General features: G+C 39.4%; 9 protein-coding genes, 1 long non-coding RNA gene and 1 other non-coding gene across 14 annotated transcripts in view; 3 read left to right on the forward strand and 8 right to left on the reverse strand.

Moving 5' to 3' along the window:
- The window catches only part of LOC131989717 (alpha-protein kinase 3-like), a 13502-nt gene extending 9218 nt beyond the window's left edge, over positions 1 to 4284 (reverse strand). The window contains exons 1-4 of the mRNA XM_059355023.1: positions 4157 to 4284; positions 1604 to 1725; positions 1301 to 1418; positions 1 to 275 (exon numbers count right to left, since the gene is read on the reverse strand). The exon at positions 1 to 275 is cut by the window's left edge and continues 959 nt beyond it. Coding sequence (XP_059211006.1) covers positions 1 to 275; positions 1301 to 1418; positions 1604 to 1725; positions 4157 to 4284 — 643 coding nt within the window. The remainder of the gene's footprint in view (positions 276 to 1300; positions 1419 to 1603; positions 1726 to 4156) is intronic.
- A 7505-nt stretch (positions 4285 to 11789) lies between these two features.
- Positions 11790 to 21197, reverse strand: cry5 (cryptochrome circadian regulator 5). Of its 2 annotated transcripts, none has more exons than XM_059355035.1 (11): positions 21094 to 21197; positions 20241 to 20460; positions 19941 to 20135; positions 19703 to 19821; positions 19326 to 19480; positions 15588 to 15728; positions 15188 to 15355; positions 14889 to 15029; positions 13079 to 13230; positions 12766 to 12998; positions 11790 to 12413 (listed from the first exon to the last, which is right to left on the reverse strand). In XM_059355035.1, the coding sequence occupies exons 2-11, from the start codon at positions 20453 to 20455 to the stop codon at positions 12352 to 12354; spliced, it is 1581 nt and encodes a 526-aa protein (XP_059211018.1). In that variant the 5' UTR covers positions 20456 to 20460; positions 21094 to 21197; the 3' UTR covers positions 11790 to 12351. The 2 variants fall into 2 exon arrangements, with proteins under 2 accessions (XP_059211018.1, XP_059211025.1); XM_059355042.1 differs by having other exon boundaries at positions 20241 to 20457; positions 21094 to 21191.
- Positions 21198 to 21529: 332 nt separating this feature from the next.
- On the forward strand, positions 21530 to 21601 carry trnah-gug (transfer RNA histidin (anticodon GUG)). The gene has a single exon. It is a non-coding gene; the product is annotated as a tRNA-His (tRNA).
- A 3126-nt stretch (positions 21602 to 24727) lies between these two features.
- LOC131984536 (FERM domain-containing protein 5-like) lies at positions 24728 to 121798 on the forward strand. Its single transcript, XM_059349384.1, has 14 exons — positions 24728 to 25011; positions 97119 to 97223; positions 98974 to 99016; positions 99149 to 99227; positions 103515 to 103612; positions 107499 to 107622; positions 110548 to 110635; positions 110905 to 110993; positions 112708 to 112771; positions 113088 to 113179; positions 113264 to 113338; positions 113532 to 113600; positions 113692 to 113798; positions 117428 to 121798. The coding sequence occupies exons 1-14, from the start codon at positions 24910 to 24912 to the stop codon at positions 118009 to 118011; spliced, it is 1719 nt and encodes a 572-aa protein (XP_059205367.1). The 5' UTR covers positions 24728 to 24909; the 3' UTR covers positions 118012 to 121798.
- A 699-nt stretch (positions 121799 to 122497) lies between these two features.
- On the reverse strand, positions 122498 to 131467 carry wdr76 (WD repeat domain 76). The gene is made up of 15 exons (XM_059349397.1): positions 131310 to 131467; positions 130201 to 130323; positions 130028 to 130114; positions 129776 to 129865; positions 129246 to 129304; positions 128817 to 128934; positions 128580 to 128681; positions 128307 to 128347; positions 127349 to 127502; positions 126983 to 127141; positions 126212 to 126327; positions 126002 to 126100; positions 125739 to 125891; positions 125597 to 125650; positions 122498 to 123915 (listed from the first exon to the last, which is right to left on the reverse strand). Exons 1-15 carry the CDS (start codon positions 131358 to 131360, stop codon positions 123660 to 123662), a joined length of 1662 nt encoding a protein of 553 aa, XP_059205380.1. The 5' UTR covers positions 131361 to 131467; the 3' UTR covers positions 122498 to 123659.
- A 1322-nt stretch (positions 131468 to 132789) lies between these two features.
- On the reverse strand, positions 132790 to 139641 carry LOC131981301 (pro-cathepsin H-like). The gene is made up of 12 exons (XM_059345537.1): positions 139525 to 139641; positions 138872 to 138903; positions 138633 to 138738; positions 138413 to 138483; positions 138221 to 138325; positions 137829 to 137915; positions 137601 to 137656; positions 137413 to 137494; positions 137258 to 137326; positions 135617 to 135723; positions 133700 to 133828; positions 132790 to 133600 (listed from the first exon to the last, which is right to left on the reverse strand). The coding sequence occupies exons 1-12, from the start codon at positions 139595 to 139597 to the stop codon at positions 133525 to 133527; spliced, it is 993 nt and encodes a 330-aa protein (XP_059201520.1). The 5' UTR covers positions 139598 to 139641; the 3' UTR covers positions 132790 to 133524.
- A 1708-nt stretch (positions 139642 to 141349) lies between these two features.
- Positions 141350 to 172494, reverse strand: LOC131989522 (ras-specific guanine nucleotide-releasing factor 1-like). The gene is made up of 27 exons (XM_059354767.1): positions 171860 to 172494; positions 165062 to 165168; positions 160894 to 161041; positions 160006 to 160098; positions 158350 to 158603; positions 158151 to 158230; positions 157635 to 157828; positions 156850 to 156959; positions 156540 to 156658; positions 155675 to 155835; positions 154817 to 154880; positions 154151 to 154293; positions 153341 to 153423; positions 152298 to 152546; positions 149151 to 149524; positions 148543 to 148659; positions 146169 to 146339; positions 145700 to 145806; positions 145463 to 145575; positions 144278 to 144338; positions 144051 to 144157; positions 143826 to 143910; positions 143222 to 143419; positions 142752 to 142831; positions 142529 to 142646; positions 142355 to 142423; positions 141350 to 141985 (listed from the first exon to the last, which is right to left on the reverse strand). Exons 1-27 carry the CDS (start codon positions 172133 to 172135, stop codon positions 141893 to 141895), a joined length of 3774 nt encoding a protein of 1257 aa, XP_059210750.1. The 5' UTR covers positions 172136 to 172494; the 3' UTR covers positions 141350 to 141892.
- A 13643-nt stretch (positions 172495 to 186137) lies between these two features.
- Positions 186138 to 188138, reverse strand: LOC131992256 (uncharacterized). Its single transcript, XR_009396207.1, has 3 exons — positions 187955 to 188138; positions 186505 to 186587; positions 186138 to 186314 (listed from the first exon to the last, which is right to left on the reverse strand). It is a non-coding gene; the product is annotated as an uncharacterized LOC131992256 (long non-coding RNA).
- Positions 188139 to 203450: 15312 nt separating this feature from the next.
- si:ch211-107o10.3 (uncharacterized protein LOC407663 homolog) lies at positions 203451 to 209557 on the reverse strand. Of its 2 annotated transcripts, none has more exons than XM_059349834.1 (7): positions 209306 to 209557; positions 208696 to 208830; positions 208424 to 208615; positions 207720 to 207881; positions 207436 to 207552; positions 206068 to 206272; positions 203451 to 204030 (listed from the first exon to the last, which is right to left on the reverse strand). In XM_059349834.1, exons 1-7 carry the CDS (start codon positions 209379 to 209381, stop codon positions 203934 to 203936), a joined length of 984 nt encoding a protein of 327 aa, XP_059205817.1. In that variant the 5' UTR covers positions 209382 to 209557; the 3' UTR covers positions 203451 to 203933. The 2 variants fall into 2 exon arrangements, with proteins under 2 accessions (XP_059205817.1, XP_059205809.1); XM_059349826.1 differs by having other exon boundaries at positions 208696 to 208836; positions 209306 to 209556.
- Positions 209558 to 211559: 2002 nt separating this feature from the next.
- LOC131984855 (isocitrate dehydrogenase [NADP], mitochondrial-like) lies at positions 211560 to 223756 on the forward strand. Of its 2 annotated transcripts, XM_059349854.1 has the most exons (14): positions 211560 to 211934; positions 212266 to 212511; positions 213383 to 213403; positions 216925 to 217057; positions 217999 to 218090; positions 218363 to 218528; positions 219093 to 219253; positions 220352 to 220495; positions 220817 to 220953; positions 221095 to 221246; positions 221423 to 221535; positions 222870 to 222967; positions 223064 to 223156; positions 223271 to 223756. In XM_059349854.1, exons 1-14 carry the CDS (start codon positions 211788 to 211790, stop codon positions 223353 to 223355), a joined length of 1788 nt encoding a protein of 595 aa, XP_059205837.1. In that variant the 5' UTR covers positions 211560 to 211787; the 3' UTR covers positions 223356 to 223756. The 2 variants fall into 2 exon arrangements, with proteins under 2 accessions (XP_059205837.1, XP_059205829.1); XM_059349846.1 differs by lacking the exons at positions 213383 to 213403; positions 216925 to 217057; positions 217999 to 218090; ... (7 more) ...; positions 223064 to 223156; positions 223271 to 223756 and adding an exon at positions 213803 to 214847 and having other exon boundaries at positions 211568 to 211934.
- Positions 223757 to 228189: 4433 nt separating this feature from the next.
- Positions 228190 to 260605, reverse strand: znf710b (zinc finger protein 710b). The gene is made up of 5 exons (XM_059354663.1): positions 260512 to 260605; positions 237585 to 239156; positions 233032 to 233223; positions 232402 to 232573; positions 228190 to 229438 (listed from the first exon to the last, which is right to left on the reverse strand). The coding sequence occupies exons 2-5, from the start codon at positions 239112 to 239114 to the stop codon at positions 229257 to 229259; spliced, it is 2076 nt and encodes a 691-aa protein (XP_059210646.1). The 5' UTR covers positions 239115 to 239156; positions 260512 to 260605; the 3' UTR covers positions 228190 to 229256.
- Between the last annotated feature and the right edge of the window lie 27753 nt (positions 260606 to 288358).

Below are 288358 nucleotides of genomic sequence, written 5' to 3' on the forward strand. Positions count from 1 at the left end.
CCTCCATGGAGCTTGGCATGCTGAGAAAGGCCTCCATTGTGGAGCGGCGCTTCCTCTGTGTGCGGTCTGGACTGATGGTTCGTAGCGGCTCCTGGTTTTCTTTACCTTCCACTTCCCTGCGTCTGTTTTCTGCCTTTTGTTTGAGCTTGGCAAAGTAGCGCTGGTGGATCTTGAACTCGTTCATTTCACCCACTTCCAGAACGCCAGAGCAGGACACAATCCCCTTACTGTTGCTCGCTGAGGCCTGGTATATTGCTGCATCGTCCACAGTGCAACTACAAAGAAAAGACCAGTTCAGTCTCTTGATTAAAACAGCATTAAGCAAATTGATCCCTCACAAATAAAAAGTAGCCTAAACATTGCTGACAAGGAAAAACTCTTTATTGATACGTTTACTAAATGTGGGCAAGAATATCAAGGCACATTTTTATACAACCCCAAAAAGTTGCTATGCTGTGTAAAACTTAAATAAAAACACATGTAATGGTTTGCAAATCCTTTTTGACAAACTACAAAGTACAACACAAAATTAATGTTCTAACTGAAACATGTTTTTTTTAATTATTATTCTTTTTTTACCATTTGTATATAAGTTACCAAAGCTGAAGTCAAGACCAAATTAATCAAGTCCAAGTCAAGCCCAAGTCCAAAGGTAGTCAAGACCGAGTCAAGACCGAGTCCAGAGCAAATCGAGTCCCGTTCAAGATCATATTTTGTAAAAGTGTCTTGTGCTTTAGTGTCAACTGCTTATACAGTCATGAAGGAATTATAATTGACATAATCTATCTAGGCCTATTAAGAAAATTGATCTATCTTCGGAAATCAAACTAATCGAACGAGGCCCGAGTCCAAGTTAAGTGCAAGACTTAAAAAGAAAAGTCAAGACTATTGTACTTAAGCCCTGTCAATGACTCACATCATGTTACTCTGAAGTTGTGTAGAAACTATTTTAAAAAACTCTCACAGAACTGATGTAGTGCAATAACCATTTGCCATCAGTGCGAGTCTCATTTTTTATCCTGTTGTGTGCTCGCTACTTCCCAAACACATGCTTTTTCACTAAAATGTTGCCATTTAAAACACTTCTGTGATGTATTTCTTTTAAGAATTCAAGGTAACACAGGGTGACTGATATAAAAGTCATTTTTTCAGGTGTAGTATTCCTTTAAGATATTACACTGGGTTTGTTGCCTCAGTCAGACTGGCTTTTGCTGTGTAGTCATTTAATTGTCTTTATAGAAAGTATGTACAGGCTAATACAGTGTAGTCAGATGTCGTATAATTTTCCAAACATACGTACTCGTAAATGTGCAGGGAATGGCTTTGTCCATTGCGGAATATTTCATATTTAGGCAGTCCACAGTATCTGTCTAACTGTACATCATCCTTATACCAAATAATCTGAGGAGTAGGGTATCCTGAAAAACACAAAAAACAAAGTAGCAATCTTGTCATCTGGGGAAACAATTGCTTTTTGTTACATTCTTAAATAGATTTTTTTCATCAAGTACACTGTTTTTGGACGTTTCTGTGTTATATTTCTATTAGGTTACACACTTCTGGTGTAAAGTCATGCAGAATGTTACAGTGAGGCAGCGATTACCTGTAACCACACAAGAGAACTTCACATTGCAGTTCTCAGACACAGCTTTGGACTTGAGGGTTGTTTCGAAGGAGGGCTGTGTTTCCTCAGTTAGCTGTGCCATCACGCTGCAGAGTGTGCTCCTGTGCCAGAAAAAAGGAGCTGCTCAGTCACACATTGTATAATATTATACATAATAATACATAATATTCAATACATACTGGATTATTACACTGTTGCCCATAAAGTTCGGTTAATTTTGTTTTCAGACACAATCTGTGTCTGAAAACACAGATTGTGTCTGTTTATTCCTATTTAAATGCATTAGTAATCACAATAAGATATACACTTTATCTGTCAAGAATAAATCACACAGTCACAATAATTTAATGGAAAGAGGTAAAAAAAAAAAAAAAAAAAAGTATTTTAACAGTGTATTTTGTGTAGATGAGCAGTTTTTAGACTTTTGAGCAAAATTATTGGCTGGAATTATAAACAAGGTTACCTACAATAGCAGTCTTTAACAGCTGAAGTTTGTAAAAGGTCAGGGTCAAACAAATTGTTTATCAAATTGACCCATCACTGTCATTTTACTGTGGGGATTAAATAAAATTAAAACAAAAACAGATGTGTTATTTGTCTCAAGCCCTTGCCTCCATTACTCGAGATGACATTTGTCAAATTTAAGTGTTGATAATGGTCTGATAAAAAATGGTATGATAAAAAAAAAAGAATCTGTTATAACTCCTGAAAAAAGACATGGACATAGTGACCGTGACATCACCCACAGTTGCATAATAATTGAGCCAGCTCACCACCAGCTTCTCATTGAAACAACATGATGCAAAATTGCAGAAATTGTGGTTAGAGGCAGGTGGAGCTACAGCTAATTATGATTGAGTATTACTAGAAGTGGAAAAAATAACCGAGTCAGAATTTCGGCCAATCACATCAATAAACTTTTCAAAGAGAAAGTCAAAGTGCTTCTGGTGACTTCTGGAGTGTGAATAGCTGTTGTGCGTGTCCTTAGAGAGGTTGAATTAGTCCATATGACATTAATTATAAAAATGACTGAATTTAATTGAATTGAATTGAATGTAAAATGAATTACTGCCTGTGGAACTGTGGAAAAAACATCACATATATAGATATTTTTCGTGCTATGTATATGTGTTGGCTTGCATGCATGTTATAATGATTGTATAGATGATTTGCAGTTGATCTATGTCTGGTACTGACATCCAGTTCAGTGTTGGGTCAGTGCACAGCTTCTGTTACACTTCATTGCATGTTACTGTGATCAAGCAAACAAAACAAGACAGTAAGACTAATTACAGTCACACTTAATAACGTGCTGTGCATGCTGTGTGGCTAACAGCATGCACTGCATACTGCTGTTTATCAGGTTGGAGATTCAATGTAGACAATAAAAATACTTCAGTAATGTAACTATAACCATTATTTTTTTTTTATCAGTCGGACTTTATAGTTGTTTAGCCGCTTTTGTCGTTGTGTTGTGTCTCTATGTAGTTGTTAAGTTTCTCTCGGTGGTTTTGTGTCTCCTCATTGTCATTTTGTGTCACTTTGTTATTGTTTTAGATATAGTTCTTTTGTCTTTGGTTGTTTAGTCCCCTTTGTAGTGTTGTATTTCTTTGTATTCATTTAGAGTGTTGTAGTGTTGTCACTTGTTCTTTTCTTCCTTTTGCCGTCACTTTTAGTCTATTTGTTGTACTTTGTCACTTATTATTTATTTGGACTTTTATTTTTTATTTGATTTTTTGCACAATAAATCTCTCTCTGTAGTTGTTTTGTAGTCCTTCCCATCTCACTTTTCCGTTTTGTGTCTCTGTGGTAATTTTGTGTCTCTTTGTGGTTGTTTTTTGCCTTTTCATAGAGTCTCTCCCCAGGACCTTTGCCCAGCAGGTTTGCTCAGTAATATAGTAATACATGCTGATAGTATTTTATGTTCATCGTTTAAGAAAATATCCTTTTCCTCATAATTTTGCTTTTTGTCCCAATGCCTGCTGGATACCAATGTTGATTCCCATGATATTAGAGTCACATATCATTTTCTTTATATTCTAGAAGCCAATAATGCTGCACATCATGCTTAGATCAAATAACTTGAGGGATATGGCATTGGAGTAAAAAAAATAGGGCAGTAGTGAGCTGTATCACCTATAGTTATTTTGGTAATGTTACTGTGAAATCTGCCCTGTGCCACTGGCTAGAAATTATTATTATTTGAAATCTCAAAACACTCTTTATAGCCTGTTCCTGTGAATTCTGAAAGAAAATAGTTGAAGCTATGGTGAACATAGCTTGTTCCATGAGCAGATATTTCCGTGCTGAAGCTGTTGTTAGTTTACTGCTTGATGTGAAACGGGGCCCGTTGTGCATTACTGAGATGCTGTTCTTAATCAAGAGTTTATTTAAACTCTGGTGGCCATGGCAACAAACAAAATAATAATATGCCGCACACGTCCGTCCCTGCTTTGGAAAACCTAGAGGTACTGATGTGGTATACTGACTTGGTCCCTGTCATGATTTTTGGGGTTAGTGTTGAATCCATACCTGGTCTCTGGCCTGACGTTGGACAGGTAGCTGCAGCCACCAGGCCGGCTACTGCCACTCGTATCCTCCCCATTACTGGATCTTCCATTGCCAAAAGAGGGCCGTGGTGTTGTCCTCCGTGAACCCATCTTCCACCAGATATAAAAAAGTTCTCCAAGGGGAAAAAAAGTTTGTGTTGTTGCTTATTTTTTTTGGCTTCCCAGAAAAAATAATGAGAGCTGAAAGAGAACAAAGAGTAATAACATGAACTATGATAACATAAGCACACAACAGAAAGTTAAGTTGTTTCAAATTTCAGATTAATAAAGTTTTTTCCCCTATAGTTTAAAGGAAAACATACACAGACATTAACAAAGGATGCTCTATAGAAACTGACCTTTTTCTTTTTTTTTTTTTTTTACAAACTGTCATTACAAACACCATTATCAGTCTATTTCATCCAGATAACTCACCATTCACTAGTTTCTCTCCTTCCTTTGACAGATACCCCACAGCACTGACTTAAGGCTGCAATTTCCAATCAAACATGAGCATGCGTAGGCTGCTGGACTATTTATAGTCGTCCTGCAAATAGGCACAAGAGCACATCACACTTTCCAAAACTCTATGGACCATTTAAAAAAAATGCCAGCATTATAAAATGAAAAGCCATGTAGTAAAAGGTCTGTAGAGAAACAAGAAAATCCTTTTGAAAAAGAAAAATCCACAATAAAGTCCATGTCAGTCACAAGGTCATCCCATGTTTGGTAGTTCCCTGAATAGGAGGAGAGGATTAAAAAAAAACAGAGTGAAGGTTCTTCTTTTTTGTTTCCAATGGAACATGGAGCACAGAGAGACCACTTCTACTCTCTCCTCAAACTTTTAGCTCTCTCTACAGACTGTTGTAAATATGAGCCTGTCAATCAGGAGAATGACGTCTTCACTTTAAGTCCATTAATATGAGCGGCACATTCTCTCAGTCATCCAGTCACACGGGATTACTTTCCAAACATATAAGTGTGGAGTTACAATGACATCTGTCTGACAATTTTGGCATCTTTTTTAAAAACTATTTATTGTCTTAATTTGTATGATATGTTATAATCCAAGATGGCGAAGCATGCATTGTTCAGTGAGTGACAATTGGTCTGGATCCCCAGAGGAAAAGCAGTAGGAATAGAACAGCCTTATATAGGCAGATCCCACCGACTGCCAGAGAGCTGTGGGTTCTTATCTTTACACAAGCATGCGCACAAACACACACACACACACACACACACACACACACACACACACACACACACACAGTTTCTCACACAAATTATACTTTACAGAATCTGTTGCTTTGGTTAAATGTGATTCATAGAAATGATTGACTGAAAATACTCATTTTTACTTTCTTCTCAAACAAATCATATTTAAGTGAAAAGTTATATATACGTATATAATAAACGTTATCAAAATGAGCATTTAAGAATGATTTAGTTCCCCTTGAACTTATTTTTTGCGAGGTAAACAAACTGTAGTCCCTCCAAATCTTTAAACTGATCTGGACTGACAATGAGTACGATGAATTACGGCTTCCTGAGTGTGTAAATCAACTTCAAAGATATCAATCTGAATTTTCTCTCATGTTACCACACACACTCATCTTATTTCAAATGCCTGTGTAACTTCTGTTCGGCTGTTTAGATGTTTTTTTTCCATCCATCCATCACAGTCCTCCGTAACTCCTACATTTTCCACTTTTCTTGCCAGGGAGGTGACATACTGACTCAACTCAATGACCACGATGAACTGAAGAATTTCAAAATAAGAGAGAAATACAAACAACATGTAAATATTATAATAGCAATGACAGACTTAACAATGAAGGACCTTTAACCCTTCAAACATGGGCACACAGTATGGCTATTCCTGGTAGATTCCATAAGCGATTCCCATAAACACCCTACACACACACACACACACACACACACACACACACACACACACACACACACACACACATGATAGACATGTATGGGCGGTGGAGCCTTGTGTGTGACTGGTGGCCAGTCCTCTGTGAAGGGGCTGTCAGTTCTCAGCATGGTCTGGATATTCTGGACAGGGTGTGTACAGAGAGATCAAAGCGCAGCAGGGTGTGGAAACATGGCAGACTCTGTCATGTGACTTTATTTGACAGTGAATTCAACTTAAGCATGTTAGGCAACTACTGATGGCCTAATGCTGAACCATACATATGAAGATACAGAAAAAGTCTAGTTATGTAGTTATGTTGTACAGTAGTATTCAGATCCTTTACCTGAGTAAACATACTAATACCACTCTGCAGAATTACTTCACTGCAAATAAAAGTCCTGCATTCAAAAGTATCAGCAACAAAATCAGAATGGCCCCACTCAGATTGTTATATATATATATATATATATATATATATATATATATATATATATATATATATATATATATATATATATATAAACATATATATATATATATATATATATATATAAACATATATATATATATATATATATAAACAAACATATATATATATATATATATATAAACAAACATATATATATATATATATATATATATATATATATACCAAATTAATTATTGGATTATTATTATTATTGATGGATTAATGCAAGCAGCATTTAACTGTAGTCAGGGTAGGGCTCATTTAACAAAAAAATCCTAAATATTATTGATCATATTTTTCACCTTCACCTTCACTCTTGATCTACACAGATGACTATGATAAGTATCGAACTGATTGCTCGCGTGACCTAAAAGCACTTGCGTCCTCGTGGACTCAAACTTAACCCACACTGTAAAAAATGTCTGTAGATTTTAGGGTGAAAAACTGCTAAACCATGACAGTAAAATACCGTAAAATGATAAATGGGTTAATTCAGTTTCAGTAACAATGAAACACCGTAAATGTATATATCAGTCAAAACAGGATTTTAAACATAAAAAAAAACAAAAACATTACTCCACTGTAAAATACACTGGCACCGTGTTTGTAACAATATACTGTAATATATATACAAGCCATCACTGTAATTTTTGCATTTATTTTTTGAAAAAATACTTTTTCTCACTGTTAAATGTACTAAACATCATATCTCTAACAAAAATATACTGTAATATTTAATGGTAAAATCTTTAATTCATGCGGCATTTATAAAGTATTTTCTTGTCAATTGTATGGCAGAAGAGTGTTTCCTTGGATGAAAAAACTTTTTTTTTTACGGTAAAATATGGACTACAATGGCAATCTTAAACGTGAAAACATCAGCGCTAATAACATTTTACCGTAATATTACAAAAAGTTGCACCGTACAACAGTTGTTGTTGTTTTTTTACAGTGCACGCCACTTACTCTTGCTATGTTTCTTGACTTAATCCTTGCTTGTGTTGTATTAACTCTCAGTTGTACATCGCTTTGGATAAAAGCGTCTGCTAAATGACATTGTAGAATTGTAGAAAGTTACATAAATATAAATACTAGTTAAGTGAAGTAAAAGTACCTCAAAATTGTACTTAAGTACAATACTTGAGTACATGTACCTAGTGACAACCAGTGGTGGCACTGGTTGCACATAAGAAAAAAAGAAAAAAAAAGACTAATTTGAATATGATATTTATTTTGATCAACATCATTTTCCATTATGTTTTGTTTTCACATATTTTGGCCAATCACATCACATTGTGCCCCATTTCCTACAATCCTTTAGATCAGAATTCAGTTAGGGTCTGTGGGTGGGCATGATTTCCACATTGCATGCCCATTGCCTCATGCTTTGCTATGTATAGCGCTGTTGTGGATTAGTGTGGCAGATTTATAGAGGGGCTACAGATGATGCTCACTGAGATCACTACCTCTGGCTTTGTTGATGCCATTATCTGTCTTTTGCCAACATAATTGTGCACCGTCAGAAATAGAAGGAGTCACTGTGGGTAAATGGGTAAATGTTAATTGTTCTAATCAGTCATTAGAACCACAGTGGTAATGGACAAGCCCAGGAATGGAGGACTGTTGTCGTTCAGGGTGTGTGTGGAGGGGTGTGTGTGTGTGTGTGTGTTCTTGTACTTCATACAGAGTGAGGACATTTTTGTGAAGTGAGGACATTTTGGCCGGTCCTCACTTCTTTAAAGGCTTATTTTAGAGTTCAGACTTTGCTTTAGGGTTAAGGTTACAATTAGGTTTATGTTAGGGTTGGGCATTTAGTTGTGATGGTGAAGGTTAGGTTAAGGGTTAGGGTAAGGGGCTAGGGAATTCCCTATTCCAATGAGGGCCCTCACAAAGATAGAAGTACAAGGATATGTGTGTGTGTGTCTGTGTGTCTGTGTCTGTGTGTGTCTGTGTCTGTGTCTGTGTGCTTGCTAGGGGACATGGGGATAGACCAAAAGGTATGAAGCAGGTTGGACAACTGTCAGCTCTTCAGTTTCACTGTGGTATTTATTCACTAGCTCCATAGACATCCAATAAATAGTGACCTTTCAGCATAAGCTCATGAAGCTTTCACTCAAAACAAATCCTCGTCTACCTTCACTGGTTATGCTGTCGTTAATATGACTAAAGGAGAACATTGTGAAATCTTTGCAGAAATCAGCCCTTTTTGTTGTGTGTAAATATCCGAGAACACCTGCATTCAGCATCGACCAAACATCATACCCTTTACTCATGAACAATGTCAGACTAAATGAATGTCACAGTAGTTTAATGTTTCTGTGTAATTAAACAGCCACAACATTTTAATTATGAACAGGTGCTGTCTGCAACTTCTCACCAGGTAAAGTAGCCTCACTTCCTGTTTACATTCAGCTGCAGTACAGTCTACACACATTTATATTACTTAATTTATGTTCGTTAGTCTTCTATTTTAACTTAAACTATTTTACATTTTATATTCAGATTTTGTTTTTACTTGCATGATTTTCTTTGCTTTGTTGGAGGTTTCCTGAGGCATGAGTGTTCCATTGCTGATGTCTGCTTCTCTGTTATTATTGCACACATGATGAGAAGAAGTGAACCTTGCAGAACAGGTGCACATGTTTTGGGGACAGAGTCTCTATTATTTGTCTGCTGACATTGAAGAATGAAATCAGATTGGGTAACGGTACCATGCCCATGTGTTGTGGTATTCGTCAGAATAGGTTTTACATGATTACCCTACTTTAAATGAGTGAGTACACGCCTGAACTGAGTGTTTTTTTTTACACTATTATAATGGAGATGATAAATAAAATGAAGGCTGGATCAGGTTTCCACTACAATTGTTGATATACGACTTAAGTTGCTCAACAGTCCAGGGTCTCCCTTGGCATATAATGCGCTTCATAATAATCTCATTTGCAATGGGGGACACCGATGCCATGTGCACTAACACCCCCATACCATCACTGATGCTGATTGTTGAACTTTGTCCAGGTAACAATCTGGGTGGTCCTTTAGTGTCCATGATTTGCAAAAATATATTACAAATATGAAAAGTGAACTCATCAGACCTCAGCACACTTTTCCACTTTGCATCAGTCCACCTCTGATAAGCTCGGGCCCACAACTGAGTGAGTACCCACTCATGATACTATCACCTGTTTCCAATTAACCCTTTAATCCATAGAATGTTCCAAACAGGTGTGTTTTGAGTATTGTTCTTTTGTTGTCTCAACTTAATTAAAATGTGGTGTCAAATTCAAAATAAGCATTTATTTATGATTGCACTGGGTTTTATTTACCTTTTCCAACAGCGTCCCAACTTTTATGGAATCGTGCTTGTATGTGAATTATTAACAAGATTCTTTCTTTCTTTTAAACATCACGGTCATATCATCATCAAGGCTGAACCTTCTCCTGGCCCTCAAACTAGCAGACTTGATATTATAGAAAGTTGGAATTCACTGTTTGATGTTGCTGTCCTGTGGAGCAAATAAACTCCTGAGATAAATCTCTACTATTTGAGCTACATGAAACACCAGCTGCATGGGAACAGGCTGTTCTAATCCAACTGGGATATTGCAGCACCCAGATTCAAGATGGTGTGAGTTGTGAGGTGTTGACATGGACCTGCAGGGAGTGGGCCAGCACACCAGTGGACAAACAGGGGTGAAGGCTGTTATAAATGGGATTTCAATCAGAGATTAATGAATTCTCCTGGGGCGAAGGCAAAAATTGCAGAATACATACCGATAATATAAGATATATGATATACAAGACTGTCTTTATTAACATGCAATATTGGAGAAAAATATCAGATAAATGTAAGTGATTGTAGCCAGACCCGTCTGCTCTGGCATGAGTTTATTAGCAGGTTGGCCCAGTGCCAAGTGTACCCCAAAACACACACACACACACACACGCAATTGGACATTTGTTTTGATGTTTGACAGGTCTCTGTGGAAACTGAGCTTGGCTTTGTATCGCCGTCTGGCCCGCTGCTGAAGCTGTGACATCATCTTCTGGATATTCACACCAGTGTCAGCTCCAAGGAAGCAGAAACAGGAGAAGACTTGACCTCCAAGGACAGCTGTGTGCCCCACACACTCTCACAGAAACACACATCACGACTGCTCACACTGCTGTCAGCCAATCACATGCACAGATTGTAAACATACAGTATTTTGCTTGTAATGACTAATGAGCCGGAGTTATTGATTAGACAGGGGCTGATGGTCATTGTGATGCATGGGATAAATGTAGTTTTTTAGTTCAACATTTTAGGAATGAAGACGCTGGAAAATTCATTTCGGTTGGAATCACAGCACGCTGATGATGAAGTGGACCTTTACGCGTGGGAGAAGAAACACTGTATGTATGATGAGATAAGATAGATTATCCTAAATAATATCACTTTTGATCTTTTTATATTACAGGCTTGGAATATTTTGTCTTTCTCTGCACTATGTAGATCAGGGATGGGCAACTTAAATGCTGGAGGGGGCCACAATTTTTCATGGACACTACCACAGGGCCACATATAGGACCGTGCACTTAACCAGATATTAAACTGCAATTTTAAATATGTTTACAGGACAGTAACTTAACATATTTCATGCTCAAATGCATGTATAACAGTATAAATAGGATTACAAAAGGTTTGAAGCAAATAAAAAATAACCACTTACTGTGATTTCTTTTTTTTTCAGTGCAAGAACAGTAGACCAACATTAATTGCAAGCATTGTAATTTTGTGCATTTTTACGCTGAACTTTTAAGATTTCATGCTCAAATGCATGTAGTTGTACTGAGGGCCACTTCAAGTGAGGGTGCGACAGGGATTCATATAAGTATAAGATAAGTATAAATGTCTTCTGCTCAGTGATGTTGAGTATAGCTGCCCCGAAAATATTTCTTACTCATCACTATTTTTCATCCTCCTGACAAATGTGTTAATAAACATTCTAAAAATCAGATTAAAGCCCATTAAACATATCCAAATTACTAAATAAATGATATAGTGATGCATACAAAGTGATTTTACTGCTGGTTGGGTTACAGTGCACTCTACTGGTAACAGTGAGAGAATACCACCAGTGTCCTTGCTTAGGTTGAATTTGGCCATTTTCTACTCGGAAAACTTGGGAAAAGATTTGTTTTGTTGTGATATTTTGCTTTAAAAAAACAAGTGAACGCAAATTAGATAATGACAATATTTATCACTTTAGCTGATAAAATAGGCAGTGAAAATCATCACCTTGTATGCCAATATCTATCGATACATCTATCATTTTTTCGTGCAAATTTAATTTTTATTGAAAATTAGCACCTGAGTAGTCATACAATGTAAAGAGTATAAGATAAAAATTCAGTTCCTAGGGTGTAACAGTAAGGCATTTTATCATTTCAGTTAGAAGAAAAACAATAAAATGGCCAGCAGACACAGCCTGTCTTATACAAACTGAAGCCTTAAGAGGGTTTTACCTTGACATCCATGCAAGAAACATTCTTCAAGTATAACCAAACACCTTCATATTTAAATAGATACAACATAAAAAGTAAAAAGCAATACAAATAAAGGGTGTATGAAAAAGCAGTAAACAAGCAAAATGACACAAGTCTCTATAGCTTTCAGTAATATAGTTGTACAGTTATGTTCAACCCATATGTATATATATATATATATATATATATAGTGATTAGTAATGAACAGTCATAGATAACACAATAACTCTATTACTTTGCATGGATTTGTGTACCATCACTTTCTTCTATCTTTCTTCTGCAGCATGTCAACAACAGAGGGAGCCTTGCGCTTCACACCTAGGACAAAAACATCAAGAGAAGTATTAACCTCAACGCCCTGCCCACTTTTTTCTTTCAGAGGATGTAGTGGGCTTTGTTTTAAAGCTTAAGGTTCTGGTATCATATGAAACTTAAAGAACAAAGGAATGCAATGGTAAGATATCATACCATGTCATGATATCTTTTGTTGGGAAGGGGGTCAAAAATGCTCAAAAGTTAGGCTAAATTTTAGCAAGGGGAAAACTGAGATTGGTATCCACATGTCTCCCCTAAAGGGGCGGAATTTTGGGGGGTTATAGAAGCAGGATTTCCCTCAAACATGACTGAACATTAGGGATTATTAAGGAGATACATTTCTGATAAAATATACCTTTCTTTTCGGTGGGTGGTTTGTTGGGTGATTTAGTGTTGTCAGCGGATCTCTTGGCATAAGCTAACTTCATCCTCTGGATGTTCTTCTTGCTGATCACTTCATGCTGCACAATAGGAAGCGGGTAATCTTTACCCACAATGCATCCTGCTGCCTGCTGAACACTGCGTGGGGCTTTCCAAGGCTCATAAATATACTGGGCTGGGAACTTCTTGAGAAGAGGAAGGTACTTTCTATAAAGTAGAGTGGAAGCAAAATTATTTCAAATAGTACATGCATCATTTGTGATAACTTGTTAGGTTTATGATCTTACTTGATATAGTCTCCATTTTTATCTGTCTTCTTTCCAAATGCGACCGGGGAGTAGACCCTGAAGAACTGGTGAAAGAAGGCACTGGCTGAGAGCCACATCCAGTTTCCAGCATTCAGAGCCCAGTCGCCATCCAATAAAAGCTCCTCGAACACCTTCAGGGCAGTCAGCAAAGTGTTAAAAGACTTTCAGACTCATGACGTAATGGACGTAACAAAAAAAATTCTAAATGAATGCAGATATTATATAACAATACATGATACATGTTTTATTCCATGTATTCTCCTTCTTTATCAAAACCTGGTGCCTACATTAATCACAATGCAACTGTGACAGTAGATGTGATTCATTCTGACCATGACCAACTTTACTTTGTTGGTTTCAACTGTTCGTCATTTATACCAGTCAGCCTACTCTATAGTATGTTAGCCTGGCTAACACCAGACTATTCTCAAATGAGGGCTAGTCTGGCAACAAGCAATGTATTTTTCCGTAGAGGAGGTGTGGTTTACGATCCTCCAGAGCTGTTTATTGGACGCTTAGAATGTCTATCAAAAGCGTCTGTAGGTAGCTCTTAGCCAATCAGATCAGTTATACCAGATGACGTAGTAGAGCAACAGAAATGGATGTTTGTTGTGTGTGTGTCTGTGAGAGAGTGTTGTTTGCTGCTTTGCTCCTCCAGTTCTCGCTTTCTGCAAGATTATTTATTTTCCCCCTCATGTCATTCAGCCACACACATCCACTGATTTTATGGGCAATAAACAAGCTGCTGCGGGCCTCTCGGCGGCTCCGCTGTCCGCGGTAGCGGGGCTATTAGCCGCTAGCGACGCTAATAGCCGCTAGCGACGCTAATAGCCCCGCTACCATAACAAAACACCATCTACAGCTAAAGAGAGTTTCGCGTCTGCAGCAGCCATGTTGCATCCGGAAAACTACAAGCTTCCGAGTGCCGAGTAGTAAGCGTCATCGTCTTGCCGTCCCTCCCTGCTCTGTGATTGGATCCCTAAAACAGGGCTAAGAATCCTTCCTGGTTTCCAGACTCCGCCGCAGTTTGAAATTAAATTTGAGCGCGCAAGGCAGTCTGGGTATACCCAGGCTAATAGTATGTTGCAATCAGAGCGCAATTCTAGCTGCCAATCATAATGTTACATCCCACATTTATAGCATTAAATAACTACTTACCAAACTTATAAGAAATAACTAAATAAAACCCTAAAAGACCGAAACCAACTTTGGGAAAAATGCATTTGACACGTACTTTGAGTTTTTAGTTGGGTTAATTTCCCATCCACTAACATGTAGGGGGCAGAGTTTAGGACCAACAGTGCAGCAAGCCAGCAGGGGGCAATATAAAATTATAATGTTACCATATTAAGCTTGATGACTGGCATAAGCCACTCACAGTAGCAGATCATAGTAAGCTGGATCAATACTGAAATATCATTCCAATAAATTAGCTCTCTACTAGATTACTCTGCTGCAAAATGTCATGCAATGATGAAAAAATGATGCTGTGTTCCTGGAAAAATGCTTTAATACTGTTACTGAGTATAAAGCTGTGGTATTTTATGATTTACAATTAATCTCTGACACACCACCTGGTGTTTCACCAGAAGTTACAGCAACTTAGAAGGGTTAAAGGGGATTTGGCACCCAAATGAAACGCACCGTTACCATAAAAAAAATTATAGAATTTTTTGGTTTGAACATTCTTGGAACCATCTGGAAAGATGTACGTAGAGTTTTTTTTTTTTTTTTTAAAAAACCCTTAATTTAATCTACAGCAGCAATGAAGGAAAGTAAATTTACACACCTTCTGACCTTCCTCCCAGTTGATCCACAGGTCTCCCCTGGTGAGAAAACAAGCTACAGCGTGTCTGGCGAGGTGGTGGATCCAGCCCTCCTGCCTCAGCTGAGTCATGATGGCATCAATGAAGGGGAAACCAGTCCGAGCCTGCAGGGAGATAAACAACATCCAGGATGACCGGAAGTGTTAACAATGCAGTAAATTAGTGATGCTACTGAATGGTCATCAAATCTTTTCCTCAACAGCATAAACATGCACCCTCTTTATATAATTTTCTTTTACAAGAATTTTAAAGGACACAGTACCTCTCTCCATGCAGCCAGATATTCAGGGTTTGTGTCCCAGTCCACCTGGGTACATACAGGGTTGCCTTCCATCTTGTTAAAGTTAGGGACACCCACACTAGCGGTGTAATAGAACTCTCTCCACATTAGCTGGCCGTGCAGAGATACTGGAGGAGCTGAGTGCTTCTTCTGCAAATACAAAAAACAAGTACACATACACTAAAGTCAGATCAAGCCAAGCTTTAACAAATTTCAAAGTGACAATCACTAGTAAAACATTCACAGCTACAGTTTACGTCAACATTATAAAAGTTTAAATATATAAAACATTCAGGGAGACTGAGCTACAATATCATTATAGGCCAGAATTTGTTCAGCGTTATTCCTAGCATAGATTACTACCTACGGAACTGGCACTCACCCCCTGATAGACGTCTGTCAGCCTCCACCAGAAGGTGCGTGCAGACAGGCAGCCAAAAGTGACATAAGGACTGAGGACAGTGGTGCTGGGGCTCAGAGAGTTTGGAGAAGTCTGTGGTTTCTCAAAGCTACACACCCATTCCTGAAGGAAGAGGAAACAATGTCAACCAGAGGCAGGATACGGGTCAAAGAGGAGACGTGTAGATTTTTTGTCCCAGGAAATGTATTTTTGGATAAAAAATTTACATCATAACACTGAAATACGACGAATCTATTTGTGCTCTTATATTATATTATAAATCAAGGGAGTTTTGGAGCTCCAAAAAATAAACTCTAATAAATATGTTCGAAAATATATATGTATATTGTAAGTGTTTTCAACTACATTTGAATACTTTGTGATATTAAGATATAAAACAATGCATAATTTGACATAGTTTTGGCCCACAATATAAATGTCTTTAATTGTAAATCCTGTATGAGAAAAGCCATAGTAGACCACATCACACCCACTGATACACCAACAATGTTAACAGATCATGTATTAGATCGTTTCACCTTGTTGCTCTAGCATGTGTAAATAGAGTTACAGCCTCGTGGTTGTATGCTTCCACCAACCAGCCAAGCATTGCATTTCCATCTGTGTCTGTCCAAAACTCATACAGCCATGACAGTTCACACACACATACAATGATCAAATACAGTTTCATCTCAATAAATTAGAATATCGTGGAAAAGTCAATTTCCTGTAGTTCAAGTCAAATAGCCCCAACCAAGAATTGAGTGGATATAGATGGACAACTATTCCGAGGCCAACATTTCCATATTAAACATACTTTTTAAAATTGGTCTTTTGTAATAATAGTTTTTTGAGAGACTGAATTTTAGGTATTCATTAAATGTAAGCCATAATCATTATAATTAGAAGAAATTAAATAAATTAAGACATGAAATGTTTCATTCTGTGTGTAATGGATAATCTATCTTAAGTGTTATTTCCACTTTTTACATTTAATTACTGACGTAAATAATCTTTCTATGATATTCTAATTCATTGAGATGCACCTGTATGTGTGCTACAAATTATTTTTTAAATTATCAGATGCTTCACACACATGTTCAACCAGGCAACAAGGTTTGGCTCCCCTTCTGTTCCTGAGTTATGGTTTTGAATAATGGCCAAAAACTTAATCACAAAATCATCAATAATTAATTATGGCAACAAAAAAAATATTTTTACACCAAAATGTTTGTAGCTAAATGAAAAAGGGTATGTTATCATGTGTTTTTGATGATTAAATTAATATTCAGGCAAATAGCAGATTTTCACTTTTGACACACTGACAATAAAGCACGACTAGAGTATCATCTGCCAGTTTTACAGCCACCTAATTGGACAGATAGATTATGCATCTATTATGTAAACATGAATGATCTATTATCGTCATCATCTATTAACAAGGGCAAAGGGAGCAGAAACTCTACCAATAAGGATTCTCATGCATTAAATTCATTATTTTGATATACATCAAGCTTACAGTGACTGTCATTTTAATGGAGTAGAATTCCATATAAAACACAGAAAGATGTCATTATCCGCATTAACCTTGAGGATCACCTTTGAATATATTAAACACTCCAAAGAATCCAAATCTGCTTAAAATGATTATTTTTTTACATTTTTATTTTAATTTTGTTCTAAAATCGAAGAGGGCTGATGGTGTTAGTGGGGGGTTCTTCTCCTCCCTCTGCTGCTTGAAAGTCTCCTGTTGCAGCAGGAGCTTCTCATCCTTCTTCGCAGCTCAGTTCTCTTCTGAAGAGCTTCTATGATCTCTACTGCTTCCAGTTCGTTGTTCTCTGCCTGGACCCTCAAAGCCTTTTCTTGATGAAGCATCTGAGTGAGCTCCATGATGTCTTGAACCAGAGCTTCCTGCTTCTTTTGCTCCTTCTTCAGCTTGTCAGCGAGCATCTGGCTTTCAACTGAAAGCTTCGCTGTGATCGTCCGGGCCTCCTCCAGTCTTTGGAAAAGAGTCTCCTCAATTTTCTGCATGTCTTTCAGTTTCTGCAAGAGAGTCTCCGCGATCTCCACAGCCTCAGCCTGGATCCTCAAGTCTTTTTCAGCCCGGTTGAGTTCTTCCAGCTCCAGTTTGCCCTCAGTGAGCTTGGTGATAAGCATTAGCTTCTCAGCTCTATGCTTTCTCTTTTCCTCTTTAAGTTGTTGTCGAAGTTCCTCCACTGTTGAGGGGCAGGCCACCGTCTCTCTGCTCATCTTGTAGTTGTCGATGGTTTCAGCTTTCTGAAGCTCATTCTTTAGCTCCTCTATTTCCAGGAGCATGGCCTCCTGGTCCTTCTTCTCAGCTGAGATCAGAGCTCTGTAGTGTTGTTTCATCTCCTGGCTCTGCAGCTGAAGAACCTCTATGTCTCTGGACAGGACCCTGATCTCAGCCTTGTAGATGTTACAGAGGTCCATGTACAGATGTTGGGCTCCCAGTTTCTCCATTGTGTTGAATGTTGTATATGCTCTCACTTGAGTGGTGAATGTTTGTCTGTAAACACTTGTTATTCTCCTACTGTGTAACAATGGATTTGGGTGTTGGATTCTATCCCCTGTACAATTCTATGTCATTCTAGAACATGTTGACACACTGAATATCCAAACTAACTGTTATTTAGTATGCTAACACAGCACGCAATATTTTTTAGTATGTCTGAAACCATTGTGTTAAACAAATAGTATGTGAACTGCATACTATTTCTGGTGAACTATTACTATATGCAAACAAACAATCATAAATATCCCACAATGCAATGCGTTGGTGATGATACACTCATTACAAACGATGGCAGACAGTGACCAGAGCATAATTTCTGTATTTCACGTTAGATTTCTTTAGTTTTTGTTGTCTTTTTTCAGTTTGATGCTGCTTATCATTGTTTCTCAATGCTTCACCTGTGTGAGCATGATTCTGATGTTTTCTATTGATACAATTTACATACATGTGCAAAGGGATCACAGGCCGGATTTGAGCCCGAGTCCATCACAGCAAGGACTCAGCCTTAGTGGTATGTGTCACCAGGGAACACCAGAAATAAAGATCATTTTTTAAAAAGAGAGATACAACTATGCCTGTACTTTGCATTTTCTAACAGCCAAAGTACTCCTACAAGAAGAAAAAAACTCAGGAGGTTCATGGTGCCTCCTGTCAGGTGTTGCAGTTGCCAGTAGAACTGATGTCGCTGAGGATTACCATGTTTACGTCTCCAAGCAGCAAGGAGGCTCTCAGGAAGGGACGTGCGAATCACTGTTCAGTATGTCCAAAAAAACGACAACATACAACTGTTCAATTACTCAAAAGTATATTGAACGATAGTAAACATATTGAGCATTGAGTGCTTAGTATGTGGATACGGATGCAGCGTTTATTTTATTTTATTTTTTTTTTCCCCCAGAATTCTGGAATGTGGTGCACAGGTGCCTGCTGTATAAGAGGAGGAGTCAAATACATTTTTATTTGATTTTATAACTAATAATAATAATAATAACAATTGTATTTAATTTAATTACAAAAAATATTTATGTTGATTTGTATTCTGGTGAAAAAAACCTCTCCACTCAAGTTGGATTTCTTAGAAGGGGTCTAAATAATTTTATTTTCATGTGCCCCAGCAGTGACTTACAGTGTCAAAAACCCTTTAGTCCTGTGGACAGAATGAATAAATGTGTATGAAAGTGAAATACCGTTCTTTTCATATGTTCATCAAGTCTCCTCAGAGCCTCCTGTTCTCCTCCTGGGAACAGCTCCTCTTCAAGAGCTGCAGTGTCGTGGCCAAGCTCCTCCAGTGTTGGGATCCCATATTTCTTCTCCTGGTTTTCTGAACTAGGAGTCTTAACATCTGTTACAGAAGAGTTATATTTCATTTAACCATTGCTCAAGTTTGACACTTAATAGTTACATTTTCTTAAACGTTTAAAATGTAAAACATGGACTGCATATTAGGATGGACGGCCTGACAGCTCTACAGAAGTGAAGCCAAATTATTATTTTACACTGATTGATCTCACAAGGTTTCAAAAAGACATGATAGTTCACTGTCATCCAGTGTTGTTCGTAGTACCTTCCATATGTTCCATGGTAGGTGCAGGGATTGGCCTCTTTGGTGGACCAAGAGTCTTCACAATTGCCTGCATACGGTTAAAAGTAAGGGGAGCCTTCCCATTGTTTTCCTCAATTACCCTACAGACACATGAGAAACATTAAAAATATCTATGATGCAGCAGTCTTAAACGACCCTGAAATTACGTGTTTCAGTATAAACTGCAACAATATATGCATGTGTTTAGCATGATTTTTACCTGTCTACATCATAAATAGTGTGTGAGATTTTGTAGATGACTTCGACTCCATGTTCTTTGGCCAGTGCGGTCACCGCTTTGTCCCGGCTCAGACTGTAGGGCTCTGTGTCGTACTCATAGGTCAACTTTGTTACTTTCCACGTGTCAAACAGTGTGGGGAGCACTTCTTCTGGCTTCCCTCTCACAACAAACAGCCTGAAGGTGTCGAAAAACACAACAATATAATAAAGCAATTATGTTTAAGTTTTCCTTACTTACTTTAATAAGTGATATTTTTGAATATCCTCCTCGTGACACTACCTGGAGTTGAGCTTCCTGAGGCTGCAGTCCAGGTCTTTGAGGGCTCCGATGAGGAACCTCCAGCGGTTGATACCCACACACGTGTTGTTATGGAGATATGGGTCCAGGATGAACACTGGGTACAGCTCCTTACAGTCCCTCAGGGCAGCAATCAGTGCTGGGTTGTCATGCAGCCTGAGTCCCTTGCGGAACCAGTGAATACATATATGGGCCATGCCTGCTGTTAACACATCAGACATTTGTTTAGACTTATTTTTATTCGGCTATGAGCCCTGAAGGAGGGATACGGACAGAGTTACACAAACATTGTGTGTAAAATTAAAAATGGGTGCAAGGTTAAATGAAGTTCAACACAAAGTGCAATTTACAGGGCTTTACACATTTTCCAAAATCAAATTCAAAACACTTTTCAAATTATTTTCAGGGTGCATTTTCCTGAACTTTTCCAGCACCTTACACCTGTGCTAAATTGTTTTGCATTATATATATATATAACACTAGTTTCAAGCCGTTTTAAGCACTGAAAACACCACATTAAACATGTGTTTGCAAGGCTTTCCAGCACCCCTAGTAACCCATAGTATAAGCTGCAGGTTCAAATGGTGGCATGTAACAATATGAGTTTACATTAAAAAAAAAAAACTTAAATTCCAAATGCTAAAATTAAAATGATGCATAGTAGGTGCATGCACCCATTTCCCAGACCAACTACACGAAACAATTGCACAAACAATGAAGAGATTTGTTAACACGGAGCCGATAGAACAAACCAACAAGGTAACAAAATATCGCAGTGAGTTTACATGCACAAGTCAAACCCAAGTGATGCATAAGTCGTGTAATGTAAGCTTACCTTAATTCTGCCGTAACACACTTGGTCTTTTTCTAATAGATCTGTGTTTGGTAACCAGCACGTTGGCTTGTGTTACAAAACGGGAAACTCTTTTTACGTGTACAGCGAAGCCAGCCAATCAGAGAAGAGCTGGTGAAGCCACATGTCGCCCTGCCTGCAGTTTGTCGGTTTGTACACTAGATGTCACCATTGTGCAAACAATACTAGCTATGATGCAAGTTACCTCAGTGAAATTGTTTTTTTAAAGTGTGACTGTGTACAGATAAGTGAATGAAATGTGCAGATTATGTGTCCCCCGCGTTGACTGTAAGTATGATAAAGGAGCGGAAATCAGTACAAGGAGACTATTCTCTACGTACACCAACCCCGCTGTAACATGGTGTCATTCAACACCCCATGTTTTGACTCTCTCTTACCCGCCAGCTCATCGTAGCTCGCCGTGATCGTATAGTGGTTAGTACTCTGCGTTGTGGCCGCAGCAACCCCGGTTCGAATCCGGGTCACGGCATTGTGGGACAATGTCACGGCAGATGAGCTGTATTTTGCAACACTTTACTGTTGTTAGTCTTGCTATTGCTGGCCAAAGCCGTTTATGGAAATAAGTATTTTCCTGTATGAAAAGCTTTTTGACATTAGAAGCGTCTTATAACGATAGTCTCAATGGTGGAGCCGGGGGAATACAAGAAATACGACTTTAAAAGGCTACAAATTCGTTGTACTTTCACTTAAGTTATTTCAATTTTATGCAGGTTTATAGTTCTTCTTTGCTACATCACGGGCAGATATTGTACCCCTTACTCCAATAACTGTTTCTAACACATTTTGTTATTTGTCAGATTACAATGTTGCATACCCTTCGAGTCCAGTGAAAAATCATGTGTTAATTTCAGTGTGAATGTTTCTGAAAAACTGAACGAAAGTGAAAGAAACTGAAAGTGTTCCCTTTGAGAAAATCCACCTACTTCTTAAGGTAAATAAACTTTTTTTTTTTTATGGTTATGTTATAATGTTAAAACACTTAAGGGATCATTATATAGGGAAACAGGGGTTCAGTGTTTCACAGGTTGGTTGTCACAGTGATATACTACAGCCAAACTAGAGGGCGCTGTTTCATCATGTTGATATAAAACATTTGGTGTCTACTCATTTCTATCTGGCAATTTTGTGAAAAAAATCTTGCAATTTTTATGTTAGTGTTGTTTTTGTGATAAAGTTTGTAGGCCATTAGACTTTTTAAAATCAATCTGTTATTAAGCAGTGCAAGGTATGAACTTCAATTTTAGTCTTCTTTTTAGTGGCTAGCTAAAGACCTGGTAGCTAGCATAAAACCTTGGTTGAGAAGTTGGGTGGAGATGGTTGGTTGTCACACATGGCACACCTGTCTGTTACAACCAGTGGTTCATATTGAAATGTATTGATGGTGAGAAAGTAATTTGATGTCTCTAGCTTAAAAGACAAACAAACAAACAATTTATTTTTATCATAACCCCACTCATTAACAATTATTATTTATAGTATTTTCAATTTACACTGAATGTTATCACATAACTTACAAAATGTGTGTTCAAAGTCAAGCAAAAACATATACATAAACAAATGCCAGAATATTTAGCTAAAAGATAATAAACATCATCTTGATACATTGCCGGTTAAGTTAATTAATGCCATTTCAATTGCTAAAGTTATTGTTAATTAATTTATATGCATCAGATGATGATGTACTATGTGCAAATAATATATAGCTATGCCATTCAGAAAATTATACATTCGTTTATTGTGTTAACAGGGACCAACAGTCCACTATCATCCTTTATTGTTATTTATAATAAATACCTGTTTTTAAACTGCAGCGCTGAATTTAAGCAGGACGTCCAATTTCGCAATGATGCACACCTGAAAACTCTGAAGGCTGTTCCATTTGTGCGGTATTAGAGTGAAAGAAAGGACTCTGGCCTCGTCTCTGGAGGACCCGACTCTGAAGGAAGGATCCCACCACTTTGGGATACATCCCAAGTCTGTGATCGGGTTGATGTTCACAATGTTCAGAGTGTCAATGATGGGAGCCAGTTGAGGTGGTTTGGGCATCTGGTAAGGATGCCTCCTGGGCGCCTCCCGTTAGAGGTGTTCCGGGCACGTCCATCTGGTAGGAGGCGCCGGGGAAGACCCAGAACACGGTGGAGGGATTATATCTCTCGCCTGGCCTGGGAACACCTCGGGGTCCCCCAGGAGGAGCTGGACGTTGTGGCTGGGGAGAGGGGCGCCTGGAATGCCCTGCTTAGCCTGCTGCCCCCGTGACCCGGCCCCGGATAAGCGGACGAGAAAGGATGGATGGAGTTAAAAAAAGCTATTAGAATGAAAGGGAAAATTGTATTGTAATGGATCTAATGTAGGCCAAGGACTGCTTTAAACTGTTTTAGAAATGCAAGTAAGAGTAGCCTAAAAAGTGTGACAAACAACCCCGGTCTTCCATACTTTTACTTTTAATACTTTAAGAAGGTCTACATTTTGCTGCTAATGCTTAGATACTTTTACTAAAGTAAGCTTATGAAAGCACTTGTAGTGGAATAATTTCACAGCGTGCTATTGGCCTAATTTAATGGGGCTAAAGGGTTTCAATACTTTGACATGTAGCCTTTCTCCTGCATCATTGTCCTTACCGTAAAGCACCACCAGAAGGAAACAATAGTCCTATACTGCTAAGAGGATGGCTCAAACTCACCCAACAGATCCTGATTCTCTGCAGTAATCAATTGAGATGTTGAAGGTAGCCTTATCGAACCGTTATGAGGGGCTATGAGGGGCTTTTTAGAAAAAAAAGTTTTAAGGATACTTTAATAGGCCTACATCTAGGAAAGTATACATTTTCAAGCCCAAAGCTCTTCTATCAAACTAACTGTGGTCAAAGTCTACCATCTGTAGTCTAATGTAATCAGATGGAAACAATGTTTTTATAACATAGAAGTGCTGGACAGGTATTCAACCTGTGGAGGGGAAACAATGTTAAAATCTGTTGCTCCCTTCATGTTCTGTCGGAAATCTCGCAATTAAACAAAGAGCGTGAGCAACAAAGTAGTAAAAGGGATTATCTGGCTCGTGCTTGGTTACTTATGCGTTTAGGTAATTGAGGATATTAAGTAGATGTATTTAAGGGTTTGTAGTTCATATTACAGTAAATGTAGGCTAATATTGATGTTTATTTTGAGTGGTTCTACTTTTACATGTGTTTAAACGCCTCGTCTACTCGTGGTAAAATGTTGAATATCAGTCAGTTCGTTCATCAACTTGTTCAGCAGCATAAGGAGCCTGGACATTGTCTGACTTGTGAAACTGAGGCCCCCCACTGTGTTATCATCCCCAACCATGTGGCTGTAGTCACGACGAACGGCAGCCTATCGGAATTTCGGCTCCAGTCGATAACTCTGTGAAGGCAGCATCTCAGTCATTGCTTCCGTTGGCTGAGAGACTCGCCATTCACCGGCCTCGGCCCGCCCAGCAGCATTAGAGCGGCATGGCAACGGCGAGGAGACGGGGGGAGAAGGTGTGGTGAGGGGTGACAGTCTAACCGGACCAGAGAGAGTGCAGCAGCACTATTTCCACTCCTCACTGGCTGCACAAACGCACCGTGTGGCACCTCGGCCAGTCAGCGCTCACACACTGATAAAACGATGCAACACCGCCGCCGCTCCGCACAGTCGCTGCCGCTGACCAGGTGTTGGACTAAACAACAGGGACGTCGTTAACGTGACAGAAGATACAAACTTGTATGTATGTGCTGTGCGCCCTTCTCCCTGGTCCCGTACACAGACGATCGAGAAGATGCTGAGCCGACTGATGAGCAGCAGCATCAGGAGTCTGGACAGGGAATGCAACTGCACTGTGAGGCTGCTGGACGACTCGGAGTACACCTGCACGATTCAGGTCAGTGGGGACTCACATTTCCTGTTTCCTAAATCACCTTGTTGTGGAAGGACGTGCTATTGGCACGTAACGTGCTTGTGGTCAGGTAAAATGACTTTAACCCTGCTCATCTCCCCTTTCTCTCAGTCTTCTGCAAAGGATGTGTCATCTATCTTAACTTCATGCAATGTCACAAAAACAGATTTCAGTGTTGCTGTGTTATGTCCACACATCTGTCATCAATGGGCTGCAGATTATGCTTCCGTCATAGAGCATACCTGTGTGTGGACGTCATGATGTGCATTGCGTAGCAAAATCAAGGATTATTAATTAGCACTTTTGGATTTACAGCAGAAGACATACTAAAATATGGGTTTAAGCTGCTGCTTGCATTGGTTTAAATGCATTATGAGACAAATCCTGATGATCTGATCTTGAACGATTTCAGTGCAGGGCTCACAGAGGATTTCTGGATCGCCTGGCTGCATGAGACACCCAGAGGCATCAGATTTTTTCTTATTTGGTCTATAACCAGAGAAGGTTTAATGTTGTTTATATTCTATTCAGTCTAAATAGATGGTGACATATCTTATTTTTTCTTAAAGACGTTGTCATGTCCTCTGATGTAAATTTGCCCTTCAGACTGACCCTGGATTTGACCATGGATTATCTCTTTGCTGTGCACCACAGGAAGAATAGGCTCTGCTCTGCTGATAAAGCTAATGTGATTGTGAAAATAATCCACCCAAGTAAATTCACAAAAAGCAGCATTTTCCAATAATGCAACACACTTCCAGCAAGACCTAAGTGGTCCAAACTTTCTTGGGACCATATAGGTTTGAAGACACAGTGTGCATTAGTCTCTTCGATTGCTTAAGAAAGCTGAAGTAGTGGTGTAAGAGGAAGCACAATTACTAGTTTGGCTCCAGAAATTAAAGCTGAATGTTTGCAGAGTTAAGCTTTATAATCAAGTAGCTTTTTAAGTTAATATTTTCTTTTGGTTGTGGAGAGTTAGAGAAAGTTGTGAGATCCACTTAGATTTTACTTCCCTTTTATTTGTTGTTGATGCAGTGGCAGTGAAGAAAGGATTCTACTTTATGGTGACTTCTGGGCTGTCTTTGTAGTGCAGTTGTATAGTATGGGCCGAGGTAGAATTTATTGTAAAGGTGTTTCTATTTTTCTGTTTATTTGGTGTAGATTAGTGCCTTTTGTTCCTCCAGCAGGGTTATTGATAGGTCTCCCATGTACTCGGGTAAAAGCGATTAAGTGTGCATATTGGATTAGGCAGTCGGTCAGTCAGTCAGTCCCTCATTCAGTGCATCCTTTGCAGAGTGTTTGAAGCATTTCTCTTTATTTCTTGTACTCTTGAGTTGTCTCAAAAATCAATTGTATTGACATGAATGAAGGTGAGACATGACTAGAGTCAGTAAACAGACTGTGTGTTTATAGGACGAGAGAGCGAAGGACTAAGCGCAAGTGATTAATGTCTATTACCTCCTTTGTAAATTGTGTGTGTGTGTGTGTGTGTGTGTGTGTGTGTGTGTCTGTGTGTGTGTGTGTGTGTGTGTGTGTGTGTGTGTGTGTGTGTGTGTGTGTGTGTGCGCGCGCATCACTGCAATGTCTTGAATGTGGCTGCATCATTGAGAAGTCTGTGTGTATCACCTAACCTGGTTGTTTGAGTTGCTGGAGCTGCGTTTGAAGCTTGTTACTCAAAGGGATTCTATTGCTACTGAATCACAGATGACAGCACACAAAGACCATCACCACCTGTTCATTTCTGGGATCTGACGGCAAAGGCATAGCAAGCCTTTCAGTGTCTAACAGCTTAAAGTGCCAGTGCTCTGGGAACAGATGAAATGGTGATTCCACGTCAATCCTGGGTAACAAAATGATACATGCTCATGATTATTTTCTTATGATATTTCAAACATGTAGTTGTTTTTATTGAAAGGGGACATATTACGCTAATTTTAGGCTTCATACTTTTATTCTGGGTTTTTACTTGCTTTTACTTGCTTTTCACCCATTATTTTTGTCATGCTGTCTGAATATACCCATATTCTCCTTCTGTCGGTGCCTGTCTCAGGTCCTGAAGAAGCCCAGTCTGCTCTGATTGGTCAGCGTATCCACTTTGAGGCTAGATGGTTACCCTATTTGTGAAATTCTTGTGAAATAGTTAAGATCAGCCATTGACCTTGAGTTACCATCTAGACACAACTTTTCTGCATCTGCACTCTTGTTATTTCTGCACCATCATTGCAGCTTGGAATAACATGATTGTAACAGCACTGTTGTAGCACTTTATATCTAATACAGTTGTGGCATCGCTTCCTAACAAAGGTCCTTAAGGCTCGTTTAAAGTCTCAGTTTCTGAGAATCGACTGTATACATTTCTCCAGGGACTGAGCATTGATACTTAAACAGTATTTATATAGCACCAAGACCTGATACATAATGGAAAACGACATGGAAATCTTACATTTTACAACATGGAAGCTTTAATGTGTGTGGGAGTTCAGTCAAATGGTTGTAGGAATGACTTTCAGGCCCTGAGGTTAGCTCTCTATCAATTCAATTTTGCAAGAAAAGAAATGCTTTGTTGTTGATGCAGCTTTCCAACTTAACTTTCAGTTTTAATGTTTAACAAGCAAAACACTGTTTATTTTTTCCCTTTTGACTGCAGGGTAAGGCAGTGTGTTTGTAGTGTTTTTTGATGAGTTGTGTTTACCAAAGTACAGCCCGCACTTCCTCCCCCTTGACTTCTGAGCAGCTCCTCCATCCAGTCATGATTCAAAGTGTTTGGCTGTCAAGATATGCTGATCCCATCCTTTTAGCAACTAAAGGCACACAGCAGGGACTGAATGCTTAATTTCTAGTAGAGCTTCTATTGAGAGGGATTAGCTCTCTATTGGCATATTTCATTATTTCCACCATGGGAAATAATGAAATATGCCATTTATTTCACACTATGGGGCTCTTGATAAAGCAAAACTGGTCAAAATTGAAACATAAATAGGATCATCGGCTTAATCAATTGTCAATTGTTTACAGCTACAACGTCACTATTTATTTGCTGGCATTAGAGTGTGTGAACACGACATTTAGGGAGTTGTAGCAATTATGTTCTACACAAAGCGTCTGTAAAGCTAAATAATCACTCATGAATATGTACTTTTTCATCTAGGACATTGCCATGACCTAACTTGAACATGACAACATTGTTGGCTCACTGAAAATGGGAGCGGATGGCTGCTGTCCTTTCCTGCACACCTTGGAGATGTGGCCCAGAATGCCAGCCCCTTGTGGGGCTCAGCAACAGTCACGCTCTCCATTTAGCTCAATTAACCTACACCTTGAACTACTGCTGTTATAGTGAAATTCCATCATGGTGGAATGATGTTCTGTATGACCTTCATGAATGGGAAAAAAACAGTGAAGGCAGTGTTGGGTGGAATAGGAAGTCAGCCAGGCAATGATGAATAGAGCAAGTCCTGTTTTTTAATATGGACATAGCCCCCCAACCCACTCCCTTTGCCCATCAGCTTGTTCTGCTTACCTGCCAGCCTCATCAGAATCCAATACCATTACCACCCATTTACCTCACTCGTACTGTGTGCCTATCCCCCTTTCCTACCAATGACATTGTTGCTGATTACATCATGACCCTGGAAGCATGGGAAGACCTGTGTTTATTGATTTCTCCTGCTCTTCCAACACCGTTCATTCCTCCAGGATATTCACAGGCTTCTCACAGTCACAGTCCTAAAGCCCCAATCCAGAATTTATTGATGGTGGAAAAGGTGGAAGGTGCTGAGAAGGGCACTTAAAGGCACCAAAGAGGCTTTGGGAAGCAGTAGACAAGTAATTGAAGGCCCCAAGCAGCAAGAAAAAACAGGCTGAGGAGAGACAGAATCAGGAGCATTACTGTTGGTGATTAACATCAGAAAAATGGCCACCAGTACTAGATGCCACAATTTTAAGGATACCAGTAAGGTATATTTATTTTAACGTAAATATACAATTACAAAAAGAAACAAATAAAATAATGTCATGTACCATAAAAACTTAATTCACAGACCATAGATCTATCCCTCTCTCTCTCAGTACTGTGGTGCGAAAGTGTGGACTGAGCCCCCTAGCAAGCTAACTAGCTAACTACAGCTACTAAATTAGTTACATTTAACAACCTAATGCTTCATCCACACACTCTTTTAATAGCATAAGAAAGTACATTGCCAGATGAGAAATTTGGCTCATTTTCTGTAACCAATGTAGCATGAAAGCATGGCAGAATTAGAAAGCTAACTAACTAGCCAGCCATCCTGCTCCAGAGCTCTGGTCCACTTTAAAACTTTAAAAAACACTTGAATGAGTCACAGCATTGGGCAGGGTGACATGCAACTTCATTAGGATGAACAATAGCACTGTATAGAGCAAATCCTATACACAACTGAAACTATACTATATGTAGGGAGTTTCTAAATGTCAGATTAGTTGTAGGAGAGCAGGCTATAGGGGACTGACAGTTTGATTATTTGTGTCCTTCTAGCTCTTTAGCTAGCTCTTTAGCTCCTCTTATTTAGTTTCAGCCATAGCCTAACATTGTCTCACTGTAACCAAAAAACCCCACATACACAGAGGTTATTTAGATCTATGTTTCGTTTGGCAATTATACCCTGGATGGGATTGAATTATCCTAGAGTGTGGTTAAGCAGCTACGGTATACCAATGTTAATCAGCAGCATCTCATTAGAACACAGAAGAGCAAAAAAAAACACTCCACTGCCCCACATTCAATATTTAATGAGTTAACCATCAGAACACAGAAGTTATGTGTTACAAATCAGCATCTATAGCAAGAGCTATGAAATGCAGATCACATACTTAAGCTGTCTTTAACATAGGCTAATGTGGAACAAGGTTTACCATCATGGTACAAATTCAAGGCAGATAGTGTGGGCCATTTGCTCTAAATTAATATTCCGACCATGAAGCAAAATATATTTATATATATATATATATTAGAGATCGAAAGAAAGATGAATGATGGACTATCATTGATCCAGAGAGACGTACCTCATCACTGTGAGTGAGTGGTCCAGTCGCCTGGCACCAACTCAGACCCATAGTCCACTAATGAAATTAGGGCCTTTCTTTTGAAGCCAAATGCAGAAGTTGGAAGGAGCTCCTCTTGCTTTGCGTTGTAAATGCATTATTGAAATAGGTTGCTTTTGTCTACTAAGTGGTCTTCCTGCTCTCATATTGTTTTCTTCCCTGTGTGCAGTGCTAAAATTGGAATAGAGGTTGTAAGATATTTTGTTTTTATACATGCAAGGGTCTGCTCTTCTGCTTTTGCTGCTTTCACCTCCTCACTGAAATAATAATAATGACTCACATCTTTCTTCTAAACCAGGTCCAAACCAAACCTGATACTAATGTGGAATACCTTTTATTTTATTTAACTTTATGCCCAAAAGAAGAACTCTGAGAGCATCCATAGTGCAATGTGTGTATGTGTATGACTAAAGAAAAAAATGAATGCTGGTTTAAGAAAAGCTAAGAAAATGTGCTCAGTTATTTTTAGGTTAACTGCATATGAGATTAGGGATGTTAATAATTAACCTTTTGTCACCATTAACAGACAAACTATTTTTGACCGATTTATCAGTTAAAGTCTTTCAATTCCTTTTATTGGCGTAGTTTATTGGAGAGCTTTGCAAGTTACAATTTAACTTCAACAGAGAGTTACCGGAGGACTGGCATGTTAAATCTGCTGTCCTACTAAAACAGAGTATGCCAGGCAAACACACAGTTGACAGCTGAACTCAAGAGACTGGAGACTCGGAGCAATGTCTGCATGTGTCCATGACAATGCACGCAACATTGTGGCTGCAGGACTGAGACAAATTGACAGAAGTCGTTGAGTTTTTGGTAACTTCTGTCAGGCATTTTTCATGTATTTGATTATGTTGTACAGTATTATACAGTATTAATATTTTATTATTCAGTAAATGTGTAATCTGTCAAACAAAGAAATAATCAATAGGTTCATCCATGTGACAGCTTTTGGACAGTTTTGTAGACTTGATGTAGTCAGTGGACAACCAACCAACCTGTGATTTGGTCTGTGCATTGTGTGCACGTTTGAATCTTCGATTCACTGAGACATGCATGACTGCTCTCACTTTACTGAGAAACTGCTGTCAAAATGTCTTTGATCAGGGCTCTCAGTCTCAGCCTGTGTGGTTCTGCTCTGCAGCTGATAACAGAAATCTGCTTGGAATGGGAAGCTCCCAGATGTAGGCTAAAGGAGCTAAAATGGAAAATATGAGGAAGTCTGTATTTTTGACATGTAAATAATGAGTGAATTAATGAGTCTGCTAATTGCCTCTCTCTTACACCACAGTTAAAGGTGCCACACGCAACACCCTGAACTGTACAACAGTAGTGCTAAAAAATGTGTGCATGTTCAGTCATCCTTCATTCATAAAGGCTTATCATACATTATTCAGCATATAGTGATTGGACAGACTAATATGAATTCCACGTGACATCCAAACAGTCAGTCTGTTGCTCCCAGGGATGGGGTTGGAGAGCTTTCAGCCCATAATAATCCACAGACTGGGAATGCTGGTCCCCTATGTATATTTTTCAAACTTAATAGGCTTAATGTAGAATGCTTATCAGCCTTGCTTGCAGCTATTCACCATCCTGCTGAAATCTGCGAGAGACACGTCTTCTTGATGTGAAGGCACCCAGCTAAATTACATGTTAATGTATTATGTGGAGCAATGGTGAGATAAACCCTCAAGGCTTTGGTGTGCTCTCAGATTAGGGCATTTGACTGTTGGCCATGATATCTACGACTCCAGTGATGTCAGGGCTGCAACTCTACTCACCACACTGACTGATTGCTTTAGTCAGCACATGCACTGCTACTAGCCTGGCAGGCAAGTTGGGGCAGTGCTTGGTCCTTTTTCAAGCAGGACATATGGGTGGTTGACGTGAACTCAAATTCAAAGTGAAAAAAATAATAATTCAAAAATATATGTCAAATGATATATAATTATATTCCCTTATATGTGAATAATTCAAAACTGAATGTGTCCATTTCTAATTCTTTACATATTATTCACTTTTTGGTGTGGTAGTCCTAAAATGTGTCCACCGGTGCAACACAATAAAGAATGTCATTATTTAGTTCAGAGAATGTTGGACAGATAAGATTGATAAGCCAAAGGCATATTAGTTTGTCCCAATTATATTTCCACATCAAACATACCCCCAAAAAATTCAGAATTATGTTATTTATATACTATAAGATGTACACATAGAGACTTCACCCAAATGCCTGGGTTACGTTCATTATAATTGGTATAAAACCCAAGGAATCTTCATTTCATCCTTATAGCTGCATAGTGATGATAACATTATTGTACTATCCCACACTTTTTACATACATTTTTCATTAAAATACCTTTTCCACTCACAATTCAATTTGTTGCACCACAGGACATTCCGTTGCACCATTGGACAACAGAGTACTAGTATGCCCATGTCGTGTACAAAGTCAAATTAATTATCAAACATTGTCAAATTTACTTTCTGCGTCTCTCTCTCAGGAAGTTCTCTTTCCTCTCAGGACCTTCATTCAGCCTCTCCCTAAACTTCCAAGACCTTTCTTTGGTGGTCATTTCAGCCTCTCACTTTCAACATGGAAATCAAACTAGCTTTAACAAAACAGGGAAGGAGATGTTATGTTTGACTAGGATGTCCCCTAGGGGTAAAATATATAATAGGAAGAGGATGGGACCTAGTATAGAGCCCTGAGGGACCCCACAGGTGAGGGGGGCAACAGAGGAGAAGAAATCCCCAAGCAGGACAGAGAAGCTCCCGTCAGCCAGGTAGGACGGGCCATCCAAATGCGGCCGTCCATTAACCTCCATTCATTTTTTAGACTAGGATTATATCTCTTTTGCATATTAAAACTAATTTTTCAATAAAACTTGTAATACAAAAAATGTTTGTTTACATGTTTGCTTTCACTATGTTAATTTTCATTATGATAGGAGTAAAGGAAAAAAATAAGTGAAACTGACTTCATGTTGTACTATAGGACAGTGCGTTTCACCAGTGGACATTTTCGAAATCAATGCTAGTTTGCGGACTAGCTATATGAGAGACATTCTTCATCCTGAGTAACAGTGTTAAGGTTTACATTATTTTCAATTATCAATCAATGTAAATTGATAAAAATATTCAGATCAATACTTAAACTGCGTTGTACCAAAGGACTACCTTAAGACGACCAGTTCCAACACTGCACGGAAATAGTAATATTATGAAAATATTTGAGACAGAACTGATCTTGTGTGCAGTCCACCTGCTCCAGAGATGTCTTCTGTCCTTCCTGATTCTGGAAGGACCCCTCTCAGTAATGGGGTGGTCACATTAATGCCTGTTTTATATCTACATAATGCCGTTGCTCCAGGAGGACACCAGTTTTGCGGACAAAATGTAATGTGTCATAATAACTCTACATAGGGACCTTAACACTTATATCCTCTAGATTCATTATGTAAACACTCGTATGACATGCATTCAAGTATTTTAATGTATTTAGATTAATTTTTCATTAAATTACAGTTGTTTTAAGATAAGTAATGCTACCTAGTACAGTTGCACCGGTGGACAAATGTCATGTTCAAAACAGAATATTTGCATAGTTGAAGAACGATACTCATTGTTTGCAGATGGATTAGATGTAGAAGAATGAACTGCATATTAAAACATTAATTTTAATGAAATATTATCAAATTTGAGTAATATTTGTCACTGGGAACACAAAAATTGAGCGTCACGTCAACCACCCATATATGGCAGCCTGGTCACAAAATTTCTCAAATCTCAACTAAACAGCCACTAAAATGTGTTTCTGAAAACATTAAAGGTGAGAAAAAGGCAATGCAGCAACACTGCACTTGACGTCAGTCATCCTATCAAACTTTAACTTTAATCAAGCATTATATGAGATTAACCATTGGCCCACTCAGGACCTGGTAGGCTGGAACCCAGGTAGTTTACTGTAGGTTTCATACTTAAGAGATGGTTAACCACCAGATCCTCCTCTCTTCACTCGCAGAACTTGGTATCTCAGGTTCTGCCCTCCGATGGTTCGCCTCCTACCTATCAGGGAGATCTTTTAGAGTATCTTGGAAGGGAGAAGTGTCCAAACTACAAAACCTTTCCACTGGGGTTCCCCAAGGATCAGTGCTTGGCCCCTTCTCTTCTCCATTTACACCACCTCACTTGGCACAATCATCCACAATCATGGCTTCTCATGGGCGGCTGTGGCTCAGAGTGGGTTGCCCCCCAACCGAAGGGTTGGTGGTTCGATCCCTGACCGTCGCAGCCTACATGTCGAAGTATCCTTGAACAAGATACTGAACCCCAAATTGCTCCCGAAGCTGCGTTCATCGGTGTGTGAATTAATTCCCAATGGTGGCAGGTGTGGCACCGTTTAGGGCAGCCTCTGCCACCAGTATGAATGTGTGTGTGAAAGGGTGAATGAGCGCAGTCTGTAGTGTAAAGCGAAACTTGATTGATGATCAACTGACCTTCAAGGTTCATGTATCCTCAATTGCCAGATTTACCCTTGTCGATTCACCCTGTACAACATCAGTCGACACAACTCCTGGTTAAGGCCCTTGTGTTATCCCGTTTAGACTACTGCAACTCGCTACTGGCAGGTCTTCCTGCTGCACTACCAAGCCTCTGCAGATGATCCAGAACGTGGCAGCACGTCTGGTCTTCAACCAGCCCAGGAGAGCACTCCACTCCTCGTCTCTCTGCACTGGCTCCCGGTCATAGCCCGCATCAAATTCAAAGCCTACAAAATTGCAACGGGCACAGCCCCTTCTTATCTAAACTCCTCCAGTGAAAGACGTCTGGCTCCTCCACTGCTGAAGGCCTCTGCGTCTCAAACCAGACTCTTCTCCTCTGTAGTGCCCCGGTGGTGAAACGAACTTCCAAACTCCATCTGTTCCGTTGAGTCCTTCTCAATCAATCTCAAAGATCTCAATCTCAAAGAGACTGAAGACCCTGCTCTTTACTGAACACCTTTACTCTTGACCTACACTGACGACTACGACAAGTATCGCACCGGCCGCTCTTGCGACCTATAAAGCACTTGTGTCCTAATGGACTCGAACTTGGACCCACGGCACTTACTCTTGCTATGTTTCTTGACTTCATCCTTGCTTGTGTTGTATTACTCTCATTTGTACGTCGCTTTGGATAAAAGCGTCTGCTAAATGACATTGTAGAATTGTAGAATGTCCTGAACATGACATTAAATTTGCTACAGTAATGCTTACCAGATGCACTGATGTTGCACACCTTAAAATGGTTGTATATAAATGTAAATGTTTATGACTTTGCTAGGAAAATGCAAATCCTTTGTAGAATAAAATCATTTTTGGTATTGGTATGGCTTCATTTCCCTCTGCAGTGGGATTTACAGTCAGGTGTGAATGGGGGTTATTCAGCCTCAGAGGCACTCCATGTTCTGTCAGGGGCTTTCATTCAGAAATCATACCAGCAAGGACGAAGGTAATTGTGTATTTAAGGGTGAGGTTGGTGGGTTTCCAAATGTGTTTGTGACAAGAGTGAATATTTAATGTTGGTTATCTTTGATGCACATGTGTCTGGAGGTGTTTGATGAGGTCAGCCTATGTGATGCAGAAGCAGCAGTGATAGGAAAACCTGCCATAGAGCGTTTTGTTGCTCCATAGTGATGTCACTGCATTTACTGTACAGCAGCATCTGAAGGAGCTGCAGTTTCTAGTGAAGCAAAGTGTATTCTTCATACTTTTCTCTGTCATTCTCTCCACTTCGATGTCTTCATTATGCCTCTTCTCTTTTTTTGTGCTTTTTCTCCATGGCCAGCACCTCAATTCCACAAAATCCCCCCTTTGTTCCTTTTCACTTTCATTTCTCCTCTTCTTCTTTCTGTCTTTGTCTCTCTCCTCTCTCAGTCAGTAGCACTGCAGCTGAACAGATTAATGAGCTTGCCCTGACTGAACCTGACACCGGTAGACGACACAGCAAAGACATGCTATACATGACACAGCAATAGGGATGCAAGAGGCATTTCACTGAAGGCTATAGGCATTGCAGACCTTGTTAGCCACTTAAAAGGCGGCCGTTTATTGGTTTGAAGCTATGCTAGCGGCATGTCTTCAGGGATAATAGTGTTGGTCAGTGCACCACTTTGGCTCAGAATGTAATATTTCAACAACTACGGAATGGATTGCCCTGACATTTGGCAGCAACATTCATGGTTCCAAGAGGATGAATCCTACTGACTTTGGCAACCCCCAGCATCAGATCTAGATTTTATTTTTGAGTAAAATGTACCAACAACTGTTGTTATAATATTAGTTATCCCATATATTTCATCTAGAATTTAAACATGTTTAATGATCTCTGATCTCTGTTCAATGATAGTAGCGGCTAATGTGGTCTCCAGCTGCTAGCCTTGAGTAAAGAAGAGCAGAGATCCGGTACCCTCAATACCTACAGATTTTTTTTTGCTTTCAGACTTGTAGTTGTAAAGCCCAATCAGGAACTGACCCATCGATCAGAATTCTAGCCAAAAGAGACTTTAAACAACTTTTGTCACATGTGCAGAGTCAGAATTGCAATAGTATTTTGTATGTTGTGGCTAAAACTGTAGTCTTAAGCCAGGCTGTCCTTAAGAACGGTTCATATAATGTCTCATGAAAAGTAATGCATTGGAATCCGTAGCTATATACGCAAAATTTGGTTTGGTGACGAAGCCATGCAATGTAAAAGCCATGCCAGCTGCCTGTTGGTTGGCGGATTGGTCAAACCCCCAGTCTTTTACCCAGACTAGTTTTCTGTCCCATTGTTGGAAGGTCTGAATGTCACATTTCGTAGGATATGATGCGAATCATGCTGCAAACATATTATCTGCATCTTCAAGACATCTGTGCCGCCATGTTACGCTTCTTTTCTTCCATACTTTTGCACAAAGTAATGTTGCCTTTTTTTGGCAACACTGAGGATGAGTCATCTTGTTTGAATAATCTTTATTAGAATTGTCACTAGTCATAACCCACTGGGGTTTCCTTCAGTGTGGCCGGTCCATTGATCTGTATGGTGGAAGCATACCTCATACAGAAAAGCTGATGAAAATGTACAAGATCAATAAAACTGCACAGCTTTTTTCTCATTCTTATGTTAAGCATTTCTTTTCACAGTGATATAATAGACATCTGTTAGTTTTTCATGCACTCGTATATTACAGTGTGTGTCCCCAGATGACAGACCCTCATTTCTTGGTAGCATTGCTTGAACCAGACCTTATTTTTCTCTCAAACCAAGTTCATAGCAAGGAAATAAATGAAAACCAACAAGTGGTGTACTATATATTCATTATCCGCCTCTTTCCGCAGTGATGAATTACGTCTCTCAGGGAGGAAGGGAGAGTGTCTGTGAGGTTTCTCTGATGCTTTTAAAAATAAAAATGAGAGTGAAGAAAAGTATTTACTGTTGGGAGGCACTGAAGATGAGTCTGTCTGCAGCCCGCTCACACACCAGGGTGCTCAAGTCTAAACAAACTCATAAGGAAATGGAAAAGTGCAGAGGAGTGGTTCAAGTCGAGTATCAGTTTAATTAAAATAGTAAGAATCAGTGTTGCCGATTTCTGCACGATGTAGTATGAATATAAGTCCCCTGTATGGCTGTGTTTTAATTTTGAAGCTGAAACATAATTAAGTAATTCCCCTGTCATATTTGGATGCATCAAGGAGACTGTGGTTTTATGTGGGCAGCCAGACTGTAACCAGCCAAACTAAATTACCCCACTGCATGTATAGGAGCAGTTCCATCTCAGGCATTATTTTATACGATTGCCACAGGAACAGGAGAGCTCAAAAGACAAAATAAGATCTGGAAATGGATGTTCCTTATATCTCTTTCATACCAATGACCAGGGTTAGACCAGGGTTATCTGACCTGTATTGAAATCTTCTTTAGCTATTAAAACCAAGCCAGTCAAAACTGGTTGATCGCTGGTCATGACAATTCAGATATGACTAATGAATGCCAATAACCTCCCAAAATGTAACGGTTGTGATATTATCCAATAGTGTCCAAATCTAATGAAATTACTTTATATTTAATGTTTGCTTATTGCTTGATAATGTGACATCACTTTATAACAGATGGAACAGTTTGCTTGGTGGCTGGAGCACAGATCATGGTCCGTTTTTTCATACCATCATATATTTCAGAGATTTCAACAGGGTATAAGGTATTTGTGTTTGGGTGTAAACCCCTGATTGTCTGTTCGCTGAACAGCGACACAGTGGCTCTCTGTCATTCATCATTACATTTACATTTAGTCATTTAGCAGACGCTTCTATCCAAAGCGACTCACAGAAAAAAAGGGAAACAAACAAGGTATAGTACAATAAAAGCTGTTAGTGCAATAAGTGTTAGTGATTATTCTTTAAGGAGTAGAATTGTCGTTTTGGTGGAGGAGGAGATCATCATAGCAGTTGCCCATTCACTCACCTTCATCCTCAGGGTTATAACCAAACATGGACACAGTCATTTTAGTTTTAAAAGTTCTGTAATTCGTCGTTTCTCAGCCAAGCTGCCTATAGACTGACCTCTGCTGCATTTCACATTAACAGCATGACTACTAGTTAAACATACTGAAGGGCTGTGTCTTTATTTCTGTGCCCTCTAAATACCCTGATATACCATAATACTGCCCAAGCCTAACTGCCAGTCTACATTCTCGACACTTTGGTGTACTGCTTTTTTTAAGCGCCACTGTGTATGTTATGTTCACATAAGTTACTCTACCCTTAACATGCTACTTCATTTTTTCCTCACCACGGTTGGCCAGGAGCTCCCGCACCTCAAAGTCTTGCCACAATTCCATGTTTGTTAAAATCATTGGTAGTTTATAGGTGAGAACAGCTGTTTACAGTGTGGGCTGAGACTGTAGCCCCAGTTGTTAGCAACCCTGGTGGTGTGCTATTCACATTGAAAGAAGCAGAGTCGGTCAACACAGGTTAACCCCCTACACAAAATCAACGCTGGTTTAACCCTTGCTTATCCCTCGATATGAATGGGGTATATGTTGTGTAGTTCTGTTTTTTGTGTGTCTATTTTAACATATTGTCATATTTCATATTTCATATTACATCTATCTAAGTAGTGCACTCTATCCCTACTCCATCCACAACATTTGGTCCAGCTGCAGTGAAGTGTTCAAGGTACACTGCGTCATCAGAGAGCTGCAATGAGGCTATTAAGATTAGCAGAATGAATGTGTATGAGCCTCTCAACACTGGCTCATATCAAACCAGCAGAGAAATCCTTCTCACCCCAGCACAGGCTTTCCAACAGGGAAATATTTAAGGCTTTACAGAAATAAGAGAGCAGTTTCTTGTTCTGACTGGAGTCTTCTTCGCAGCTCCTCTTCCTCTTCTCTCTTCTTTTATATCAAACTTGAAAGGGGAGACGAGGCTTATTTGGGGAAGGCGGGAGGCTTGCTGTGGAGCTGAGGATGTCACTGGAGTGGAAGAGTTCACTCAGTGCTGATTCTGTGCACACTAATGTTGGCCGCACTGAACTTGGAAATCATTATGTTGTGTTTTTTTTTTTGCTCAGACAGACATGGGCCTCATGTGTTATTCATGATTCAGTTCTTTCTGGCTGCAACAGCTGATATTTAATCACCATACTAATGATGTTTTCAGCGAGGTGCTCTTAATTGTTAGTGTGTATGTCTTCTCTTGTGTGTTTGCTTGTGCATCAGTGTTAAAAGAAAGAGTTCACTTGCATATCTGATTTGTGTGAATTCATGCATAAATAAGAGATGGCACCACAAAAAAAGTTGCTGGTGTCATGTGTCCACCGGGGTGCGTGTTGGGTGCTTTGGAAAGAAAAGGCAAAAAGCTTTAATTACACATGGATGCTGACGTCCTGTAGGGCTGCCTGCTGGCTCGGCACATTACAGACAACACTATCCTCTGTGTGTGTGTGTGTGTGTGTGTGTGTGTGTGTGTGTGCAGGTGCAGGTGCTTTAAAAAGGAAGGTTTACATTGGACAAGAGGAAATAGAGATATTACACCATAAAGACGAGTGTAATGATTCCAGGACTCTCACGGGGGAAGCACACTGTGTCTGCTAATTACTCTGCAGCAAAATGAGAATATGCAAATGATCTAATGCTGAAAGATGAGATGATGCAATACAATGTAGATATTCTGTCATTTTTAAATAAGGATAATGTCCTGCCTCACCCTGTCGGGGCTCACTTTGCGATAATGACCCGCGTGCTGTACATTATGCCGCTTAATACATCGATGTTTACTAAATAAATCAACTATTTGACACAAATGATTGATTTAAATGGGTTTTGTTGATTTAAAATGACTTTATTGCTACCTCTAAATGAAAAATATATACATTCTATGGTTGGAACTGTGTCCATAGCAATGTTAACTCTGCAAAAGTACGAAGTAAACTCACTAACCATGCGTCCCAGGGACACAACTCATTTTTCCAATGAAGAAAGATATATTGTGATCAACAAACTTGTGTTAATAACCACAGTAATGTGGTTAAAGTAACTTGCTGTCAGCACAACATGCAGGCGCCGTTTCAAGCCTCTGCATCTCATCAGCGCAGATGAGATCCCATGTGCACGGTCTCACCACATGCTAGTTTAGCCACTTCCACAACAACTAGCCAGTCAACACGGATTACATTTCAACAATTAAGAATACGAACTTCATAGTAGTAAGAAACGTTTCCACTGTTCAATGCTGTGTTCACACATGTCGACCATGTTGTAACGTCTAGGAGTCGTTTTGTAATGAAATAAAGAAAATGTACAGTGGCTGTGATAAAAAAATATTTTTAACGATTTTTGTCTGCCTGTTTAATAGACTGCATATTTTTGAAACAGGGTGAGACCATAATTGGACTTAATTGAATTGAACAGCTGACTCCTTGGAGTGTCTTTTAGTACAACTGAACGCTGAACAAGACATTTTTAAATGAACTAAATGTTCAAATAAACTTTCATGAACTGAAAAAACACTGTAAAAGGGTCAAAGTTCTGAGACGAAAACACAACAAACAAGTAGACAGCTATTGAGATGTACACAGTGCTATGGATACGCCTTGTTTTGCTTTGCTGATGACGGGCAGGTAGCCACGCCCCAAAACATAAGCTTCTTTATCATCTATTTTTTTCTGAAATGGACCATTATTTACACAATGAACGTCATAATGTTGCCACAATAATTTTTTCTGAGGTAATAAATCAAGTGAGAAGTAGTTTCATTTTGTATTGAGATAGATAGGACTGGAGTTCTTTTGCAACCACCTTTTGACCCCTGTCAAAGATTGCAGGCTTCAGGCACTTCCGGGATTGCTTCACTGGTTGAACCGGGAGGTTGCCGCCCGGCTTTTTTTCACCTTTATGCTGCATCTGCATACATCCTGCTCCCAATGAGATCATGATTTTTTCTTGAGTAAGCAGAAAAAGGAAAATTGAAATCATCATAATTTATTTTGGTGCTATTTATGTTGCTACAATAATGCGATTTTATTTGAATTTTGTATGTCATGCTGATGTGATGGTTGTTTTCTAAAAAAAGTTTTCAGAGTTGGAATTTAATTTGTTTAATTTCAGATTCAGTTTTTGGACATACATGAATATATCCGTTAATTATAACCATATCATACCATTACAACATCAGAGGCGTTAAACACTACAATTTCAATATCTTTATTGGGTACCCATTGAATTTCTCAGGGACCCACTCAAATCACCACCTGTGGGTCCTGTGGACTCACTACATTGTAAACCAACATCACTGCTGTGTAGCCTTTTAATTTTAAAGTGATTCATAAAATGACCGCACCACCTCACTGAGAGTTTTTTTTGCAGTGTCTGTTCCTTATAAACAGCGTGTATGCATGTGTAGTTTATAGGCTCACCATATACTAATGCAGAGTGCCTCTGTCTGTGTGGTCAGTCGAGGCTGTGTGTTGTGGTCTGCGGTGTGTGTGTTTATGTTGTACTTGTCTTGTTTTCATCTCTTGGGAGTGTGCCGCTGTCCGCGCTGTAATGTGGGATGAAGCTGCACTCTTCCTGTTGGATCCACAGAGCCAAGGTCATGTGCAAAACTATTATTTGGTTAAGAAATCAACACAGCTGTTTTTAAAGATGTATTCACACTGCCCTGAGAGTCCCTTTGACAGTGCAATTAATGAGAGAGAGATTCAAGGTAAGAAACACAAAGAGTGTGAATGAGCAGATTAGTGCACACAGAATGTGCTCTGTTGCTCTACATTTAAAAACATTGGAATTTGATAATGGTTTTCTTCCAGATCATGTTCTATAGATATTCATATAAAAGTTGTTTATTTTCAGATGCCCCAAACCCCACAGCTTATTGAATAATTCCACAACAGTTACAGTAAAAAAAAACAACATTAAAAATGGTGATTACCTCTCCAACACCACCACCACCTCCTGCTGCCCTATGCTCACATAAATCACTGCTCTGTGTAGTCAGCAAGTCCAGGACTCTCTCTCTCTCTCTCTCTCTCTCTCACTCTCTCTCTCTCTCTCTCTCTCTCACTCTCTCTCTCTCTCTCTCACACACACACACACACACACACACACACACACACACACACACCATTTCTTAACTCGTATTCAGCAGTTATTCTTTTTCAGTTTTTATTCTGGCTAAAATGCTGATATTTATTTCGACTTGTATTCCCTTGTGTGAAGTGAGGCCAATTTAATTTCCTTCAGTTTATTAAAAAAACAAAAAAAAACATGATGAGAACTGGAGATGGTACGTTTTTTGATTTTCTATTCCCTATCAATAATAAGGCAACATGGCCTGTACTCCTATTTTTAACAGTTAGAGGCCAAACACTTACTTCACATATTTCCCCACTGTCTCTGCACATCACATTAAAGCTTTTTAACTAGCAAATCAGCTGAAGAGTTTTATTGTGAAACAGCTAAATCAAAGGCAGCCTGAGTCACAGATGCTAAATATGTCATTAATGTGTTAAAACTTTTTAGAGCTTTGTGTCAGCAGGTCAAAGGGTCAGCGCAAGCCAAATCTTGCTGTGGATGAGAGAGCGTAGTTGATGGGCAGACCGACACATGTTCTTCCGTAAAGTCCTTTGACTTGTGGGGTAAAACCATAGACTGTATATAAATAATGGAGGTAGTCACCGTGATGTCACCTATTCATGGTTTGTGGACTGCCTGTTTGAAGCTTCCGACCATGATGCAGTTCGGTGTTACATCTGTCGCCATCTTTGTTTTTTTGAAACAGTGAGAGACCATGGCTGTATCCCAATGTCAAGGAAGGATCCTCAAACGACTGAATTTGAAGGATACTACGTCATCAACATCCGTCGAAGGACTGTCCCAATGTCCAGGAACCTCCAGAGGACAGAGTCCTTCTTTTGCCCAAATTCCAAGGATTCAGGCTTAATCCACTTTGTGGCTTTTACTTGCTAAATAGTGGAGATTCAACCTTAAAGCATCTTCTTTCATTTCCACAAATATGTGTCAGAGTGCTGATGCCAAAGCCTCATCCATGTCATGAACATGTTTTGAAATTGCGGCGCTGGATTTAAGCGAAACGTCCAATTACACAATGACGCACAGCTGCACACTCGGAAGGCTGTTCCATTTGTGCGTTATACCAGTGATAGGAAGGATTCTGGCTTCGCCTCTGGAGGACCAGACTCCGAAGAAAGGATCCTACCAAGGAAGGATCCTTGACATTGGCATACAGCCCTCATATGGACTGGGGAGGCGCAAGGATGGGTGTACCTAAAAATAAACTGTTAACAAAATCTATGTTACTTACCAGAAAAACTGAACAGCTGACTCAGTGGAGTGTCTTTTAGTTCAACTGAACGCTTAACAAGACATTTTAAATGAACAAAGTGCTTCTGTCCTGATGACGTCTCACCATGATAGCGACCTGTCAATCAAAGGTAGCCACGCCCCAAATCTTAAGCTTCATCATCATCTATTTTCTTATAAATGGGACCATTATTTACACAATTAACAGCATATTGTCTTGAAGAAGATATGGCGATATAGCGATTGAAATAGCGATTGAGACCATAATGCACAATATTTTTTTCTGAGGTAATAAATCAAGTGAGAAGTCGCCTCATTTTGTATTGAGATTGATAGGACCGGAGTTCTTTTGCAACCACATCTGGCGACCCCTATTGGATTCATGACCGGGAGGTTGCCGCCTGGGTTAAACACATCTAACTTTGTAGCTTTCATTCCCACAAAATGAAAACTGGCATCTCTTTCTGTTGGTGAACAGCCTTTTAATTTTTACTCCATCTACCAGGACAGGAGCTTTTTTTCCAGATGAGCTGAAGTACTCTACATAAATGTCAATGGTGAAGTCTTCTCCTGGGAATATATCAGAAGTAAAACAAACCTCTCTACTTCTTCAGACAGCTGGGATCACGTTTTCATTCAAGAGTTCACCTGGGAAAAGAGCAAAATCTAAATTGAATCCAGGCTTATCAATTTTTCACAGGGCTTCGGAAGAGAGACACTGTTGATATGCAGCTTTTGTTAAATATCCGTGCCTGTTCCCATGTGTTGTTTTTAAAGGAGCAACTGGATTAAACAAGGGCACTAGATATTTCTGCTGTATGAAACACATAGATGTATTTTATTCTTGTCTGAATGTAGATTTACCAGGTCGCTCATGAGGAGAGTTGTGTGGATTTTGTGGAACCATTGCTCTATAATTCACTTTGTGTCAATGAGATGGTCTCTGTGATACAATATGCTGTATATGCTGTTATGCTGTTTAAGACATTTGGCTTTATATGCATTACTCCTCTGTTCATAAGAAACCTGATGAAAGTAATCAAACTTCTGACAGGCACAGAAGTGGCACAGTCCATACACCAGTGGGCTCTGCGGTTGATGTTAAATATGGATTCTGTTTACAGCAGGAATATAGTGTTATAGCTGAAGTTTGACAGTTTGGGTCTGTATGTGTAATATGGCACTAAAGCCTGAAGACATTAGCCTAGCTTAGCAAAAAGACTGGAAACAGCTAGCCTGGCTTTATCCTAAGGTAAATCCACCAGCACATAATAATTAACACATTATTATTGATATATCATTTGAACAACATTATTTACTGATATTGGCTTATCACATACATATCTGTATCTATTGATATCAATGTAGATTTTGTCCTTTATGGGCCAATATGAAAACGTTTTACATCTTAATATATTATAGCAGAAAACTATGTTTGGGGTGATTTAGAAATTATGTTAGCTATTTATTTTCTTTTTTTCTTTTTAATATCTCTGCTTTCAAGTTGTCAATGAAAAACATGTAATGTAAAAAAATATTTTATTATTATTATTAAGTTATTTGTTTATAAAAGCAACCTTCTGAGTACCTTTGCATTGTGTCAGTGAAAAATTGGTGTTCAAAAGGTTTCTTCTCATTCCAGCTCAAAAATTCACAATATCAGCCATCACATCGGTAATTAGGGCTGAACGATATGGACAAAATTTCATATCTCGATATTCATGCCAGATATCTCGATATCGATATGATACGATATGACTACGGCTTTCGGTGAAAACCAAGCATTTTTCAGAAAAATAAAAACATCATAATACAAAAGAGTGCAGTTTTATTGATTAGAACACACTGCCAGTCATCAACATTAACATAAAGTCACTCAATAATAAATAAATAAAAAAAAATTAACATTTTACCGCAGCTCCGCTTTGACAATAACAGCGTGTGGACCATGTTTTTAAAGCCTTCTTTTGACACGGTGTAGACGGGTACCATGTCTTTAGCTAAGTGATATGTTATTGCCTCTGTGATTACTTTATGTCTGCTGGACGTCGACTCGTATGGTGTAACACTACTAAACGCATCAGCAATCATAGATTGCTTGGGCCTCTTAAGGGATGACTGAGAAGTCCCCGGTGTTTCTTTCAATGTCATACACTCATCGTGCAGCACACGGTGGTGTTGTTTCAAGTGGTGAAACAAGTTGGTTGTGTTCCCTTGCTTCGTCGCAATTTTCGCCAAGCACGACCTGCACAACACCTCGCTCTGGTCGACATCATCCTTTCTAAATCCAAAATACCTCCAAATAATGGAGGATGATTTATGTTTCTGCACAAAATTAGATTCTGCACTGCCACCGGCCGCATTATCTTCCGCACTCATGTCACTTTTCTTTCGTTTCTTTCGTTTTGATTTCCCCGCTGTGAACGTCCTGTGTGTGTGGCTGTGTGCGTCTCAGTCTACGTCTCCCTCACTCCCACCCTCCTATGTTTGTCTTTGGTTGGCTTCAGCTGTCGATCCACAGCAAGCATGAAATAAGCTTTGTGGTTGGCTGGCCGTAGTGGTGCGTTCAAGGGCAATCTTAAAAGTAATGTTTATGGTGACTGCCAGAGCTTTACATGCAGGTCGAGCGCGGGGGAAATATATCGTTTATATCGTTGCTTTTCCGATATTAATATCTTGAATGTTCATATCTCGATAAAGATACAATAACGATATATCGTTCAGCCCTATCGGTAATCAGTGGACTTTTCCCCTCTAGAATTGGTATTTACACATTATGCCTTGTTTGTGTGATGGTCGCCCAGGCTTATTTTAAGGTTCAGACCATTGTCAGTTGTTGATCACTTTGGGCTTGTTGCCTGATTAATCACCTGAACGGTTAATGATCTGGCTCTCACACATCAAATGGATTTATTGGAGGGCATACATTTTGTTCAGCTGCCTTGCAGTTTGAGCAGATCCAGGGTCACATGGTCCTATTCCCCACATGGCTGCTGTCAGAAGATCTCTAACAAAACGGGATGAGCTTGTTTCAATATAATTGGAATAGTATTTTACATTTTGTGGCTAAAACTGCAGTGTTGAGATAGCAGTGATATCAAACGGTACAACAAATGGCCCACATCCTCTGCATCTTCCAGACATATTCATATCTTCCTCCTCCTTCCTTCCGGTCATAACATCGACTGTATAAAAGAAGTGGAAGTAGCCACTTTTCCGTCATCCATTGGTTTATGGACTATTATTTTGAAGCATTGAGTTTGAATGTTTGAAATTGAGTGACAGAAGTGACCATAATTGGACCAGAGGTCAGAGCTGGGCAGGAGGCTGCTAACTAACACTAGCACTAGCTGACTTGCTTGGTTAGTAAGTTTCAGTCGTAATTTTAAATGAAAGACAGACTCCTTAAAGCATTTTTTTCTTCTTCAATAGAACATTGAAAAACAATTTAGGTAATAAATCCAGTGACAACAAGGGTCATTTCTCATAGGGTTTCATACAGTCTGACTTCTGTTTGCAACCAGTGGAGTCGCCCCCTGCTGGCCATTAGAAAGGATGCAGGTAGGGTACTTCAGCTTTGACTTCACTTTACAGACACAGAGATTGCAACTTGGTTCATAATATAATTTTGCACAAAGTAATGTTTTCACACTGTTTTTGACTGCATCCGTGTTTCTCTGGTCAATTGATCAATACAGTGTTATTATAAAAGTCGCAGTTCTGGCAGAAAGGCTCATTGAAATGTTTACTGTGAATGTGTGAAGTGTATAAATGACAAATTGTGGTTTTATGAAGGTATATATGCAATATACCAAATGAACCAGGCCAACCAGCTGCTGGCTCTAGCATCATATTTAACACACAAATCTGACAATAATATCAATCTTCTCATCTTATTCCCGGCAAGAACACCAATAAGCGTATTCTTTAGACAAGAGGACCTCTCTCTGGCAGTCTAAAGGCTTTTTTAAATTTAAGATAATTCAGAGGGCTTGAATGAAATAATTCACATCTTGCAGTCATAGTTGGAGAGAAGCAAGGTTATTTCAGAGGCAAAGTTAAAGTAAACAACCCATTCATATCTCTCCTGCTTCATTTTCTTTCACATTTTTTTTCACCAACACAAAGAATGAATAGTAGACTAGACACTGACGATGAATGAACGCAGACGATGTTTTACCATATTCTTATATGTTAAACAGAAGAGATAGGGTCAATAATTATCATCACTAAGGGCAAAGCCATGCGTCTCCCTCCCCTTCACATCACTCAGACCAGTCTGGATCCCCCTCATCGTACGCGACTGCACACTCTTTTTAGCTCAGCTCCTCAGTCCACAAGTCTGCTGCTGTCTATTTTTAAACTCTTGCTATAACCGAGCGAGTGTATGTGCGTGGAATATTAAGCGCTCCCCCTCTAACCGGCTCTCGCTCATCCCCTCTCTAACTGTGGGTAACTGTAGTCATCATCGGCTCACTTCCATACGCAGAACAGTCACACACTTGAGTCAAGTGCCAGCCAAAGAGCCCTTGCTTTTTCTTCCTGGCTCTCTTGCATTCCCTCTCGCACACACAAACACCCAGTCAGTCAGCTGTCTATTCCCATATCTCCCTCTTTCTCTCATCCGCATTTCATCGCCTCTCGAATATTCTCTTTGTCTCTTTGCTGAGCTTAGTTTCTCCAACCTCTTCTGGCATGTTAAGCAGTGTGATGAGTGATCGGACTGGCTAACAGACTACTTTGTAATCTCATAACGTCACGGAGAAAGCTGCTGCTCTCATACACAGGGCTGATCAGCCGCACTGGCTTTTGCTGAGTGTGTGTGTTTCTTAAAACCAAAAGAAGGAAGAGCCAGCACAGGTCGACGTGCCCTGAGAGAGCTTTTTCTTCTTCTTCTTCTCGCCTCCTTTCTTCATGGATTTTAGCATGATTATGACCCAGTGAGAGGGACTGATCTCACAGGCCCGATCTACTCTTAGATATCAGCGTTTACTACATTTAGCTGCTGACATTTTGTTCAACATGCTATTCTAGCATATTCTATCTCGGATGGACCAGGCTCTTCTTGGGAAATGCAATGGTTCGTGTTTGTTCAGGGTTGTCATGCTTAAAGGATTGAATAGTAATTTCCGTTTAATTCAGGAGCTTTTGAATGAGATCACACAGAGGTGTGGTCATGCAGGCAGACAGTGAGTCTTCATGGGCAGGAAAATCTTTAATAACGTTTACATTATTCAACAATAAAGTGACTTTTTCTTTATCAAATTAAAAATAATTGTTTTACAAAAACTTCAGACTGAATTTAAAATAAATGAATTAGATTCATGAATAATACAGAAACAGAATCTCTGAAGATAAATACACTAAGGTTTGGCCTCTCCTCACTAACTTGGTAGGTACATACCTTTTAAGCAAATCAGCATTTTTACATTTTCATGCAGAATCTGAGATCTGTGGACATTCACCTATTTCAATTTCTGACTCCCCCTGGATCCCAGCAGACTCACCGCACTGCGTTTCAGAAGCTTCTCAAATGACTCTTGAGCACCACTCCCCTGCTGTAGCGTAGTGGTTGAAAGTTATAAACTCTGATTGGTGCAAAATTTCGCTTTTTTCCAAGTGAGGCAAGTGGACTGATGAGAAAAGCGAGGACCAAAACCAGACTGGTCTCCCTCAAAAACGTCAATATCAGGCGTACAGGCAGCAAAATACGACTCACATTTCCGTTTTAGCATGTCCTCCGCCACCATCTTGCCGATGTAGCCGTAGTGATAACGATGCATTTAAATGTTTAAATGACGAATATCACACTCGGGGTGGGAGTAAGGGGAAGGAGATGAGTCAAACAAACAGCAGACTTTCACCCAGGAGAACGGAGTTCGTGTCCCGTGTGAAAACAAAAGTAAATGAGTTTTTACTTAACTTACGTTTATTTACTTAACTTCCCTGGCTCACATCACCCAAGTAAATACTTCACTTCCGGCATTTACGTACATTGATTTACCTTTTAAACTGTCTTTTTTATAACGCCTTACCAGGAAGTTTTTTGCCCTAAACCTAGGTCATTGGTTTTGTAGCATAAAATCACAGAAACTGCAGCGTTTTTTACAACCGGAAACCATACTTGTATGTATAATGACGTGAGTGCTATTTTTAAAATGCTCTGCGGTACCATGAGCCGCAAAACGCTCATTTTGACAAACGCTCATGTGTCGTTATGGGTGGTGTTGACAAAAAACCTATTCTGTCGTTTAGGTTGGAGATCTTGTTGACAAAAACCAGAAAAACAGAAATTTCCAAATAACCATACCATACCTGTTCTAACTTTAACAAAATATAATATATTTAATGCTGGATCGTTCTTCACCTATAATGACAAGCTGATTGAGAAACATTTTATTTCAGCACCTTTAACTGGCTGCAGTTTACTGTATTGTGTAATCTTTTGCAGTGACGAATGCTTGCGGGACCACAAGATCACACACTACATATCTGGGCATGTCAGGTACTTGTCTGTTATTAACCCTTTGGAGTCTTGAGCTATTTTGCCCATTTTTGAATCCTTCTGCCTTTATATAGCACAAAAATGTTTCTTATGCCATGTTGGTGTCATTCTTTTCAGCACAACCTCACTTATATGACATGGTAATTATTTTTTTTTAGCATTTTTCAACATTTTGAACTCTCAAAAAACATGAAAAAATACAATCATGCACATTGAAGATTAAGAATCTAAATGTTGCAAATATGAACGCAGGTAAATATAACAAGGTAAAATGAAGATAACATATATTTTTATACTAAATAAAAATATTCGACCATATCTCTGGTTTTACTTGGACTATCATTATCACACTATCACTATCAAAAACTGGCATCGAGTTAGGCATTAGTGGGGAGGGGGTGGGTGAAGGGTTAAATCATCATTAAAGTCATCTCTGGAGGTGTTTTTCTCTGTTCCTTAATTCCATTTTAATTTATTTTTCTTTCAGTTATATCTTCAAGTAAGCAGAAATACATTTAGATTGTATTGCAGCTTAAATATCCTAAAATATCTGTACTTCTTTCTCCTCAGTGATAGCACTTCTATGCTTTTTTTGGCTGTTGAAATTGATTAGTGGAAACTTATTGTTGAGGGAGAAAAATACCCACACCTCTATGTCCCACATCCACAAAAGAAAATATTAACTCGAGAAAATTGAAAGCTGGAGAGGTTGGCTCTTCAGGTGAGGAATCAAGTGAAAGGGCAGCAGTTCACCTTCACCTGGTGCTGTATATCATACGCTCAGTCTGCTTTGCTGACCTGTTGCCTCGCTGCACCACAGTGATGCTCGTCTTGCTGGGACACTGATGGGATGTTTCAGGTTGTGTGAATGTGCATGGTTATATGATGGCATCACTAAGAAATATGCAATCTTTTTTTTGTTCTTTGGCTTCCCATGCTGCTTATTTCTAATATAAACAAGCATCTAATTAGATTCCCGGGCTTGGTATCTGGGCCTCAGACATCAAGGCAAGGGCACCAATTCATTTCCATGTTGTGAAACAATCCCTAGGCTTTAACTGATGATGAGATGCAGGCTACTGAGCGCTCTCTTTTCTCCCCTCTTTCTTTGTTTCCCATTGCTTTCTTTTTTTTCTCACTGTCTCTGCCAGTTTTTCAATCCTTTATTTTTTCCGTCTCTCTCCAGAGTCTCATCTGGATCTCAAATCATCTATATCAAAAGAATGAACAGGTTCTCTGCCTCAATTAGGGGTGAATACTGACTCACAGGAGCATGTAATAGACAGGTTGCTGTCTTGGTTATTGTGAAAACTTTTACATTTGCTCTACATGAATGGTGTGATGAAAGACGACAGACTCATTTGAAATGTAGGTTTTTTTTGTAGTTTCCCCTAACCGAATTCAAAACATGTGGTATATTCAGCTGTTATATTGGAAGATTTGCTTACTATATGCTCCGGATGAGGATTTGGGTAATCCCAACACAGATGTTTTGACAAGTTCAAGGTCATTTAGCTTAAAGAAGCTACATCTTTTATCAAAATCCTTCTTCTTGTGTCTTTTGCCTGACGCAAAAGGCCTCTTTTTAACACATTGGTCCTCCCAATATATAAGACTATGATGACGATGTGTATTCTATCAACGTTATAGTACACACATTGGCCTGAGTGAAACGTCCCTGGCTGTCATGTCTCGTCACGGCAGTACTACGTCCCAGCCAGCCCAGTGACTTTCCACCGCCCTTGGATTTTTGGAGATGCTGGGGAACCACAGGTCTCCATGGCAACAAGATTATTACATCACTACTCTCCAGCTGCTGTCGTCAAGCTGGTGTTTGGCCAAGCTCTGCGGCAGCCCGACAGTGACTCCACACACTCATCACACACACACACACACGCTACTGCGCATGCCTAAAGCCTCACTCTGAACTCCTCCAACTAGAAGAGTATGCATGACCATATGTTCAAACGTAACAAGATCTTTATAGGAGCTAGTTGTTTCCATTTAGGATTTCTTGTGCAGAATCAGAAGATAAAATGTATTTTGAAGTAAAGGCAGTGTGTGTTTAAAGGCAGAGTGCCGCACACTGCAGTAAAACTCCTTCATTCTTTTTTTTAATCAGTGATAATTAGAGTTAATTCCCTTGCGCACTAATAAATTAAATTTTGCACTACTTTCTTGATCTATTTAAGAAAAATGATGAAACTATGTAATAAAGAAGTCCAAAAAGGAAAGAAACGATATGATAAGACAGCAAGGAAAATAAAGAAAAACAGGATGCAATAAATAAAAAAAATAAGATTACTTCAAGGACAGAGCACCACCTTGTGATCTGCCAGATTTCCTTTCGATAAACTCTCATTTTACTGCAGCAGACGATCCTGGTTCTGGTTCTCCCATGCCCCCCTTCCCTCCAGCGAGCCCAGGTGAGCTCCAGGCCCTGACGGACCCTGCTGCTCTGCTGCAGCTTCTCTCAGGCTTCCAGCACAAACAGTGGTGGAGTTCATGTACAGGTCGGTCTGGATCACGTGGAAGATCCTTCGACCACAATTCGGACGGTCCCATCTCAGTCAGCATGGACAGGCTGAGCAGTGAGGGAGAGCCACTGCTGCTGGATGCAGAGGTCTCAGCCTCCAGTCTGAGCTCCGATTGCAGGTCAAAGGCAGCAGTGAAGCCATGTCTGGGTGTGTCTGTGGTGAGCTTTTTGCTGCGAGAGGCCCTGCTGGAGTCTGAGTTAATAATGTTATATCTTTTGGTCTGATTTCGGATTCAGACCGAGTTGGCATTTAAAACAGTTAATGGTCTTGTTTGCTCATGTAGGTAGAAGCATTAGCATTAAATTGAGAGTGTTTTTATAACCAGTAAGAAACTTCTTGAAGTCATTTTGCAGTAAATGGAGACGACTGTCGCTGTCTTCTCTACTGTAGCCTCCTTTACCCCAGTTTGGTTTCTGCCTAGGGGAAGGTTAGTTCTTAAAACGTTTGGCACTGTTTAAACGGGGTTAACTGTCTCTGTTAGCCCAATTTTCCAAAGGCTGGGTCCCTGTGGAAGACTGTGATAGAAGGCCACATGAAAGCAACTTACCTACGGCTGGCTGTGATGTGCACATGCAGAGGATATGATTGGTACAAAAAGGTCTTACAGCAGCAGCCTGTCATTTGTATTTCTTCAACACAGCTGGCTCCCTTTTTCTTAACCCCTCTCTCTGGCTGAGAGGTTGTTTCAAGAAGGCTGAAAAATCCCTCAGCTACACATTCATCATTGTGACATTACTGGCGTAGACAGGACGGTGTATCCCAGAAGACCTTGTGTACTTCCATCTTTGGAAGAGGTCAGAGTGACCTTGCCGCCTGACTGAACCCTCTGCACCCCAACTGGTCCCTCAGCCACTGAACATTTACATGTGCACAGCAAGGCGTGCTGTCGGCCCTGGGGTCTCACTAAGAGAAGAGAGATGTGAAGAAAGTGGTGTGAGACTCACCTGCAGTCTCACACGACTTGAATTTGACTGGGTATAAAGAAACAGCATCATATATAACAAGAATAGTAAAATATGTTCTAAAATACTTCTATCCTTTAATTTCTTTCACATATGTTACACATTATTTTCCTGCCATCGCTCGTCTAGTTTTCATGTTATTCAGGTACATTTCAGAGCAAATCTAAAAAAAGAATTATGATGTCAGCACACATATCTGCAGAACAGTCATGGGTGGTTGGGATTAAAAATTCATAAATTGTCAGAAGGTGGAGGATAATGCAGCAGAATAAGAGGTGAGGAGAGAAAGAGAGAGGAAAGGCAAGAAAGAATAAAATAATTACACCATTTTATGTAAAACTTCTGCTTGGCTTTGATCCAATACAGTTTGGGTCCCTAGAGAAGAGATAACACTCAGAAGTTTGGAGATTATTTCCTACTACCATTTTATTATAAAAAAATATAGAAAAATATATATAAAACCTTACAAATCAATAATTGGCATTGGTGTGAATGGTGCTGTATCATGTTGTGGCTCTACGGTGTCAGATAAAGAACTGGCAGTTATCTTGAAGAAGTTGGAGCCAGGAGACGGGTAACGTCAAGCAAGGGCTTCAACATGAACAAACATTAATTATGAAAATTTAATTACAAGAGGATGGTGGAGAACCTGTCCTTCCATTAAAGCACATCAGTTAATTCTTCAAGAAGGATACTTGTTAATTTGGGCATTGCCCAGCTGAGAATCCAAATGGGGCTTGGGGATCAACATGCGAAGCAGAATCTCATGCAGGACTAAACCATTCAGCCTCATATGATAGGGGTTCCTCTTTCTGGTGCATTTTTTGATATAATTTCTTGAATTTAGGAGTGCACTTCTGCATTTCTCCAGTGTTGGTGTTTTTGCTCCTGCATGCGTTTTGTCCTAAGGGGCCACTGGTGTGATGAATCATTATCCAACCATGATAATCCTGAGCATTACTGCTTGCCTGCTGCAGATCTCTGAGCAACTAATTTATGTCACAAGTGCCATCTGATGTCACTAAAAATTGAAGCAACTATCACAAGAAATACTATTCAACCACTATAATGCAGAATAACTAAAAGGATTTTTACAATCTAAAAACATTAAATATGGGGAGAATTTTGGCCGTTGATCAAATGCTATTAAATTAAATGCATCGTGTTCTAAAGGAAAACATCAGCTTTACTGTAATGGGGCTTTTTCCCTATCTTAATGCAAAGCGTGGTCTTTTAATTCGAAAGCATGACTCATTGATTTCACATTCAGATTTTGTAATGCTTTCCCTCAAAATCCAGCCCTCACACTCAAAATGTATCCTTGCTCTCAGATATATTGCTGCTTGCTCACATCCTCCCTGCCAAATTAGCAAACTTGCTGCTGGCCACAAGCCCGCAATGGCCCCCTGGTGCTGGGGTTTGCACCGGCTCAATTTAAGTTCCTACAACTGCTAAGTCTTTAAGAGGAATCATCAATGAGTCATACTATCAAATATAAAGACCCTGCTTTTGAATAAAGATAGGAAAAAAGCCTCATATACTGTAATGTCTGAAACATTACTTCAGAGTAATGAAGCCATGATTGTAAATGGTTGACATAATTAATAATTACCTCTTATATCGCAGCAGCAGGTTAAGAAATAATGTGTATGTATAGCTTTGACATCCAGCGATCACAGATCCTGTTTTTCATAGAAGTGACCTTAGTTTCATCTTGAAAAATAAACAAACTGTTCACACTTCACCATAACTGGAAGGGACATAATAGGGGTGTTAACTAAGGTGGCTACTATTCAAGTAATGACATGTCGCCCATTTGACATTAATCTACAAAGAACGTTCATCTTTAAACTGACAAATGAGCATTAATGTCAGCATGCGGAATGACTCCATAAATTATTCCCAAAGTTAATATGTATTTTATTGATGAATATTTACACTGGAGTGCCTCAATTTAAGCAGGCACAGAAAGATCAGAGAACCACTGGAAATCATACGAAATAATGGCCAAATGATTTGAAGAAAGTATTCAAAGCTTGATCAATCTTCTGTACATTTAAAAAAAACATTTGATGTGTAATTTTAACCTCCATGCATCACATTTGACTTAGAAACAATATTTGAGTGGATAATATCTTCAATAGAAAGTATTTGAAGAGTTTCAGAAAGATAGAGGCTTACTGAAGGCAGGGACTTTTCTTTTTCTTTTTCACTTAAAAAAATATTTCCCGTTCACTTGAGTAGCGAGACTGTTCTCCAGTCTGAATCGGTGACATTGCAGTGAATAAAAAGCACTTGAAATTGCAAAAATTCTCCCAGACTTTGTATGTTTTCAGTGTATTTAGCATTTCCCATCCTGCTCCCTGGATCTGATGTCTGCAGGTGATGGCTAAATGTGTTTGTTATGTAAAAAGATGCATTTCAATCTGACAACATGACAAAAATCTGTCTTACCAAAGCCCTTGACTTCATTCACATTATTTACATTTTTCCTGAACTCTCCTCTGTACCGTATAGGTATGGCTCAGCTGTTGTTACTCATTAATTAGTCAGTGATTTCTGACTTTGCAGAATTGCTTGACCCCACTTTCCTGCAGTGCTACCTGAATACTTGGATGGACCGTTAATTTGCTCTTGTGGGGATTAACCACCACGAAAGTGCTTATCATGAGTTCTAGATCATGTTGGAGAGGGCTGGTTGTTCTCTGTGATTAATCAGCGACAATATTCTCATCCAAAGGGGCATTATTTATCCTTTTCCCCCTTTACAATTTATCTGTTGACTTCCTGTCCCACAACCAAAATCCAGATGATAGAAGCTCTCAGTTGATCAAATGAATACTTTAAGCATTATGAGAACTTTTGGGACCTTTTCCCCCTGGGCTTTTTTCATTGTTGGACAAATTAAAAATTTTACCTAATGACGTGTGATGAAAAGTACGAAAGACTATAGAGATGGACGACATGATGGCTTCCCAGATGTGGTGCCAAAACTTTTGCTCGTCCCCTTGTGGCTGGCTTCAATATAGGTAATATTTTTTGGTAATTTTAGTTAGTCTCTTATTGACCCCTAGTTGGTCAGGTGGGTGTGTGGGTGGAACCTTTATACCACGGCTCTATCAGTCAATACAAAGATTTTGGGGTTATTTTGCACTTTTAGAGGAAATGGAGCCACGTCAACTATATTCATATACATTCTATGGTCTGTACCAAATTTCATGACAAACCATCCAATGGTTGTCAAGTTATTTCACTAAAAACTAAACAGCCCCTTGGTAGGGATATGAGAAACTTCAGGGAATCACAATAGTCACAAGGATTCATCCTGTTTAATTGTGTCCCAGTCTATCCTGTAGATGTTGATATAATATACTGGATAAATTGAGGCTTTGACTAGCTGGTGTTGAATTAAAAGGCAGAGAATATTTCAGACTGGACCAAAGTGGTGAACCAAAAGACAAACCAATTTAAAAAAAACTATTTCACAAAGGTGATACAGTTTCTTAAACTCTTTAATAGTCTGTTGTTTATTTTGTAGACATGCATTCATCCACTTCCCTACCAAGCAGCAATAGCTTTCAATGGCTTCACAAAGCATCACAAAGGCAAGAGTTGTGTTTCCTTTGTATTAGGACAATCTGTATGTCAGTCATGCTACATCTCCCCTCCATGGCCAGCCAGTCTAAAGACATTTAGAATGCATCTAAAAGTCAATTACCAACTCAGACAATCAATAATTGCTCTGTTCTTACGGAAAACAGAGTATAATAATGATACCAGGACCTCAAAACCTAATTTTCTCTCAATTAATCTATGCTTTTTTGAACAGACTTGCTCCCAGTCTGGTGGGCTATTTCACTCCAAACATTTGTTCATTTGACATCTTTTCAATATTGCAGCAGTGGAGCAATGATGACTGTTTAGCGAGCCTGGCTGTTAATAAACACTGCAGCTCTGCCATAAAGATCTCACAGTATTTTTGAGTGCACTCATTTTACAGGAAGTGTGTGCTGGACAGCTCTATTCTGCATACATTAACTGCTCTCCTTTAGATGAAACATTAATCTTCATGCAGGCACTGATGCTAAGAACATCTGGCTTAAACAGGTCTTCTTTATGTGTCAATCATCCTCTCTAATGCAATGCATGCAGAGAAATGAGTCTTGTTGTGCTAGAGGCTTGGCAACACGTGATAGTGTAGAGCTCACCAATCAGCTGCCATATAAGGCTCCCTTGCTCCTCCTTAGTGCACAGTGAGACTCTAAGTGTCAGAGTTACTGGAGCTTTTAATTGAAAGATTTGTTCTGGAAGTATCTCTGTCCCAAATGTCATCACAAGGGGATTTCCACAGTTCCTCCTTAGTAAGGTACATGAGCTCAATTGCAACTCTTCCCTTCATGCTCCGAGCTCCGAGAAAGGCTCTCAGGGTCAGGGAAAGGAATCAGGATTGTTTTATACTATATAGAAAAGTTGACACTGTTTGCAGTAGGAGATGGAAATAAAGGTATACAGAGCCCATTCTGGCATTAGTAACCCAGCCCTGGAGATCTGTGATGCACTTCTGTTGGAACAATAAATTAGATACTTAGCAGGCTTACGTAGTGCTATGCTATGTAAACAGCTATTGCCACTAGGGGACAGCGGGAATAATGGTAAAATGGTGAATGGACTGCTTATATAGCGCTTTTCTAGTCTTTGCGACCATTCATAGTTCTTTACACTACAGACGGTGCTCATTCACCCAAATAACACACACAATTATACACTGGTGGCTGAGGCTTCCCTAAATGGCGCCATCTGCTACCACCATGTGAACGCAGCGTCAGGAGCAATTTGGGGTATCAGTGTCTTGCCGAAGGATGCTAGGACATTTCGGCTGCCATGGCCAGGGATCGAACCACAACCTTCCAATCAGAGGGCGGTTGCTCTACCAACTGGTCCACAGCAGCCCTTAATGATGTGGAAATGTAAATAAAGTTGATATTGCAAACTGCTTATTTATACATCCAACAGATACAAAGCATTATGTGTCTTTGCACCTGGTAAATTTAAGTCAAATATTGTGTTTGAACTGTTTTTGGTCTCCATCATCTCCTGAGCTAAACTTCTGGCCATTTAGCTACAATCTGCATGTTCAAAAGCTGTCTACCTGCCATTTGGTCTGACTTCTCCTCTCAAAAACGACCACATAGGTTGTTTGTACACGCAGCAAAATAGCACATTTACATTTTAGACTGTCCTCCCCCGCCCTCTAGCTGCCATAGTAATTATGAAGGACATGAGTACAAAGCACGGAAGTTGCACTCATGGCATGTTGGGGGTGGTGGTGGATAGTTCGAACAGAACCCGGACTTTCTCCCAGGAGAAGTAACCCAGAATGTCACCTCTGGTAGTCACATCGTCCTTGTAACTACTTCACTTCCAGCATTTACGTCCATTTATTTACTTTTACAACGTTCAGACAACACCTAGCCAGAGAAGTGGTTTTGTAGCCTTAATTCAATGAACCTGCAGCCTTTTTATTTTATTTTAAAACCTTACATGTAATACCGTGTACTCTATTTTTTAGAAGTGCTCAGCTCTGTACCAGCAAAACACTCTTGTGTCGTTTTGAGTGGTATTGACAGATGACCTATTCTGACATTTAGGTTGGAGATCTTGTGGGTTTGGTGCTGGGCAGGTAGTGTACAGTGCACTTTTAGAGCTTCTGCAACAGCAGGTAGAAAATTACTTACAGAACAACTTAAGATAACGGCAAGAACAAACCAAACTGAAGTTGTGGAAAAAACAGTATAAGATGCTACAAAGGCACTGACTTGAGTTGAATTTGTAATTCGTTGACATAAAATATGGTGAGTACCGTCTTGGAAGGTATCCACATATGGCTGTGAGTTAACGTTAGGATCTCATGACCAATGAGTGCCATTTTATACTTAACTAAACACTAAAAACAATCCTAGAAGAAAAACAATCCCTCCTTGCTTCATTTTAGAGGTCCACAGGACACAACAACCAGGAACCATAAAGCCATAAAGCACAGATGGTAAAAGCTGCACTGCCTCTTAAAACACATTCAAGTCCATTTCCTTTGTCATACAGTTGCAAATCCTATCAAACCATCACACTATCTCTTAATCCCATTCAAACTGCATGTTTCTTTTGCTTTTTCATCCTTCTCATTTTTACTCCCACCTCAGTAAAGACAAATACTCAGGGGAATGAACTGCTCACTCCTTGGTTGTGCTGGACAAGATGTTGGCTGAGGCTGCCTCTGCTGTGCTGTTTGCCCATGTTAGCGCTGCTTACAATGCCCTACAAGAGGAAGCTGGCAATGCTGTTGGGCTTAGCCGGGCATGTGCCCTCAGAGGAGGCTTAACTCACACTGGGGCAGCGGGCAGTGCCCTGTGAAATGAGCCAGCTTGGCCCTGAGTTAGACTGTGTCTTTAAATGCTGCCTCAAATGAAACGTCCAGCTCTGTCTGACCTGCAGCTCTCCTCAGACCTCCTACATCAAGCTGCACTCTAACAGCCTTCGAAATTATCAGTCGATCAATGTCAGTTGAATGACATATACAAACTTTACAAGGTGAGGTGTCAAGCAACAAAAGCCAGAACACAAGAAACAAAATAAATCGTCATGCAGACTCTTAGAAGTATGCTGCTGCTTTGTGAAAGCATTGCCTCCTTGACCTGTCTGTCTTGTCGGACATTATGTCGGGCTGAACAAAAACAATCTGAATCACGGCTCCTCTTCGTCAGTGTGGTTTGTGTGTGAGGAGTGTGTTGTTGAGCTGCAGGCTGTGTGACAGGAATAAGAACGACTGCTGGTTGTCCTCTCAGGGGCTCACTGAATCTCTGCAGCTCTGCAGCTAATTGTCTCCGCTGCTGTGTGCCGGCACTCTGAATGCTGCAGCAGCGTTGCTCCTGTGACAGGCTGCTGTTTGCTTCTGAAAGCAGTTGAGAAGGTGCTGCTTCACCTGTAAAGATTTAAACAGGAAAATATTTAAACATTAACTTTCTCCCAAATGTCTGTTTTTAATTTCTGTGAATGAAATCAGTGAGATCCCAATAACACCCAAAACCCCAACTGTCAGGAATTAGAGAGATTACTTATTATCTTCCTTTAATCCCAGGATTTTCTTGTGCCAGTGCGTGTGCTCGTTTGCATGCCTGTCTTTGTGTCAGTGCCTTAGACTGTAGAAAGGAAGTGGACGTAGTCACCATGACATCATCTATTTGTCCGTGGGGTACGGTTTTGAAGCCTCGAGGTTGGCATTTCGGGTGTTGCCATCTTAGTTTTTTGGAACCAGTGCATGTGCAGAACGAATGGGAGCCAGAAGGACGCTATGTTATCAGCTAACGCTAATGCTAGCTACCTAGCTAAAGATGCATCCATAATTCCAAATAAACAGCTAACCAAACAAGAAATTAGACATTTTTGAGCAACCAAAATGTTACAGCTAACTTTGATGAACTGAAAACACACCAAAACAATCTAAGTTTTGCAGTGGTGGAAAATGAATGTTGCGCTGTATTAAAGGCAGCTTTAAACTAGCGGTTAGGAAAATGTTGACTGAGGTAATAAATTAAGTAGGAAGTTAGAAGCTAGTTATTTTCTCATAGACTTCTATACAATGTGACTTATTTTTTGCAACTAGTGGAGTCCCCTCTTGCTGGCCATTAGAAAGAATGCAGGTTCCGCATTGTCTTCACTTTTCAGCCCCGGAGGTTACTGCTTGGCCATCACATGCTCTCTCTCTCTCTCTCTCTCTCTCTCTCTCTCTCTCTCTCTGTGTGCTGTGTGTCCCAGTCCCTGTCATTAAATGAGAGCAGTTTTGTCCTTATTATCCTTGCACCCTGGAAATGACCAGCCTCAGAGAGTAGCATTGTAATTGGGGTAAAATAAATGTGTACTGTGAGACCTCTTACCAGCCTAATTTGGGTCTTTTTTGCCCATAGTGTTAAACTTTTACTTTAAGTGATGATGTAAGATAAGAAAAGGCCACAATTTTCAGCAAGTTTTCAAGCTAACTTTCACCATACCAAGTGATTATTGCAAACTGGATCTAAGTAATGTTAAATATATATGGCTGGGCAGGTGTTTGGTTACTTAATTTCAGCAAACGATCCGCCCGGCTCGTTAGCTGGATAGACTGCATGCACCTTCTTCTTTATATATTTCTGCAAGAATGTGGTGGGAAAACATCAATACATCTTTTACTCAGGCGGCACATCTAACCTGCAAACTAATGTTAGCAATGCACTTTTCACTGGTAATTGTTTGTTTGGTGGCTTGAAACTGTAAACTATAGTGGGTCTGATTGCAGCTCTTTAGTTTTGAAGCAGTAGGCTGTTGTCAGGGAGATTGACCTGGACCCTGTTGTTAGCAAGCTAGTCATGTAAGCTCCCGCGGTTTGTCTTTACAACCCAAACCATGCTATTTCCTGTACCCCCTTCATTTAGCCACACCACCAGAATAAATTTGCACCATTTGTCAGATTGACCACTTGCCTATTGGTCTGTGGACTCCAGTTCCGAAGCCTCTAGTTCGGCATTCTGGCCATCAAGAGCTGGGTTCATGGTTGTCGCCCTATAATTGTTTGGGGCCAGTGCACGTGCAGAACAGATTGAGAGCCGGAATGACACTACATCATCCGCTAATACTAGGCCTAGCTAGCTAGCTAGGTTAACATGGGACACTTATCATTTAACATAAACAGCTGACTCCTTCAAGTGTCTTTTATTCCAACAGCCACAAGTGAAAAACTCACTGTGAAAGGGTCAAAGTTCAAAGACAAAATTGCACAGTACACTCTTTTGCGACCTGTCAATCACACAATCACAAGGTAGCCCCGCCCTAAAGCATACCCTGCTTTAATATCTATTCTACTCTCAAAATGATCAGTCATAATCTGTGCTGACATTCATTCCTCCCATGCAGTTATTAGACACAGTCACCTAAAGGGAGAACTAACATTATTTACTATATACACCCTTATACAGATGATTTAACAGGTAGACTTTTATACTGACCCAAGTAGCAGGAGAGCTCCAGCTCTAAGTCATTGTCTGTGGAAAAAGCAAATGGACTCACAGTCACCATTTATTAGCAGAAGATGTTTTCAGTTGTTCAGCTTAACACTGTAATGCAGTACTTGGTGTGACTGACAGCAGTAATATGCTGGCTTTTCTTAATTTGTCAGTGCATTGCTGTGCGTCAGCTGAATGCTACAGAATATATCTGTGTTTATTTCTGGCACACTTGCTGTGTTGCAACTGAGTTGCATTTTAATGACTCAGCAAAACCCATTTTCTGGCTTCCTTTGCATGCCTCTTGGTATTTGCAGGCCACTGTGATTGTGTACGCTGCCAGAAAATGCTATCTTTGAAGTTGTCATTTACATGGCCTCCAGCGATGTCTTTCCCAGGCCGCTGTCAATGGCAGAATATAGGAGGCTGCTGTGATTTAAGGAAATAAGAAATAGGGGAGAGGGATTTCTTCTGCTGTCCCAAGACAAGAGTACAACCATTTTTACAAAATTTAACTTCTCCATACTGTATATTGTTATTTATCAGCATTCCTTAGTGTAACTGTAGATCTAGTGTAGATCAGTATGTGTTGTACATTATCCAAAGACTGTAAGTATGAGACAGATTATTTATATACACACCAAATGTGAACACATAGAAGTCAGACAGGTTTGAGCGCTGGACCATAACGGGATCATTTGTGTTCATTCATGTAAGACACGCCAGTGAAAACAACACAACCATTTCTTTCTGTTATCAACCATGGCTAAAATACTATTTCTGCATTGTACCTGGTGTGAAAGTCCCAGATATATCTGAAAATCAAACACCGTCATGTCTGGATTCATCATCTTGAGGTGCACACAGCTGAGTGGCGCTACAGCGGTATGAAACCAAAACTGCAAGACAGACAACTAAAAGTAAAGTAAAATATAAATCCTATATTTAACCAGGTAAAAGTCTCATTGAGATTAAAAAAATCTCTTTTCCAAGAGAGACCTTGCAAAGAAAGCAGCATAAAAAGAGACAAGTTACAATATTTAAACACAGTTATCATAAACAATTAAATACAAATACAGAAAAAGCTTGTTTTCTGAATGGAGTTTGGAACGTTCAGGGCTATGCTATGCAGGAAAATCACACAGCATCTTTGCATTGACTTGTGTTTGTTGTGAACACACCATTTATTTGAACATCAGTGTTACTGTTCTGCTGCATGTCTTTTGATCTTCTCAATTATTATGGGATTTGGCCTTAGTTATTGTCTCTGGAGCTGTGCATTACCATGATATCTCAAATTAGTAGCTTATAAGCCCATGTATTGTAGCCATTTAGTAACACAGCCTGAAGCAGTGATGTTGTTCTTCATGCATTTTTTAAGCAGTCTGGTACTGTGCATGCACATTTCTCTGCCATTTCTCTTCTCACATTAATAGATAACATTCTTTTTTTAATTTCAGCATATCATTTTATCTTTTATCATCTAGCTGGACACATTGAGAAAAGCATAGCATGTGTCTTTCTGATTATTGTGGGCTGGCTGATCTGCAAAGGAGATTCTTTCAAAAAGTTTAGTGAAATTCTAAACTTGTGCTAATTTTCTGCTTTTGCAAGGCAGACTTGGTGAGTGCTCCTCAGAAGCTCTTCCACTAATGGAATCCAGCAGGCTGATTATATTGACATGATGTGACTGGACTTTCTTCTACAGTAGTTATATGAGGTGGTTTGCAGTAACTCTTGTCATCAGAGATGTATGACTCTGATGCCGGAGATGTAATGTGACAGAGCCGGAGGACGACTGCAGCAGCAAAGAAAGGCAATAAAAGACTACTGAAGTCATCTCAGGCCTCTGGTGCAAATCTGGGAAATGAATGTGCATGGTTGATTCAAGTCGGTGAATGTTGATGTTCTACTACAAAAAATTAGCGCCTGCTAACACTTCAGGCTTTGATGTGATAGGTTCCATATAACTGCAGTGGAAGATGTAATTGTACTGTGAGGTGTTGGATAAGAGACAGCTGGCTGGATCCCTGTAAGGGGGATTTGTTTCAGTAGGAAAAGCATGAAACAAAAGGCATCCATCCATCTCAATAAAATGCCATTTTCTCCAATCTTCAGTTTGAACAGGTTAGGCAGAAGCAATAGATTTAATTCTCCGGTGCTCTTTATGCACTGACCTGCCATTATTTTGAATCAGAGACGTCTCCCCTCACTGTCTTCCCTTCATGCATTCTCACTGTTAGATGTTTAAAACATACAACATACAAAACACCTGCTTATGTGTGTGTGTTGTTCAAAAAGACAATGATGGGAATAGATCTAGTACTAGTACTTTCCAAGAAGAAAGTAAATGTGTCATCTTAAAAATAGATCGTATGACAATCTCTAACGGCCTTATTAAAGAGGTCATACATCAAAATGCTGCCCTCCGGAGATGGAGCAGACTTTAGAGACTTGAGGTGAGAGATGTGGATAACAGGTCCACCTCTCCACAGGAAGAAGAGCCTTTGATAGTGCTTTTTCATCCTGCATGAACCTGTTCTGACACTGGAGCTTTCTTGTTCAAGAGGTTTTGTCTATGAAAGTTTCCAACTTTGAAAAAGTCTCCTAAAATCTCCTGTTTCTCAGCTTATATGGGAATTGTTAAGACTATATTTCCAAATTTAAACCAGGAAGACTTCTATTACACACTCACACTGTTAGTTTTAAAGAAAGGAGGTATTCCATTACTGTGATTTTATCATTTCCCAGCTGACTCAGTAGTTATCACATGATTGAATGGGTGATTATCAGTGCTCATTACTCCATAAGTATGGGTAGGGATCTTCTCCACCTTCTCTACTGGATTACCCTCACCCTTCCTCGCACAGGGTCTCCTTTCGCAAAAACCTTTCTGGCCCTTACACAAACCCAGCTCTCCAATGAGGTTTCGACCAACCTGTCCCCTCTCAAGGATTTTTCATCACTTGCTATTAACGAGGCCACTGACACTCTCTGCTCCTCCCTATCCTCCTCTCTTAACAGCCTCTGTCCTCTAACATCCAAACCTGCTTGCGACACCCCTCCCAGTTCGTGGCTCACTGAAGTCATCAGAGAACATAGGACAGGGCTCAGAGCAGCAGAGAGGAAATGCCGCAAATCCAGGGATGCCCCTGACCTCAACAACTATCAAAATCTCATCACGTCTTTCACTTCCATCAGGAAAGACCACCTACTATCAGGACAAGATCTGCAAAGCCACCGATGCTCGAAAAATGTTCTCGGCTTTCAACTCACGCCTACATCCACCACCCCCTCCGTCCTCCACTCTGCTAAGTCCTGACAGGTTCGCCTCCTTTTTTACTGATAAAGTTTCTGCCCTCAGTAACCAGTTCTCTGAGCCTGACCAACGACAGCTGCTGCCACCACCTAACCGGGCTCCCCTCACCTCTCTCCTCCCACTGGCTGAGAAGGAAGTCTCCTTATGGATTCTGAACCAACTATCTGCCCACTAGATCTGATACCATCCAATCTCCTACAAACCATTTCCGCAGCAGTAAATCCTTCAGCAACACATATCATCAACTCCTCACTGACAACCGGCGTGTGTTTCCCACCGCCTTCAAGAAACCAACCCTGGACCCAGACCAGGTGGAAAACTACAGACCTGTCTCGCTCTTACCATTCCTATCAAAGATACTGGATCTGGTCTCCAGATTCCTTGCTGAAAGCAACCTGTACAATCCAATCAGTCTGGCTTCAAGCAGGGTCACTACTGAGACTGCACTCCTGTCTGTAACAGAATCACTGCGCCTAGCTAAAGCAGCTGGTCAATCATCAGCTCTATTGCTGTTGGACCTCTCTGCAGCCTTCGAAACTGTTGACCACCAAATCCTCCTCTCTACACTTGCTGAGCTGGTTATCTCAGGTTCTGCCCTCCGATGGTTCGCGTCCTACCTATCAGGGAGATCTTTTAGAGTATCTTGGAAGGGAGAAGTGTCCAAACTACTAAACCTATCCACTGGGGTGCCTCAAGGGTCAGTGCTAGGCCTCCTTCTCGTCTCAATTTACACCAATTCACTTGGCGCAATCATTCGCAATCATGGCTTCTCATACCACTAACAACCCCACAGTCTCAACACCACCTTCAGCTCAACCTCTATAAGACTGAGCTTCTAGTCATCCCAGCCCTATATCAGCCTATCAATGTTCAGCTTTGATCCATGCAACTTATGCCCACAAGCTCTGCACGGAACTTGGGTGTCATGACTGATGATCAACTGACCTTCAAGGTTTATGTGACCACAATTGCCCGATCTTGTTGATTCGCCCTATACGACATCAGGAAGATCAGACCCTACCTGACCAGCAATCCACACAACACCCTCGTGATTTCACGCTTAGACTACTGTAACTCTCTACTGGCAGGACTCCCTGCATGCACCGCCAAACCTCTGCAGATCATCCAGAATGCGGCGGTGCTCATCTGCACTCACTACTGAAAAGCACTTACATCCCAAATACACTTCCGTTCTAACAGGACTCAACTTAGTCCGTGCCACTTGTTCTTGCTTATTCTTATGTTGTTTCTTGACTTCATCCTTGCTTTTGTCGTATTATCTCTCAAATGTACGTCACTTTGGATACAAGTGTCTGCTAAATGACAGTGAAGATTGTAGATTGAAATAAACAAAACTGCGGTCTTTTTCAGTGCCTAAGGAGGGGAGGAGAAAAACACACTAGGAGAGAGACAACACTCAGTCTGGCTGACTGGAACCGTGACAGCAACAGGCCATTGAATGGGCTGATAACAACCTACTAGACCTACTAGAAGATAGAGTTGGCCTCTACTAACGACTGATAAACAAGTTCAAGTTTAAGTTCAAGTTACTTTATTTGTACCCAGAGGTAGATTTTGTTTGCAGTATAGAGTCCTCATACACACACAAAAGAGAGAGCACATATCGCACATCATTCAATAGTCAGATTACACCCAGATCTGGAGCATTTCAGCTTTTTACATAGAAACGACCATATCAAAGCTTAAAAACGGGTTGTTTTTCACAATTTAGAACTCATCTGCCTTCTACTGTATATGCCTCATAAAGTTAATTTCTTCAACTGATTGCATAAAAGCCTGCTGTCAATTTTAGTCATGCAGTTAAAAATGATTGTCATCTTTGACTCGCAATTTTATTGCCACTGACATTACTGCAACACATTGGCATTTTCATGACCATGAAATGCACTTTTAGTATTTTGGTTCCATGTGATGTGAGCCTGACAGAAAGGTGAAAGGGGAAGTACAGGGAGATGAGAAAAGATGGTACAAGGTGAAATGATGGTAGTTTCGTGAAAATTAGTTCTCTGACATCCTGTTGAAAAAATGTCAAGGCAGCAAGCCTAATTTCTGCACAGTGTAATTCAGTTGATGACTTTCCCCAGTGTTATGTTGATGTTCTTCCAGATTACATTACAGATTCCCATCTGACCATTTAGTTATAATTGACAAATCTAAATCTAATCCTACAACTCTGTGTGGATACTGTATGTAATCATAGAGAATTATTACTTTATGTAGTCATAAAAACAATCTTGTATTGATCCAGTGACGGCAAGATCTTGCATGTAATCTTAAAAAAGTACATCAAATGAAATGATCAAAAACTGCTTGTCGTGTTTTGCTGCAGGAGCAGATGATTTACTACTACTGTTTTCTTTACTGTGGACCACTGGCTTTCTTATTTCAGCACCTCCGTGAGGTTCAGAGTTTCATATTGAACGATCCACTTCCAAGCTGTGCTTTCACATTTGTGCGTATTCAATGTTAAAGGTCCCGTGTGGGTGGTTAATCACTGCTCATGTGCTGAGGTTATATGGCTGAGATGAATACAGCAGAGGGCTGTGCATGCCTGCAGGGGTTAAAACAATGGAAAATACGATAGTGTAGTATTTTGTTTAGAGCAGTGTTATAAAAGAAGACATTTTCAAACAGAGCATTACGGTCTGAAAAAGAGATCGAATATGGATAATTTAAAAAAAAATACAAAGTCCTGTGCACGTATGTAATTAATGATAATAGTCACCTTATTATTTAAACATTATATAAACTACTGCTCCATATCCACCATCTGTTCCTTTAAAGGTGTTCAAATAGAGATGAATTGACTGTAATATCGCTATTTCCTAACTAACTAAGAAAATAACTCTCACTAGGTATTCAGATCGTTTAACAATCATCTTTTGAACAGTATAGATAATCCATATAACACTGTGGAAATGAGTCTCCAAGGAAATTGAAGTTCAGCAGAGAAAATATCTATTTATTTTCCTCAACAATGGACAATGTATGCAAATTTGTAAATGGAAATAGTTTCCCCAAAGGTTTAATTTTAACAAGAGATCAGCATCAATATATTTAAGCAAACAAGATGGAAACTAAATGGCTCAGAATCCAGTGTGTAAAAAAAAGGCTTCTTTGAAACAATTTATTATTTGGCATTTGGCAGTTTTCCAGCGAATCACATGATCCCTGAGCGATTGTGTGTGTGGGTCACAGCGTCTGCCAGATCTCAGATTTTTTTAGGCGTACATACACACACACACACACACACACACACACACACACACACACACACACACACACACACACACACACTTTAATTTTAGCAGCCAACGCTATTCACACAGTTTGTCTTGTCGTAGTAAGAGAATGGGTTCATGACACCATCCTCAGCCCTTTCTCTCATCACATCCACCCACAACAATGACCTGAACTATATGTGAGATCACTCAGTGTGAGTTCAGCTGCTGTGAAGCTTTAGCCAAAGCAGCTGACAGACAAAGTGATATCCTCTTTCCCTGTTATGTGACTGTGCTCTGTTAGGTTTAGGATCCTAACTAACTTTGCTATTTTTTCAAACTTGACCCTATTTTCTCATCTTTTAGTGTCTAAGTGACTAGTAGGGACAACATTTTTTCAGAACTGCTTCAGTATTGAGCCACAGTGCTGCAGCCAGCAGCTGCAAAACTGGCTGCAATGTAATGCGTGTGTAATGCTGCAATTGCACACCTTCAGCGTACACGTCCACTAAAAGTGTTTGTTTTTTCAGCTGACAGGCTCAGGTATGTGTCAGAAAACATTATGGAAAGGACCCGTCAGAAATTTTTTAACCTTTTGCAAGGGCTGAACAATTTATCTGAATTTTATCGCAATCGACATATGATACTGCAACGTACAAATTTAGGAGGCACACATTTTGTTTAAGGCAAAATATGTATTATAGTAGCATACTGCTCTGAATTGATTGTAAGTACTGTGGTGCTGCAGACATGGCCTGGCCTACAAATCATATTCTACAGATTAGTGCTGTCACAATATCAGATTTTTGCTACACAGAGCCAAAAAAATTGGTCAAATTCATCTTACACCTTGTCTCTTTTTTTTTAACAAATGAATTACATTTGTGAGGATCCTATTGCATTTGCAATATCAGTCTGAATAAATGCAATAAAATATATTTTAAAATCATTCAGCCCTTTCCTTTGTCTGCTCCAGTCTCGTTCTGAAATCCTGCAAGATTTCAGAATACGACTTTAGCCCTTGCACTGAAGGATTACATTGCGGCACATTTCTTGGCTGCTGGATGCTGGGCGCTCCCCAAATACTGGACCATTCTTCTTTACGTGTTTACAATCAGTGATATACTGAGGTGCTCCTTTCTTCCCTTGCTGTAAAAGAAGTACTCTCATTTTCCTCAGGTGTCCCTGCTCACCTCAGAGGTTTGTCCAGCTTCCTTTTATCAACAGATGGGTACAAGAGGGAAGCTGTTTTACTGCTGCTCTGGCTCACTCTTCTATTCACAAAACCATTCTGGCAGCATCCTGACTGTTGTGACAACACACTGACGCTCACATTGCACCCAAAGGAAATAAACCAATTCATCCAATGCACAAATGTGCTCATGGTGCATTCTGGGGAGTAAGAGGAAAGATAATAAAAAAGCTGTAGTGGGGAGGATACATTGCCTCTGCACTGTCTGTGTGCACACTATTTGGTGGAGTAAGATCGTGATAAACCTTGTGCATGTGTTTATGTACAGTATGTGTGCATGATATCGAGGAAGCTGAGCCAAAGATCCTGGTGTGTGTGTGTGTGTGTGTGTGTGTGTGTGTGAGTGCTGAAACACACCAGCGTCCTTCTGAATCCTTGTCTGGATGCAAGCGCAGCAGATGCAGGGCGCCTCCTTCTATCATGGATCGTGATCAGTAACACGTTTGACCTGCCGTCTGCTCGGTCAGGGCAACAGTATCGGCTGTTAGCACTTTTTACAGAACAAACCGCTGTCTGCGGTGTCAGAGCGCTAAGCCTTTTGTTACAGTCCTGCCCTACGGCACTGCTTATAGCGGCCTGCCAAGGTCTTTCCACAGAGAAATATATATGTGTGTTTTATAAAAAGCTGATTCTTTTTGGAGCATATTCTCTTCCTTTTTTCCCCAAAATGGTGTATTACTGGCGTATTCTCTCACTGATTCAACCATAATCTCATGCAGTAAATCTTATCGCTAAGCTTTTCACGGTGAGCCAAATGGTTGCTCAGGCAAGTAATAACATCTGTGTGTTCGCGGTGCTCCTTCAGTTAATCTCTTAAATGGACTGCCATTATTGAGCCAATAGGAAGCTGAGTAGTTGAAGGGTAAAGTGACCTCTGGCCGTTTACCTTTTTGCCTCTAAATACTTTAAACACTTATTTCTGCCTCTTTGCATGAATGAAAAAAACACAGTAATAGTGTAGTTTATACTACTTATATAAAAAAAAGAAAGGAGAGTTCTCTACATGATTGATTTTCCTTTATGAAGTCATACTACGATGAAAAAGTAATCAGGTACATTTTATTCCTGCTGTAGCCAAACATCACTGCAGAAAAGCTTTTGATGCATGGAGATTTATGTTACATAACAAGTGTCAGAGAAGGTACGCACTACAAGATGCAGAGAGAGACACTTGAACGCAGCCTGAACTTCAACTCTCCAAACATCTGAGAAAAAACTTTTGTCACGTACAATTTATTATTTAGACAATTGACGTCTTTCATCATGTAAAGTGTCATCTGTCTTCATTATACCACACCTTTATAGTCTTGCTTACCAAGCTGTGGTCGATTAAAGTGTTACATAGTAACAGTTCATGGCTGCTTTATTAAACATTGTGAGCAGCACTGCCTCAGAAGGGTTTTTAGTAATCTCATTTCTACATTTCTGAAGGTTCACACTGTCCAACACAGCAGCTGTAGTTTCGCTTCACTAATTGTGATTGTTTTTTAATTGGACCTTTTTAGTTCTTCTGTGATTTCCATGAGAACTGCTTGTCATTTGCTGAGCTCAAAGATTTTATACTTGACAGTAAAACATGTCTCACTAGTTCTTCTGGCCTGGGTCAAGTTTGTGTAGATTTGATAAGTATAAAGGATAAACTGAGATTTGACATTGTTTAAAGAACAGCCTATTAAAGATCCGAAGTTTTCTGCATTGTAATGCTTTCTGTTGTATATTTTTTCCACCTGCGTCGCTCTCCTCTGATGTGCTTCTCTCTGATCTCGGGCCAGTCAAGCGCATAAGTTGTTTTTGTCCTTAATAATAAATACTGTAGAAAGAACAGCAGCATCTAGCAGCCAGACTGTCACTCCTCAGTGCCTTTGGTTGTGGAATCAGGTCAAAATGAAAATGAACGTGCCCTGTTTAATCACGGTAGCATGAAATAGTATGATTGCATGAAAATTTTTGTGAAATGTATGCCGTATAGGCAGAACATGGCAGGCTTACAACTCTAGTATGGTACCTATCATCATTTGTTTGTTTTTGTGAACTGGGAAATGGTGTGTGGCTTTAAATGTTGCTGGTTCAAAGAACTGTGGGATAGTTCAGGACCGTAAGGATGGTGCAGTGTTCCTACTCTAAAGGAGATAAGAAAGGAAGCACTGTAACTCTCCTCCTCATCATTTAGAGATTTTGACGAGCTCTTATCATTTCTGAGATACTTACAGGTCATTTCACTCAGTAAAGAAACCATCCTAAGCACAAGAGACTATTCTATCGCAGCCTTAGGCTTTTTATAATCTAGAACAGGGCTTCATTGAACTAGCACTTGTTATCCAAAATTAAAAACACTTGATTGCTTATGCACCCAATCTGGATGTTTTCATTAAGACTATTGAATGGGCGTTATCAGCGCTTATCATCACAGTGTTGGGCCTTACAACGGAGCGTCAATATGTCGGAGTATCTGGTTACTGATACCAATTGCCTCCATCACGGGTCACCAAAAATGTTGGGAATTAAGGATGGCTCTTTTCTGAATCAATGATGACCTTGCACAGGGCATCAGATATGTTAATAAAAGGACGTTATCATGAATGCTATCCCTCCCATAAGGATACCAAATATGTAGGGATGAACCTGAGCAACACTTTTGTGACTCTCACAGTTCAAAAGTGTGGCTAGATGGCTATAAGAATTATTAATAATTATCATAAATAATTATTAATTTTAAGAAATTATATGACTTGATTTGCTCTAAGTCATAGCTCCTTGGGTCACCATCTGTAAAACAGAAAAATATAGCCAATTCACCTAAATCAGTCTCATAAAGTTACTAAACTATCAATTTGGAACACTGATTATTAATTATGAATATAATTATAATTTAATTACCATATTAATATTTAGTAGTGGTTGAAGGAATCGTGAATTCTTGTCACAGCAGAGGCGAGCATATCGTTCATAATATACAACATTAAATAGACAGCATTTGTAAACAAAAGGTATTTATTCTAAAAACAAGTAAAGCAAATGAAGCATACATCTATAAAGTATAGAGAAACGGGGGGGGGGGGGGGGGGGGGTTGAAGCTCCAGCTGTGAAGGGATGACTAGGCCTTTTGGGCTAGTGAGAGCTGTTACAAACTGTATCTTGGTACAGTTCATTTGAATATATTATGTGTAAATCAGGGTATGAGCAAATCAAATGGTCAGTATAGTTAGTTGCATAGAAGACTGACTGTCTGTATAAAGCAAGATTAACATACAACTTTGATTGTTACATAAATATCACATAATATACTTAAAACACACATATAAACCAAATCATTAATTATAGGTCAAATCCTTTCTGCAAAGTCCTTGTCGATTGCTTATCTAAGCCCAGTAACATTACTCACGAATCCAATTGAAAAAGGGGGGGCGTTGCAGGCGTGGAAAGAAGGAAGTTGAGTTCAATAATTTGCCGCCTTGCAAATTAAGTTGCTGGTTGTCCTTGTTGTTGAGGTAAAGCTTTCTCTGGCAGTTGCAATGAACTTTGTGTTCATTAATGCAAAGGTGGCTTGACCAATGAGGTGACCTGGAAGGTGTCGTAAATGCTGAGCATTCTGGGAGGGAAGTTCTCGAGAGGACACAAAATGGCGGTGACCTGCCATTTTGTGAGTTGACTCAGAAAGCTGTTTCATTTAGTCCACAAGTGTTAAAGTCCACAAATGAACCCAAGATTCACCTGTGGTACGATCCCAATAACAGTATAGGCAAGTAGGGGCTTGCTCCACCTTGTAGTAGATCCAGTAGGTTGTCATCAGCTCATTCAATAGTCAGCTGTTTCTTTACATTTCACTTTCATTTTTGCGTGGTTAATGCACCGAAAAAGGCTTTTGTTTAGTTAATTTAGGCTACAAAACTGCCTATCTAAGATTGGGGCAAAAAACTTCCTGGTTAGTTAGATTTAGATTTAGTTTAAAAAGTAAAATGAATGCATCTAAATGCCAAAAGTGAAATAGTTAGGAGGACGACTACTACTGATACCGGAAGTGACGTAGTTGCGTTAATCACGTAAAAACGTGACACACTGAAGCTAAGTGATGTTGCTTCAAATAACATTGTTGACTCTTGGTTTCACACGGGATATGAATGCCAGTCTCAGGTTGAAAGTCCTGGGTTTGTTTAACACATCCACCTCGTCCTGCCCGCTCCTTACTGCAACCTTTCGTGGTTTACTGGCTTCCCCCTTCATTATTACTATGGCCACTAGAGGGAACTACCAACAATACACATAAATAAAGCAGCCTATTGAATAGGCTGATAACAACCTACTGGACCTACTAGAAGGTAGAGTAGGACCCTACTTTCTCTTGTTTCTTATAATACACAATCCATCTAGGTGTAAAGGTTTCAATATGCATGCATCACCACTGGTGACAGTACTTACTGACAAACACAACAGATACAACACAAATTATACAACTTTGTGCCAGAATCGTGGCTGCAAAGTTCACATCTGTTAGTTTCTCCCCTCATATTTGTCACAATCACAGATGCTCCTACTGAACCATTATTATGCGTGCAACACAAGACAATATTATACTGTCAACATAATTAACCTAGGGGTGAGTAATGGGTTATTTATTTCAGTGTGAGCCCTTTAGCGTGCTCTGCTCTAACGAGCTTTCTATTGGAGCCCGTCTAAGAGACATTTACATGATTCTTAAACTGAATCAGTGTTGTGTCTTGTCAAGTTTGTTAATTTTATCCATGTTTACGTTTAGTGTTTCATGTTTTTCTCATGCTTTAGTTTACTTTCATGTTTAGTCCTTATTGTCTTGAGCCCTTTATGTTAAGTTAAAGTCAATCATGTCTAGTCTTGTCGTGCACTTCCTGTTTTATTTTGTACTTACCTTCTACCTCTCGTTTCAGACCCTGGCTTCCTCCCTTTGTGTGAATTTCCCACCATTGTGATTGTCTACCCCGCCCCTGATTGGTTTCACTTGTTTTCCCCTACCTCATTTATAAATAGTCCTTATCTCCCTTTGTCTTGTTGCCAGTTTGTCTTGTTCATGTATGCTTTGTCTTGTCAACGTCCCAGCCAGGTCATGTTATCAGGTCTGGTTTAAGTTTTGTGTTAGTTTATTGTATTTTGATCCTCCAAGTGAGTGTGTTTTTGTTTGAATGAATTCAAAGAAGTAAAGACTCTGTTATACCTTCTACTGCCTGTGAGTCCACCAGTTTTGTGTCAAGATCGTTACAATCAGAAGGAACACAGCTGATACAACAAAATCTGATATGGTATGATATTATCCTTCTATTGTGAATAGGGTTGGATAAAAAAAATCGATTTAATCAATTTTGGATCAATTTCATTTTAAATTTGCAATATCGATTAATAGGGCCTGAGATCAATTTTTTCCCCATGAAGTTGACCCCAGTAGTCATGTGCGTGATGCAGCAGTTGTGCGTTTCATGGCGCATTCATTCAAGCGCACAAGCATGCTAGATGGCCGACGCAGGTAAAACAACGATAAACAAACCGTCCCAACTTAAGTCTGATGTCTGGAACCATTTTGGATTCAAAACAACAAAGGACAAAGAGGATAAAAGCAAAGTGGTTTGCAATATCTGCCAAGCGGAGCTCAGTTACTGTAGAAATACTACAAACCTCAGAAACCACTTGACAAGGTATCACTCTACGCTAACGTTAGCTTCCGACAACAAGCCGTCCATGGAAAGACAAAAGAAACTGAGGGAAACACTAACATTGCCGCCGATTCTCCGCGGGCCATAAAAATAACAGAGGCCATCAAAACTTTTGTTTGCAAAGATTTGGGCCCGTACTCAGTAGTGGAAAACGAAGGCTTCAAGCGGCTCATTCAGGTGCTTGATTCACAATGTCATGGAGCAACGTAGACATCTGACTGACAGTTATCCCCATGATGTATGCATGTGTGGAAAAACGACATCCTAACGAAAATGCAGTGAGCAGAAAAAGTCGGCATCACTTGTGACACCTGGACATCACTGTCAACACAGTCATAAATGACAGTGACCTGTCACTACATCGACAACGAGTGGTGCCTCATGTCTCATGTGCTACAGACCACAGAGGTTCTCACGAGCCACACCGCTAATAATGTAGCTGATATGTTGACGCGGGCCATACTGGAGTGGGGGCTGACCAGCAAAGACTCAGCAGTCGTGACGGATAATGCTGCAAATTGTGTGGTTTGTGCTGTGGAGATAATGCAGCTAATGCACATCAGCTGCTTCGCACACACACTGAATTTAGCCTCACAAGCAGGTCTAAAAATCCCAGCTGTGTCACATCTGCTTGCTCGAGTGAGGCGTATAGCAACGTTCTTTCACCAGAGTATAATGGAAAACCACATACTTAAAGAAAAACAGAAGCTGCTTCAACTGCCAGCGCAAAAGCTAACGTCAGACGTTGTGACTAGGTGGAACAGCGCACTGGACATGCTAGAGCACTTTTTAGAACAACAGCTATCGATCTCTGCCACCCTCCTTTCACAAGACGTGCGCAGGAATGAGGACCTTAACAGAGGAGGATGTAACTTGCTGAAGATTTGGTGCGGGTCTTGAAATCAATGAAAGAAGCTACACTGGCAATGTCGGAGGACAAGCAACCAACTCTGTCTGTCATCGCCCCACTTCTCGTCCTGCTGCAGGAGGCCTTAACTCCCAGCCTCGAAGACTCCACCGTGGTGACTTGAAGACTGCTGTAAAGAATAACTTGAGGACAAGGTATGCTAAGGTCAGTAGTCTGTGGTAGGATAAATCAAACATTACAACATTACACATGCTTTTCTTCTCATTTTACTGATTAGTTGTAGCAGTTAATAATGTATAATCCATGCACTTGTTTGTATGTCTGAGATTGTATATTTCTATACATGCCATGTTTATCCTCATACTGTGATGATAACAAAAATAATTTTTGAAATGTCTTTAAGATATGATGCGAAGAAGGACACATTGTATGCAGCATCAGCGCTGGATCCTCGCTTTAAGGCCCTGCCATCCCTGTCTGCTGAAGATCAAGATGACACCTTCTCCAGACGGCAGACTGAGGCTGCCACTGCTGCATGTGATGTAAGTATTTTTTTTAAACTGTTCAATTTATTTATGTATTGTCTATTGGATTATAAAAAATATTTTAAAATTCAAAAGACTTCATAAATGATTTTCAATCTATTAATTTATTTATGGGTTTTTTCTGTCTTATTCAACAGCAAAATACTGATGGTGATGATGCTGATGAAGGAGCTGAGGAGATGGGGGGAGCGACTTCGCCCAAGAATTCCAGCATCTTGGAGTTTGTCCGTGGAGCAGTCTACTCACCAACAGGAAAGGAAAATGAAGAGAAAACTCAGGTCAAATGAAAAGGAGTATCCACTGTTGGCTCGCCTGGCGAAGCAATACCTTTGTGTCCCAGGGACCAGTATTGTATTGGAGAGGGTGTTTTCAACTGCGGGTGATATTGTCACTTCAAAAATGAGCTGCCTAACCCCAGATCATGTCAATGAGCTCCTTTCTTGCCCAAGAATCTTACAATTACCAAGTGAGAACAAAGTCACAATAACAGAACTTGACTTAAGACAGGTTAAGTTTACTTTTAGTTTTGTTACCATTATTGTTGTTATTTTTGCACATTAAGAAACAATGCCTTAATGCAATTTGCAATGATGGAATGTTGTAGTTCAAGTACACTTTTAGTGGAGCGGCTAAGTGCAAATTTTTGCCAGAATCTTTCAGTTTATGATACAAGCGTGAAAATTGGCATGAACACTCTCCATGGGTCACTTAACAAGAAAATTGTCCGAGACATTTGAAATTTTATGATGGCGGCCATTTTCAAGATGGCCGACACCTAAGTGGAACAGTTAAGTGATATAATGGTTTATTTGGTGATACAAGCATACAAATTGGCATGAGCTGTCTCTGCTGGTCACTTGAAAATAAGCCACCCATAGTTACTTGGGTTGACAAAAAAACACTCCCAGCCACTTGAAATTTCTATTTTCAAGATGGCCGCCCCCTGGATCCTCAAAAGATCAATTTTCTCATAGAAATGTATTGGGTTTTAGATTATTCTGGGAAACAAGTTTTAACACATCATAATACAGTTGTGATGATTTGTTGATCATAGACAGATTAGACAAGAGTGAGTATCTGCACTACCAAGGCACACTGGTGATATATGACTGCTGTTAAACTCAGAGTGGGGTTCAGTGTCAGCCAATTGTAAAGTTGGTCAAAGAAGAGACGACAACTCTCTGAGTAGTTTGAGTTAACCGGGTGGTGTACAGATCGTACAGGGTAAAAATGGCATTGGATGAACGATTGGACTAAGTGTAGGGTTAAGGCATGAATTTAGTTGTATCCCATACATCAAAGTGCTTATTAAAAGGTAGTAAAAGGATAAACCCTCGGCCTCTGCCTTTGAATTTGCTGCAGACATTGCAGAAGCCATCATAACAGTTGAGAAAACAAACAGCAGGACACCAAGATCATACTGGTTATGATACCATTGCAAGAAATGTTCCATTATTTCATAAAATAAATGCTCTGCCTATCGTACGTAGTCCAACCCGACTAGATGAAGGTGATGGCATAGAAAGCACATTGACAAGAAACAGAGTAAAATATCATTCAAGCTGTAAACTTATGTTCAACAACACACAGCTGGAAAGGGCCCAAAAGAGAGCATCTACTGCTGCTAAAGACACTAAAGATACCAAAGATATCCATGTCAAGAGGTCAAGAAGATCTCAGACTTCTTATGAGGCTGGACATGTGTGGGGACAGGCATTGAAGAGAGACATCCACATATGCCGAGCCCGTCTGACTGGGGATGGGTTAAACAGGACAAGGAGTGGAAAGTCTTCTGGACTCCACTTCCACCTATTGGGGAGAGTTGTTGGGAGTTGACAAAATGTGGGTGCACCAAGGCTTGTACTGGAAAGTGTAAGTGCTACAGATATAGACTCAGTTGCACATGCTTATGTAGTTGCCCCTGCTAGAACTTACTTGCTTGTTTCTTTTGCCAGTGTTATTCCTTGTTGTCCTTTGTGTTTTCAAGTGTAGGCCTATGGCTCGGCTTCCCCTCGCCACAACGGCGCATTATGTTTGTTTTTTTTCACCAGCCTGTTACTGTGACATGTTCAGTTTTTACTTTGTAACATTGCTTTCACATTTTCAGTTTAGTTCCCTAGTATAGTTTCAGATACTGTTTGTCATGGTTACGTGTCAGCCAGAGCTGCTGTTGCCTCTGGATCTGTCATTATTGCCATTCAGTATTAACCATTGCTCAATTATTATTTTGGAGCACTGTCCGTTCAGCACCACAACTGTGTTTCCCCACCCCTGAGTATTTATTTGGCATGTTTAATGGCAGTAGTAATGGTTAGTTATAAAAAAAGTAATTTAAAAAAGCATTTAAAAAAGCCCTCATGGTAAGGGAGCCTGTGTACCTCGGTGAACCCGGAGAGCTACGCCAGTGGGAGGGAACTCCTGTCAGATTTTACCAAACTGGACAGGTCGTGGGCAAGGAGTCAGACAAAGCACAGTCAAACAACCTCTCTTGAGGAACCCAATACATTTCTATGAGAAAATTCATAATTTAAAGGTCCACGTGGCAGGCGACAGTCATCCTGAAAAAAAGAATTGCCGCCTTGAAATTTCCAGTAGCTGTGGCTGGCTTATTGTCAAGTGACCCACAGATACTGCTCATGCCAGTTTTTATGCGTATATCACCCAATAAACCATTGTATCACTTTACTGCTCCACTAAGGTGTCGGCCATCTTGAAAAATGACCGCTATCTTGGAATTTCAAGTAACTGTGCGTTGCTTATTGTCAAGTGACCTACAGATACTGCTCATGCCAATTTTTATGCTTGTATCACCAAATAAACCATTATATTATTCAATTGCTCCACTAAGGTGTCGGCCATCTTGAAAAATGGCCGCCATCTTACAATTTCAAATGTCTGTGACAATTTTCTTGTTAAGTGACCCATGGAGACTGCTCATGCCAATTTTTATGCTTGTATCACCAAATAAACCATTATATTATTCAATTGCTCCACTAAGGTGTTGGCCATCTTGAAAAATGGCCGCCATCTTGGAATTTCAAGTAACTGTGGGTGGATTATTGTCAAGTGACCAACAGAGACTGCTCATGCCAATTTGTATGCTTGTATCACCAAATAAACCATTATATCACTTAACTGCTCCACTAAGGTGTTGGCCACCTTGAAAAATGGCCGCCATCTTAAAATTTTAAATGTCTCGGACAATTTTCTTGTCAAGTGACCCATGGAGAGTGTTCATGCCATTTTTCACGCTTGTATCATAAACTGAAAGATTATATCACTTAGCCGCTCCACTATTTCACTTGCAATTCCTTTCTAATTTAAAAATTTGCACTTTTGAGACTTCAGACAGTTGTGTTTACAGCTCAAGTTTAAATTGTACAATTTAAACTGTCTTTTTGTTTACGGTGAAGAGAAAAAATAAAGTACATGTGTATTAATGTGTAAAACAGACATTTTCATTTTTTAAGAGTGGATTGAATCGAATCAAAGCCTATTGAATCGAATTGTGATTAATCGATTCAGGACCTTATGAATCGAAATCGAATCGATTTAGGAAATTGGCCATGATACCCAGCCCTAATAGTGAATCAAGTTTGGTCAGATGTATATGATTGTCTTGGCTCTACAGCCAATGGGAATTGCTGAATTAGGTTTGTAATTGCACTTTTATGTCTAACTAAGCTCCAAGACTAAAGGAAGGTCTCATGCAGAAAACCTCAGACTCATAAATGAAAGCGTGGAGAACATTACATTACTATTTGCAGAATGTCTCCTGTGATCAGAGCAATGTTCCAGATTTTTGGCACAGTTTAGTAGATCCAATTTAGAGCGTCCCCTCATTTATTAAAAGGCTCAGTTCAGAATGACAGTTAATAGTTTAATGTGAGAAAAATCACACTTCAGTAATATGTTACGGCCGGATATCATCAAACAAAACTTAATAAAAACACTCAGTTGTTTTCATTTGTCAAGTACCTAATTCAACAGTATACAACAGGCTTTCCCATTTGCTTATTTCATATAGACTTTATTTATTGAATGACCAGAAAACATAACATGATCGTTATGAAATTACCTTTCCTGGAATACAACATTTTGGCCATATCACCCAGCCTTACTGTATTATACTTATCCTTTATGAAATTTGTATCTTACATTTTCTCCAACCCATGTATTAAAGATGATCCACTTTGTTTGCTTTAAGCTAAAATAACATGAAACAATACATTTCACAACTGTAATTTAATGAGAGAGAAGAAACTAACTTCTTCACTAGACTGTAAACAGATTATCTCTGCTGGAGGAGATTACATGATATACTGTATACCTGGAAGTGCCATTTGAATGGATTCTGTATGTATCTGTCCAGGTACAAGTCATGTTGTACTGATTAACAATAGCAGGAAGTTTTGGCAAATACAGCACTCTCAAATACAGCTGACAATGCATCTGTTACAGAAAGCACTACATGGAATGTGCTATGTCTATGATTTATATTTCCCCACCATGATCATAGTCACTTCAAATATCTAAAACCATCAAAGAACACTTCACTTCTGAACTTCTTTTTCTTTTTTTTTTTGTTCAGGTGGCGTACATCTACCTATAAAAGCAAGAACCGTGTATGTGTGGATGTGTGTCTAGAGCATATCTTGCTGACCGTTAGTCAGACTGACCTAAGATTTCATATGTGGCTTGCGCATGGCACGAAGGTGTGCATCCTCGATTTTATCCTCGCACTGGTTAAAAAAATATTAATAGTGAGTCACACAGTCTTTACATTTTCCTTATATTCTACGGTACAAGGAATACCAGCTGAAAAAAATGTAAGCTTATAAATAATTTTTACTTGCTGTGTGTGCTTTTTTGATAACTAAGGTTAGAGAGAATGTGCATTGCTGCAGAGTTTGTTTCTATGCCAGACACAGCCAGCTCTTACCTTCCTCCACAGAGAGCAGGCATTCAGCATCACTCCCACTTGACTTTGAAACATTTTCCAGGTCTGAATTTTGTTTTCTTTTTTTATTACTTGCCAGTTTGTTTTCATATTTCAAGGCCACTGTCCATTGGTGTAGAAGTGAAAGATGCTTGCTCAAGATTTGTTCACATCATACATTTTTGCTTTCAAACCTTGATAGTGGGTCTTTATTGGCATGTTGATGGATGATTTTGATGTGCTGTCAACAGTTACATGAGCAATGCCAGTGCAATCATTATTGCAGCTGCATTACACCGTTCGATGCAATGCGTCCGCTGCCCTCTTGCTGACGTAGTAGTAGGCGAAGCAAAGTTAAAATGGCAGATTCCCTTGTTCGGCTGGAGGCTGGTGCGGTCGATTAGTTTAACAAACAGCGGACTTTCACCCTTGTGAAGACAAAAGTAAATGATTTTTTACTTAAGTTACGCTGTTTACATAAGTTACGTGAATCACGTTTTTTTCGTAATTTGCAGTAGTCACATGACCCTTTTAACTACTTCACTTCAGGCATTTACATACATTTATTTACTGATAAATCTGTCTTTTCTAACGGCTTATCAGGATGTTTTTTTGCCCTAAACCGTAATCAGTGGTTTTATAACATAACTCCACAGAAACTGCTGTCTTTTTTTACAACCACAAACCTTACATGTATGTATAATGATGTGTGTGCTAGCTTTTAGAACTCTCCAATGTACCGCGAGCCATGAAATGCGAGCCACGATACGAACATACATGTCGTAATGGGTGGTACCTGGAAGTTGCGTGTGTTTATGTTCCGGCCGCAACTACACGTGCAGCTCGTGTGTGTCATGGCTACCGCTAGCAGTAAGCCGGAGGTTGAGGACCCTCCACTGTTGCTAAAGTCTCCTGCGTGGGAGCACTTTGGCTTCCTGGTGAAGTATTGTGACGGACAAAGACACGTGGATAAAACGAGGGCAGTGTGCCGACATTGTTCAAGAGAGATCGGGTACGTTTCTGGAAACAGAACGAACATGCTAACGCACCTGAAACAGCACAACCCGAGTGTAAACATCACCACAACAAGAAAAAAACCCACCTTAGTTCAAACGCCGCCGACTTCAGCATTCAGGCAGCCTCTCCCTGGCCATTCAGATTGGGCCAAAGCAATTTCAACTGCCACCGGCGTTTTTATTGCAGCGGATCTCAAACCATATTCAGTGGTTGAAAACGCTAGCTTTAACCACATGCTAAAGGTGATTGAGCCCCGCTATGAAGTCCCCTCGCGCCTGCACTTGAGCAAAACTAATCATTCCAGACCTTGAGCAAGGGTCTATGAGCAAGCTAAAGCTATTGTTATCCAAGACTTGTCAAAGGCATAAGCAGTAGCACTCATGACAGATGGATGGACATCCAGAGCTAACGAGAGCTGCATAACTGTGACTGCCCATCACATCACCCGAGTGCTGCTACACTTTACTTGTTCAAGTGTTTTGTTAAAAGCTGTTAAGCTGTGAGGAATTATTTAAAAATAATAATATTTCAGATATTTTCTGTTTATTTGAGAATATTGTATTTATTGGAAATCTTATTTTATATATATTTTGTTTACTTGAGAACATTTTATTTAAATTATTACCAGGCAGAACTTTGCAATTGTATTCTATTTTTTATTTTATTTCCATATTTGTGTAATGTCACAATAACTTGTTGGTTTGCAAGCAAAATATATTTGTTGTTTATTATTTATAAGCACGCAAATAAATAACAAGCAATTTAGGTTTTGTATTTTGTTTCCATACTGTACCGAAAATTAACCGAACCGTGACCTCAAAACCGAGGTACGTATCAAACCGTGATTTTTTTATATCGTTACACGCCTACAAAACACCCAAAAAAGTAAGATCTGGTGAGATGAAAAAAAAAAATCAGGTTAAAACATATGTAGAAAATCCTTATTTAAAGTTGTTATACCTAAAGAGTTAAGACTCTGCAAGGACTTATTATAGGTGCACTGTTCCGTCCCTTTGAGCTGGAGGGTTAAAGGAAGGACAGGGAGGATAGAGAGGACAGGTTCTCACTGGTTTGTTTTCTTTTTATGTCATTCACATCAGTGCCCTTTACCTGGAGAAAAGCCTGAGAGACTTTTCAACTGGGGCAACAAGAAACTTTGTGACTGTTGTCTTTCTTTGCTGCTTTCTTTTCTACCTTATGATTTGTTCATGTTCATTTCATCCTCTTCTACTGACCTTTCATTTTCATTTTATTGCTTTCCATTCTGTCCAACCCATTTTATTCTTCTTTTTTCCTCTCTAAAAAACCTTCCTTACCAGTTATAGCGTTCTAACAGTGGTGAGCACTCAGAGGATACTTGCTCCTATAACTCTTCAGGGTTTCCTTCTCTCAGGGCCACTTCTCCACCGTGGCATCTCTTTAATGGAGTCCCCAGGGAGCCCGAGCTGCTCTCTAAACAGCCAAGGATTTACACAACTGAGCAGTGATTGTGAGCACAGTCCCAGCATCACTGAGACCAAGGACAATAAGATGGCAGCCCGCTGACAGTGAACATCCTTTTAAGAGGATCGTTGGCTTTCTATCTTGCAGCGAAGGCATGTGAGTGAGCATAAAATGTAGAAGTGTATTACACTGAAAATGTTGTCAGGTAATGTCAAACCTGAAAGCATGTTGTGCGGCTCTATTCTTTCAAAATGTATTTTTCTGAAGGAGACTCTGGCTTTACGTGGGTGTATTGTGTTCTACAACTATTTGTAGTGTTTGTAGAGATTCTAGAACAACTGTGAGGGGAAAGAAAACTACAGTATCATACCTTAACTTATCTGATGTTGGGTAACAATAAGATTTCAAGTAATCGTCCAACCTGTTGGGAAATAATTCGATTAAAGGATAGATATCACTCTCATACCACCACCATAAGTATGGACAGATCGTTTTCATTCCCAAGACGTCACATGCCTTGTCACAGCTCTCAGTGTCTGATACTGACACACAAGGCAGTTCAACTAACTAAAGAGTAAGAAAGTCTGTATAGGGAGGTGGTTGGGGTGAACGAATGGATCAAACAAACACATGACATGACCCAGGAGACTGCTGTACGTGTATCATGTGAAACAAAGAGTCAACATTACCTTATTTACATTGACATTTAAACCTATGTCGGCTATGTAACTTATGTCACAAACATACTTATTTTACAGACTGGTCTCCCGTCAAAAACAACAATATAGGGTGTTTGTACAGGCAAAATCATTTTTCATCATCCTCTGCCGCCATCTTGTTGGCGTAGTAGTAGTGATTGACGAGGATGCGGCATTTACAAAGAAGAAGCGGACTTTCACCCAGAAGGGGGTTCGTGTCCCGCGTAAAAACAAAAGTTAACGCCTTTTTTACGTAACTTCAATATTTTACATAACTTCCATGGCTTACGTTACCCTCGTAACTATTTCACCTCCATTATTTACTTCCATTTAATCACTTTTATAACGCCTAACCAGGATGTTTTTTGCACTAAACCTAGGTCAGTGGTTTTATAGCATAAATTCACAGAAACTGCAGCCTTTTTTACAACAGCAAATCGTAGGTGTATGTATAATGACGTGTGTGCTATTTTTAGAACGCTCCGTACCGTGAGCAGCGAAACGCTAATTTTGACAAACGCTCATATGTGTCGTTATGGGTGCTGTTGACAAACAGTCTATTCTGTCGTTTAGGTTGGAGATCTTGTTATTTTAACCAAAACCATTATCTTTTCCTCAACTTAAATGAGAAATTTTGTTTGAAATCATGACATTAAAATATTTAAAACTGCGACCTTAGTGGGGGCGTCACTGTTTGATGTACGAGGCGACCCAATGTGTTAAAAGTTTCACCAAGGGATGCGGACCAATCCCCGTATGTGACGAGATGGTATGGATCTAGAGCCAGAGGAGATAAGCCTAGCTTAGCATAAAGGCAAACATCACCTGGATCTGTCCGAGTTAAAAAATATGTCAACCAACACTTCTCAAAGTCACTGATTAACACACTGTAATTGAGCAGAGATGTGAGAAGTGGTATTGATCTTCTTATCAGACACTCAGCAAGAAAGGCGAGTGAAAGCTATTTCCCTAAATGTCAAACTATTTCTCAAAGAAACTGTTTCTTAAGCTTTGTGCATAACTTTGATAATCACAAATTTTAAAAGGAAATGTTTTATTAAAATCTTTCTGCTTTTAACTTGAAAGTCAAATATAATGTTAAAGCAATTATAGTGTGAAAGCCCAAACACATAAAAAAGATCGGCACAGTGTTATTTCACACACAGAGTTGTTTCTTGAATTATATTGAGGTTGAATCTGAGTACTAGAGTGTGGGCAAATTTAAATGAGTGCCAGCATGCTGCGCAGTAAAAATGACTCGACAGCATACAGCCTAATGTAAGGTAATGGCTGTGCAGCCAAATAAAGATCCAATCTCATACAGTTTTTGGAAATAACATATAATCTATATGCAGTGGTTATAAGTCATCCAAACAGAATAACCAGTGAGTAGGGTTTTAGTCACAGAAGAAACACCATCACCTTAATGAAGAGAGATTGTACCTGAATAAGTACTGGACCTATCTGCAGATGGCATAATATAACTGATTTATTGCTCATGAGATTGTCAGAGAAGGCATGTTTAGTCAAACTTTCTAATAGCATTCAGCTGCTGACTGACTGACAGGAGCATCCACTACGGTCTTTCACTCGTGTGGCTGCTCTCCAGAGTATGGAAAGTACACATTACCATATCATAAGATTATAGTAAGCCATTTACAGGCTTTGCTGCTCGCAGCCTTGGAGGCAGCAACTTTAAGAACAGTGAAAATCAGCATAAAGATCATGCAGTGAGAAGCTGAGACATGCTAACTATCAACACTGCAGCTGAGCCCCAAAGAAGCGAGGGTTGTTCAAGACCGACATAAACCATTTGTCGACTTCTACCAAAGAGCTGAGAGCTATATGTAAATACAAACTTGAAGAAAAACACTGTTGAGTAACCTTTCAGTACCATTCGCTCAGTTGTTGCAATTTCCATCCTGTAGTTTAAAATGACACCATCATTTATTGATGTGGTGTTTCCCAAGTTGATATGGAACCCCTCTCAATAATTAATCTGACGCAAGGCTTGTCCAGGGCTAGAGAGCGGCGTGCTGCTGCTCCACTAAGGATCACACTGATCATTTGGCCCCAGTCTGGGTTATTTCCATCTCTCCGTTTATCACTTTTATTATAGCTGTGATGAAACACTGCGCGTGCCACCATAAAGCACTTACAGGCCTCTGCTTGTTTAATACATCCCTCTCCCACTGACAGGCCTGCACTAATCTCATTTGCCCATGAGTCACTGTGGCTAATATCACGGCTGCCCGCTGCACACATACGATGACTACTCTTATTATTAACATATCACATTTCTCATAAGGAACATATTATGGACATGGGCACATGCAGGTGCACACATACTGGTTACTGATCCCGCTACGACTATAACTATCTCCACGTCTAAGTCTAACAAGTGCTGCTACTACTGGCAATTACCTTTACTGCTACTGCCACAACAACTATTTCAGTGTTGCTTTACAGCTTTCTTCGATCGGCCAGGTTTAAAAAGAAGGATTGTTTAAAAATCCGTTTTCTACTGCTTAACTGTCTGAGTTGCAGCCACATACTGATTCCAAGGCATTTGTGATCCAACCAGCCTTTACAGGGATGCAGCCAGGAGGTACCCTGATGGACAGACCATCTCAACTGAGTCCTTCCAGTGTGAAGGAGCAGCAATGCTCCTTTTCTGGGACTTCAGCTCAAGACACCTTATAAAGACCTATTTTGGCTGCTTGCATCAAAATTGTATTATTACTACTTAAAGCCAATAAGAGAAGGTGAGAATTGGAATGTCTGCTCATTTCTTTTTAATTTGTGTCACACTTCATCTTACACCTACTTATGAACACCCTGAGATACAATTGACCATTATCTGGGGGACTGTCATGGTGCCTTGACTTTTAATGTGTAGGTTTATTAGTTGTACTTCTTTTGGATTGACATTGGATGATGATGACATACATCTACAAGTAGATATTTTCTAAGGCATTCTATCAGTCTGTGAAAGCCAGCACCCTCTTCTTTGCTGTGGTGTGCTGTGGCGGTGGCATCAGGACGGGAGACGCCAACAAAAGCTGGTTAGGAAAGCCAGCTCTGTGGTGGGTCTAGAGCTGGACAGTCTGGAGTCAGTGGGGGAGAGGAGGATGAAGGACAAAATCAGAGCCATCCTGGAGAATCACTCTCACCCTCTCCATGAGGAACTGTGGCAGCTGGGCAGCTCATTTAGTCATCGGCTCATTCCACCAAAGAGCCATCAGCCTGTATAACAGCAGCGGAGAGTCTGTCATCATGCTGACCAGCCCCCCTCCTCCCACAATAACATTTAAAAGGTCACCGTCACCACTTTCTCCTGCACTGGACTCATGTCAAACATTGCATACATTGCACATATTTATATTTACTGTATATAATGTATATTATTACATCTCACTGCCACTTTCATTTGCTTGCACTACTAGCTTTGGCATACGGTTACCACTAGTGGATTTAGTGTCTACTAGTGTTTGTCTATGTCTTATAGTTCTAATTTTTACTTTTATTTTATACTATTTATTTTAATTGTATGTTTTTATTTTTATTTTTATATTCTATTTATATTATCTTAATTTGTTTTACTCTTTACATGTGCTGCTACAACACCTGAATTTCCCCCATGGGGATCAATAAATTATCTTATCATATCTTAGCTCATCAGAATAGGGAAATCTGCTCAGCACTATGTGGGCTCTCTGCTCTCTGGCCAGTTAAGGTTTTCAAATTTCAAATTCATCGAAGTAAACAACCAGGTGGAGAAGATGGGCACCAGAGATGATCCTGACCACAGGGACCAGCAAACCCACCTCTTGATCGGAGGGGGCAGCAAGGAATAAAACACCGGCAGTCATTGATCTTCTCTGCTAGGAATCCTGCTGGCCATTGTGTAGGTGCTGGATGGTCCGTGTAAGTTTCCAGATAGACGTTCGGAGCTGTGATCGGATCCTGGAGTGTTGGATATCGGCAATCAACTTCACTGTTTTCTGTGTGCCAATCTGGTGGCCACATTCAGCTTCATGGTGAACAATGCACACGTTAAAGGAGCTGAGAGGACTGCATTTCACTGGAATTGTATGATTTCATGTGACAAATAAAATTGTTTGGTTGATTTCTGACAACAACTCCGCTGCAGCAATCCTGAGGTTACCAACATGGACACTCAGATGCAACATGAAATTCTGTCCCTCATAATCATAAACTTAGCTTACAGCTTACTTGTCAGCTTACAACCCCCACTGAGAATGCATTTGACCTGGGATCATGTCATTAGCCTTTACCAAGTCCAGCATGTATTGACTGGATGAACAAACTCTTATGACCCCTGCAGCGTGCTTCCAAGGGTAAAGAGCCAATTCATAAAGTATAAAATATGCATTGTTCCTCCTGAATTCCAGGTTTGACCATTTGTGTCTCCTCTCTAACACATTAAGGTCAAAGCTCTGCCTCCTCTTCCAGAGTCGTCAAAGTGTTTTTGAGGTCAATTGAAAGTTCGTCGTCACGATCTCCTCAAAATTCTCCCACATGCAGTTCTCCAAAGCTACAGTACCCCTGGCCTGGTGATACCTGCCTGCTGATTCTTCAATCCCACTTAGCTTCTTTGTACCAATATTTGTGATGTCAAGGTACAAGTACATGCAAATAATTATCAATGAGGTGTGTTGATTATTTTTATCTAGCTCCTTAATTGTGATCAGAAGTGCACAATGGTTTTTAAACACTTCTCAACTAAGCAGCCTACTTACTGTAGCTGGTAACTTAGCCTTTCATCTGCTCTGTCTGTAAGCATGTGCAACTGAGCCAGGTCTCATACACACCTGTACAGGCACACAAAAATAACACATAGAAAACAGGTCCTCCAGGCCAGTCATTCATCCTGACCATTGAAATCAAATACCAGACCGTAATTATATCCCCATGAACTGGATGGAAGCTGACAAGACAATCATGGTTCCAGCTCCTTTATTTTTGTTAAAGGTTCCAGCACACACTGGGCCATAACATCATAATATCACATTTACTGATGTGTGACAAACTGTACTGTGTGAGTGTGGTTTGTTCACTATAATGCTAATGTGGTGGGGCTGGGTCATATGGCAGAAATATTTTCTATTTTTTATTTTATAATATATGACAATACAAATAATGTTATGGCTCAAAGAAGACCTTTGGCTCTGGTTGATTATGACGAATCAACCTCAGTAGTATTTTTAGAATATATTTTGCATTAGAAATTTGACCACATCACAAAACTCTTTCCACACTGTGCAGCTGAGGAAGCTGTGCCGGTTGAGTTTGGAAAGCAGGTGATGAATGGGTTTTAATTACTTTGGGAAGTTGGTTTGTGTGACTGAGTGGAAACACCATTTATCAAAACTAGTGTAAATATGTTTCGAGGCAAGTTTCACAGATCTAGCCTTTATTAATCTTACATGAGAGGCATCAACTGGCCTCTAATGGATCCTTTTTAATTTCAGAAATGTGGTCACATAAGAAGACCCTACAGTCATTTGAACAGTCACTTGAACAGATTAAAAGAAATCGACATCTTTGACTTAGAGAAGCATGAAACCAGTCTAGTTGTTACATTGTATGCAGGAAATAAATATATAGGATTTTCATGTCTTTTGAGGTTTTAAGAATCTGTCAGCAACTGTCAGTAAAGACATATTTCAAATGAACCCAAAGGAAAACATGCTGACAATAAGCTCATTAATAGATGTAATTCTCTGCAGCATGGTGTGATGAGACGACAGTAGGCAATGTTTAAGCCACGCTTTGTTTACTCTGAAATGTGATGTAGCATTACTGATTAAAACTCAACTCAAGAAATATGTTTTTAAAATGCAATTACTACAGCATCATTGTACTCAGCTGTCACATGACTGTGCCCCAGTAATAATAAGTCTTGACCCCCTCTGCCCCCCCCCCCCCCCCCCCCCGACCACTAGATTTTTGCCACCTTTGCTGTCTTTAAGAATCTCAGATTTTAAGCTCCAGTGTGATAACATATGATTAGTGTTCTCTGAAACTAAATTACCTAAGGCATCCATTAGTATGTCCCATGTTAGGATATTTTGTCTGGAAGAGGGCTAAAGTAAGGCTTAATTTTGGTGTTGGTAAAAATTAAAATGGTCATTTTCAAAGGGGTCCCTTGACCTCTGACCTGGATTGTCTGAATGAAAATGGATGCTGTGGGTACCCATGACTCTATCCTTTTCAGACACTTTATACTAATCCCACGGAGTTTTTCGCACTGTAATTGTGTTATACTTGCCTATTTTAAAAATGGTGTAATTAAATATTTCTGCATGCTAGAGTCCCTAAACAGTCTTACATAAATTAGGTGTGATTAGAAAACTGATACTCTTATTGATTCATTGAGCTTAATTGTATTCATGTGTGAAGATGTTTGTCCCCATAGTAGCCTTTCCTTGTAGTGAGACCTTTTTTTAAACTTCACCTCACTTGTCATATAAAGTGACCTGTTGTGACCTCTACGATAATCACAGTTTCATGAAACCACAAACAAGAATATATGGCTTTCTTGGGCATAAATTAGGGGGAGGTGACATTAAGGGGCTTTCTCAGCAGTTTTCAGAACAGAAGTGCTCACGATCCAATAACCAAAACCCCCAATTGTGCATTATATGGCCAGTGTAAAGTCATTGTTGTGGGTATAAAACAAAAGTCACTGAAATCACCACTGCAAAGCCTACTGTATAAGTTCACACTGTAAAGCCATTTATCTCAATAGCAGGTTATTTTATGTCCTGATTCCCAATTGTTTGCCAATAAAAGGGTTTTAATCGGAGGATAGCATAGATCTAATTATTTCCCCCCTCAGGGAAAGAAAACTGCGAGAAGCAATTCCCATTCTGGAATCGCATGACCACAAACCACATCAAAGATCTGCAGTTTATCTAGTCAAAAACAATAATACAGTGCTTTAACTGGCAACATATAGTATTTCCTCTGTGCAGTCACCAGTGTATTGCAGCTTGGCTCTGGGTTTAACTCTCATAAGGATGTTGAAGAACACTTAACTTCAGATCAATAATGTTTCTGCCTCAGAGCCTGCCTCTTTGTCCCAGCGGAGCCCCGGTCAGCTCGCTGAAGTTCAATGTGTCTCATCAGTATGCAACACAACACCACATATACATTAGAAGTGTTTGGTCAGCTGCCTATGGGCAAGAGAGGCTCTTCTGCTTTGTTCCATCGCTGTTTAGTCGAGCCAGACAACGAGCGCGGAGCAAAGTTAGAGTGCGCTTCGATCTCATCGTTACAAACCGCATCAGAGTGCACAGTCAGGTAAATTACCAGGAGCAATAGGATTACCTGCACTCATTGTAATGCACAATAGAAGACTCCAGATAAGACACTCTTTATTAAGTCGCACTATTTCAAATCTGTTGTAACAGCTGATAAATCCATTGTGAAAACAAAGTGTGTGTGCTCCTACATTGTTTTTGTGAGCATTTTTGCCAAGGAGCTCAGAATTCTTCATTCATTTTCTTCTGTGTTGGACTGAGATGAATCGCCCTGCCTCTGTTGTTGTTTCATAACTACTAACTTGGACGTGGATCATCAGTAATCTCTCACACACACGCATGGAAATAGAGGCAGACAACACAAACACTCACTGGTGCACACATAGAAGGAAACAGGCAGGAACAACATGATTAATTGGGAAGGCTTTTTTGGGCATGGCTGTAGTTTACACTACAGTGCGCAGCAGATGGAGGGAGTGGGAGGTACAAGCTCTGAAAATGTTATGGAGCTAGAGGTTTCACAGGTGTACCAAAGACATTTATAATAGAGCAGGAAGGGTTGAGGATCCGTGTGTGTGCATGTGTGAGACGTTGATGTGTGTGTTTCTATTTTTGCTGCCGGGCCAGTCAGCAGGCCTGTCCTGGTGAGTCAGGGTGTATGTGGTGACAGTGACATACAGACACACTGACAGAGGAGATGGAGGGTCAGCCCGGTGCATCCTGGGAAAGGTCTCGCATAGATTGACACAAGTGGAGCTGAAAGGTTTAGGTTGGGTTGTGCTTTGGTGTTGGTTAAACATCATGTACTCTCATGTATACCAAATTGATGCTGTGATGCTGTGAAACTCTACGATTTCTCTTCAGATCCTTTGGCAGGTTTATAATTACATGTTTTAATCTACAAAGATTTATTCAATGTGTGATATTCAATAAGGTGATGACACAGACAGTTACAGAATATTTGATGTTGTCAACAGGATTGAAATATAATGTGTTCCGACAAAACATTAAACACATTTTAGAGGCAGCTTGCATACAAAGTCAAGGGAAAAGCACAAAATGAATTTGCCTCATAGTTAAAAATATTTAAACTGGAGTGAAAACTTTGCTTCATGAGTCTAAGATTAGAGCAAAAAGTAAGAGGGAAAAAACAAACAAAAACAAACAAACTAGAGTTTCTGGTAGCTTTTGAGTTCAATCTGTGTCTGAGTTAAACACAAACTTGTTTTGGGTTGAATAAAGACAAATATTTTCCTTAAGTTTAAATGCTTTCAACCCGATCAGACGCATCTTCACAGCAATCCTTGCAGACAACAAACCAAGCGACTACCTGACATTGCCATCTAGAGCTTTGTATCGTGAATCTTTGAAGCATCTTTAAGGGGGCTATAATATTAAATCCACCTTGTCACAAGGTGAAATTCATCAGTCGGTCCAAGGAGGGACAGCAAGTGAAATAAGCAGAACATGACTTCTTGTTCATGAATCACAGTAGGTTGAGTTTCAGCACAGGTTTAGCCCAATCCAAAGAGGAATCTCAGGGTGTCCTGACAGTGTTCAGCCACATGCAACCTCAGGGCTGTTTTCTTCTGCTATTTGATCTGATATTGAGTGAAGTGTGAACAGGACTCTGTGTAGATTCTCACATTGTCTCAAATGATACGTCTCAACAGGAATTGTATCTGGTAATGGTTCATACATTGTTCCTTCAGTGCATTTATTCTTCTATCCTCTCAGCTTGATTGCTGTGCTGTGGCATGCTATATTGAGACAGATTAATCAGTGTCAGCTGGCCTGAATTGTTCTCTCTCTCTCTCTCTCTCTCTCTCTCTCTCTCTCTCTCTCTCTCTCACTTTGTCCCTCATCTGTTTTCTCCCTCTCTTTATTTGGTTTTGTCTTTCTCTTCTCTTTTCCCCTTCCGTTCTCATATATCTGCCTTTGACTTTCTCTGACTATGCAGTTTTGTGTCGCTTATGTGAACACAGTGTCTCCTCTAAAGGGCACTGTACGATATTTTATAGTTGCCGCTGAACGAATGAAAGCTAGAGCCTTTATGTACAGTGCACATAGTAGAGTTGGAGAAATCTCTGAAAACAGCTTGTGAAGTTCAACACATTAGCAGAGGTTTTGGATTTTTAGGGATTTTGTTACCTTTGGACACAACCGGGCTAGTAGTCCCCCCCGCCCAAACTCCAGTCATTGTGCTAAACTAGCTGGAGGTGTCATTATAATCTAACCTTTGCATTCAAATGTGAGGTGACCTGTTACTTTAAAGGGATAGTTTGGATTTATTGATGTGTGGTTGTTTAAGGTACTTATCCAAAGTCAATATATTTAGAATATTTCACTGCTGTACCATCCCATCAGACAGCCTTTTTACATTCACATGAGGGGAAGTGAAGGTGTTATCTATACTCCTGTCAAAGCTACCAGACTCCAAAGACGAAAATAATAATTTATCACAACACACAGTAGTCGTTGGTCTACCGGTGCCTCAGTTGTTAAGTTTGATAGTGTGACTGTGGTGTTTTAAAGGGCTAGTTCTGATTCATCAACTCACAAAAACACGGAACCGCCAACCAGTTGAGGCAGCGTTAGACCAGCAGTTAGAGCTCTGTGAGGGAAAATGACTCAAAGGAATCTGGTGGATTTGAAGAGAGCAAAGATGAATGTTACAGCTTCAGTTTAAAGCTAAAGCGTGTAGTGGAGGGTATATGCTGGTAGTTTACAGTATACCTAGCTATCATAGAGACAAGCTATGGAATATACAGGACAAACATAAACCCACTTGCTCTTCAGTTACCTACCCAGCACACCCACCTTAGCAATCACCACTAACCCACTGGCTAAAAATATCACTTCCACTTTAGATTATATTGATATTTTCTTTAGGTGAGCCTTTTTTAGGTGGCTGCAACATGTTTTTCTGCATCCTCTGTAGGCAATACACACATGGATAAGTTTCCAAATTTTAAAAAACACATCTCTTTAACATGTTTAAGCATGATCCCCTTTAATTTTGCTGGCTATGTAGAACACATTGATACATGTTTTGTTTTGCATCCAGTGACAGCCTTGTTTTCATGTACCTTATTGTTGCAGTTAACTCTAAATAAAGGCCATTAAAATATGTATTTAATTAAGTTGTTAAGTAACAGTTTTATGCAAGGGCCCTGCTCGTTCTATACTGTACATTAACATACATTACCATTACATTTAAATTTGGTAAGGAGAATGTTTTATTTTCTTCATTATTTTTAAGTAATTAAAAATTCCAGTTTATATTTATGGATATAAAAATTATCTATATATTAGGAAAGGTTGGGTTTTTGCACTGCATTGCATGACAAGAGCTTCTTCTCCTTTTCAGCCTGCTTTTTCTTTGCTCACACCTTGTCTCAGGCTTTTTCTGCAGCAGAAATCTCTCAAAGCTTTCACAGGTGGCTGCTGCCTAAATATGAATATTTGATAGTCCTCATATATCTCCCTTGAGTGCATTGAAATATTAAAACACTTTCTGGTGGCCGTTTTGACTCCAAAGAATGGACTTCCTGATGAGAAGGAAAAATAAACGACATTGATGTCACACTATCAGCATTTTTCTAATATCTTCTTCATTTTATAACGTGTGATGTTATTTGCTGGATATGAGAGTGTTCACATATATGCACCTGCGCCATTGATCTGCTGTGGGTTCATTAACTGTGTGAATATGGAAATATTGAGATGTGGAGGCTGGGGGCTGTGAAATGAAGTCGCTTTTTTTTTTCTTTTACTTTCTCTCTTCGATGTTCCTCAATTGGAAGTGTGTTATATGATTTTTCTCATATAATTTTTCTTGCAGCGGGATGCCAAGGGACAGTACCTGTTTGACCTCATCTGCCACCATCTCAACCTGCTGGAGAAAGACTACTTTGGCATTCGATATGTTGACCCAGACAAGCAGAGGGTAAGTATTCATTTTTAATAACAAACCCAACTACATTTCAGATGGATTTAATTCAGTTGAATGTGCAACATTGTGACTCTTTCTTTCTTTCTTTCTTTCTTTCTTTCATTCCCTGTCTCTGTATCTTCTTTCCTTCTCATTTGTTTCTGTCATTATTTCCTCTGTAAATATATTAATTACACATTGATTACTTCACACTGATGACATAATTTTTCTTTGAATTAGCTATTAATGTGTGTACCCAACTGTATGCTGTCAAAGGTAAATCAACTTTGTGTTCAGCAGTCTGGACTTGATGTTGAGGATAACAAGGATAAGAAGACATATTTGTCCCAGTCCATGTTTACCATCTCTGCACTGTGTCTTAGAGTCAGTAGATCGCTAGCTAGAGCTCAGAATCAATGAAGTCTCAAAGACTGTAACAGATGCTTTATTACATGTTGTTAAGTATGTGTGCCAAGCCTCACTGATCTAATGACAGTTTTTTCCCCTCCTCTACATAAATATTCAGGACAGGTATGTAGGCCTGCAGGTCAATTATGCATGTTGGCAAAAGGCCAACCCCTTCAATTAAGATGAATATCAATCACAGAAATGAACACAGTCCTTGGTGAATTAGCAGGGCTTCGAGCGAGTATTTGTTAATTGTCGCACTTTTGAACTGTTGATGAGATAACAAATGATATCAAGACTTAAAAATACATTTTAGAGTCTCCTTCCATTGAAGTATGTGTTTTTCTTCTGTTCATGTCTGACGTTGACTGTACTGACTTTTATCTGTGCAAAGTGTGTCACTAGAGAGGTGTTTTCACATTCCTCTACCTCTCTGCACCAAAAATCTGAGATTCAAGCACGCCAGGCAAGCTAGATTTGGTATGTCCCAACCTCGAACCCAGTCAAAAGTTGGAAAAAACCATGAAACCTCCAGTGAAGAGCGGACCTGATAGTACGTAGAGTAAAAACACACTGTAACATCATAGAAGATAATATTGTATTTTTCAAAAAGATAAGCCGATCCAATTCCAATACATCTGTCAGTGGCTGATTTTGGTGCACAACAGGCTCATCTGAGTCTGTTGAGACTCAAACGTATGATTGGATGTCTCCAGTGTTTTCTCAAACCGAGAAATTGACCAGACACCAAAACTACCACTGCAGCTCTTGACCTGGTTGCCCTAGTGCTAGTAGTACTGCTGGGCAAGGCAGAGGACAGATCCAGACTTTTTTTCAGTGAGGGGGGAACAGTAGCAGTCCTTCTGGTATTATTTTTTGCTTTGTGGGAAAACAATGTTAAACAAAATATGAATCATGTCCATATATTTACATACTTTGTCTGGAGGGTGACTTTAAGAAAATGTGAATAAAGATGTTAGTAATTAAAAGCCAACAGCATCATTGTGTTTTACAGGTACTGTATAGAGAGTGCAGTGCACCATTATTGTCAGCGTGTCTTCATCTCACTGATTAGAGCCAGGTTAGTCTCGTGATGTTTAGCACTGACAGAGAACAGCAGTCTCCTGATTATCTTGCAAACAGCTTTCCTTCATCTCTTCTCTGCACAGAGACTGTTGGAGGGGGTCTAAATAAACAGAAGGCAAGGAGATGGGAGTAATTCTACTGTGCCTTCCAGCTATAGATTACAAGTCATCATGCTCAGCTGCTGAGCAATCAGGCTTCAGACTGACAGTTTGGCAGCCAAAGATTCATTGTCCAAAGTGCAGGTCTTTACCTCTCTCTTTCTCCCTTCTAGCACTGGTTGGAGTTTACAAAGTCAATTGCCAAACAAATTAAATGTAAGTATTTCATTAAACATGCCTGATTAGTTGGTTAAAAAATAAATACAAATATATTGTGCAAAAAGAACACACCAATCATGCCAACCACAATAGAAACATGACAACAAAATGTTTGTCTTTCTTCCCCAGCCCAGCCTCCATTCACCATGTGTCTGCGTGTCAAGTTTTACCCTCCTGACCCCGCTGCCCTGAAAGAGGAAATCACCAGGTAAGATTTCAAGATACCACGATGGGCTGCAGGTGGGTAAGGGTGGAGCTGAGGGACGCATGGAAGTGACACTGATTTTTTTTTTTTTGCCAAACCAATCATGTGATACAAGCAAAAAAACAAACAGAAACTGTACAAATGGAAGCAGAGTGAGCAATTTTCCTGCATTGGAGTACTTACTTGCGTTTTACACTTTACTTTAGCATTGCACTCCTGTAACATCGACAGACTAACAATAAACAGTTTCTTTTTTCCCACTGCTCCTAAGCATGGTATGTTCACTGGTGTGTAAAGGATAGGTTAAATGCAGAGGACAAATTCACTGCTCAGTGTTTTAGTCAGTACGTTTACATTACATTACACATTTGCCAGTCGCACATTAGCCGGTCTCATTAGTCAGTAGCAGTCATAGATAAGAAAGGCTAGATGGCTCGAGGCGGAATCACCAGCGTCCGTACACGGCGGCCATCTTACCACATGCAGCTCGTCCACTCATAACATCAGTTATGAGTGGGCGAAACTGAATCCTAATCTTAATCTTAAAAAGGTTTTGTTCAGCATTCAGTTGTTCTGAAAGACACTGTAAAGTTAGCTTCGCACCTTGCTAATCAAGCTAGCTAGCTAGTGCTAGTGTTGGCTGATAAGTTAACTCCAACCTCTTGTCCAAATATGGTAGGGTGACCAAACGTCGTCTTTTGCCCGGACATGTCCACTTTTTATGTCCTGTCCGGGGCGTCCGGCTGGGTTTTATAAATTCACGAAAATGTCCGGTGTTCACTGTTTTTCATAGGACCAGTACACGTGCACGTAAATTGACCGGCGCTTTGCACACAATTTTGCGAGACGTATTTACCAAGAGGCTGCCTTGTGGGCGGGTCAGCGCCGCGCACACACAGAGAGAGAGAGAGACAGAGAGCAGAGCAGACAGAGGGCAGATCGAACAGCGGAGCAACATTGCACGGGAAATGCCGAAGCGTAAGTGCAGCTTCACAGATGAACTGCAAAAAACATTTCCGACGTACCGTCCCGGTCAAAACAGGTGGGAGGCGGAGTGCACCGTGTGCATAGCTGGCACATATGTCTCAGTGTCTAATAAAGGTGCTGGAGATCTCAAAGCTCACATGGACACCCAAAAACATTAAAAAAAGCTGTGCGAGGTGAGAGTTCTTCTGCAAAGTTGACTGAGTTCTTTGTTAGACCTGGGAAAACAGAGGATGCTGTAAATGCAGCGGAAGGTGCAATGGCATTTCATACTGTGAAACACCACAACAGCTATTATTTATCTTATTGCAGTTATTAAGAGATATATTGTTGAACAGATTCTCTAACAGAAGAGTTCATATTTAGAACATTATTTCATATTATTTATTAATTTATTTGAAAAGAGTCTACGAGAGCTTTTATTTTGTTACAAGTTTTTACAGATTTCATTTTATTTTATTACAGAAGTTAATTTTGCGCCATTGAAGCATAATAAAGCATGTTCATCAACCTCCGAGAAGCCTGTCTGAATTTGTGTGTCGAGGCCGTGCCGATTGTCCTCTTTTTTGGAAATCAAAATATGGTCACCCTAAAATATGGTAACTGCTGGCTCCAAAAAACCAAGATGGCGATGGCCAAAATGCCAAACTCAAATGGTCCACAAACAAATGGGCAACGCTACGGAGGCTACGTTCATTTCTTTTATACAGTCTATTCTAAAGCTGCAAGCCCCAAGCAGAGACAGGATCTGGCTGCAAAGGTCTGGTAAGCTCTAACTCCACACCCACACATTTCTTTTTCATTTTCAAACTTGTAGTACTGAACCTACGCCAACGTGACTCAAGTGACATCACTTGATGTTAATTATCAGACTAAATGTGCAAGTCCTAAGAGTCTCTCGTATTCATGCATTACACTAGTATATGCCTTTATGTTGAAACAGGCTTTTTCTGTGGGGCTGAGTAAAGCACAAACATTTCTGAATCAAACATGTAGTAACATCAAAATATAAAATAAACTGCTCCACAGACAAGCAGAACAATCATGGAAATACTTTTGATCATGTTTTTCTGTGGTATTGCAGCTTGGTGACCTGTTGAGTTTGTTTGATCAGTTACACCACACATCAAAAAAAGTGATGTCTATTTTAAAAACTCAACACAGGTGGGCTATTTATCTTCTTATAGTCAACTAGGGACAGTTACATCATGATCAAGTCTATTTTTTTGGGAGCCATAACCATGATGTAAACATGCTGACAAAGCTAAATAAAACAACAGACTCCACAGTACTTCCCCAAAGGGGATGTCTCTATCTTCTGTCTTTCTATTAATTACCTTTTCTCATAAAAAAGTATTACTATACAGTATTTCACGTTATCATTTTATGCCTCTGCAGACAGCTTTTTAGATAATTGAAAAATGGATAAGAGCACTGCAGCTCAGTAGAGGCTTTAAAGCCATCACCATCCTTAATTTACTGACTAAAAACTGAAATAATTATGATAGATTTTCATCCGAAAGATTATGATTAAGAATATATATAATTTACAGGTTGCCTTCTTTGTTACTGCATACCATATTAGGTCAGCTATATACATTTTAATTTTTTCATTTAATTTAAGTAAGTATTGGAAAAGCAGTAAATGATGCAGGTACACTGTAAAAATCTCAAAGTTTTTTCACAGCAGTTTATTATATTATTTTACAGGGGCTTCTTCTACAAGGTTGTGACCTGTAATTGAATATATTATAATAAATTATAGCTTTTCTTACAGGATTGATTAATTGCTTAATGTTCTATGTTCTAATTCTATGTTTAAAAAAAAACACAAAAACACATAATACTGCAGAATGTAAAATTAAGGCAATTTTTTTCACAGTACAATTCATTTTGAAAATATTTTGCAGATACATTTTTAAAAAATACAGATTATTTAGTGCACAATATCCAGAGCTCAACAGTGAGTCTGTGTGCAGGGGGATTTGAGTTTTCCCTTCTTTTTTTTCTACAGTAAGCTGCAGTGTCATGAAACTCCTCATCACTACTGTACTGTGTGTGGCATCCTTGACAGCTGAACAAACTGCTGTAAGGAGTGAGGAGTGAGCCAGAGAGCTACAGAGCGCACAGATCCTTGTAAATCACATCCCTCGACTGGCTGCCATGCAGCGAAATCCGTCCTTCACAATCCAGCTCCTCTTGATTGAGCTGGAGCACCAGCAAGGGACAGCTCCTCCACCCTCCACCATCTGTTCTGACTTCAAGCTCTCACAGACACACAAATACATAGTAGATCGGCTCAAACATGAAAGGTAGAAATATTTTGCATACATTTTCATGTTGCTTATAGCTTTTCATTTATTTCACAAGAAGGTAGTGGCAGGGTATGAAAAGGGCTCAATATAGAGGCTCAGCTGTACCCTGACACTCCTCATAGCAATGCTTAGCACCGCTATACTATTTATTGCTCTGCTGCTTGGAGAGAAGCCAAATCACAGGCGTTTGAAATGAATGCTGAGCGGGAAAATTGACATATGAGTAATCTCTGGATATGGTGGACGAGACCAGAAGATTGAGTTGCTCCCAGAAGACTTCAGTACAAACCGGCAATCATTTTTTGGATCATAGTCAATTCTCAAAATGATTATGCTTTAGTTGGAGTCCTGCCTCGAGGTAGGCTACATGTCCCGTGGCTGATGTTCCATTAGAGAGCTTTGGATTGCCAATCACACATTCATTTATTTTTTTGAAATGGTAATTATGGATTAATTATAAATGGGTTGTGAAAGGACCTTAGAGTAATGGAGTTGTCGCTAGTATCATTTATTTTCCCCATTCCGCTGTGTAGAGCTACCAGGTCCATCTGTAATAACCACAAACATAGCATCTAAAGCACACTAGTAAACAGAAGGTGTGAAAGGCCTTACATCCTGGTTAGTTAATGGAACTAAATGTCTTTATTAATCTGTCAATACAGACAAAGAACTACTAGTAGAAACCACTAGCAACATGGCCAAATGCTGACATCACACAAACGGGCCATTTAAGTGACACTCCCACACAGCCGCACAACCCTGTGCTAATCGCTGCAACATATGATATGTTGAGAATGCATCACGTTTTACTGTATTTAGTATTCACAGGAATTCTTCTTCTAATAATCTCTTTAAGACACCTGCAGCCTCAAGGGACACCTTATTTTTAAGTTGTAAGCATTCACCATGAGTGTTTGCAAGAAAAGGAATCTCAATATTGATTGTATCTAAATAATGACCCAAATCAGTTTCTCTGTGCTCCACTCCACAGATATCTCGTCTTCCTGCAGGTAAAGAGGGATCTCTACCATGGTCGCCTCCTGTGTAAGACATCAGATGCTGCTCTGTTGGCTGCCTACATATTACAAGGTACAACAAAGTAAAACTCTCCACAACCAAATTTACTCACTGTACTCATTGCATTAATGGGACGTAACTATGGGAAATTACCCGATTTCATTTTAGTGTTGAGTACACTCAGCTTCCAAAGTTGTGGTCCTCATGTTGGATTTGCACCCCAAACCACAACTGTCACTAATTTACCGTATTTCCTCAGACCGAGGTGTGTCTACTACAGATAACAAACAAGTCCTTTAATCCATACAACACTTTAGGTGGTTTGTTTCTTCTCTCTACTATGATTCAAAGGAGCTTTTCGAATCCCAGGATAGACAGGTCAAGGACTGAAGTGCCCTTGAGCAAGACACCTAACCCCCAACTGCTCCCCGGGCGCTCAGAAATTGATTGCCCACTGCTCCTAAGCATGATGTGTTCACTGGTGTGTTAAAAGGATGGGTTAAATACAGAGGTTGAATTTCCCCATTGTTGAACAAATAAGGGGAATCTACATCTTAATCTTAATCTTAAACTAGCTCCCCTACATGTAGCAAGAGATCAATCAGTTTTCATACCTAAATTATTAAGTATTGTTAAGATTGTTTAACAGTTTGGCTAGGTTTAGGAAACAACACTACTTGGTTAAGCTTCGGAAAACCTAGTTTGGCGTAAAAAAACAACTGCCGGATGTGAAGTAGTTACGGTAGTTACATAGAGCATGATGTAGCTATACATGGAAGTTTAATGACAATTGTGACTCAAAATAACAGTGCTGCTTTTGGTTTCAGTGGGGACACTGACACCAGTCTCCTGGCCACTAGAGGCTGGTTCCTCCTTATTGACTCCCATATTAATGCTAAACTTAACAGCAAAAATAAACATGTTTACAACATGGTACAAAATTTGGTTTTAGTCTCTATAGTTTAATTCCCCATCCATGACATATGTGAGGGGAGAACATTTTTGTATTACTCCCTCATAGGCACCCATAGAACCCATTTACATTCGGATATCTTGAGGTCAGAGGTCAAGGAACCAATTTGAAAATTGCCATGTCAGTTTTTCCCTTAAATTCAGCCTCTACTTATTTCACCCACTAGATATCATAGCATTGTGGTACCAATGGATTCCTTCGGTCTTCTAGTTTTATGTTATATCTTTGCTTTAAAACAGAGCCTGCTACAGCCTCTGACAGAAAAATGTAGGCTAAAAAGCTGGCCGTCAAAAGAGCTTCATTTATATTAAAGCTTAAAGATATGTATACAGTGGCTTGCAAAAGTATTCATACCCCTTGGATGTTTCACCCTTTTGTTGCTTTTACACATGAAATCATGGTCAATATAATTTGGCCTTTTTAAAAAGAATTTCCAAACCAAACCCTCTTTAATATCAAAGTTTTACTTTGACAGTTACAATTTTTACTAAATAGTATCAATTCATTAGAAATATATAAGGTAAAATAAATGATTGCATAAGTATTCATACCCTTTAAAGTTGTAGCAGGAATAGTGATGAACCAGAGACTGGACCTCTAAGACACATGTTTTTTATTACTATAATCAATTGACACACATCATCTGCACTCAAGTGATCTCTATTTCACTAACTGAGACACTGCTGCATCAACTAACTGGAACTCTGTTGAATTAGGTAATTTACTTTAAAGGGTATGAATACTTATGCAATCATTTATTTTACCTCATATATTTCTAATTAATTGATACTATTTTGTAAAAATCTGTTTTCACTTTGATATTAAAGAGGGTTTTTTTGAAAATTATATTGACCATGATTTCATGTGTAAAAGCAACAAAAGGGTGAAACATCCAAGGGCTACTTTTGCAAGCCACTGTAATTAAGGGCATCACTGCTTTGAGTGACAGGCGGGAACCCTCACAGGTGACTCAGCTTGCATCATCTCAACCTGCTCCACCTCTTTGCCTCATTTTTGGATTAGCTGGGAGTTAGGAGGATTAAAGCACTGCCAAGATGGCGACAGCCTGAGTCACCCACATTGAGCTTCATTTCAGCTCTTCAGAAACCTATGGGTGGCGTCATGGAGACTAGGTCCATACTGGAACAGTATATTGTCATAATATGCTGATGTACACACAACATATGGGGTTGTGTTTGGGAGGGGACATTCTCCATAAGAAATATAGTTTTCATAATGTTTGTGACCTACTGTACACTTAACAATTTCCACATGACCCTAGCTTGTTAATAAACACTTGCCACCTGTGTTTTCCATATGTATGTGTGTGGGCTTAACTGCGTGGGTGTGTGCAAATGTGCCTGCAGATCGCGTTAAGAGGTTAAACGCTTTTTCTGCTTTCTTTTTTATTTGATGGGGACCTTGTGGATCTAAATTTGTTGTTTTTACCTTTTAATAGCCAAAAAAAGCAACTTGGTCTCAATTGTTACTTCCTTTTTTTTAAGACATTCAATGAAAAAGTCAGTATGTTTCTCTTTGAGAAAACCTGACAGTTTTGTCAAAAAGAAAAAAAAGTTGGTCATTTGGAAAATGCCAGGTTTCCATTTGACAGGCTCCTTTGGGTGCCAGGCTCATCAGCATGCAGGGAGGTGAGATGCATTAAGGAACACTTTCCCTGTCACACACCCTGCCAAGCAGCTATCCATCCAGACTTTTCTCAGCCAATCCCTGAATCTAAATTTTCCTGTCAATACATTGGAAGACATTGGCTGATATTGGCTTGCTTTTTATGCCTATCTACACATGATTATATCCATCTATTCATCTAATTACACCATCGACCATAAAGTTGGGATTAAATATTTTTTTTACCTCTTTCCATAAAACGATTGTGACAATGTGATTTATTCTTGATAGATAAAGCATATATCTTCTCAACACTTTGTGTCTGAAAACAAAATTATTCCAATTATTTATGGGTGACCGTGTACATCATAATACAATTTGATGGAAAACACAGCACAGTAGGCATATATACAGTACTTTTAGAGTTAAAATAGTATTATCTGCTTTAGCTCATGTTGGCTTCCAATGGGTCAGTCTTTATCAATTGCCAAGTAAGTGACTGTCTGACTCTTCACCTCCTGTAAAGCATTTCTTCACCAGGTGTCTGTAGCTTATATAAGCACTCTTTCAACATGTTCCCTGTCAACATGTCAGGGAATGTGATCCATAATGTCTGCTACACATCTACTGGAATGTTTTTTGGCTGTCTAAAATGCAGTTTGCAACAGTCACGGCTGCCAGGAACAGTAGAGAGCTCCCTAGAGAGCAGACATGTAGCCAGACTCTCCATGTAGTTCCTCCACCATCTGTAAATGGATGTCAGGGGTTTGTAAGCTAGGCTGCTGAAGCTAGCTACAGGTATTTTGGATGGTACAGAATAATATAAGTACTGCATTGAATTGTGTGTTCCCTTTCCTTGCACAGGTTTATTCAAAACCTTGACTTCTCAATCTTTGCTTTGTGTACAAATGTGTATTGTGGGCTTCATGCTGAGGCATTGCCTTTGAACTCCACACCTCAGTATCAACTGTATTTTTATCAGAACAACCTTTTATTAAATTGGTAAAATGTCCTTGGTGCAGTAAATGAATACAAAGATAAGATTGTCAGAAAGTACTCTTTCATATCCAAAAAGATTTGATATGAAAAGATGAGCTTTATCATTGCAGCTAATTTTTCCCACTCTATGAATCATCTTCCACCATTATCATTTGCTCAGAAAATATTTCAACATTTGTTATGCATGTCATATGTTCATGAATGGCATTTTTATACTACTTTGAGTACTCAAAGCCAGTGTCAGCTACGATGTTTGGAAAGGCAATTGTATTTTAAATGACATATAAAAAAGGCCCTTATCAAACACTGCAAATTAATCTTTCCTGTGCTGTGTCTTTTTTTTTTCTTTCCATTTTTCAGCTGAAATTGGCGACCATGACCCCGGAAAACACCCAGAGGGCTACAGCTCCAAGTTCCAGTTCTTCCCCAAGCACTCTGAGAAGTTGGAGCGGCGGATTGCTGACATCCACAAGACTGAGCTGATGTAAGGCGACACTTGTCCATGTCTCTGAGTGCCTGTTTACTCTTCATTTCCATAGCCGCCAGTACATTGCAGAAGCAAAACAAACTTTTGGTGCAACACATTAAACTGTTGCGGTGCATCTTAACCTCTGTCCACCCCTGCCTGTCCCCGTCCCTCTAGTTTGTGGTTGTAACGTTTCATGAGGCTGTGATTATCTTAGAGGTCGCAGCAGCTCATTTTATACATTGAGGTCAAGTTTCTAAAATGGTTTCACTAAAATGAATGCTACTATAGGGACTAACATCATCACACATTAATAAAATTGGTATTGTTTAATCCATAAGGGTTTCACCTTTCCAGTCATTCCCAATATATGCAACAACACTGTTTAGGGAGCCCAGTATGCAGAAATATCCATAAGACAATGGTGGCCTTAAGGTTAAAAAAGCAAACTTATGACCAGAGGGTCGCCCAGACTGACTACCGCTGAGGCCCTGAGCCCCAACTGCTGCTCCAGCCATCAGCTCAGTAATAAGAGGTTGTACTTGGCAGCTTCCAGGTGTGAATGTGTAACTGTGTGAATTTGATTAGGCCTTTCCTAAAAAAGGCAGCGTTGCTCTCAGTGAATTTCCCCTGAATAAAAAAATACAATGTAAATAAAACATTTGTACTGCTTAAGAAAACTGGTGAAAAGAATGTGGATGGTTTCTGCTGGGGATGGTGATGAAGTGGGCTTGTCTCATGGGTACCCACAGAACCACTTTCCAGACAAGATATGATGACATGGGTTGGTACAAAGTCATCCAGAGCCCAACAGTGGGCCATCAGATCGTTGTGAGGTCAAATGAATTGTCAGTCATGGAAAGTTGAAATTAACAACTGCTGTGATTGTTTTCGGTCTCCATGTGGCAACTGCGCTTTAAGACATTGTAGACAGATTATAAGTAACTCCTTTTTTGACTCAGTCCAACCAAAAGAGCTATACAGAACACACCTGCAAGTAAATAATCTGATAAGATATTCAAAGCGGCTTAAATGTCATGGCCACTTGCTTCACTGAGTATTCCAATCTGTTCATTTGGTTCATGTGTGTGGTTTCTTCTTACTTCTCTGCTGTTGTACATGCTTTATCTTCACATAGGCTGTATACTTGCGTACCCACCTCTGCTAAACAAAGCACTGAAATTTTCATGTACAGGTTCAGCACCAGTCTGCAGCATCTTTTACAGTATTTGGCCGTCAGGCTGCACCCTACAACTCACCAGTTTCCGGGGGCCTTGCCTCAGGCACGCAGTGGCCAGATTCACAAGGCCATTAATGATCTTTTGATTTAGATTTGCTCCCCTTGCCGCTGCTGATGTTCAAAGTCTCCACAATTTAGCTCCCAGGGATCAGATTACAGAAGAAGTACGTAAAAACTCAGCTTGACCTATTCCGTTTTATAATTTAAGACTTTTTCTTGCTGGATGTTTCTTGATCCTTTTCCAACACTGTGGTCTCTCTGAGACAGCTTGGGCTGCTGGGATGCTGCATGTTCCAGTAAAACACGGCCCGTTTTAATGGCTCGGTTGTTGGATGTTATTCTCGATCCCACACACAGCCAGTGATGATCAGTGTGTTAGATAGGTCTGAGGTGGGGTTGCCTGAATCCCTGCTCATTTTTTACACAGTGTGAGGCACTGAACCCCCATTCCATGTTTTTGCACTTTCAAAAAAAAAAATTTGCTGTGCAATTGGCACTGTATCATCAGCAAAAGCAGCTCTACCTGGTTGCTTTTCCCTAAGAATGGTGTTGTTGGCAGAGGCTGGCAATTATGGTTTGATTTTGTCTCTTTAAGATGGAAGTTATGTTATGCTCCCATAGGTGCAGTGTTTGTGTTGTGCCTGGGGACTGAAATGAATTTGTAGTGGTGAGTCAGGTTCAGTTAACATTGGGTGCCAGACGGTGCGTGCCAAGGTCACAGCCATGTGTCCCAGCAGGTACACACAGTAACCCGAGCACAGTCATCCTGCTACTCCTCCAGTTGTTGACTTCATGCTTGATGGGCCAGGATACAATAGCCAATGTACTGCAAGGGGTTGGCAGGACTTTTTACATGCACATTCCAGTGCACAGGCACTACCTTTACTCATAGAAAATAATAATAATAATAATAATAATAATAATAATAATAATAATAAGTTTGAAATATGTAACCTTTGTTTGATTTATTGGCCAAAAGTGCTATAAAATCAAGCCTGTTTGTTGGTAGAACCTTTGTATTTTTAGTGCACACACACGCACACACAAAACAATCCATGTGTACAGAAGCACTGGTTTGATCCTACACTGCCCTCTATTGCTCATTTGTTTGACCACAGTTTTGAACAATCAGACACATGAACAGACTTATGACATGCCCCCTTCCCCTGTGGCATGTCATAAGTCTGTTCATGTTGTGAAAGTGTATTATGCTCATGTCGCTGAGGTTTTTTTCACTGTTTTTTCCTCCTTTCCTCTCCTCTCGTGTGCTGTATTTCTCTCTCTTCTCTCCCTGTCGTCCTGTCCTGTTCACCTCTGTCATATTGTTTGTGTGTGTTGTATATGTTTGGATGGGATGATGGCTAATTTCGTTGTAATGGTACGTGTTACTCTGATCAATGACAATAAAGGGACTTCTGAATCTCCCCATACTTTATTGTCAGCAGAGGAAAAAGCAGTGCCTGAAACCTTTTTCAGGGAAAAAAAAAATCACAATGCGGGAAGAATTAAAAACTATAGTAGATAAGCTGATTTGCTCCTTTGTCTGACAGACAGTAAACGCTTTGGTCTCAGCTCATTTATCTAAAAACATATCACAAATATTCAACCAAATGATGATGAAATAGACTAAAGGTTACACACAGAAAAGTGACAGTTAGTTCTGACAGAAGTCCGTTAACCTTCTGACTGTTCTTTTCTCCCAGAGGTCAGAGTCCTGAAACGTCAGAGCTCAACTTCCTCCAGAAGGCTCAGATGCTGGAGACATATGGAGTGGACCCTCATCCATGCAAGGTGGTCCTAATAAAACCATTATAATTTGGAATGATGAGCTCTTGCTCTTTATGAGTCTTAATGTGCAGTTTGATGTAATGAGCAATTTTAAATGTTTATTTAGAAAAAAAATAGAGGAACTATAAAGTTAAAAAATACTACGATACTACTGTCGATACTACTGTCTTGAAGCGTCCTCTGTTAGTGTAGGACATATAAAATAAATGACGTCACCGTGGTTAAAATTCTGATTCTACAATAACAACAGCGTGGGTTTGTGTGCCTGTCAGGATGTGTCTGGCAACCCAGCTTTTCTGGCTTTCACTCCTTTTGGATTCACTGTGCTACAAGGAAACAGAAGGGTCCATTTCCTCAAATGGTGAGTTTATATTAACAGTTAAAACTGTTCACGATGCTAAATAATAACCATATTTTTACACAATCAAAGGCCACAGAATGTGTGTATGTACAGTACATGACTTTGTAGCTCTTTGTGTAAAGAACAGCTGCATTCCAAAAGCACCATATTATATGGAAAAGTGTAGTACATGGTTGCTCATAAAGTTAGAATAAAATATTTTTGACCTTTCCATGAAATGATTGTGACAATGTGATTTATTATTGACAGATAATCATGAAGACAGAAAGTGTATATCTTCTCAAGACTATATTAATCAATCTCTATTAAACATATCAAAATGAAAATTAAACCACAATTACCAGAGGATTGTGTCTGAAAACAAAATGATTCCAACTTTATGGGCGACCGTGTAGTAGCAGGCAGAAATAAAACCAAATAATCAGCAATTAGATTATAGATTAGAAAAACTTATTTGAATATACATCATCTTTCAATTAACAGCATATACTAAATGAAGTACCAGCAAACTCCAAACAGACTGTTTAATGTTCAAGTCTAAATTTTCAAGTTTTCTAATAACACTGCTACAATCTTCCTGTAGGTAGCAGAAGTACCTGCTGTTGTTTAAAGCCACTACAGGGAACTTTCATTATGTGTTGATTTTTGGCATCTCCTGTGGACAAAGGTGGAAGTGTTTCCATGAAGATCTTAATCTGGCTAGCATGTACATTTCTTTTTGTAGCAACTTGAAAGAAAGAGCAACTTATTTTAAATAAACCTTTAAACCCAGCTGTTTGCAGGGTTAGGGTAGTAAATGTTGTTTTAGTCATTATTGATGTAACTTCGTCTCACAATGTATTTCATAGCACAAAGAGAACCTTTAAAATCCTAATTCCCAAGACTTGTGTTCTATCATGCTCATTGTCCCGTTCAGCTTTTTTGTTGTTCTTCTTCTTTGGTCAGTTCTTTTCTTTTTCTCTTTGCTGATAATGCCTAGTAATAGCCATAACCAAAAATATTGCAAAAAAATTAAAATCTCCTCCTGCTTCCTTTGACTGCTCATGTATCAGCATCAAGGACACTTAAGAAACAGCAAATCTTCTCACTGATAGTCTCTAAATGGAAAAACTCCTTCTGGTTGTTTTAAGGTGCAAGCAGGAAAAAAAAGAAGAAATTCCTCAGTCTTCAGAATTCAAACTAGTACACTATTGTTCCAAACATTTGTTTCATTGTTTTCTTAATTTTGGTTCTAAATCTTGCTGGGATTGAATGCAATTTTACACCTCATCAGGTATTAAAATCTTCCAGATATCTTATTTGCATGCAATGAGTGGACAAGGAGAGCAAAAGAAACAAAACTTAGTGATCCAAACAAGAGGATATTACAGCTGAGTCAAGCAGTGGTGGAGCTGCATGCTCACAAGTTGTGTTGTTGTAAAAATCTGTTTTTTAAATATCTCTTGCAGATTATTCTTGTTACTGGAATCAATGTGTGGAGACTTCAATGAAACACTGTTTGCCTTATTCATTTGCTTCCAGCCACAATTAATATTTAACCACCTTTATCCATTTCTGCCTCTCCCTCTTTTCTCTGCTGCTCTTCCATCTCTCTCTTTGTTCTGTTATTTGTTACACTTTCTTTCTCATGTTGTCTTCTTCTGTTTCTATTTGTCATCATTCTCTCTTTGTTTGTCTGTCCTTTGTTCTGTCTGTCTTCCTGTTTTAAACACAGGGAGGAGGTGACTAAACTCAAGTTTGAAGCAAAGACATTCCATATATATGCAAATCAGAGGGAGGTATGTGTATGCATTATTAAAAACCTCTTTTTTCCAGCCTGTGGAGCTCAGGAAGTTAAATGACTGTAGCCCTGTTTTAAGCACGAGGACACTGCCACTGGGAAGTAATATAATTTATCCTTAAAAGTGAAGTAAATGGGAAATGATTGGACAAAAATGTGTGTTAGCCATGGTTATTTAGCAGACAAAAAAGGCAGAGTACAGCCACAGAGTTAGTTAGTATACTGTGTGCTTTGACTGATCCATCATAATGCCAAGTGTGTCTGCTGTAATATATCTAATGTGTGTGTGAGTTACTGTACTGGACATGTTACAGGATAAGAAGATCATACTGACATACTTTGCACCTACACCTGAAGCCTGTAAGCATCTGTGGAAGTGTGGAGTTGAGAATCAGGCCTTTTACAAGTGAGTCACAAGACCTGAAAAAACTAAAGTACATAATGTTTATCATGATGTTGTTTTAATGTTTTAATTTTCATTTCATCGCAGGTTGGAAAAGTCGAGTCAAGTCCGCACTGTGTCTAGTAGTAATCTTTTCTTCAAGGGTAGTCGCTTTAGATACAGGTAATACCTTGCAAAGTATGTGTAATACTATATAGACAAACAAGTTATGAATATTTAATAGATATTTACATATTAAATAACAATGTTATACATAGTGTACGTCCTTCTGTGTTTGAATCAGTGCTCATGTTTTGTCTCAATCACATTATAATTTTCTTTTTCTTTTTTCTTTTTCTTTTTTATGTGTCCTCAGTGGAAAGGTTGCAAAAGAAGTGATGGAACAAAGTGCCAAAATTAAAAGAGACCCCCCTGAGATACACAGGTCAGAATCCTTACCAAAATCTAATACATAACATATTTATGCATTTTGTGCTTGTCTTGTGTGCATATGGATATCGTTTTTGTGCATCCAGGGCTGGCATGGTGCCAAGTAGGAGCTGTCCATCCATCACCCACGGCCCTCGTCTGACCAGTGTGCCCAGGACCCGACGGAGAGCTGTGCACATCTCCATAATGGAGGGTAAAACACACTCAAAGGAACAATAAACAAGACATGGTTAAGTGAACACTTAGTGTTAGTGTTTAGTACACTAAATGTTAAAATTAACGTTCAAGAATTGAAAACATACTTTGAAATGGTCAAAGTTCTTAGACAAAATCACGGACAATACCAAAAAAACAAGTACAAGGCTATTCAAATGTACATAGTACCCTCAATACACATTATTAAGCCTCTATTTTGACTGTCAGGTCGTCATGGTAGTAACTTGTTGGTCACAAGGTAGGGTCTTTTACTTTAAATTAACCATAATTTACAAAATGAACATTAGATTGTATTGAATAATACTCAAAGCTATCAATTGAGACCATAAACTCATTAGGAAAATATTTGCTTTTTAAACCTTCTCAAAACGAATCGATCGCTTCCAAACATATCACATTGAAAATGAAACCACAATTAACAGAGGATTGTATCTGATAACAAAATTATTCCAACTTTATGGATGACCGTGTATATAAATGTGAATATTGCACAACAATGATGATAGGATAATATGATAGAATTTTCCATGATTGGCACTAGTGGCAGAATTTTCATTTCAATCGTTCATCCATTACTTTGAGCTATTTCAGTCCTTTACTTTTCTCTAACTATTGCCTATTCATGACTTTTTGCAAACCTTTTCTTATTACTTTATAATTAGTCTTCATGCATTCCTAATTAGTCTTCATGCATTATTTGAGTCGAGCTGCTCAACAACTTTCCATGTACCATTTGGCAACTGCACAAGTGTACCCCTGGGGTCACTTTCTTAGTTCATATGACTTGATCTGCCATGGATTACGCACTCATGGCATAGTATTTATGGGATCCTTTAAAACACACACATACACATATCCTGTTTAGACAGTGTAGCCTTTCCAAATTAACAATCCCACAGTTGAGTGTCATTCTCTTCCCTCTGTGTGATATCTCACTCTTTCTCTCTTGATGTGTGCTTTCTGAGACACACACACACACACACTGAAGATCCTTGAGTCAGTGGCCTCAGGGATTATTGTGACATGAGAAAGTCATACTGTCAGTTTATAAAGGGCATTTATTGTCCCATCTTTCCTCCAACAGGCTATTAACCTTTTGCCAGTGCTGCCACTGTGAGTGTCGCTAAAACTAAATAAACTTATAGTATAGTCTGTTTTCAACAAAAAAGATCCTTTGTCAAGCTGACCCCCCTCGTGTCACTGACAGCGAGAGCAGGCTCTGACATTGCACCCCACTGTTGCAACACTGAAACAAACCCCCTGTGTGTTGTCCTGTTGCTCTGTCTGCGCTGGCATTTCCACTGGTAATAATATCTCAGCCTGAAAATAGCTCCTGCTGTCAGGGGCCATGCCTTGTGTGTCACGGCAGGGAGGGACGAGGTGAACTGTGGCACAAGTGAGCCACATTCCTGGGCCTTGTCTTTCACTCTCTGTCTGTCTTTCGATTTATCTGCCGCTGTCAGCCCGCCTGCCAGCATGTGGGAGCTCACTGTGGAGAGCCAGCTGCGTCAGAGACAAAGACAGACAGCAGGACGATAGAGAGAGGAGAGGCAGTTTCAAGAACAGTGATAAAGAAAAAAATAGTGTGTTGATACACAGTTAGTGTCACAGGTGCTTTTTGCTCTCCTTGAAACATGGTGAAGTGTCTGATCCGCATCAAGACCAAGGTGAACGTTCACTTGCGCATGATTAACCATTGTTATCGAGATGTGAACGTGCGCGTGCTGTCTCTGGGACCCCGGCTCTTGGGCAGGGCTCTGGGGGTCCTCCCGCTCTTCCCTGCCCTCCCTGGGGGTTCTTCTTCCTCAGGCTCTGGTCCTGGGTCGGGTCAGAGCTCAAGAGGCACTTCCAGATTAGCTGTCCCACCCCAACTCTATGGCTGCAAGCCGCCGGCCAACTGTGGAGGTAAAAACCAGCAACTGTTTTTTCGTGTGGGATTATTGAGTGCTGCAGTTTTGTGGTCCATTTTTGGGGGTACAACTTGGATGATTTCCTCTTGTGAAAGCCGGAGAACAATGAGCTAAATATTTAAGGAGATGCTGTATGTTTCCCTGATGCCAAAACACAAATGAATATCATGTAAAGTTGCGGCATTTTCTAATGATATATTGTTGAGTCTAATGCGGTGCATATTATAGTTAAAAAGTTCATATTGTCATTATTTAGGTTCCCGAGACGACAAGGATAGAAGGAGAACTTGGTAACAGTTGTTTTTCAAGGTTAGGGTTGGGATATCATTTAGACAGATTACATGACAGGAGGACAGGATCAGTCTCTTGAGCAGCAGTCACGACAAGCTGACCATTAAAAACAAATCATACTTGCCTTCTGGCCATGTCAGAAAAACGAGTGTTGGCACAGTGTTCAACAGAGCACAGTGTACTGAATAATCAGAGCAAGCCAGGCTTGAACTCAAAGAGGCTGAGAGAATCTCTGCTTTGGGACTAATTAAACCAGAGATGCTTAAAGTTTTGAGAACTAATTGCCAATTTAGGAAACCAGTATATCATGGAGGACCGCACAGGTTCAGGACATACCATATCCGCCACTTTTACTTAACAAACTCCATCAGTAAAAGGCTTACTATGCTTCGTAATTTTGTGAGATATTACAATGGCTTACCTGTGTAACACCTTCCCTACTTTTCACATGATTTGTGAAGACTGACTTTGGGACAGATTTGTATCATTGAAACTGTTGAATTTAATTTAATTTAATTTAATTTAATTTATTCGAACTACAAGAAGTTCATGCGGTCCTTGTGCAGGCAGAGTTTAGCTGTCCCCCTAACCTCTGATGAACAAAGAGTTGATCCATTTTCTCCAAAACCTCCATTTTCAGAAAACAAACATTGTTTTTCCTATAAACTAGCTAGTTTGTTTAGTAAGGGACAATCATTCTTCTAAAGGAACAATCAACTCCTTAGTGTCTTTCACTCCAACCGAACACTGATCAAGACGAAAGAACAAAATATCAGTTAACTAAATCAATTGAGAAGTAGAGTCAAATTGTTATTGACTTCCATATAAATGGAATTATTTTTGCAGCCAGTCGAGTTGCCCCCTGCTGGCTATTAGAAAAAATCCTAACTTTAGCTAACAGCCCAAGCAGTTCCAGTGATATGTGTAAGGTACCATTAGATGACATGCAACTAATAGCTTTCTACAAGTTGTCATTCCTAAACTGACGTAAGCTTGCAGTAGCCGAGTAGTGTATTACATGTGAACTATGAAAAGTGTAAGTACTCAAATTGACTGCAGATTCATTCATTCATGAATGCATTAAATGTTATGAATCCTTAACCCTGGACCATTAAATGGCTGCACAATATGTTTCTGAGGGCCGCCCTTGGCCACACTTGAGTAACTGTGAATTAAACTCAAACTGAACAGAATTTCCCCTTAAACCTCTTTAAGTTGCTGAAAACTTGTCGAGTCACATTTGCATCAATGATTTGTAAACATAATACATTTCTCATCTAAGCTCTGAGGTATAAGAAAGTCATGTCAGAACTTCTCTTAAATCGTTAATGTGTCTTGCAGCAATACCTCCCAGTTATTAAACATGTCTGGTTTATTAACTGCCTTCCTCTGCTGTGTGTTTAAGGTCTGGAGTCCCTTCGAGACAGTGCTCACTCCACGCCTGTGCGCTCCGTCTCCCATGGCGATTCCTTCATGTCTTCTCGGGGCCATATGGTGGACGGCAGTGAGGCAAGCACGTCAGCGGTCATCTCTGACGAGGCCTACAGCCCCTCAGACAGCGTGCTGCCCACACCCGTGGCCGAACACGGGATGGAGATGCCTGCTCGTCACCTCAACGGTGCTCCGTGCAGCATCGATGACGAGTCATCAGAGGCGGGCACGTCAAAGGAGGGGCGCGTGGCGGAGTTTTCTTCAGGCAGGAGAGGACTGCGAATGGTCAGGAGCAAGTCGTCACCACCGAGCGACGTAGAGGAGCTGAACAAGTTCATCCTAAGTGTGCTGCGTCTGTTCCTGGTTACCATCGGACTGCTGTTCGCCCTGCTGCTGCTACTCATCATGCTGACAGAGTCAGACCTGGACATTGCCTTCCTGAGAGACATCCGCAAGACACCTGAATTCCAGCAGTTCCACTTTGAATACTTCTGCCCTCTGCGGCGCTGGTTCGCCTGTAAGTTACGATGGATGGGAGGATTCCTCATCAGCAAGTGAATTGAGACTGAATGAGACAACACAGGCCTCCACTGATGGACAAGGGACACATACAACAGACCTATTCCCAAAATCAGCTCAGCTTCTCCCAGGAAGGAGTTCCTGTCACAAGCCACGGACTGTCCCCTGAACAGCCTTGTTTATTATGTTCGACCATCACTGCGAGGAAAGGAAATCACACTTTACTTTGGAAATTCAGGTCATTTCAAGGTATTTTATTTTTACACAAAGCCACAGTAACAGCGTTTAATTTAACACTGAAAGAGACAAGCAAGACTTTTTCAACCACAGATAATAGTTGCCTTTATTTTTGTATTAATTTATATGTTGCAACATTATTGTAAGACAGAATGACCTGATGTGTTGGGGATGTGTGTCATGTGACCTGAAAGTTTGAGTAAAGTTTTGAGAGAAAATGAGATGGGAGCCAGTCTAGCTCTTGCTCAATTTGTTTTTTATTTCAAATCTAACATCAACATTCATGAGGCTAAAATGTTACTATGATCACTGCTGTGAGGTTTAAGACTGCTTTTTTGAGTTGTACTAGTATCAGGGGGTTAGAGAAAGTGTGGAATGGAAAAACTAAGCAGCACTTATTGAATGAATTCAGTCCTGAGTCAAATAATATTTGCAATTATTAGACTTTGTTTCATTACATTTTAGCCATATGGGGAATTTGCCATGTAGGGTTGGGCAATATAGCTAAAATCTTCTATCACGATATAGGTAATTCCATATCTCAATAAGAGTATTTATCTCGGTATAGCATGTTTTCTGGTAAACCAACAAATAAATGGTCAATATATAGAAATCACATGGTAAAACCAATTTTTGTATACCTTATAATCCAAGTCCAACAGCGCCTCTATTGTTCACCCCAGCTCTATTATCACCATAGACTATATAAAAATAATTAACGTAGTCATGGTGACATCATGCATTGGTTTGTGGACTGGTGTATAAGCAGAACAGATCGAGAGCTAATATGATGCTACTTCATTAGCTAACACCAATGCTAGCTACCTAGCTTAATGAGCAAAAGACAATCGTTCTTCTAAATGAACAACTATCTCCTTTGAGTGTCTTATAGTCGAACTGAAGACCAAACAAGACATTTTTAAGTGACCAAAATTGTTTGGGACCAGTGCATGTGCAGAACAGATTGAGAGTCGGAATGACACTACATCATCAGCTAATACTAGCCCTAGCTAGCTAACTTGGTTAGCAAGGGACTCCCATCATTTAAAATGAACAGCTGACTCCTTCAAATGTCTTTTAGTCCAGCAGACACAAGACATTTTTAATCAACCAAAATGTTTCAGTTAACTTTGAGGAGGTGAAAACACTGTGAAAGGGTCAAATTCGAACATGAAAACACACAGTGCACTGTGGTAGCAACCTGTCAATCATAAGGTAGCCCCGCCCTAAAGCATACCCTGCTTTATTGTTTATTTTACTCTACATGGGACCATAATTTACAAAATTAATATCATCCTGTATTAAAGAAGACTTAATTCACTAGTGATTGAGACAATTAACTTATTATGAGAATGTTCCCTGACGTAATAAATCAAGTAAAAAGTAGGCTCATTTACCTATTGACTTCCATACAAATGGACTTCTTTTTGCAACTAGTGGAGTTGCCCCCCTGCTGGCAATTACATAGAATGCAGGTTAAAGGCACTTCTGCAGTGGTTTCACTCATCAGGCCAAGAGGTCATTGCTCAGTTCTCACATGTAAGAGCAAAGCGTCTTCCTAATGACATAAATATTGCTGTACTACAGTTCAGTAAGTTATAGAAACTATATAGAAAACCATAAACATTTTTTAAACAGACATTTTTCAATCATATTTATTGTCATATCGCCCAGACCTATTGCCATTAAGAGTGATTAGTGAGTGTTAAAACAGTGACTTTAAAGTATAGTAACATTAATTTATATACAACCTAACATGTGCTATCGTGAATTGAAACAAATACTAATAATTGGTTGCAATAGCTAATTGGCCTAGGTGTGATGTTGGTCCTGCCCTTTCCGATGGCTTGAATGATCATCTTTGTAACGAGTGTGACTTAGTTTGTGGTAAGACGTCCATTAACAGTGTGCTCATGTTACCATTGTTGTCCAGCTGCTAGAGCACCACTAAAGTATTATCGTCCAGTGACTATAAATTATGGATAAATTGTAAGGACAAGTAAGTAATGGAGGTGGTAGGTTTACTGATTTTATGAAATAGCAGACAAATAATTCTAATAGCTACAATCAACTTCTGTGTGTAAGGAGCAGTTGTCACTTTGCCGTAGTTACTTTTACAGTAGTTGTAAAGGTGATGGGACTGTGAGCTAGCCCTGTAGTGATAGTAAAGTGTTTGGTTAGTTCTTTGACTCCCACACTCTGTAGAAGGAGTTTATGTTGATGTGCAATACTGTTAATATTTTAAAACAAAACAAGATATATTTTCCATTAAGGGAAATCTGACCTTGTTTTACCTTTGTAAAGTGCAAAGATTAGTGGTATTTTCCCACAGTAGACAGTTAAGATAGCTTGTTTTTAGTTCATGTTGAGTGAAGGTCATATAACTTTGTTTGGCCCTGCTGTGTTCAAATTTATGCATCTACCTGTAAAGGCTGAATATATTTTAATCATGTTTCCATTTTTGTACAAACTGATGTCTTGTTAACGCACAGAGATTTCCTCACAGTGACTTTTAAAAGGACTTGAAGCGTTATTTTTTACAGTATGGTTTTCAACCCTGCTTACAAGAGAGCCTAAGATAAGTCATGTTTACGTTTTCATCATCGCACCTACCAAAGAAACCTCTGTTGTCAGTTTGCATCATCAGATGAAAACTCTGATAGTCTGCTCTCCTTCTCCAGCCTTATTATATAGATGTTATTTCACAGATTAGCCTGCAGTGCATCTTTTAAAACCATGTAGTCAGTTTGTGACAGTTAAAAAATGGTCTCTTCAACAAGCCTACAACTGGTTGATTTAGATATATACCATATGTAGGTGTAAATATAGGCTGATCAGCAAGTTTAAACCATTATACCTAAAATAAATGGATGTATTATTTATGCAACAAGAGGAATGGTTTAGAGCACTGATTGGCTGAGGGGTTCAGGATGGGAAGTTGGTAAAGTTACTTTATTGAAATTCAAATATAACCCAAAAAATCCACAGGTTGAAAGTTAAAACGATACTTTGAAAATCCCTCCAGTATTAAATACCTGGCTTTTAATTTTGACTTTATTTTTAAACAATATTGACATTTAAAACTTCATAATAACCAGAAGTATTAAAATGTTTCCTTTAAGAGTTGGATGAGAAATATTGAGTGATATATTTATATTTAATATAACTGATATTTTGTGGTTGGTTTTCAGACTAAATGACTTATGTTTTTTGCTTTAACTAATGGTGTTTGCTGGATTTTGATTGTGTTTGTTCAAAGGCCAGTCAAGGCAGAAAATGTGCTTTTTACTTTCTATAATTTGTACTTTAAAGTCTCATTTTATGTTCATTGGTATGAAAAACTTAACATAATTTGAGCAATAAATATAACAGATAATGTAATGAATATTAATAACTGTAAACTGAAAACAACTGTTTGTCCGTCTGTCAGACATTCAGAATGTCTTTTGAATCCCGTCAGAAGGTCAAACTGCCTGCAGTGCATGTGTGAACGGACGGCACCCACGTTTTCTGATCACCCAGTGGTAGGTGACATTATCATGTAAATCCTGTTTGATTGTTGCCTAATGCTAGACTGCTCTTCATTGACTCCTTTTTAAGAAAGAGCAGATACAAGTTTTCTCTTTTAAATACATGTAAACAAACTGAACCCCTGGACGTGACTCTGAGCAGGTTTTACATAAATGGAAGTGGAGCAGTTTTCAGCCACTTGAAACAGCAGAAGTAGCATATTCAACTACCTGAATATTTCTTTTTGCAATGCAGTTCAATGTATTGATTTTTTTGTATTGCTAAAATTCATTTCAATCCACTTGGACTGATGAAGAGGGGTGACAGCTCCATTGACAGGCAACTCTTGTATTCATTTTACTGAATCATGTAAACAGGAACAAGGCCTCTGATGTGGTCTTGCTGTAAGCTTCCTTCCTGTACCATGGCCCTGCACATGGAAATGTCTCTGTAAGCATGTGTTCTGCATTTATTACCTCCAAACAAGACTGCTTATTTCCAATCACTGACTAAAGACTGGTGTAATTTATTTATGGATAATAAATATAATCTATTCTTGACATCTGGCTGCTAGTGAAGAGCCAAGTTCAATCCTTACAGAAAAAACAAACGGTCCACACTGTAACCCAGATCAGCACCTTCCTAAGTTTTTCAGCATGTCACCGCTGTAAAACAGTGTAGTGACAGCTGGCAAATTATTCCTTTGTCACAATGCTGACATCTCCTGGTGATAATGATACCAACAATGCTGAAAATAATAGCATTCACATTCAAAGAATTTGGTATTAAAACTGCATATTTATTCTATTTGCTTTAACAGCCACAAATAAAAAAAAAGTGGAGAACCATAGGTAGTTTTACAAGTATTACAAGGTACTTTCACAGCCCATTAAAGAGGAAAACATTCTGTAACACATAAATTGTAAATATGAAAAGAGAAAGTTCATGTTCAATGTTTCGGTCACACTGGATGTAATTAGGCCTTTGCTAACCGATTAAGAAAAAACCCAATCTCATAATAATCTCAATGTGGACAGGAATCCACACATTGAACTTTATTACATTTAAGTATAATAGGTCATTTGATAAATAGCATTTTAGAGATCATATCATGACTTTAAATGCAACCTTAACTGAAAATATCTGAAAACTGGTTTGTTAACATTGTGGCATACAAAAAACACTAAAACAAGAGTGACGAATTTGAGAAACTTAATGAAATGTTCCAACCAGGGGAAGAGAAGATATTTCCAAGGCTCTGAATCTCCATTAGACAGTAAGGCCATTCATCAAAGAAAGGAAACAATATGAAACTGTAAATCTGCAGCAGAAACAAGCAACTTTTCGACAATTATCCCAAAGCTACATAGAGCTGAGACTAAGCCAAGCACTGCATATAGGAGAAATACACCATCTCCACCATGAAGGCTGGCAGCACCACGCTGTGGGATGCTTCTCTGCAGTAAGGCCTGACAGTTTAAAGGGGGAACAGGGTAAAACGAATGCAGCAAAGCGCAGACAAATCCCTGAGCAGAACCTGCTGCTGTTCAACAGAACTGTGACTGAAGATTCAGCAAAAAAGTAAGCCAAAATGCTGTGAAGCTTCAGTCCAGAATTTGTGGCAGGACACTGCTGCTCTCTCACAGTCCCCATGCACCTAGACAGAGTTATAGCAGTGTTGAGAAAGTTGTGTGAAGCTCATACAGCCACAGCCACACACAGTAGGCTCAAGGCTGAGAGGTGTGAATATAGTCGTTTCACATCATTATCTACTGTATTGTATCCAGTGTCAGAATTATGACAATATTATAAAGCTATATGGAGATCCAGGGGGGACAACAAACAAGAGTCTAGTTTCCACCACTGAGATGTCCATCCAAACGGCATGAGTTGTACACTTGTCCTTACAACCAGGACTGTCACATATTTTGGTTTTCATCTCAGTCGGAGAAGACATGAAGGCGCCCTGATGCATTACCGCCCAGTAATGCATTCCTCGTCGGGTGGAAAGCAGTGACTGACAGCACCGTGCTCAGGTTCTCGCTATCTGTGAAGGAGTGCTGGAGCTGGCCGCTTTCATGGAACACCTGCACCCTCCGAGGCCTCGACATGCTCCCCACCACAAAGCAGTCTTCCTGTTTGGGGTCCCACACCGCTGATAATTTAGACAGCCATCGGCCTGTGTGCATGTCGTGTCTGAAAATGAAATGTTTTGTTGTTTGTTCACAGTAAAAGAAGAAAACTAAAATGATATATATATATATATATATACACTATTAGTAGTGTTCAAAATAATAGCAGTCCAATGTGACTAACCAGATTAATCCAGGTTTTTAGTAGATTTTTTTGCTACATGGCAAACAATTTACCAGTAGCTGCAGTAGATTCTCAGAAAACCAACAAGACCCAGCATTCATGATATGCACGCTCTTAAAGCTGTGCAATTGGGCAATTAGTTGAAAGGGGTGTGTTTAAAAAAAAAGCAGTGTCCGCCATTGACTTAACAAACTCAAAACTATTTTGTACAAACTTTTGTTTCTAAGATTTAGCAATCCTGTGAATCACTAAACTAATATTTAGTTGTATGACCACAGTTTTTTTTTATAACTGCTTCACATCTGTGTGGAATGGAGTCAACCAACTTGTGGCACCTTTCAGCTGTTATTCCACACCAAGATTATTTAACAACATTCCACAATTCATTTACATTTCTTGGTTTTGCTTCAGAAACAGCATTTTTGATGTCACACCACAAATTCTCAATTGGATTAAGGTCCGGGGATTGGGCTGGCCGCTCCATAACATCAATGTTGTTGGTTTGGAACCAAGATTTTGCTGGTTTACTAGTGTGTTTGGGGTCATTGTCTTGTTGAAACACCCATTTCAAGGGCATGTCCTCTTCAGCATAAGGCAACATGACCTCTTCAAGTATTTTGACATATGTAAACTGATCCATGATCCCTGGTATGTGATAAATAGGCCCAACACCATAGTAGGAGAAACATGCCCATATCATGATGCTTCACCACCATGCTTCACTGTCTTCACTGTATACTGTGGCTTGAATTCAGAGTTTGGGGGTCGTCTCACAAACTGTCTGTGGCCCTTGGACCCAAAAAGAACAATTTTACTCTCATCAGTCCACAGAATGTTCCTCCATTTCTCTTTAGGCCAGTTGATGTGTTCTTTGGCAAACTGTAACCTCTTCTGCACATGCCTTTTTTTTTTTTTTTTTTTTTTTTTAAACAGAGGGACTTTGCGGGGGATTCTTGTAAAAAGATTAGCTTCACACAGACGTCTTCTAACTGTCACAGCACTTACAGGTAACTCCAGACTGTCTTTGATCATCCTGGAGCTGATCATTGGCTGAGCCTTTGCCATTCTGCTTATTCTTCCATCCATTTGGATGATTGTCTTCTGTTTTCTGCCACGTGTCTCTGGTTTTGCTCTCCATTTTAAAGCATTGGAGATTATTTTAGCTGAACAGCTTATAATTGTTTGCACCTCTTTATAAGTTTTCCCCTCTCCAATCAACTTTTTAATCAAAGTACGCTGTTCTTCTGAACAATGTCTTGAACGACCCATTTTCCTCAGGCTTTCAAAGAGAAATGCATGTTCAACAAGTGCTGGCTTCATCCTTAAATAGGGGATTCACACCTGTTTTTTCACAAAATTGATGACCTCACAGATTGAATGCCACACTGCTATATTTTTGAACACACCCCTTTCAACTAATTGCCCAATTGCACAGCCTTAAGTGCGTGCAATGTAGCGATAAAATATATACTAAAAACCTGGATTAATCTGGTTAGTCACATTGGACTGCTATTATTTTGAACACTACTGTATATATAAATATAAAAGGGGGAAGGCATACCTGATGGATGTCAGCAGGGGTGATTTGGCAGTCATTGCTGATGTGTCATATACCCTGTCAAGAGTCCAGCATAGATATTGAGACTTGAAGCAAATTACAACAAGTACAAACTAAATTGTTCAAAGTGCTGAGCCGGCTTCACCTTATGTGGTCATCCATACATGAGGTGAGAAGTCTGTTTCCTGTATGAGGGGAGAAATAAGCGCTGGTTATGCTTAAAGAGTGGCCATGCAGCTGGGAGACCGCCTGGCCTTTGGTCTTCTTCAGGCATCTGCTGTCGTAAATATTCACCTCCCTGCAGACAAGATCAAAACACTCATATAGTACAAAAGCAACTGACACAAGACACAAATGTGGATCATGTCATCTTACATGGAATTACACTGAATTATTAAACAGACCTACCTGCTTTCTGCAACAGCAAAGTACTGCTTTTTTAAAGGGTGGACGCTAACACAACGCAGAGTCTTGGGGTCCAACGAGTGGAGCGACTCGTGGGAGTTTCTGCAGAGAAATCAAATACAAGAGGAGAATGTTTTGAAAAGATTCATGCCGAATTGATCCATGTTTACTCTTAAACACTATGGAAACTATGATTCATCAAAAGTTTGTTACCCTGGGGTGCGCCTATCCACGATGGCAACTTCTCCATACCAGTTACCAACCATGAGTGTTGCACAGTCATGTGACAAGAAGTCAAATGTTTTCAGGCCATCGTCAATGTCATACACCTACAACAATGTAGAAACAGATTGACGTCCACTGGTGAAGAAGTATTGATATTTAAAGTAGAGGCCTACAGATATATCAGTTGACAGATAATCAGCTGATATTGGCCTATAGGTATCGGTGCTGTCTGATATATGCCGTTATAAAAACTTTTTCACACAATATATAATGCAGAAAATAGTGCTGAGCTTGATTTAAAAATGGTGTTTCAGTAGCTATTCATTTCTTTTCTTCTTTTTCTTTAAATACACTAAACGGTAATGATGTATATTAGCCATTTATTTTATTCCTTGTCTTTTATTTTCTCAGTTATCATTTACAGAATTGGCTGACAATGTAATTAATTGTTTATAAAATGTAGAATAATGTATAAAAATGTTAACTATTATTAAAAAAAGTTTTATGTTAGGAAGTAGCTCTCGGAGTATATTTTCAGAGTGGGGAAAAATCTTTGCACAATCCACATAAAAAAGCTAAATTTTCATTCCAGTTCAAAACATTACTATATCAGCCACCATATCACCTCTAAAATCAGTATCGTCATCAGTCTAAGAAGTCCGATATCGGTCTAATTTAAAAGACCTTAAAAAGACTACCTCATAACCTTTACAATATAAATTGTAAAAAGTACATTTCATGGAACAAATGTAATCTCACATCGTCAAAGACGGCCTTCTCTACGTCCATGCAGCGCAGAGATCCGTCATAGCTGAGGCTCAGCAGATGGGTGGGTTGAGCATTGGAGAACGCCATGCATCCCACTGGACGGGTGTGGGGCTCAAAGAGTAGCACACCATCATCACCCCAATCACCACCCTGAGGGAATATACACATGCAAGAAAAAGAATCTTCTTAATGTAGATTTCATGATGTTGTTCATGGATGCCGAGAGCAACATGAAAGGATAGATACTGAAGAATGTTAACATGTAATACACAAAAAAACCCTCAAGACCACATCCTGCCCTCCACTGGTCGCATACCAATTTAAATCATCACTAGGAACAGAGCAAAGAAAACACACCATCTTCCAGAGTCCAACTTTCCCCCACTTGTCTCCTGTGGCCATCAACAGACTGCTGGAGCAGGGGTGGAAGGCAGCAGAGAAGATGCGGTCCTTCACCACTTTGGCCACTCTGTCCTCAGTTATCCTCATGTCCTTAAGGTCTGACTTGTACCTGTGCAAAGACAACAGGGTAGATATTTGTCCACCTGTATGAACATTTTCAACTTTTTCTGAAAATGTGACTATGACTGCAATGGCCAAAGGAAAATGCCATCAGAGGTGGAGCGATCACCTCTTTAGAAGCAAAAATTCTAAAAGTTGTGAGTCAAAATAGGGTTGCAAAGGGGTGGAAAGTTTTCGGTAAATTTCTCAGTAGACCCCATGGAGATCCTACTTCCAGGTTGGCCTACAAAAACATGTTGTTTTGTTTGCTCTGAATATGCTCTGGGCTCAAAAGTGTGGTCCAGGGTTCTAGAAATCATCTGTGGATGTAGGGGGTGTGGCCTCAACAGCCCTGCAGTAAGCACTGTGCTATGTGCTTGAGGAATAGCAGAGATATTCAAGTTAAATCTGGTTGTTTGAGTCAAGATTATGCTAAAATATATTTTCCCCACCTATATACAAGTTACCTGTTAAGAGCCAACCTTCAATTTCGTAAATTCCTGGTTTATTCCTTTTAATTCCCATGCAAAGTTTCCAACTTTGAAAATACCCGGAATTTTGCAACCCTACCTCTAAAACATAAAATAAAGAGAATATAATCATGTGCTATTCCTTTGTGACATATAATTGAAAATTGTACAAAGACCCTATATTTTATGTTCACATTGATACATTTTTGTTTTTGTAAATATACCGAGTTGTGAATTTGATGCACTCAGTTCTTATTTATGTTTTACATAGTGCCCCTAATTCTTTGGTATCCAGGTTTTGCGTAATTGGGTTGAAGAATCCGGATCAAAACTTAAAATCTTACTTTTTCAGATCAAGCTCCATCTTTCTTTCTTCTGCTGAATCCTATAAAAAAGAAGCAATTTTTAACATTAAGTAACTGGTTCAAAAGCAAACCCCGATTATCACCCTGCAAAGATGCAAGACTACATATCTCACCATTAGACTTAATATTTAAGCTTTAAATGTTATTCTGCGTTCAGTGAACAGCTAAACAGCAGTTTTGGGAGAAAATCAAATAAAGAAAAAACAAAAACAAACATGAAGCAACCTGACAGCTAAGAAATGCGAATCCTACCTCAGAGCAGAGCTCCAGAAGTTGTGAGGGCAGCTTGCTTCCTTCTTCCATGTTGATTGGATCCATGGGCAGAGGACCAGGAGCCTTCTTGGGTCGCGGAGACTTTAAAGAAAGTCAAATAACTCAAGTAGGTAACATAAGCGAGCAGCAGCGTAAAGAAATGCTCAGGGCACAGAGAGCAGTGGAGTAGCATGAAGTGAGGCATAATATATTATGAGGTTATGTAATGTAACTAACCTGTTCGTAGATCAGCGTCCCCCTGGGTTCAGGAGGAAGTGTCAAGGCCTCTGCCTCTTTATTTTGGAGACGAAGGGACTTGCGAGCTGGCAGCACTTCTTTTACAGCAGTCTTTGACCTGCCAACACAGAAAGTCAACATCTAGAGTGACATCAAACACTGCTCTGTCAGAGTTTCAGCTCTAAATATGAGCTTGCAAAAGTCAAGTCAAACGCTCTAAACTGACATCTACGGGTAAATAGTTTTTATAAAACAATACTCTTAAAAATCAAAGCAATACATTTTCAGAAGTATGGTACAGACAAAAAATGCAAATGCATATTTAAATGATAACTGATAACTGATAACTGTACGAAAAACAATCTATTGTATTTTTTAACTGATAAATATGCGCTGAATTAAGAGCTCAGTAGTAAACCCTTGTCGTACCTCATTAGACCTCTCTGCGAGGGCTTTGGCCGTGTCAGCTGCTTCAACTCGTCCGTTGCCTTTTGACAAGAGAAACAATGATTAATACACATCCTATCTTTGAAATGATTTAATCCATTTTTGTGCCAAATACACACACAAAAATTACATTACGCATATGATGTTATGCATGCCTTCATTTGGACAGTTGAGGGAGCGTCAGGTAGTACAGACTCCACTGATGACAAAAAAATAAAACCAACACTAAAAGCTAAACTAAAAAGCAACTTAAACAACAAAATAAAGTGCAGCTTTATGCTCTTAAAATGTATATTGCATATTTATCTAGTAATGTAAGATTAAATAAATATATATATTTACAGTATGAGCAGTTAAATATTTAGTTTAATTGTCTTGATATATGTCAATGGTTGGTGTAGCTACTGTAACTTGTATTGAATTAGATTGAAAAGGTTGATGAGAAAAATTCTGGTTGTGAGAGCTTCATACCATCAGTAAAATTGTTTGGCTGTAAAGCCACATGTGTCTACCTGGAATAAGTTGATAGAAGACAGAAATGCCTGGTTCTGTCTGATGTTCTCTAGACGCTCCAGTTCATATGCTGAACGTCGATGTTCACCCTGTATTACACAAAGATGCAATAACTTTACATTAGAAGCAATGCAGGAGTTGAGAATATCAGTGTCCATTTGGACATGTTGCAACAAAAGTCAGTCATGTAGTGAAGAAATTACAATGCCCATAATTAATACATAAAATTGTACATGGTTGTTCATACTAACAGGTTTATAATCCGCATCAGAGTCATCCTCCGCCTTAATGTTCTTCGGGTTTTTCTGGCTGGTTTTGACACTGTTCATAGTTGTTTTCTATCAACAAAATATGAACAGAACATTTTTTAAGTAACATTACATAACTTTTAACACCGTGTAGGTAACATTAAATTGTCTCTTACCCTTTTTTTGGGCGTTTCAGCTGTAATGTCTGATTCCGGAGAGTACTGAAGGCGCTTAGGTGCCAATAAGGTGTTTCGTGAAGACCGCCGGACTGGTCCCTCAACATCCTCAGGAGTCATTTCCTAAAAGATGTGCATTATTAACCCTCTGGAGTCTCAAAAAGCGCCAAGGCATGACTGCTTCATCACATCCAGACTAGAAAACAAAGCAGCATGGAGCCCTACTGTAAATTTACCTCTAAAGTTCTGGCTGTAAACTCCATGAGGCCAGTTTCAGTTTGATGGTGATATACCAAGTAAAACTGGAGACAAGGTCAAATATATTTTGTATAAAATGATAGAACTGGATGTGACCCTCTTATACGTTATATTTGCAACCTGTGTTCACATTTGCAACAAATTCCTTATTGAGCATGATAGTGTTTTGAAAGTTAAAAAAAAGATTCAAAATCACATTTTATGTTGTACTAAAGGACTAAAAAAGACACAAAATGAGAGGACAAAATGACCAAAAAAAAACCCAGAAGAAAACACAAAATGACTTATAAAGACAGAAAATGACAAATTGTTATGATAAACACACAAGACACAAATAATATAGTCACACTACAATAAAAACCCGAGTTGGACGACAGAATCACACACAATCACAAGATCACATTCATGTTCTTTGTTTCTTTTTGGTTCAAAATCTTGATCCACTAAGTCAGAATAAAAAATAAATTATTATTAGGTCATATAGGTGAATTGTGCTGAAAAATATATATACCAACATGGCATTTAAACATTTTTTAAGTGGTGTATACAGGCAGGGTGAAAAGGATTCAGAAATGTACAAAATAGCCCCAGACTCCATAGAGTTAACAAGTAAGTACCTGGAAAATAATGTGCCATTCAACTTTTCCACAAGAGTATACGTTACAATGAAACTCATACGTACGCCTAACAAAGCTTGCTGGTGTGTACCCTACTAACTAAATGATGTTACGTTAGTTTAACTCCCAAACATAGCTAATAATAATATTATTCAGCGCCCAAGTTAACGTTATCTAACACAGATATGTCAAAATACTGTTAACTAAACCAGATAAAAGAATGTAAAAACTCACCATTTTCTGTATCTTCACAACAGCTTCGCGTTTTGCTCGTCTTATCGACATATTGCAATTATAAACACGTATGAATTATTGCTTGGAGAAAAAGGCAAAGCTGCGATATGTGCACACTTCACGGCTCGTTTCTTTGGTATAGGCACGTCTTTCGCGCCACATGAAAGAAATGTTTTGTAACTAGCCCCGCCCCTCTGTTGTGAAACAGAATCCTAGCATCTCATTGGTTAGTCTTTACACGTCATCAGAATAAGGGGATGTTCTCTTCTACCAACAGCCAATGAACAGTCTTACAATTTCATTGACGTCTCTTTCTTCAGGCTTCAGCCATAGAGCAAGAGATAATGTCGCCACCTTTTGGCAGATGAGCGCAATTGGGAATAACAAATTGATCATTCTTGATTAAGCACGGTTTTCAACGGGAGAGTGTAATTTGATTCAAATTTTTAAAACTCTATATACTGGCATGAATGAGAAAAATAGTTTGAACCCTTTAATTGTAAACCGAGTGATACTGTAACTTCTAGAATATTCTTGCCATATAAAAAACTTTTACATTTTATTTTCTTAAAATTATTTAATTTTCTAAAATGTTCTGTAAGTCACTGATTTCTCTGCAGAAACTCCCACGAGTCGCTCCACTCGTTGGACCCCAAGACTCTGCGTTGTGTTAGCGTCCACCCTTTAAAAAAGCAGTACTTTGCTGTTGCAGAAAGCAGGTAGGTCTGTTTACTAATTCAGTGTAATTCCATGGAAGATGACATGATCCACATTTCTGTCTTGTGTCAGTTGCTTTTGTACTATATGAGTGTTTTGATCTTGTCTGCAGGGAGGTGAATATTTACGACAGCAGATGCCTGAAGAAGACCAAAGGCCAGGCGGTCTCCCAGCTGCACGGCCACTCTTTAAGCATAACCAGCGCTTATTTCTCCCCTCATACAGGAAACAGACTTCTCACCTCATGTATGGATGACCATATAAGGTGAAGCCGGCTCAGCACTTTGAACAATTTAGTTTGTACTTGTTGTAATATGCCTTCCCCATATATATATATATATATATATAAATATATATATATATATATATCTGGCTGATTGACAGGCTTTAGGTTACAGTGTATACAGTTTTAATGTACAGCAATTTGAGTGTCTATGTGATTCCATTCTGGTTGAAGTGATTGGTGATTGCATTAACTTCCTGTACCGCCACATCTGTACAAACTGTTTTAAGTTGGACAGCTGATAAAATGTTTCCATTGCCAGATGGATGATCAAGTAAACTTATAGAATTACATTTTCAGAATGTCACCCTTTTTCCTTTATATGGATGCAACAGGCCCACTAGTAGGTTTAAACATTTAACAATTGTTGCCATCATTTTCCTGTGACGAGTTAAAATGGAAAACAAGCAAACCCACCGGTACACACAGAGAATGATGTCATCACTACTCAAGGAAGTATAAAAAAAGAAAACATAAGTGTAAGGGGAGAAATGTTTATTAACAGCATATGTAAAAAATGAATACAAATAACTGCTTGATCTTTCAGTTGACACCTTAATGTCCTTTTAGTGCTTGACCGTCTCTAATGTTTGTTCATGTAAGTGAGCGTGTTAGAGAAGATACTGTGGAGGTTCGAGAAACAGCCTGTTCTTGTCTTTGAAGACAAGATTCTTACACTCTTGATTTAGTCATTCTGGAGACATAAAGAGGCCACTCACTGAAAAATTAAGTCAATGAGCCATAGATGATCTGCCATAACAAGATCTCATTGGTCTTTGGCTCAGTGGAACACCATGCATGTTACAGTGTTGGTAAATTGGCTGTGTCTACTATTTTACTTTAAAAAAAGTTCTGCATGGTACAAGCGCCTGCACAAGTACACTTTATCCAATGAAATACACTTTTTGTATAGTCATGAATAAAATGGATTGTTTTTAAGAACCTGGCAACAACATTATGAAAAAAAAACAATAAATGAAGACTTCCCAACTGCAAACAAGGAAAAGCACTCATAGTTACAATATTAAAACAAATGTAATGTTGAGAGTGTGACACACAAAGATGAAAACTTTCACTGGTAATGCACATATTGTTAAGAAATTAAACTTCCACATAAACACTTAAAAGCCCCAACTACCCATCGGGTTCACGCCATGTATGTTGTCTTTGGGTTTTCCTGAGTTACATCACTCCCTCCCTCTGTTGTCATGTTTCCTAAACTAAAGGTAGCGGGTAGGAAGAGCATGCAGCCAGGCCGCACATGTTTTTTCCTCGCTCGATCAAAAAATATCTGGGGAAAAAAAAAAAAAAAAAAAAAATGTAAGAAGCTATCACACTGACAAAAAGACAGAGACTATAACACTGACACACAGACACAGACTATACTTACCCGTCAGTTCCCCAGGTGGGGCCCCAGGAGTTCTTCACAATCCAATATGGCGTGCCGTTCTCTTCAGCACCGTAACCCACAGCCAGGACTGCATGATTCACCATGTCTGCTGTGTTCTTACACTGGGTGCTAAACACACAACACTGATGCTTTTAGATCAATAAAGTACATGTCTTTTGAAAAGTGAGTGGGCTGCTTCAATAATACAGCCTGCAGAGGCAAAGACGTGTTTTGTAGCCGCTTGTGCAGATATTTTTATGCCTGTTCAAGACAGAGCCATGAAACAGAGAAACAGGCTAACTGAAGTTGCATAAAGTGTATTGCAAGCACTCGTAGCTCTACACATCATAACAGAGGAGTCATCAGACCATAACAGCAGTCAACGTATGGATAGCTCCTTATAAGGGACTGACAAGCTTGGTGCCACTCCCAGGTCGTCACATCCCTTGTGCAAAAGTTGTGCGAAAGCCCAACTCTGTTCTTTTACCCTAACCTTACTGATCTGTGTCCTATGAGTTGGGATGAGAATGTATTGGAGGGAATCTTCAAAGCCGACAGGCCGCAAGCTGTGATGAAAGGCTTGGTTGTTGGGCTGGGCAATATGGCCTAAAAATGTAATCTCAGAATTTTTTCACATCACACCTGATTTACAATTTTTAAAAGACGCTTAAAGGGCATTTTATGGTTTATTTTGATAGTGACAGAGAGGCAGCAAATAGTATGAATATTAACAATAAAATGATTGATTACAGCAAACAAACAAAGATGAATGACTAACGATTAATAAAGTGCAACCCCAACTTACTCATAGAGAAACAGATCCAGCTTCCCATTATTATGCAGAAAAGGGGTTGTGGAAGCAACTTTTCTGTCAGTTCTGGACTACGGGGGTCTGATCTACAGAGGTGCTGCTCCCTCAGCCCTAGGACCTCTAGACTCCATTAGTCATTCTGCTCTTAGATGTATAACCGGTGATGGTTACAACACTGAGTGGGCTGGTCTTCTCTGGCAAACAGGCGGAAAAAAACATTGGTATCCTTTTATCTTTAAGGCCATTACCGGAAAAGTACCTCCCTATTTAACAAAACTTCTTGATTGGAATTATGGACAGTACTTGACACGATCGAACAATTTTCTCGGTTTACTCTCACAGTTCTCCATGTGCAGTCTGAACTTGGAAAGTCTGCCTTTTGTTTTAATGTCCCCGGGATCTAGAATAATCTTCAACTTTCACTGAGGAGAAATATGCCCCCATAACGTTTTGTCAGTTATGTAGCTTGATTGCAGACCTGCCTGCAACCGTTTGCAACTGTTCTTAGCTCAGCATAAAGTGTGCAAACTTTACCCAAATTCCCTTTTGTTAAAATAATTTAGAGTATTAAGCTACAGGAGTTCAGGGAAGCAGTGGTGGTTCTGTATCGTAATTACCCAAGTTAAAGTGAACATTAATTTTAATTTTTAATCACTGACCTAAACCACAAATTGTAGTTAACTGGTAAAACAGATTTGTCGCCAAGCTCTACTTTGTAGTAAAGTACTTTTATTCACAAATGTTTATGCAAACAGGTAGGGAAAGTGGTACCATGGCACCAAATCCAACTAAAGTCTGAAATATGTGTTATTCTCTAATGAAGGGGCAAGCTGATTTCTGTCACATCCTACAGTACCAACAGCCATCAACTAAGATTTAGCAGTTTTCATTGGTAGCTTTGTTAGTTCTATAATCCTCTTTCATGATTAAATAACTTCAGTGCTCAGGGATTACCAGACAAAAATCCCATTATTGTATTATAAATATTTCCATAGTGGAAAAAAGGACAGAAACAACATGGTCACACAGTTTTTTGAATATATTAATGTTATTCCTGGATAATAATTACATCAGTGCACGTTGACTTATTGAGGGCTAATGCTCACCTGGTGTAAACACCTTCTTTGTAGTGCATAAAATCAGATGTGACCTCAAAGCCAAAGGACACAGGGTTGAGTCGGGCCACAGCATCGACCATGGCCTTCTCATCATACTGTAGTGGGACAAAAGCACAGATACTTTACTGTTATAATGGGCAGCAAATTTCATTTAAAGTCATTCAAGTGTGAGTAAAATGTCTGCAATCAGCTGTAACACACTGTAACTGGAAGTGTGCACAACAGTGGCACACAAATATTTAAAAAAAAAGTTTTCCTATGCCAAAATAGCTTTTCTCGGTTCCTCTAGTTACCAGCATGACATGCTTAACTGTACCTGGTTTGTGGTTTTGTGACCGAGAAGTAATTTACTTAAGGACTCATGCTATTTCTTGCACAATGTAACAAAAAAATAACCACCTCATGTTTTGATGACAGCTTTCACTTCTTTTATTTTCTCAGTCACATTCATGAGGTGTCACCTGGATGGTTTTCAGTAGGGCTGGGTGATATATCGATAAAAAAGATATATCGATATATTATAATAAGTATTATATTATATAAGTGAATATATGGAATTAGACCATATCGCATTTATATCGATATAGTTAAAATATATATGCTCTCTATATAAATGCTGCCCGTACTAGGGTTTGTCATATTTAGCTATTTTGTAATGTTCGTTATTCTTTTCTCATATAAATATATTTCGAAAAAAAGATTGGCCTATTTCATTTCATTGGCTTTTTTTATTTAAGATATTTTTTTATTTAAATGTGCACTTCATGGAGGTTTGATTTGAAAAAAAAGTACTCCTGTTGGTATACAGTATTTATGTTCACCTAAATAAAAGAAATCGATAAAAATACTTGTGGCATGTCATATTTGGCTTTGACTTTGACTGAACATTTGCTCTTTTTTCCTCCGCTTATCCGGGGCCGGGTCGTGGGGGCAGCAGGCTAGGCAGGGCATTCCAGACGTCCCTCTCCCCAGCCACAACGTCCAGCTCCTCCTGGGGGACCCCGAGGCGTTCCGAGACCAGGCGAGAGATATAATCCCTCCACCGTGTTCTGGGTCTTCCCCGGGGCCTCCTACCAGTTGGACGTGCCCGGAACACCTCTAACGGGAGGCGCCCGGGAGGCATCCTTACCAGATGCCCAAACCACTTCAGCTGACTCCTTTTGACCCAAAGGAGCAGCGGCTCTACTCTGAGCTCCCTCCAGATGTCTGAGCTCCTCACCCTATCTCTAAGGCTGAGCCCAGCCACCCTGCTCTCACTTTGCGATAAAAATATCGGGATATATATTGTATATCGATATTCAGCCAAAATATATCTGGATATGACTTTTGGTCCATATCGCCCAGCCCTAGTTTTCAGTTAATGAATTTGTGGAATGTCTTGCCCTTTTAATGTGTTTGAGACCATCAAAGCAAAAGGTGGCTGCTCTGAAGAATCTAAAAATATAGAACGTATTCTGGTTTGTTGAACACTTTTTTGTTTACTACATAATTCCAGATGTATTCCATCATAGTTTGTATGTTTAATACGAATCTACATTGTAGAAAATATAATAAAAATTAAAAAAAACCATTGAATGAGGAGTTATTTCTAAACTTTTGACTGGTACTGTATATACACTGTTCACTCACACTTGTTATGTTGACGACATCCAGGACAAAAGCAGCAGCAAGAGCCGGCTCAAAATGGCAAGTATCATCCTAAGAGAGGAAGTACAGAAACTCACAAATTAAGAATGGAAAAAAAGGAAAAATGAAAATGACTAATTTCTTCAGAAAAGTCATACATAGCCTTTGTAGGGGTAGTCCTCCTCTGTCATGAGACCATTGTTGTATTTGATGTACTCAAACGCCTGGCTGGGGAGGCCTCTGAAACAAACCAGGTAGAGTTTAAAGGGTTCAAGCCCAAGTATTCTTGTTATTACTGTAACTTAAAACATCCTATTTGTCATAGAAACAGAATCACGTTACTTACCCCATGCATCCAAAATTTTTGAAGTCTTTGGCACAGTCTATCAGCTGCTGCTCAGACTGATACAGAATGAAAACTGTGTTAAGCTTTTATACAGAGCAATAATACTGTAGTGCAGTTAAGGCTAGTACATGTAAAACAGAACACAATACAAGTTATCCTTGTAAGAAAGTACTACAAATGGAGTCTACTATATTCATACTGGATATGAGAACTGAATAAAAATCTCACCAGAGGAACGAGCTTCCCGGTAGCGATAGCATTTACCGACTCCAAACAGCCAGTAGTAGAGAAGGTCCAGCAGCTTCCACAGTGACCCTACAGACACAAACACAATATAAATCAAACAAATGGTAATTCACTTCTGCTGAAGGGGCACTCCACTCATTTTGGTAAATGAAGGTCAATTGCCTGTGAAGACTGAATGAATAAGGTCTTCTGTGTCTCTGGTAGGAGCTTTGTTAGGTTGTAGAAAACCCATTTTTTCTGCTGTCGGTGTAATTTTATCATGCTTACTTACTCTCAGATTAGTCAAGCCACAAATGTAACTACAGGTTTGGTTAATGTTCTCCCTCTAGATTGTGATGATATTTTATTTGCTCTTGAGCAAAGTATGAGGATACCTGATTCTTCACTGGAGTCACAACGTTGCCCTTCATCCTCCAGTCAACAAACTCGGGATAGGGTCCAGCCCTGCTGACATGACCCCCTGAAGTAGCTGAACAGTTCTACAAGAGATCACAATCAAAAGACTGCAGTAAATGTATAAAAGACTATGCTGCATAAAGTGTAATGTATCACAAAAAGTATCAAACCTGAGGCTCTGTTATCAGGAATAATTTCCTGAATTCTTCAAATGTCCTGTCTGAGAACTGATTCAGGCCCACTAGATTTGAAAATGACAGTGAAAATGATTGTGAGAACTTGGTGGCCTGTATAACCTTATAGAATAGTTTGACATTGCTCAATCTGTGATATGATATATATACAGTATATATATATATATATAAGACAGGAGACAGTGCACAACTGTACTTGTGAATGAGTGATTCCCAGCATTATGATGATCAATTTCCCTCTTATTCTCAGTGAATATGTGGAGCCGGTGGTAATACTCCTCGCTGTCATAGCCTTTGCTGTGCTGCGTGTCAAAAAGAGAAATGTAATAGCATACACACAGGAAATAACTGAGGTTTTAAAAGCTTGTGATTAGAGCATTCAAAATAAAACAATCGTAAGTGACTTAAAGTATAGATTTATTATTATGTACATACCTGTAAAATCCACTGTTTGAATTGATATTCCTCTGATAAGACAGAATGAAGCAATTTCAGTTAGAAGCAGCCTTCCAATCAACATTATCTATCAAATTCAGTCCTGAAGCCATTTATGATGAGGGAATGCAACTATTCACTCACAAATTATTTAAATTTACCTTACAGCTGCAGTTACTTGTTACTTAACAAATCAATGTTAACATACAAAACATTTGTTGTTCTTACAGTTATAATAGAATTGTCCTTAAAAACATGTTTTATCTCATTAATTCAGAAAAAGAAGGAAACATATTTTGTGTTATCTTCCGAATTCTTTTTCCCCAGTATGAGTACTTTAATCTTGACACTTTAAATACATGGTAAGTATTAAATAAAAGTGAGACATTTTAATACGGTAACGTATAATGGAGTGTTTTTAATTACAGTTTCTACTTTAATTGAAGTAAAGGAGCTGAATACTTGGTGGCAACAGAAAAGAAAGATCTTATCGCAGCTATTAATATTCCAGCGACTGGTGTGTTGGAGCTGCTTTGCCTTTAGATTTGTTTCAACAAGATAGCCTACCAGGCGAGTGCAAGCGACTGCGTGTAACATTTCACAGTGGAAAAAGCAAACGAATAAAAACTTCATGGGTGTTTAGGCCCACTTACCTTCGGGTAAAATTAACGCTGTTAAATGAACGAAACTAAAAAGGGTGGCGATGCACCAAACACCAAGCGCCATACTTCCCCCGCGGACTCCCAACAGGCTGTGAGAGATCACATGAGTCGGCTTCTTTTTAATGTAACACCCCTTCCTTTGTCCCCCCTTTGATCTTCCCCTCAGTAACACTACAACCATAAAACAAGTTTCTGGGTCAGTTAAAAGATCGCAGCCTTGAAGACACACCTTCCCCCTGAGAAAGAATAGATTTATTAACAAGAGGTAATCAGGAAAGAATACACTTTTATACAAAACTGGAAATACTACTCAAGCTGTTGAAATAGACTGAAATATAATTCTCATACCACTGGGTATTGCTCACTGCAAACATTTGATGTGCCTGTTAGAGAGAGTAAAGATTCATGTGCAAGGGTGGGGTTTAAATACAGTACACATACCATTCTAGATATACATTTGATTTGAACACGTGGAAGTGGTACATGCCTGCCACTTAAGCTTTAGGTGTTTTTCTATACAAAGCCTGTAAAAAATACCTATAAATATTCCAAGAATAAGCACAATATTACTACTGTATAGTTCCTGCTAACACATCGGAATAGACAGGATACAGAATGTGTTACACTTATAAGTTGTTTTCAACATTTGCTTTAAAGTATCATACACAGAAAAGTTATTACAGAGTTGAACAATCATAAGGATAACACATTTCGAGGGATATGTTTTTAACACATTGCACATTAGGAAATGCATCAGACTGCCTGTACACAATATTGTACACAGCAAATATTTCTGCTTCATTGGCAAATCGTAGAACAAAATAGTTTACATACTTTGTGGTATATAATCCATTTCATGATTAAGGCAAAACCATAATGCACTGGCCAAAGAGGATTAACCATAAAAACTATGCTCGCACTGTCTGAGTGTAGAAGCTGGGAATTTAACTTCCTGAAGTGGCTCAATATTGGTTACATCTGCTACATACACTGCCCGGTGCTTAAACTCTATATACATCATGTTGCCCACCAGGGGAATAAGGTGATAACAAGCAAAGCATAAAAACCTAACTCTTCAAACTGAAAATGTCAAATCAGCAGGTAATCAGTTTGACTCCCAACACATTGAAATCTCTAATCTTTGTCATTCAGTGGCTACACACAACATCAGAGCACATGATTCAACTTTAGCCACAACAGCAGTCCCACTTTTCAACCACTTGATTTCTCTGAGATGATTTTTCTTTCCTGTTTTTCATTTCAAAACATTAAAGTTTGAATCCTTCATTTTTTTATTTTCTGATACTATTTATTTACATTCAATAATTAGTAGTATTCAGTGTTCATGTTGGAGTCCTCCATTCCCATGTCGGGTTCTAATCAACCAGAACTGAAATCTTAAGTATTACACAACTGTGAATTAAGGATCATGCAGCTTAGCAGAAATTTGTGTTACTTTAAACTTTTAAGATCTACACTTGAGGACAAATAGGATGAAGAAATGGCTGCTGTACTAATCAGGCAGAATGTTTATATGGGGACTTGATTAAAGTGACTGCACTTCTGTACAGTTCTTCTTTGACTTTGACATCAGAGCAGAAAAGTGGGAGTTGATCATCATGTGTCAAGTGTGACCACCATCTCTCATGAATGAGAGCCTTTTTATACTCCACATTCCTGATGGGATATGACTCATCATCTTGTCTGTATACCTTATCACCTGTTTGTTTTGTGGTTGAAAATAACTTTGTCATAAAATGGTATTTAAGACGAGAAATAACATATAAATACTCTGGAACTATATAAATAAAACCTCTCTGGGCTTCTACTCAATCTCTAATGACGATTATACACAACGAGTCCATTGGGGGGCACATACTAGAGGGCACAGCCTACTGTGTCTAATACAAATAATAGAATATGTACATTATGATATAATGTTCCTGTACACTCCATTACACTGGCTGACCCGGTATGGCAGTTACACCGCCCTGAACTGTAAAGCATTACAGAGGGCGGTAAAACTGCTCAGCACATCACCAGGACAGAGCTGCCATCCATGGACGACCTCTACACCCAGCGGTGCAGGAAGAAGGCCAACAGGATTATAAGAAACCCCAAACACCCCAGCAACAAACTGGTTTTGTTTTATATAATATATTATTATATATTATTCCTATATTTAACTTCTGCAATATTTTATGTCTGAGATACCCATTTTTATACATAATTAATAAGTATTGTTGGAGGGAGCCTGAGATCTAAGATTTTCATTGCAGACGACTGCTTCTGTGTCATTGCTGTGGAATAAATATGTTGAAAGTTGATCGATATGAGGGTTGAGAGAGAGAGATCCTCTTCATGATGAAGTTTTGGGCTCGATTCTCAGAGACGCGTCATACAGGCTCTCCTCGTCCAGTGCTGAACTGCAGTCCAGCAAGTACTTTGCAACCTAATGCAATAACAAAAACAGAAAAAAGTTCAAGTAAGTGTCCTAACATGCCATACCTATCTGGAACAAATAGACATGTAAGCTATATACTGTGAATAAATTATGAATACTGACCAAACATATGGTTCATCAAAGGCAATCACTAACTTATAAACTTGCAGATTTTTTACAATTTAAACTTTCTGAATTGGCCAATACTGAGTAATGATAAGGCAAATACCTTTGACTCAACCTTTAACAGACTTCAACCATTATGAAAAACGTAAAATGTCCTTCCAATTCTAGACAGGTAATATCTCCAAACAAGAAAGCAAAGAGCTGAAAAAGTACAAAATACACAATAAAGCAATGTAGACAAAATAACCTCACCTTTGGTTGGTAATCAATCTTGTAAGCGGTTTGCTGAAATTGCCGTATTTCTCTGATAATGTGAGATATCTGGAGACAAATGAAATGAAAACAGCATAAAACAGAAACAATTTAAAGAGTAAGTTATTGTGTGTACTTAAGCACGCTGGTGTTTTTTTTTTTGTTTTTTTTTACCATTCTCATCTTAGAGAAGTTCACCAGGTTGTCCTCGGTGTAGTTGGGTGTTCCCTCCTCGATGAAGGCCAGGTCCGTCAGGTACATTCCCAGGTATGGAACACAGGGAGGGTCACAGCTGAGGACAAGAGGACGGTCAGATGCTTGAAGACAGAGAAGAATGTATAAAACGGCTTCACCACAATGCGTGAGCACAGGAGATTGAAAAGCTTTAGATACTTACTTCTTCAGAGCTTCTCTCAGGTTTTTGAATCGTCCCTCTGATGACACCAGCTTCTGCAACTTGTCAATCACGGTCTTTGTCTAGAAAATGGATCAAAGCAAAACTGTGATACCAGCAACCAAAATGATACGGAAATGTTCTCAGTCTTTATCAAATTATCAAAATATTAATAAATGTTACAATGTTAATAAAAAAAACGATGTTAATAAAAATCACCACTATCAGCCTCTTTAAGGTATGTTGTTATATCTGGTTTAAATATTTTGTCGTACAAATAACAACATGAAAGACACAAAAAAACATGATGGCAGAGGCCAAAATGCCAAACTTGAGCTTTAAAACCATGGTCTGCAAAACAATGGGTGATGTCGCAGTGACGAGTGATTACTAAAAAAAGAAAAAGCTAAAAGCTGAAAATCTTGCACCAAGTTGACGTCACTGCTGGAAGACATGTCAGGAATGTCTGATACCTGCTTGGAGACTTTGAGCCAGGTCTTCTTGAGGCGAAAGACAGAGCTGCGGTTGAGAGAGGATGTGATCTCTAGCATGGCGTTGTAGTTGTGTAGGCAACGACAGATGTCAGCCACTGCCACCCATTTCTCAATAACTGCCACTCGCATGTTGACATCGTCCCACTGCAGGATCTCTGTGGCAATTCTATTGCTGATCTGAGAATAAAAACAAAAAACATAGTGATAATATCTGTCTGTCTGTCTGTCTGTCTGTCTGTCTGTCTCTCTCTCTCTCTCAATTCAATTTAATTCAATTCAATTGGCTTTATTGGCATGACGTAACAATGTATATATTGCCAAAGCAAGCATCAGAAAAAAAGATAACAAGATAAGGAAAGCAATATTTACAATAAATTATTATAATTCTGTTATTCGTTTTAAAAGAAAGAAAAACTAATAACAATAAAAGAAAGCAATATTTACAATCATTGAACAATATTTACAATCAATATATAATTCATACAATCTAACTGTCAATCTCTCTCTCTCTACCTACCTACCTACCTATCTATGTATAATCCTCATTTATCTTTTAATTCAAAATACCACAGTAAGTACATACATCGTTGAAATGCTTGGTTGTTTTCATAATGTAGGGAGTTCTCTCGTTCTTGTCGTTCTTCATCCAGCCTTGACCAAAGAACTCCCTGTAGAAAAAAAAAAAAAAAAAAAAAATCAACAAAGAAAACACACGTTTCCTGTGTATTCTTCCCTCCCCCCTCCCACTCAGCCTTTATATATTTTTTTGTGTGTGCATGCACGTACACATGTATGCGCATGTACTCACTCATACGGGATGACCTTGAAGACCAGGTGGTCCAGCAGAGTGAGTTGCTCAGCTATCTCCAGGGCAGAGTGGTTCTCAAACGGCTCAGTCTTACAGTCGTCCATGGCCTGGCGCACAGACACAAACACGTACAGTGAACAACTAAAGCACAAATCATTTCTCCAGGACACACAGTGATTTCAAGAAGGTTTTTTGAACTGAAAAGGCTTTTGCAGTCCTTCTCTCACCATCTGTGTGATCTCTTCCAGTGTAACCTGGTTGTCTCCAGGATCCTCCTGAGTGAGAGTTCTACATGCAGAAACAGAGAAGTACCATTATTAGACAGTTATGTCCACAATTACCATGACCTGACTGGACATAAATTGATTTGACCTGCCTTAAAGTGTCCAACCTGACCCAGCACACTGGGTATTCAATTTTCTTTTTGTTCAGTTTTTGTTACAGGCACTATTGGCTTCAGGTTGCTGTTTAATAGCAATTGGCATGCCGACAGGGTGGTTAGACGGCACAGCATACTGGGACTGTCACTCCAGTTACTCAGAAGAAAATATGAAAAGCTTGTACTTTCTGTTGCTTCACTGCAAGTTTCCAGGTAGATTTTTGTGTCGGTCCAACAGGGTTTAGATTTAGGATAGGACCTGTAATGCACTGTATCTCAAGGTTTTTCTGCTTTTGAATACTTTGGCTCAGTTCTTCAATGAGAATATATTTTTTGAAAACAAAAAATGTAAATTTATTTTTCATTCAAGCTAATTGTGTGCAAAATAGTAGGTACAAACACCCCCAATTTGCACAATAACCACTTGCATATTGCTTGCTGATTAAAACTGATAATCAGCAATAGTCATTATAACTTCTACACATTCTTTCATCATTTGAGACATCACATGCAAAAGGACATTGGAAAATTGACCATGTGACAGTAATTAACTCCACTGAGAAGATGAGAACTTGTAATATTATGGTCTGTGAGGGTGTACAATTTGTTTGTTTTACCGGCATGGATGACATTTTGTGATGATTTTCTGTTCAATTTACAGTATTTGACTTAACATAAATCATTTAAGGTGAATTTTCTCTTTTCTCAAACAGATGTTTGTATATACGAAAAACTTCCAGGGACTGCCATGGTGAAAACACAACTAAACATCTGTCCAGTGCAGCTAACACAATGACAAAACAACTTTTATATTTTGGTGGAAGTTAAGTGACGCAATAGAGATTGCACTTACAGTTTAGAGTATGTTAAGAAAGTTTTCAAAAATGAGCCAAATGCTTGAGAAAAATTGTATTAGCACGACTGATGGTATCAAAAATACACTTGCAGAAACTTTTTTTCTACAGGAAGATGACAAACAGATGTGTCATATATGACTGTATGTGCGATTACGCAATGACAACAGCAAACCAACCTGATAATGTTGGCAGCCGCCTTTCTTTCCTGTGTCAGGAGCTCTGGGTCATGCATCACCTCCTCCAGGAAGCCAATTACCCGCATCTTCAGCTCTGTGTTCAGTTCAAAGTCCTGAGGACCAACACAGGAACAACAACAGAGTCATTACACAAGTGTTGCTTTTCTTCTGCAGGTGCAGAATGACGGATTAAAACAAAGAAAAACTGAAAGGATTAAAAAGAAAGGTGAACTGTACCTGTGAGTGTTTGGAGACCCAGTGACGCAGCACATTCAGGACTCTGTTGGTGGCAGCTCTCCTGATAACAAACTCTTTGTCCCCATTTCTCTGGTCTGTAGGGAAACCTGGAAGGTTTAACAAAATCAAAGCCCAAAAATTAAAGTTAACAATACTGAAACAAATGATGGCTGATAATGAACAAAGGACCTCACATTTCTGATTTGTTTTCAGGCCCCCTGGTGGTCATGAGGCATAACACACTTTATGCTTTTGCTCATCTACTGTATGTCATGTCTATGACTAAATAATCCAACCAGAAATGATCTATGTTACAAAGTTATACGTCTGTTGAGATGTCTGATATGACACATGTTTTTGTGGTGAGCATACTAGAATTGAGATGCTGTAGATAACTTTTAATTCCATAATAGTTCTCAGCAGGCCTCTCTATTGGTCAGCAGAAGTGGAATGTCCTTGTATGACTGACCTGTGCTGGCGAGCGACATACGACGGTACTTCTCCTTGGTTGGTGTGCCTTCATTGGCACCAGCGGTGGCGATAGCGAAGGCAGAGGCGGCAGAAAGGGCACTGCGGTTATTGTCCAGTTCCCGGCAAGATGACACCACCATGCCATTGTTGAAGGAAAAAAGGGAAAACTCTACAGAGGGAGAACAAAACAGAGATTCTTTTGTAAGATTAAAACCCAATATTGTTATTAATTGTAATAGTAATTGTTATTGTTATTTCTGAGGTCTGGGCTAAAAAAGTGGTTGAGGCGGTTTCAATGGTTTTGTGTTTTGAGGTGATTTGATTCCCTCTGTTACAGTAAGTGCTGTAGATATACTATTTGTGTGAAGTCAAACTTAGTTGTTGACCAGTGGAGGGCAACAGAGAGCTAAAACAGATCCAGCACAGTGTGTCCTGCAGCTCGTGGCAGTGACGGTGTACACTCCACCGTGTCTGCCTCTCTGCCTCCCTCCCTGCCTTCCTCTGTTCACCCGGGGGCGGTATAGAAGAACATGCACATCGTTGCTAAGGTACAAGGTTTCCTTCCACCTACTCACACAAGGCACTGGCTTCCCTTGTATCCAGCGTCGTGGGAAGAGAACACACTGGGGATGAATTGTGCCTGACTACCTACGGGGTGGATGCTCCCTCTCTGTGCGGAACGGGAGGGCCAGGAGGCTGTGGGTGGTTTTTATCAAGACCTTATTTGGCTATAGTTACGCTTGTCATTTTCTGAAAAAAAGTTTGCTATACAGTCCACTGCAGCAGGCTTTATTTAAGTCTATGAATTACTCTTAATCTTTACACATCTCAGCCTCTTTGCACTTATTATGCACAATCCAACTGTGCTGGATGGTAAAAATGTATCACATGGACACCTTATGTTGTCTTTTATAATATTCATTTCTAAAATAAATCAATAAAGATAAAGATTTAGAAAATGTACCTTTTCATACTATTGTGAGACAGCTGCCAGTTTAAGATCAAACTATTAAAGGTGCTTTGTAAATGTCAAGTAATAATGACAGCTGATAGGAATGGTTGTATAACATAAGTTCTTCAGAGACAAAGGATATCAAGTTTAATGATTTAAATGTATTTCCCTAAGAATACATTTTATAAATTAATTATGAACTGCCACCAGCCCCTTATAAGTTAAGCTTGGCTCTGTTCAACTGTAACAAAATCTGTTCACTCATAAACAACATGTATTGGTTTTACTTGAGGTGTGGTTAATTCGTGAGCTTTAGTTTTAGAAGTGTTGGGAGGATATTCAACACCTTGGACAGAGCCAGGCTAGCTAGCTGTTTCCTCTTGTTTCCAGTCTTTCAGCTAAGCCAAGCTAACCAGCAGGTGGTAAACTCTTCTGGGAGCATATCTATGTTCCCCAATATCCTCTTTATATGACTCCTTAAGGAGACGTCTCAAATGGTTTCCTGTTCTCAGCAATGTTTTTCGCTCTGTCTAATATCAATGTATTTGTTCCTTGGCTTGATATGTTGAAGTCACCCACATATTTGTACTTCCTATAACTCCCCCAAATTTGTGGGCAGGACAGTATCTAGACATTGATATCTCCACAGTGGCTAAATTTAATTTTTATTATTCAACCTGCTTTTCGTACCTCTTCATTCTTTGCAAACTGAACTGCAAACTCTTGATACAAACTAACATTTTAGGACACAAAGGACACTAGGAACATAGGGATGACCCCCTTATCTCTAAGCCTGGATACATTCACTGACAGAAGAATGGTTATCATCTAACTCTGCAGGAAAATGAATAAGTCAGACTATTGCTTTAAGCTTGATACTTCTGTGTAGTCACACTGTCATCATCACAGGTGGCTCTTAAACAATGAGAATATATCCTGCCTGACTCGTATATGAAACTGGTGTTACTTCTGTGTCCTCTCAGTGCAGTTCCACTGGACAATTGCTCTTTTAAAATTGAATTTCAGTTGAACTGCTCATTTCACATTATCTGTTTTTTGACAAGTTAAATCATGTTATCTGCCAGTTGGAGTTATTCATTCAAAAGCAGGCCTGTTAAATGTGCTTCATGTTACTAATGGTTCTTGTTATTGACACGATCTATTATTATTTATTTGATTTTGTCATATTCTAATATGCCAAGACACTCCACTGGCAAGTACTCTATGTCACTAGCACTAAGCGCTAAGCTACTGTAGTTTGCCAGCTCCTACATTCTTGCCAATACATTTGTTATTTAACTGGTGGGTTGGGATTCAAAACTAGATCACAAGATGTTCTAAAAGGGTCTCGGACAAAAGAACTGCTTAAACAGAACACTGAGTCACAACACAATAGCGGAGAAACAAAGTCATACTGCACCAGAGTTTTTGGACTTGACGTTCTTGGGTGTTGATGGAGATTTGGGAGGAGACATTTCTGCTTCTGCTTCATCACTCTGACTCGGGTCCTCATCACATTCCTCTCTCACAGACAGATCTGGACAGAAAAAGTTTCACAATCAAGAAAAAAAAGGCAGCAAAGAAGGAGAAATGAATGGGCATAACTTCTGTGCTTGGCTTGAGCGTAGTTGGGAATGTTGAGATTATTGGGGTGAAGAAGACAGCAAAAGGTTTAAACAAATATAAGGCCTATACAATTCTGAAGGAAGAACACATTTTTACATCTTTATGGGCAATAATCATGGTCAGTTTAATTTTATTGCATTGATATTAAAACATATAAAATTGGACTACTACTGCTGTTCTTTTTCTGTCCAATCTCAAAGGATTCTAGTAAAAGAAGATGATTATTTTTTACTTTAGACCTCATATGCAAAATAAATATCAGTATCACTTTAACCTTAATGGAAAAACAGTCAAATTTGCTTAAGTATGACTGGAGGATACAGTGGGCTTGTAAAAAATACTAGCACACTCCACATGAACCTCATTAAAACAGAGTCAAATCCCTTGGACAGTGATTCTGACCTTGCTTGTTGAGGACAGACTCCTCGGCCTTGCCTTCGGCTTTGGTCTCTCCCTCATCTGGGATTTTGCTGGCCATGGTGCTAGACACATAAAGCTTGTTGATGTCGAGGGTGGTCTTACTGAAGGGTGACATGGTGGAGTGCATGCTTGCATAGCCATTTGGAGAACAGCTGAGCGCAGCCAGGTCCAGGGCTTTGCCCCCTGTGATGATGGGGATGTTGAGCGAAAGCTTGCGGCGGCGGTTGGGTGAGGATGTCTTGGTGATTGAGAGAGGAGGAGGGGAGGAGAACTTGCGGCTGGCACGCGGCGACGTGGGTGGCTCACCATAGAGGAGTTTGCTGTTCTGGCTGCTGGCAAAGAAAAGCTCTAAAGAACTGCAGGAGAGAATGAAAGAGAGGAGAAAAGACAGAACATTAAGAAGAGCATCTTTCAGTGCTAAAAACAACACTTTGGGGATTTCGTGTAATTATTCCCAGTGACCTGGATAGGAGAGAGCGGAAAGGGGGGAAATGGTGATAATGGGGCTGCATGGTGTTCTTGGTGTTGGTACACAGAAGCAGAGAGGGAACACATTAACCACAGGGCTCTTCAGGAGCTCCTGCCTCTTTTATTTAAGCTACATTGTTTAAGACAGCATCCTCCTTGCACTGAGAGCCACCCCCTCTGAAGGCCTATAAATAGCATGTCAAGTGACAGTGTGGGAGGCACGGGTGCTGCCAACAGCAACCAGCCCAGGGGAGGCCCACAGAGACATGGGGAGAGAGAGAAACGGAGAGAAAGGGGGAGCCAGAGAGAGAGAGAGAGAGAGAGAGAGAGAGAGAGTGAAGTGGGAGAAAAAGACAGAGGTGCAGTGCAAAAAAAAAAGCAGGGGCAAAAACAGTGAGACTGAGAGGGAGGGGGCGAGAGGAGCAAGATAGTGGATATGGATTCCACCACAGCGAAGGCTCCTGGCTGGGAGTGGGCGAATGGGAAGCCTCCAGCCCTGTATGGCGTTAGCTGCAGCCATGTTGTGTCTCCTTGCCTAAATTTGCAAAACAGTAAAAGAAAAGAGATGAGAATGGCAAAGAGGAAAGAGGGAGAGAAAATGTAAAAAAGAAGCACAAAAAGCAGAGTGGAGAGTCAAGAGAGGACACAAGTAAAGCAGGAAAGAGGAAAAAATGAGAGGAGATAATTAAGCAGGAGAAAAGAGAGGAGTAAGAGAAAAAGAAGGAAGGAGGAGAGTAGAACAGGGTCTGGGTGCAAAACACCACCATCAATATTTAATACCATAGAGCCGCTGCAGATGATGGGAGAAAGGGAGAGAGAAAGGGAGGGGGGGAGAAGACGAGGAGAGAGGGAGAGGGTGGGGTCCTGCAGCAGAGTGAAGGGTTGCCATGGTGACAGCGCAGCGGCGAGAGGAATGGTCAGACTCGTGGAAAGAAAAATAAAAGTGAGAGAATGGAAAAGGGTAAAAGAGAAGAATGAGGAAGAAGAGGAGGGGCCATGGAGAGGTGGGCGGACGCAGGACCCAATTAACTGTGATGGTGGACAGAAGACAGAGGAGTGGACATGTTGGTGTGACCTCTTGCTGCCTCTCACCTCGTCCCTTCTCACCTGGACAGGGTATGATAGCATGACGGGCTGCTAACAGACAGCCTACGTGAGAGCAAAGACAAAACCAGACTCCTGGGAAGTCCCACGTTTTCGCTGCACCATTACAGCACTGTTGCTACATCTTCAGGAAAAATGTGTGAAAATTTCAAACTTTGTTTCTTTTTCTTCAGTTACAAGCTACATGGATTGGCCTCACATTGCCATGCCTAGAAGAGTATAACTTAACAAACCATTTTAGCTCTCCTGTTTAAAGGAACACTTCATGAAGTGGAGCTACAGGAAGTAACCTAATCACAAATTAAATCAAAGCTGGAGGTGGGCCACTTCAGATTTGCTGTTTTTGCCTATTGAGACTTTTTTCCTGTGATTTGCAGGTTGTTATGCATTACAAGTCTTCAGATGAACACCCAAAGATTGTATAAAATAAGTGGACATAGTCAGGATGATGTCACCCGTGGGCTTGTTGACATTTTGGCCGTCACCATCTTGTTTTTTTTGTTTTTTGGAGACGAGAGGGTGGAGGTACTGAAGAGGACGCTAAGCTAACTGATGTGTTACAATTAACTTTTTTTGAATACAAAACACACACAGAAGTTCTAAGACAAAACGCCTCAGAGCATTGTAGTCATCACTATCAATCACAAGATAGTCAAGCCGAAAAGCATACCCTGCTTTATAATCTATTTTACTCTAAGTGGGACAATATTGTGCTGTATTGAGGAAGATTTGAAATAATCCATTGAAACCATAAAGTCATCATGAAAATGTTTACTGGTGTAATAAATTATGTGAGAAGTAGGGTAGTTTTCTTATAGACTTATACAATCTGATTTATTTTTGCAATCAGTGGTGTCGCCCCCTGCTGTCCATTAAAAATAATGCAGGCTGGTTGAAAGTTGCTATACAAATAAATCTGCCTTCCAAGCTTTCAAATAGTCTTGCATAGCCAGACCTATCTACACAGAGTGCTGGAGAATGGTTTGGCTGCACCCATTATCATTCTGCTATAGGGGGAAAATTCTCCGCCTACATCCAATGAATCAAATCAGACTACACATGAAATAATTATGCAGTTTTTAGACGGATGCAAGTTAAGTTTGATGGCATTTCATTTGACCTTGGAGCTCAGCTAGTCGTCCTGTGTCACAGCCATGCTGACTGCCCTGTGATGCTATACTTAGGCACAAGCAGTGGTGCTTTGAACTAACATTCATATGCAAACATGGTTACAGTGACAATGTGTTATGTTTAGCAGATATCATTTTACCATGTTCACCATCTTAGTTCAGCTTAGGTTAGTTGGCAGTTTTGCAGAACTCTTTGTTGAAACTCTGACCTGATGATGGTGCTAAATGAAAAGCCAGGGGATCTCAGATAAATCCTTTGGGGACTATCTGTACAAAATTGCAGTAGTAGAGCAAGACAAAAATAAGATGCCATCTTTAAACTTTCTCTATTGGCCTGCAACTAATGGGTTAGTTTAGATGACTTCACTGAGCTCATAAAATCTCTAATTAAACCTCCTGGAATCACCTCACTCAGGGGATCACTCACCGTGCAGGGATGGCACTGATGGGCTTCTTGTAGATGGTGATGAGCTTGTCCAGCACTACGTCAGCGCTGGTGAAGACGCGGTAGGAGTGGAGGAATGTGTTCAGGAAGTCGATGGAAAGGAAGCGCAAGTCGGTCAGCCTCTCCAACAAACGCTCCACACTGGCATAGCGAATCTGCAGCACCTTGCAGGAGTTCATCATCTTGCTGAAGCGGATGTCGACATCGTCACAATACAAGCTGGTGTCCGACCTGTAACGAGATTTAACTGATGTTAGGAATGTGACTCAGGGATTTAGCTCCAAGTACTTACACAGACCACCTCCAGTTAGTACACTTTTCTGATCACGTGCAGGTCAGTGGGTAGAGCATTAACATTGCAATGGGTCGGGTAGTTTCCCCACTGGAAAAAAACGTGTAAAACTCTTTGACTGAATAGAATAATTTTGACTAGTTGTAACTCCAGTCTTACTAAAAACTGACACAGACTCTGGTGAGTCCACCAATATGGCCTCTGCAGGATGTAAATGATCCAGGGAACTCCAGGCCTGAAAGAGCCCACTGAATCCTTCAGCTATGTATACATACAAACCATACATGGGCAGATTTTGTGTGTCTGGTTCTATCCAAGTTTTTCTCTTTGTAATTGTGTTTTTGAAAAAGTCTTTGTAAAAGTCTTTGTGGTTGCTTGATTGACATTCCAACAAGAAATGCACACATTGCAATCAAAAGCTAAAGGTACATCACTAATGTAAGTGTGTGTTTGTTCTTGTAAATTAAAAACATGTTGTCTGGTTTTCACTTACTTAGATATCTCTTTAAGGGTTAAAGGTCAGATTAGTTTTTTGGTTGGGTGAGGCATATAGTTGTGATTGCTAAGTCTACTGCATGATGAATATTTTGTGTCATTAAGGGTCCTCACAAGCATAGAAATAAAAATGTTTGTGAATTTGTGCACATATATTCATGCACTTGTCATGTATTTATGTAATACTGTTTGTGCATGTATAATGTATGTGTATTTCTGCCAGGTGTCAGACTCTCACTTAATCATCTGTGGCACAGAGACTTTACTGTTTTCCTCGAAGGCATTCATCATCAGACCATTGCAGCGAATGTTGTCAATGCACTGTAAGGCAAGCAGACAAAGGAAAGGGTAATGAGTTCACAAACCTGTGGATGATACAAGTTCCTACCCCTAACAGCTGTTTTGTTCTAATCTCTATAATGATTGAGTTCTGTCCTGTCTATTTCTATGGAGGAAGTTGAGATGTTTTCTGCATACAGTTTTAGCTAAAAAAAATTATTTTTCTTATTAAAATGTTAACTCTTCCTTATCTAATGATGCTTCTTGAGTTCAGATTTTTTACAATAGAGTTGTATGTTTAAGTTAATGCAGCAGGAACAGAATCCACCAGACTCCATTCGCAAAAGCAGTCATTTTACAGAACACAGGAGTTGCTGGTCTACTGCTCCCTCAATCAGTTAATTTGTCCGTGTTACAGCATGAGTTTTTCTTTTTTTTTTTAAAGGTCAGATCCGATTAACCAAATCACACAATAACACAAACAAACTAGTCAATCAAGGCAGCAGTAGACCAGCAACGCCTGTGTTCTGTGAGGTATTCCTTCAAAGTAGTCTGGTGGCTTTGAAGGGAACATCGACAGAGATTACAGCTTCAGTTAATATACTTAAACTTATACTGATTTTTTTTAAGGCAGGCGTTTTTTTTTTGGTGGCTAAAATAAATTTAGCTGCTGGCCCCGTCCACAGCAGGACAAAGCTTCTCTTCCATCTACTGTAGATAAGTAGATGGAACACATCAAGTCTTAAATCACATAGGTGAAGAAGCGTACTTGGCTGATGTCACTCGTCCATGCTGACTTCTCCTGCCGGGATGAAGCCACCAGGATGACGGTGTAGGGCTGAACATCTTTGGGCTCTACCATCACTTTAAAGTCCAGGTGCTCTGTGTCCTGGCCACTCCGCTCCCCTTTGGCTGCAAGGCACAGATTCAACAATAAAATATACTGAGAGTAAGCACTGGCAAGGAAACAGGAACTAACAAGAACACATAAATGACAAAATTAGATAAAAATGCACACTTGGTCAAAGTTCACAACACTATCATTCATAATGATCCATTGTTGGTTCCTTGATGAAATCAAATACAACCAAAAGTATTTCAACCAGTAAACATTTATGAATGTTATGATGTTTTTCATTAAATTTGTTGGTGGTAAGTCGAAAAATATTATCTTTATAGAAAAAAAAGGCTTTCTGGATAGGCATGTAAACAGGATAATTATAGAGAACAGTCAGTCTTTGCATCCAAAGGGATAATAGAAACTACTTAATACATCAGAATCATATACAGTTTTATTGTACTGACTTATTGTAACTGTTCATTTTTTGTCTTTTGTTTGCAGTTATTCAGAGAAGGTGATGCTAAGTCCAAAACTGCCTACCTACACATTGTAAATATACATTTTAATACATTAAATATACACATAGCAACTTACACTCATCGTCTGTGCCCTCTGTTTCTTCCATCAGCGTGCAGTCTATGAGCGAGACTACTCCATTCTGTGATGGGGTTGAAAGGCCACAAGGACAAATACAGTTTGTTACCAGATAATAAGACAGTGGAATCTTCTGTATAGTTTCAAGAAATCTTTACAAATGCAACTGAACAGACTTTGTAAATGTATCCACCGGGGCTATTAAACCTCTGGGTCAATGTTTTGATTTGATTAGATGTGACTAGGGGAGTCATTATTCTCCAAATCCACGGTTCAATTTGACGTTCGATTTTAAGGTCACAATCTGATTCAATTTTCAATTCAAGCAAAGAGGCAATGCCTTTATTAATATATGAAGTCTGGATTCATAAAGAACAACAGATCACTGGGCCCTACGCAAGAACATTTTCACATTCCTATTTTAACTTCATCTAATTGATAATTTATATGGGGTTTTCAAACTCAAAATAAAATATTAAATCCATCCGTAAAAAAAACACAAAATATTTTCATTAAAAAAATGTTTTATCAAAAAGGTGAACCAGAAGTGGGACCCTATGACTATTATCCACCTGAGAGTTTAATTATTGTTAGCAGATTTTTTTTTTTTATGAGTGGGCATATTTCTCACCAAACAATCAATAACAAACTTTGCCCGACCTATTCTACACTTACTCTTCTGTTGCGGCTACACTGAAGACGTAACGAATGCCCAATGTTCACAGAGCGACTGAGTTGTGGAATGTATTGTAATTAGATGTTTAACATTTAACACAAAGATGAAATGCAAATGCAAAGGGTTGATACTTTATAACACAATTTTTTAGTATCAAGCTCTTGCTCACAATCTTTGTGTACCTTAGTGATGTGAAGTTTGCCCCCGGAGCCACGGGTGCAGATGATGAGATGTTTGGAGAAGAGGAAACACTGTCTCTCGCCTTCTTTCTTCAGAGACAAAGAGCCCAGTCGGCCTCTCGTGATCTTCCCTTTCTCACTCATCGGCACCTGGATAAGGGAACCTGTGGAGTGTCAGCATCATACACACACACACACACACACACACACACACACACACACACACACACACACACAGAAAACACATTGATTTAAATTTGACCTTGGTCTTGTAATTGGTGCTTAACCTTAACCAGTTTTTCCTCCAACAATATAATACGATGTTGAAAGTTTAAAGACAAATGCACAAAATGTTTTCTTCTACTGTATATGTGAATTTCAAGAGTAAAGTTTGTGTGTGTAAACATTGAGACTTCTGTTGTTTGTATTTTCCAGTTACAGTGAAATATATAATACAAATATATTATAATATATTAAAGGTTTGTGTTTCTGCGTCAGTAATCAATGATTTTGTTCACATGTCTGCAGAGATGGAGGAAGGTGTTAAACATCTGGGTGAGAGTACATGTGATGCATCCCAACAAAAAAAGGCTGAAACAGAGATGTGTAAGGATGCTGTTTTATGTATGTTGAAAAATTCACATTTACCAGAAATGCATTTCTACTTTTATCAGCATGACAACTGACAATAGGGTATATTGCAGTTGTTGCAGTGTAGAATGGAGTCCATGACTGGTGGACATGTTTATCGTTCTTCAGTTTCATATAACAGTATAAGTTTGTGTTTTGACTTTAATTCATTCTATACACTCGCTGATGCAACAGTTACCACAAAGACTGTCAGAATGACTCCCAGTGCCTTACTTACCTTGCCTAACAAATGTCTGACTGGTGTCCAGTAACACTTCACAACCCTCCACAATCATCCGCTCAATCGCGAGGTTCTTCCTGATGTTCTCTGTCTCACTCACCTCGTCATGCATGATTCTGAAGGACAGAATTAATTTAGTTACTTGGCAGTTTGTTGAGGTATCCTTCACAAAATCACTGTATGAATCTGATAGACATCTCTGTATTCATTCATTCACACTGAGTTTCTTTGAATTGTAACATATACTGTAGTACAATGTACAATATATGTTTTCAAATGTTGATTGATTGACTGATAGTAGAGCTACCTGGAAAGTTCTTCCAGTTTTGACTTGGCGTAGTCCAAACTGTTTCTCTCCACATGCTCATGGGGTGTGTGAGCCAGCAACTCGTGCAGCGTCAGGATGTAACGAGGGATCTGAGATAGAAAGAACTACTTATTGAATCTTTTAGTGTTAAAATGTACATATCCCCCACATATTATTGTCAATATACCAAGGGAAGCTATACTTCCTCTGGTGCCCTAGGTCTCTACTTTATGGTTGTAAAGTTTCATGAGGCTGTGATTATCCTTGAGGTCACGAAGGTAATTTTATATCGTGATGTCAAGTTTTTTAAACAAGACTCATCGGTACACATAAGTCAGTACAAATCAACTGGTTACTCAGGTTACACTGTTTGCACTGTTTGCATGAATTCAGTGTACACCAAGCGCTACAAAAAAGGTTTAACTAATAAGTGATATGCAAGACAACACTATGTGATTTTGATATTTGAAAACACTACACATGGTTTAGCTGTGACAGAAACCAAAGTCAAGACAGAAACCACAGCCCTTGGCTGTGAAAAGCCAAGGGTCTTGCATTGGCACTGAATAGTTTACATTATTAACATGACACTTGCTGTTTACCAAATGGCAAACCAAGGTTAGTTAATTCAATTAGATTTTTTTTTTTTCAAATGGAAGTAAGGTTTATATGTATACACTGAAATGTATTTTCCAGGCTTAACAAGTGCCACAGAATACATGATGAATCTGCATGTGAGTTGTGTAAAAATTCTGATGTTCTCCACACTGATTATGGACTCTTACCTGAAACATGGGGTAAGTTAGGAAGGTTTCCAGTGTCCTCTCCTCGCAGTCGGGCTTGGCTTCGTACTGCTTCAGCAGCTTATCGAAGTCTCGGTTCTGTTTGCAGTGGGCCAGGATCTGCAGGCTGTACTGGTGGTTCCTCACAAACTCCTGGTAGATGTTCAGCATGGGCAGCAAGATGTCAAACAGGTCAGCTGTAAATACAAGTAGAAAAACAGCCAATGAGCTAGAGCTTCTTCAAAAACCTAAATCCACAAAGTGGAAATGTTTTTGTACCGATATGAATTCAGCCTGATCCTTGCCATCTTTAAATCGCAGTTCGAACAATCCCATAAGTGCAAATTCTGATTTATGTTGTTAACAGCGTGACTCGTGAAAGAGATATATCAAAAAATCTGCAATATCTTTTTTTTTCATTTTTGATTTTGGTGAACTGATTCTTTAAGAAATTACAACAAAAACATGCTTCATGTTGAAATGTGGGGGTGACTGAAGGGCCATCTCTGTGTCTCTTACCTAGCACCAGTGTTGGCCAGCTGGCTATCCGTGCCTTCAGGCCCTGGTAGAAGATCTGATGGAGGAACATGATGGTCTCACTGACAAAACAGATAAGCAAAATGGTGGTCATGAGCTATTGTTTCTCCCTCTCTTGTTCACAACAGCTCCCACTGTGCCGAGTCACACCACTAACACAACCAGTCTCACCACCAGCCACCTGTTAAGGAAGATGCTGCTGACATCATCGTGAGTGATGGGCGGCTTCTTGGAGCTGGCGGCCATGCGGAGGGGCCGCAGGAAGTTGTTGACCAGGATGTGAAGTTGCTGGACGTATTCGGCCTCAGCCTCGAGCATACTAAACACCACCTGGTTCCTCTTCCTCATGCTTTCAGCATGCGGTGAACGAATGTAGTCCTGGATGATGGTTTTCCACTTCCTGCGGCAAATCCAACCTCGCAGGAAACTTTGGACCTGAGATGAAAGGTTAGCACACAAAAGTTAAGCTACCTTTATTTTTACAGATATGTGTGTGCAAAAATTTGGAAGCAAAAGAACGACTTTTGCTTGTTCATAACTTGCTTGCTGATAGGAAGATCAGCAGTTGCTGGATACAACATATCGGGTATGATAACATTACATTTGTGTGTGGAACATCACCGAGTTGCCAAGTTAGCAATCAATGAACGATATTGTGCGGGGCAAGAGATCGCTGATCGGTTTCACACTAAACTAAAATTAAACACACCTATCACAAACTACAACTTTCTTGACAACAATATTATCATTTAAATTGAAAAACATCATCAATCAAAAAATGATTTGTTTCTCGCCATTGACTACAATACATATTTTTTTCGGAAATAATGTTCCATGTAGTCCACAGGAAGAGGAGGGACTTTGCCTCTCTGTTAAAGATGGATGACATGAAAGTTCCCCAAAGCAAATCTTTCAAATCTTGATTGCCTCCCTAAATCCTGCCCTGTCCATGTTAGCGGATGGGACATGGATCAAACAAAAAAATAAAAGTACACATCAAATACATTTATCCACAGATTTTTTTTCTGTAATTTTAAGTAGTTGTTATCATTTTAATGTATTTAATTTCAAATATTTTTATTTGGATTTTCAGACGCATGTTCATGATGATTACAAAGTAGACAGTAGATCCTTATTTTTAACAAACAAAAAGTGCAGGGATTAATAAATACAATTAACAATCCCGCACATAACACATTTTAATGTATGTTCAAGTGTTATTTTTTGGGTAAGTTTGATTTTAATGCAAACAAGGGCTTAACATCATGAATGACAGCTGCGACTGACTAGCAATTGGCCGGACTGATGTATAGACGGGACCTCGACTATTCTGGCTTAATTTTTGTACATAGGGAGGACGTGGAGACAGGTCCCTGCTTTTTATATTCAGCCAATAACCCCCAAACAGAGAAGTTGTGGGGAACTGCAGGAACGGGTGATAGTTGTCTGTAGCTTCAGCTTTCACAGCTTTAAAGTAGTTTTCCAAAACTTTCCAAACTCTCCAGCTTTATTAAGGAGCAAGCAGGTGCTTCATTTAAGCTGAAGACAGAACGAGCCGGTGGTAGTGGATGAGGAGCTCCCCGCTGTGAATGCGAGTGTGAGCTTCCCTGAATAAATGAAGGTTAAAAATAAAACCTGCAGGTGCCCAGAGATGATGTAGTGTTTAAAAACCTGTTTCAGAAACCATACATATCGCTGCAGGGACAAATCAAACTTCCCCTCCCTTCTTACCACTTGGTCTTCTTCTTTGCATGACTTTTTCCTCTTGATAAATATAGAAGAATGAGTCGGGCGTTCGCCTTTAAAACTCTGCAGCAACAAAGCAGTCAGATCTCACCTTTTTGATCTTCTTGATCTCTGTGTCATCATCACTGGGAGGTATCTCTGGATTTGACTGGATCTTTTCATTGTCTTTGAGCAGTCCAGCGATCTACAATCCAACACAAATCAAACATTGCATTGACTGAGTGGGCAAGGACTCTATGCAGCTTTAATCCAACTCGTGATCTTGGTCACGTAATTTTTTTCTCACTGTACTCTGTGTTTTTATTATGATGTGAATGTTTTATTCACTGTTGTTTTTTCTTGTTTTTGTTCAACTTTGTTACTGTCCATTAGCTAGTTTCAAAGAATCCATGTATGAAGAAAGTGTACCAGCTACATCATAAAATCTATCCTATTTTATTCCACCCTGTTTAATTTACTTCCATTAGACTGATACAGTGCATGAATAGGGATAGATCAGAGAAAAACAGCTTTTAATAAAACCCTAAAATCCATTACTACTACACGTTTTAACCATGAAAAGTGAGACAGTTGATTATCATTTTGTAGTGCAGACTGCAGTATCAGGTACAATAGAAGCTGATTCATGCATATTGAAAAAATTCAATTCAATTGGAGCTAGCCATTAGCACTTTAAAGAGAGATGCATTTGATCTAGTTTAGACTGAATAATTAGGAGACAAAACACTCAACAGTATTGCAGAATCTCTAACAAGGACATCCCGGGGGCGATGTAAGCAGCGACACTCGCCATGAACTCATAACACTGTGGTTTGGAATCTGGGTCGTGACCTTTGTCCATTGCCCTTTCTGTCTTTATACTCTGTGCCTGACTGCTTTCACTCCCATCTTTTCTCTCTCTGTCTCCACTGTGTGCCATACAGTAACACAAAACACACAATCACAAGTATTACAAGCATGAAATTACAAGACAAGTTACCTCAGATTTTAGCCGCTCTATCTCGATTTCCCCATCCTCTATCTGTTGTCGAAGTTGCTTGGCAACCGTTTTCTCCGTCTCCACTATCTGGAGTAGATGTAGATACTTCTGCATGAGGGTCTCATGCTCTGTAGCCAGGTTCCTGTAACTATACAGACGCACACACAGACGTCGTAAGGACCTCATTAACGCATGTTTCATGGGCTCTCCATAGACTTATCAAAGCAAAAGCAGACCTCTCATCAGCATATGTTTGAACCACAGACCTTACGTCCGCGCCGAGCAAACGCTGCCACTTATGCAACAGTTCTTCAAATACTTACGGGCTTAGCCAACCATGTGTAAAGCCTGCTTCTGCATGAGCAATAATTCAGAGTATTACCCAGTTCAACAAAGGGTTTTAGTTTAATTTGATTCCGCATTGCAAAACAGCTTGTTAACCTCTTCAACTCCTTGAGGACGTTGGTGTTCTCTGCTGACTTTCTGTCTTTTATAGGCTGCAGCAGGCTCATTTTTATAGCCACAGTGAAGATACTGATATCATATGAAACTAAAAGGCCATTGGAAGGCCATTTTGGCCATTGGCCAGGAATCCATTGGTGGTTTGGCCAAAAAACGCTTAAAGTTAGACTACATTTTACCAAGGGAAAACTGACATGGTCATTTTCAAAGCGGTCCCTTGACCTCTGAACTCAAGATATCTAAATGAAAAATGGTTCTATGTGTACCCACACATCTCACCCTTTACAGACATGTACTTTAGACATATCCCATGCAGTTTTGGGCAAGAACCATTCAGTTTTTCTCATGCTGTACACATGTTATTTTGGCCTATTTCTTTTGAATATTTCTGCATACTGGAGACCCTAAACAGTCTTGGAATTGCATAAACTGGGTATCACTGGAAAGGCAAGACTCCTGTGGATGATGTCAGTCCCCATAGCAGCCATTTCATTGCAGTGAGAGCATTTTCTGAAACATGGCCTCACTGTATAAAATGAGCTGTTGTGACCTCTAGGACAATCACAGCCTCATGACACTTTACGCCCCCAAACTAGAGACCTTGAGCATTCAGAGGATGTATGGCTTTCCTAGCTATATTGCCAATAAAAAGAACAAAATTGCTCACCACCAAGTTGGTGTTTTAATGTGGTATTTTGGAGGGATTTTTGACCATTTTTGTAAACAACAAATGGTATTAGACATAATTGAGAATTGGAATGAACCTTTATATACTCCCATCATAGTGCTGTAAGCCTTAATACACTTTCACAATTTTTATTAATTGAATCATAGATTCATTAAGTATTTTTTATTACAGATTTATTACTGGGAAAACTGAACACTGAGTCTTAATTAATCTTCAAGTTCCTAGCTTTCAGATAATGTACACCACTTCCATGTGGAATCTTCTGTTGACCTGCTATCTCCCACTAAATATTGCCCGTCCACCAACTAAAAAGACAGGAAAAGGAAGGGTGGAGTGGATGTGATTAAAGTGGAAATGTGCTGAAATAAACAAGTAATAATAATAATAATAATAATAATAATAATAAAGACATCAGAAATAGAATATAATGATATGTAAATACAGATCTTTGTTGCCCTGCTGTGTATTACATGCTTACAGGCCAACTTACTCCTGTACATTAAGTGCTGTTGCCTGGACTGAGCACGAATCAATGTAATCTTCAATAAGTCCGATCAATTGACCTTTAGCCATACAAATGCACACTGCTGACATTTAGAGTGATTGTATTGCTTGGCTTTCATGACCCTCTTTTGTCTCTGAATCTTAAAGGGGCATTTTGCTCATAATTCTACAGTAGAGAAGAATAATGGGAAAGTCAATGTTGTGTATCTATGATTTCACAAACATCTGTAACTATTCTCCGATCCTACCAGGACTTGAATAACAATGAGAAGGCAGAATATATCAGAGATACAGTATTATCAAATTAATATTGCTGTTGTTTACATTCTGTTACAGTCATTTAAGCATCCTAGTGAGCTTAATGAGACTTTTGAAGCAACCACAAATGTTTTTTTGAGCCACACTAGCAGCAGGGTTCCAGGGATTGCAATGTCCCACACAGAGTGAAATACTGTGCTGCAGGAATGAGTCCTAATACACAGAAATGAGTCAGCATTTTTGAACTTCTGGTTCCCTTGTCTCGAAGTCAACAGGTGCTTTGAATGTGATTTTGGTTAGATCCCAGAATGAAGGTCTTTCATTAATCAAATCAAATCAAATCAAACTTTATTTATAAAGCACTTTTCATACAATAAATGCAACTGAATTTCCCCTCGGGGATGAATAAAGTAATTTCGATTTGATTGATTTTTTTTTTACAAAGTGCTGTACAGAATATAAAAACATAGATGCAACACTTAACCCCCCGAAACACACATACACACACGCAGACCCACGCATCCACCGCACACCCACACTCACTCACATGCACACATATATACACACACGCACACGCACACGCACAAACTATCACTGAATTAACATGGCAGGGCACTGAGGATCCATGAGAGGAAAACCACCTATGGGTGGCTCATCCACACGGAGAGAGATCTCAGCCCACGGCCGCAGAGAGCGCCGCCACCACAGAGACCCCCAACCCAGATAGACCGGGGTAGACTCCTCACATGGTGCAGAGCCCCCGACCTGGGCCGACCAGGGGGGACTCCGCACACAGGGCAGAGCCTCCCCAGTCCACCCAGCCCGAGGGGCCTCCAGGACGACCCCCCAGCCGGCAGACCAGACACACCTCCCAGTGTGGAGGCCCCCATGAGGAAGCACTGGAGCTAAAACGCTAAAAGGTAGATAAATAAATAAATAAATAAAGACTCAGCTAAGAATAAATGAATAAATAACTAAATAAAAAAGTAGAAAATAAAATTTTAAATAAAATTTAGACTCAGCTAAGACAAAATAAAATAAAGATAGATAAATAAATAAATAAATGAATGAATGAATGAATGAATGAATGAATGAATGAATGAATGAATGAATGAAAAGACTGGGTAAACAAAGTCAGTTAAAAGCCAATCTAAAAAGGTGAGTCTTGAGCCTCCTTTTAAAAACATCAACAGTCTCTGCGGTCCTGATGCCCTCTGGCAGGCTGTTCCAAAGCTTCGCACCATAATGGCTGAATGCAGCCTCCCCGTGGGTTTTGGTCCGAACCCTTGGAACAATCAAAAGGCCGGTGCCAGAGGACCTCAGAATCCGTGAGGGTTGATATGGTAAAAGCAGGTCAGATAAATAAGATGGCCCAAGACCGTTAAGACACTTAAAAACTAATAAAAGCACCTTAAAATCGATCCTAAAACACACGGGGAGCCAATGCAGCGATTCTAAAACCTGTGTAATGTGCTCCCGCCCGCTGGTCCTCTTCAGCACACGTACAGCTGAGTTTTGGAGTAATTGTAAGTTATAGATGGTCTTTTTGGGAAGACCAGAGAGCAGGGCATTACAATAGTCTAGAGGAGATAAAAGCATGCATCAGCACCTCCGTGTTAGCCTGAGAGAGTTTTAGGTTTTGTTCTATGACATAAAATATGTCATTAAATTCCCTATTGTGCATTTTTAAGCTTCTATGTGTAAAATATAGTGGTTGTTAACAAGTGGCTAAATGGGATTACAGAGGTTGTTGGGGACAATAAACTTTATTGTCAGTGTTATTGTAAGCGCCTGATCTTCTATTAAACTAATAAAAAAACTAGGTGGAACAATCATAAAATCAAAAAAATATATACAGAGTAAAATACACATTTCACAATTGATTTTTTTTCTCAAAGGAGAAGACCGGACAAGTGATTTACAAAGCAGATATGCGTGCTGTAGCAGAAAAAAAAATCCAATTCAATTTCAGTTAGTGGACTCTAAAATATCCAGCTGTAAGATCGACCATTTTGATCCTGTCAAAGAGGAAACACTGTATCAACAGTTTGGGTGATTTTAATGCCTTTCAATAAATTGAAGAATTGCATGCTAACCTACTAGTTGATACAGTTTGTATGTTCCAGCATCACAGGGTACACACACACAGACTTGTTAGGGTCCTCACTAGAACGCACACACTCAAACATTCTCAACAAAGTCTTCATCCTTAGCTGAATGTGTGTATGGCGGTGAGAGGTCATGTGTGAGAGGTACCTGGCCTGTGTGATGGCAGCCACCCACTCATCACAATCCTTGACGTCCTCGGTGCGCAGCTCCAAAGCCTTCTGGTTGTCATGATTGAACGTGATGGTAAAGTAGTACTGGAAATGGACATGATAGAAACAGTTAAATATTTGCTATATATTATATATTATGCTTTATTATAGCATTTAATGACATAATCAGAATATATTAAAGGGATTTAGTGATTTAGGAAGATGCACAGTGTTGCCTTGATGATTTGCAGAAAAAAACCTATCAAGCGGGAAAACCTTACATGGTCGTCATCACTGATCGGCTCTTGGTTAAACCTACGTTTTGTTGAAATTGGAGTCCAATGTATGCACACATGCATGCCCTTGTGTGTGAATGAGAAGCAGAGAGATCCTGAGTCTTGAGAGATTCATTATAAAGCCTCTGTGCATTCTGCCTGTAACCTGGCAACTCACCTCTGAATTGGTGGAAGCCTCTCGAATGACGCAACATTTTGTTTTGCTTTGTCTCAGTGATTTGGCTGCATTTTAGTGACACAAACACCTCTGCGTCCTCAACCGCTTTTACTCCCTCGCCAATTATCTCCTGTGACCCTACGGCCTTAAAGGTTCCGTTACGGCAATTATGGCAAATGTGGAATTGTTTTCTAATAGGCTTATCAGATCAAGTCCTCAAATCAACAAAGTGGTGGTCATTGCAATAATAGTACAGACAGCCTATTTGTGGTAGAAAGGCATCAAATTATATAACACTGATGCATTGTAAATAGACCCCCACAAATCCAATATATTGGATTTTTTTATCCCTCCCAAATGCCAAGAGCAAATCATTTGTGAAGGGGAGTAATGTTCCATATTTCCTGATGAGCAGCAGAATGGGCCTTTGTCAATAATGTGCTTCCCATCTCCTGCTTCCTGTGAGCTGGTGTGTCAAGCCTTTTAGGTAGCTATATTTAGCTCCACGTCACATTTTTTTGCCACAGAGACATTATCTCGAGGTAAGTGAGACAATGTAGCCTGTAGCAAATCATAATTTAATATCTATGAACAAAAGGTATTAAATTTCACCTGGAAGCAAGAAAAGATTAAACACATTTACTTATGTAATGATTATGATAATGGATGCATCTGATTACTAAAATTCAGATCAATTTATCTCTAAAAAAAATACAGATCCTGTTTTGTTTTTGTTTTTTAACTTTTGCAATTATACATATACAGCGACCCTAATGCTGTATTTGGGGTCATGGACCTTGGCCGAGTTTAACAAACTAAAAAAGCTATTTGACACATTATATCAGAATTTCTAATAAACATGATTTTGAACAGATGACATGTTTGCTACAGAGCACACCTTACTTCTGTTTAGTGTTCAGCTGTATAACACATTTAATATAATACAATATATACGTTCTATATCTGTGTTTAATGTTGACAGTGCCTCTTTCACAGCACAACCCCTCTAAAAAATGTATTTACAGTAACAGTCCATCAGAGACGTAGGCTAAAGACCTAAAAATGAAGTGTGAATGAAGTGTCTGTTTGGATAACCTACTGCACATTTCTTTCCTTTGTGAATGATTTTAGAGATTATTTTTCTTTATTGGGTTTAATAACATCCTTATGGTCATTTCTATATTTGTTCACCATTGGAGCACAGGACTTCTGTCTAACTTCTTTGGTAGCGAGACTAATTATCGAGTTAGTTATACAAACACTATTGACATGCTTGTGACGTCTTAGCCACTGCTCCTTTGTTATGTTCTCTCCTCTCCCTCCTTCCTGTCAAGGTATTGGGTAATACAGATGGATTGAAATACCATGTCACCAACCAGAATAAGCAGCTATGCTAAGAACTGTGAGTGAGAGAGCAAGTGAGTGAGTTGGTTGACAGCACTTTGTGTACTGTTCAACAAACTAAATTGTTGTGGGGTTAATAAACTACATGTTCTGAGTTCAATTAAGCTGTATCTTTGCACCACTGTAGGAATGACGCCACAGACACCACAACTTTGGTATACCTAAGGTATACTGCATACTGGTGAGCACCAGGCCACTTTGAGCACTGTTGATATGTAAAAGTCCTGCACTCCAGCTTTGAATGTGCAAATCCAGCTGCACCACTTCAGTACTTTTCTACATGTAAGGTCAGAAGAATAGAAAAAATATACATACACATTAAAAAAGAGAAAAATAAATGGTTTGGTCAACCTAACTAAATGGGGAAGCAAAGTCAATATCGACAAAACCTAACTTATGGGTCAAGTACATCATTGTAATCTTTCTCTATTGTATAATGTAAAACACCTGCATTGTACTGAAAGTGTCCTGGAAAATTTAAAAGATTCAATAGAAATATGCATTAACAGATAATCAACACATTTTAAAACAATTGGAAATAGATTTGGAAGATTGATCATCTATGGTGCCAGAGACAAAATAGACCAGTATTGATTCATGGACACATTCATTCAGTCTATAGAAGTCATTGAGCCACTTTCTCTTTCATTGTCCTTTGTTCACTGTGATTACTTTACACTGGTCACAGTCATGCTGTTAACATATAAACTGTTTATTGTATAACACTTCAAGATTATACAATAAACTCATGGACTGTAGATTTAAAAGAAATATTCATTGAATACCTAAAAACAGTAGCCAAGTTGTAAAATATGGAGACTGGTGGTAGACTATTGTTGAATCAGGGTCTTTTTTTTTTTTTTTTTTTGTTAAATTGTTTACATAAGTGCAACAAATAACATGGCAAAAATAACAACTTATCAAGCATATCCACTTGGCCCCCCTCCGCTCCCCCTCACCACCTCACATTTCTCATATGCCCATATTTGCTGCACTTGCTGAGTGAAGCACATTGCCGAGGCATGTTGTTGCACATTTCGTTGGCCCCTTCAAATGCACTTTTTCAGATGCAAATAGGGGTTGCCATAGTAACTGTGGGCTTAAACGTAGCTCGCCTTCTAAATGGGGAATAAGAACATTTAAAAAGTAGAACACTCCAAAGAATACAATGAGAACGGAGAGACAGACGGAGAGGAGGGAGAGAAAGATCTTTTGCCTTCTTGAGAAGTGAGGGCTATAAAAAGCGCTGTAGCCCTGCAAGGTGGCAGTTGGCTTGGCATCTATTCGCTGCATTGTCCCTCTCCCTGTCACACACAGATAAGATCCAGCACTCGCCCGGCCATTCCTCCTGCAGCTCTGACACACATACACACACACACACACACACCACTGACACACTCAACAGAAATCTGATGTAATCTGCATATGTAACAGGTTTAATGTCACAAATCTACAGTGGCATTATTGCCTCACATGACCTCTGCAGTCTGCTCATTGACTCAAGTGTCAGTCTTTGTTTTTGAAGAGTGGGGAAAGTGAAAAGGAAATCTGTATGCCCTCAGACACCTGGAGCATTGATTACTCTTTCTGTCCTCATTTTACCTTTTATAGATCCACATCGGCATATGCAGAAGGACACAGTGAGACAAATATAGACCTCAAGACACACACAGAGTCCAGCAACATGTACAGATGTGGACACATACACACATGTATACTACACACTATCTTGCACATGAAAAGCATCTTTTGTGCAAAGACACACCCAAATTTTATATATGTGTGCATAGAAATTTCACACCCCCACACAAATAATACAAAACTGAGAGAATTTATGCCTGACACATATTATGTAAAGGGACACGTGCTGAACTGAAGACTGTGTTATGCTAATTGAAGGCTTTCAAATTCATTTAATTCACTGTTGAAATAAATTCACTGGAGCAGCCTGCATGAACAGCTGTCATCATAGATGTCACTCAGTCCATGTTTCATCCCAGGAATAGAGCTCTTGTCCTGACACGTTTTTAAGGAAATGGGCTGGACGGCAAGCAGAGGTTAATAGGTTTAATATTTTTGATAAGAGTGAGCAACAAGTTCTCAAACGTAAACGATAAAGTACGTAGTAGATCTGCTACCTTTGGTCAAGGTTTGGCTAGTTTTACACAACTAGAACTGCGTAGCAAAAAATTCACTTTTGACAGTCAAAGTTCACATGACCACTAGCTTGTTTTTTTCTATCTATTGGGTACTGTAACCCCCAAAACCTAAATCTGACTCAGTTACAGGAAAGTATTGTCTAGGGTGAAGTAAACATGAATTGACTTGTTCTGATTCATCTAAATGTTGCTGGCACATCTGCATGGTGTCCTCTTGGTGACACTGATACTAACCCTGACATCTCTGCCAACAAAGAGCAGAGGGCAAGTGTTTGAAGTACATGATGTGAAAGCAAAGTTCAGTTCCATGAACAGCGACACCAGGTAGAGCAAATGAAACAGACGTACACTGTACGCTAATAAATTTACCCTATCTCCATCCTATATTTTTTTTTACAGTCATTTATAGTTACTTTTACTATAAAATAAATATTACAACTCAGGATTGGGATCCTAACCAATCAACCTATCGTAGGATTTAAGCTGTTTAAGCTGAGTTATTTTGTTTTAAAAGCAATGTATTCTCATGCAATAGTGTGTATAATACCTTTACAAATGTATTTATGATTTCCATGATATCTAATGAAATGTCTGTTCTATGTTATATTGTAAAACGGTCGCACGTTAAAAACATATGGTTAACATTGTGAAATGGAACTACTTTGTTAGGTTAACGCAAAAAAACTACTAGGTAAAAGTTTTCACTCAGGTCCAAAGGTTGCTGCTTGTTCCAAATCTAACTAAGCGACATAGTTCCATAATGAACTTCACTTACATTCATAACTTAACTAACAACATTGGCTTTCGGTTTCACAGGGGCAGGAACAACAGTCTCCTGGGTGAAAGTCCTCAATTTTTGACCCACCTCAACAACTTGTTAACAACAGCACTCATGACATGTCAGAATTTGTGGGATATCATATCAATCGCAGTGCAAACGTTTTTGCAGAAAATCACATGTACCTCTTCATGAGAATATGTTGCTCATGATTAAGTGGGTTTTAGTGCATTACTTTCGTAGGTATGCTTACAAAGACTGAATGAGAACAGCCTGTTAAACAAGAGTTACGACAGACAGTATAGCATCAAAATACACGCATATATCATTTTTTAGGAAAGATATTTTAGCTAATAATACTATATAAGAACTAGGCTTATATTATATTATCCAAAACTAAAGCAAAATATGCATATTAATTGTAGTATACATAATATTTCTAGAACTATGTTCTAGTTATCTAATACTGTACCTAATCTTGCACTGGAGTTATCACAAAAATGTGCTCTAAACACCTGTAAATCTATAATAATGTGGGTACCCATATTAGCTTGTCTTTTCAAATCTATAATTTAAGCCTAGGGTTTAAGTGTCTATGATCATAAAGCCCAACATCCACAGATCCAGTTTAGCCAGGGTCCTTTGTTGCATCTGAAAAACATGGTAAAAAACTAACATGTTGTGTGCTAGTTTGCAAAATATAAGTTGCCCAGCATTTGTTGTATCAGTTTTCTTACAATCGTGGTTAAACAAGCCAAAAGTTCTTACATTCTAGTTAAAACTTTCATGCACATACACTTGAAAGGACAAATGTAACGTGTTAATAACATTGGTGGAAAACAGCGACAACCTTTGCCTCAAAGACTAGGATTGAAGAGATTAAATGACCCATCACTCTGACTTTTGACTTGAATTGTTTATGGGCTCTGCTGCAGGGAAAGCAGAAGGGACTGCAGCTGGCAGAGCGGATTTCAGAAGGTGACTGCAGTCATAGCTCACAGCAGCTTGACCACTTCTCTGCCTCTTTAATGCTTTTATGCCTTTTTCCTTCGAGCAGCAGCAGCCTTCCTAACCCTTCTCAAACTGTTTTGCTGGAGGCAACCATGCTTTCCCTCAGATTATTTCTGACCCTGTCTCACTGGCATAAAAAAAACTGTGAAAATTGTATAGCCCTCACACATGTTAATCCATGGCACCAAATGCCAGAGGAATTAAAACAAATGGGGGATGTACTGAGAAACAAAAGCATGCCTAGGACATCGTTTGGGCTTCATTCATGGCTGTCGTTAACAACCCCACGATAATGAGAAAGCTATCAAATGAACCAAGCCGCTATGAACCGGGGAGACGCAGTTGCCAAGGTAGGATGCTATTAATATCAAGACAAGGAATTAAATCAATACGTCAAAACGACAGAGAAGGGGCAGCTCTCCTCCGCAAGATGGCAACCTGCAAACTTTGGATGCTGTTTTAAGTTTACTCCCCTACATCCTGTATGAGCAGAACATGTGAGATGTCTAAAAATACAGTCTCTTATATAAAAATAAATGTGCTGCAACACATATTGGGATGAAAAGAAAGGAAGGGGCTGTCTCCTGTTTGTAAACTTTCGCAGAGAATTGCATTTTTTCTTGTCAACTTTAAACCACTGTTTTTTTGTATGTTTGGTGAGTTACCTGTGAGGCAAGCTGTGAGCCTATTTTAGTGCAGAATCGAAACAATCAATCAGTTAGAATGACGCCATTACGTAACACCGAGCGTCAAGTGAACATCTCTGGGACATTGTTTGCGTGATAAATAGATTTTGGGATGAAAAAAAGCAACTGTGTCGTTTGAGATTTTGCTGCGTAGGCTTTACAGAATACCTGTACCGAGAGGCACGTCGATAAAAGCAAGTTAGAGGAAACACAACTAGCAGCATTAATGAGTGTGAGACAGATTACACGGACACTGTCAGTCAGTCAGACTTATGGGAGCTTCCCCCGTGCGGTCGATATCTTACCTGCTTCTCTAAGCATTCCTTCGCTGACAGAGACGGTTTCGGTGACGGTGCCCTGTCACAAACACATCCCTCCAACAGGTACAGTCCGGAGGGGCGTGAGCTCGAGTCGTTCTCGAAATAAAACAGCATATTCTGCAACAAAGCGAACCACTTTGAATGCCATTTTGTGTTGTCTGAGCTTTTCTTACTCAGGCAACCTCGCCTCGTCCCGTCCTTCTTCGCCAAAAGCGCCAGATAGGTGATGTGGCCATCATTGAGTCTCATCCCTTTCTGCATTTTTTGGGCTGTGAAATCCGAGAGGGGATGCCTGCGGGCTCTTACATGTTCTTCTCCTCAGCAGCACCTCCGAAACACAGTCAGACTTGGTGGGCAGCAGCCCACTCCCGTGTGCCCGTCCACAGTTGCAACGGTGAAAGAAAGAAAGAAAAAAAGAAAGAAAAAACTGAAGAGAAAGGGTTGAACGTAGAGTCAAAGTTACGCATTCAACTGCACCAAGTCCACGCTGCGAGCACACGAGTACAGCACAACCCTCCGACGGACGCCGTGTTTTTAGAAAAGCCTTCCTCGTGAGCCCGACCCGCTCATGATGAGGACTGAGGTGTCCCCGTGCGTTAGCCTACACACGCTCACACAAGCGAGCTAGCGCGCGCGCACACAGCATCCTTTTCTCACAGAGGGAGGAAGCGCAGTCACGTGACCCCGTCCCCCGGAGCAGCACATTTCAGCACCTTGGACAGAAACTCAGAGAGCAGCTTCTTCAAGTGGAGAATCCCGAAGCAGATAAAGGCTTATCAGGCCTGTACACACACACAGTATGTGTGTGTGTGTGTGTGTGTGTGTGTGTGTGTGTGTGTGTGTTTGAATGTGTGGATGAAGTGGCATGTGTTTATGTTTATGTTCTATGCATATGTTTTGTTGTGTGACTGTGTGTTGTCATTCATCTGTGTGCATTTGTATGTATGTATGTATGTGTGTGTGTGTGTGTGTGTGTGTGTGTGTGTGTGTGTGTGTGAGTGTGTGTGTGTGTGTGTGTGTGTGTGTGTGTTTCCCCTAACTTGCTTTTATCGACGTGCCTCTCGAGTTTTCTTTCTTTGAATTCTAACCACATGTGGAAAGAGAGAGGAATCAGGATAAACCCGTGCAACAATAATGTCAATCATATATATGGCCTAGCCCTAGGCCATTAAAATGTAAATGATGTATACAGCTTTTGAATGCCTTGCTTAAGTAAATATTTGGTGTTATTTTATTTTTTTTATTAAAGTCATATCTGATCTTATGGAAACAAGGATTTGCTTTGATTAAAGGGACAGTTCCCCCTAAAATAGTTCCCCTCTTACCTGTAGTGCTATTGTTTTGGTTTTTTTTTGGTTGAGTTTGGTGAGTTGCCAAACTTTTGGAGCTATAAATCCGCTCTAGAGATGTCTGCCATCTTTTAAATATCATGGAACCAGATTGCACTTTGCGCCAAAAGAATACATTTGAAAAACTCAACAGAAAGGTCTGTTTTCAAAAATCAGGACCAGGTTATTAAAGATAATCCACAGACTTTGCTGTGAGCAGTTCTTCATAGAGGAAAATGAAACGTGATTCCTTTAAAAAGACATTGATGTTGAGTTTTTCAAGTGAATTTTTGGGGGGTGCTTTGAGCAGTTCAAGCAAAGCTTTGTCTAGTTCCATTATATTTGATGGGTAATATCTCCCACACTAAGGAACTTGCACTAAAACGACAAAAACATGTTTGATTTTGATTTTGGGGTTAATGGTTCCTTTAATTTTTATTTCTTTTTCACACAGTTTGGTCAATATCAGAGAATGTATCCACCTTATTTGGGGGGCTTTTACTGTAAAAAAAGATTATGGGTGTAACTTACAGTGAGTTAGCAGAAGTACCAGTAAGCTATAGTCACAGTGGCAAACCATGCTGGCTAACTGCAAACGACATAAGTAATTTGCCTTCAGTTTATCAAATACTGTTCTGTTTTTAAAGCAAATATATTGAGGGACAGTTCAGGTTGTATGAAGTATGTATTCTCCACAGTCAATTTACGACTGGAAACTGAAGCTGTTATATGTTTATATGCTAGCTTCAAACCTTTCAATTGAAGACATTAAAGACTTGAAAATTGAAAAGCAATTCTTAAAATCTAATTTCAGAAAAATATTTATAGTATAAAGAACAATCCACTCCACCTTTGCATGTTAACTACTATTAAAATATTAGTTAAATTAACATAATATAATTTATAAGTGTTTTGGAGAATCAGTTTAGTATCACAAAACCATAGACTTTGTATAAATAGTGAACACTGTGACATCATCCATTGGTTTGTGGACTCCAGTTTTGAGTTTAACATTTATGCAGTTGCCGTTTTGGTTTATGGCCGTCGCAATATTGGTTTTTTTTGCAACCAGTGCAGACGCAGAACATATCAAGGTGATTACATTATGCTACATCATTCAAAATGACAGCTGACTTCTTTGAGTGTCATTTTTAAGTCGCCAAAGTGTTACAGTTAACTTTGATGAATTGAAAACACTGAAAAGTTCAAAGACGAAAACACACAGTGCATTGTGATAAAGACCTGTCAATCATAAAGTAGCCCAGCCCTAAAGCATACCCAGCTTTATCGTCTACTTTACTCTAAATGTGGGTCCTTTATTTATTATATTTACAATATGAGCAACATTCTGTATTGTATTCTGTAATAGATTAAGTAAAAAGTAGTGGTTTCCTTTTTCCATTTTCCTATTGACTTGCATGGAAACGGACTTCTCTCTGCAACCACTGCTGTCACCCCCTGTTGGCCATTATACAGAATGCAGCTTAAAGGCACTTCTGCATTGGTTTCACTTATCGGGCAGGGAGGTTGCTGCTTGCACAAAACACATACTAAAATGTATTGATTGATATAGAGGATGAAAGTGTTACAAGAGCACACTTCCTCTGGCTCTGCCCATATTCTCACTTCCTGTCTAATTAAGCATAGGTGGGAAAGCAACAGGCAACAGCCACAATAAATGGAGCCTATTATAACTTGTACAATGTGTCTAAATATTCTTAATAAAATTTCTGCTCTTGCAGGTTTCTGTCTTTACTCCCACAGGTGAAATTCCCTCAGGTCACATATACACTGGTTCCTCAGCATCACGGCAGATTTACTCCCTTGACACAGTCAGAATAGACCTTGTTTTATCTCATCAATGATATAATTTGAAATAATCTATGTCCACTAAACCTTTGTCCTTGTCTCTGTCCTGTCCTGTCTTTTTTTTAATAGAACACAGTGAGTTAACAAAAGCCTCTCAACGCCGTCCACCGCTGGTACATTTACATATCTAAGAGGGCAACAGAGATACTCATTAGGGTTGGCCCATAATTAATCCTGGATTAGCATATTGGGGCGAGGACACACACAATGGTTTATTTCATCACAGGGTGTTTCACAGTGGGATCACAGTGCTTTGTCTGTGTAGGATCATTAAAAGGATCCAGGGAGGTAAGGGGGCATAATTGAGATTCGACTGCTCTCGTTGCGAGATTCAACCAGCATTTTGGTCTTTTTATTATAAAGAAGAGATAACAATCCACGTATCTTAAGTATTTCATTTCTTTTTCCCCTTTTTGGTGTCAGGTACAGTGAAGAGTGGCAGGGAAGTGAAGGGAGAGAGATGCAACAGTGTGGAATGAGCTGCAATTCAACACCCATGCAGCCATTAGCAGACTGAGCCACCAGGACGCCCCAGGCTCAGCTCTGTTGCCGGGCTCCTTCCATCCCATAATCAGCCCCTCAGACAGGGGTGGTAATGAGGTGGTGATTCTCCTCTCTGACTGGCACTGATAGTAAAGATTATTTTTATGGCTTCCTTTTATATATGGTAATAAATGGAAAGTGACACAGAAGATTGTAGAGACAGAGCAGCGATGACATTTGACAAAGGTCATGAAGGGGATTCAAACCCATGAAACTGCGACCAATCAGAAAGCAGCTTTCAAAGGGTGGGGCCCATTTTAAACACATTGCACAACAGGATTTCCAGGTGTTATTTCTGGGTTTCTAGGTTGCTGTGTATCAATAAAAGCTGGGACTAAAGAGGGGTTAATTCAAAGGCATTCACTTAGATTCAGAAGAAAAACATCATAAGCAGACACTCTCACAGTTCTGTCGTTTTAATGCCTTATAAACTTATGTTATGGAATGTTGGGAAAACAGTTGCAATGCAAATTAAGCAAACACAGAAAAATTATTCGGAATCCTGTTTAAAAAAAAAAAAAAAAAAAAGAATATGCCCATCCTTCCTCAGCAAAGACCAGTGACGTAGGTCACCACAGAAAGCTGTATAGGTTGGCACTAGCTTAATCAAGTTTGGAAATCACAACAAAGAATATACTGCTGTGGACACTACGTTAGTTCAGTTCCGTAAGTCACACATTTACACAATCTAATGATGTGGCAAAGTAAGACCAGGAACTCTTGTGTTCTGCAAGGTAAAATTTATGCTTTTGTCAATGTAGTCTGGTGGCTTTGAAGAGCCATAGATAACAGCCTCAGTTCCCCGTTGTAAGGGCCAGTGGTGGAAGAAGTATTCAGATCCCTTACTCAAGTAAAAGTACTTATACCACACTGTGAATTTACTCCACTACAAGTAAAAGCCCTGCATTCAAAACTTACTTAAGTAAAAGTACAAAAGTATCAGCATCAAAATGTACTTAAAGTATCAAAAGTAAAAGTATTCGCAATGCATAATGGATTCACTCAGATTGTCCAAATATATTATTGTATTATTATTTTTGATGCATTTATGTTAGCTTTGAATTTACTGTTGTCAACATAGGGCTCATTTTAACTACTTAATATACTTTTGTGTGGTTTAATTAGTACAAATTTTAAATCTATTATGTTTTATGTTAAATCTCGACCTGAAAAGTAACTAAAGTAACTAAAGCTGGCAGCTAAATGTAGTGGAGTAAAAAGTACAATGGTTGCCTAAAAATGAAATGAAGTAGAAGTAAAAAGTAACATAAAATGGAAATACTTAAGTAAAGTACAAGTTCCTCAAAACTGTACTTAAGTACAGTACTTGAGTAAATGTACTTCGTTACTTTCCACCACTGGTAAGGGCTGCCTGACAGCAAGGTAAAGCAGTGAAAGTATTCTCAATATATTGTATTAGCTTTTTTAAGGTGTCCAAAACACATTTTGCTTCTGTCACCAGCATTACATATTACCCTCTTCAAAGCCACCAGATTTCTTTAACAAAAACGGTATTTTTACCTTGCAGAATATAGGAGTTGTTGGTCTACTGCTGTCTTAATCTGTTATTTGGTTTGTGACTTTCAGTCACAGATCTAAACTAATGTGGCATCCACAGCAGTGCCGTGCTTGGTTTCCATGCTGATATCAGCTCCTTCAAGCTGGGAATGTATTGATCTGTAAGACACACAGGCTATGAATAAGGATTTCTTAGGTTTGAAAACTATTGGAAATATTTAGGATATTGCAACTACACAACTCAGCATAAAATACACAAAATAGATCTAGTCTTTTTTAGACATTTTAATGTGGTCAAGGTATACATATTGGACCATAACTGATTCTGTATATGTGGTCATTGTTTGATTTTATGTTTATATTAAAGCTCCAAAGTTTGAAGTAGAAGTATAATGAATGCTGACATACTGCAGCTGTAGTTGCCTGAAACCATCCGTGCTGGCTGGTTGGTATTATCTTTTAAATGTACGTCGCTTTGGATAAAAGCATCTGATCAATGACATCGTAGATTGTTGATGAATAATACTGATTACAATGTCTTGCTAAAAATTTGCCTATATATGGATCTTTAAATGTTTATTAAGGTCAGGTAATGTGAACTGACCTATGAATAGTGAAGTACCTGAATATCTGAAGCAGGAAGTATGCACTTGCTCTTTGTGATCGTCTCCTAATTTGTCTCGCGAGTCAGTTTGGAGACCGTGAAGATGATAAATCCTCTTGTGCCTGCATTCATTCAACACAGTGATTGTCTGAAGTCATGTCCCATTAGGGAAGCTGTCACTCTTCACAGGACATTGAAGTAATGCAAAGACTTGCTGGATGAATGAAGCAGCCTTGACAATCAAATAACATTTGCCAATGAAATGCCAATTTACAGTTTGTGCATGTGTAAACCAATACACACATTTCTACTGCAGACTAACGTGCAGTCAGTACTGTTTTCATGTTCAATTACTGAAAGTAGAACAAGTTGGTATTCATCAAGTGGATAAATTGTGTTGTGCTGACATGATGTTACTTGCTGAGACTACATAATACACCACGTTCTGTGCCTGCGTTCCTTAAATTGCATGGAATCGGTGAGTGTATGTGTTTTTTAAGGAAACATCACAATTCAGATACTTTCACATGATACTGAAAAATGAAAATGATCATTCTAGCACACTATTGAAGTTTTTATTGGATTAATGCTTAACAAAAACAATTTGTTAAATGTGAGGAGATAATTTGTCTTTAAGCATCCTCAAAGTAATGGTACAACTGGGAAATTCCAATAGAAATGTTCCTCATAAACAAGTTATTGTTATAACGTACACTGAAAACAAGCTTTAAATATTCCTGTCAGAGTGTTTATGACTGTCCATTGCTCTCTCTCTCTGATGGCAGATTGGTCAGTGTGGGCAGCTCTCAGACTCAGGGATTTGGCTGCAGTTCCACGCACTCTGCTGTGTGCCAGGTACTGCATGCAGGGTCACCACCTGGCTGCAGCATCCTCAGGCCAAGCCGCATCAGAATAGACCAAAAGCCTGAGCTTTTAGACATCCCACCCACATATAACCTGTACTGTCCCGACAAATATAAAACCAAACAGGAAGAGTAATGGTTAAAATACAACTCAAACCCTGAAAGTGCAGCATTACAGGAAAATAGGAAAAAAGTAATTCTGGGTGGAATTTATCCCAAGCTTGTTCTTATGTAAAATGTTTTTAATGTGTCTAATGTTGGTAAATAACAAATCATCTGTAAAACTAATGACATACCCCTCAGCTTCAGCTGAATTTTGCATTCAGGGATAATTAACTTACATGTAAGGAAAACTTTACACCAATTAAAAATCAACATGTTATGCCATTACATTCATGCTATTACTGTATATATATGAACTGTATTGAAAAAGATGACATTTTTGATTATAAAGCAGGTCTAGGTGCTATGTAACTACTGTAAGACCAAAATGCTCAATCCACAGAGAAATACACACAGCTCTTATTCAAAAGTGCCTTTAAACAAGCTGTCAGGACTGCCAACGGGTTGTGATGTCACAACTATTCTATTCACTCACTTGCCACTTTATTAGAAAGCAAGGTGTACCGGTGTGGTCTTAATAATAATAATAATAACACATTCAATTTATGTAGCGCTTGTAGAACCTGATAATGTAATAAATTCCCGATAATGTAATAACCCCGATAATGTAATAAAAATCTGCACTTGAGTCCATTGAAAATGGAATAAAACCCGATAATGTAATAACTTCCCGATAATGTAATAAAGTGCATTTCCCAATAATGTAATACACTTTTTACCAATAATCTAATAAAGTATAACACCAAGCACCTTTAGATTTCAAGAAGCTGTTGAATGCATTTGTGTGTCATGGATACCTCATTTGTGAAAAACAGATGAACGGGTCAAAAGTTAATAAATATTCAACTTTGACCTGTTGGTGGCGCTAGAGCTCTTGAGCTAGAGTTGCCTACACAGTATCACCGCTTGAACTCAAGTAATGGGTGGTCTGCTGTTAAATTGTTACAACATTGGGGAATTATTACATTATTACAACTTGCGAAATGAAGGCTAACCTGATAATGTAATAACCTCCCATTAATGTTATACTTTATTACATTATTGGTTTTATTACATTTTCAATGGACTCAAGTGCAGATTTTTATTACATTATCGGGGTTATTACATTATCTGGAATTCATTACATTATCAGGTTCTACAGCGCTTTTTCTAGATACTCAAAGATGCTTAACAGCAATACCAAAACAAAAAAGAGCAGTATAAACATTTATTTAACATTAATTTATTTATACAAATAAATTAGTGCATAAGAAGTGAGAAGAAGAACAGAGTTTGGCAATGGTTGTAAGTGAATTGAAGAGGGGTTTTGAGGTATTTCTTGGCGTGGAGAGTAAGGTGGCGTCTCGGATGATTTCTGCTGCTGTAGCACATCTGCTTCAAGGTTTGACGTGCTGTGCGCTCAGAGATGGTCTCCTGCAAACCTTGGTTGTAACGAGTGGTTATTTGAGTTACTTGCCTTTCTATCATCATTCTCCTCTGACCTCTGGCATCAACAAGGCATCAAGGCTCACTAGATATGTTCTCTGTTTCGAACCATTCTCTGTAAACCCTAGAGATGGTTGTTAGATCAGTAGTTTGTGAAATACTCAGACCAGCCCGTCTGGCGTCAACAACCATGCCACATTCAAAGTCACTTCAATCTGTGGTTTGAACCCTGACCATGGCAGTCTACATGTCGAAGTATCCTTGGGCAAGATACTGAACCCCAAATTGCTCATGATGCTGCGTTCATCAAACAAACAGCATGAGAAAAACGTTGTGTTTTTTTAAACCTTAAGGGATGTAAACTTGTTCTGGTAGATAACCAAAATACAAGTTCTATGAACTTGAAAATGAGCATATGTCCCTTGCATGACTCTGATATCTGAGAAACTAGAGCAACATTAGAAAGAAAACAACTGAAAATAACAGTGAAGGCAAATATTTTTTTAATTTGAATGTAAACTCCATGGTAACAAATAGATCTTTAACTGCAACCAGCCCTAAATACAGCTGAACATATAGTTCCTATATGCCTAAAGAACTCACTCCCCCCGTGTTCTACCAAACGTCCACTGTGTGTCCTGACAGAGTGGCAGCTGCCTCTAACAGGTGTCATTCCTACACTGCAGCGTCAAAAGTCAGACCCAAAGACATATATGCTAATATCATGCAAATGCCATATAGCAGATCTGGAGGTGATGCATATTAATGAAAGGCAAAGCATCATAATCAGCCAGGGAAGTGCGGTGTCCTTGACAAGCGGGCCGTTGCATCTTCAAATGTTACTGAAGGTCAGTGGACATCACATCACTGGAGAAACTGCTGAGGCTTTAGGCAACATCTGCTGTGACACGTGGCTGCATGGACACACTCATGGGGTCGCGTGTGCTCGTGAACATGCACACATTTGCACTTACAGACACCGTCCACCCTCACACACGCACACACAGTCCTGGCTGTAGGACGAGGAGGCTGACTCATGAAGGCATGTGTTCATTATTATAATATAATCAGCGTGGAAGCATCTTAAACTTGTCATAATTTTGGATCAGATGAAATATGTATCTGTGTCTGTGGTCCTGCATGTGGTTAATATTTACAGACGGCTTCTTTCATGTGAATCCAGATTTGCACTGTTGTTGATTCACCAATGGACAAAAGAGTCTCCAAGTACATGCTTAGTGTGTGTGAAACATAAAGTCAGAGTGCAGGGTCAACTGCAGGATATTATGGCGCATTGCAGTACTACAGCATTTGAGGAACCAACAGGAAGAGGCTCCTCACCCAGTTCAGCAGTGGAAATGTCACAGTCGCTAAACCTCCTTCTTCTTCTCCGGTCACACATGGTGAAACTCTTTCCCAGTCACAACTGCTTGAAATTTATAACAAATGCTTAAAGCTTCAAAGTAAACGCATGTATATCGGTCTGATACAGCGAAATGTTGAGCTTTAACCAATACTCTTATGTCAATGATGCAACAATGCTCATGGTGAGTGACAGTCAATTATCGCCTGACTCTGCAGTTCTCCTCAGTTCTACACAAGCAGCAACCTCCCGGCCTGAAAAAGTAAAGCCAATGTGGCAGTGCCTTACACATGCATTATTTCTAATTACCAGCAGGGGGCAACTGCAAAAAGTCAATCGGAAAATGTTCCTACTCCCGACTTGATTGATTACTCCAGGAAACATTTAGCTAATGAGTTAACGGTCCAAATCGACAGTTTAAAGCCTTTTTCAATACAGTATGATGCCCATTTTGTAAATTATTGTCCCATTTAGTGTAAGAAGCCGCTGGTGGACTTAATAGAGCATTTGGAAGCTTAAGGAAACAGATATTTCCATCATGTGTTGGTGAAGACCAAAAACAGAGCTAAAAGAAAGAAAACTTTGGCTAATGTCATTGCGAATGTGAATGCTAATGTCACTCTGTAACTGCTGAATGTGTGAATGTACAAATGTTTCATAAAAAGTTTTTCCTGATTGACTTAAAAAGTGAATATACATCAGTGATATGTTTCACAGCTTATGGCCAAAATTCTTGCAAATTACTTATTGTGATTACATTTTCAGTTTTCCATTTCACAGTTTTATTCCCACAACCTTAGAAATCTTAGTGTGCAGCACTGATGCAGTAAAGCAACTTACTGAGCTTGGAGCTACATTAATCTGACACAAGCTCCTCATAGGTCCTATTACGGATGTAACGATTCTCCAGGTGTACGGTTCGGTTGGACCTTGAACCACGGTTCTGTTCATACCTCGAGTAAGAAACAACTGGGAAAACATTTTCTAGATCAACCACAAGAACACTAATGTACACTCAGGTATATTTATTTCTTACATTTTCTTAATATAAATTAACTTAATAATGAGGACAATCCAACACATAGAGAAACAATCCACAAAATCAAAAATAATTACATTATAATGTGACAGACTGTCTGTGACCAAGGCAATACTTGCACATTCAGTCTCTGTAGAATAAACAGACAGATATTATCAATCTATATTTCACCTAAAAGTGATGATGGAGAGGGCAGCGTCACACGCTACACCCAGTGGCAGTGGATGGTGGGTTGTGCATGTCAATTCTGTTGGCAGATAATATGGACAAAGACCCATGGCTAACTTTTCAATATACAGGTTACAGATCTTTCTTTAACAGTAATATGCTTACCCTCCCTTCTTACTGCTCCCCCTGAGCTCTCTGTATGTCTGCAGTGTCTGAAAGATGGCTATGGCCACATTTACATTGGAAATATTTTCGTGCATTCAGGAGAATGCAGAACCGTAACACGAGATCCATGTACGCTGCGTCACAGTTTTACAGTCTGGTTTCAAAGCCGTTACACCCCTAGATCCTTTACATACATTGTGCTAAATGAAAAGTGGGTGATATTTCTGTTGCTCGTTTGTAACCAGATAAAGTGGTAACAGGTCTTTCCATTTCCTTTGAACACTGAATCGCTTACGGGGCCCTTGAGTGACACCCAGGACACACTGATGGTAGATACTGACATGGTTTTAGGACATTTCACAGCCTGTAAAATCCGCATCCATCTGTGAGCAATTGTGATTATTATTACACAACATTTATCTGGGATCTGCAGGCAAAGCTGTAACCTCACAAGCACAGATGATTGCACATTTACTGTGGATACACACACAGGTGCAAGTGGGCACACAGCCACACTAACCCGCAGCTACAAACACTCGAAAACACACATATTCCAGCAGAAAGTGTCATCAACCGTTCAGCCTCTCTTCTGTCTCGTTCCCTTTATAGAAGCTGTTTGGTGGAGAGGCCCAAAATTCGATCATGCATTTTCTCTTGACTGAAGCCCTCCATATTTAGAGAGTCTATTTGTGGCAGTGTGTCTCCACAGTTGCCTTTGCCATGCCCCGAGGAGAGAGAGAGGCGGACTAATAAACCTCCCGGAGTATGCCTCGCTTAGTTTCCAAACTGCAGCAGAACTGGCACTCACCGCCTGCAGTGCACAACAGTGCATGACCACACTGATAAAGTGGAATAGGCACAGTGCTGATGGTCGACATGACTGGAGGAATAGATAGTCTGACCGTTGCAGTTTGTCATAGTCTCTCATTCTTTCTGTGTCATAGCCTTGGGTTGAACGCCATCAGCTCTGTTTTAGCCTTTAAGAGATATTCAGCACTTGTGTTAAACTTTTCTTTCATAGAATTTATTTTCCAATTTGTGCCCAGTAGAAAGAGAAATGATGAAAATGATATATATATATATATATATATATATATATATATATATATATATATATATATTTTTTTTTTTTTTTTTTTTTTTTTTTATTTATTTATTTATTTTTTTAAATTATTATTTTTATTTTATTTTGTTAAAAAACCATTCCTGACAGACATTGGCATTGATTTGTATAATCTATCAACAAAAATATTACCATGAACAAACATGATCATCTCCTGTCCCCCTAAATAATTAATAATATGCTGATGAGTAAGAGTTAACAATAGTTTTTTAAACAGTGCATGGTGTAACTAATATGGGTCTATAATTAGATTATTTCTTGGGGCATGCTAGATTAATCTTTCATTTCACTCTCTTCCTTCAGGGTCATTTCTTTCTATTGTGAGACTGAATTTTAAATACTATATAGAGCACTGCATGTATTATAATCCATGTTCTAAATTATGCTGAGGAAGAACATCATTCACTGGCGGAGATTAACCTTTTAACTTGAACCCATTTCAACAGCCATGTCAAACTATACCACAAATTAAGAGTCGCTGACAGTTCACATTGTCACTTTTCTTCTTTTTTTTCAGAAATGAAGGATAACCTCGACATATCACAGATCAACATCTATTCTCAGCTGATCAACAATTACTTATATATGCATATATAGCAGTATAGATGATCAAGTGAGGGCATGAAACACTTTATACCAGCGAGCTGTGCTAAGACTGAGGTGTAAGTCTCGCAGTTTCTTAAACCTACTGCTGTGTTGTCAGGCTGTTGATAAATCTGAGGTTTGTCCTGAAGTCAGCAGGATTTTTTTACTGACACTAGAGGTCGCTGTTTATCAGGTTGAGGTTGCTAAAGGCAGCCAAACTGAGGTTTAACCCTCTGGTGTTCATCTATTTATTGAAAATATGCATGTTTTATGAACAGTAATAACTTTATTTATATATGATATGTAGACAAGCTGAGAAAGCCAGTTAAAGTGCAATCATAGGAGCTTTCACAGTGTGCCATTTGTGTTTCTGGACCATTTTTAAATTGTGAATTTTCTTTCTACAATGAAAACTATTACTATTTTTAATTTACATGAAAATAGACTGTAGTTTTATTTTATTTTTTTCTGCTGTTTTTGTGTGTATAAATGGTAAAAATAAATAGGTGCATTTCCATAGACACCTGTGTCTTCTGTTTGTATTTTCCATTCCTGGCAGCTTTCTTAATTAAAATAAAATGCAAAATCTGACTGATAGCCAAGTTTGTGTCGAGAAAAAGAAGCCATGCATGTGATGTAAGGACAGACAGAAAGACGCTAAACAGAGACAAAAATGAATGCATAGGAAGTTGACAAATTTGAACCAAAATCAGTGTGTGGCAGAAGTGGAGTCAACGGCACTGATATATTATTAATATTATAATTGTTAAGAAATGTCCTACCATATGCAGTGTCATGTAGGTGACACATTTGCCAAATATATACAGTAAATACAGGCAAAGAAGACAAGACGCTGTTGTTGTTGATGTTTAAGAGGGAGTATGGGTAATGAGACAGGAACAATAAGGAAAGTGGTAATGTTACAATATAAATATTTACAAGTAAATACTTTGGGAAATCACAATGTAATGTAATTACTGTAAATATAATGTACATTATTGGTGTTGTAGGGGAACAGAACATGAAGTTAAATATGCATTTTTTAGCTGTATATTATTTTAAAATACTGGAACAATAATTATTGTAAAAACTCTAGTCATCTCCAGTTCAACTTGGATCAACATAACAGTAACACAGCATTATATCACAAGTAAATGGCTTACCAAGGTAACATTTTGCTCCTGGTAATTGCTCTGCCCCTTTATAATAATACATAATAATATAATGGATAATAACATAATAATCTTTATTTATAGTGCACTATTCAAAACACATGTTACAAAGTGCTTTTGGATACTCCAAATTGTTAATACGTTTGATATAATTTAATTTATAATTTATAACATAGTTCTCAACTCAGTACGTACAGCGCTAAGTTAACACTTATACCTCACTGCACTAAATCAGTAGACTCTAACTCAGTTAAAGAGGCACTGGTAAAAAAGTGAGTTATTCACTTACTGATTTAAATGAAATCACAACTTAAAACCTGATCTCAGTTATAGTAGTAGACTGCATGCATATATATATATATATATATATATATATCCTTCAAAGCCCTCAAAGCTATTAGCAGACACAGATTCATTCAACTCACACAAATCAACAAGTGACAGAACAACCAGGAAGTTGGTTAAGTCCTCCAGACTGTCCCTGCTCACTGTGACATCAACAGTAACACAACTGCTTTAGTGTAGAGGCAAACCGAGCGATAACACCAACCACTGCACTCCAAGAAGTGAAATGCTCAATCTTAGGTTAGCGTCACTGTGAGCCTATTTAGCATAAGAAGCAGCAGTCGGGACCGATATAACGTTGAGTAATGATTTTATACAGTCTATGGTATTGATGCTGCGTAAGGCCGCGTAACACCATGAATATAACGTGATAATCAATCACATAAATAAAACTCACCGTCTAAACGTTGCCACTGTGTTTCTGCAGCGTCCTGGGTCACAGCTGCACGTTAGCAAAATGGAGGGCACGTCCTCCATGACCTGCGGCAGGTGAAAGGTCATCATGTGACGTTTACTAACTGACATCAGCCAGGTCGTTTTAATCATAAAATATATCTTGATGAATGCCACAGGCAGGCCTTCACAACAAATACAATTATTAAAATAAAATAAAATAATCCTTGCTAAAAGGGCACTTTGGACATAAAGGGGCATGTGCCTGTTCGATTTTGGAGATGTATGTAAGCTAAGAAGCCTACATACATCTCCAAAATCATATGAGGCAACGAGGCCAGCTCTACGCTGGGGCAAGAGGGGGCCGAGCCCCCTTAAATAAATATCTTGCCCCCTCAAATCAAAATTTTAGAATTTGAGAAAGCACATTTTAATATACTCACAAAATTAATATACGTTACAATTTGACAAAATTATCTGCAGTAGCGGAAAAATCCCCCGAAAAAGGGACACACGATCCACGATTATTAGTTGAAATCAGGATGAAGCAGGGCTGGACTGGGACAAAAATCAGCCCTGGCATTTTTGCCCCAACCGGCCCACCACAACTGATAACTCACCAAGTATCTCCTAACCATGTAGATATCTGAACTATAAAACTCCACACTACACTACATTTAGGCTACATAAGATGGCCCTCATCCTAAAGTGTCAAAACACAGGAAGTCAGAATAGATAAGTTTCACTTTTTAATATAAATGCAATAACATGCAGCACAACAAAGCAAGATAATAGGCCTGCAGGAAAAAAGATAAAGAACACACAGTACTGTAAAAGTACAGTTGAAACTCCATGCTCACTTTAAAATGGTGTTCTGCTAATGCCCAAGAAACAAATGTTTACATATCTAAAAAGATCCCTTTGGCTGAGCAAATTAGACTGCAGAGACAGAAATGTCCTACTAGCAAATGTAACACTTTCACACTAAAATCATAATTTTCACGTCCAACTGCTCGTCTGTTTATCAACTCCAAATCTATCAACAACTGTTTAAGCTAGCACCGACAACAGAAAGCAAATCAGCTTCAAACAATAACAGAACTGACCAACATGAAATTATGAGGCACTAGAATGTTAAACTGGTAACAACAGCTAGCCTAGCCTAGCATGTTGCTGTGCCAGTCAATGAACTTCAACCAATTAAGTCATTAAAGTCCATAACTGTTAAACTTCATTAAAAGTTCAGACGTGCTAAACATGGTGGAGGCAGGAGAAACTTCCCTCTCTTCCTGCTCTTGCCCCCTGGCTGCGCGCGCACCTGTTACTGTTCGTAAACAAGACACCATCTTTACACGATACACTGTGTTCAAAAAGTTATCAAGCTGACAAAATAAAGTTATTAACCTGACTTCATGATATTTGAGCCAGGTTGAGAACTCTTTATAGCTTCTTACCGCATGTTGCCGGGTGCTGCCATCTTTCCACCTCTCTCTCCTAACTCCCTATATACTAAAGGTTAATTCCTCCATCATCACCTGGCGGCGCCGTGCTGAGTCAGCTCCAGCTGCTGCAGCACCAAACATTTCAGATAGTTTGGCGCCTTTTGCAGCATCTGCCTGAAGGGCTTGTCGTTTGTTTTTCTCGTAATTTCTCCGCTACTTCTATGCGTTTCTCTTACATTTTTATTTTCTGGCTGTGATTGATTGATTGACAGCCGATGGGCCCAAGGAGGAGGGCTCTCGGCCCTCCCTCTACCTGATTATTATTGACCATTGGCCAATGAGACTGTCGGCCGTGACATGACTCGCTGATTGACAGCAGAAGGGGCCAAGGAGGAGGGGGCCTTAGCCATCGGCCCTCCCTCTACCTGTTTTATTGGCCATTGGGCAATCAGTCAACCAAAAAATATATTAAATTAAAAAAATATATTTTTTTGTTTTGTTTTTTCAAGTCGTTCCTCATATGCCAGATGGCCAGTCCAGCCCTGGGATGAAGGATGTCTTATTTTATTTTATTCATTTATTTTATTTTATTTTTATTTTTTAGTTTCCCCGCCCTGAGGGATTGCCACCTTATTGTGGTCAGTGGGTTTGCATGCCTCAGTGACCTTAAGAGCTAAACCAGCAGGAGCCTAGTCTTCAGGTGGGGCACCCAAGTTGGACAGGTCTGAAGGTAGTGGCCTGACAAAGTACAACCCACTTCTCCAGGTTGGGGTTGGACACATAGACCAATGAAGAAAGCACCGTTACTATAAGCACAGAAAAAAAGTTCTGGAGCATGATGTCTACACATGATGACCCCTTCACATTTCTGACTGCCCCCTCATATAGGCCTGCCTAGAACCGGCCCTGTGAGGCAATATTAGACACAGTAAAATTATTGTTTAAATGCTGTGACCATTTCAATTGCAGCCTCTTGAGCAGGTGTGATGTTAGGAAGAGTGAATGTTAACTTTTTTGCCACATGAATTTGTCAGAATATAACACCAAATTAAGTTGAGTTAAATGGGAATGAACAAAAGTTCCTGGAGTCAGGCTAAGCTCTTTGACATTTATAAACAGCATGTCCTTAGAGGGGCTACAGCTAAATGGGACTGAGGACTAACAGATTCTGTTTCCTCATAAGTGCTATTGCTAAATAGCGTACATGTACATTGCAGATTTACACTCTTGTACATGTGTACTTGGTTTGAATTCCCATTTCCCTGCTCTTCTCTGTGATTTATTGTTTGAATGTGTTGTGAAGTACTTAGGTATTATTATTATTGATTAAAACATACAAAACCATACAATAAAAAAAAACACACAATCAAAAATCTTGTTTCCAAGCTGAATATTAAATTAAGTTTCTTGTTTAGGAATAAATTATGTTTCTCCCCAGGCAAAGAAACATTGGATTTTAGAAACATTTAACCATTACTGGAATACAATGATCTGCTTTTTATAAATGCACCTGAACTGTTCCCTAAGAGGTTGGATACTGTATCCCCTTTGCAATGTGTTTCACGTACCTGAGGTGATATGACTAGACGATGGTGCTAGAGGGGCTTCATCGGGGTCATCAGGTAGGCACCCTGGTGTTTCGATCATAGGCCCACAACACCGCCAAAGGTGGCGTCCCAGGTGCCCCCCCTCTGCTTTACCCCTGGTGTCATTGATGTTATCTTGGGGCCCAGGAGGTGTCTCACTTCTTAATCTAGAGCCACCAACTGACCTGCTAAACTGCACTGGAGAGGTCTTTGATGGCTTGACGTTGGCTTTAACCTCTGATTTCCATGTCCTTAAGCAGCCTAGTTGACTTGCCCACGAAGCCTCTGCAGCTTCAACTGGGCAGACCTTGGGTTTCCAGCCACGATGTTCAGCATCAGTTGCCAGCTCGGCATACTTAAGGCTCTTGCGTTGGTAAGCCTCCTCCACTGCATCCTCCCACGGCACAGTAAGCTCTGTGTAGACTGTTCGAATTGAGGAGGAGCAGAGCACGAGGTCTGGTCTGAGGTAAGTAGTGGTGTTCTCAGGTGGGAAACAGATTAAACCAAACCTTATGAAGCCGTATAGGTACCAAAAGTAGGACTGCTTAGAGGGCAAAATGTGGGGGGGATTTTTTGTGTAATTTGGCACTGCCCTCTCAGTATGGCCATAGAAAAGCTTTTTTATGATATCATATGAAATATGTGAAACCTAATTATTCACAGGTAATTAGTCTTGTTTACCAGTACTGTAGCCCATTTTATCAGTGTTACCTGTTGATTTAAACCCTGTATAAAGACATATTGGGGGTCATAAATGGACATTTAAAGGTGCAAATGGCAGGGTTAAAACAATTAATGTGAACAAAATAAAAATAAAAATCCTGTCACTAAAAGAATTGAACTGAAAATTTCTCAGTGAAATATGAATCAACTGTTTTCACTGTATCGTAGTGCAGACTGTGCCCTTTCTGTCCTGAAGACATGGATTACCAAAGTTAATGCAGTGCTTGCCCTCTAGTGTTCAGAGGCTGACAGTGACAGCAGAGACGTGTTAGATTTCAGTTCGCTGGCCTTGCCATTTCAACTGCCAGGTCCTGATGCGTGCTGGCAGCCCTCCATGATCACATTTCACCCTTCAGTGAACAGCAGGGGTGTAGCACAGCACAACAACAGCAGCAGCTCTGGAAGCTCCACAGTGTTGCGCTACATCTGCCCAGGCCCCAGTGTGAGTTACAGGTGGACTTTCTCCATGCTTAAATATATATAGTCTTGTTACTCCCACACAGCAACTTAAAGCTAATTAATGCAATTATCTGGGAATTAACCTGCCAAGGTTCATTATTCCATATTATTATTAAATAATCTTATAAGACTTTTTTTTCAAGTGCATTCTGTATTTCTGCTCAAAGTGTTGCACTGGCTCACACTCACCTGTGGGTAAATCATGTAATCGAGTTATGAGTCAGTAAGCAGACACACACACACACACACACACACACACACACAAACACACACACAAACACACACACACACACACACACACACACACACACACACACACACAAAGCTGTAGTTTGTTGTCAAGAGCACATTATTTACTCCACATGATTTGTGTCCATGGCAACTGAGTGCTGTTTGGCCCATCAAATGGAATGAGGCTGGTCTAACAGAGGAAATGAAGAAGAAACTCAAGGATCATACGTGGTGAAAATGTGTGGAATCAGCTACAGAATCACAACATTTCAGCAGAGAGTGAAGTACATTCAAGTCCTTTAAAACCAAGTAAAATCCAACAAGGCTCTACAATATGAGGGCAAAGCACATCTACAGATAAATAAAAAAAAAAACAAGGAAATCAATGAATAAAAAATCAATGCAGACATGGTAAAAACCTCCGTGAAAGACAATACATTGTCCAAACCCTATAGATTTGTGGCAGCAGTCCGATTAGTTACCATTCAATTTTATAGCAATAACTGCTTTTAGTTCTAACGAATTACAATCAGTGAGATCAGTGAGACAACAAGCAAATGCATGCCGTTATTTTACCTCACAAATAAATATAATCAGTTCCATCAGGTCAGGACATAGTATTTCACATATTGTTTTTGACAGAGTCAGGGTTATTAAAGAAAAATACATTTCAAACAGGAATATCTTCTTCAGAATGCTGTTAAAGCAAGTGACAAACTCTCACTTTACAATCAAATTCAGCAGGTTTGAAGTCTTTTGACCTCGAGATCAACAAATGAAGGCTTCTTGGAAATTATTCTTTACGAATGAGATGCATGTTTATTGTAGGGGATTCATTTTCTGTTTTTCAAAACAACATCTAAAGTTCTTTATAGCCAGGTAAAATTTAGCAAGACAGAATAAATGAATTAATGCAAAGCATAATAATCCTATAGTAATTCAAAAGGATCTGTGTTGACAGTGACTCACTTGTATTTGTCTTTTACACTCACAACCTTTTGTGCCGCTCTCAGTTTGTCAGAACAGAATAATCCATCATCTATATGACTTGCAGTGCAGCTCTCAGTAACAGACATATAGGGGGACTTGAAAATATTTCCGAGGCTTAAACACTTATGAGGCATTAGATGGTGCAGAAACAAAAACTTCTGTGCTGCTTTACACACATGACACATCTTTGGTTGCGAGGTGAAGCATTTTTGCCAACAATAATAATCAAGAGTGCCTTGTTAAATAAAAAAATACATTATAATAATTTCAGTCTCCTGTGTCAGTTTGCCTTTTGGCCACTAGGAGGCACTCTTGGAGATGATTCAAAATGATCACCCCTGCAGCATGAACCTACATTTCTCACAGGCAGTGGTACATCAATGACGAGATTTAAGGATAGTAAAAATCTAAATTAATACATTTAAAAAGACAAGGAAAATTTTATGATGATACACTGGCCTCTGAGAATGTTGTTATTTGAGAAACCAAACCATGAAGATTTGTGACAGCAGTCACATTAGTTATCATTCAATGTTATAGCAATGACTGTTTTTAGCTCTAACAGATGTTAAAATGTGGTGTGACCGTCATAACATTGGATTTAAGATCATGGCAGAAAATAAGCTCTGTGGCAAACACACATTCCTGATGCTTACGTGTTTTGTTCAGCAGGATAATCTTTACAAAATGCCACTTTTATTATGTTTGATGCATTAATGCAGCCGACAGAAGTAAAAAGCTAACCTTATGCTATAGCAGACTACTCCATGGTCACAGGACTTGAGCGTCAGAACGTAAGGCGGACTAGTGAGAGAGTTCCCGTCCGTGTCCGGTGTGATGACCTTTAATGTCCCTGACAACAACTGTAGTCTCATTTAGCCACTTGTTAGTAACCGCCTTTTTAAGGACACATAAAATCGCAAGTGAGGTATTTACTTTAACGTTTACTTTAACATATTTCATGTTGTAAAACAAAACAGAAACATCTCTTAAGCTTGTGTTAACCACAGACCCTACTTCAGGCATTTAACCACAAACACATTCAAAATCCTCATTGAGTTTGAGAGGTTAGAGCCCAGGGCGCTAAAATGCTAACTGACTTGCTTGTTTAAGAACTCGTTCCTGTGGCTCCCTATACATTCCCTGTTATTTTACCTCACAGATTAATATAGTCAGTTCAGTCAGGTCAGGACATAATATTGTACACATTATTAATTATTTGAATTTCTCTTTGCTGTTAAAACAAGTGACCTTTCAACCTCCAGATCAACAAATGATGGCTTCCTGGCATTTATTCTTCATGGATGAGTTGCAAATTTATTGTAGGGGATTCATTTTCTATTGTACTCACTTGATTTGATCTTTTAAACTCTGTATAGAATGACCAATACTCTCAATGACTTGATTAATTGTTAGATTATTAACGGTTCTGTTCTGCTATACAGACTATAATACATCTTTGGTGGTGACATGGGGCATATTAACCAAGAGTACCTTTTTAAATAAATCCCCCCAAAACATTTCAGTGTTTGTGTCAATTTGTGCTTTTGGTCACTGAAGGCACTGCACTTTTGGAGATGAATCAAGTCATGCGATGTCTTTTCTCACTCTCTGTTCATAATGAGTTAACTAAAATGTTAACACAATTCTCATTAAACACTGTTACAATACTTTCAGGTCACTTAATCTCTTTCACTCATGTTGTATTTAACTTTACTGGATTTTATTAAAAAACAACAACAACAAAAACATCCTGTCATAAGCATTAGCAAAAATGATCACCCCTGAAGCATGAACCTACATTCCTCACAGGTAATGGTACATAAATGATGAGATTAAAAACCAGTAAAAATCTAAATTAAAACCTTTAACCATGCGCAAAATGGATTGAGAGCCAGAATTACGCTACGTTATCAAGCGCTAGCTACCTAGCTTGGCTAATAAGGGACAAATGTCCTTCTAAATAAACAGCTGACTCCTTTGTCTTTTTAGTCCAACACCAAACACTGACTCTCCTCCTGCTGGCCATTAGAGACAGTGCAGTTTAAGGCACTTCTGCATGTTTTTTGCTTCGTTGTGTGAGATATTCAACCCACAGCAGCTTCAGTAAAGCTTGTGATGACTGTCAACAGAAAACCTTCGTTTGCACTTATTGCCTTATTTGATATGGAAAATTGTCTATTGAAATACACTATGACTAAAAATGTAAAATAAAGTAAAAATACAGTATCAAAATTTGCCCTCCATCTTCTTACAATAAACCTGCTTGTACTAAAAAAAAATATGATATTGATGGAAATACAAAACTGGGAATCGAAACACATATGTAGCAGTTTTCAAAAATACAGACTGCAGTCATGGAAAACATTATTAGGCCACCCTTGTTTTATTGGTTTTCTTGATAAAGATTTTGGTTATTATCAAGAAAACCATGGAAAATGGCTAGATATCAGCTCTTAAATTAAACTCTTATGAGCTATTTCTGTTGTTTTCATTATATTTGTCCAAACAAATGTACCTTTAGTTGTACCAGGCATTTAAATGAACAAGAAATTAAAGAAAACAATGGTCTAATATTTTTTTTCCATGACTGTATACAATATAGAGCAACTGACATTATATTTCCAAATAATGGCACCATTAAATGAGACTCCCCCTAACTCTCCACCTTCAACAAATTCCTGAAAACACACCTCTTCAACACAGCCTACAACAACTAACATTTCTGTCCTCATCCTTCTTCTCTGCTTAGTTCTCCTCATAGAATATTTCGTCTTTATACTGTTTTCTTTGTTTTATTTTTGTTCTTTGCTAAGCGTCTTTGAGTCTACAGAAAAGCGCTATATAAGTCCAATGTTAGCACACTATTGTTATCTAAGCAGTGTTAACTTAGGTAATGTTAATTGTTTTTTCACATAAAATAACGGTAAAAGAAAGACATTTTAAAATAAAATGAAATACTTATTATAATTGAAGCTATTACCAAAAAGTTTGATTCTCCTGATCCACAACCAGCTTTATTAAGTCTTTTGTGCAGAACTCTGAGCATCAGATCTTTATTCACAGCAGTGGTTGTGTCAGCCATGGTCACAGGCTAAGTCATGGTAGAGTGAGCCAGCATGCACAATATGTGCTAAATGGAACTTTATTAACACCACTAATGTCATTTTAAACCTGAACCTGAACAAACTGCCTCTAGTTTCATAGAAGCAATTTGCACAATGTATTCATTCAGCTGTATCAATTAAGTTCTGCCATTTAGGACATGCAAGCCGATGACGATTCTGTCATGACGATTCAGAGCTCAATAACCACTAATAGCAAATATTATACAACAATTACGATAGGATTAGGATTTCAGAATCAATAAATTGTTGGGTTTTTTTCTGGCCTGTCGGTAGAAGGTTTCAACAAGAGTCTTTACAAGTGGGAAGACCTTCTGCAATGCTGGAGGAAACATGTGGGGACATTCCACTGGAGTCCATCCAAGGGAGGATTCAACGCGCTAGGGGGTACTTCCCGCACCGCCTGGCCAGGGCTAACATCGCGTGTGATGTGTGGATGACATTTTATGGCCTCATGTAGCTAGAACCTTGAAGCTGAGGAAGACAACAGTTTGTTGTACTGTAACCATTAAATAAAACTTTTAGGGGTGTCCCGGTGGCTCACACTGGTAGAGTGCTTACCATGAAGGCCGTGTGCTTGCTGCAGTGGACCCGGGTTCGACTCCGGCCTGAGGTCCCTTTGCTGCATGTCTTCCCCTCTGTCTCCCCCTTTCTATCTGTCTCTATCTAATAAAGCAGTAAAATGCCAAAAAAATAATCTTTAAAAAAAAAAAAATGTTGGAAATAAAACTTTTAAAGACTCTTCGCATTTATAAGCACAGTCATCTGACTTATGATGGTAACATGCTTTTAGTTGTGTTTCATATATAGAATGTGATCTGATGTCATCCACTGGTTTTGTAAACTACGGCTTTTAAGCCTTGAGTTTGGCATCTTGATTTTTTGGAGCCAGAAGCAACCATACTTAGACAAGAGGGTGGATCTGACTGAGAACCCGAGGACACCATCCATCTATGTCAGCAACCTGATAGCACCTGGTTCCTGGCTATGCTCTGGAGTTGCAGCTAACAAAGTTAGTTCCCATATTTCTTATATAAGTTCGTGGCCATTTAATTGGTAATGGCCATGAAAAGGCATTGCTTTGCCTCTGTCCTGATAAACAGGTCGCTGTCATAGCCACCTGTCAATCACAAGGTTGCCCTACTTTATTGTCTTTACCCCAAATGGATGATTTAGAGTAATGACAATAATAGTATTAAAGAATACTTGAAACTAATTACTGAGCCCATAAACTTATCAGGAAATATATGAGGTAATATATGAAGTAGGGGTGAGGAGTGGGGTGGGTTTTTCCACATACTTCTATATAATCTGACTTCTTTTTGCATCCAATATAGTCGCCCCCTGCTGATCATTAGAAAGAATGCGAATTTGAGAATTTTAAGGCACTTGCGTGTACGCTTGGAAGATCTGGAAGCTAAGTCCACTTCTTTAAGAGTCTATGTTCTCTAACAGAACTTATTACTGTGCAAAAAAGGTGAAATCTGTTTTTTTGATGGACTGACACTATAATTTAGAGTGCATAAGGTTTGGAAAGTCATCTTAGCAGAATTAGTTGATTATATATCATTATAACCTTTTAACTGGTAGTGACCTACTGTGGCCATTCAGAATGTATCAGACTGAACTTTGAAACACAAGTCATCATTGTGTCTTTGTCTAAATACATACATGCTGTTCATGTGTGAACACACTGACAGTCATACACACACATGAACAGTGAGGAGCAGAGTGGTGGGAGCCGCAGAGCAGAGGGGCCAGGAATGTGTCCGCTCTAATCCCAGTGAGGGACAGAAGATGTTTTAGCAGATCTCCTCTGGTCCACATGACTGGCCCCGGCGTCTGATGTTCCCACAAACTCCGGAACAGGATAAAGAGAGCCCAACGCCTGTTTGTTTAGCACCAGACTTTCACACTGACGAGAGGAACTCAACTAAATAATCGAGAACAATGCCAACAGAGATGGCTACAGCCCTTCCTCTCCGGATGGTATGCTAAGACATCACAAAATATCAAGAGCAGAATGTCAAACCATGCGGAAGAGGGCTATGCGTTAAAGCTGCATGGCACCAAATGGAAGAATATTATAGGTAAATAATTATGAGCCTTACATGGTGGTAAGCCAAACTAAAAGCTGTTAATCAAAGCTCATTTTTTTCCTTCTTTAAATTCACTCCAAAACTAACCAGAATTTATATTTTCCTTTGAGTCATCTTGAAATATGACATGTTTAGGCTCCACACACAAATGTTCCAGAATAAAGCAGTTCTCATTTCTAATTATAGTATCCCTTCATGCCATTTTACATTTTTTTTAAATCCTAATCATATTATTGTTCATTATTCTGCATTATTCAAAGTAAACCTACAGAATTAAAATGGAAAAAAGGTATTTTGGGATTTAAAATAAAAATAATGTAATCAAACTAGGAGGCGAAAATGTCTTCCATCTTATTTATGTATTTTTTCAGATTAAAATAATAATCTAAATAGGAACGTGGGAGTCATGACTCCTGACTTGAGGAGCTGATGGGAACCGTGCAGCAGAGAGACTGGAGCAGCACAGCGTGTGCTAAGCCAGGAGGACAGCTGACTCAGCACCTCCCCTGTTGTCTGTGTGCTCACTCGACAATGTCTTTATCCCCGGCGACAGAATACTGCTTCAGGGCCCGAACACCCCTCACAACCATCTGAAAACCCTCCTCTCAGCACGGGCCCTGGAATTCTCACAGACACCCCTGATCCTGATCCTGATCCTGATCCTGATCCTGATCCTGATCCTGATCCTGGGATGCCCTCTCTTTCTCTTCACACAAACACAAGTAGAATCATGAGAGTGGAGGTCAGGGTGCATATTGTGCCATGTCATAGGGTTGTTTTATTTCTTTGATTCAGGTCTTTATGCACATAAACAAATGTATCATAAACAGATCAAGTTAAACAATTATTATCAAGATTTTTTTTTATAACCAACAGTGCTACCCACATCTGTTGTGTCCCACTGGTAACTCCCGCTGAAGTCACAAACATCCAAATTAACTCATTATGTTTTGTCTACATTGGTTTTACTTCATCATGGTTTGCCACATTCCCCACTGTATATGTGAAAATAATAATAATAGAAAAATCTTCAACTTTTTTCATTGAGAAAAAATCTCTCTTCTCAACTATTCTCACTGCCACAAACTGGCCTTTCACATTTGACAGTGGTGGAAAAACAAAGTTGTATCGGTGATGCAAGGAAAAATATATTTTTCTTTTGCTTGCCAAACAGAAATTATGTGTTCCCCTAAATCGTGACATCACTCTTTTGGGTCAATTAGACCCGAGCAGTTCAAAGGTATTCATACCAAACACTAAATACATTTTTGCCTACATTATTTGTGCGAGTTTAACAGCAGGATCACATGTGTGTTTATTCATGTTTCTTACACAAGAAGCACCGGTATAAGCAATGCAACTATTGCAGTTTTGTACCTGGAAGTCCCAGTAAACTAAATGCCGTCAAGTCAAAAACATCATCCAGAGGCACACACAGCTCAGTGAATTTCACCGCCTTCTACAGAAATTGTGTCTCGATGACTGCAACAGCGCTTTTACAGCGGAATCAATAAATAACCAGAATAAACAGATTTAACTGCGACTTAATTACAACAAACAGATCAAAAGAAGGGACGCATAACTATGGATGTGTCATAAGACTTAATTCATACTTAGTCAGGTCTGTCCAACAGACAGATAAGCAAACAACTTTAAAACTGTTCCTTTTCTGAATGGAATTCGTATTGCCTTGCTATGCAGAAGAGTCTTGATGATAGGCAACACAGCACCACACACATTTCTAACTTGACTTGAACTCACACAAATATGCAAATGGTGCAAATATTAATTCTGTGTACTTACACACTCCTGTTTACACAGCTACTTTCCTAATTTAAATAATTCCATATTTGTACATTTTGTTTCTTTTGTTTATATTTTTTAAATATTTTAGTATGTGAAGTACTTGCCTTAATGTATATCTATATTTCAGTACTGTTTGTTTGTTCCTATGAATCAATACACCACAGCAATTTCTTTGTATGAAAAAAACATACTCGGCAATAAAAAAGATTCAGATTCAGATTCAGAAATCAAATATTCAATAATTTGCACCTCAGGATTTCTCTGTCTACTCACGTCTATGCATTTATTTTGTGTGTAACCGCACAGCATAAAAAAAACTACCTGTTAGATTTCTTGTTATAAAACTACAATAATAATAATCTGATGGACTAATTTGGTATTTTGGAAGACTAGCGCTTTGAAAGAAGTACTATCAACACACAGAGCAACCTGCCATAGAAACAGAGCATAATGGAAATCCATCGCAGTTCCTGAAAGCTCATCAACTTTCATGAATTGAAAAATCATATTTTGTGAGATTTTTGAGGACGTAGAAAAATAATGAAAACAATGTTGAGTATGTCTCTGAGCTGTTAACGGGGCCTCAAGGACCCTATGAGGAAGATATGGGTTGAAAACAAGTATAGAGTGTGGTCAAAATGATCAAAGCACTTTATTACAGTATGTAGAGGTGATTCTTATTGTGAGGACACAAACTGGGTCTGTTTCTAAGTTCAGCTAGGTCAGCTACAGCACTACAGGTAAGTGACTGGCGACACAGAGGAGCTTAGTCACTGTGGCTACACTGATTCAGCTCAACACAAGCACAGACTCGTCTAAAGGCAATCACGGCATGGGCTGCTGTGCTCTGCTCTGCTTTAGGCCCATGAATCCTGCAAACCTGCATTCCCGCACCTGCCTGAGGCGCACACAGTTCGCTTCTGTACTCTGAGAGAGAGAAATTGAAAGAGGGGAGAGATGGAAGGATCCGCTGCAAGATGAAGACATACAGAAAATGGCTAAAAAGAGAGAGAAGTCTGCATTCCAGAGTGGGCACAGACAGCACAACTCTCCTCTTCACACACATTCTCGTTATGGCTTTATGATCTCCAGAGGGAGAGAACAGATGATCTGATGTTCTCTGCTGGGGGGGAAACGGTGCATGCCACTGCCTGCACCTGTAACGCCAACAGACTCCACGTATCAGGGTGTATAATGAAGATAAAATACTATGCAATATTTAGAAACATGCTCACTATATTGCGCTTATGAGTTGTAATGTGTTTACACTCCAAAGAGCCTTTGAGGCACAAAGGAAGCCTTTACTGTCCTGCACTCTGAAATTGGTGACATCCATGTATTTTGTAAGCACAGTATGACCTAAAACCTTAGTATTGCTTTCAAGTTTCATTATAACTTGAAAGGAAGTGGCATACTTTGAGAAAGAATTGCAGTTTCACAGAGCATGGGTATAAAATCACTTATTTGTGCGATTGAAACAGGAGCTATTTCCTTCTCCCTCTGCGTGGGCCCCATGAGGAGGAAAGGGGAGAGCGAGTGGTCAACAGAGGTCTTTCTAGGAGCAGCTGAATACCAGAGGAGCTGACAGGTATGTACATATTGGAATGTGCTTCTCAGCCACACCTGTGGGGGAACACACCCGCCAAGCCTGGCCTCTCTCATCCCACTGGCTGATCTCCCTGTGATTGACAACTGGAAGAACTATTTGGCTCCAGTCCACAAGAGCCAGGGGGCAGGTATGGTGAGTTCTGAATGTGAACCAATGGCAGCAGAGAAATCCCTCAGAGCCAGGCGGGGCTGCAGTGAAATAAAACTCATCAATGGGGTGTGTCTCAAAAGTTTGTCAGCAGTCAAACAGTGAGGGGCCACTTCTGCAGGATCCCACTCTGAGTCTTAACTAGTTCCTTGCTGCGTGAGGATCTGAGCGCTTTGCAGCTGGCAGAGAAGGTAGAAAAAGACAGAGAGCGCCTTTTTTTTTTTTTTTTTCAAGTTTGCCTCCTCTGCGGCTGTATGATGGAAGTGAAACATCTGCTCCGAACTTCAGAACAGCTCTCTTAGGATCAGGACTTCGAGGGAAGGGATGGCAGCATCCCGCTGTCCATGGATGGGGACTTTTTTAAAACCTCTCAGGACTAACTTTATGTCCTTTAACAATAGGTCCTTCTTCACAGTGTGATAGAGATTTACCAGCTGTTGTGGTACTGTGGTCGCTCACATCTCCTTATCACTTTTCCAGCCCAGCTATAGATTCTGTATCCGTTGGACGGAGAACTGATAAGGGCATGTGCATGACATTACCTACAGATACTGCAGAGACCACATCTGAGTCAGAGAGCCAGAGGGGTAAATCAGTCACTCAGTTCATAATTGGTGAGCATGTTGAAGGCTTTTATTAGGCTTTGTGCTTCCGTTGTTTGCTTCTGCTACAAATTAATTTCAAGAGGGATGACTAAAACTGTAATTTATTGCTTTTTAATAAGGGCTGTTAATAAAATAAGAGCTTCATGTCATGCACTTTAAAATGTGAACTTTGTAAGTGGTGAATAGGAATTTAAAGTAAGGGGTTTGTGCAGGTTCATATGTATCAATACTAACATTTAGATTGCATTGTAATCTATTTTATGATTTGTAATTAATTACCTGATCTCAAGGTTTTTAAAACTTTTTTTTTTAGAAGATTTAGTGCTGGATGCTTTTCAGTCCTTGAATGTACTCTACGACAGTTCACCCCTCAAACAAACAAAGTACATATTTTTCTACTTAGCTGTAATGCTTTTTGATTCATTAAGACTGTTTTGGTGTGAATTGCTGATTGCTAATAGAAAGAAAATAGTTCGTCCATACAAATTCTCATACTGTCTGTGGTAAACTATATCTTTGCAGCCGATATCTCCAACACTGCAACTCACACCAAAACAGTCTGGATTGGAAAAAAGCACTTCAGGTGAGAGGATAAAATACATATTTTCAAATTTTGGCGTGAACTGTCCCTTTAAATGAGACATAGCTTCTCTTTGGCACACCTGGTTTTTGTGTCACATTGCCCAGAAATATGACAGAAAGCAACAACCGTTGTCAGGTGCGGCTTCAGTCAGGATTATGTGCTAGTTGGTAAAACCAGTGTTAATTATAAGCAGTAAAACTAAACAATGACATCCAGCTATGTTCAGTTTATAATTTACTTTAATACTCCCAAAAATGACATACATTTAGAAAGCAGCAGACTTAAAGTGAACTTTGACACCCTGACATGATTCAGCATGACTGATATAACATATCCATTTAAACTTTACCAAACTCAGGATGATGCACCTGGTGAACTGGAGTATAAAAATTAGGTGAGTAATTTATGAAGCAGGCCAACATACTGTTGTTCTTTTTCACACCCACAAACAAGCAGCTTTGACATTTCTGTTGTTAATTACAGCTCACTGAATGGAGAGTTTTTACACAGAATTTATCTCATACTTGACATTCTGTGCAAGAATAAGCATGTTGATGCAAAAAGATGGATCATTAAACTGGGAGATAATGACTGAGAGCTGGAAAACGGGTGTATGAAAATTCTTAGGAAGTGATAAGAAAATCATATGAAACATGATATCTTACAATCTAAGTTGTTGATTCATAGGGAAAATCACCTGAGTTACTATGACTACATCCCTTTTTTTATCATTTATATTTTCATATGGCTAATTTATAAGAGCTCTGGGTAAAACTCTTTAACTCTTTAGACTGCCATTACAAATATCTCAACATGCATTACTGCTCTCAAACGCTTTTCAATACATCATCATCTTTAAATGTGCTGATAACCTGGCATAGAGTTTCAATTTGTTTCCGCAACTTAAGCTGTGACTCTAAAAGACTTTGTTACAATTGTTGTGGATATTTTGTTCTCATTTAGAGCCATAAATGTATATAAAAGAGGCTTAGTTAATGCATCTGTTATTTTTTAATAACAACAAAACACAACCAAAAAATACATTACTTTTAATCAGAAATGTATTGCCAAAAAGTATGACAGTGCTCACGGTTCCCTGTTGTACATTTGTTTTTAAAAGTAAGTTCAGCTAACAAAGGTGGAGTTCTCACATCAAAGAATAAAATAAAGCAGCCTACCATCCACAAAAAGCATCCACACACACACACACAAACACCCAGGAGGGCACACAGAAAGCTGACGAGTCTTCTGGATCTACTGGCGGTTTCCTAACGGCTCTCTGGCCCTGAGGCGTCCACTCCCTCTCTACACCTGGTGGAGGATCTTCTCTCCCCTCACGTGCAAAAATCTCTTCACCTCTGCTAACACATGCGGTCACTCCAACACAGTCTGCATCTTCAACCTGCTTGCAAATAGCCCGTCATCTGGTAGTTCTGAGGAAAATGTACTATTGCTTTACATGTTTCAGTGAATTTTCTGCAATGAAGTTGATACAGAGTGATGCAATCAGTTCATTGTATGTTGGTAATTGTTTTTGTTCGATGCCATGAATAAAAGCCACAGTTTGAAGTCTTGAAGTGTCTTGGAATTCTCAGAACAAATCATATTGGAGCCTGTCTGTCCATAAACATGTTCTTATTCCAAATAAAAAACAAAGTAAATGTAAAAATGTAGTGCGAAATATAATCAACCAAAACGGTCAATAAAAAGCTAGTATTGCCTCATTCTGATAAAAATATAGCAGCATATTACGGATATATTATAAAGCATGAATAATAATGCAGAATCTGCATAATATAAAGCAATACACACAAGTATAATAATCAATCAAATTAGATTACAGTAGTGCAAACTTTTGTACTTATTTCAGGTCTAAAAGATCTCAAAATAGTTCATTTTTGATGCAATGCCCTTACAGATGCACCATAGATAATTAACTCATTTGGCGTGATTGTTTCATGATTGATTATCAAGGCAGCCGGCTCCAGCAGGAGGAGCAGCTGATGAAAGCAGGGGAGGTTGTCGTGTTTAGGCCAGGCCAACCATGGAAGCACTGATGTCCCACAGTTTCTTGGCTGCTTCATCATCCAGGGCGTTTGGTGCTGGTGATTTTGGAGCACAGTCACTGTAAAATAAGAGAAGATTACTCAGGTGATTGGGTGATATGATCATATGATAAATACCATGCTATGGTAGAAATGTGTCCCACATTCCCACATTTAGTTTCATGATTCTCATGTGATCACAAAAATCCAGCAGCCTTGCAAAGTAATGTGATTTGGGCAGATATGGGGAAGAGAAAGTGAAGTTGAAGATAGAGGGATGAGGCATCCTGTCACAGTAGATAGATGATATTGACTATAAGGGGGTTCTCAGCAGTTTACAGAAAAGAAGTGTTCACCATCCAATCACCGGAAAAATACAATTACTGCAGAATTCTCCAAAATGTCAAAATATTTTGAAGCCAAATCACAGCATGGATTTTTCTATGGTTTTCCTTAATATTTTTGATGTCTTAATGTGGTGTTTATTTTTAATCATTTTAATCAATCCTTGAGTAAGAACAAAAGGTAAAATTAAGCACCAAATCTGTAACAAATTTATGAGACATAATTGAGCATCGGAATGGCTTTCATATATTCATATCATATTGTTCTACACCATTATACAATTCCTTTTTTTAATTAATTATCATTAAAGGGGAACACGTGTAAACAAGAAAAATAGAAAAATATTGTATCATGATATATAAATGACTTACTATCATATAAAGTTAAACATATCGCCGACCCTGACAAGCATGTATTTATAATCTAATCTGATGTAGCACAACTGCTGATGGTTCAGCAGAAGTTTGTTAAATAAACCTTACTTAATCATTATCCGTTCAATGGACAGAGAAAAAACATGTGAAGCAGGATGGATTCCAGACAACTGCAAATATTAACTCAGTTACGGCTTCTTGTCACAGTCCAGTGTCTTTTTTGCAGGCGTACAAATATTTTAGTGGAACATTCACGGTCACCCTTAACTTTGGAATAAAATATTTTTTAGCACTTTCCGTGAAATGATTGTGACAATGTGATTTATTCTTGACAGATAAAGTGTATATCTTCTCAAAAATTCATAAATCAATATCTTCCAAACATATCACAATGAAAATGAAACCACAATTAACAGAGGATTGTGTCTGAAAACAAAATTATTCCAACTTTATGGGCGATTGTGTATATAGCATTATTTATCTGTCATTACAAACGGACTGGCTGTGACCAATGCTCAGTCCTTATCGCTCAGTCTTCAGCTCGTTACTCAGTTTTCTTAAACAATATATGGGCTTTTCTTTGCTTTCACTGAAATAACCATATTAAATGTGATTAAACTTCCACGGAAAAGGAGCGGATGTGTGTTTTCTTCTACACAATATGGGAAAGATTGCGTGATTGAGCAAGCCAAAATCAGAGGAGCTAACAACACACAATCATCAAGGTTTACCTGGATTAAAGCTACATATTTCATCTGCAACTTTTAAACTTAGCACTCTTAATCCAACGTGCCGCAGCCTGTGTGCTCATGACTAGGCAAAGCAGCTATTTAATGTTTATTTTTTCCTAGAAACAGAGGCACAATACTCGTCAACTTCTCTGCTGTCACATCTCTCGCTTTCTCACTGAGTGAGGGAGCAGCTCATTATGTAAATAAATCATTTCAAATAATCCAATTAGCGAGTGGCACACAAAAGCTCTGTGCAAACATTTACCAGATTGTCAGTGGCTAACTAGCCAGTGCTAGTTGATTTACCATTACATTTCCTTTTAACATCGTTTCACGAAATGCTTCCACAATGGCAATTATACAGATTTTCAGTCCATTTTATTTTTAGGTTTTATATTATTACCAAGCTGATAAAAGTAAAGGACCGTGAGTGAAAAAAGCCTGTCATTACTTTTCAGCAGTAATTTGCTTTTTGAGCTAAGACGGCACCCGTACCCACTATGTCCAGTCACTATGAATATACATCAATCACAGCTCATTACCACCACCTATTGGCATAACGAGAGCATTACATGACTACGAAGCTGGTTCTGGTTTTGTCCTCTAAAGTTGAAATTCTATTTATATTTACACTGATCTACACATGGCCTCTCTGTCGTGTACTTGCCTGTAGTAGAGGCCACTGACGTCAGCCTGGCTCTCGTCCACAGCGCAGTAGATGGTGGTCTGAGCTCCTTCCCTGGGAGTTTTCATGAAAAGCGTGATCGGCCTGAGTAAGATCTTCTGCCACAGAGCCAAAGTAGGGAACATGTGGCGGCCTAACTCAGTGCAGATGACCCCAGGGTGAAGACTGTACACTGTCACACCAGTATCTAATAAAAAGGAGAGAGATCATAGTAGACAAATGTGTCAGATGGTGTGAGAAAGCCCTTTTAATGTATACAAGACAAAGGAATTACTTTGGATTTTATAAAGAAAAAAGAAGAGAGGCCAACCCCATTCTGATTAAAGGACAAGTGGATGAGGTGGTCCACTCATACAAATACCCGGGTGTTCATGTGGTTAACAGGCTTGACTGGAAGTTCATTAAACGTCATAACAGGGATAAAAATCAACCATCACAGGACAGAGAACCAGTAGGAAGCTTAGGGGTGTGCAAAAGCGGCTGTTATTGCCAAAATGCTCCAATGAAGGCTTTTCATTGAACACTGTGGACACAGGTCCTTTTCACAACTCATTCACTCATTGTTTGTGATAATTGTTGTGTTTATTGTCGGCATACCATTACCTTATGTATTTGTGATCTTCTACTTTAACATATTGACTGTATGTTTGTCTCTTAGTAGCCATGTTTCCATTAAAGTCAAATCGAATTTTGAAGCAAAATTTTGAAATTAAAGAAAATGTGAATTATGGGCGTTTCCATTAACTGGTTAGCTCGAATAAAATAAACTGCATAATTGTACTTTGGTCAGAAGATGGCAGTGTAATGTATTGCTGTAGGCTAATCCATCAGTAAATAGTAGAAGAAGAGATTGAGCAAGAGATAAAAATAATAATAAATAGGTTGCTAATAGAAAATATGTCTTCAGGAATAAGATTAAATTGGGAAACTTATAGTTGTTCTTTCATGTCAGAGCGGAAACAGCCGATCGGTCATTAATTAAATGTTTGACACATCAAAATCGATTCATAAAAAGTGTTACCATCTCTTGTTTGGCGCATTAACTTTTTTTAGAAAAAGACCAAAACCACATCAAGCGAGCATAAAAACTTTTATGCTCATTTTGCATCAAGCTTTTCTCATGAGAATCACATTAATATTTGTTGATGGAAACACGGCTACTGACTCTCTATTGTTGAATCGTGTACTTCCTGTCAATGACTGCCTGGTGGTATCTATGTTTATCGCATTTCTGTCTATTGTACTTAAGAAAGTAACCTTCCCAACACCAATAAGCAATTCATGTAAATGTAAGAAATGAATGTGAGGTGAACGTTGTGTTAATGTGATGCAGTGTGCATTGAACATCACCTTTTAGTCTTGAAGCCAGTTCTCTGCAGAAGAGCACATTGGCCAGTTTGCTTTGCCGGTAGCTCTTCATACGATGGTAGTCTTTATCCAAGTTTATGTCATCAAACTCCATACGGCCTGCAAGAAACAATCCAGTGCAGTCTTTAAATATAAATTACATTTTAAATACCTAAACAATCCTAAAAAGTTTTATATGTCATAACTGTACAGAGTTTAATATGAGTTTTAGTGAAATAAAATATCAGATGTAGATTTGATTGACTGAAATTACCAAATGTCTTTACCTTTCTCGTGTGCAAGGCTGGAGACGATGACAACGCGACTTGGAGTTGACTTCTTCAGCAGGTCCAGAAGACAGTTGGTGAGGAGAAAATGTCCCAGGTGGTTGACACCAAACTGCATCTCAAAGCCATCCTCAGTCTTCCACTTAGGACACATCATGATTCCTAGAAATCAACAAATGCATTCAATCTAATAAATAACCTCTTGGTCCACCAGCTGTTACCCCAAGTTGAGCTTACCTTTTGGACAAGGGTCAGTCGAATACATACAGCCGCTACAAATTTAAACTGTCAATATGAAACATAAATAAACACTTTCATTCAACTACATTTTTATTTTGATTGTTGAATCTATGATGTGATATTTAAGTGCTCCAATATGGACGAGTCCTCAACATGCCTTTATGTCACAAGATCTGCTTTTACTTATACACGGTCGCTCATAAAGTTGGAATAAAATATTTTTTCATCACTTTCCATGAAATGATTATGACAATGTGATTTATTCTTGACAGATAAAGTGTATATCTTCTCAAAACTCTTCCAAACATATCAAAATGAAAATAAACAGAGGATTGTGCCTGAAAACAAAATGATTCCAACTTTATGGTCGACCGTGGCGTGTATATGTATGTATGTGGTTATTTCATCATTGTTCCTGCAGTAAAAATATGTTTACTGCTGCTAACTGAGTATGGAAGACCCACCTGCGTTGTTGATGAGGATGTCCAAACGTGTCTCACTCTCCTGAACATCTTTGGCCAGGTCCCTGACAGACTGCAGCGAGGACAGGTCCAGTTTCTTTACCACCACGTTGCCGTTCCCACTCTGCTGCCGGATCTCGTCAGCTGCAATGCGGGCCCTGGTCATGTCTCTGCAGGCTAGGATCACTCTGGCTCCTTCACAAGACGGTGGGAGTATTACTGTGTTAGAAGTCAAGGTTAAAGTAAATCCTTCAAACTTCAAGTGAGGGTCTCACCTCGCTTGGCCATATCCATGGCCGTCTCCTTCCCAATGCCAGTGTTGGCTCCAGTGATCAGGACTGTTTTTCCATCCAGCCTGACCTTGCTCCGACACACTCCCCCAGCCAGCCATCTGCGCAAGGCCAGTACGCCTGCTCCTGACACAAAAACAAAATGTTAACACTTTTAACAAAGTCTTTAGATCAATATAACATTTTGTTTAATATGCCTTGGTATGGGTATCTTTTATTTATTTATGTATGTGCACGTTCCTGGGAAATACGGCTTATTTTTACATTTATGACAGTACTAAAAGTATCTTTATATATATGAAAATACTTGACAACATCGATTCAAGTAGCTATTCTACTGACATTTCTAGATATTCACAAACTTAGCAGCAGCCAAAATGAAGGCCTCAGTCGTGTCGCAAAACTGTGATAATATGTGACACTAATTTCTGCCTGAATGATGAGTTACAGATAGAACTACCTACAGTCTTAGTAGTAAGGGTTTACTTCCTTTGCACCGATATTCAAGAATACGTAAAAAGGTACAAAACACAGCATAAACAATGTTCTTATTTTTCATTTAGCAGATCTCCTAATGATAAATATATTTATTTACCTGCAACAACAGCAACCGTGAGCCCGGTCGCATGTTTCTCCACAAAATCCTTAATTGCCTCCGCGTAGTTTTGCATATTTTTGCTTGTTAATAATTAACCAAGTTAAACAACTCTAGCTCCAGTAGAAATATTATCACAAAATTGAAGTCCGTTAAAAACTGTCCGTTAAGGATGCGACTCCGCAGTTCATTGGATAGAGTTTCATATGCTGTTAGACCGCAAAAATAAGTTTCTCCTTTCTCGATTTAGTAAAGACCTATTTTATACAGTCTATGGTAAAGACATTCCCTGTGCGGAACTTGGGGCGTGACATTCCCCGACTGGGATTTTCAGAATAAAAGTCTTTGTTTTCTAATGTTTACTCTGTTGTCAAAGCAAATGTTGTATGGAAAAGTTGCTGCTGTTTTGTTTCTGTCAGCAATTACAATTACATTTGCTGTTGATGTCAGACAATCTCACACAGGGTCTCTTACAGGCCCAAAGAGAGTAGAGCAGCCACACACACACACACACACACACACACACACACACACACACACACACACACACACAACTGACAGAACACACCCTGTTGTACAATGCAGCTCGCTGACTCACTATTCATTCATCTCACAGCAGTCCAGTGTTGACAATCCCTAAATGCCACGCCAGTAGTGTTTACTCCTACACTGAGGTTTTATTAAATCAAGGAATGATTCAGATAATTCTTAATATGGCAAGACTCACAGTATTATTTTAAACTTCTATATATTTTCATGCCTGTAACTTTTTTTTCATATAACATTTGAGGTGTGCTTCTCACTCACACGTTTATTTTCTTTTTTTTGTAATTCAAGTTTTATTTCTTTTATCCTTGATCTATGACAGTACAACATTTGACATTGTGAGACATTTTTGTACACATTACCTGTTGCATCAGTAGCATAGTAATACAAGTGTAAACAGAAACATTAATATGAAGGGACGTATCAATAACGACATAGCTAGGAAGAATGTCCATACAACAGATATTATATTATATTATTGGAAACATTTGAAGGAGGATGTTTAGTGTTCATGCCACAGGCTCCTCAGGCAGTGTAATATGAGTCCAGAGAATGTCCCAGATTGGTGCCTTATTTTTGTTTTTGTTGTTCATTCTGTTGAGCATTCATATGAGGCGGTTTTAATCATGGTGTTTGGCCACTCTTTCAGCTCTGGGCATTTAGGGGTTTTCCAGTGTTTAAATCTTGTCCTTGCAGCTGTTGTCACAAGTTTATTTTCATTATTTTCATTATTTTTCGTATTGACAGCACGATGGGGATGTGGGGGCTAAAAAAGATGTATGTTGAATATCTGTGATCAATATTCATTTCTTCAAATAAAAACATGTTAAAAAAATATGTCAAGACTGAAAAAATGAATTGACCTAAACAAAAATTTACTCAAGTAATCTACTGTAACCAAATACCTTATACATATAATGTATAAGGTATTATTACATACATGTATAAATACTTTGTTGTACTTCAGTATTTAAACTGCTTTGCTGCTTTATACTTCTACTCCACTACTGGTACAAATGTACTTTTTGACTTCACTACTATTATTGAACAATCCTTTACTGCATCAATACTGCATGAGGCTAACTTTTGTTTTTGTGTTTGATGCATTCAAAATTTTACTTGAGTAAAAGTAAATAAGTACTATCAAAATACACTTAAAATACCAAAATTAAGAGGATGTATTATGTAGTTTCCCATTTCAGAATTCACTTACTCATTTTAATCATTTTTATATACCATCGCATAGCTGCATCTGTAATTCTACATCTTAGTTTATTACTTGGGTTTTATTTTGTGTTGATAATTAGAATGGTCAAAGTTACCAGTAACTACAGTTGACAATAAATGTAGTAGATAAAAAGTTTAATATTTCCTGTGAAATGGAGTGGAAGTATAAAATAGCATAAAATGAAAATTCTCAAGTAAAGTACAGTAAGTACCTCAAATTTGAACTTAAGTTTAGTTACATTCTACCACTGCTCATAAATAAACTTTTGAAATTATAAAATTATATGTACCCCATTATGGTTATATTTCCTGAATCATGTGTCTTTAGTTTGATATTTGCTTTTTTTTTTTTTGAAAAAACAAAAATGCATAAGCTAGCTTTCTTTACAATATAGGGCATTTATTTTGAAAGCTGCACTTCCTGCTGCGGTGCTGTCATTGGTCTAGATCGCAGAGCAGCTGTACCACAGTAATTTGTCGCCTCGTGGCTGTAACTTGTTTAAAAATAGCTTGTCTGACATTTAGAGATCACCGTCTAACTTGTTTGACGATATTTAACGTTTGATAACATTGGCCTAATTTATTACCAAAAAATAAACAAACCTGCCCCGGAAGTGCTCCGTGCTCGTGCCACGTCAGAGCTACAAAAGTGTCCCCATCCCCACTCCACAGTCTGTGCAGCTTTCTGCGGGTACTTCTTGCTGTCACCATGCTGCTGAGCCTGGGACTGAGCTGTCTGCTGCTCAATGTGTTTGTGGTGTTTGGGACTGAGCTCACATTCGAGCTGCCTGACAACGACAAGCAATGTTTCTACGAGGAACTAGAGAAGGACGTGAAGTTTGACATAGACTTCCAAGTAAGTCACTCTGAACGCTTCATCACTTCCACTAATGTGTGTTTACAAGATGCTACCAACGTTATGTTTAGCAAGTGAACGAAACTGCAGATGAAACTCTCATGAATTTATTTACCTGTAGTTTTATACACCTAATTTAAGATGTATTGTTTGGTCAAAAGTTTGTCTTGCCAAAAGTTACCCTCCTAAATGGTTTGTATGACCAGTGTGAGCCAGTTCAGCATTGCACAATCCATATGTTACAACATTACGTGACAATGTAATAACTATTTATGTCATATTTTCTGTCATGCATACATGTATTTTATGTGTTTTTTTTCTCTTCTTTTAGGTAATTTCAGGAGGCAACTATGATGTGGACTGCTTTGTCACTGATCCTCAACAAAATGTCTTGTACAATGAGAAGAAGAAGCAGTATGACAGCTTCTCTCACACTACGGGTATGAAGGGAGTCTACAAGGTCTGCTTCAGCAATGAGTTCTCCACTTTTACACATAAAACGGTGTACCTGGAGTTCCGCCATGGAGATGAGGAACCTCTCATCCAGAGCATGACTGGAGTGACTGCACTGACTCAGGTAAGTCTGAGGAAAGCTTGAGGAGCAAAATGCTACAAAAGCTATCTCATGCAGTTGCAACACTTTAAAGAGCTGGACTGAGCGAGCCAGAGAACTCTTAAAAGGGCAGTGTGAAGGATTTAGGTGGATCTATCTGCAAAAATGCAATATAATATTCATGAATGTGTTTTAAATGGTGTTTTACCGGGCACAGCAATATGCAGCCCACTGTTCCTTGCATGGTGTGTTCACTTGTGTTTAAAAAAAAATTGTAATCTCATAATCACCTAAAATTTAAAAATGTTGTGTTTTTGTTGACTTAGAATGAGCCCTTCTTCCATGTGGAGTGGGTCCACAAATCCAACCTGTTGCACTGCCATTTTTCCACAGTAGCCTATAACAGACAAACCAGACACCTGCTCAAGAGAGGGCCCTTTGTGTTTTTACTTCACCTGAAGTAAAGAGGGGTTACCAAAGGTGTATTCAGTTTGTTGCAGTCTGCAACCTCACCACTAGATGTCCCTAAATCCCACACACTGCTTAAGTGTTCAGAAGACTACAAAATAAACTACATTTTGCCTTTAAGTTATGGCTAGGTATTTGTTTTTATCCTGTTGTCTTGCTGAGCATTTTGTTTTGTCTCCTTTTCTACCTTTTTAAACACTTGAAAATACATCCTGTTGGGTTGGCAAACACAAAACGTACAAGGAGAGAAAAAGAAAACTACAATCAAGTTCACAAGCTAAAATTAGTCAGATTAAAGAGACACTTAATTACTTCGTTGGCACCAGAGCTGGTCTTACTTTAACATAATATAAAACTGTATTTTCCCTGAGGCTAATTTTGTTGCAGCAGTTGCAATACAAAGTGAGAAGGGTACATTTATAAAGAGTACAACATAACAATTCTCATTGTGTACTGGAAATACTGTATTAGCCATGTCTAGAGCTTATTTGTTAGTGTTTAATGTATTCTCTTTGCCCACATTGCCTGAAACACCCAGATGTGTTAATACATGTGTTTTAGAGGGTCAGTCTGTTTTAGAAATGTCACCCATGATTATAGCTACTGCAGTTTTCATGTTTGACATCATTGCAGTTTATCAGATTACAGAATAGTGTGCATGCTATTCCATTTTGGCCATGTTAAGTCCTGAGACTTGAAACTCGAGGAAGTTGTGTGTCTGTGTTCAGGAGCAGTTTGAATAGTATAATTCAATGTTTGCATATGTGTGACCAACCTTCCACTGTACGTTTTGCCCTGGGCCGTTCCTGAGCTCTCCGTTAATTTATTCTGTTCTTTCTACTTTCAGCTGGAGTCATCTTGCGTCTCTATTCATGAGATTCTGAAGTCTGTGGCTGATTCGCAGACATGGTACAGGCTGAGGGAGGCCCACGACCGCACCAAAGCTGAGCATCTCCTGGACCGGGTGACTTACTGGTCCATTGGAGAAACCGTCCTGCTGTTTGTCATCGGCATCGGTCAGGTCATGCTGCTCAAAAGCTTCTTCAGTGAGAAGAAGGGCTCTGTGGCAGCAACCACCTAAAAGCCATGACGTGTCCTCAGAAAGACAGGTGGAGCCTCGTCAATGTGAACACATAAGTGCTTCATGAGATTAGCACACATCTTGTAGAGTTTTCAGCAAAACCTTTTTGTTAAAGGGATAGTTTTTATTTTTTACAGCCTACCAAGTGTCTGTCAGACTTGTGAATGCCTTTCATGTCTGTGTTTTGTTCATATTAACCTGTACTGAAAAGAAAAAAAACAAGCAACAGGTTATTTATTACATGTTTAATGTGCAACATAAACGGATTGAGTTTGATCTATATGTTAATGACACAGATTACTTTACAGTAAAACCCACATGGATTTTCATCTAGTTACCCATTTATTATGTAGGAATTTGTGGCACATCATTGTTTCTGGATTTTAGTTGTTCTTGTTTTAAATGTGTGTTATGTTTATTACCTTAATTTATGTGCAAAAAAATGTTATGAGGTGTAAGAGCTCCCTTATGTTCCTCGTGTCCTTGTATGTCTCATGCGCAGTGCCTTAAGAAATCTTTATTTTTAAAGTTTCCTATCAAGTTGAAAGTTTAATGTTTTATTTTGTCTATTACAAAACAGTCCTTCCTGGTGTTACTGATTGATGGGTTTCATTTTTCATTCTTATTTTTGACATTTGGGTGTGATTACAAGTCCATGTTATTTCATAAAGAGATATGTTTAATGGACATCTTCAAGTGACAAATGATGGCTTTTCTTTTCACCAAGAAAGCACGGAGTCCTGTTTGTTTACCTGCCTCTATTATGTGTGGAACCTGACAACAGATTTCAATAAAACTGGGTAGAAAGTCATTTTATGTGAAGATGCAAATCCAATTTCTTAACACTGCCACATTTTGATTTGTAAAAAACAAAACATGTTTTATTATTGATATAAGAAACCTAGATAATTGTGCAGCCATGGAAAAAAAAGCATTACAGGAGAAGATTTATTCTGTTTCTGTACGATCCCTTCCCTCTTTGTAGCATCTTTTACCATTAATTGTCAAGGACAAAAATGATACAGATTGGACAACACATTGCATTTTGTTATTGTGGGAAGCAGATGTGAGAGGAAAGCAGAAAGTATTCCACACTAATACTGTATAATAACTATAATAACAATGACAAATGACAGTGTTGGAACCCTGGTGGTTTACATCAGGTTTGCCAATAGGATATGGGAGTTTTTAACATGCAAGGAAGATTTATATCCCTGGATATGACATTTTCATTACATTGCCATTCCTCACAATAGTGTGGCGGGAACAAAGCCAAGTACATTTACTCAAGAACTTAAAAGTACAAGTACAAGAGACTTTCTATATCTGCCATTTCACATCTTAATGGAAATATAGGCTACTCCTTTCTACATTAAATTGATAATTTAAATTACAAATGACTTTGCATATTGATGATACAAAATTCATTCAACAAATTGGGATGCAATATTAAAGATTAAGATAAGACATGATTCATGCCCAGAGAGGGAATTTAACAGCTACCCAGCATGAATAAAGTCATTAAAATTAGCTCCGCCATAACCAGCTGAAATGTACAGTTAACATTCTGGGACATAAAACAAGTGGTTTTACTTTTGGTAGTGTACTTTAAGTGTATTTTGATGCTAATACTTTTGTAATTTTACTTAAGTTACATTTTGGACTGACACCATGACTTTTACTTTTAATGGGCTACTTTTAACCAATACAACTACAAACCCAAACACTTTAAATGTCCTAGAATCTCCCATATTCAGCTTTCTGCTTCACTTTAACTCATTAAGTCCCTCAGCAAGACTGTGTGACTGTGACAAGAAGTGACTTCTCCAAAATATGGGTGTGACTGGAAGCAGAAATGTGAAAAAGTAGCTAATTTCAAAAAGCTTCTTTTTTGTTACTAGGCTAAGTTTAAACCCATTTAACAATTCTAATCCGTTAATGTCCTGTATTGCATTTAATCTGTTTTGACCATATTTCCTGAACAAATTAATATAAAACTAAATATAAAGTAACAAAAATATCGCTGTGACCTATACGTCACTGGGTAGGATAGGATTATTTTTTGTTTAGATTTGGTCAAATGTACTTTAAATTGAACAGCAGAGCATATATTAATTCAAAAAAATTTAAAAAGTGAAATAATTGAGTGGCCTATTACCATTTTTATTATTGTGACAAATACGTCACATCAGGCTTTTAACCTAAAAATCGAACACCTGATGTGACGTATTTGTCACAATAATGTTCAATTTAAAGTACATTTGACCAAATCTAAACAAAAAATAATCCTATCCTACCCAGTCACTATTTTGATGTATGTTGTGGAGATGCAAAGAAAAAGGCAAATGTGTGTTTCTGTAAGCCGAAAAGGTTTATTTATTTATAGTTTATTTATTATAAAACAAGAAATATCATAAACATATATTCCATAAACCCAATGTAAGGTAGCCTATATGTCACATCATAGATCTTTGACATTTAGGGGGAGTTTTTTTTTTATTTTTTTTATTAAACATCAGAAATGTGTTCTATGTGTCCACTTGGTCTGTAGTATATCACCCATCATTTTCCTTCAAGGATAAATGGGCCTGGGTTCTTATGGGTTAACCAAAGTTTAGACTCCTTTTATGCCACCTGGACAGGCTGCTGTGTGAGGGAATGAAAAAGGGGAAGAGGAAAAAGTTGAAGTGAACTTGAATCAACAGTGTGTAGGCTTATTCTGATTGGCCCATAGTCGATTCCTCGGGCAAATCAGATTTAGTGTTTTATCCAAGCTGACGTGTTGGTGTTCACTACCGCCTACGTCACGGGTTTACCGGGCTCTACCTGCGTGTCGTTCATTCATAAGCAAAGACGATACGGTGTCGGTGTCCGTGTGCTAAAATCAGTTTCAAGTAAATATGGCGGGTTACCTTAAAGCTCTGACCACCGTGTCGAGAAGTGCAGCCGCTGCTCTGTCGCAGAACCCCGCAGCGCTCTCACCAGCCGCCGTCTGCCATCACAGACTGCAACAGAGGAACTGTAAGTCGACTAAAACTACAACAATATGACTCAAAATGTTTGACTGCACTAGGTTTACAGTAATAATGTCGTGAAGAGGCTGTTTAACATACAGTATGGAGTGTTTTAACAGTAGGTGTTAGTGTAAACCGGTATGAAGTTGGTGTTGCTCAATAGTTATCAGCCATCAATGAATCATACATACTTACATAATGTATAAAAACCGTCTTCATTTAGCACTAATATGTCAAAACTAGAGGCAGAACAGAAAGTTATTACATCATGGAAAACTTTAAGGTGTTTTTAAAAACGTTTTTATTATAAAGGTTTATTTCACTGAATACTGAATAAAATGTAAAGGATGGAGAAGCATTTTTTTTTTATAAACCTCTGACGTGAAAGTATTGAATAACATACTGTGCAAACACAAGCGTATGAAGTCAGTCTGCAATAGGAGCTGGTGCCAGCCTGTCCTGGCATGTGAGACAATGTGTGTCAGGTACAAAAAGGGGTTGGCGGGTAGTAACTGCTATCAAAGCAGTCCAATAATCCGAAGGTCACAGTGTCTGGCAGAGCCTCACTGTCTCAGTGAGAGTGAAACCTGTGTAATTAAGTAGTGAAATGATTGTAAAACCTAATGCAGGTGTGGCATCACATCAGACCGACAGGTGTCCCAGCTGAGCTGAATACATTAAAGGTAGTCATTTTAAACATGTTTAAACATGTTTTAAACAGAGTTTAAAGACTCTGCTGGGACAAAGCCAGACTGAACTCAAGGACCAGGAGGTGTACTGCAATGCAGTGGAATCACTGTAAAGCAATGACAACATGCAAATATGAGTGTTTGGGAAATAACCTCTGGCTAAAATATATAGATAAACAGCAAAGTGGCAGACTCAGTTAACAGCATTCGCCTGCAGGTGCAAACAACACAAGAGTTGATGTTACTGTACACTTTTCAGATGCCACAAGGCGCATCAAGGTGGACCAGCCTGTGGTGGAGATGGACGGAGATGAGATGACTCGCATCATATGGGAGTTTATCAAAGAGAAGGTAAACTGAGTTGTAACGGTTAACTGCCAGTGATTAACTTTCAATCAATCAATCAATCAAACTTTATTTATATAGCGCTTTTCATACATATAAATGCAACTCAAAGAGCTTTTTTTCACTGTATAAAGAAGCTGTAGGTCGCCTTTACTTTATGAGGAAATTTAAGGATGATTGTATTCAGAACCAGAACGAATTATAATCATCACAAACACTGCATGTTTATGTGTGTATTGTTGAGTCCTCATACTTATCACACATATTGATCTGTATAGCTCATCCTGCCCAATGTTGATGTTGAGCTGAAGTACTTTGACCTGGGTCTGCCCTACCGTGACCTGACATCAGACCAGGTCACCATAGACTCTGCTCTGGCAACAAATAAATACAACGTGGCTGTCAAGTGTGCCACCATCACCCCAGATGAGGAACGCGTTGAGGGTAAGTTTGACTCATTAAGTGCATTCCAATACTTGTACCACCATAATATTTAGAGTAAAAAAGATGTAATATGCCACAATACATATAATTTATTTGTGTCAAAATACCAGGATGTCCTTCTGCATCTGGTCACATTTTGCAATATGCAAGCCAGTATTTTGTTTTTTAGCTATTTTGAGCCACAATCTTCTGTGCAGCAGATATGAGCTAGACGGTCAAAGTTCAAGGTTCAATTATGATGTAGTGGTACATCGTATGTTGGTACATTGTATGTTTATTGCAAACAACAGTTCACACTTTGTAAGGGCTTCTGCGGTACATACTAAAAGCAAAAAGTTAACATATGTGCAGCATTGTCAAATGTTTTGCATTACAGCACATTTAATTTTCAATCAATATTTGCATTAATTATAATTCAGTTATTCATCAGTTATTTTTATATTCTTAATAATAAACTAATAAACTAATAATTTTGTGTTTTTTGTAAATTAGTTAATTCTGGAGACTTGCTTTGGGTCTTTAAATGGTCAAAGTTTACAAATATATCTTCTTTTCTTCTTCCAGAATTCAAGCTAAAGAAGATGTGGAAGAGTCCTAATGGAACCATCAGGAATATTTTGGGAGGGACTGTTTTCCGTGAGCCAATCCTGTGCAAAAACATTCCTCGTCTTGTTCCCGGTTGGACACTACCCATAACAATCGGCAGACATGCTTTTGGGGATCAGGTAAGAAATATGAATGTGTGGTTTGCCCTTCTCAAAGATGTTTTCAATCAATCTTGATGAATGGATTGATTCAAAGATCAACAATCCAATATCATAAGCCCCTTTTATAGTGCCGTCCCGCAAATGTCCAGATATATTGACGGAAAGATCTGTGCCGGCTTTTCACCTTAGAGCATTCATAGTGATCCCGCGAAGGCGTGATATTCGTGCCCTTTCAACATGCAGTCCAGCCTCACGGAACGAGGTGGAGGAGACCATAGTGATGCGTCAGAGCAGCAGCAGTGCTGTGCAGTAGCACAGTGCTAATAGGCTACACAGTTAGCTCTGTAGCAGTACAGTGTGTATGTGCTGCAGCAGGATGTGTTTACTTAGTGATATCCGTTTGTTTACAACAAGAATTGGACACTCTGTGCCCAGTTAGCAATGGCGGCCGTAGTGAACAGTGATTTGATGACTGTCTGACCAGTGGGAGGTGTGTTAGACGTCAGGCACGACGTCAAACATTCCTCCTTGCCGGGATGGCCCATTCATAGTGGTCCTGCTTCCAACAGTCCCTCCAATTTTCCACCTCTGTGACTACCTCTAGAGGCGGAAAATTGGTGGAATCACTTGATCCCGGCATCCCACTTCGGGCGTGTTCATAGTGCAGGCGAAACGTTACAGAGGCGTAAATGTCCCAGCATGAAACGGCACTATGAAAGGGGCTAATGATGCAAAGGGAAAAATATCAAGACATATCATCATCTTTAAGATTCTTATTATTTATTTTGAAATGTTCCCCTTTTCATTTATTCTTTTAATAAAAGGAATAGATAATTTTTCATTTAAATATCTGAAAGAGCTCAGTAATTAAACCGCCAAATCATGTTTAAGTTACTTTTTACAAGTTAGCTCCCAACTAGGATCATCAAGGCACCCCACCTCCGAGACAACTGATTGTATTAAATGGTTTTGGAAACAAACTGGTATCGTTGCAGACTTTGTGATATCCGCAAATGGTGTATTTATGTCCAAAGAATCAATATGATATTGTATTGGGAGGAAACTTTTTGTGACTTTAACCCCAATTCACAGCCAGGCTCATGTTTAATCCCACAGTACAGGGCCACAGACTTTGTTGTTGACCAGCCTGGCAAGTTCAAGATGGTGTTTGCCCCAGCTGATGGAAGCAAGCAGAAGGAGTGGGAGGTGTATGACTTCCCTGCAGGGGGCTGTGGGATGGGAATGTACAACACAGATGAGGTAAGAAATAATTAATATATTCATTTACATGAAATAAGATTTTTCTGTTTTTATGAATGCAATATTTGTGGAAAGTTAATCCTGTTCCTGTCCCTGTTTTCTTAAATAATATTAAGAGTCTTAAATTACATTTCTCAGTATTTAAAGTCATGAAATGTCTTTAAAAGTCTTAATTTTATTTATGGTAGGTCTAAAATTTGAACATGATACCTAGTGTTTCTCCACTGGATTCACTTATTTAGGTAAAGTTTTTCTTATTGTACAGTTCTGTAATAAGTTTTGTTTCAAATCTGGCCCTTATTATCATATTTCCTTTCACAGTCCATCAGTGGATTTGCTCACAGCTGCTTCCAGTACGCCATCCAGAAAAGGTGGCCTCTGTACATGAGCACCAAGAACACCATCCTCAAGGCCTACGACGGGCGCTTCAAAGACATTTTCGAGGAGATCTATGAGCAGTAAGATATTGAACACACAAGGATTCAGGCTAGCTGCACTGGAAAGAAAGAACTGTAACAGAATTTCATGGGTGAAACCAGTGTGGTGAACAATGTACTATGATTGGTTCTTTGAATGTAGCTGTCACTGTCTGTTTAAAGGAAGTACAAGCCAGAGTTTGACAAGCTGAAGATTTGGTATGAACACCGTCTCATTGATGACATGGTGGCCCAGGTCCTGAAGTCCTCTGGAGGATTTGTTTGGGCCTGTAAGAACTACGATGGAGACGTGCAGTCAGACATTCTGGCTCAGGGTTAGTGCACTTCAATCTGATGATGACGATGCAGCTGTGTTGTAACTCTGCCTACGCAGCGAAGGCCACACGTCCACAATGACACAATATTTACGTCTGAGTTACACTGCATGTCTTGTGTGTGGACTTATGTTTGTGTATTCAGATGACCTTGTGATGCTGTTTGTTGTGTCCAGGTTTTGGTTCTCTTGGTCTCATGACATCAGTGCTAGTGTGCCCTGATGGAAAGACTATTGAGGCAGAGGCCGCCCATGGCACCGTCACCAGGCACTACCGTGAACACCAGAGGGTAAGAGCCACCTGCTCACACTGCTGGGACTGTTCTTACTTCACAAGTAGGGGTGCACCGATTGCAATTTTCTGGCCGATCACCGATTTTTAAAAAGCCTGACCTGCCGATTCCGATTTTGGCCGATACAGATTTTTTTTATAACTCACAGCTGAACCTTCAATGTTTGAATTTTATTTTATTGAAAAACAATAACACAGCAGTATTTTTCTTTAACAAATAAAGGAAATCACAATGCCTGAGGTAGTTAATAAAATATTTAACTTAAAATAAATAGCGACAATTTACAGGACAAACTAACAAAAGAACTGCAACCATAAATAAAGTGTCCTGAGTTTTTGGTTTTGTTATAGTACAACATACATACAACTAGGGATGGGCATCGATTTTCGAATTGTCATTAAATAACAAGTTAGCTCCCAGAGGGGTTTAGAGACTCTGGAGGTGACGTATCGTTTTCACTGTCACTAACTGTGCACAACGTCAGCAGCTGAAAGCAGCATGGCTAATTAAGCACAGAGTCTCCGCTGACCATAAACATAGTGATTGTGAATTAACCGGCTTCGCTAACTGTGCACATAGTGTCCGGTGCTTGTTGTAAACAAACAGAGATCGCTAAGCGAATATTAATATTTATTTATTCTATTGCTTTATCTGTATTTAACTGCAAGTGTTGACAGAGTAATTGTGATTTCACTTAGTTTGAACTCTGTGTAAAAAGGAGGCTGATTATGTTGAAATGTAAGGTTTTTTTGACTGTTTGTGAATACATTTGTGATAAATTTTGGTCAATATAAGCTTTGTTGAATTTCAAGAGAGTTTACAACTCTTGTGCATCCTTTTAAATGGGAGGGCAATACTGTACCATTGACTTTAGACCAGGTTTTTGTTTATCAAGGATGTAATTGCTTTCTGCTGCCTCATGATATCGATGACCACACCTCTCTTTAAGACCAACACACCTATGGGAGCAAGTAGATTTGCTACCTACACAACATGGGCACTTGGTCTGAAACTAGCAATGACAGGCTGTCAGATAGTGCCCTATGTCATTTTTGATTTTTTTCCCTCTGTATTGCTATAGTGTTTTTTTTCCAGTGATCATGAACATTTCATTAACACTGGTAACCCATAAAAGGTTATGCTGCAAGTCCTTCAGAATAAAACAAACTAGACTCACCATTTTACACCTTTTTACTCAGAAAATCCATTTCATAAGTCCCTGGTGGAAGCAGCAGAGAAACTCATGTCTCCATCCACAGTACGGATCTGAATGAAAAGTGACCACAAGGCATGTTGAAGTCTCTAATCTTAACTGTGTCTTTGTTGTGTAGGGGAGACCAACCAGTACCAACCCCATCGCTAGCATCTTTGCTTGGACCCGAGGATTGGAGCACAGAGGCAAACTGGACGGAAATCCTGATTTGATAAAGTACTGTTATGTGATTGTTTAGTGTCACATACACATGAGACATGCCATATGTTTTAATCGTTTAATAATTTGTCATTGTGCATTGTTGCTCTCCAGGTTCTCCCAGACGTTAGAACAAGTGTGTGTGGCAACTGTGGAAAATGGAGTGATGACCAAGGACCTTGCAGGCTGCATCCACGGCCTGGCCAAGTAAGTTTACATTGTTAGATTACTCAGTCATGCAACCTGTGTAGTATGTCTTCTGATGTTTTAACGTGACGGCAGATTTAATAATTTATTACCCCCTGCACTGTGATCTTGCAGCTGCAAGCTAAATGAACATTATGTCAACACATTGGACTTCCTGGATGCGATCAAGACCAACTTGGACAAATCTCTGGGCAAATGAAGAGCAATCGGAAGACATGGTTGTAAATTCTCGACTGACAAACCCTGTTTTTTAACTCGTTTCTACCTTTTGTTTGTATGAATCTTTGTTTTTGAAGGAACCAAGTTTGCTATTTTCCGTGCCATTTTTTTTGTATTTGTATAGCTCACTGGCACACAACTGTGCTCATGTTCCTCAGCCTTTCCTGTTTCCAACCATCCACTTTTGTATTGCTCAATAAGTGATTGTACAGAATAAATTAATATGAATGCTAATGTTAACTTATAATGGCAATTTCAAATACATTTTAATTTAATTAGAAAGTATCTTCAGGGAACAGTTTGTACAAACAAGGACAAAAACAACTTGTTTTGCACTATTGTCATAAATATTAAAAAGCAATAGTGAAAATCACTCTGTAACATGCTGCTGCCTTTTTTGCTTGGTTGTCATTTTTGTTCTTATCTTCAGCAGCAACACCGTTCAGTGCTGTTAACCTAAACAGGAACCACAGAATCATTGTGGGTGTGGTGATATTATCTTTCACACTCTGTACTATGATCTTCATTAGTTAGTTATTCTTCTTTATATGTCAAGAAGAAGAGAAGCAGGTTTTTACCATTGCTGCAACTTAATGGCTATTTTCATTAATGTGCTGATGATGACATCTTAAAATGGTATTTTATTCAAACTAACTGTCCAAAAGTCCAAAGCTATTCAGTTTATTATAATATGTGACAAAGAAAAGCATCAAATTCTTACTTTTAAGAAGCACTCAAGCAGCACATTTGGCCTTTTCACTAAAAAACAACTACTTAACAATGATTGGATTATCAAACTGCTAGCTGATACATTTCCTGTCGCTTGACTAATTGATTAAGCTCTAGTGTTTGAGATATCATGAAGTATTGGTGTGTTGCAGTGATTAAACATTGGACCCTCTAGAGGAGCTCTAAGAATGATTAAGTAGTAAAGGAATGTGCAGTGCTGTAGCCAGAGACATAACCTCTGGTGTTGAACCAGTGTGAATCCTTCTCTCCTCCAGAGGGCGCTGCAGAGGTTCCCTCACGGGCTCCAGCCAACTGGCAAATCCAGATGTTGCAGTCAGAAGCACTACTAGTAAATGCCATCTGTGTGCAGTTTCGTTTTACATTTTAATTTCATGCACTTGCACATATGAGCGTGTGTCCAGCAGTGCATTCATGCAGTGCTATAAGCTCATTCAGTACGTGTCAAATGCACCCTCCAGTGCATGACAGTGAGTGGTGTTTGCACCAGCAGGGGGCCAGATCTGATGGGAATTTTGGCAGAGCTCTTTGCTGTAGTGCCAACTACAGTATTACACCAGCAGATGTCGACATGGTCACAGTCAGCCGGCCACATATTGTACTGTGTATACAAGCTTTATTGTATCACTCTATAAGATGCTGTGGTTTAATCAGGGTTATTACACCTTTTCTAAAGTCAAATTCAGACACTTTTTAGGCATTTTAAAGATTTTTTCCAGCAACTTACACCTATGGTAGCTTACATATTAATATGGTAAACATAAAATTCACTGATTACTTAACTTCTGCATCACATTAAATTAAATGTTACTGTGCTACAAACCAGAGGATCTCAATCTTTTTTCAGCCAAAACCCCTTACAGGATGGAATATACATCAGGTTATGTGTGCCTCAGTTTTTACACTTATAGTTATGTATAAGACCAACACAAGAGAAATGTAAGATTATGGAATTGGAATTAGAATTAGAATTCTATTTCTATATAAGAGTTATAGATTTGTTAGACATTATTCCATGAACTATGACAGCGTCTGTAAAAACTATGAAAAGATTTATTCATCTTATATCATGATCATTTAAATGAAGGAATTTAAAAATGGTCCAGGGTCCGACTGGCAGACTACAATGGAGGCCTGGGTGCCTCAGACCCCATTTGCTGAAATCACTGCTAAAAACAACCAAAATTATGTTTCTGACATCATTCTACAAGAGTGGCCAATTAAAAGTTAAACATAAAAAGTTTGTAAGTTGACTACGTATCCTATATAACCCATATTTTAGGCAGTTTCAAGCACACAAAAACAAGCTTTTTTTTAAACCTTGAAAGCACCACATTCAGCCGTTTTTCAGGATTTCCAGAACATGTAGGAACCCTGTTAATTTTACACTGCTCTTATCTGAAATTGATTCTGTGCAAAATTGCTCCAGGTAATTATTATTGATGGCTGTTCCAGTCTGCTTGTAATGCAGAATAAATTGTTGCAGTAGGACGATTCAGGTTGTGTCCGGTAAATTGCCAATCACAAGTTACTTGAATTTACCTTCTAGCAATGTTTCTGTTCATCAAGATAACCTGGTTTTCATTCACCTACAAGTATCCAAAGTAGACCAAAGCTAATCCTGGTTTTAGGATGTATATGTGAACAGGATGTCATCAGGCCTGGTTGATATTCCAATTAAAAGCAACCAGAATATACAGACAGAACAACGATTAGTTTGAGATGATGTTATTCTTGCTTTTCATTCTCAATCAAAAGCATTTTGTACTCAAAAGTCTGAGGTTAACTTTATAAATGAGCCACTGACCAGAGAATATGCTTGTCTCTCTCTCCCAGTCACTAAAAAGTCAAAGAAAGATACCTCTATCAAAAAATTACCAGAAATTAGCATTTAGATTACCTTTTTTCCTCCTTTTTTTAATTTCCTCCTGGAGGAACATTCCTGTGGAACTGTTAACTGCAAAAGAACCTCCCACTTAATATGATCAGCAGCCATAAAAGAGTCATATCTCTGAGCAAATTGTTCAATCAGGTCCTGGGAAATGATTTTCCTATGGAAGTATAATCCGTCCACAGTGAAAAGCATCCGTGAAACCATGTAGAACCAATCCATGAGGGCACATTTTACAGTGGGAGGGACTTTTTAGGTTCTTTTTTTGCACCTTTTTTCAGCATGCCAACATGCTCAGAATGAAAACGCTAAGATGTTGATGTTTGGCAGAAAGTTCGGCTGTTCACCGTCTTAGTTTAGCATGTTAGCCTGCTAACACTTGCTAATTAGTAGGAGCAACAGCATCGTCTGAGGCTGATGGGGATGTCATTGTTTTCTAAGTTAGAGTGGAAATGTATATGTTGACTTAACCTCAGTGGGACAGTGGCACAACACAACAATCAGTACAATTGTGGTACAAGGGGTCAAAGCTCCCTTTGATTATATTAGAGACGTTTGAATCAACCAAGCTCTCAAATACACACAAGATGGAAATGAGTGATTACATTTAGCTTTATGTGATTAGATGATGATGTCATGAGTCATTTTAGCTGTCCAGTTAAAATCCCTCATTTTCTGTTTCTACACATTTGTGTGACAAAGTGCTGAAGTAGGTCAAAACAGTGCTAATAAAACTAAAGGAAGGTGTGTTTCCAGTGTGCGGGACCTTGTTATGTAAAGGTTAAAACATGCACTAAAGTACTGCATCCTGATGATGGCTCTCTAGAGAAGAAGCTCCCAACTTTTTCTATCAGTGAGTAAACTGATGATCCCTGAAAGAGTGACTTATTTTATATTTCCTATTCAATTTAATGCAAAACAATACTAGTACAGAACAACTGCACAACTAATCAAAATAGTAAATGCAGTAACTGCAGGGTTTTGTGTATAGTGTGGATTAATTTTGAGCTGAATATTTCCTGCTAATATTTTATCAGACACTCTGTTTCACAGAAATAAATAAAAAAATAAAAAGATATAGATAGAAATAGATATAGACCAACTGTATATATATTTCTTTAAAAAGCTGTCTTACACACCTTAAAATCAAGAAGCCTCATGACCCCCCTAATGCTTTGGTGACATCTAGTGGGACCCCCAGGTTGGGAACCACTGCTCTAGATGAAAATCAGAGATCATTCATCCTGAAGGAGAAGATGAATGTGTGAACCAAACTTCATGGCCATGCATCTAATAGTTGTTAGAGGAAGTCTGGGGATCACCAGAGTCATTAAGATGCACAATACGGGGCGTCCTGGTGGCTCACACTGGTAGAGCGCGGACCATTAAGGCTGAATCCTTCCTGCGGCGGCCCCGGGTTTGAATCCGGCCTGAGGTCCCTTTGCCGCATGTTCTCCCCTCTGTCTCCTCCTTTCTACCTATCACTTTCAATAAAGCAAAAATGCCCCAAAAAATAATCTTTACAAAAAAAAGATGCACAATACATTCAATATTTGTTGAGACATTTCAGTCTGGACCAAAGTGGTGAACTGACTGACAGACCGTCACTGCCTGCATGGCTAAAAATACCCGAGTGAGGATTACCCCCACAGATAGCGACAGATTAAAACACCAGTCTCCATCATTTAAACTAGAGAACCTTTATTAAATAATTCATGGTCAATTTCCATGAGGTCTCAGTTTGATATTCCTCATCTGAAAGAAAAACTAGTAGACCATTCCTCTGGTTTAGTGTGCATATCAAGGCTGACCTGCATGGCAGGACAGGGGGAGCAGACTGTCTTCCCCAAAACAGAAGTATGAATATCAGGACTGGTGTCGGTCCACTTTCAATTCACTTGTAGAAAATGTAACCTGGTCCTCCCAAGAATTGTTTTTTTAATCCACAGACTAGATTTGTTGTCCACTTTCAGTGTCCCCCCTCCACCCCATTTTGAGGGGAAAATCTTTCTCAATTAAGTGAATTGAAAGTGAAGCAAAACCAGCCCTGGAGTGCTGAAACTACAAACAACAAAAACCCCAAACTGCTGATTCTCCATACAAACTGCTCATTCTTCAAATTCGCATTTAAACTGACAACTGTGAAATATCCATATCAAGGAAACTGCAGTTTACAAAAAAACCTACTGAGAAAGCATATCTGTTTGTGTTTAATAATATTGCCGTTATGGGGGTTTGCAAGATTCTACAATCTTATTCCTCCTGCAGCTCTTCCCCTTGAGGCAAATAAGGTTCACTCTTACTGAAGAGACAGCTTTCACAGAAAAAAGGACAGCTCTCAATGAAAAAGTGCTTTGTATTGTTCACTCAGTATTTCAAAAACTTTTGAGCAGGATATTTACTACACGGGATAGATTATTAATGTAAAGCTAAACCATGTGAGACAAAAAACGGTGGGTGAACACGCTGCAGTCATTTGTACAGTGACAGGGCTTTACATGTCGCTAACATTGTTTTTCAGCCGACATGGGACATTAGCAACTTTGGTAGCACATGCCCTGGCGAGAGAAAAGAAGGCTACAATGTCCTGTGCAAAAAAAGCACACACGCATTGAAAGCACGGCCTGTTTTAAACTGAGGGCTGCGCAGGAATGGGTAACTACAATTAGGAACTGTTTAGTAAGAGCATTCAAACCTATGAATATGTTGTGACTATGTATCAAAAGTTGGATATACAGTGAGTAAATAGCTGACACGGTGGAAGCTTAGCTGCAAATGTATCTAGCTGGCACTTTCAGTCAAAAAATAAGGGCATACATTGGTTGTGAATGACAAAAATGGCAAAATGGTAAACAAATTTCTATCACATCAAATGTAACTGATGGCTCTGCAACTTTTTTCTCTTTTTTTTCTTCAAATAACGGATACATACACACAACATACAGATTTGACCGTCCGCCAGTGAGAGTCTTTGAGTCGGTAAGCGTAGTAATCCTAAAAACAGGAGCTCCAGACCAACAGTTTCAGTGTCTCTGCTGTCAGTGACAGAGCCGAAACGTCTCCTTTGAAGTGCGTTTCCTTCCTGGCCTCCCATCAGAGTCCGTCAGTTCTGGCTCTTCTGGAAGGAGACCAAAACGAAAAGAAAAATTCGTCCCCCAGTGTCTCCCAAAAGCCTTGACAACAACTCTGTAATTTCCTTATGTTTTCAAAAAACCCACAACATGTTTTGTGGTTCGTCACCACTCAGGGTGTAGTGTAGCTGCTTGTATCCTTCCCGAAATTGTAATACTCCTCCATGTCCTCCATGTTTGCTGTAGTGAGTTTAGTGAGGTTTTGGGAGCCACCATTGTCCATATTGTCTGGTGATGTAAAGCTGAAGTTCTGTCCTTCATACTCCCCCTGGCTGTCCATTTCTGGTAGAACTTCTGGGAAATACAGAAAAAAACAATCAGTATGTGTTAAGTATACGTTTATCTGTAAACAACACTACATGTTATTAACCCAAACTATCTGAATATAATGCTCCATTTTAGGGACTGGCCCCATTCCAAAAAAGCCATGTCTGCTCTGATTGCTCAGTGTTTCCAAGTCTTCTGCATCTACAATCAGTGTTTCTGCACCGTCATTGCAGCCGGGGAATGACTGTAACAGCACTGCAGTGTCACTTTCTGCCTATATATAGAATATTTGTGACATCACAACTGTACAGAAGTCCTCGTGGCTCATTTAAAGGCACAGTTTCTGAATACGGGCTGAGTTCTGATACTTTCACAGTATTTATATAACACCCAGACCTGGTTTGTAATAAAAAAGACATACAAATCTATTTATTATTTAATTAATATAAGTTTTTTTTTTTTTTTAATAAATCTGTTTATTAAAACACATCACATTTTGTTACATGACCCTTACAAATAGATGTGTGATTTTTCTCTCTCAAATAAACAAACTTACAAACAAACAAGTAGAAAACATACAAAATATTATCCCACCCACCCCAGTTGGTCTTCCCTTTTCAAACAGAATATCTCATCAACCATTTTTTGTACATTCATATTGATGCAAGAGCACAGCAGGATAAAAAAAAAGAAGACAGAAATTGTTGTTCACTTCTACACCGAAGGAGTTGTAGCTACATTATCGAAATATGAGATAAGAGGTTGCCATGTAATATAAAATTTCTCAGTTGTCCCTCGGAGTAAAAATTTGAATTTTTCAAATTTAAGGAATGACATTAAGAAAGTCTGCCAGGATTGTTCTGCTGGGAGTTTAGGCAACTTCCAGTGTAGAAGGATACGCCTGCGGACAATCAGAGAGGCAAAAGCTAAAACATTTAATGTCTGCTTACTGAATTCTGAATAATTTGAGGGAACTGAAAAATAGCAATGAGCGGACAGGGAGTGATAGCTACACCTAGAAGCTCTGACATGATCTTGAAAAAGCTCTTCCAGAATCCTGTTAGCTTTGAACACGACCAGAAAGTATGGACTGAGTCAGCTGGGACAAAGGCACATCTATTTCACTACTGCCAGGAAAAATCATTGCTAGTTTTGCTTTGCTGAAATGCATTCTATGCAGTACTTTCAATTGTATTAAGTTAAGACAGGCACAGGATGAGGAGCTATTCACTTGTAATTTGGCTTAATTAATATAAGTCATGCATGACTCATTTCATATGATCTACAGGAAAACCTGACACTTAAATGTGGCTGTTTTTTTAATTATTTTTTTTAAACCACTATAATTGGGTTTCAAATTATAAGTATTCCCTGTACAAATATATATATATATATATATATATATATATATATATATATATATATATATATATATATCATTTTATTTTATTTTATTTTATTTTTTAAATGATCGATTGGGTTTGGAAAAAAATCCAATCCATAGGTCATTTTTAGTTACAACACTCATAAACTCAGCTAACCTGCTTCATCAGAGCTGTGTGGGGAGATTTGATCAGATTTGATTTACAGTGACCTGGCCCCATAAGCAGACAATCACATGACTGTCATCAGATTATGATTCAAACACCGATAAACACTGCATGGAGGTATATGATTTTATGTTTTTCCTGTCCCATCCACCTCAAACTAATGAGATGAGTATAAAAGGAAAAACAACAGAAATCTCTCATTTAGCAGAAAGTTGTGCTTTCATGTAGGATCGCACAAACTATGAAGCTGACTGAGAAAATAGTTTTTCAAAGACTTTAAGCCATTAAGCATTAATCATAAACAATGTTAGTTACTTATCAGTGGGCATGTGTGTGTGTGTGTGTGTGTGTGAGCTTTGACCAGGGCTGAAATAACCCAGTACCAAGTCTCTCCAGTTAAACAATACCCGCATTCAGACCTATTGTACAGACCTTGAAAAAACCCGATTTGTATAGTTTACTGGCAGCCAATCACCGCCAGTGTTCTTTGATTTAATGCAGCATGTGATTCGCCCACTCTCACAGCAGCTACAACACATACGGTCTGTGGTGTGGTGAAGTGGAGTGTGTTGTATTTAACAGAGATGGCAGTTCAGGGGGCATCCTGGTGGCTCACACTGGTAGAGTCCTTGCTGCGGCAGACCTGGGTTCAAATCTGGCCTGAGGTCCCTTTGCCGCATGTCTTCCCCTCTGTCTCCCCCTTTCTATCTGTCACTATCGAATAAAGCAGTAAAATGCCAAAAAATTATCTTAAAAAAAAAAAAAAAAAAAGAGAGATGGCAGTTCAGGGTGCTGAGATGACACAAGATGCCTGAAAATACTGAATGCAGTACTAAAAAAAGGTATAAAAAGGTGTCAGTACCACTGGATGGCTACTGGAACTGGTGCTGTCATTTTGTAAACCATTGCCAGCTGAAACTTTGATGTTGGCTTCAAAGCTGTCGGACCAGGCCAGTAGCATGTTTATGATCAGAGAGTCACTGCTGTGAAATGTAGAGCCAGGAAGAGCACATACACTGGATAAATAACAACAACAACTAGGGACGCCAAGAACTAAGGATTTAAGAAGTCCTGCCTATAGTCCCATAGTCGACTGATTGTCACATGCTTTTTTCCTTATTCCGTTGTTGTTTTCTTGCTCATTGAAACCCCATGTGTAGCTTAGGTCATTGAAAAGATCAGCTGAGAATGAACTGTTCATACATTTAAAAAAAATAAATTGCTTGCTTTGTTCTTGTCGGTGCACAGATTAATAAATGTATTCTTTGAATTTGTAAAAACGGACATTCAGCACCCCCATACAGCCTGAATGGAATGATCAGTTTGTTTAAAAATCCCATGTTCCCCGACAACAACAGTCCAATCAGGCTGCTGAGCGCAATCGCAGAATATCCGACAATTCGGGTTCTCCCTGTTGACAACATGTGCAGCGGGCCTCACCTTGTCCTTCTGGCGAGACGTCCATGCCGTGCTTGACCTTCATATGCCTGCTGAGGTTTCCCTTCAGGTTGAACTTACTGGTGCAGTAAGGACACTTGAAGGGCTTACTGCCAGCATGGAGATGCATGTGGCCCAGCAGGTTGTACATTCTGTTGAAAGACTTGCCACATACCTGAAAAAAAAGAAAATAAATTAAATTGATTTATAGACCTAATTTAAACAGACAATTATTATTTTTTTATAAATATGAATACATAGATTTTTATTGATTGTGCCCTTACATTCTCAACAATAAGGAAAAAATTAAAACAACAATACAATAAAGGGATGAAAAAAAAAATGAAAACGATAGAGATGATGTAAACACCGTGCCTGACTCAAAGCTTATAGTTGGATGTCCTCTCATGGTAGAATGTGAATTTCATTGTAGCAAAACTACTGATATCGAAGCGCCCTATCCTCGTGAAATTCTCCTGCTCGCATAATCCTGTTACATTAAATTAAACTGAACTCAAAATGCGCCATCACATCTCATTTCACACCAAAATTAATTAGAAAATCTTACGCTTGCGACTATCACTCAGAATATTATCTTTAATAAAAAAAATGTAATCAAGTTCGAATAGTCACCTTGCATTTGAACGGCTTCACGGGCAGGTGGACGATCATGTGGGTCTTGAGGGTTTGTTTCTGGATGAAGCTCTTGAAGCAGACGTGACACTGGAAGGGCCGGACGCTGTTGTGGATGAGCATGTGCCTCTTCAGGTTGGCAGACAGGGTGAACTCCCGGGAGCACACGTCACACTTGTGGCCTTTCATCCCCTGCAGAGTGCACACAGAAGGAAAAGGGTTCATCATTCATTAAATATAGCAATGTACTGCAATATTTTCATTATCTCATTGTCCTCAGAATATAAGGCAGAAGTGGAATTAATTGCTTAATTCCAAGGTTTTCAAACTGTGTGACAGTTGGAAAGATGATACTGAAGGAGATCCTGCGAGGTGAGAGGGAGAGGTGCACACCGGTGTTCTGAGAACAACGGGATGCTAATCACCGTACTTTCGCTGCTGATTTGGCCCGCTTGTCAACATAGTCAGCAGTTGGAACTGCAGCAGTGACAGTAGCATGCAGCTCATTGAGGCAATTAAGGTACTTTAAAAACTCTTAGCACCAGATTGCTGCAGTTACTGTCAAAAATCACACCCTCCTTTCAGTCAAATCTGAACACAGTTATGATATACACACTTATGCTTTCTAAAAATATCTCCAATAATGTCTCCAGTGTTCATTACTCTGCTTGGATCTCAAAAAGTAGCTCTTTATAACTCCAGAACTTTCACAGAAATCCAGTAATTGTTTTCTGTTTCATCCATGAGTATACTGTCAACAGGAACAGCTGATAGCAGCTGAAAATTTTAATGGTGCATATTTGATAAAATCTAGAAAAAAACACATTATAGCCCACTGCAAAACTCAGAGCACTGCAGGAACAACCCTAAAACCTGCAAATGACTTAGCATGATATTTTAGCACTCCCAGTTCCCTCATTTGAAACTCAGTCCTTTTTTTTCCATAGGTGTTAAGTTACTACATATAATCCATCTGTAAATATCCCACTCATGAATTTTGAAGCTTTAACATGACTTTTTAAAAAAGTGGCTAAATGAGACTACAGAGGTTGTTGTGGACCTCACTGTCATGGTCAGCTTTGTGGTGGTGACGCTGATGTCATGTGACCGTGGTTTAGTTCAGTTATATATATATATATATATATATATATATATATATATATACACATATAAATGTGATGTTTACTTGTAAAGATGATCTTACTGAACAAAACATGCAGGTATCATAAATTTATTTTCTGCAGTGATCCCAAATCAGAGATTACGGTGGCTTTTTGTCAAAGGAACCAGTTTGATGGGAACTTTCAGGTGGGCTACAAAAGTAAGCCATCCATGGAACCCTGTATTCAGGGCAACGAGTTTACATCTCCCCAAAGCATTATGGGAACTGTAGTTGTAAAACACAGAGATGATAATGGCCAATAGAAGTAGTAACACAAAGAATAATAATAGGTGTGAAATCCATTATGAACTTTTTTATGATATACCACCAACAAAGTTTTTTCATGGCTCAGATTGTCCCTAAAATATAGTTTTTACATCCCTGGAACACTGACACTCATCTGTCTAAATCTGGTTTATCTAATGCCGTATTCCCACTGAATGATACGGCACGACTCTACTCAACACGACTTGCCAATTTTTGTTTTCCATTAGTAAAACTTACTACCTGGTACTTAGTTTAGTACAACCGCACTCAAGGTTCCAAGCAAGCTAAGCGGATACTAGAAGTTAAAACCCAACAGACCACTGATTGAAAAGAGTGAATCATCAGTAGCTGATGAGCCACGGTGCTGTCAAATCTACAGCCTGGAGCCTACAGCCTGGGGAGTATGATCTGCATTAAAACATGAACTAGAGAGAAGGACCTGCCACCAAAAGTATTACTATTTAGTAATTGTCAGTTTAAACTTTCTGTGAAACATGCAGGCCAAAGAGCAGGATGGCCCTGATGGTGAGCGACTGTATGTCTGGGTTGTCAGTGGCAGTTTTGTTGCTCATTTTAACCCAATGATATTTACATCGTGCCTGTATCAAAATCCATGGCAGCCATTTTGGGTGTACTGAAAGGGATTACTACAGTACTGCAAAAAAAAAAAAAGAAAGAAATAAGAAAAAGCCCCTTCAAGACGTCCTTTTTCTGCTCCCATAATATTTCCAACCACATGCGACAGGAAATGCATAAACACTGAGAAGCAGGTCACAAGAGCAGACGATTCACAACATCCAATCTGAAGCCTTGAGGCTTGTCTAAATGAATGTGCTGCACTCCACTCTGCAGCCAGTGTCAGCACACTAAACAGCGGGCCTGAATTACTGGAGTCTGGTTTATTGAGAAGAACAAATGTGTATTACAGGTCACCAGCGGGTCGAGAGACTGTGTCCATATCAGCAGACATATCTGGCAGACTGTCAGTCCCCCCCACTGTCTGCACAACAAATGTGTAGTGTTGCTGTTGTCCACCAGGGGGAGCAGTGAACAGCCAGCAGGCTTAAATACAAAAAAGAACATTCTCTCTTCATGAGGAGTGCGGCAGCTTAAGCTTTTTGTTCCCCTGAAAGTAATCAAATTTATACAAATCCTTAGGAATTCTGCATTTTCATTTGCCACTGTGTGTGATTTCTATGAGAAAATATCTATCCATTGCTCCATCTGTTAGAGGTAAGTCTGGCAGTTTCCAAAAAAATGACTCATTCAAAAGGTGAAATGAGGAGCGCAAAATGTCAAGATGCCATATGTCTTAAATTTCAGAACAACAACTAATAATCAAGACCTCCAACTGTAGAAGAATGGAGGGAAAGGTAGGCCAGTGGTGATGTTAAATTAATTGTGATCTTTCAGTGTCCCCATCTCGCCTCCTCACCTGTGTGAGTGAGTAACTGTGTGCATGTGTGTAGAACACGCAGGGGGCACTGAGCAATTACAGACATTTCATTCAGATGAACACTATAATAAGGAGGACATGAAGACACTCAGTATTATACACATACACTGAACACACATATCTCTTCTACAGGGCTGTGAATCACCACAGGCTCCATGATGCTATATTATCACTATACAATATTATTCAAACATTTTGCAATACGCTTACGTTACAGTAATATATATTGCAATTTGCAATTCAACTGCTTATGTCCCCAAAGAAAAACTTTGTTTACATGTCTTTTATCTAATACCTTAAGTGTTCACTTCAAGAGTCTAATGCAGACAGAATGACTGACACTGACATGAAAACTTGTTGTGAATGTTTCATGATGCACCTGAGTGACAAACTCAACTGTTTTTGTTATAGTCTGCATAGCAATGTTCATTTCGCCAGCTACTTTATCTTTGGTCCTAATCTTTACAAACAATTGTAGTTTATTATATTATTTATTAGTTTTAGTCACATTTTAGTCATTTTTATCTTTCATAGTTTTAGTGTACGACAACTCCAAACACTAACTGATTAAAAAGTAACTGCATTTTAATCAACTAAAAGTCATAACTCTTTAATCAACTTTTAGACTTTTTCACAAATATGAGTAGACTACTGTACTAGAAGCAGTGGCCATAACCGCAAAACCACAGACATGTGACCCTACTGATGCTTCATCACTGTCATTACTGTAATTGTTATATAGGGCTAATCTCCATATTACAGGTACTACAGTTAGCAGTGGGTTCGTAATCAGAGCTTTCACACACTGGGGTGATGGGTGGTTGGTTTTTCGGGGTAAATTTTGGGCTAGATTTCTATCTTTTTATTTCACTTATTTAATGGCCATGAGAGCTCTGGTGGACGAGGTGCACATGAACGCAGCACACAGTGGAATCCGTAGTGCCAGTGTCGATGTGGGCATTTGCAGTTAAACACATAACCAAATGTCAATATATCGCTTTTTCATCGTGATGAGAAAAAAATCTGTATCATCACTGCCCTATACTGTACAATGCCGTATCAATTTTCCCTCACCCCTACTATTCTACTTTTCATGTCCTCATTTATTTAATTAAAACATATTTTAACTGAAAGGGATTTTTATTGCCTGCAAAAAAAGAATCTGTCCTTTCTTGTTAACATAAACAAACATCTTTCAAAGCTAGAGACACCCCAGGACACACATCCTGGAGCTTCCTTTTGAATAGAAAATGAGTGATAAAGTGTCCTCAGGGTGACTGCATGCAAAAACGGGCACATATCTCTAAACTCTGTCCTTGGCGTAAGCTGTTTCCACTCACTTCTGTCTTGACCTCGGAAATTCTTAGGAAGTTTCAGTCACAACAAAAAATCAGACAAAGACACAAAAGGACGGCATAAAGAGTATGGATGCCTGCCAGTAGAAGTGCTCTTACCTGTCTACTTCACCCAGATCTCAGCGGGTAAAGGACAGAATATAAACTGACGAGAGGCTTTTGGAAAAGGGAGGTGTGGTATTCTCTCTCTGGTGATCCGATAGCAGCTATGTTTGCTTTCGCTCTACCCTCATTTTGTTTTACATGACAAAAGAAAACGGTCTAATTATCTATGCAAGTAATATTTATAGTGTGAGACGGCGGGTGTCAGTACCTTATGAGTGAGCGAGTGCTGACGTAGGTGGTGGAGCTGCACGAACTCCAGGCCACACTGGGAGCAGGTGTAAGGCCTCGGGCTCTGGTGCTTCAGGAGGTGGTTCTGGAGCTGGCTACGGTAGGCGAATGACTTGTTGCACTCGGTGCACTGGAAGGTGTGGGGGCCCTGGTGGCTGGTCTGGTGGCGTTTGAGGTGGGCGTAGGTGGGAAACTCCATGCCGCACTGCGAGCAGACGTGACATCGTCCGCGCTCGTGCTTCACCTCGTGCGCTCGCAGCTCGCTGGGGTAGGCGAAGCCGCGGCGGCAAAAGCGGCAGCTGTACGGCTTGACGTCGGTGTGTTGGAGCATGTGTCGCTTCAGGTGGCTCGTCTGGGTGAAGCCCTTCTTGCAGACGGTGCACTTGTGGGGCCGCGTACCTTGGTGGGTCAGCAGGTGGGTTTGAAGGTGACTGGGCTGCTTGAAGAGCTTCCCGCAGTGTGGACAGGCGTGCGGTTTGATGCCGTTGTGGCCCAGGATGTGTGTGACCAGGTTGTACTTGGAGGTGTATGATTTATCACACATGCGGCACTTCCAGCGCTTCAGACCATCGCCTACGTCCACGCAGTAAGACTCATCAATCTGGATGTTGATGTCTAGCCGGTCCACTCTGCGGCCGCCGTGCCGGCGAGGAGGCTGGGGGTGCGGAGGCTGCTGGTGCTGCGCTCCTGTGTTCCCATCCGTCCACATCATGTTCTGGCTGTTGTCTTCATACTCACTCGCCATGCCCATTTCCCCTGAATCATAGCTGCCCACTTCACTGGTCTGGAAGTAGCTGCTGATGGCTTCCTCCTGCTGCGTGGGCTTCATCATGTTGTTCCCCTGATGTTCTACATCTTCTTCGTCCTCTCTGCCACCACGGACGTGGCCCCCCATGGGGCGCTGGCCCTGCAGTCCTCTGTGGCCCTGCTCCCCTCCTCTGTGGCCCACCTGGGGGGGAGGAGGGTGAACGTGAGTGTTGGCCTGCGACTGGTTGGCTGCTTCCCGCTCACACTCTGTACAGTTCTTGTTGTTGCCTCTGAGGCTGGCTGGATCCACTTGTACTAAACCACCTCTGGGAGCCAAATTGTTAAGCATGTGGACACAGGAGGACATCCCAGAGTTCACCACCTCCCCTTTCACGTGGGACGAGGACACGTCACCGCCTTGAAGGCCGTGACGATCGGGGCCGACCATTTTCCCCTCCGGATGTTGGGGCGGCCCCTGCTGCCACCTCCTCTGACTGCAGCTGGGTTGCATCTGTCCGTCTTCTCCCAAGTTGTCTCCTAGGTAATCTCCGTTAGCTCCGATAAGCTGGTCTGCGTACTCGTAGTCAACTCCGTCTACTGGTGGTGCGGGGGACTCTTTGGGTTCGCCGGTGTAGAAGCCGTTGGGTGCAATGGTCGCGCCAAACACTTCATTCTGGGAGATGAGACCTAGCACGGCGGCCTGGGCCAGGGACAGCACCACTACTGGATCTGTCTGTGTGCCTATGTCCACCAGCCTGGCCATTACCTTGGGCTCACATCTACCCAGGCGCCGGCTCGCCTCCTCCTGGAACAGAGAGAGACACACATGCAGACAAGACATCAGCAGTGCAACAATGATCAAATACACAGTATATATGACGACAGAGATAGTCAGCAAATTGAGTTTGTTAGGACTCATTCTTCTGCAAAAATTTTTGGAGGAAAATACAGAAAACTGAGGTTTCTTTTCCACGTTCTTGTCTTAAGTTTAGGGACAAGGTCTTTTCAGTTTGTCAAATCTTACTTACGAACAAAACACCACAACATTTCTTGCTCTTGGCGACAAGCAAATGGGCAACAATCTGAGGTAGAAAAGTAATGAGAATCTACAGCATACTGTCCTCCAATGAGAATGTGTCCTTCATCAAAACTGATCCAATAAGGACAAAAAGGTGTCGAGGCTCATCATCCAATCAGATTGTCTCTTAGAGCCGGTTGTCGAGAGAGAGAGACGGAGAAAGAGACAGACAGAAACAGACATTTTCATTCTAAGGAGGATTCTTGTTACATCAGTAAGAAGGATGGACAAAAAACAGAGAACACTTCCTCCTAAAGAGAACAGGCTCTCCACAAATCAATGTTTCTGGGACAAGAAGTGAACCTGCATCAAGACTGTCCAAAGGCAAATCTTTAGATCTAGAGACTGAGACACAGGAACTATGAAAGACATCATCCTAATCCAGACTGCTAACCATGTATGGTGTGTGTGTGTGTGTGTGTGTGTGTGTGTGTGTGTGTGTTGTGGGGGATTAGATGGCCTACTGATCTACACACAAACACACACATTCAAGTGCAAGAGGGGGGAAAAGAGGAAGAAAAAAACTGAGCAAGATTAGGAAATAAAAAAAGAATGGAAAAGCAGGAGAGGAGACAGAAACAGAGAGCAGAGAGAGAACAGGGGGGGAAGCAGAGACAGAATGAGAGAGAGAGAGAGAGAGAGAGAGAGAGAGAGAGAGAGAGAGAGAGAGAGAGAGTGAGAGAGACGGAGTGTGAGAGAGAGAGAGAGAGAGAGAGAGAGTGAGAGAGAGAGAGAGAGAGAGAGATTAGAGCAGGCAAGAGTCTAGTGGAGGGGAGGGGGAGAGGAAAAAGAAAAAATGAAAGGTAGAGGGAGAGTGAAGGAGAGATAAGGAGAAGAGGGGGTGGGGGGAGGAAGGGAGGAGGAAGGCTGAGAGCGAGAGAGACTGGAGAGGGAGGGGGGCTGAGTGAAAGAGTGAGAGGGTGAGTGTAAGGCAGCAGTCAAAAGAGAGCAAGAGGAAGAAAGAGAAAGAAAGATATGTAGAGACAGAGGGAGGGAGGGAGAGGCAGTGAGCAACCAGGAGACAGAAGGAGAAAGAAAATGACAAAATGAAAGCCAGACAGAATGAAAGACAAAAAAATAGAGAAGTGAAACAGAGCAAGCGAGAGAAAAAGAAAAGCAAAGAAGAGTTAAAAAAAAAACAAAAGCTCAAACGAGGGTGAACAGAGTTTAAGCCAGACACAATTCTTAATTAGGGAGAAATAAAAAACAAAGAAAGTGTGTGTGAAGACAGATCCCTACATGTCTGTCAGCTGTGAGTGTGATCAGTAAACTACCACTTAACATGCTACGAGTGAGAGCCAATAAACTCACCACGCTCCTCCTGCTGTGAGGTTTCAGGTGCTTTAAGGATCTCATTCTTCAGTGCGAGTGTTGAGTGAGAACAGGCAATGTTCCCCTCCTATTTATATGTGAGGGATGAGGGGAGGCGGGGCTAACATTGCCCGCCTCCACCCCTCTTCTTCTTCTTCTTCAACACAGTTTTCGGTAGTGACTCTGGTCACACCAGCACAAACACAACGCCAGACGCAAACAAACAAATATTCGTCCAGCGAATCAGCATGTGGCCAGCGGGTTTGAAAACAAACAAACAAACAAAATAAAATGTGCAGCTCATATATCACCGGCCTCTTGATAGTCTGATGATAAATAGGGCTAAGTCACTTTAAAGTCACACACACACCAACAACAAAAATAAAATCAACATCATATCAGTGTGAAATTATGGATCCAGCAGGCTCGCTCCCGCATCACTCTCGCTCCTTTCTTCCATCTCCGTCTGTCATTCTTTGTCTTTGTTTCTGCCTATCCCTGTCTGCCTCTCTTCCTTTATCTGTTTATTCCTGTAGCTCCAGTCCTTTTCTGTGTATCCTCTATCAATCTCTCTCTCTCTCTCTCTCGCTCTCCCTCTCTTTCTCTCTCTCTGCGCCTTTGTATGTTTCACTCTCTCATTTATCAAGTAAGGTTTATGAGTACAGAAAAAAGTGTTGGGATATTGTTTCGTGCACTGACTTGGATGCAAGTGTGGAAAGGGAAAGAAGAAGAAGGAGAGAGAGAGAAAGAGAGAGAGAGAGAGAGAGAGAGAGAGAGAGAGAGAGAGAGATGGAAGGTGACTGACAAGGAGATGAGCGAATGGATGAGAGAGAGAAGATGGAGAAAAAGAGGAGGAGGGAGTGGAGGGGAGAGAGAGAGAGAGAGAGAGAGAGAGAGAGAGAGAGAGAGAGAGAGAGAGAAAGAGAAAGAGACAGAGGGGGATGGGAAGAGTGGAGCAGAATGCGGTAAAAGAATAAGAATAAATGGAAGATGGATGGAGGGAGAGAAATGAGAGTAAAGGGAGAGAATAAAGGTATTGTGCTAGTCCTAATGATGCAGCTCTGTCCTTCACTCAATCACACACAAATTGGGCCGCTGATTGACACCTCAGGAAACACGTTCAAGTTCGAGAGGGAAGAACTTTTATCTGTTTTCATGTAATCTCGTGACCAGCAGAATTGGGAAGCGTGAGGTGACAGCGGAGACAGGGTGCCAACGGTGGCCTGAGAGTCCACAAAGGTCATGCACATCCTGCCAATGAAGAAACTGCGACAGCACAAAAGCTGCAAACTACTGAGGCAAATGAGAAAACAGGAATCGAAAGACTGATTGAATAAGTATGTTACATACAAAGAAACCTGCATTCAGAATGTCTTGTATGCATTCAAACAAATCGGAGTCTTGTTTCTTTTGCTGGTATTTCCTGAGACGATGTGAGTCAACGGAAGCTGCACAGAGTGAATGGATAGTTGATTGGAATTGTAGAGGCTGCTGTGTGCATTATAAATGGTGGATGAGCCCATGCAGGGCATGTTGAAGGTGTGTATGTTGTATAGCCACAACATTCATTTGCATAAAGAGCCACCCGCCCATGTCACAGAACACGGCTACAGTAATAACAGTCGGAGCTCTGTGGTTCTAACTGTAGTGTGAAGAACAGCTGTGTGCTTAATATAAGCTAGACAGCTACAGTTTGTTAGCATTGCTCCTTTTCAAGCTGGAGTAATTATACTCCATGGGAGATAAAGTGAAACGCACCTTTCACGCAGAGATTTTGCAAAACTGCGTTAAAGAAGATCTGCCATTACACCAGCTTTGGTTTTTAGCTGACCGCCAGATGTCAATCCCACACACGGGTGTGTATGTGACTGACTGAGTGAGTAAGTGAGTGAACTACTTATACATTCTGGGTATGCGCCCGTTTTCAAACACATGGACGAAAAGTATGCGTATACGTTCTATAATGCAATCCACACTGACTCCATCTTCTGTCGCGTTAAGTGAAGCATAGTCTGCATTGACAGCTTTTAAATCACACAAATATCCTGCTGCTTGAAATAAAGAAAAAGAAAAGAAAAATGTATGTATAGATTCAAATTGGGGTGAAATAATCACCATTCAAGGTTCACCAAAGTTGAACTCTACGACAAGAATTTTCCCGTTCACTCACATAAAACGGAGGCATAAACTTGAAAATGTTCATTTTGCGCACATGACAGAATCTTCAGAATTGTAACTATTTGTTGATTAATTGGTTGGTCGACTCTTGGACGCTGGGATCTAGGAAAAATTATATTTCCGTTTTCTGGCATTTGATAAACTAAATGTCTAATTGATAACTTAAGAAGAAAACAAGACATGAGTCCCTTTACTGTCACTGAAGGCAATAAAACAATACAATGCTTTGGTAACTTTCAGTTTCCAGCAGCAGAGAACAAGATAAAAAGATACAAACAAGATAAGAAACAGCAATATAAAAACAGAACAATAAACAATAATCGGAAAGAGATCATCAGTATATGTTTTGATAAGATAAACCAGTATCTGTTTCTTCTGGCTTTATAAAACAATGCCTGGATACCATAAATACAAGGTTTATTCAACAATTTGGGGTAAAATTCTTCTCAGATGTCTTAGTTTTTTTCCATTTTGCTTTTTAATGTGTGGCTGTTTTGCAACAGTGATGTTGGATATGGTTTCAAGCCTGTCTAATAAATTCAGTTTTTTGACCCTAGATCTGTGCATACTCTAATAATAATAATATCTCATTAAAACTGTCATATCAACTGCTTCTATTTATTTTCCTATTTTCTCAGTGTGGATGACCAGCTGATAGTGCTATTTGACAAAGCTGCATCAGAACGTTAATAAACTATAGAAACAGACATTTTGAACTAGGAACCTCTCTGTTTCATGTGGAAGTGCACATTCAGAAAAATACAGCTTTAGACTTGACGAGTGGGGGTGTCTGTGCTCTACTTCCAGTCTCACTGATTTCCATGTTTTCATCTACAAAATAAAACTTTCCACAAAATGTGAATGTTCTCTGTGGTTATGCTACAACCCACCTCCTGTCAATCACAACCCAGTCAAGTACAAAACAGCACAAGATGCTTCCACTTATAGCGACTGCACAAGTCTGTAGAATAAAGTTCAGCTTGATTTAACAATATTTTGCACATCCCACAATGTGATAAAGCAAACAGAAAGAAGTCCTGGAAATGAAAGTCCACTCATACTTCTCTTTCATCATTTAAACTATTGTTTACGGTTGCAAAGAGAGATATGTTTTTCCATTAACAGAAATTAAACCCAGTATTCTTCAATGCAGTTACACTACAAGCCAAGGGGTGCGACTTACATTTCTCAACCAGAAGAACTCCCGCTCTCCTGGGTTCGGTTCACAAACTCAGCATCTTAAAAATGTGATCTGATCAAGGAAAAACAGCTTTGAAGATTACCAGGATTTCCCCCAATAGACAATTTGGGATCCAATTTCACAACTACATCCGTACAGGTATGTGCATGACTCGATGCATAGCACAGCAGCCAAATGGATAGATTTGCGCATGCTAAAAACCTTGGGGCAAAGTTACAAAGTCTGCATCTGATGCAAGACACCCACTAGCCACTGCAAACCTCTTTACTTTCCCAGCTGTATGGTCAAGAGCATAATGTACATTTTCTGTCTTTATCAGCAGTTACAGTTTATCACTGATAAAATCAAAGGGAAGAGGGAAGAGAAATCTGACCAAACGAGGCTGCTCCAGATACATTCTGAAGCCAGATGTAACTCACTGCCTGGCTCAACTGTAACTAGACTTATTCAGGATTTATCCGGATAAAAAGACAGTAAGGTGGGAAAGAGCCTGACACGGCTCAGACAGAGCTGGTGGTTCAGACAGCAGGCCATAGCCCTCTTTGCAGACAGCAATGTGAGCTCCACATTCCTGTTCTATAGCAGTGCATCAAGAACTTCAGGTTTAAAGTCATATTTGGATATCTCGCCTTCCGAAACAATTAGTCAATAAACCAAACAAAATAAACATTCACTGGTTTCAGCTTCTTAAATGTGAAGATTTGCTGCTTTTCTTGGCCGTTCATCATTATTTTTGGGCTTTTAAATTGTTGGATGAACAAATTAAGGTACTAGCGGACATCACCTTGGGCTGAGGGGCATTTTTAATGATGTGAATAACAACTGTTGGTTGTGGCCCTTATTTGTAAACAGTACCACTCTAACAGCAAGGGCAGGAACTGTGGCTGGGGATCAACTAAAGACTGTATATAAAGATGGATGCCATGACGGCTCCCCATAATTGTAGCCAAAACATCTCATTCGCCCCCTGCTGGCTGGCTGCAATATAGGTCACAAACCCCACCACCTCCATGTTGGCAGAAGGGCCAAAAAAGAAATCAGAATAGTAGGTTTCTGTCATAGGTAGTTCTTATCACGCTGGTGTATGTTCAAGTGGTTATTTTTCAAATAAACTTGATTTGATTAGTAATTTAATGCTATTAAAAGGGTGGGCGGGAAGTCAATACCCAGCTCCACCAGCTCCAAATGACATCATAAGCACAACATGGCAGCTCCCATATACAGATTATTATGGCTTCATTTTGTACAGTGTGAGAAGATGGATACACATCATAAATGTTTATATACAGTCTCCGGTATCAATCCATAGTATATTTCCGTACTGACTCATATGTATTGAAAACGTTTTCAACGACAGCCACTATTTGCTCAAATTTATACTTAAAGTTATGAATGCCACAGAAATTACATAGAAACAAAAAGGGAACTGAATGAAACGGTTGATAGCTAAATCGATTATCTCAAAAGCATAACCTTTTACCTCTTTTACCAAAATGCATCCTGGGAGTCGTAGTTAACTTTAATTTGCTATAAGGAAACATTAACAGGACTTTAAGCTCCGAAACAGGAGCAGGGGCGCCTGAAATAACTCCTCTCACTTTGCAACTCTATTGCATTGAAACAATGAGCAGTAACACTTTATTTTATCATTGTACCTGAAGTAAAAACCTCAGCAAGCGTCCAGCTGCGCAGAAGGAGCAGCTGGGTTTACGAGGAGATCCTGTCTGTGAACCAAAGAGATAGAGGCAGTCACCTGGTTCATCTAGTTTACATACCTGTGAAGACGGCAACTGTAATTTGTGGTCGTTTTGTGCCCCGGCAACTTAAACACTTGTTGAACATAGACAAACACCAGCAACTGCCACACTGGGGTAAATGGCTCTCTTTAGGGCTGATTCTTGCAGGAGGTTATATGGGTTAATGTGAATAACAGAGGCCAGAAAAAATGCAAAAAAGATGGACAGATTAAATAAGAAACCAATATATAGTGATGGGAAGAGAAGGTTTTAGTCAAAATATACCTTTTAGTGCAGAATTCTATCTGTTTCTACTCCAAACATGTTTGCTTTTTCTGTGATAGAAAGCAGTTTTTAAAATAAAGTTTGTATCATAAATGTCATGGGGGAGTGTTGTAAACAACAGGATAGACAGAACATGGAGGAAAGAGAGAGAAAGGGAAATGGCAGAGGACAAAATGGGGGCGTAATAGAGGAAGCAGAGAGAGAAAGAGAGAAAGAGAGAGAGAGAGAACAGATGATTGCATGGAATGAAAGAGGGATTGAAGGGGGAGGGAGGGGAGGAGATAAAGAGAACAGGGATGGGAGGGGGAGTGAGTGAGCGAGTGAGGGAGTGAGTGAGTGAGTGAAATGGTGGAGTGAGAGAGGAAAGGAGAGAGAGAGAAAATGAGAGGCAGCAGTGGGGGAGGGGAGGATATAGAGAGAGAGCAAGAGAAGAAAAGAGAAAGAGAGAGAGAGAGACAGAAAAAGATAGAAAAAAGGGAGAGAGACAGAGAGAGAGATGGGGCAGGGAGCAACGTGAGAGCAAGACAGAGAGAGGGAGGGAGGGGCAGTGTGCAACGTGAGAGAGGAAGAGAGAAAGAAAGAGAGAGAGGCAAAGGGAGAGAGGAGAGGGAGGGGTAAAGCGTGATGGAAACCGAGAGCAGGAGAGGGAAAAAAAGAGAAAGAGAGAGAGAGAGAGAGAGAGAGAGAGAGAGAGAGAGAGAGAGAGAGAGAGAGAGAGAGAAAGAGGGAGGGGGGAGAATGAAAGAGGGAGAGAGGAGAAAAGAGGAACAGAGAGAGGGGGAGGGGAAGAGAGCTGGAGAGAGAAAAACAGAAAGAGGGAGCAAAAAAATAGGGAGCAAGCGAGGGAGAAAGAGAGCACAAAACCCATCTCGCTCTATTTTGTGGTTTCACAAACATGGCTGCAGCAAAAGAGGAAAAAGAAAAAGAAGAATGGTATTGTTGGGTTTTTTCAAGTCCTCTCTCTGTTACACAAATACACACAATCACACAACCAGTAGCATTATAACAAACCAGCACCAGCTGTAATCAGCCATGTTAATCTGTGCAGATCCATTCAGGTGTATTGTGACTTGGTCACACATGGGAAGCCTGGCCTTTCTAAAAGGCCCATTTTTATTTTTCTTCCCACTTGCTCAGGTGCTTAATAGTAGGACAGTACAACTGATAAATATCGTCTGGTTTCATATTTTCACAGATTTACTGGGTTCCTGTAATGCAGTGGTTTTAAATGACCCCCCAAACAGCACTATTATCTCTTCCCAGCTGCTGTGGATTCAATAAAGTAAGTTGTGGGCTACTACTTATGTCGTGTTTTTTTTGTCTATATTTGTTAACATTTGCCAAACTGGCAACCCCTAAAAGTATGCAGAATCAGCTATGAGCAGTTCATGTTTGCAATGTACTCATTCAAGTAGACTGCCATCACTGAATTCTGCTGATACTAAAGAAAACTTAAAAAAGTGATGATTTTCAGGCATGTTCTGGAGATAGGAGCATCTTTGTTTTCTATACTGATTTTTGGATTTTTATTTACAGAAAATATACATAGAAACAAAAAGTGAACTGATTGAAACAGTTGATAGCAAAATCAATTTTCTCAAAAGCATAACCTTTAGCTCTGTGGTTGGTCATATCTTGCCGAAGTGCATCCTGGGAGTCGTAGTTAACTTCTCAATCCATAAAGAAAAATATTTGGCAACTATTTTAATAATCAATTAATCATTTAAGTTACCTTTTATGAAAATATGTCGCTGAATTTGTTTGGTATTTTTGACTGACATTTAAAGGACCCAAACAACTAATCAAGAACAAATTTGCAGATTAATTATAATGATAAGTGTTAGTTGCAGTCCTATTGGAGAAAACGATTTCATCAGAAAGTGACCATGATGCGTCTTGGCACAACGTGGCAAAAGTGGACCAACCTGAGCCAATAAGAAAAAAAATAAACTCATTTACATGCAGTTTCTCCAACAATGGTTCAGGTGTGCATTAAGTGTGAAAATGGGCAGTGCTCCAAGGGGCTCGGCAACTTCTGTTCTGCTTATTCTAATGCAGGGGTCCAGCTGTTGGCAGCTATAGGCAGGCAGGCTGTCTTCAGAGATGATACATGGGTGGGGTGTGACCATAAACAGCAGAAAAAAGGACCAAAAGAATAGGAACATTTGCCCAGCTTTTTACATCTTGCATATTTTTTTGCACAGACCTTCACTACACCTGGAGAGTCCTTTTTTATTATATAACAACTAAAATCAACAGTGGACACACGGTCACATGATTTTAACGTCACTATGGTTATCTTTTAGACTGTCCCTGACAAGCCAACTAGGGTTTTTGACAAGCTAGCAAATCCGTAGCTTAATAAATTGTTTATTAACAATTTATTAACATAACAAAAAACTGTAGGGCGGACTAGTGAGAGTTCCGATTCTTCTGATTTTTTATACGATCACATACTACTATCACATCATAATTAGATTTAGATTAGATTACATTTTTAAGTATTAGGTGCTGCCATCCGGTATTACAATTCATGATTCTGTTTACTTTCATCGCTAGACCATGGGAACACTTAAGTTAATCAGTTACTACTTTTTATAGTAAAAGTACATACTTCAATGGTGCTCAACACCATTAATAGTTACAGGGCATGAGAGAATTCACAGTTCTGCACTTTGACAAACTCTGATCAAGTTGAAATGAAAATTCATAAATAAGTGACAGTTTTGGTGAGTTTGTAAATGGTGTGAATCAAATGCTGCTGCCTTCATGGTCAACAATCTCAACCTAGTACGGGAGAATTCAGCGAGTCAGACAAGAATGATGCCACTATCACACATCTTTATATCTGTCCCAAATGTTGCTCCAGTCAGCAGTCCAAAGATATTAAATGTACATTCTGTTAATATGGTAATATTTTAATCCTCACATTACTTCCAAGTAGGAACAGGATATGTGATTTTATCAAGAATCACAAAAAACACACACAATTAGTTGATTGTGGTGAATTTCCATGATTGGAATAATTGTGAATATCATCACGAGACTTAAAGAAAAAAAAGCTGTTTATCTCACCAATGTACAGTCCTAGGCTAATTTCCTCTAATCTGTGGAGGGAGGATGCCAGCTCCTTAGACACAAATGCAGCCAACATCAACGGCAACCCTGGCCCAGAAATATTGTTTTTAAAAACTGCAGAATCGAAGCGGTGAGCACTACTGACCATGGGTCAAACTGCAGTTCAGTAACCCATCGGCTTCTCACCCGTTTCTTGAAATAACTCCGGATTAAAGAAAAACAGTGAAGTCTAAAGTAGCGAGCAGAGACTTTGAGATGCTTGCCCGCTTGTGTCACTCTTTTTCATATATTGTCTTCTTTGTTATGGGGGCCCATTAAATGAAAACAATTAATTGCTGATAGGTTTATATGCCTTGAATTTACGTTTTGACCTGAAATTCACATTAAACTGCCATCTATGAATATGTCTTGAATCAGGCGTAAACTGCAGATTTAAGGTAGCCTCTGCAGCGCTTTAGGCAAGTATACAGTATAATATATTTATGAAGAGCTGTCCTTTGGGAATAAAGTCCTCAATTCCCCAACACATGGTGTGTTAGCTGATTCAAGTAACATCTCTGCTCTCCTTAAAGGTGTTTGAAAAACTGCCACACGACTTATAAGATACACATTCACACACAATTTCATTTCTCCATTTTTTTTCTATGGATATGAATGACCCGGAACATGAGCCTGGTTTGTGTTCGGTGTTTACGGGGACATCAATCCAACTCACAACAGCATGTAAACGTTAGTCTCAGATTTCATTTTATTCCTACCATGTTTCACCCTGATGGTACAAATTCACCTACAATAGTATAATAAAATGTCAAGAGACAAAGCTGTTAAAACAAAAATCACTTTGAGTGGAATTATGAGAGAAGACACAGTATAAAGTCTCAGTACATCGGCTCTGCTACTCTGTTAAATGCTGCTGTGGGCCTACCATTTTGTTCCAGTGTCAGTTTCAAACTACATCACTCCTTTCTCCTCCTCTCTCCCATCACTCTTTCCTCAGGTTTCCATGGATACACCCCCTCCCCTTTTTTCTCTCTCCCTTTCCCCCCTTTTTTCATCACTTCCTTCCCATCTTTTCTCTTCCAGTGTATCCCTACCACTCCTTCATAGCTGTTCTTTTCTCAGTCAGTTTCTCCCTTACAAATCTAGTGTAATGCACATGTGAAAATATATAAATATAGGACATACAAAGTAAAATACTGTTATTTAAAAAAGGAAATTTAAACAACAGGATTAATGTTCTGGTACTATATTGATCCCTGGAGGGAAATTCTCCTTTCACTTGTTCGTCACCAGTTAAAGATCAGCTACACAACAGCGCCCCCAGAGGCAAGATGGAGAATTAGTGTCTTGCTCAAGGACACTTCAGAAGGAGGGACATTAGCTGAAAAGGAGATGTAAAATTTGGTTTTCTTTCTTAACCAGAGGTAGTTCTCCTTATATCTCCTATATGTTCATCATCATATCATGTTTATCTATTTATGGCTCTCAGTTAACAGAACAGACAACTGTCACAGGTCCTCAATACACACAGCAGACAAGCACCTACTGGGTCTGTATAATTGAAAATGTAAGAGAAAAGACATAAATGTGAAAATATATATAAATGTATGTCTGGCTTTATTTACATGAGGCCAAATAATCCCATAATGCCACACTCAAAAAGTCTGAAAATAAACTTAAAGACCTTAACCTTATTATCTGAAATGACACTAATAGTTTCACCCCTGTATGCAAAGTAATCAGTCCATTACAGTTTTATACTGGCAACCTGACTGCACCTGGTTCCTGGGAGACTGTTCTCCCCTCAAAAAACGATCCCATAGGTAATCTGTACAGGCAGCAAAATACGACCCATATTTACGTATGAGAATGCCCTCCCCCGACCTCTAATTGCCGTATTAATTATGAATGATTGGGAGACGGTGTATAAAGCACAGAAATCACACTTGGGATGGGTCGAACAAACTTCGGACTTGCACCCAGGACAACAGGGTTCATGTCCCGTGTAAACAAACAAAAGTATACCATGTGATTTAAACATCACTGAACTTCTGTGCATCACGTTTTGTGCATCACATTTTTATGTAAATATGTCACTTCCAGAAGTCACATTGTCCTCGTAACTACTTCACTTCTTGCATTTACCTACATTTATTTACTTTTTTGTTTAAACTGTCTTTTATAATGCCTTACCAGGAAGTTTTTTACCCTAAACCTAGGTCAGTGGTTTTGTGGCCTAGATTCAACAAAACTGCAGCCTTTTTTACAACAGCAAACCGTGCGTGTATGTATGACGATGTGTGCTAATCTTTATGAACGCTTCGCTGTTCCGCGAACCAAGAAATGCTCGTATAGCCTAGGTCATTTTTTCAAAAGCGATCATATGTGTCGTTATGGGTTGTAATGACAAAAGACCTATTCTGTCATTTAGGTTGGAGATCTTGATGTTCCTGGCTACGCTGTGCGAAGTTGCTGCTAACAAACTTAGCTTCCATAATTCAAGGTAAACCAAAAACAAGTTTGCAGCTAGTTAAATGTACAAAATGGATTATTGCTACAGTAAGTAAAGTAAAGTAAGTAAGTAAGTAAGTAAGTAAGTAAAGTTTATTTATAGAGCACTTCTCATAGATACAATCACAAAGTGCTTTACAACAGGGATAAAATGCAGTACAATATAGAGTTGATAGAAAAAAAACACACAATAGCACAAGAACATGTAACTTCACATATGGCCAGGAAACATCAACATCAGGGAAAAGCTTGCCTAAAGAGATATGTTTTAAGTTTTTTCTTAAAACTGTCTGTGGACTCTATGCTTCGTAGGGTCAGTGGAAGTGCATTCCAGAGGGGAGGGGCACTGGCCTGGAAAGAACAGTCACCTCGCGTTTTAAAATGGGTCCGGGGAACCATCAAGAGTTTCTGATCTGAAGACCTTAGTGAACGTGAGGGAGAGTAGAGTCTCAGCAGTTCAGCAATGCTCTATCCTGACTTTAAGGTCACCGTAGCAGTGACCCGTCAATCACAAGATGGCCATGCCCTGAAGCATACCACGGTAAATGTCTATTTTAGTTTAAAGGGGACCAAAATTTTCATGAGAGCATAAATTCAGTAGGGTAATTTTCTCATAGTCTTCTATGCAATCTGACTTCATTTTGGAGGCCAGTGGAGTCGCCCCCTGCTGGCCATCAGAAAGAATGTAGGTTTAAAGCACTCCAGCATTGGCTGTACTTTTCAGACCCAGAGGCTACATCCACTTTTATCGTCTGTGGTTCCAAATGGCCACGCTGGCAGGCGGAGTTAAAGGTTGGCTGTCACAGAGAGGAGCGGGACATGATAAAGTTTAAATATGGAGATAAATGCACAGTTGTTTGTTCAAATTAAAAGTGTGTACTGCGTTAAAAAATAAAAATAAAAGAGCTAGAGACAAAAGTTCAAACTGTGGCAACTTTGTCACTTCCGCACAGCTGACTGTCATATGAATGTCAGATTGTCGGTTTCAGAAAAGTTCAAGCACAGTCACCCCCGATCCGGTTTCGGAAGTTTTTTGACCATTTAACAAGCAGTTCAAATGGAGCACGCTGGCAGCTGAAAATGGAAATTTTGCCCTACTCCCACAGAATGATTGCATGGTGAGACTTAATCTACCATCAGCCTAGATTCTAAGCAATTCTACACCTCACAGCATCTTTTGGATTAAATGTCTGTTAAATGTGAATGTATGTGTGTTGCATTGTTGTGCTGGAAGCTTCTTCATCACAAGCACAGCTAATTCTCTTGCACATATACAGTGTAACTGAGTGAAGCCAGCAGCACTGTCAGAGGACTGTAATGCACTGAGGCAAGTGGTGAGGACATAGTAGGGTTTGTTTATATGTTTGCTTACTTCAAATTTTAGAATTTTATGGCCTAGTCATTACTTTTTAGTTTTTTATTGACTACATAAAAAAACTATAATATAGCCATAAATCGTATAAATATCCCAGCATGACCGATACTGGATTTTGAGCCAAATGCTGATATAAAAAAAATCTGATACTAATATGTCAGCTGATTGTATCATGGAAATAGAATCATGACAGAAACAATCTTGTTAATGATCTCTTTGATTATTATTTTTTTTTCTTTTAGTGATCACAAGACACACACTGAATAGGACATTTTACAGTGTAAAAATAATCTTAACAGTTACTGGTACACAATGATAATACTTATTTGAGTTGTACCCACTGAATATGGATTATTTTCCACTAATTTAATCTGCAAAATACATTAAATTAGCAACTTCACTCTCCAATCGTCCAGTACAGCATCTTTTCACCCATTTAAGGACTCAGTCAGTTTGTTTACATGACACTTGAAAAAAACAAATTATTGCCACAACTGAAGTGCATGTAAACGTGTTAGTCCGACTAATGTTGGAGTTCTCCAACTCCGATTAGGACACCCAGATAATGTGATTGGAATACGATTTTCACCAGCATGTATGACAAGACAACACATGTGCACATGCTCCACCTCCACACCCCCCGCGCCGCTTGTATTAGCCGGTCGCATTAGCGTCAGTACAAAGCAGTAGCGACAACACAAAGTGTCAAACTAAGGTCAACCGGAAAGGGGGCCATATCAACCCGCTGAAACAACGCATATCGCCACCCAGTGTTGAGGAGGAGGACACGTTCCCGTCAGTTATTCGATTTTCTCAGTTGCATGTAAACTGGGACGAGGACAGAAGTCTGATTAGACGGCAAAATCTATTTTTAAGTATAGCTTGATTAAACTGTGCATGTAAACGCACTGACTGTAAACTCTAGATCAGCAGCAATGGCTGAGTAACACAAGGCGTCAATCAAAACAACACTGTAAAATGGCTGTACTGTGTGAGACTCTCAACAATAACACGTTCTGTCCATAAAGGTGCAGCTCAGCTGAACGTATATCGTAAACTGTAAAACTACTGAGGTCAGTACCAGCAGCATCACTGGCCTGAGTACTGCATAGTGTCATGACAAAAGCCTCATCACTGGCAGAGAGGGACACACAGGAACAGTGTGGAAGGACAGAGAGGGAATGAGAGGACGGGAAACAGAGACGATAAGAGAAGGAGACAAAACAGAGAATCGTCCATGTACACACAAAGCACGCACTCAAACACACATACACGCAGCTAAAATTACATTCAAGAGGGCATGAACTAGGCCACTGCTCTGCACTATGCAGGAAAGTGGTAGTTAGCTGAGTGAACAGAGGCTTACAGAGACATGGAGGCTGAAGGATAACACTGCATGTGGCTTCCTTTGTGACTAAACTGTTAGCTAACTGCACACAATACTATTATGATTACATACTGATAATCCAATACAGAGGTTAATAATCAGGATGCAGTCAGATTTAAAGAGATAAAAGAGAGCAAATGATGGGGAGCAAAGAAAAGTCTATAAACAAGAATTGAATACTCAAGTTTTGAACTACAAATAATTTCAGCCATAAAATAGCTGTTGTACCATATCACGTTCTGCTGCTAAATAAGTTCAATAGCTAATCTTTTTCACACAGAATTTTGGAGGACTGACTGACGAACCAACTCACCAGACAACTTGTAACAACTTCACACAATAAAAGCTGGCAAGGACAGCATTTACCCAGACCAGCAGCGAGACCAAACTGACAGGCATGACTCGCACCTAATAAGCATTACATACTGGAGTGGTCTATAAAAAACTCCTGCAAAGATTCCATGAAGCCGACTCAGACTCATGAAAAATACATATATTGTGTACTAAAAACTGTCCATTTATCAGCAGTGAACAGATGCAGCTTTTTCACCAGTTATCTGAAGTCGAACAGAAAATGAACACAACCAGCATCTGAATAACACTGCAGACTTGCTTAAAGCTCAATTCTAACATGAACACAACTATGTTGAGCATCTTTCTAAGCATTCAAACATGCTAACGTTTGCTAATCAGCACAAAACGCAAAGTACAGCTGAGCCAATGGTAATATCATTAGTTTTGCAGGAATTTGGCCAGAAAAAGTATTGGACAACATTTAAATTTGACAAGATGATTGCGCTAGATGAAAAGTTAGGGGATCAATAAAGGAATATGTGCAGCAAAATTTATGGCAGTCCATCCAACACTTTTTAAGACATTTCACTTAGGCCACAAATATCAATGTTATGGTGGTGGCTGGGGAAAAGTGACTGACATCAGTAGAAATTTTCCTCTGAGGACCATGAATGATTTACATTTGGTGCTGATCCATCACAAACATTTTGAGCCATTTCACAGGATAAGAGAAAACTTTACCTGCTTGTGGCAGTTGAGTAAAATTCAGAGGATGGACAAAGTTATTGAATTTATCCTCAGAGGATCATGAATGTCAAGGCAAACAATCCAATAATTATAGAGAAATTATTTCAGTCCGAACCATAGTGGTGGACCAACATTGCCACACCTCAAGCCAAACCACTTGCATGTTAAAAAAAAAAAAAAAAAACAACCTCTGACATCAGCTACTGATATGAAGTCAAACACAGTGAAAGGAGCACCTGCATTCAGCATTGTTAAATCATCAAATACTGGCACAAGTTTGGATGAAATCCAGGGGTGTAATTATACATATTGATGTCATCATCATACACCGTTATTTTGAAATTCTCCTCTATATTTATGCTTTTAATTAAAAATAATAAACGCTTCTCCATTTAAATGTCTGTAAGAGCTCAGTAATAAAATTGTCAAACATTGTATCACAGTCCAATGTCTTGACATATCGTATTGTGAAACTTGTATTAACACCCACTAATTATATTTAGATATTGACCCATCCTCTCTAAAAATCAACATTTCTATTTCTCACAAGTGTTAATAACAGTTCATATCTATTCAGATGATCCGTCAGAAAATGTGCCCACAGTTGTGTTATTAGCGAAACATTTAAACATATCAACACTTCAACCAAACAGTCATCTGTTATGCAATGGGCAAATAGCAAGCCACATTTATTATTAATGAAGCCACAAAGAGTAAGCTGTAAGACCTCTTAACAACACAGAGCTACATTTTGGTGCAATTTATGAACAATTCGATGTTGTAGGCCTCATTTTCCCAGAAGGCTAGAGTATTGTGCTGGTGAAATAGGCCTACGCGTTAGACTCATACAGCGCATACAAACAAAGTGGCATTACACTGTGGAGGTCATTCAGCATGGCTGTTACCAACAGGCCCTACACATTAGGCCTTTGTGCTTCCAGAAACATCAGCCTCTTTTTTTTTTTTTCTTTTTTTTTAAACCCTGCCTGCAGCACAGCCGAGCGCTGCAATGTGCTGACACCATCATCAGCTATTCTAAACCTTTTACCACAGCTATATTCCCACATCCTGAAAAAGAAAGCAGGGAGAGAAAAAAAGTGAACGGCTAATTTTCATTTATCTTCATTTACAAGAGGCGTGTCCAATTTTCAGGCTCTGTTAAGATGATTGGTCCAGTTTTTTTATGCATATTGCGGATGTCCTGATATACTTTCTGTTTGGCTGAGCTGGACCTCATCAGCAGAGCCACCCCGTCGCTGATGATCCACGGACGAATGGCTTACGATCCCCTGGGTTGCATACAGATTGTACAGTAGCAGCAGCAGTGTAATAACACATTATCGATTTAAACTTGGGGAAATTCATTCATCACTGTACAACTCAAGCTGGCCAAGAAAAAAACCGTGCTGTTAAACTCTAAGGCATAAATTCAGGAGACAAAGTACGAGCCTGAACTGTTGAGAACTTGCCAGTGCTTTTTGTTGAGCCTGACAATTTTTCACTGGACGATTATTTAATCAAGTTCATCGGATCATCACACATTATGTCAAATACTATTCTGTCATCATCAGTCAGTCTTTCAACACTACAAATTAAGGATATCTGGCCCAAATACAAAAACACAATGCCTGTACCATTCATCTTTGTGCATAATACATATTTGGCCACAAACATAGGCACTCAAAACACAATTTATTCGATGAAATTGTGGGATTTTAACAGTTTTTGGTATCTACTTGTATTTTATTGGTTTGCAGAGAAATAAAACAAAAAAAGCAGGGAAAAATACTGAATCCTAGCTTTTTTTAAACACACACATGCTAAAATAACCGGACAACATTTTTGGCACCTTTTTAAAAGCTGCAAAAATAAGTGATTTCGAGCAGGTGGTTTACCTTGAACCCACCTGTAGTGAATCACAGCTGCCTGCAATCTAATAATCCCTCATTCAACCAGTTTATATGGAAGTACTCAATCTGCTGTTTTGTTGTCACTGTGGTTACCACACTGGAGAAAAGAAGAAAAGAAAGCAGAGAATTGTCTCAGGAGGTCAGACAGAAGACTGCAGCCAAGCATGGACAATTTCGAAGCTACAAGTTCCTCCAGAGACCTTGATGTCCTGTTTCCACGATGTGCTATGTTAAGTTTAAGGCCCATGGTCCTGTAGCCAATTTCCCTGGACAATACACAAAAAAGCTGACCAACGATTGCAGTGAAGCAATGTTCGATTGGTGGAGAAAGGACCTTGGACAACTGCAAAAATGATTAAAGCTGACCTTCAGAATCACATGACAAGCGTTTTGACTCACTCCACCCGTCGCCAAATCAATAAAAGGGGGTCCTATGGTAGAAGACCCACCAGGACCCCACTGCAGAGAGAGAACAGAAAGCTGGCTGGAGTTTACCAAAATACATTCAGAGCAGGCCAACATCCTTCTGGGAGAATGTCCCGTGGACAAATGAGACCAAAATAGAGCTTTTTGGTAAACTGCACAGTAGAAAATGAAGCCTTTAAAGAAACCAACACTGTAGAAACACTCAAACATTAACATGTTTGGGGTTTTTTTTGCTGCCTCTGGTCCTGCGTATGAATCTATGCTTGGCATCATAAATGTGGGAGATTACCATGGTACTTTGGAGCGAAATGTTCCCCCCAGTGTCACCAAAGCTGTGTCACCACCGGAGGTCATGGGTCCTCCAGTGAGACAATGAACAGAAACACAAAAAAGACCCAGAAATGGTTCAAGAGAAAAAAATGGAAGTGGCCTGCAGTCCAGATCTGAATCCCACAGAACACCTGTGGAGAAATCTGAAAACAGCACCCTTCAAATATGAAAGAACTGGAGCAGTTTGTAAAATAGGAGTGGGCCACACTGCCAGTAGAGGTGTAGAAATCTAACTGAAGTCTATGGGAAGCACTTGACAGCAGTTCTCCAAAGGCTGAGCTGCCAAATATCAAATGGGTGTCAATAATTTTGTCAACACTATTTCTGTTTATTTTATGATTTAAAAGGATATGTTAAGTTCTAAATCAAAAACAAAGTATGTGAAATAAACTGAAATAAAGAATTGTGGAGCCCAAAAGACTTGATATTGTCAACTTATTTTTAGAGATAATTGTGAACCTCTTTTTTAAATGTGCAATGGTGCCAATATTTTTTTCCAGGACTGCAATAAACAGAGCAGATTAAAACACCATTAACACAAGGTTAACACAGAAGACAACACATATAGCAGCCAGCTGAGAGACAGCAACTTTTCTAATTAATTTTAGGCGAGATACCTCCAAGCAAGAACCGACTGGAGAGGTTATCATCAACAATGTAAGTCATAGAGGCTCAAAACTGCATTCAGGGAGGCGGGACAAAGTACAGCAAGAGCCAATAAATGTACTGTATGAGGAGATGGACTGTACAGTGAGAAGATACTAGGACAGCATCACTTTACTAACATTCATAAGGCAAGAAAGGAAGGCCAGAAATGATGTAAGAGCTGAAATATAAAATATGATCTCCTGACAAAAGTCTACTGCAAAACCAGAAAAGAGTGGCTTGGGCAGAGATAGTTGACACCCTGCACTCCCTTGGGCACCAAGATGATTAAATCAGTTTAGTCAAGGTGTCATTTCAGGACGCACATGTGCTCAAACTGACAGCAGAAATGGGTCACTTTAAAACAGGAAGATCTGCAGCAGGATCTCAGATTTGCAAGGTTCGGTTCTTCAGTCAAACTATGCTGAGTCATTTGAATATTTCCATCTAAATGACCATCAATCAGATGACCCATGGACCACAAGGGGAGGATGTCTTTTTAATTACTGCGAGCCACTAAAGTGCACTGACACTGAACTGCATTGGAGCACATCTATAGGCCCCAGGGCTTCCAACTGGTATGCACAGTATGCATCTGCCTTGCTGCATGCAGTGCACCATTGATGAGACACTGCATGGCAGGTATGCACAGGGTCAGCAGTGGTATTATTACTCACTCTGGTTTTGCACTTAAATACATAGAATGGCACTTCAGCAGTCCAAAAATGACACTGTATAAATATATATAGCCCATCCATACCATACTGTACAGCCCTTCACATCTCTTGACAGCCAGTATGAGATGCAGTGCCCTCATTAGTGCAGTGGAGAATACCTGTGGCCTATCAATGATCTCCGACAGCCCGGTGAGGAGTCAGCCAACTGGTGGTGGCCTGTCTCCCCCACAGGAGCAAGCAGCCCCGGGGCTACAGGTTATCTGCTGCAGTGCATCTTCCCGGTGCTTGAGGTGTCAAACACCCCCTCTGCACCCGATGGTTCTCGCGACTGCACGCTATATACAACAAAGCTGCCCGCGGCTGGCCTTAGCTCAACATTAGGACTGTGGACACTTTTGCTTGCTCAAAAATAAAACCATTATTCCCCCCGAAACTCGCGCTGTATCTTTAAAAGAAAAGGCCCGACAACTTAACAGCAAAAACTTTGTTGAAGACAGGCCTACGCAAGACATCTCGGCCTGCCGAGTCCTGGCATGGAGAGGTGGGTTATGGTGTATGTGCAGCAGGGTATAGATTAGTGATGGGCAGACCCGGCTCATGTGGCCTGGTGGAGCCCCTTCTCCTTTATGCGTCTCTTTCCCCATTCTCTCCATCCCCCCTCTCGACGCCATCTGTTTGTGGCATGAGAGAATGTGGAAGTAAAAAAAGAAAAGACGACATTTTGACTGTAGTTGCTGACCTACATCGACCATTTGTTTCCAGTATAGCGTTAACAAACCCGCACCGAAAGACAGCCTATGTAAAACGAACAGGCGGTAAAATCGCCAGACATAACGCGCATACATTTTCTAGCCTGGTCAGGAGGAATTTAATAAGTTACGGTTGAAACACTCCTCCGCCTCGCCGGGCCGGACAAGTCAACGCTCCAGCGGCACATACATCTCCCGCTTATTATCGTCAAAAGCATGAGAAACATAAAATCATAACTCACCTGATTCCAAAATCGGTTTATGGTGGCGACGTGATTGTGGTTAATTTCAATGTGGGAAAAACAGTTACACACAACGGTGGGTCCCCGTTGTGTGTAGCAGGAAGGAGGGAAGGGAAGGCGAGAGGGGCTGACGTGAATGAATAAACAACTGAGCTCCTCCTCAACGCCACAAGTAAAGGCGGAATGTGGCTGACTTTGTGAAATTCATCCGCAGCTATTAAACATCACCTTTATGCTTTATTTTTTAATGAATTCTGAGGTTTTAAACAAGCTTTACAACCTTTGATGTCGTGCACATATACCACAACATGTTGGTCATTTTAAAACGCCTACTTTTTAGACAATCCATATGGCAGTTCTGTTATTGTGTCATTTTTATTTTAATACTTAAAACAAAAACCTAGGACCTGGTTTTCACTGTAAAACACAGGCTATTTGTATGGCATTAAAAAAAAGTCCACTAGGTGGCGCTGTGTCTGCACCCTAACAACAGCACTGAATTGGGTACACTGAAAAAAATTGGAGTGACATTTACTTTAAAAAAGCTAGGTAAGTTTTTCCACACAGAAAGTGTTTGTAATCTTTACTCAGGCTGTTTCTAAGTAATATTTATTTAATAGAACCACTTTTTATTTTTTTAATGAAAATACACAAGTAAATTGCAGATTCACTGATGTCCCTCAATTACATTTTACTTGGAAATATCAACTAATTAAGCTAATGAACTGGTTTAGTGAATATTACTTGCAACGAATTATTCAATTTATATACAAAACTGAGGAGACATAATAACAGACAATCACTAAGTAATGCACTACATGAAAAACTGCTATTTTAAAGTAAAAGCACTGAATTCGTATTTCTTTGTAGAATTTATATAGATGATTGAAATAATAATTACAGGGACAAAAAAATATTTTTTCCAGTGTGTGACGACGGAGGTGTGAAGGTGTCATGCTTCCTCCCAGCTAATTGAATATGTAGCATCCGCCAAATCACTCAACATTTTTTTAAATGAATCTAAGACATATATAAATTAATTCTAAATAAAATATGAAATGGCACAGTATAATATAATGCCACCGGAAAGTCCATTCTTGGTGTATGTGGACCAGGGGCTTCAGGTTTTTATATCATTTGTATAATTTGTGTTTTGGACCATGATTGACCATGATTTTCCTGACCAGTTCATATAGCTCATATATTGATCTGACGCTCAAATATCAGGTACAATGCACAAAACATTTTTTTAAGTATTAAAAGATGCTAAGTGTGATTCTGGAGAACTGCAGCTGTATGCTGAGTCTCATTCCCATGTTGTCAAACACTGACGCTTTGGGTTGGTGTTGCATCACTATCTGACAACCTGGGAATTAGACTCAGCATACAACTATTTACCTTTAACCCTAAAATGTATTGGTTTAATTTTGAGAACCAGCTGTCTGTTCTGAAAATAGGATGTGACCCTTCATACTGACTGTGACTGTGTGAACACATTTTTATATGTGAGTAACACAAGCTCACACACACAGACACACGGAGACAAAAAACGGTTGTTATAATTTCTTTATATATATTTATTTAATCTTATTCTTTGATGGTGACGATGCAATTAAACATAACTTGTACTTTTGTCCAGTACAAAAGCATGAAATGGATGTGCTGCACATGGAGTTTAACTCTCAACTCTTGTACCTACTTGAGCTTTTACATATGATGTAATTGAAGCACAGCTTTCAGGATAATAAAACCGCAATACATACACAATAACATTTAATAGGCACATTAACCCTATTTCAGAGGAAAGATATCACCTGTATTTTGACTATTTAGTAAGAGAAGATTACACAGAGAGTACACAGAATTACTGTTTCTTGTCGTATTGTTGAAGTAATTTCAATTGTAAATTCATTTAATGAATATTTTGGACTTAATGGGGGAAGTGCTTGAGTTTGAAACAATTGCAGACAGAACCCCTCAATCAAATCTAAATTATTTGATTTGTCCTCAAGTGAGCCGCTGATGATGATTGAGTACAAATTTTGAGACAGTGCTGCACTTCTGTTTCCTAAAAGAAATGTACCATTCAGACACTAGAGGGCACAAGCCCTCCACTGAACTATTAAAACATCTTGTCAGCGTCCAAATGATTAATGTCTCATATGATTCCTTAATGATTGCATTACTGTTAATGTGGGGATAACTACACCAGTGTTGCTCTTATAAACTGTCAGAGAAGATCAAGTTAGGTTAGTGTTTAAGCTCTCCTCTTTGACACTCAGTTGATAAAGTTAATGTGTTGCCTGTAAGCAGAACATGATTGAGGGTTTGTGTTGTATTTGCAAAGAATACAGATGTGCTCTTTGTATTTGTCCACCAGCACGGGTGTACTGTGCTATTAGTCTCCACAGAGGGCTGTGCGGCCCCCTGCAGCCTGTGATTATCCACTGTTATTGACAGAATATTATGCTCTTTTACATAAAGATGCTGCTGTGGTTGCCCTTCAGTATTCAGAGGCCCGTCAATACAAATGCGCTGTGAATTTAAATCTTTGCAGGTTGGTGGTCTCAAACTTGGGTTAAACCTGTGTCAGCGAACTGAGATGAGTTTTTATTGATTGTTATGTTAGAAGATTCAAGGGTAAGAACACTGCAGGCATTTTCAGAGGGAAAATCTGCTTGTTTTCCCACAGGTAGAGAACAAAACTGGATTATACAGCCAGACAATGTGGGGGTGTATGGGAAGCTCACCGGGTTAGAAGTCATACTTCTGGCCATTTGAGGCGTTCTCATATCTTTCTTTCATCTGTGAGCAAAAAAAGTGCTGTGAGGTAATATGCAGCAAACGCTTTGACTTACAGTAACACATGCTGCTTTTTTCCCCGTGCCAACATATTAATATTCTAGTCTGGTACTGTTGGTTCATCATGATGCGCTAGCGTGATAATTTGACTGCCTGCTTTTCGCATTGCAGAAATCTGTGCAGTGGAGTCTTTGAAAACGGCTTAAAATGTTGTTCCTGTGGGTGGTTGATTTAACAGCAAGGCCTATCTCCTCCTCGCCTTCCTCCTCTCTGCCCTGCCTGTCTAGACTGTGATTACCATCTGCTTCATCACTTTGGACGGTCCACTGTTTACTGTGCTCTCTCTTTCTCTTTCTCTCTCTCTCTCTCTCTCTCTCTCACATACACACAAACAGCCACAAACACAATAAAATAAGATGCTAAAGCAGATTCATGTCAGACCTCTTTGCCAATAAATCCAGTCTGCTTTTATTCAAAGTACATTTATCAGTATATGGTATTATCCGAATCCAGTGTCCATTCTATAAATACAGTATTTCCAGGCTGATGCAATAGAGTAGTGAGTGTATGACTGCTTGTGTTTCTCAGCCTGATGAGGAACATGTTGCACAATGATTAATCTGAAACAGATATTCTCTTAAAGGGAAAATACATCAGAGAGAGAATTGGCCATGTGCTGTTCATTATGGCCTCAGCTAGCTAAGACCTGCTTTCTGATCAAGTATCATTTTCTTCCAAAACTACACACAATCCAGCCAATGATGATGTCATCTTTAAGCCAATTATGTAACGAGTTACTGACAGTGAGTGCAAGAAAGCGTTTGAGACAGAGAATAACAAGAATTTGGGCAGGTTTCTGCAGCATACCTGAAGTTTATTTTCTGGATTATACAATGCTAAAAACTCACTTGAATCTATTCACACTCGTGCAATGCCCGTAGGAAGTATGTATTCGTATAGTGGGAGATTAAGTAGATTTTTCAATTATGGCCAAATGAGGTTGTGTGTGAAAGTGGGATGTACAATGAGGTCTAATACTCTTGCGTAGTGTTAATATACAAAGTGTATATTGGGTAATACATGGATGTACATTGAGATATAAAGAGACACAGAAATAGTTATTTTAAGAAAAAGAAACTTAACTATTCAACATGGTTAGACATATATACAGACACAGATATAGGAGGGAATCAGTTTACATGCAGCACAAACAGATTGATGTGAATAACAGAATTTGCACATTACATGCAGACCACAACAACATCTGCAACTCCATAAAACACTTACTTTTCATAAGGTACCACACCATCCAGCACATACACATTGAACATTGATATTCACTGGAAACTATTTGAATATTACTGGAAAATCAAACCTTGTAGCGCACTTTAAAACTCAGAAAGATAGGGAGGCTAAATAGACTTACAGATGAGATGAGTCAGGCATGGAAATCCAGAGTGAATCGGGTTACTGACCAGGTGTAGGCCTATCACACACACACACACACACACACACACACGCTTCTTGCTTTTACAGCTAGATAGATGAGAGCAGCCCACTTTGTCTTTTAATTACACAACACATCAGAGCCTTGATTAAGACCAGTCTCACTAATATTTATCTTAACTTTTCTGTACTGAAATGTCTCAACATCTATACTGGATGGATTGTCCACATATTCAGTTCAGACATTCATGTTCCCTAGATAATGAATCCTACAGCCTTTGGTGATCTTCGGACTTTCCCTCCAGTATCCAAGTACATTTTAATTTTGGACTATCAGTGAAATAATCACAGCAACTCTTGAACAGATTGCAATAAAATGTGTTAGTGACATTCATGTCTCCCTCAGGATGCATTGTAATAATTTCAACAACATGTACAAGTACATGTTGTTTGTTCCTAGTGTCTAATACAACTACTTTGTTAGGTTAAGAAAAACATCAGGGTTTGGGTTAAAATTAAAATTTGAAATTTTAGGATGTTGACTTTTGGTTTCACATGGAACATGAACAGTGGTTTAGTGCATTATAGTCCTGTGTTTGTTTGATCATTCACCCCAACCTCCTCCCTTATGCAGACTTTACACTTTGTACCATGGGGTGGGGGCCTATTCATTTCTATGAAAACCAAAAAAGTGAATCTTCCATGTATAAAATCACCTGTATCTTGTATGGCCCTTCTGCACTAGCAAGCACATTCGAGACTACTGCCGGCCAAGCCGGTTACTACTCTAACTTGAATGGTAATAAAATAATTTAATCATGCGACTCTTTCAGAATTCTGATAGTTTACGAGTAATCGTTTGTGATGCTTAAAAAATGTTCACAGACAGCTCTGTCCTGATGTGAGTCAATGGGCCCAGTGATGGACCCAGAAGTTGTGATTCCATCATTTGGCCACATGATCTTCAAAGTTCAAAATCATATGACTTCCTCCTTTACTCCTGTCATAATTACTATGGCCGCAAGTGTCAACCTAAAAATAAACATAAATATAGATCCTAATAAGATCCCCCCAATAAACAACTTGGTGTTTTTTTTTGTGGAAGACCGTCTCAATAATTTTGGTGATTCTTTTTATTTAATGCCATCATCAGAAATAATTACATGGTGTATGTTTTAAATACCTGCAAAACTAATGACATTCTATGATCATCCCAATTATGATGATGTCATGATACACTTCAGCATGTTAGGATTAGTTTAGTTTTGGCACGTTGGCAAGCCAACATTAGCATTTAGCTCAAAACACTGTTTTGCCTAAATATAGTCTCAATTAGCTACTTGCATGGCTGTAGACTTGTAGTCATGTTCTATAATGATAATGAAGTAATTAATACTACAATTCAAATAGAAATCCTTTTTTTTTGTCCATTACGTAGGCTCCACTGGTACTTGATGTCATGTCATATTTAATTACACAAATCTGAGCAGGCTTTGGAAATGAAAGAGCCCAGCGTGTTCAATTTGTTACACCAGTGGATTTTAATGTTGTGCTGCCATGTATTTGCTATTCATTCTAGTCAGTGTAGTACTCTGTTTTCCCATCTACTTGACAGCGTGTTTTTATAGGGGTGTAACAGCATTACCTCACTCGTCCTCTGACAGTTCGCTCCGAGCTTTCAGTGCTTTCCAGAGATGCACAGGCAGGGCGTGTTGGGGCAACCGAAGTTCACATGTTCAAATTCAAACCAAATCCCCAGAGAATGCGCAGGCTGTTGCATAAGGCCCTCTTTCAAAGAAATATCCTGTGTTGTCATGAAGCATTTAAAACAGAGAACATTCTTTCTGTTGTCTGGACAGCTGTTGCACGTAGGCACAGATGTGGATTTAAATTCAGCTGCAATTATATACATCCGTGTAAATAAACATCTTTCCTTTACATATGCTTCTCTACAAAATGCTTAAATACTCAACAGTACTGAGTAGAAGGTATTACACACACATTCCACAGGATTGTAGGAAAAGCATGTGAACTATGGCAGCAGTGCGAATGCCACAGTGGGGTCAAGAATCCCACTCCAGTGAGGGGTTTAATATAGCCGGGGTCACTCTCACCCCCCGATGAGAGACCAGTAATTAACACAGGAGCATCCTCCTCCTATGACATACTGCCCCACAGCCCACTAGACCATGTTCTCTTGTCTATTTCAGGATATACAGCCCCTGTTAGGTTTGTTCAGGAGCGTATAGTTTAATTTATGAGAGTCAGACTGTCCACAGACAGACAAGAAAACGGAAGAGATGTCTTCATCAACAGCTGGGTAACAACCTCAACACATGCAGACCATCAAGGAGGTATCATGCGGCACTATTCTTTGCAGCCTAAACACTAATGGTTGCAACATTTCTAGCATTTTAATAAAGAAAAAATACACTTGAAGACAGAGTCAGAGAAGTTCTCTAACATTGCAACCATCTTGTTCAAAGTGAGACCTCTGTGATTGCTGCAGACTGCAGTACACTCCCACTCTGTCTCCAGATGAATAGCACTTGAGGAAAAATATATCCGGACATTCTTATGAATACTGCACTTGGTTTGATTACTTGAGTGCATGAGTTGCTTGATTTTCTAATTCTTCAGCAAACCTTAAAATGTGGTTACATCATTCACCAGGTAAAATTAACCAAATGATCCACACCTTTTACAAAATACAGTATGTCTAAGCCTTTCAGTCCAATGAACAAAGGATTTAAATACTGCCTTTGTATGTAGTTTTGTTTTCAACAAGCAGTAATCAATATGGCCTGCACATGCAGTCTTATTTTTAGGTTGTTGAGGGGGTTTTGATGGTGCATTCATGTGCTCCTCAGATGGTCCCAATTCCAGAGTGGAATTTGTTCTTCCGACTTTGGTTTGTTCGTGAGCTTAAGGTTCTAATGGAATCAAAAGGGACACAACAAGGAAGACATGTTGTTATGTTTAAACAACACATATATTCCCTAAAAAAAGACTTAATAATAATAATAATAATATATATATATAATAATAATGCTAATAAATAATAAAGAAACCAACACTTATAACCTAATACCATATTAGTTATACGTTACATGTGAGTAAAACATATTCAATATATGAATCATTTAAAGGTTTCTTTCCATCAACCCAATATTTACTTTTGAAGTTTTGAAGTGTACAGCCAGAAATATCACAAACTCTTCAAACTCAGAAAATGGAAGTAAGGAAGTGTATAGAAGTGATGACAACATATACATGACCATGGTTGTCTGTTTCTGAACAACTGGACCACTGCTTTACGACTCACTCTTCGACAAATACTGAATTATGTCATTCTAAAATTCAAAATTCACACAAGTCCATTCGTATAAAAGCTGACCTTAATGCAGACACACATGTAACATGTCCAATATACAAAATATCCAGAGTCTCCCACCGTGCATCGCCCTTTGAGGGTTTAGGTTAGCCTATTGTTAAAGAGCAGGGCTGATGTAACAGCAGCTACCTTCTAATTGCTGGAGCACTTTGTTCAGTGAATACAGACACTGAACAAATTGAACAAGCAGCACTCAAATCACTAATTGGTCCCTCTAAGACTATTTGTGTTCTACACCTTGAATGTGAAAAGTTCTCAGTGTGATAATCCCTTCACGACACGTTCCCCTTACTTTAGATAGCCCTTATAAGCAATAATTGTTAAAGCTAGACTGTTAGACTTTTTTGCTCTTGCCAAACAAGTTCACATGAAAAAGAAAGTTTGCGTTCAGAGAAAGGATTAAAATTAATTAATGGGCGAGATGAGGTACTTGCAGGCACACGTTGTTAGCACACGTCAACAGTGTAATTCCCCTAACAGCCAGAAGACGGAAAGAAAAGTTTTGCACTTCAGCTTTAAAATTTCAGTCCTGATTGTTTTGGCAAAATCAAACCATATCATAACATCGATTAAAGATTGTGGTTTCCACTAACCTCAGTGACAAGATCATTGCATTTACTTTTGCTTTCCACAATAAAATCCCATTTCACAAGGTGAATGCTTTTAATGTGAAGCAACAGCAGTCTTAAATGATGTGGAGAGAGCAAACAGTAAACAGTGAGGCTGTTATTATGCTGAATTACAAGCTGCATTGTTTCATGCCTTTGAAGTCAATTTAACTGGTGAATGGTGGAGTCCGCCACTAACAGTGGAAACTATTTTATAAAGAATTATTGAATGAAAATTCATGGAATGACTATAGCAGAAAATTGACTACATTAAATGGTATCAAGAGTCTAATTTCATAAAGAATTGTAAGGACTTTAAGCAGTGATTCTTTCACTTTAATTGTGTTTTTGTCCTCTTGACAGGCCTACTCCGTGGCTAATGTTGCTGTTTCCTTTTCACATGTTGGAAAGTGTTCATGTCTGTGAAGGATATCCTCATTACATGGTGCTGAAAATGGCACCAACCCTTCAACTTTCCTTTGAAAGCTGCACTTTTAATCAGCATGGAAGCCAGACCACCGAACACTTCATTGTTCCTGTGCCACTTTTCCTTTTCCCTCTGTGTCTAATGGTCATTTCTATTGTTTCAAAACAAGGGAAAAAGTCTTTCCAGTCCAACATCATTTCTTCTCAGTTAAATACAGCAACATCCATCATAATGCTGGACATTATTGCTGAACAAAAATAATAAGACATTTTCAATAAGATATTTTCAAAGGGTTTGTCTGTACTCATATTACCATACAAAATGTAGATTTTTCAATTGAATAAAGGGTGGAATGTGTGCTTGCTGTACTAAAATCATGAAACAATGAATGCAGCTGTAACCATTCAATTCAACCAGTTTATTATGCTGAGATTAGGCTGTCTTCCACTACATTACAATAAATGTCCTGTCATTTTCCAAATGTATTGTGAATATTCACTATATTGCCCAGTGCTGGCTTGTGTTATGTTGATGTGTGAATGAAGGCAGAACAAAACAAGTGTGCTCGATCATAGGCAATTAAAATGAAAACACTGATAGATGGAGAAAATATCTGCAAATGTACAGAGAAGGTTCAGTACAGTGAGGCTGCAGGAAAATGCAATTCAAATTGCAAATAAAGACAAAAATGTTTTCCCCCACACATTTCTTCATCTTTGTCTTGACTGACCATAAATTAATTTGGAAATTGTTTACTGTGGTAATAAATCAAGTGAGAAGTGGGGGCATTTGCTAATAGATTTCTATACAATAGGACTTATTTTTTATTTTTACAACTAGTGGAGTCACCCCCTGCTGGCCGTAGAAAGAATGCAGGTTTAAGGCACTTTGTCTTTGGCTTCACATTTTAGGCCTGGATGGTGCCACTTGCTTCAGACCCAACTGCCTGGTCTCACTCTCAATTTGTCAGATACAGACACTTGTCACTTGGGCATGTGATATAAATGCACAAGACATCCTTTATCATGTGTATGAGACGCACTGCCTGGCAATATTAGATATTTACAGTAAATTATGTAATATAAATAGTGCAAAATTCCACTCAGGGGAGGCTGGAGGAGTGGTGGATGTGTCCAACAAACAAGAAACCAGTGTTTGTGTCACATGTGAAACCAAGAGTAAATGTTGGAGCTAGTTAGTTAGTTGGAGTCAACCTGTGTAACTGTGTCCATCTGTGGCAGTAGTTGGTTTTCAGCACAACCCTATTCCTTTAGCCTAACCCAAATCAAGTGGTTTATTGCCTAATATTAACTGTTTTGTGTGAACATGGAAGTTTATTTTGAAAAGCCGCTATGTATATGTCACTAGTGGAAAGTGACACACTTTCCCTGATATGTCTCAAACGGAAGCAAAGGGGCTCTTTGTGTCGGTATCATGCACCAAGGGCCGGGACAGGATATCTGATGAGTTGTGATGAGAAAGCATTGTAACTGATCAGACTGATCAGACTTCTCTGAGCTCTCTCTGGAACCTTGATAAGACTTGATACAACTTTTTCAACATATAAGGTTTTCCTCATGCAGACTTTTCATGTGTGCAATTGGTGGACCCCCACTTTAAGGACTTTCATTGAAGGTTTCAATGAGATGCATTAAGGTGCAGGGTTACATTTTCTGAATACAGCAGAAACAAAGAGATTTTATAAGCTTGTTGTCCAGCTGAACATTTGTAAGATGCACACATCCCCTACAAGCAGAGGGCAGCTTTTATGTGAGCAAGCAATCTTGTTCATCTAGGAGAAAAGACATTTCAGTCAGGTTGTTGGTGTCTATCCGGCTCCAGTGTAAAGCTTTGATACAACTCTTGTGATTTGGTGGATGGGAGGATGTAAGCCATGCACCTGTTAGGGGTTTCTCCCTTGCTCCTTGAAAAAGACAGTGTTTTGTAGCCCGAGGTGAGTGGCTAGCACAGGTGCTGCCTCTGTTTGATGTAGACTCTCAGACTGGGGGAAATCCACCCACCTGTATCCATCTAAGTTATTGAAAACATTCTTTCTTCTGAATTCACAGGGGTTTTACAGTGCCTTTTGACATTAATGACGAGTCTTTGGCACATATCAGAAGATATGGAGATTGTTAAGGTACAACATACGAGGTTGCAGTTTGAAACTGCTCTTTATGAAGGAAAGTGAGGGCTGTTTGTGGTTCATGAACTTTATATCATCAAGGATATTGGATTTTTTTTTTTTAATAAACAACCTCACTCTGGCAAAACTACTCACATATTGAGTTAATCAATCAGTTTCTTTTTTATTATGGTTCTCTTGGGGAAAGCACACATACTTAATAAATTTATTCAAATGTACTTGATACCAAAGCAATGGGAACAGTTTTAATTCTTCCTTCATGTCAGCCAGTATATTATCTGGGAAGACACTGACAGCAGAAACAGCTGATCATACATGTGCATTAAATCTTCTCTAATTCAGCAAAAGTGTATATCCTGTTTAAACATAGACAGTATAAAGATAATAGATCTAAGCAATCAAAATCTTTGATAAAGTGAAAACACACCTTGGAAGGGTCGTTCAAAGACAAAAACGCACAGTGCACTTTGGTAGAGATCACAAGGCAGCTCCACCCTGCTTCTAATTAGCTCCATAATTTACAAAATAAGCATCTTGCTCTATTGAAGAAGACTTTAAACTAGCGACTGAGACCATAAAGTCATTATGAGAACGTTGACTAAGGGAACAAATCAAGTTGGAAGTAGGGAAATTTTCCTATCGACTTACTTACAAACTTCTTTTTGCAACCAGTGGAGTCGCCCTCTGCTGGCCGTTAGATAGAATGCAGGTTTAACGCAGTTCTGCATTGGCTTCACTTATCAAGTCGTGAGGTTACTGCTTGCTTTAAAACCATCCTCAAGTGAGACTTTGTTGCACAATTGAGGAAGGGTTATTGAATTTTGCCATTCCCATTCAGCTTCTCTAATACAATGCAAAATCTGTATAAAAAGAGGTGAATGGAAATGCAGCTATTGTGACTCCAGGTCTGTTCGTTGAATGGGAATCTGCCACAGCACTTGGAGAAGACACAACTTTCAGGTTTCCCAAGACAATAAAGGAAAGATTTTGATTTTGATTTGATCATGTTGAGGGTTGGCACAGTGTGTGAGTGGCAAGCAGTGTATCGTCACAGCACGAATAACTTGTTTTTTCTTTGTGAGAAAAGGTAAGGACAGTGAAGTGGGTGGATTTACAGGAAGTGGCACATTGTTTCTGGAAAGACCTGTTGCTGTTAAGCTTTTTTCCAATGCTTTAACCACCACAAATAAAGGATCTCCACCCTCATCGTGCTGTAGTTGCAACATGTTTCTGTTGTCTCAAAATAAAACCCAAACTCAGCATGGCTTACCTCTAGGTTAGGTTGAAAATACATTTCTTTTATTTTTTTTATTTGATGAACTTTTAATCAAGCACTCTTGTTACTTTGAGGTCAAATAAATAACATAATTTGTTTACAAGCTGCTTTTAACAAGAGCTGTTCCAGTTCTTTATTGCTTCATAAGCAGAAGAGAAAGAAAATCTGGAGAGAACTTGCAGGAGGGAAGTGAAGTGTCAAAGAGGCTACATTTACCACGTGGCTAAAAATATGAGATGGGGCTTTGGACTGACTGAATACAGCTGTACTTCATACTCAGGAGAGCTCAAGTATCTGAAGGAACTCGCACAACCTGTCCATGCTATCGTTCAGCTGTTAAGAGAAAAACAAAAATCTCTGACGAGCTGCTTTTCAAAGATAATTTCATTTCATCCTGCACATTCTGAATTGGTAATTGCCTCCCTTGAGTTTATATAGTGCTGTCCTTTTATTTCTTTTCTTTTTTTGTGCAGTTTTTTTTTAGCTTTTGAGTAAACCTGACATAATGGTTTCTCAGAGACAGCACTTAAAACTGGATAGAAAAGAAAATACTCCAACCTTACATCAGCAACATCCACATCCATTAGAAGTCATTAAAGCTTGACACTGGCCAATGACTCATATGTCACTAAGACACATTCCTGTGTGATAGTTTCTCTCATGCTTTTATGCATCAATTGAGTCCCATCAGTCAAAGGTTATCTTATACAGAGTGGGTCAAAGGATGAGCCTGGGATGAAACTTCAGCACATCCTGTTAGCAGTGACTCACTTTATCATTCAAAGACCAATTGTATTCGTTAAAGAGAAGCAAAATGCCCCGGAGGCTGTGTTGGTCACATCTCTCTGACTTTATTGTGGGCAGTGATTGGTTGTTCTTATTCTCTTCTCTCAAAGGTGCTTTAAATCTTTTTAGTCTCCCACTTCACTGTGATGTTCAGTTTTTCATGTCAGAATTTGTGAGATCAGAGATGCAGTAAATGTCACTTGGTGAAATGTCATTTTAATTGTGCAACAAGAGAAGTGTTTGTGTCTAGAGTGTAATACGTATTTTCTTAGTGTCTTTCCGTATCATTTTTTTTGGAAATTGTTTGGGACGTTTGATGTAACAGCAGGTTTTCCAAAGAAAACTAATGAACCAGTCTTTTTTGATGCACCAGCTGGAAGCAGATTTTAATTCTTTCATTCTCTTTTTTGCCTAGAAGGACTGATAGCAGGACAAACACATCATACTCAGTTAGTTCACCCGTTCTCGCAACTGAAATAGGTTTAATTTCTGCAACACTCTGGATGTGTTAAAAAACGAATGTAAAAGTTTTTATTTTGTTTATTTTTCTTCTGTTCCATCAACCATAAAGTAGGACTAGAATATAGAAGGTAGAAATAGAAATTATTATTAAATTAAGACATTCATCCATGTAGGATTTTTAAAGTAAAAATATTTAGTGTTAAACATGCACTAATCAATACATATTTACATTAGAAATGCATCGAATGATAATGTCTGATATAAAAAGATACTCATAGTGCACATAATCTAAAGAGAAATATGACAACAATTTTCCTTCTGTTTCCTCTTTCAGGGTTTTAGGGCGTTTTTTCTCAATGCTTGGAGTAAATAAAGTCATTTTTATAGCGCGACAGCCCTTTCTGGGTGGAAGGGTCAAACACACCGAAGACAGGTCAGTGTTGTCGACCTGTGTTACTGCATCCAGTAGTTAAATGAAGAAGAAGTTGTTTTTGAGCCTAATACTGTTATTTGACCCATACCTTCATCAAGTGGGTTTTATTGCCTAAAATAAACTGTTTCCTGTGAACACAGAAGTTCATTTTGAAAAGTCACTATGCATGTAAGTATCAGAACATGACCGATACGTCCAATAATATTATAGTGCAATATATTTATATTCATATTTTTAAAATACTACCTCTACATGCTACCACTCATCCTCATTCGCCTCCTTTACATACATAGCTATTTATTCTGTATTCAATATTTTTTGCCATTCAATTATTTATTCTTGCTGTGATATTTTATACCTCTATACCTTATTGTACTTAAGTGTTGTGTGTTGTTGTTCTTAATGTGGTTCAATTTTTGTTGGTCTGTGACAAAGAATCAGTATCTGACGAGGTGGGATGAGAAACAGTTGGTATCTATGGGAGATAAACAGTCACACGGAATTTTCTTACTAGCTTTGAATACCACTACTAGGCAAGTTTGCATGCTTGGCCACATCCCAGAGTCAGTTTTAACCCAACTAAAAGGTGTGAAAACAATCAATGAAATGCAATATTCGTGGCTAGCTAGTGAACATAGTGGAGAAATAAGAATTAAGAAACAGACATTGTTTTTCAAACCAACACAGAGCCAAAAGGAGAGGGAATATTGGGTTTTGTTTTTTTGAGGTGGTCAGACACACAACTCCAAATGAATCCCCTTAAGCAGAGGCTCAAACTGCTTTCTGAATAGCAACACACATTCACCAACATGAAATCTTTTGCATTTCTTATTCCTTCATTGTATCATTCATCATAGACAAACCAAGCTGTGAACCATGAATCATAGTGCAGTATAATGTGTAATCCCATGCCTAACTGAGCAGGCAAACATGTAAATCAGTGCATCATTATCCTGACACACCATAAGGCAGTCAGGGAAGTTTTGGCACTAGGTAGAGATTGATTCGCAGAATTATGTTAAAGTACAGGAAATTACGCTTGTTTCAGTAGAATGACGACTGTTTATTATCCGAGCCCCTGTCATACATTGCATCATATCCTTTCTTCCCCCTCCGGGCTGACTGGAGTCATGTGTGCTGGGCTTGGTCGGGCTTGGCCGGGCTGGACGGCTATGACTCTCCTACTCCTCAACAAGGTCACAACTCGACAGTGTGAGAGTGTGTTTGTTGTCTGCTCTCTCCTGGCTTTCCTTCTGTCTCTCTGTCTGTCTTTCTTCTCAGATGTGTCACTTCATCAATGATTGATGTCTCCCCCTAGGACTTGACTCATCTTTCACCTGCAGCCTGCCTCACAGCTGTTCAGTGAGCTCAGCACAGGCCCACATGCATGAACACACAGATCTACACACCATAAGCTCCTCGGAGGTTATGTGGTTTTTGGAGAGTCCAAAGGCTGATGTATCACATGCCTCTGTCTCTACATGAATCATCTCACATCACCAGCTCTTTCCTCTGTGTTGCTTGTTTCTTCTTTATCGATTGGGAGCAGATTCAGGAGTGACAGATCAGTCCAGATGCTAGCTTTGCCTCCTTTTTGCTACTCTTTGTATGAGAATCAATGCTATTATTCAATATATGTCCCACTCTTTATTGCCATTCCCAGGAGCACAGAAATAAAAAGCCACTTTTCAGCTGCAGAGGCTGTAATTCCATGTTGTCAGAGCCCATTGTATTGCAGAAGCTGCATCTGCTCCTGTATTGTCTATTGATGGTGTGGGAGCGGCAGGCGCCTCGACGGGCACAATTATGCTGCTTCACAACCGCGGCGAAACTGCATTTCCCTACACATGGATCAGCGTTTTCTTGAAGCCAAAGGTGAGGAAAGGCTGAATAAATATGTTTATCCTCTTCTGCAACCGACCTCAAAGCTTTATGCTAACGCTCAGCTCCACAGCGCCTTCAGTTACATATTCATGCAAATATGATGAGCGGGTCATACACTCAGCGCTGGCTCAGCCACGGTATCGTTTCTGTTTGTTTGGCCTTGAGATTTTGGTTTAGGGCAGAGATTATGCTTGCAGAAAGTTTTTTAAATCAAAATCCTTGCTTTAAACAGACAGACCAGCCTGTGTCGGGAAAAATGTCAGCAAAGCTTTGAAGGGGTAACAAAGTCTTTTAAAGATGTGAAAATAACTGACAGCAAGTATTTTGTATATTTACTTATACTACAATGTGCATCGCTCAATGATTGCTTCACCGAGTGGTAAGATGTTTTAGATGTTGTGGCATTTAAAGGGAAGTCTACTAAAGTCTGTTCCGGTGACATGGCTCAGGATGTGAAGCTCCAGAGAGTGTTTAAGCATCCTGAGCAAGGCACATTTATTTCAACTTACTTTCACGAAGGGATTTGTATGATTTAGTTTGAAAACTTTTATCCTGCAAAATGTGACGTGATGAGCATTGTTTTCTGTGTGACCACAACTCATTGTTGACACGAGACATTCTTTTTTGTACCCAACGACAAAATTGCTATTTTAAACATGTTGTTAATCCTGTAAAATTATTAGGTTTAAGCCAGGGGTCAGCCACCTTTACTAACAATATTGGCCAAAGAAAGAGGAAAAATATCACAATGGAGCCACAAACCTTATTTTGAGCCTTGCAATGAAGATAGACAATGAAGAACAGCCTACTAAGTCTGAATTAGCCTACCAAAATCACTAATAGGTCACAATGAGCATTTATTCATATGATTTTGTCAGAGGACCGAATGCAAATAAGAGAATGGACACCGAAGAAATATCTCAGGAGATATGGAATCGAAACTCAAAACTAGACTTGAAGTTGGCAAAATCTTGAGGTTTTTAATGTCTTAAGGTTTTTAATGTCATATATAAATTACACATTTTTACAGTTGTAGGATACAAATTTGTTTTGGGAATACATGAATGATGAATGAAAATTAAGAAATAACCATTTCATTTTTAATATTTTTTTGTCACAGACACAGGGCCCGCAGAGGGCCTGAAGAGCCACATTTGCCTTAAGTGATGTCACTTAAGATGATTTACTACTTGCACAACACTGTTGAACCCAGTGTTTTGTACATTTACACTTCACAAGAGCTAGCATAAAGTTCAGTTCACACAGAGTGAAATTAACTATGTTCACAGTCTCAAAAAATACTAGTTCTTGCATCATGGGAAACATGATTTGAACACTATCCAACACAACACCAGCAGCCGAGGTGCTGTAAATCCTTGGGTGCCTTCAAACACAGTGCACATACATCATTAACTTTCACAAGAGTTAACAATGCTCACATTCCCGTTTATTAGTTGCAAGCTGTTAAATTCAGTTCAACATTAGAATAAATACTAAAGTATCTCTGGTTCTGCTGTAACAATTTTGATCCTTTTGTTGTTAAAATTGTCTATTGCAGTGTTAGTGTTATATGTAATTGGGGGAGCTCCAGGATAGCCACATTTGGAGAGCCAAAAGATAAGATATTCATGTTTAATTTTATGTTAATACATTTATTTTGTTCAGGGCATTTTGTGTTACTGTTTGTCTGAATCTCTACAGCAGTCTTCATTATGTACCCCAGTGAACTATATGCCAGATTTATCCTGTCACTGCAACCAAACAGCAATGTTCCAAAATCACAAAACACATGGCTGGCTGTTACACAATGGACATGCACTGATGATTCATTTCTCCACAACAGTTGAAACAGGACACCAATATTCACATTGTTTATCCCAACGTTTTCAGTGTGTCCTTTCTTCTGTGTTTAGGAAAATTCAAGGTTCAAAGACTGGAAAGTCCAGACAATTATAACGGAATCAGGTTTCCTTGACAATAACATGAAACCAACAATCGAATCAGAATTGCTTTACTGGAACTAGACAAACAAACATCAACAATGCATGTGAATTGAATTACTGTTCTACATGGCTAGTCCTGAATCAATTGCTTCCTAGAAAACTGACACAATCCTTTAGTCCAGCTGGGAAGAAATGTGCTCTGACTGCTGCTCAGTCCCTGGAGCCAAACAGGAAAATAAAACACTATTCACATTCCCACTACACATTTCATCTCAGGGTATGTCTGATTTCTTGTTCCACTTTTATCCTGTCCTCATAATCATTTGCATTTGCAAGGGGTGGTTTCTCTTTAATTAACCTTTTTACTGTTCAAAATGTATAAATTGCATTGTGGAAGACTAACCATTGTGACAAGTGACCGTCACCTGCTGAAGTTGATGCTTACTGTTCAAAGTCCACACAATGCAAATATTATTTGCCACTTAAAGTGAATCATTTATTCACCCTGTCATCCACCATGGCTGAAATAACAACTATTTCTGCTTTGTTCCTGGCGTGCAAGTCCCAAATGCATTGGAAAACCAAATGCAGTCATATCTGTGTTCATGACATCACCCGGAGGTGCATACAGCTCGGTGAATTTCACCACTTCCTCCAGGAAATATGCCAAAGTAACTACAGCATGATGCATATGTGTAAAAAGTGAATTTATGCTTTATCAGGACTGTGCTCTGGATGACAAGCAAACAAGTCTTAAAAATGCTTGTTTTCTGAATGGAGTTTCATCAATCAGGACTATGCAGTGCAGCAGAATCGCTCCAGACAGGCTTGTGCAACACAGCGACAAAAAAAAATCTTGTTCAAATGATCAACTCACACAAAATAGCGAAGTTAATTTTTTCAGGCAACGCAAATCCCATGCTGCTTGTGTCAACTTTGTATTTAATCGCACCAAGCAAAAAAAAGTTTCACATTTAGTGTGAGTACACTATAAAAATGATCCATTACAGATTACTTATTCTCCTGTAATCCACGACTGACTGGCATTAGCAGGCTTGCAAGGTTTCCTTCTTCAGTCATTTTTGAATGAACAAACTGGTGTACAAGGATAATCAAAATGCAACAGTAAACAGAACAGTGGAGAGAAAACTGAGAGAAGCAGTTCATAGCCAGGCCATATGGTTAGCTCATCAGCTGCAGCAGTTCACAAACAAGCCAAGTGCATGCTCACGACATCACCAAGCTTCCAGCCACACCTGCTTCATGTGGATAAGTACTTTGTAGAGAGACTGCCCTTATAGTCTATCAGCAGGTGTTCTCATCATTCATAATGGGACAAAGTCTTTTTGCCAAAAGCGTGACATAAACATGTTTTTCTGATCACAAGCTTCTACATTTTGCTCGTTTGGGTTGTTGCCTAAGACGGAAGATTCTGACATGATATAAATTTAAATTTTGCACTGATAATCATAAGAGTACTTGTTAAAGCATCCAGCCTCCTCTGCCAAATATGGCTTTAAGAATATCCTTTCATTATGCACACACATGTTCTGACAGATGGGGGGAGAAGAGCCAAACCAATAATTTAGTGCATCAAACCACAGTTCTGTTGGAATTATATATTTGTAACTCAAGTACAGAAAATCAAACTTAGCATCAGACTGCACTACTGTGTTACTGAGTCAGTAACATGAATCCCAAGCTGCTGACAGACTTCTAACCCTAACCCTATCAGTTCATCAAATACCCTTTGAGGAGGTTGAGAAAGTAATTTTGCTAGCATCAACAAACTGTTTAAATAACACAGTTTTCTTTAGCTTTTCAAAATTGATGACTTTGATGCTGTTCAAACCTTCACCAAGGAGGTCATGTCTTTTGTTCATTTGGTTTTTTGTCTATCTGTTTATCAGCAGGATTATGGAGAATCGATTGGCTCCATTTTCCTGAAACTTGGGGTAAGGGTGTTACATGATCCAAGAAAGAACCAATTCAATTTTGGAGCAGATTTGGAACACTTTGGTTAACAATGCAGGATATTGCATTTGCCTTTGGCGGCGATCCGTACTTCCTTTCTTTTAAACATATGTTAAGCATATGTTATAAATAGACCTTATATTGGTGACATTACATTAAGCATTTGAAACAAAAATATTCCACCAAATGTCAACATATGTAATTGAGGAAAAAGTTTAGCTTCCACAAAACTGAGCTCAATAGTAAAAAAAACTCTCCACCCTTGGTATAAAGTCCAAAGATTGTTTGAAAAGGCATATGCAGCCAAGAACAGCCAGAATCTGTTCCCATTTATCCAGGAGGAAGTTGACCTCATCAACATGAGAATCGTCAGATGGCTGACATCATGGGGAACCTATCCATGCCACTAATAGTCCCCTTGTCACATCTCAAAGAGTTTCTTCTCCCCGCATGTTGGTGTGTTTAGTGCAAAATATATGTGTGTATTCTTTCCTAGACTGGCCCTAGCACAAAACACTATTGAGACGCATCAGGGGTGTCCACCTCAGGCTCCCCTTGACGTCACATTAGTTACAATAAGACAATCAGTTGCATGGGCTTCCCCTTCAGTGCTGTGAATGGACGTCTGCCAGTGCTTGACAGGTCTTCTTGGTTCTTGGGAGTTTAATGCCCTTAACATTTAGATAGTCCCAGTGTGGCCAAGCTGACATTTGCACATAACCCTGACAGCTTATATACAGCCAATCACAGAGGGGGAACAATGGTGCCTTTCCAATTGACTGGAAGATATACTGTATATGATCTCTCTTGTTATTGGTCACGAGAGAGGGAGTTGTGTTAAACACATTCCAATAGGGTACGACTTCAGGTTGTCCAGCTAATTTTACCAAACATAACTTAACTCGTACATGAACTCATTTACACATTAATTGTTCTGTCATTAAGTCATTTTCAGCCAACCTATTTTGTCCTCTCTGCAATCGTGCTGAACTGCGTAAAGTGCTTCAGATCTATGACAATATTTATCCTCATTGAAGGAAAACCTTTCGTCAGCTTTTTTCCCATTTCCCTTATGTTCCCACTATGTCATCAGTCTTGTGGATGACTGGCTGTCGAGCTGATTAATTGGCTGGCTGGCTGCTTTGCAATCTGACTGTGATTGTGTGACTGACTGGCTGGCAGAAACTCAGAATGAATGATTGACTTACTGTACAATTTGTTGGCTCTTTTGCTGACTGACCGCCAAGGTGACCTCTGCTGCTGGTTTGCTGGCTGACTCTCTTCAGTTGCTTTCACTCCTGACTTACACATCGCCAACAGAGTTATAGGATGAGGCTGGCGTCATTCTACATTTTTCTTATAGTCAATGTGTCACAGTGTGTAAGTTTGTCTCTCAATACTTTCTAACTTCTCCAGCTGTCTGTGTCTCTCAGCCCCAAACCCATATGTTGTTATTGAAAACATAATAATATTAGAAATGGGTCATGAATATATATCTGCATGTTTAGAAAAGAGTTAAGACAATCCTAAAACAGCTGGGCACTGTCGTGTTTAGCAAACTACTACTACTCAAACACAAGAAAATAGTGATTTTGTTGGGGACTACTTTTATCAGTGGATTAATACACATTTTTGTTAGATTGATGCAAAATAAACTACAGTGTGTTGATGTAACATCATTGGACGTCTAGATCACAGAGGAATATGAACTATTAGTATTTGGATACGTACACAGTTTGTTGGTATTGAACAGTAGGAAGTATTTCTTATGGGAATTTATTTTATTTTATATTCTTATTTTGTGCTCTTTGACAGCGACAATGGAGCCAAAGTTAAAGTGCTAGAAACTGCAGTTCCTTGAATAGCCACTTGAGGTCGGCTCCAAATGTGATTCAATTCTCATAGACTCCCATGATAAAATGCTCCACTTAGTGTAAATCTCTATCTTCAGTTAACTGTATCAAACCGCACACAGACACACACACACACACAGAGAGAGAGAGAGAGAGAGAGAGAGAGAGAGAGAGAGAGAGAGAGAGAGAGAGAGAGAGAGAGAGAGAGAGAGAGAGAGAGATTAGATAAGTGTCATGATTCATTTCATTGAGAAAAAGTTTTAGGAGCTTTAAAACAAGGGACACAAAACTGACTAAAATATCTTAAAGTCACTCAATCTGTATATCTGTGTATCATTTTATATTGTGCTACCATCAAAAGGTAACAATCTGCTATCAATAAGATAATATATGCAAGGATCACATGTCAAAATACCATATAAGGTGTGTGAACGCAGCTTGGGAGTTCTCATTTGTTGTGAAAGATCTGTCAAGCTGATGGAAGCAGATGAAAGAGGTCAGGAGGGGACAGATTATCTCGTTCTCATAAAGCTTTTACTTCACTCATTGTTTGTATTTATGATTGAGTAATTATCTCATTAGGTTACTTGAGTGATTTGTGTCTCTCATTGCCAGTATCAACAAAACAAGCTGTTCTAGAAGATCTATCTGTCTGTCACCCCGGGCGGTCACACTCAGGGATCTCTCCAAGAAAACTCCATATTTGTCCGTTTTCTTTTCCTCCTCGGCTGCCTCATGAAACAGGGTTAAGTGATTGGTTAAGGTCGATCTAGACATCCTGTTTCTCTCTCTCTCTCTGTCTCTCCCTCCCTATCTATTTTCCCTCTCTTGCACACACTCAATCATTAAAAGAAGCATCTGCTTGGACTGTAGCTGCATTGGAAGCTAATAAATGGTTGTGTATTGCTCCTGAAAAGGTAGTACATAGGATGAGCTGCACCTACCTCTCTCAGTGTTTGTTCCCCTAAGCTCTAAGAGGCCCTTGACCAGACAGCCTATGAAACTGCAAGATCTTGTTAAGAACAGAACAATTTGTTCCGCCAAAGGGGAGAGAAAACATACACACACCAACGAGTAAAAGTTCCTTCAAGACAAAACCAGGCAATTAAAGCTGATGAGTTACAGCTGAGGAGACAAAGTGATAACCATTCTCTTGACACTTCATTAAATCACTGGAATCAGAGCATGGGAAAAGGCCCCTCGGCCTGCACATATTGCACTGTATGTTATTGATGTTATGGTGAAATGGGACGTGGGGACTCAAACGACAACAACTGCCCTCGAATTGTCAACCTTACATCTATTTAGCTCGAGATGAAGTGTTGTAGTGTTTCTGTGAAAAGTGTCAGACAAAGCACTCTGTGCTGTTAATTAATAATGTCACTTTTGAAGGAGGACAAGAGTTTGCCAACTGGACAGTCTTGGCATTTACATGAATCTACAGTCATGTTCTGTTTGGAGATTAGTTTGATGGCTTACGATAAGAAGTTGACGAATTGATTGATGTTACTGATGTTATTGTGTCTGTTAGAGACCGAGAAGCAAGACAACAGGATGCAGGTTTGGGGATTTTAAATACATATGGGTTTTATTTATCCAAAAAATGAGAAATGGCAGAAGCAAATATGGTTGTTAACTAAATTGGGCCCTGAAAGTGGTCAACAAAACTGAAGTGAAATCAAAACACAGCAAATTGAACTGCAACAGAATGAGGGAGGTAGTGGTTCTCAGCCTTTTGGGAAGCTGTGAGCCACTGATTTTGAGGGATTATTGTAATTTCCTGATTATTAATAAATATAAATAAATAATACTTTATTTGTAATTAGTTTCAACAGATAGCATCTAAACGTCCAGCTTGGATGGACGTGGAGTTATGATGCTTTCCTTGTTTCTTTCTCTCTCACCCTGAACCTGCTTGAAAAGAACCCTCTAGGTTTGCAAGACTGCTGATTAAAAAAAAGCGCTGTATATAACACATGGAAGCTACCAAACTCACACAGAAATGTAAAAATCATTCCCCAGTCTAGTCAAGTCAATATAATTATATAATTTTTATATAACAGATTTAAAAACAAGAAAGCACTGTGCAAACATCAGAAAGACAAATACAGCTGGAAGAGAAGAAGACAAAACAAGTAAAACATTTAAAAAAGACCAGATTGACCATTTAAAGATAAAATTCAAAGGATAAAATACAATAAAATATTAGACCTCTGTACAGTTGAAGCGGGATCTATGTAGATAGACAAAGCTAGCATGAAGAAATATGTTTTTATTCCAGATTTATATGCTGATGGTGAAGTTGTCCACCTCATCTCAAAGGGGATGCTATCCATATCTGAATCGTGGCTTATACAAACATTTTTTTTCACTTTCATTTTTGTTGCATTCATGTGCATTCATTCAGAAATACTGGAAACAGCTATCAGCGGGTTGTTAAAACGCCCTCAGTACCTTTTTATCATCTGTGTTGTGTCCAAATTATGAATTAGAACTCACGAAAACACACACACACACACACACACACTCACACACACACACACACACACACACACACACACACACACACACACAAATAGGAAGAACAACTTCCATAACTACGAAATGGGACTATCCGAGGAGTAGGTGAGTGAATGATTGGACTTGAGATCTGTGCTCTCCAAGTACCATTTCAGTGAGAAATTATAAATGTCAAAAAATGCTAATAAACCTTCATGCAAAAACTCTTTGGGTCAAGTTATTGTGTGAAAGTTTCCCATAACTGAGTATAAAATAAGGTGGTAAAAGGGAGGTTAGGGAGACATGACATCACAAAGTGTTGGTCTGCTGGTGTCTCCGTTATTATTTGAGTATTTTCTTTTCCCGTAAGGTAATCCTTCTACACATTTGGAAAAGCATTTCTGCACTTCTTTCCGAGAACTAGATGAGAATATGGACATGAAAGTGGTATCAATCTTCTCATCTTACTCTCTGAGAGAAACAAATAAGATTATTACCCAAAATGTCGACCGATAAAGCTGGATCTTATTGTCCTGTACAACACGCGTTAGCTCAATGGGTGCGACTGTGGATGAAAGCAACAGAGGCACAGTGTGCACGCTTTGTCATAATGGACACTAATCTGACACAACACATCATTGTACTCCTCTTTGCCACTCCCTTTCTGTTGGAATAGACTGCACCTTTTTCACCTAATACCCAGTGGTGTTTAGCTTTAAAAGCTTTTGACCTTTATGCTCCAGTATTCAGAATATACATGCAGTGCAGTATTCAGCACCACATATATTTCATCAGGCTTGATTCAGTTTGAGTGGAGCTTTTATTTTCCTGTTTGCAGTCATGCAAGTGTCTCATTGGGGAGAAAAAAAAAGGACAAGCATGTACCTTTTTCTCTGCACAACCTTAGTGAGTCCTTCTTCAGCTGCTTGGGGGCAGAACAGAAGTCCCTGTGTATCCAGAGAGAGAGAGGCCTGGCCGTAGGGTTGCCAAGGCAACAGGGAACAGTGCAGGCATGGTGGTGAAAGACGAGGGAGTCTGGACTGATAGGGATAACTGGAGACGCCAGGGGACACCTTTGTGCATTAAGATACTCCACACTCCCTTTTGGGGGAGAAAAAGAGGAGCTCTGCTTTTTCTTTTTTCTTTTTTGCCTTTTTTATGGAAACCAAACTAAATTAAACCATAAATAGTGCTGCTTAGGCAGTGTCTGAAATTGAAGAGCCCAGTATCTGGGAATGTACCTCACGGGCGGACACAGGACATTTTCCAGTATCCGGACCGGGGTGAATGGATACTTTGATCTATTTCTCATGTCTGCTTTATTAGATACATGCTCTCCACTGCACTGAAAATGGACACACTTGAAATTATGTGCAGTGTTATGTGTTATTCCTAACAAAGTAAAATACATCCTATAAGAATTTATAGGGACGCTAAAAATAAATTACAAATCTTTACATGGTTTCCTGAACATTTCATTTATCTAAAATGAACTACTAAAAGAGTAGGCCAGTTGTGATTTTTCAGAGAAATGAACCATTTCTGAACATTTAGCTATATTTAACCAATAACAAGTTTTGTTCGAGCTGATTTAAAATGTTTACTTTGTAACTGCAGCATCCCTGGGAAAAAAAAAAAAAATTCAAAATGGATATGTTGCATGTTTTCCCATTTACCCCCCCCCCCCCCCCCCCCCCAAACGATTTTAATTAAAGAAACTGATCTATGTTCATTGGATTGCATTGGATTTAAATACATATACATTAAATATTAGATACTGCAGTCCAGACGTGGACATTTCAAGCAGCACTTATGTGTTCATAAATCAGAAACATCTAATCACGGTTCTGGTCTTCTTGTGCCAAACATCTTCACAAGGTGTTTGCAGGAAATACTGTGTCCAAAACCTTGTTGATCCAGCTGTGCCTTAACTGATAGACACACCCACAGCTACCTCAGCTGTGGAAGCACTGCACATCTGGCAGAGCATGCTAGCTCTTCTTTGAGCCAAATGTCCACATGCTCATGAGTCTATTGGAAAAAGAGTGTGCAGGAAAGGCATTTTGTCATAAAAATATTCGTATGAAGGTATCTGCCCATGGTGCTCAACCTGGTGGTATAGAGCCCCGAGGAGGTTGGGAAGAAATTCATGGGGGTCTCTAGATGGTCGTAGAAAAAAAAAACTAAATTATACATGAAAAATAAAATAACGGTCTTTTCATATTGCAATTTCAACATTATGTACATAGATGCACCAATGGCTGCATGCTACTAACTAGCCCATAGGTCTTGTGACGTGCAAATAAAAACCAGGGTATTGGCTTAAAAAAACACAGAAAAGTCATGGCACAATATAAATGCATGGCACAAGCTTGAGGTTTAATCAATGATGTAATGTTAATGTCGACGTTTACCATTAGTTGACTTTGATTCTCCAGATTTAAAACTGATCTAGATCTGGCAGTTTATCTGTGATTTTTTAACTTCTCCCTTTATGTATCTACTATTTTCAGTACCCAAAGTAGCCCTTGATTTTTCTCAATTTGATCGATTGGAATACCTGTTGCCTGGCATTTCATCTGAGAAGCACTCCAATGTGTGAGGTCATATGCAAAGAAGCTATTGTTCATGCTGTCTCACTGTCATGGCTTACTAGGACACAGAACAAAGCCATGTTAATGGTTAAATACCTTCCCTTTCCTACTGTGACCATGTCTTATCAGTACAGTAATGATCTGCACATAGCTGCAGGATATGAACTCTCACTCTTAAATTAACTGTTTTAATGTTTAACTGGATTACCACAGCACACATTTTTCCATAAATGCTAATTGAATCACAAGTTAAGCAACAAATATATGCTTTGTATTAGAGCCAGTGGAACATTATATGTGCACATGCTGTACTGATCCATTGCAGTTTGGCCTGCCGTTTTCATGTCAGCGGTCTTAATTAGTGCTTCGTTTCCAGAGCCTGGGAACCCTGCCACCATGTTGACTTTAGATGTGGCCCCTTCCCAAGCGGGCATGGTTTTGTTTTTGTAAGACTAGGAAGATACAGCTTCACTGGAACTTACACATAACAAACTGGCCGGTATAGGCAAGATACGACCACACTTTAAAAGAATGTAAACAGCTTCAGAGTGCAGTTTTATCTTTAAATCTTTCAATGAAAGTGAAAATGTTTCTCACTTTTGGAGAGTACACCAATCATTGAATAGCCATGAATCGTGCATGTTTGATTAAATATATTCTGGCTCTGTAATCTTCACACTCTGACAAACACACTGCACACATTTCACACTGCATTAATCTGGATGGAATGGAAAGACATTTGTAACATATTAATGTCACTTTCAGTCTGTCACAGTGGTTTCCACAATAAACATGTACTAGCCTAGGAAGTGTACATGTTATGAGCAACATGAGTCACATCCGCTAACATGTGGGCACAGGTCCATTAGCCTTTGTCACATTTCATTTAGTGAGTCAAGAGGATCTGTAATGGCTTGAGACAAATAAAAGGTCAAACCTATTAAGAAAATTGTCATGACTGATGTAAAAAAAAAAACAGCTGTATTTCTTGTTGAATTATGACTTTCTGTTACCCTGAATTGAAAAATCTGCAGCCTCTCCTCTGAACAGACACATGATGGTTAACTATGATAATGGCCACTGCTGTGAATTTACTTTTTTGCCCAAGAAATACCTTGAAATTTTTGACGGCCGCAGAACGGCTGCGCCGCGGTTTTGCTCCGTCCTCTCCCTGGCGTCAATTCCCACTGGGCACGCAACAGCAGCGTAGCGAGCCAGCCGTATACACGCGAGATAACGAGAACATACGACAATCCTGAATGTACGAGAGACCTCAAGATCCCGCGATAATCTGTGTGTATAAAGTAAACAACAACAACA

The sequence above is a fragment of the Centropristis striata genome, chromosome 2 (assembly GCF_030273125.1).
Source record: "Centropristis striata isolate RG_2023a ecotype Rhode Island chromosome 2, C.striata_1.0, whole genome shotgun sequence".
Classification (NCBI taxonomy): Eukaryota; Metazoa; Chordata; class Actinopteri; order Perciformes; family Serranidae; genus Centropristis; species Centropristis striata.

Bases quoted from the DNA above. Each gene is read 5' to 3' on its own strand.
- cry5 (XM_059355035.1), bottom strand. From the start codon at position 20,455: ATGGCCCATATATGTATTCACTGGTTCCGCAAGGGACTCAGGCTGCAT. The intron at 15,729-19,325 runs GTATTTCACTTT...CTCTTCCTTCAG, and splicing joins ATGAACATATGAAAAGAACG to GAATGGGTGTGTAGCTTTGA. The intron at 13,231-14,888 runs GTGTGTAAATTT...ACTGCCCTGAAG, and splicing joins ACTGGGAGGAAGGTCAGAAG to GTGTTCGAGGAGCTTTTATT.
- LOC131984536 (XM_059349384.1), top strand. From the start codon at position 24,910: ATGCTGAGCCGACTGATGAGCAGCAGCATCAGGAGTCTGGACAGGGAA. The intron at 110,636-110,904 runs GTGGTCCTAATA...TGTGCCTGTCAG, and splicing joins TGGACCCTCATCCATGCAAG to GATGTGTCTGGCAACCCAGC. The intron at 113,180-113,263 runs GTGAGTCACAAG...ATTTCATCGCAG, and splicing joins GAGAATCAGGCCTTTTACAA to GTTGGAAAAGTCGAGTCAAG.
- wdr76 (XM_059349397.1), bottom strand. From the start codon at position 131,360: ATGTCGATAAGACGAGCAAAACGCGAAGCTGTTGTGAAGATACAGAAA. The intron at 130,115-130,200 runs GTAAGAGACAAT...TTTTGTTGATAG, and splicing joins CTGAAACGCCCAAAAAAAGG to AAAACAACTATGAACAGTGT. The intron at 129,305-129,775 runs GTAGACACATGT...TCTTGTCAAAAG, and splicing joins CTTCTATCAACTTATTCCAG to GCAACGGACGAGTTGAAGCA.
- LOC131981301 (XM_059345537.1), bottom strand. From the start codon at position 139,597: ATGGCGCTTGGTGTTTGGTGCATCGCCACCCTTTTTAGTTTCGTTCAT. The intron at 138,739-138,871 runs GTATGTACATAA...TTTGACACGCAG, and splicing joins TCAAACAGTGGATTTTACAG to CACAGCAAAGGCTATGACAG. The intron at 133,601-133,699 runs GTAAGTATAGTC...TTTTTTCCCCAG, and splicing joins CCCACCTGGGGAACTGACGG to ATATTTTTTGATCGAGCGAG.
- LOC131989522 (XM_059354767.1), bottom strand. From the start codon at position 172,135: ATGCAGAAAGGGATGAGACTCAATGATGGCCACATCACCTATCTGGCG. The intron at 155,836-156,539 runs GTAAGTAAGGCA...GACACTCCACAG, and splicing joins TCAGACATTTGTTAGGCAAG to GTTCCCTTATCCAGGTGCCG. The intron at 145,807-146,168 runs GTCAGTCATACA...TAAACCTTCCAG, and splicing joins TATGTCGCTCGCCAGCACAG to GTTTCCCTACAGACCAGAGA.
- si:ch211-107o10.3 (XM_059349826.1), bottom strand. From the start codon at position 209,381: ATGCAAAACTACGCGGAGGCAATTAAGGATTTTGTGGAGAAACATGCG. The intron at 208,837-209,305 runs GTAAATAAATAT...TTTTTGTGTCAG, and splicing joins CACGGTTGCTGTTGTTGCAG to GAGCAGGCGTACTGGCCTTG. The intron at 204,031-206,067 runs GCAAGTACACGA...CTTATTTTACAG, and splicing joins GTCAGTGGCCTCTACTACAG to TGACTGTGCTCCAAAATCAC.
- LOC131984855 (XM_059349854.1), top strand. From the start codon at position 211,788: ATGCTGCTGAGCCTGGGACTGAGCTGTCTGCTGCTCAATGTGTTTGTG. The intron at 211,935-212,265 runs GTAAGTCACTCT...CTCTTCTTTTAG, and splicing joins AGTTTGACATAGACTTCCAA to GTAATTTCAGGAGGCAACTA. The intron at 219,254-220,351 runs GTAAGAAATATG...TTAATCCCACAG, and splicing joins GACATGCTTTTGGGGATCAG to TACAGGGCCACAGACTTTGT.
- znf710b (XM_059354663.1), bottom strand. From the start codon at position 239,114: ATGGCCAGGCTGGTGGACATAGGCACACAGACAGATCCAGTAGTGGTG. The intron at 233,224-237,584 runs GTACTGACACCC...TGCACTCTGCAG, and splicing joins AGCACTCGCTCACTCATAAG to GGGATGAAAGGCCACAAGTG. The intron at 232,574-233,031 runs GTGACTATTCGA...CTTTTTTTTCAG, and splicing joins TGAAGCCGTTCAAATGCAAG to GTATGTGGCAAGTCTTTCAA.